We start from the raw sequence: 288,358 nt of genomic DNA on the forward strand, positions 1-288,358 counted from the left end.
GACCTTTCAGTAGAAAAAAGAAGATTTGATTGTCGATAAATTCTTGTATTGTTTCTGGATTTTCTTATTCACTGAAGACGATCCCTAATTAAGAATATTACTGTGGGTACGATTAGGTCAAACAATGGCTGGATTTTGATTGAGGTCTCGAAAAGCACTTAACTGTGCGATTCTCAAGGATTTTCGGAATAAATAAGCATTGACGCGCAAACTATGTGTGTGTGTGAGTGTCGCAAATTGTATAATTTATTACGTAGGTCTTCTAAATGTCGAAATATTATTTTCAAAATACGTAATTTTTTAAATCGTAAATCTGTTACATCTCAATGTCGTGAGCGTAAAAGCAGTTATCGGAGTTGTGTTTCTCATAATCATCAATTGCTAACAAAAGCACCGACTCTTTTCAAATTGCCAAATAGGCACATCAATATTTCGAAATGTGATGGTAATTAGATGAGATCGATTGGACCTGCGTATATAAATAAATAATTACAGTTTATTTAGGGAAGAGTAATTATTTTAATTATTTAGCTTTTAAATGAAGTGAAGCTGTAGTCAAATCGATCCAGAGAGACTTAAATATATTAGTTAAAGACGTGAGTCATGATAATAGTCTCTGAGTACGATAATATTCTGATATGAGTGATGAAATTGAAGCTTGGAGAGTAATAGAGAAAAATATTTTTTCTTATAATGAATGAAAAATATAATTAATGCAATTAATATTAAGAATAACATTCATTCATCACTGTCAGAACATGAGTATGAAATTACTTTGGATTTTCTTCACATTATAATGTTAATTTTTCTTCTTGACGATTTTCTCTGAAACGTATATGTGCGATATTATTTTGAGCCGAGTCGATGCTTTGTTCAATGAATGTTGAAAAAATATATTTAAAAGTCATGCTTTAGAAAAAGTAATTTCAAAAAACGGAAAATGGTAAGTTTTTTTTTTCGATTCAACAAATTATAAATTCAATGGGTCCCTAGAAGAAGGGCATATGTTGCAAATTAAAAATTTTACTGGAAAGGCTAAACAAAAAAAGCAGGCAATATAAAAATATTAATGAAGATAAAGTGTAACATATGCCTTTCTTCTGCAATCATTTCCGCTAGTAACAATAACACTCAAGTTTCGATTTTAGGAAAAATATATTATTTTTTGTCCTATTTCCACCAAAAAAAATAAATAATAATAATAATAACGACAAATTTGTAACATATGCATTTCTTCTAGAGGCCCATTCAATTGTATATTTAGAAGTAGTGATCTTCACTTTCGGAAGTTGCAATACTTTTATTCTCTTCCTGTGGCATACTTCTGCAACCAGATTCTGTACAATACATGAAATCTTAGCAACTGTTTCTCATTTTTCGGCTTTAAATGTTTAATGCTGTTCGCTTCAGAATGTCAGTTTCTCACTTATTTTCTGTAGACCATCAGCTCTGTTTCTTGTTTGAAACCCATCGTCTTAATTAATTTAAAGCAAATATATTTTTTTTTCTTTTCTCTTACAAATCGTTAGTTTAATCAGCATAGTTCTTGCAAGCCTCGGGTTTGACTTCACTGTCGTTTTCAGCTCAGTCATGTAACGAGTTTGATATCTGATTGATCCCTCAGATACGATTTCAACTACGTGGCTGGTCCAAAAATAGAATAGAAAGTATTAATTGTTTCGGCCTAAAAAGTGCTTCCAAACACTGTGCTCATGAAGAACAAATCAATCAATGTCTATCTCTATATTTTCCAACTCTCTCAATGGTCATTAATCTATATACGAGTATCCCTGAATCTATCTATCAGTATGTTCTGGACTTTCTCAAACATTTACTATTTACTTATGTAGCAGTCTACTAAGATAGTAAACATTCCAAATTTAAATTTGCTTTCCAAGTTAAAAAAAAAAACGCTGATGCATACTCTATTTTCATGAAAAAAATTCAAATGTATGTTATTGTTTGCAGTAATTGCATTCGGTATCATACTTAAACACATTTTAGAGTAGTTGCATTACGTGTAAAAAGTTGGCCGGAATGTTTTAACCTTTGAATTTTTAAAAGGAATATACATTTTGTTTTTGGTTACGAATGCATAAGAAATTTTTCCTCAAGTCTGAGCACGGCCCTTGTATTGAGAGGAGTACAGCAGTAGTTGAGAAATTTTTTTGGGGGAGAGAATTCACCTTGGCACCTTGGAGAACTCAGCGAAAGAAAAGATGGTTTAAAAACAAAGTGACATTACATTACGTGTGCATCATTTTTACAATCAATCAAGAACCGAATATTTTGGGGAACAACTCCCCCCCCCCCCCCACTAACAGCACTGCGTATTTACTAACATATGGCGACGCTACTTCTATTCGACTTACACAATCCAAGCTGGACGACCTTGAAATTAGGTAGAATGGGGTACATCACGATCTTCTTGCATCATCACGCAGCTAACCCTCGGTGCACCTTCTTAACCCCTTCATACTCCGAAAGATCACATGACAAAAGAAACGAAGATGACGCGGATCGTTTTGTTAAACAAGAAAGGCCACTAAATTCCGCAGAACATCGACTAATTTCTGGACGCGCTCAGATTGGATCGTCACGCAGTTCAACTTCTATTGAGCGGAAATAATCATAATTATCGTTCAAAAAAATCGATTTCCCTCCCCCAAGCATGACTGGGGAGCTTGTTTTTGTTGCCTTCATGCTGGTTAAAGAAATTTATAGAACATATAGACAAAAGTCAACGGAAAAGATTGTTGAAAGAATATTCGAAATAGCATTGCAAATATCTGGGCAGCTTAGTGTCTTGCTGATGTTGGCTAGAATTTCAGAATTGTTCCATAAAACTTTATATTGGGATACTGAGAGAAAATGAAGGAAGAAAAAACTTTTTGTGCTGCCGTAGCAAACAATAGTGCATGCTGCTATTATCAGCACTACGTTTTTTTTTTTTATTGGAGAAATTAACAAACAACATAAAAATTTGAACAAAACAAAAACTTTGTTCATCGAGACTTTGTAACCAAAATTGAAAAAAATGTAAGAAATAAGAAAGAAATTCGAATTACAGGTCATATTGAATTTAAGAGAAAAAAAAATCTTTAACATTGAGTAAACAAGACTTTTCAAATTACTTGAAACTGAAGAAATTTCCTAAGCATTCAATGTAACGTTTGGTACTTTAGTGGTAATCCGTACCTGATCGGTGGGGAATCCGCAGTTTAAAACGGGTTTCACACCTATAGGACATGGACGCAAGTTATGCTATTGATAACAATAACATCGATGAACAGACCTGGGTTCGATTTCGGGTCCATGCAGCAGGAACATTGTTCTACGACTTATGCTACTGGAGCGACTCAATTTACCGTTTTATTTTATTACATTTCGAACTTGAATGTAATTCTTTTTCACAGCTATTTCAAAAAATATGTTCAGCAATACATTTCGAGAAAAGAAAAATAAGGGATACCTGACAAAAACAGCTCCCGAAACATACTTCTGAATGACACAGCGTCATAATGTCATAAGCAGACTGATGAGAATAATTTTCGAAAGGGAGGGGGGGGGTGCAGGAAACCTTTAGAAAGAAGCCATCTCCGAAATATTGAGGAAAAGTTGATTTCTTTCCTCAAGTTCTCGTGTCGAGTCTCCATGTTTTTCTCACGCGTCAACACATCATCGATGGGCGGCAATCAAAACATTTTTCAAGGTGCTCTCTTTCTGGTTAGGTTTCCTGATTTTCATTACTATTGACTGACCTTCGAGTGCTCAAAATGGACAGAAAAAACTGTCTTCTGGGCCGTTTACATTTTCCTCGATGCATACACATATTCAGAGCCATCACTATAAAATTGCACTTGGTCTTATGAAAGAAAAGCATATTAATCATTCACAATTTGATTCGTTTTGAAAAGCTGAAAAGGCTCTAAAATTCTCTCTTTACTTAAGCATAAACTGAAGTAAATCATCAAGGCACAAAGTGTCTTCAAAATTACAGAGCGTTTTTTAAACAGGTCAGCTGAGTCGGAATCGGTCATTTTTCTTAAAGTTCGCAACTCAGCCAGTGCTTGAGCAGTCAGCGTAGGAGTCAGGTTAATTTTGGAGTAAAGGGGTCGGAGTCGAAGGCTCTTAAATTCCCGGAATCGGAGCCGGAGTAGGTCATTTTTCCTCCGACTCCAACAGTCCTGGTTTCAAAGAACTTCTTTAATGTTGTTACACACAACATTTTTCTGCATAATTTGATTACCTTCTGTATAGCTCTACTTTTTACGAACGGCAAAACTGGATTCTTGAAACTCTGAAACACGCTCAGCAAGTTTTCAGTCTAATTTGTGCGTCATAACGTTTTTTTTTTTTTTTTTTTTTGTGTGTGTGTGTGTGTGTGTGTGTGTGTGAACCTTTTTCATGAACCAATGTCGTGTAATCGTTCTAAAAGAAAATCAACCGCTTTACAAGAGAATGTCTTAAAAACCAGCCTTTTTGCTGCTCATAACCTGTTGTTGGAATTATGTTCAAAACGTGTGCCTGTTAACATGCTCTTGTGCATTAAACCAATTATATAATAAGTAACTAACACTTCATAAGTCAATAAATATTCGATCCTAAATTATTATTCAACCATCCATTTTATACCAGATCTGCAATTTATCTATTTCAACTTCTGATTACTTTCTAGAATTTTTTGTCTATTAATTATCTTTTTTTTAACACAAATATTCCCATTTTATTTCCATTTTTAAAACACTTTTAATGCTTCCTATGATTTTTAGCAAATTTAAATCTTGCCTATCTCACCCTTGTGAGTTATTTCAATAAGTTTACCGAAGTGCAATAAGAAATTCACGTCTACCTTTTCTACGCTGATGTTTTCCCCCCCTGTATGATGGTTTCTTATTACAAATAATTCGTTCTGTGAGGAATATCACCAAATAGGGGAAAAGTGGGTACAGCGAGACACGAAAATTCAATTACTTTTTATAATTAGAAAAACAGAAAGCATTTTTTTTCAAATGATACAATAATTGTCACTGTAATAGGTACTACAAAATTCGATTTAAAAAACATTACAAATTTACACAAGCAAAAAAATAAATAAAAACGAAGTGCAATTTTTCCCACTATTCCCCCCGGTAAGGGGGGAACAGTGAAAGACATATCTTTTAAACTAGCAAACTTCGAAAGAATACAAATTTATCTGGAAAAATAAGAATAATCGTTGTCGTTTGTTTTTGATTTTTGGTATAAAGCTATTGCTTTTTGCGAGGTAAATTTTACGTCGTTTTGACACACAGTAGTGACACCTACCGCGTATTTGTTTGGGACTGAGCTAGAATGATTTAGAAGATGATTATGGATTAGTAAATTGGCTTAAAAGGTCATCTTGTGATGTAGCATTTGATTAAGATTGAATGCTTTCACTGTAGCATTCGTCTATCAGTAGTACAACAGCTTCTTTCCTGTCTATTTCAGCTTATCTGACTTCCTTTTCTCTAGGCATGTTGAAATTTTGAAAGTGGATAAATATATATTTTTTAGCATATTACAATGAACAATAAAAAATAAGAATTTAAATAGAATTAGTAAGAAATGAAAATATTTTTGTGATATTATATAGCTATTAAAATCAGAATTCCATTCAAGCATCTTTATTTTGGCTGTGTAGACCTTCAAGCATTTTATCATTATTTGCATCAACAGGCTAGTTGTAATTAAATTTAATTCAATGTATAATTTCTCTACTTTTAATATAAAAGTGCCACGAGAGCAGGGAACAACGAATAATTGTTGTGTCACTGTTCCCTTGTCGTAAAATACAAACTCAATGGCCGCCATTCGCAGACAAAGAAAATTAACAATATTATTCTACTACTAAAATGAACATTAGTTTATAGGCTAATTCAAGATTAATAACACCAGTCTGTAAAGTTTATCAAATAGTTTAGAAAGAGTGCAACAAGCAATGAAGATATTTTACCTCAATGGGTTTTAACTATGATGACATAGTTTTTCTTACATGATCTATTGTATGCAACCTTTTTTCTATAATATTAGGGTCAGTCAATTAATAACGATTCAGAGGCTATAAAACAGATTTTATTTGACATTCTTCAAAAATACTGATTGAACTTGTTTAAACACTTATCCCTCTGGGAAATTAGCCGCCTAATTCTGTGCTCATAAAAGTCTTTTGGCTGCTGCTGGAACCAATTACGCACGCTCTCCTTTACTTCATCGTCCGAATGAAATCGTTGTCCCCGAAGTGCCTTCTTGAGTTCTTCAAAGATAACGGGTCTTATGGGGATAGATCTGGACTACAAGGGGGGGGGGGGGGTTCAAGACTTCTCACTTACATTTCCGCAAAAGTTTCTTTTTTGCATTGGCTGTGTGTAGTTCCGGTAAACTTTCACGTGCTGTCATAGTGTTGCATGATAACGATAGACCACAGACAGCCAATGCAACTGAGGAACGTTTGCGGAAATTTAAGTAGGAAGTTTTTTGAACCACCACCCTTATAGTCCAGATCTATCCCGATTTGATCCCACATCTTTGAGGAACTCAAGAAGTCACTTCGGGGACAGCGACTTTATTCGGACGATGAAGTAAAGAAGTGCGTTCGTAATTGGTTCCAGCAGCAGTCAAAAGACTTTTATGAGCACGGAATTATGCGACTAATTTCCCAGAGGGATAAGTGTTGAAAAAAGTTCGGTCAGTATTTTTGAAGAATGTCGAATAAAGTCTGTTTTATAGCCTCTGTTCGATACTTGGGACACTACCCTAACTTGGGACACTATCCTAACTTGGGGCATCCTGAAGAATTTTGTTTTGAGTGCTCGTACACCTGTCTGTATTCCACCAGTGATAAATAAATGGTTTTAGTGGATAAATGAGTACTTATCTTTTGACTGAGATTATGTGAATTACACTTAACCTGTACAGATGTTAATGGGTAAGTTTAGTTATTTTGGAAATTTCGACAAAATATGAGATTTTCAAGTACGGAAATGCTACTTACATTAAATGAGCAGAATTAGTTTAAATTTTTGTCATACTTCTTCTCGGCTATGTGCTTGTGCCATATTTGTGCATATTCATTTCAATTTTACTATTTCAGTTTAATTTATTTATTCAAAAGTTAGAGAAATTGCAAATACGCTCCAAATGGGACGCTGTTCCAAATTAGGATATTAAGACCGCAAATTGCCTAAAAGGAATATTGAGCAAATAAATTGTATTGTATAACTGTATGTAAAAATATATAGCTGGAACTTTTTTTTTTGAAAATGATGAATATTCTTCGGACAATAAATATCACACCGTTACTGGACAGAAAATTTGTCATTGGGTAAAAATTGGATTCTGTCAGTGACCAAAAGACTTTGGCCAAAAGATTTCAAATGTTAGTTCTACCAATGTAAATTAGTCTTAAAGTATAGATGATACCAATTTATTTATTTTCAATTTCACGCCCAAGGAAAGAATGAGAACGAATGTGAAATCGGCACATAGAAAGTTAAAAATTAACTGATGGGAAATTATTTGGGCTCACCAAATACTTTTAGCCTTCCAAATATAGATAGGAACGCTGAAATAGGACATTCAAAAGAATAAAAAAGGCTGGGAAGACGATGAATATTTTAAGGGGCAATTATACATTCTGAAATCTGCGAAAGTATACAAGACTATTATATATTAGTCTTGTATACTTTCACTGACTTCAGAATGTATAATTGCCCCTTACATTAGAACATTAGATTAGTATCTAATGTTATATTTTCTTTACGTATTTGTAAAATGATAATTGGCGTCCTAAGTTATCATCTACTGTTGCATATATAAGAGAAAAGTCAAAATGTTAAGTGTCCCAATTTAGGGAGGAGGATCTCTAACTTGGAACAATGACTTTTTTTTCTTAAATTTTTGGAGGGACATACATATCTATGCATATAAACCTGTCTTGGGGTAAAGTACTAAGGCTCTTCCTTAAATTATAATACTTTGTTCAATTGAAAACATATGATAAAATGTGCTACTATTGACCTGGTAGACATTGACTATCCGGAGGAGATAAGGTTACAGACACTCAGACAGACGCTCACAGGTTTTAATAGCAGATTTATTTTTCAATTTTGTTTTGGCTCCCGGAACAGCCTCACTGCCTCTAAGCACTGTTCCGCGGACACAGTTTCAGAATAACTCTACCTTAAGAAAAATTGACTTTTGATGGTCTACTTATCCAGTAGGGTGTCCCGTCCATATATGAGAAAAAAAATTTTTTGAGCTACACTATCACAAGAGGTGTCAAAATTTGCGAAATTTTTCACAGATCACGAAAAAGGTAAAAAAAATGGAATTGCGTGTCATCTTGAGGGCTCTACCGCTCTTTGAAGTTTTGCATATTTTACATTTTTGACAGACCTAAACGATATGATTTAAAAAATACAAAAATAAAGTTTAGAAAGCATTTTATTTAAGAAACTAATGAAACAAAGCACAAGAAAAAAAATAAACTACAGTTTATAAATAATGACAAAAGTTTAGAATTTAAACTTATTTTTGTGTCTAAAATTTGGCATTTCTGCGCGAGATTGCAACTTGGTTCTAACGAAGCCATCTCTAGAAGTAGCGTTAGTAACACTTTGTGAAGCCTGTGTTATTAGTTTAACACATCTTTCCACAGATTGTGAGTGGCAAGGAAAGTCAACGATTTCCAAGCTATTATCTTTTGCCATAATTTGAAGGTTCTCGTTAGAAATATGTCGAAGAACCGGTGGTGCTGTAACCTGACACTCTTGCCAGACAATTATTTCCGTATAATCTTTAGCAGAGAAGTTAATTTTTGGTGTTTTAAATATTCTGCGTTTAGTGCTACTTTCAGCCTCTCTAGCTTTTTTTATTCTTCGTGATGCTAACTCCCGAATGTGCTCCCTATCATCAAACAGCATACTGATCAGCAGGTTTTCTGGGTGCGCAAAAAAAGCATTTCTTTCGATAACAGAATACACAACAGATTTCAAGTTTTCGGGTAAAAATCGAGAGTACACAATCATTTGAAAAAGATGTTTGGCTGCTTCCTTAAAAGATGACTTTTGCTTGATTAAGAACCAAACTGGAGCGTACACTTTAACCACGTAGTTAACAAGTAATCGCAAATTTTCTGTTGGATTAAGAGTACCTACATAAAGTCTGAGTATACGATTAGCAGAAGTAAGCCATCTCGAGTGCGCCATTTTTCCAGGTTGGCGATTTGCCAGCTCAGGACTACAGAAACCAGTTGATACAGCTTGACAAATCTCATAAAGATATTTTTGATCCGTGCTTAGTTCATCAACCACATTTTTCGGCAAATTAGGCAAATTACCATCCACCGCGCAAAAAGACAATGTCATTTTATTTTCACAATCAGCTAACTGTTTTCCAATAGGTCCAGAATATTCTTTAGGACCCAAAGTGCAACCATCTAAGGTCAAGAATAAATGACGAAAGGGTAATTCGTTGGCATGAAGCATACACACACACCATTGCAATGGTCTTTCCAAATACTCCTCTAAATATTGAATCACGCCACCCTTCCAACCGGTGTTTATTGCAGTTCCGTCACATCCAACGCAAATCACGTCTTCTAAATTCAAGCATTGACCTTCTAATAGAGCTGTAATCGAAGTTAGAATTGCCTTTGCAGTGCCACGACTTGGCGTTGTGTGTCCCAAATAAATTGATCCGGGTTCTGCTAAAATTGAGATGTGCTCTTCTAAAATTTCTTTGCGATGGTAACGAGCTCCTATTTTCTCATTTATCAGAGTCTTGTCTTTACGTCCATCAAAGTAAATGCTTTTTATAACAATACTTCCAATATCTTTGGAAGCTTCTTTCCGAGCTTTAGCTACAGCTCTGTGGATTTTGTTTTTATCAACAACTAGAGTTAAATCTTCTTTTGAAACCAAGCCGACATCAGCTAAAACTGCAGAAGCAACAGCAGCAGCAGATCGCGTCGACAAACCGTATCTATCACAGACCTTAGCAACTGTTGGCAAGATCAGTGTATTCCTATTTGTCGTTGAAGTTGATGGTGTCCCTGTAGAGGCCGTATTCGTCTCTGTTATGGGATACGTTTCTGGTGAAAATTCACGCATTGAATCGTCATCAAAATTTGCTGAGACAGAATCGTTATTTTCAGTAGAAGACTTTTTTGCTGCCCTTTCAAGTTTTCTCTGCTGTTGTTTCATTAATCTAGCTGTTTCTTTCTTATCGACACCTCTTATCACCATTTTCCTGTTATTTCTTTGATCCAACAAGAAACTTCTCTCATTGATGGGAACTTTTTTAGGTTTTAAACACGAACAAGACTCAAATACAGGGCACTTACAAGCCGCAACGTCGAAGAGCTTCTCAGATGACTCTAAAAAGCACTTCAGTTTATTTTCAAAACTATCACTTCGTTTGCTTCTGGGGTATCGTTTCAAATTGACGTACTTTTCGAAATAGAATTTTAATAATTGAATTACTCGTTCCTTAGTTACGATTGGAATTGAAGCTTTTGTCCAAATACTGTTGATTTTTTCAGAAACAATTGTATATATATCTGAACTGGAAGGGTCCTTTCCATTATGCATACATTTCTGTTCGCTTCTGACAAATAAAATAAATTTTATGACGTCTTTTACAGTAGGTAGCTGCCGATCATCAAGTTCTTTGTAGGGTCCCAGTATAGCACAAGTAGTCTCACTACGTCTCGAACTCATTACTTAAAACTAACAGAATCGGCATATAACACTAACAATTGCAACTGTACTTTTATAGCATTAAAATTACTTTGGCTACGAAGAAAACACCCGTGAGTCAAGCCAAGAAAGCCCTCGAAACAAGTAAAAGGAATTAGCAAGTTAAAACCAAACAAAGTCGAAGTCGTCAGTAACATATTGTTGCATGCAAATCGAGACGTGGCGCCAAGCTTCGTGGACGATTCTACTGCGGAAATGGGGGTTATTCCCATATAGGCATTTACAGTAGTAATCACCATATGTTTATTTTTTTTTCTGTTCGTGTTGATATTACGAATCACGATCTTTTTATTTCAGCTGTCGAGCTTTTATTTCACAGTAAATTTATAACTTTATTCACAGTACTTCTTTTTCAGTTGCCATAAAAATGACAATTTTTCAAAACTTTGACGATCGGTAGAGCCCTGAAGATATAGTTTTATTCTATTTCTTAAATTATTTTTGTAATTTACGATCGATTTCGCAAATTTTGAGAGGTCTTGCATTAAGAAAAACGGAAAAAAAATTTTTCGGGACACCCTATTATCCAGTTAGCGTTATATCGAGGAAATTTTCCTGGTACAATAGTTACTACTTTGTAAGAAAAAAAAGTTAGGTAAATAATCTCTTTCATTTGAATGTTTTTTTTTGTTAGCGTTATATCGAGGAAATTTTCGTGGTACAATAGTTACTACTTTTTAAGAAAAAAAAGGTTAGGTAAATAATCTCTTTCATTTGAATGTTTTTTTTTTAAATTTAAATAACGCTTAGTTTTTTATTTAACTCTTTTTTTTTTGAAGATGTTCATCTCGAATTGGCTTCTAGCCATGCACTCAAAAGTTTTCCGGTACCGGAACATGACTGAAAAGCACTGAGGCTCACGGGCGTACCGATAGGATGTCACTGCGACCTCTTAAAAATTTCCTTATTCAACAAATTCTGTATGATGATTCAGGGAAATTGGAGAAGTGCAATGTAGAAATTAATTGTTTTTATTATATTTTTGTTGATGCCTGGTTCATTAGATGTAGGAATGTGAGTGTTCATATTTTATCATTGTGTGAAATTCGCAAGGCTGCCATTGAGTTCCCCTACTAAAAATAGTTTCTTAAGGAGCCTGTAATATTAAAAATAGTCTCTAATATAATCACCAGATGCACCATTTTTGGTGCATCTGGTCTGGTTTTATGCATCACACAGAAAATAGTTTCTAATATTCTCCTATTTTTTTTTAAAGATTGTGTCCTTTTTTTTACAAAAAAAAAAAAAAAAAAACCTGAGAGTTTTCATAGGTTTTGTTGTTGTTGTTGTTGTTACTTTCTCACTAAAATAGTCACCGTTTATCACATTTGATTGTATAATAATCATTTTTGTCTATATTTTGGCTAAAAGAGTCGTCATAGACGCTCTTACTTCAAAACAGTAGCTTTAGTCGCTTTTTTAGCCGTCAGGACGAGTTCGGTTCAAGTTTACGGGTACAGGTTGATAGTTGAGCCATTCACAAATCAAATTAGAATAGCTAAACTTTTTTTTTTTTTTTAAGTTCCTTATTAAGCTTCAAAGATGCTCTATTGACATGTAGTACGCAAATCTACACTAAAATTGTTGATAATACATTTCAATCCTTGTGACAGTGCAAAATGTAACGTAAGTACCCACTGCCTGGTTATCTCCATAAACTAAATTGTCTACCACATCAGTTTCCTCAATTTCAATCTTTAAGCTTTCTATAGTTTCAGCATGGAATAGTTGAATATCATATGTTAATTTACTAAGGAATGGTTGCAGGTGTGAAGCTTCTGATTTTAATAGGCGATTCCATTAAAAGTTTTGGATAAGTCGAATTTAAACTTGCGTTACTAATTTGGTCAAAATATTCATTTTGGACTAAAAAACTTTTTTTGACCCTGGATTGCGGATTTGCACTTTTACGGTTGCTATGATATTAGTAATTTCACTTTTTAAGAGTAGCATAGTTTTGCTTATTATTTTCGGACATCAATCACAAAATTACTTTTAACAAAAAAAAAAAAATGCTTCTTCAACAATTACATTTTCAACTTTCATGCAATTTTCTTGAGCATCTTGTTATTGACAACATGCAAGAATGTTCAGAAGCGATACGATAAGAAAAAAATCTTATACCATCATTTTTCCTACCTAAGATCAACGTGAAAAATCATGGAATTAGTTCACTCGCAAAATTCTTTATTTGTTCAACGGTTCCAGATTCGTTCCCCAAAGCTCCTGGATTTAAATCTGGGAGGGGGGGAGGCATCAATCTAAAAGTCTTTTTGTATTCCGACATCAATGGATTCCTAATAGCTTGGACTCATACTGGGGCTTATTAAATCCCTGAATCGTAGAATAAGTAGCGATACGTCGGCCATCTTGGTGCTAAACGATGCTTTATTCCTATGTCTGCTATGGTGAAGAAGCGAGTTTTTTTTTCTTTTTTTTCTTGATTTTTTTTTATTAACTCCATGTTAATCCACAATCAAGAAGCAAAACACCTCACTTCACCACGGCAGACATAGGAATAAAGCTTCGTTTAGCCCCAAAATGGAGGACGTGTCGCTATTTAAGCTACGATCTAGGGCTTACTGTTCAGTGCTGTGCCTCCTTTTTGAGCGAGAGCATAATTTTGCCTGGGAGCTCAATTCCTACACTTCGTTTTAACGTTACGTGAATTTTTCAGGGTGTCTACTCAAAAAATGTTTTTTAATTTCCCTAGATTTTCCAGGTTTTCCATACCCCAAACAAAATTCTTCCATGTGCTTTTTTAAAGGTTAGTTTAGCTATTTTCGATATTTTTTAAATGGTTGATTGTGCATATGTGACATTTTATATACGTTAGGTTTATATCACTGTTTAATGAAAATTTCAATTTCATTCATCTATCCATAAAACAGACTTTGGTTCTTCAGAAACTTTTAAGTTTTTGTTTTTTGAGAAACATTGAGAACTTTTAAGAAATCGCTTCATTAAATTGTTAAGCATCAAATACATTATCTTCACTTAGGAAAGAAGCCATTTGTTTACAATCCTGAAATCTTTTTAAAAAAACCTTGCAATTCTGATGCCACCTATGTAAAGCAACCCAACTTTGCTTCCATAAGTTCACCGCACTTCAACATCGATTTCACTGTGTCATAGGTATTTGTATTCGGTTCAATACTTGCAATCTCTGCCTTTTGAACAAAGAGGAACCATTTAACTTTGGTAGGGTCTCAGCTTCAGGGGAGATTGTGTGGTGTGAGAGAACTACAAGTACACAAAAGGTGTGGGGTTGAAGAACTGGATTAAGGATTTTTTTTTTTTAGTATTTCAAGTTGCATGAATTTCTGACCAAATTTATTTTACGAAACTGCAAAAAAAAAAAAAAAAAAAAAATTTGAAACTGGTTATAATTTTTTTAAAAAAAAATCCAAGTTTTCTTCATACAAAAGTAAATTTCTCCGACATTTCCAGTACAAAAAATTTCCTTTACATTTCCAGGTTTTCAGGCTGGTAGACACCCTGATTTTTTTACATTAGACGAATTCAGACAATTACATGGGAGAAAAAAATCAGAAGACTAAAGGAATCCTGTATTTAGTCTGTTAGAAACTGAGCCCTACGTCTACTTTCGACGTTGCCAATGGTGTGCGATATGCCAAAAAGAAAATCCGATGAACGCATCCGCCTTCAACTCTGACCTCGTGGTTTCAAGTTTTTTTCCCCTTGATGGGTTCTAGAATAAGGTTTTGTTTCTTTATAGTTTCAACTGCTGATGTAATCACTCTCAGTGGCCGATAGTCACTTTTACGAGTAACGTGATTTTGAGATTAAAATGAGCTTTTATATGATTATTTTTATGTACTCCCGTGAAATGTCATCACAGCAACAGAATTAAAGTTTATGACATTTTTTGAGGAATTTTCTTTTGAGCATACCAGGATCTTTTCATTTTTGAAAAATCTTGTTAAGAAAATTTATACTAATAATGTAAAGCTGAAGAGTTTGTTTGTTTGAACTCGTTAATCTCAGGAACTGCTGGTTCGAATCGAAAAATTACTATTTTTGAGTTGAAAAGTCCATTTATTGAGAAAGGCTATAGGATATATAACATCACGCTATGACTAATAGGAGTGGAGCAGCAATAAATTGAAATTAAATCAATAATAATCATGATGCATTTTTTGTTGCATCAATAGCTCCAACTTTTGCTGCCTGAATAGCTCAATCGATAAAGCGCTGGATCAGCAACCCTATTGGGGGGTTCGATCCCGGATACGAGCGAGAAGATTTTCAGCATTTATTACCGACTCATTAAATATTAATTAATTTATACATCAAAAGTTTTCAATTATTTTTTATTGGATTTTTTTTTCAATTTTCTGGAAAACATCAATGTGGATAAAGGTGTGTTGTTTTTTACTTGAAAAATTTCGTAGCGTGATGTACTTAAAATAGTTTTTTAATACAATATTGTCTTATTAACGTGGGTGAAACCGCAGGGCACAGCTAAAAATAAAAAAAAGGAAAGTATAAGTTGTTTCTCAATATCATTACTGACCCAGGCAACGCTGGGTCTTAGAGTGGTTCAAATATACATGTAAAAAAAAAGTTTCTACTAGATAACAGGACACCCCTCAATATTTTTAGACTTGTGGATAGGAATATACTGAAAGAATTTTAGGTTCCTATTTCAACTGAAAGAGGGTGCTCAACCCCCTCCCCTAAACTTCATAAGTATTGGGAGAGGGGTTAAAATATGCATTGAACTAAAAAAACAATGCTACATATTTAATTATACACTAGTAATATGCATATACATTGCAATAAAATAATTATTTCCAAAAAAAAAAAAAAAAAAACTGGGGAAATTAAATGTCTTTGAAGTTGTAACATGTTTTATGCTACAGCTAATGCTAAATTGAGGGGTCATTGAGCATCCTCTTAAAATTTGAGTAAGAAGCTAAAACTTTTACAGCATAATGCTATTAGTAAATCTAAAAAAATAGGGGGTGTCTTGGACTCTAGCCGAAAAAAAGTTTTTTGAACCACGCATGAATTTCAAATTTTTGTACATGTATTTAGAAGTTAAGGATATTTTATATTCTTTTTCTAGAATGATCTGAGAGAAGAAATTATAGAACAATCAATTGATGCGGAACGCAACTATTTAAACATTTTCTTGTATATATTTTATATATATGATGTGTATGCATGCATATATAGGGATAGCGCCTGTATATGCCAAAGAACCTTGGCGAGCCAAAATATTCGCAAAGGAAGCCTCCAAATCTGTCATCGAGACAAGGGACTTGTGGCAGACGCAATCCGCAGAAATACCTTACCTTTTAGCCAGTGTTTCTCACATCGGGGGCAAGCCCCGTTAGGGGGCATTTTGATATTTTTCGGGTGTCAATCAAAAATGAGTTGTTAATTTTTAAGATTTTCCAGTGATTTCCTTTTTAAATGACCCAATTTTTTCTTTCCTTTTTGTTCTTACTTGTTACTTGAATGTTTTTTTGAATTTAAATTATTGCTTCTCTAGCGTTATGCCACTTGAGGATGCAGTCATATTTTAAGTGATACGAATTATGTATCACCATTGTATGGCATCTGTATTTCACGTGTAAGGGATGGGTTATGGCCAAAAAAAGGGAGTTTGGGAGCCACTGTTTGGCTGTGATGCACGCTTAAAAAACATCCTCACTTTTGTTTAAGCTATTATGTACATCATCCCATATCTGTTCTCTATTAATAATGAATGAAAAAAAAATCCTATGAGGTCCCACGGAAATAAATCTCTGATTGTAAAACATTATCAACCTCAATGTTTCCTGTAAACTCTCTGAAAGTCTATTTTGAAAAAGTACGGTGTTAGAGCTAATTATACTGAAGTAAATGGAACAATTTTTGATTTGAAAATCCCGCGAGCCCTCATGGAAGTGACAGGGTCTGATTAAGATGGAAAAAAGCCCTAGGCCACACGTTTTCGGGGGCCTCAGTAGTCAAATTTTAGTCATCTGGGGCTTTTTAAAAAGCAGGGGCTCTAGGGCACGGCCTAGCTGGCTAATTCAGTAATCAGACCATGTGAAGTGTTTCCTTGTAAATAGAAGAAAACAAAAACTATTTTAAACATAAACTTTTATTTGGAATACGGAAAATAGCATTGAAAATACAGAGAAAATCACTCATGATAAATATATACAAATGGAAAACTTCGTTTCTCCTTACAATAGTCAATCCACCGTGAACAAGAACTTGATGGGCAATATTTGTATATATAAACGACGTTGGCAAAACCAACACGCGCGGATGGAATGCGGTTTTTTCCCAACTGAGTATTTTCGGTGAAATGCAAGTGTCTGAGTTGGCAGCTTTCACGAATATGAAAGATCAGAAACGACACGTTTGTGCTCAGACAACCAAGTGATGATCTCTTCAACACGTGTTGCTTTATGTACACAGAATTTTGCGCAGTATCACAAACACTTTCCGGAAGTGTGACGTCATACATACCAAACATGTGCTAAACCTCTGCAATCAATACAAGAATCATTCAAGACCAGGTTGCCTTCATCTACCATCTTGTTGCCCATGGTAAGTACCATTGCAGCTCAGTTGCAAATCGAGCTCTCTTATTGCACAAAGTTAATAATTTTCTTCAAATCTTGCAAATGATTAATTGATTGAGTAAGTAAGAATTATAAAATTAGGCAAAATTATTTACATTTTGCATGTTATATAAGGTAACAACTGAAACCGCACAATTAGCGACACAGTTAGCAGAAAATGTATGGTTGCCCTAACAAACTTGGTGGGCAACAAAATGTCTGATGATACAACTTGGATGAACAGAAGCCTTTGATGCTACTTCTGGCTTTCAATTGTGGTCGTTGATGTGTATGTCTATTTGTAGACATTATGAGCTTTGTTATTGTTTCGAAAGCAAAAAGCCCGTCTCCACATCGATGGCTTTCCAGGCAACCAGAAACAAGCCCTTAGCAAGTGTCATTGGCTCTAGGCACGCTTTGCGACTCGTCACATAATAACTTAGCTTACGTATTCGTGACATCATGACATCAAATGACATCCGGATCACGTGAGGCAATCTTTGTTCGTTTACTTTTAATTTCAGGTGACTGCGCTTCTTCGAGTTTCATTTAGAAAAAAAAAGCTGCATTTATTAACAAGAGTATATTGTTGAATGTTTCAAAATGCATACATAGTCCAAGAATTTTCTGAACTTTCGAAATGGAATGCGCTCTGAATTCCAAATAGATTTAAGAATTACCTAACTGTTATAAATTTTGAATTGACGTAGGAAGATTTAAATCACCTAGTGCAAGAAATCGATAACTAGAAAACTAGTTAGGGATATAATTTAAAAAACCATTTATATTGATTCTTTCGGCTAAATAACAAAAATATTACTATTCCTGTAAATTATAACATACATATTATTATGCATATGAATTTTAACAAAAGTATTTTTCTTTGTGTAAGAATCAATATAAATGTTTGCCTTCATATCAGTGATAACATAGAATGTATCTTCCGTGTAAGTGAAAATTTAAAATTAATCTTCCATGTAAGTAGTAAACGCCTAAAATTTTGGTTTTAACAATGGTGTTCAGAGATTCATCATTGCAATATCTTATTCACCAGGGAGAACTGTAAGTGATTGTAAATGTAAGTGTTTTTACACAGCGATATCTATTTTGTTAAAGCTAACGTTACTAAGCTCAGTTTTAGGCACCTTTTCTGCAACAGACGTTGAATAGAAACTTCTCGCAACTGTTCTTTTTTTTTTTCTTTTTGAATTTATGTTTTCTAAAATAATATTTCCTTACATGTCAGGAATCCAGTTGAAAAATACATTCTATAACTTCAACTAATATATTATTAAACAATTCTTTGGAATTTTCTAAATTTTCACGACCTGAACATTTCAAAGAAATTGCATTCCCCTCACTATACGTTCGATTAATACCTTAAAAAAAATAATACACCAAACCGGCACCACTTGTGCTCCGTCAATTAGTTCATCAAAGTGTGTTTTCATTAGTAGATGTTGTGCTTCAAACATGTCTTAATTCAATTATTCATTTCCAAGCTCAACATGGTTTTACGTATTTTAGTGACTGTAGAATTTTGAAACATCCAATATGCATAACAATAGCATTTGAAATCACATTAAAGCCTAACTAAAGAACATTGCCAAAACTGATAACAAATTCTTTGAGTATAAATTGACAATATCCAAGTTAATATTGTATAATATTATGATTTTGTTACAAATAAAAACATTTTAGAATTAAACGTACTTTTAATTAAAATGATAAAAATGAAATATAAGTAATCCCTCAATGTATCATACTATATCGTCGCCTCAAAGCAACAATAGGACATCTTTGTGTTATTCCTGGATTTAGGTGTCTTAGTGTTGCTTTGAAGCGACGATATGTCGTTGCTTTTAAAATGCGATTTTTAAAAATCGCAAGTATTTATTCAAACGACTCTGGAAAAACATCTAGAACCATTTTCATGTCCAAAATAAAGAAAAAATATATCTATACATTTATAGTTTTCATAAAAAACCAACAAAATCTAAAAAAAAAACTTGCGACACATATAAAAGCATGCTGATAAAATATACTTTCTATTTTTCAAAACAAAAAGAAAATATTTTGTTTACAATAAACTTAAAAAATGTTCAACATAAAAATATATTCTTATTTACATCAAATTGCCAACATCTTATATTCTTATAGAATGTTTCATTTCATAAAATATAAATTTGTTATAAAACGTTTGTGTATTAATTATATACACATCTATCAGTAAAAAATGTACAAATTCCCTTGAACTATACTTAAAATTTGACAACTTTATAAACGTATTGCAAAATATTTAGTAAAGACTTTCTATGTATTTGACTCAAATAAAAAACTTATATACAAAAATATCTTCTAAGATCTGTTTTGAAGCTCTTCACTAAATCAAACTAGCGCAGAGACGTAGTCTTTAGATATTTTCAATGTACCATAGAGGTAGAAAGTGTTAAAGTTCTGTAAAATGTATAATATGCCAAATCATTCTTTAAAAAATAGTTCAAAGTAAGGCACACGATATGAGTTCCTCGTTTATGTACAAAAATATAAATGTTATCACAAAAAATTTTGATTATCACGAAGCCAATCTTTGCAACATAATTCTCGTGAAAAGTACTTAATGGATTCATAAAAAGAATATTCACAATGGCTAGGACTTTTGATTTCAGACCACTTTGTGCATTTTTTGGCTTCAATTTTACAGTAAACTTTCAAACAGAATTCTCCCCGAAGAAAATGATTTTCCTTGTTTTCTTCCCCCTTTTCTCTAGATTGTAAAAAGGAGTAAATAAAGAATCAAGAAAAGTCAGAATTCTCCTGATAGTAGCAATTTTCGTTGAATTAATTCGGCTGTTAAGTGTCAGTTACAAAAATATTTAAACCAAAAAGGAATGGAAGACTGACGATTTAGAACAATTTCAGCTAGAGACTGTCAAGCAAAAAAGCCGACTATTTTTCACAAACGTATTAGCTAGAATCCGCCAAATCAATGGAATAGATTATTTCTGCTAGACATAGAAAGAAGTCTGCCAGAAATAATGATTTAAAATTATTCTGCTTCTCTCAGAAATGCTCTCACATTCTCCTTGATCCCTGAATGTACTACGGAAGCAACATGAATTGCAGTGGTTCAAATAATCTCTCCACCATAAACATTTTCAAATAGTTAAAAAACTCTTACAACATTTTTTATATATAAACTCTACAAAATATTTACATGTGCTAAAACAAGGCTGGTCCATTAAAATGGAACATTTGTTCAATAATACTCTAAAAAAATAATACAGTTTACACCAAGTTGAAACACACGGGCACAGAAATGAATCATCTCTTCGACAGCAAATGGATCCTTACTTCACAAATAGAAGACTTTCAACCTACATCAAGTTTGTAGTTTTTTTTTTTTTTTGAACAAAACAACAAAATGTGTGATCCCGTTGCATTTAACAAACACATATAATTTATGAAGTTTTTACAATTTACAATACTTCCGTCACAACCTTGGGAGAGTATTGACTGATGAAAAAAAACTTTTGTTCGTTGAATTGAGGTTTTAATGAATGCATTGAATTGGTGATTCTAAAGTTGAACCGCAGAATGTTACAGGATAGAACTGCTACTGCAACTTATTTGCGTATTTGACGACACGCCAACTAAATGCAGGAAGATGATTTTATTACCGAGTAATAGATAAAAGATTGATGTTTAGTTCATTGATTTCTTAAGATTTAAATTTGTTAAATATTTGGTCCCATTCAATGAACACGTACAGATGTCGGTAAATAAAAATATCGATTTATAAAACTTTGATTTTGTTTTTGCAAAGCCCAGGTATATATTCCTAGTAAAAAGTGCATACACATATGATTTAAATGTCTACAACTATTAATGCTTTCATTCTAACAAAGAACTAAACTCTTTTCAGTCAAAATACTCTTCAGAGTTACTGCGAAGTGCGGCTTTCAGACACAACAGTAAAATGCAGAGCAAAGGAAATCAAACTGTTGCAGTTTTCAGATTGTTCTCGTTTCTTATTAAATACAAAATTCAGTTCTTTCAAAATTGTTTTCTGTGCTCGTTTCAGGTCCAAGTTACTGTGGGCTTTATGTGAGAAAAGCTCTAGTGCAAACTATTAAATAGCAACAAGCTTTAAGGAACGTAGCGATAGTTTGGAGAATGATTTTTGACAATGAAGTTGGCTTCCTGCATTAAAGTTGAAACATTTTCAAAAATACCATCAGCACAAATGATAATATGATAGTTGTGACTTTGAATGCGATTGTGAACAAGGCGAGTTAAATAACATCTGATTTTCAAACGTTTCCGAGACTTATGCAGTCAAATCTTTCTTTTTAAACTGTCACATAATTTGCATAATATGATCAGAACTCTTTTTAGAAATCGCATTGTTCTTACATATATTTCCTCAGCATATTTTATAAACGTACCAAAGGTAAGGTGAATTGAAAAGTATTTTTTTTTCAAATACCAATATCTTATATTTTTACGTATTATGTACCTGCGTAGTTTGCTTTTAGCTAATAATTTTAAAAGCAGGTTACAGTATTTATTTTTTAAAAAATCTCGAATAATTAAGAAATTTTAATAATATTTATTACTTAAAGAAAATATCTTCATGATTTAATGAAGTGTCCTTTGGTAGTACATCAAAGACGCAGCCAGAAGGAGATAATTCGTCAACTCGCCCTATTGTCAATCCTAAGACATCAATATATCTACACCTACAGATAACTAGAGTTAGTAGCTCTTTCCCTTCTCCTCTCCCCAGGAGAAAATTCGGGCTGCGTTAGTGTGTTATACATATGGTATTTAGTAAAAGTCCCTGAGTTTTTTTTTCTTTTTCATCTTATTTTTTAAAGCCTTTAAAATCACCACAAATGGCCATAACATTTTGTGGCAAACAAAGTATAATCACCCTATCATTGTGTTTATTTTATATTTGTTTCAGTTGATATTTTAAAGTTTTTTGTTTGCGACGAAAATGTACACTCGTGCCGTTTGGCCGTGCCACGTAATTGTCACCCCTGTTCTAAATGAAAGATGTTTATTGACATTGCAGATGGGAAATGCTTAATTTTTGAAGCGGCCGATCTTTATTTAAAATCACATGTTTCCGAGATCAACCTAAAAAAAAAAAACATTAGGCGCCAAAAAATGTTCCTCGAAAACCCTTTTTTTTCCTTCAAATTTTTAAAGAATTAATGCTAATGAACTGGAAGCGCCGTCAACATTCAATTCAGATTGTTATCCGAAGCCTTAAGACAATTATGGTCTAATCTTAAAACGGTAATAAAGAGATGGATGAAAAATATTTGATTCTCGCTCTATAGTAATTTCCAAAACTTTGGACTGAAATAAAGTTTTTTGGTTCTCTCTTCCAGTAAATCTAAAATAAAAGTAGCTTAGACCTTAACTGCACTTAAGTGGATCAAATGCGATGCCATCGTACAAGCCTTCCAATTTGTTGATCATTCCATTTTCATAAATGCTTGAGCTCAAAATATTCGCTGAGATCACAACAAACTTTAACATTAAGAGTCTTCCACGAAGACTTTCCGCTCACCTTGTACCATACAAAATGAATGCAGGATGAGTTCAACAGAGACATATAAAACATTTTGCATAAAATATATGTATATATAAAGATTTATTTATGTATATATATAAAAATATGAAGTGAGCAACTTCAACAGTTCGTATCTGTCTGTACATGTGGGCAATGACTGTATGGAGGGAGTCGCTCAGTGATATCCAGACCCGTGTCTCCAACCTGTTGCGTTGGGCCCGAATTTGTAGACCAACCTTCTTCCGAACACTGGGAGCAACACTTGGCTCTTGTAGTAGTACCTGCCGAGAAAAGGGGAATTTTGAAATCCCTATACACTTTTCCGACTCATTTCTACTTAGATTTAAAGGTAATTTCTAGGGATAACACTTTTTTTTTTGGCAGATAGTTTAGACTAAATTTACGTTCATTCGGCGAACAGCAGCCACACTCCTCAAACCATTAACCGGTAGACAGCACGATTCGTATTAGTCCAACTTATTTCCCTGTCGTTTTCGGCCAGTCACGAGGACGAAATCTATCTAAGCATCGATTCGCCAATCTCATAGCAGATTTTCCACGGGACGGAGTCGAAAACGATAATGAAGTTAATCCGAAGCGTAGGAAAATCGAGCAGATTGTCTCCAACCATCAATGGCTTTCGCGTTGATTGTACTTTTTCCAAAACCGCCCATCTTGATTGGTTAGATGTTGGTTGATGGTTTGTGAAGTGCAGTTGCTCGTTTAAGGGATGAGTATAATCTTGATTTTTTAATTTTTGTGCAAATTAATGGGTAAATATGTATAACATTATTTGCAGCAACCAGAAATTAAAAGGGAAATCCTTATTATTAAAATTTTCAGTTTCTGAATAGGAATAAGGATTTTTTCTTTGAAAAGGACAGTAAAAAATATTTTTAAGCTTTCCATACACACATTTTACACTAGATCTCAAAACAATTTCTGTGGAGAAAGACGAAATTGAATCGGGGGAAAACTTGATGATCTATTGAAGAAATAAAGATGTACAAATATTTGACACTGTCTGTACTAAAAAAAAAAAAAAAAATTCAAATAAATAATTATGAACACATTTTGAGAGTTATTGAAAGTGTGGTTGTAAGGAGGATAAGGATTTGTTTTTAAGTTAAACACAAAATAACTTTAAAATTAGCAGGCTGGGCACACAGCGTCAAAAATGTTAAGTCATTAAGAACCGAATAAAAAATCAAGTAAGGTTTCCAACCGCAATGTAAATTTAAAAGAAAAAGTAAATAATTATGACCTTACTGGTTTTTTTTAATAACAGTTATGCATTGGAATGAAAAAATCTAAATAACTTTTAAATTAAAAAGCAAAAAGTGGGCCTTAATGCTAAATGTTAAACATCAAAATTAAAGCTAGAAGAACTTACATCAATTAAAACTACAGATACGTGTTTCTAGCTTCAGGAAAGCCATTTTTTAATGTAAGTTACGTGAGTTTGCATTAAACAACGTATACCCGACTAAAGCTGGAAGTCCTTTCTCTCTCTCATCCATAGGCTCATCTCTTTTACATTGAAAAGAGAGTTGATTATAGAATGGAAATACACGTCTGGAATTATAATTGCTGTTCGTGATTCTAATGTTGATTCAGATCTTCAACATACTTGTTAGAAAAGTCTCGAGTCAGAATAAAACTAGTTCCTGGGCGGGGGAAGCAGTGCTTTTTATAAAATAATTTACCGATCTGTGAGCAAGCAAGTGCATTGTTTAAACATAAATCGTTATTAATGTAGTTATTTTCATTTTTCAATTGTAGGTTGAAATACGGCTACTGTCGTTTGGGGAATAATTTTAAAATCATTTTTTTTTAAATCGATTCAAAATCAAGGGCACACCAAATGCAGAACACTCTTTATCAGCTGTTAGTAGTCCCAAGGAAAATAATATACGTTAGCACTAATGACTGCCATATTTCTTGGAAATGGTTTTCGAAACATTAGTTTTTTAAATCATTTTAAAACCAATGCTATACCTGAGTTGCCTTAAGCGGTTTTTCTGGTAGTCATTAGTAGTCCCGAGGAAAGCAGTGTGGTAAAAAATGGAAAGGGAGTCTTAAGACAGTTTTCAGATAAAAGGAATACATATTAATAAACATGCATGCAAGACCAACACCAATCATTATTTCATGTACCATAAATAGCCGAAGCGAGGTAATATCAAAATGTGTCAGCGTATGGAAATAATATTCAAAATTCGATTCGCATCACATTTTTTGTCAAAAAAATTACTAATTTCAAAAGTTTTTGTGACAAATATAGCAAATAATTGAAATTTACTAGGAAATCGTTACTTTTTTCGTGTATTAGTTTCTTCTTTTACCGTACTTCATTTTACTGGTGAAATATAATGGACGTAACACAATTACGTAGAGAAATATTTTACAAGCATGTCAAATGAATTAACAGCATTTTATGTATTGTTTCTTGTTCTCATATAAAAAAACCGCTAAACATCTTTTACACTTTTTTATTTGTTAGCACTTTCATTGTCTTTACATCTTTGTGAAAACGTTCATTGCCTTATTTGTTAAAACTTTTATTACCTTTACTTATTTGCGAAAAATTTCATTGCCTTATTCGTTAAAATTTTCATTGCCTTTACTTATTTATTAAAACTTTCATTAACTTTACTTATTTGTGAAAAATTTCATTGCCTTATTTGTTAAAACTTTCATTGCCTTTACTTATTTGTGAAAAATTTCATTGCCCTATTTGTTAAAACTTCATTGCCTTTACTTATTTGTCAGAACTTTCATTGCCTTTACTTATTTGTTAAAACTTTCAATGCCTTCATTTAAAAAAACTAGCACTTCATAGAAGTTGATTTTAATACCGTGGTACAATTTTCGGTAGAACTATTTCAAGCTATACGGCGTGAAAAAAAATAAGAAGAACTTGTTAGAAATTTGTGTTATTTGCAATAAAAAGTTAAAAAAAAAAAAATAACGACGTGACAGTTAGTAAAAGAATGTTCGATTTAGTGACCGTGACCTTCGCGTCGGCTATTTGAGGCGAGTTAGGAAAGATTAGAAAACAAAAGTAAGAGTAGAGAGGTGGTAGTACCAATCACCGAAAGGAGAGTTGCGAGTCGCGTGACCATCCGTTCGCCTTAGGCCCAAATTTGTAGATCAGTTTTTTCGGGAGGCCCTCCGTTTTAGGCACAGGAGACAGTATGCCGCTGCTATAGTACGTGCTGCAGAATTACAACTCACGGTTAATATTTATGCACACAACAATGACACATCGCTCACCGGCGGGAACAGTGGCACATCTCAGAAACTTCTTAAAATCGTAATGATTGCGGATTCAAAATCTGGCATTTTAAACGTCTTTCTTTCCATAATACAAACATAAAATTAATTTGCATAACTGGTGCGTGGTGGTTACGTACGTACGGTGTAATCAATAGTGGCACATCTTTTGAATTTGATTTTTGTTTCTTGAGATGTGCCACTATCGTTGCCGGTGAGCGATATGTAACAGTGCGGGGTTGGATACAAATCAAAATAACGGCAACACTGTTCTTACATTCAGCAAATTCACGATAGTTCTCCAAATAATGTAACGGAACCATTGTTCTTGCATTCAGCGTAATTACGATAATTCTCAAAACAAAGTGACGACTATCCTTATTCTTTCACAAGGGCACCCCGATGGGAGGTCGCGGGAGGCCACTGTGACCTTCCAAAAATTTTCTAATTCCGAAAATTTGGAGTTCCATTCAGCAAATTTGGTGTTCTACTCTACAAAATAATGATAATTCGGAAAAATTTGGAGTTCCATTCGGCAAATTGAGAATTTTCGCCCTCCCAAAAATTTAAGTTCGTGGTGCTCTTGTTCTTACATTTCACTTAGTATTTCCTATAGCCAAATAAACAAATTATCACTAATAATGCCCTTTTTTCTGTGAAATCATAACCCGCGAACAATAACTTGTTTTTTTTTTCTTTTTCTTTTCTTTTTCTTTTTCTTTTTTAAAATCTGTTGTACATTTAAATACCAAATTACTTTGCATTGAACTTCGAGAAACTCCCACTAAAATTTAAATACGATCGCTTACTCTGTTCAGAACGGAATTAAAAGAGCACTCCTAACTCAGTGATGTAATTTTGCAAAGCTATAAGCTCGACTCAAAATGATAAGAAACAAGAAAGCGATGTAAATAAATGAAAATTCTATAATCAAAGTTTAAAGCAACTTTTTCTTGTAAAGTTTGGGAAATCCATTAATACGCATGTTGCCGTTGTTTTATATCCAACCTCTAGAATATCGACCCTTGATATGAAGAACATTACCTAGCAACGACGAAAGAAAACTATCTTAATATCGATATTTTTCATCTTTATCTTTTCCGACTCGATTTATAGCCCAAACACTTATGATCGCTGAAATAGTGTGTGAGCGATTTTTTTTTCGTAAGAACTGCATAATATATCAAGGAAGAGATTAGGAAATTTTAATTTCCATAATAGAAATTTGAATTCATAGTCCAAAGATTGTTTACAATAAACTAAAGAGTTCTATTGTTCATAAAGTAAAACATTATTAAAAAAAAAAGTTACATGAAGACTAAGATTTTACGAGCTCAAAATAAAAAGCCATCTTGATGATACATGGTTATTCTTTGAGCAGTAACATTCTTTCTTTGAAGCTCTTTTGATTGATAAGACTAAGCATGATCTCTTGACTTTTTAATTTATTGTCTTCAGAATGAATAAATCTTTTCTACTAGATTAAGTTTTTTGACGTATACACTGCTAGTAGATACAAAGAAAGTTCGTGCATCATTTCAAATCGCAACAGAGGTACGCATTAATACAGAGAAAGTTACAAAAGCTTAACTGGTCGAAGTGGGTTTTAAAAAAAAGTTCGACAGATCAAGGATCAATAATATTATATACACATACACAAAAGTCATAATATAACTAAATTTTGCTGCATAGTTTTTGATAGTAAATTGAACATAAACAGTACATCGACCAAAATTTCTCTTTTGGCAAATTTTGATAGGAAGAGAAAGTAACTAATTAATCAAATAAAATAAATAGATAAATAAAAAATAAAATAAATAGTTTTACTTCATCTTTTATTTGAAGTCACGAAACAGAAGCATTGGTAACATATATAGTTTCTGATGCAAAAGCAATTATTCACTAATTTAGCAATTATTTAAATTAGCAATTATTCACTAATAAGTTCTACAAGAGTACTGGAAAGAAAGCGGGGGCTGACGATAGATTAAAATATTTCCTAAGTTTATTAATCATGATAAGATCTTAACTGGGGTTGCAATTTATTTTTAGTTCACAAGAAAACAAATGTTTTTCAGTAAACTAGATTTTGTTTTGTCACAAGTTGAAGAATAATATTCTTTAAAAATTCTTTATGTTGCAATGACTGGTTATAAATTTTAGTGAGGTATGCAAAGCGCTCGAAGAAATGCGAATGGAAAAAAAAAACATCAGTCTATCACAGTCTAGTTTTGAGCATATAACTGTTCTATCACCTGCAACACCAAGACGAACATCTGGCTTGTAGACGGAAACGGTAGCATCTGTTAATTTTTACGGAAATCAGTTTGCCGAATTCGACGCATCGAAATGAACAAAACACTCACAGACTCTCGTTTCCCCCTTTTTCTCCGTTAGAAATATTGAAATAGAACCATCTTAACTGGCCGTCTAGCCAATTTCCCAAGGAAAAAAGTGTTTGGATAGTAATTGAACTTATAGCATAAGACAAGAATTTCTTTGGAGACTTACCGCATGGCTCGGCTGAGCTTCTCGTACGTCATTCTTGGGTTTTGCTTCCTGTCGCCCCACATCTTGGCCACTCGGTCGGACTGGACAAACTTGAAGATGCCCTCGTCCAGCCGCTCCCAGCGAATCAGACTAGGATTGGTGGCCGGATCGAGCAGAAGATCCCGGATGAACTCCCACAACTTGCCGTTGCCCTTCCCTATGGGAAAAGACAACATTCATACAAGGCAGCTAAATAACCACATCATAGCAAGGACAATCACTTGTTTTGTGGCATCAGTGAATTTTCACCACTCTGTGCCCTTTGGAGTGAATTCAAATAAATCAGGAACTACTTGAACCTCAATGCCGTATTTAAAAAAAATATATTTAAATTTCTGTTTGGTACGTTTAGTGAAGTCAAATTGTTCTCAAAGAAGAAAAAATCAAATGTTAAATTTTAGAACACTGGATTGCAACATAAAATTTTGAAATTGAATGTGATTTTTCAACCTTCTACGGAATATCGTTTAAGAGTTTGCCAGATTACGAACTAAGTTCATACAGACATACGCAGATAAAGACGTAACGAGAAACCGTGCGATAATTAACACGGGATGTCAAAATGTATATTTCGGGTACCTATAAGTTCATAGGTACATATGCACGTATGGACGTGCTAAAAAAACTGATCAGATTAAAATAGAAATTCAGGCGGAAATTTGAGGGTAAATTTTTCGCGATTACACCATTACCTTTACATCCAACAAGGAAGTAAAAAATGAAATTATTACTAATTAGCAAGCCTAAAAAATACTGATTAAGTGTTGTAGGGAACCTTTCAAGTTTCGTAAATTTTATTTCCATGCTCTAGATTCTATCTCACAGAAAAAAAGAAGATAAGGACTGAAAATAAACATAAATTATCGTATCATCGTCGAAGTGCAAAGAACACTTGAGTGAATTTGAAAAGAGCGAATACATTTTACAGGATAAAAACCGAGGGTACGGTTGTTACGGTTACAATCCCAACTAATGACTTCATTTTTAGTGTATAAAGGGAAACGTATTACAGAATCAATGCTATTACCATGCTGAATTAAAACGAAAATCACTGGATTTATTGTATGGAAAGTAAAGAATGAAAACGAAAGCGAGTTTTGAAACATCCTTTCCAAATTATCAAAAGATTTTCAGAACACCTGCTTCTACTACTGACCGATAATTTTCTTTCATCCCGTAACATTGACTTATCTCCATCAGACATAATTGAGTAATGTCTTCTTTTTCTTCTTCTTCTTCTTACTAATCCTTCTGATCTGAATCAGTTCAGATCTAAGTTCATTCATCTTAATGACTTCAATTCAAAATTAGATCTTTTCAGCAGATCTTATTGGTTAAATCCAAAAAAGCTAAAAAAATGTGCTGTGGTCACCTGAGAATTTGAGGGTCCTCAAAATTCCCATTAGAGGATTTACAGGTTTTGGGGGCCGTCCGAATGCATTTTCTTGGGTCCCTCAGAGATGAACAGAGCTGAGCAAAATATTTTTCATTTGTCCTTTTGAAAAACCATCGGGGCCCTTATGTCGTGAGGGCCCTTCGCAATTACAACGTGGTAAATCCACCACAGAGTTTAATCACAGGGCCGCGGAGTCGGACTGAAATTGGGGTAAAGAAGTCAGAGTCGGGAGTCGAAAGTTTAACGTTCCAAGAGTCGGAGTCGGTCCTTTTCCCTCTAAGTTCGCAACTCTGCCAGTATTAGCGAAGTCAGAGTCAAACTGATTTTGAGCAAAAGGAGTTTGAGTCGAACATTCTGAAATTTTCGGAGCCGGAGCCGCAGTTGATCATTTCCCCTCCTTTTCCGCAGCCCTGGTTTTTCGAACCTAAGCAGTCTAGTCCCTCCTGTTACCACTGAACCCAATTACAGTCGGACAGCGATACTATTAAGGTGTCAGTTGCTGTTTCCAAGAATTATTAGAGCTTTTCTTTCTGAGTAACTATCGAGGTAGGTCAAAGGCTCAAACTAAACCTGCGGCATGGATGTACCCTTCTTAGCAAGACCTTATACTTGTGATTCACATTTCATGTGATGATAGCCATTGGTGGTATAACACAGAATTGGAGGACAAACTTTTGAGCATTTCAATAACCCTAATAGATTGCAAAGTGATAGCACCGATAAATTTCAAATTTGGCTTTTTTTTAAAACTTATTTTGATTTTATTGCAAGATTTGAAGAGTTTCGAGCGGATGATGATCGAAGCTGTATGTCACGGGCAGGCGAATTTGCAAAATTCGGCATTTTAAGTTTTCTGACTTTCTCTTTTTCTTTATTTGCTTTACACAATTGTTATTTTTCCTCCACGACTTTGTAGTCTCGATATAATCAAGTTGTTGTAAGCTTTGAATTCTTCAGCTTTTTGAGTCAGCTTAATACCTTCAACATTGAAGTGGGTTAAGTCATCTCTTCGTTTGCGTCGAGAAGTATGTTTTAGTAAGAAGATGGTGGTAATCTCTCAATTATGTTTGATTGAAATGAGCTTATGTTACAGATAAAAGAAAATCACCAGTCACTTGTTTTAAGCAGGTGTTCGGAGAATATTTTCATAATTCAAAATGGGTGTTTAAAATTCGCTTTCGTTTTCATTCTTTGTTTTCCGTTCAGTAAAATCCAATAACTTTTATTTTAATTCGATGTATTTCCAAACATTGAAGTTTTGCTCTCGATGTTTTCGATGTAAATGTTTTATAATTAAATCAAGAATTTCATCAAAAAATAATAAATAAATAAACAAAATAAAAATAACAAAAAAAAAGGCATTTTTTTAAACATTTATGATAAAAGCTACATCATTTACCAGTGATTGCGACACCCACTTTCAATAAAAAAGAATTTTCTATGGTCAGTTGTCTAAAAAAGTAGACTTTCATTAGATATTTGTTATCAATCCTTTTTTCCAGTGCACTATTAACTAGAATCCCCAATAAATGGTTGATTTAAATATTTAACGTATAATTTAATAAGAACCGCATCGTTAGTAAGAATTGATTGACATTTAAACTACTTCTTGAGAAATCCATAAACAATACCCATGCCTAGTGCCTTTCTTTGATCAACTGACAGAGTTCAATTCTATTTTCAGAATAGCAGAACGGCAGAGAAATTCTTTTCTAAAGCAAAAAAAAAAAGAAAAACTCTCCCACGAAAATGTTAAATACTGTATAGACAGTAATCTAAGAAGGGAAAAACATATAGGAATAGTTAGTTTGAACAAGTGTGAACCTCATTGGAATAACTAGTTGTTAAAGTTACAAAGTGAAGAGGGTAGGGGGACAATAAATACTTTTTCTTTACTTTTGGTGATTAGGTTTTCGATTTCGCAGCTGCTGCACATTAGATCATCACATCAATTCATCGCAATACAAATTTTTCATACATCAAATCAACGTGTAGGTAATCTTTAATGGTCAACTAAAGTTTTGCTTCAATAAATGCATGCTTAAATAAGAGGTAAGTTATTAGTTACTATTTTTAGTCTCTGAATATTTTTTCAATAAAAATATAAATGATAGAATGGAAAAATAAAGCGAGTTAAAATATACAACGCAGAATTATGACAAGGCCACGTTTAAAACAAAACAAATAACAAACTGTCCTGAACTACTTACGTCTTGAACCTTAAAAAATTTTCGTATCAAGAAATTGTTTTCTTACACGCATAGTAAACTTGTATGGTATTAATGTTACAATTTATGCTCCAACAACGTTGATTCATAACTTTTATACGAATTTAACTTTTGTCAACTTTATATGAAATAATTTAAAAGTTATTTGTTAATGTCTATTGTTTAAAAAATTAAAAATGAAAATTCTTCACTAATTATAACGGGTGTGATGTGTACCGCAATGAAATGAAGCGATCATGATCTGACGCGTCGTGAATTTTTTGCAGCTTGGTATCAGTGTTGCAATGAATTAAAGTGGTATTCTTTTCAATGCATTCGTTCTGATTTGATGTCATTCCGATTCAAGTGTGAAGGTCGCAATTTCATTCGCGTCAATCCGTGCATTCTACCAAAAAAGGCAAATCAAAAGAGTTCGCCGACAAGGTACCTTGTCGACTTCTGGAAGATCTGGCTTCCGTTTTGGGGGGCCTACCTCTTCTGCCAGGCTTCTTATCGTCCAAGATCTCTGTAGAAGAAAATAACAAACGTTAATATTCACTATCACATCAACATTATTTAAAAGAAGAATCATGAAACGGCAAAACTTTTTTATATCAACAGATCATCAGAATCATTCATGCAACTGAATTAGAAATGAAAACTTCTCTATATAAAGGTAATGTGGGAGTATTCTCGAGATGATCCGCAAATGTTAAGCGTTTTTGGGTAACAACAAATCAATGTTTCTTTAACATATTTTCGGCACTTCTTTGTTATCGAGACGAAACTCGCAGTTTTGAGCCAAATCGCAACCCTCTCTGTTGCCAATGCAATCATGTAATTAAGTGTTAAGTCTGACAACATAAAATACTTTTGCGAGAATCGTTGAGTGTAGCACTTATTACGAGTACCGCACTAATTATTTTTACCTTCTTAAGATTGAAAGAATATATAGTCTAAATGTGAAAAACAAGAAAAAGAAGGACAGTCGTTTTCACTTAAGATTTTAAAAGAAAACACATGTTCACTTCCAGAAATGATTCGTTCACTTTTAGTTCTTCAATCGCGACAAATTTCGCCCATTACAAATATTTTTCTCGCTCAGTCAGAACATCATGCTCAAATATCTCGAAGTTTTTGTCAAGTTGACGAACAGTTTACTCCTAAACTTACTTAGTTACTAAAATAACTTACTAACTAAAGTTGCTGAGCATTTTTCCCGAAGTCAATCGTCGAACTCGACGAAATTTTTGTGAGATTTGAGCACGCGTTTCTGAGAGTGTTCTCTGGTTTACAAGATACGCATCATCATTTCAATAATCTTCCCAAAATAGCTCATTAGTGCATTGAGCAAGGGTGGAGGATTATCAATAGATGAGTAGAGACAGTGGAGTCATACCTGCGCATAAGGAAGAGGTGATGTAGGTGTTGACTGAACTGAGGGCAGATTTCTCGTTCGCAGTGCTCATACTACTGCTGGTGCTCTCTCGGTCTTCCCGGTCCGAATCTGGAAAACAGAACTTTCAATGTAAGGACATTTGATACGTACATTAAAAAGATGCTTTCTGAAAAATTAACAAATTTGGCAATCAATATCGTTAGTTATCAACCAACTTCGGGGGGGGGGGGGGGGATACGATGTTCGCATGTAGTCATTTGCAAAATACCCAAAAAGTTGAAAGTGTAAAATAAAAAATATTTTTGCATTAAAAGAGGGGCGGAGTTCCGCGCAACCCCAAAACAATTTTCAAAAAAAAAAAAAAAAAAAAAACAGCCTTTTATTTTTTCGCAAATGTGCGTGTTTACAACGTTTTTAACGTTTTTTTAAGTTTATTTTTCGGGAAATAATATTCTGATTTCCTTCCTCTCACAAAAATGTATGATCTCCAACATACAGGAATGGATTTATTGTTCATGGGGCCCGTCGCAATGCATTTTTGGGGTACCCTTTGTTTATCACGAAACGAATAATCAAACATCATGTGTATCTTTGAATCCTCTTCGAGACCCTATGATCGTCGAGTCTCTCGCAAATGTGGCATGGTAAATCCGCCACTGCTACCCCCCCCCCCTCCCCCTGCTGAAGCTAGTAGAGAAGTCTTTTTTCCAAATTAAAACTATGAATTTTGATATTATAATCAGAATTTATGAATAATGACCTCTAACGCCACAAATTTTTTATGCCATGAAAGTTTTTGCAGAAATAATTACATTTTACCTTTTTACACACCTTTACATTTTACTAAAAATTACATTAATGAGGCGAGAAAATTATTATAAAACTCTCGTTTCCGATTTCAAAGAGTTCTTAATTTAAAAAGGAAAAGTAGTCCAATAGTATATAAAATCATTGCTTCAGGTTAGCGCTTTGAACTGGCTCAATCGCATTAAGACGAATTTCGAGCTTACAGTGTGTTATTGTTATTCGCTGTAACGGGATTTCACTCCATCATCATCAAAAAAAAAATGCATTAACAGTAAATATTTTATTATTATTTTTTTATGAAACAAACTTCCTTTAAAAATAAATCCACTCCAAGAAAAAATTTGTTTTCAAGAAATAGTTTTGACTGAAAAAATAAATTTGACGGACCGGAATAAATAAGGAGTACATGAAAAAGTCTTACCGTGACTGGAATATGGGCTGCTCCCTTGTATTTCGGATCCAACCATGAGCGGTAGGTAGGTGTTGTTGGACAACATATTGAAACCCGGGAGTTGTGTGTTGGAGTTGGATATGTTGAGGATGGGGTTTAACTGATCTGTAAAAGAAATTGGAGCAATTTGAACATGAGTGCAAAAAGGTCGACTCTTGTTTTCATGAAACATTGTCATTAACAAGAATTGACAACTTAAATTTTGAAAATTTAATGGCACCAATTATCTCCACCTCCAAAATTTAGGCATAGTACTGAAGTGAGAGAAAGTTTTCATGACCCTGCAGTCCGCACACACGATGTTGTTAGCGACGGACCATAGGAGATAGGACATTGGATTCATAGATTTAAAGAGCAAACACTACATTTCATGAAGCCACCAGATTTTTTTTCTGAGGAAGGTTTTTTCGTCAGAACAAGCCAGAATTTTCTGAGATTCGTGGAAAATTTAAATTAACCCCGACATATTTTTTTACTACGTTTGGAAAATCGCTTAAAACCAAAGGTTCTTGACGGGCAGGTTCGCAACAGAACAACATTATACATGTTGCCTGTCTGAGTGGCTCTTCTTCTAATGTAGCCCTGGAAAAGTGCAAGAAGATGTTTCTGAAAACAGCACTAAAAGTATGTTTCACTGGAAGAATAACTGAGACGTGAAATGACTTAAGTTTAAAAAAAATTGTCCTACATGAAATAAGTGCGCGAAAAAATAATTTTTCAATTTCTATAGCGAAAATAAAAAGAAAAAATAATTAATTTTTTTCCTTTACGAAATTAAAGGGCAAAGTAATCAGTAAAGGATTTTAGATCAAATGAAGTTTGAGTAATGAGGAACACTTACAGTGGTTTGCAATTTCGTTTTGCAAGCTCTGCCAGAGCGATGGACCGTATGCATTGTCGATTTGGTAGAAGTCGCCTTCTGTTAGGCTACACAAGTTCTGTCCGTTCCGTCCATTCAGCTCGCGCATGTTCACGTCTAACAAGTCCACGCCAGTCTGCCTGGACCAACTGAGCATCCAGTCTAGGACTTCATCTGTGTTCCACTCGCTCGGGTGCTTCAATAGGTAGGGACGGGTAGCCTCCCATGGATCTGAAACTGATGAAACAAAAGGGATCGGGTCAGTCTATGATGGTTCTTTTCACTGTTTTCTAAGCATGATATAATTTTAAAGTACTTCTTCCTGTACAATGCTTGAAAATTAGTTAACGGCTACACGACTTTTAGTAACGTAAGCACAAAAATAAGTACTACTTTTGATAAGTATTTAAGGACTAAAATAGAAATGAGTTATAGAACTGAAAAAAAAAAAAAAAAAATGTTTTAAACTATTTGAGGTTGAAAAAACAAATAAACAGATTAATAAGCTATGAATATATGAATACCGCTAGTTAAAAACATTTTTTATGTACTATTGTATGATCAAAGTAAAAAAAAAAAGTACTTACATGTATACCAATCGTTCAAGAACCAGAGAAATAATTTTAAGTGAAAAAAAACCCCTACAGAACTGTAAAAGTCAACTTTAAACATTTTTTTTAATGAAAATTAAAAGTATAAGAATATAATAAGGTTAGATTTAAACACTAAGGGTGGTTCAAAATAAAAACTATTAAACCGCTTAAAAATCTCTACAAAAGTCCATTATCACCGTTAGTGTTTAATATGAAAAAATGAAAGAGCTTTAATAAAAAATTTTGCACATTGCATAGAAACGAAATTAGTACAAGTTCAGAGAGTTAAAAGTCGATTTTTTTATGCTTTCCCAATTCTACAACAGAAAAATTTGCCTATGAAACTACATTTTGAATTCATTTGGAAGTGTCTACATGAAACAAGTAGCAGTTAAATACTTTTGTTATAAAAACTGATACAGCTTAGGAAAGCATCATAATTATTTACATTAAAGATCGAAATTGAAGTATGTCGACTTTCTCCGGTCATTTATCGGAAAAACTCGGCGTTTCGTCGAAGTCTTTGTTATGTGAATGTTGATATTCACCAGATAACGTCGACATTTAGGAGAGGGTGCCCCAAAGCGGGTAGATTTTTCGAAGAACTCTCAAAAATTGCAGTTTTTGGATTTTTATCGCAACAATTTCGGTTTTATTTCCAAGTAGGGTTCTTGAACTTCAAAATAAAAAGTGATTTTTCTATTATTTCAAACCCAGTATTTATTTATTATCAAACTTTACAAACATTTGAAAAAACCCGCTTTGCCCTACCAGGGAGCCCAAAGCGGGTAAGCTTAACTAAATGTGATTTGGTACATTTGCCAATCAAATATGAAGTTATAAATGATTAAAATAATTGACTAGCTACATGCCATTATAAAACAATACATAAAAAAGTTGTACTTATCCAATTTAAAGTCAGCACATTTGTTTATAAAACATAAAGAAATATCTGATTAAATTAATAGACTAATCAATTGCCATCCTAAAAAATAACTTTTAAAGTTATACTTATCCCATTGAAATAGAAAATCTAAGTCAGCGCACGAGTCAAGAAATTATAAATAAATATATAATTAAATCCTATAACCGCCTTTGCCCGAAGGCACATTTTTTATTTCAATAATTATAACCTTAAATTAAAAGCAGAAACAAACGAAATGACTATCGTAGTTTGTAGGTGGATGGTGTCAGAATAACGTAATATTATTGACAATTCAAAATATAAGCTGGTCCTCGACTAATCACAAGTTACAAAACTTCATTTTTTTTAGAGATGTATCATTTTTTTCATTTAAGCCTAGTTGCGCCATGCCGCTTTACTGCTGCTTTGCTGGAACTGATTAAAGCTCGGCGGTGTTCATGTAAACACGACCTATGCATGCATCGCCGCTTACACACCATGGGGGGGGGGGCATGCGAAGGCTTACCCGATTTGGACCACCCTTCCTTATTCGTTTTCAGACTTTTACAGGAACATAATCACAAAGAAATACAAAACATTATATAGTCTGAAAGTACATGAAACTATATGAAAGAATTTAACAACGCTATAAATCACTTTCATTTCAATTGTCACTAAATTCTGAAAAAGATGCTTTGACACATAGGATATGATATTTGACTCTCAGTTTTTGTTTTCTTTTCTTTGTGATAAAGAAGAAATGACATTTCCCATTCTTACTGTCAACGTAAGCCTTACATAATTTTGTTTCAGTTTCAAACACAGAGTGAAAAACAACTACTTACAATTAACCAAATCCTGATACGCACATTTTCCGAAGAAAGTCTGAACAGTCGATAAGCAAAAATAGAGACAAATTTCAATGACGACGAACAAAACAACGTTTCAACAATATACTTAAAATAATTTTTTGGTCTTACCTACGATCTTCGGACTAAGCATAGCAGGCAATAAATCGATGTTAAATAAGAGGGGTGTGCAAGAGTTGTAAGTCAACGCCTTTTTTCCTTGGAAAGACGAGCGCTACTACCCCAGTTATCTTGCCAAGCTTATCGAAACTCAGTTCAGACGGGGAAATCCACACTGATAAGAACCATAACGGAGCCAATTTCATTCTCACATTTCATTTCACTTGTGAGGATCTCGTTTGCAGTGCGAGGCGACCACCGATCGCGAATCTCTCTCTCTCTGTAGGCTTGTTCGTAAAATGTTTACTACTTAAAGTCATGATTCCTAGGTGATGTCCAGTTTTAACCCGTCTGCTTCGCTGTGAATCTGTTTGTCTATGAACTGCTGACAAACAGATGAAACGCGGAGCGGATGTCACATCATTTGTTTGTCTGTGAACCGGTACACATATGAAATACCGAAAATAAGGCACATAATCTGTGTCTTTGAACTGCTGGCAAACAGATGAAATGTTAAGCGGGAGGCACATCGTCCGTTTATCCGTGAACTACTAACAGATGAAGTGCCGAGAGGATGGTACGTCATCTGTTTGTTTTTGAACTGACAAGCAGATGAAATGTCGAGTGGATGGCCATCTTCTGTTTGTCCGTGAACTGCTGAGAAAACGCTGAGCGTAAGGTATACCCTCTGTTCGTTTGTCAACTGACAAACAGATGAAATACCGAGCAGTTGGTGCATCATCTGCTTGTTTAAACTTGCAGAACAAGAAAACATGAGTTTGTTATGGAGTCGAGCAGCAACGCGCTGTTCGGTTTTCGACAAAAGTAGTATGAATATTCTTCGGAGTCAATGACAACGATATGTGTTAGGAATTCAATAACTTTAAATTCCGTCTCAAAAGAACGGTCGTTTTTCTCAATTATTCTAACAAATTGATTCATGTTACTGCCACAGTCAGAACTTTCTTCAGACGGGAGGGGGGGGGAGGATTAGTCGCACAGTCCTTACAAATGTTTTAGGAACACACTAGGATTGGCAATATGGCTTAAAACTAAACGTTTTGGCCGGGAGTTTACCCCTTAACTACTCTAGGTTTTGACTCGAAGTTAACAAAAAGTTTAGAGACTGTTTTCAGTTTAAATATAACTGTGCAAGATAGTATATTAAAATGTGCTTCGACAAAGAAGGCAATGTCGATGTTGTCTTTGCTGTGAACGACTCATAGGATAAAATTTTAAAACTAATACAGATCAAAATATTTTTTGGGGTGGTCACCTCTGTTGTACGCAGAAACAGAAGTATTGGTGATAATTATGGTCCAAAACTTGATTTCCATTTTTAATTCGCCGAACATTGAAAATAATAGATGGCCTGAGAAACTCCAGAAGTTTTGAAGAGCGAAAAAAGTAGATATCCTTATCAATTTTTAGAATTTTTATTCACAACTTCCATATGAGAACTCGAGAAAATTTTATCTTATCTTTAGCCAAACTTAACGCCAAACTTGGTTGAATGTCGCCAATTTGTGTAGTTGCTTGTGATAAAACCTTCCTATTTTCATCAACAGGCTGATCTAGAAATTCAAATTATCATTTATCTTGTGTTACAGAATGATGTGATTGTTTATTTAAGCTTTAAAACTAGCGAATCTGATAGGTATGCGATAACCACCATTTGAGTTATCATAAAAACAAAAAGAGGGGAAAACATCTTTTTTTTCTTTCTTTTTTTTTCAGAATTGATTTGAGCGTTTTTTTTTTTTTTTTAACCTTGCTGTATTGAAGGGTCTTTCGAAAATTAGGGTATACCCTCTTATTTTTATTGAACTTGATACTTTATATTTCATATTGATCATTTTTCAAAAACAACAGCGTAAAAAAAAATCTCCCAGCTATATCTGACAAAAATTGTCTATTTTTCTAATTCAATTCTCATCATTTATTTCTCATTACACACAGTAAGTTTATTCTATAGTTGGGGCAAACCTAACCTGGCAGAATTGTGAGGGTTACGCAGATCCTAATTTCAACATTACAACGCTTCCAGGTTAAATTTCTCCAACTATAGCTTATAGACAAATATCCACCTCACCTTACTACATGTATATAGGATGTATTTTCAGAAAAATAAAACCTCTTAGCACTTATTTTCTAATTTTAATCCAAGTTATCCATCACCTTCCATCTTAAATTTCAGCGTACACCCTCTTACTTGTTATTTAAGTACAGGATACTTTCTGCTCCTTTTACGACAACAGCCCTGGGGTTTAACCTCTTTAAGGCAAATAATTTCAAAAGTAGCTAACATATCTAGTACAAATCGATCTGAGTACTCTTTTCGTACAATGTATATTTATTTGCCTTACAATTTACAATTTTTTCTTACGTCACTATCTCGATAGGTGACCGTATATTTCACTTTTATTGGCACTGGAGTGTTTTGAAGGGATATAATAAAAATGGCAGCGTACTGTCGGTGTTGTTGGTGGGGAATGTGATGAGATCGAACATCGCTGCGTTACTGATCTGATGGGCCTCTTGACTGTGGAGGGGTTGCAAGTCTGCGTAGTGCATTTCCTTCTTGCCGGCATCAATCTCATAAAACGGGACGTCATTCCCTATAAACTGAAGAAAAAAACAAATGAATTTTAGCTCCACAAGTATGTCTCATACGAATATGAGGCAGTGAGAAGCAAAGTGATGTAAGTGGCAAAATTAAAAATTTGGAGATAGCCAGAACACATGGTAGGTGAACCTCTCCTCTGCCTGGGGGCAAGAGACGGTACTAGTAGCCCCGGTAGTTGCTGCTATAGAGCATGACTTTGAAAGAAATTTCAATGAAAGCCTGTCTAAGATGCTAACCTTAAACACGTTTGACTCAAAACTTGAAAATGTCCACTTACATTCCTTTGCTTCTCATTTCCTCATATGTGGTAAATGTGAAAGAACAAAAAATGTAGAAGAATAGAAAATACTGCAATTAGGGAGGGTTAGATTTTTGTAGAATCTAACCCTCTTAGGAAATATCGTGGGAAAAGCAGTTTAGAGAAAATTTATTTGACCAATCATAAACGCTCATTAACTAACTACGGAAGGAATTACGCTACAAATATACCGGTCAACGTCTTGAAGGCAATTATGGAATGAATTTTTGATCATTTGCCCTGCCAAAAGCAGAGACTATGTTCGACAAGATGTGTTAAAAATATTTGTAATTCGTTATGAAATACTCAGTTTTTTAACATCATGGCCTAATATTTATTAATTATTCCTTAAAGAATTAAATATTCATACATTTCAGAATCTTGTTATTGCAATTCTTCATCAGATGCTATGTTTTGATTAAATATGACTTTGTGGAACATTAAAAAGTGTTTTGTTTGAGTGAGAAAGATACTTTTGCTTCTTACACGTAATGAAGTAAATATACCTTTTTCTCTCGCCTGTGAAAGAGAGCAGTTTTTTTACAGTTCGCTACACAAAATTAAAATATGAAACGTTCTTTTACTAAAATTTACGAGTGCAACCCTGATTCTTCGCACATATCTATTAAATGACACCATCTGCAACAATCTGTGTTAAAACTCTGCGGGGAAGAGAAAAGTGGACCACATTCGCTAAATAGTTCGACACCCAGAAATGGCATAATCAAGCAAAAAGTAAATATAACTACTCGAAAGTGACCTTTGACAGTTCAGTTACTTTCCAATTTTTCAATAATAAAAGCTCATCAACATTTTCGTTTTTTAGTTGTTTTTTTATCATCAAGCGTTATGATCCTTGAAAATTTTTAAGTAGTAAATAAACTGTCAAAATGTATAAAATTAATAAATCATTGTCATGCAGACCAGGGTTTCACTGATTAATCGGCAGTATTCACTAGTTAGCCATAATCGGACAATTCTCACTTATAAATCGGCGGAAAAAATATTTTAATTAAAATTACTTTAATTACGCCTAGAACAAGAAACTACGCAGAATGAGTTCATAAACGATTAGTAAATGTTACTTTTTGCAACAGCAAGTGTATTTTAAAATTAATAGCAAGAAGAAACATGTAGAATTAAAAAAAAAATTATTTCTTCATAAAAAATATTTATTGAACAAGTGCATATATTTTCTTAAGTAGGAGTGCATATATATGTGACTGTTAGTTCCCTCTCTTCCTCCAAACTTTTAAGGAAATTCTCCTATTCAAACTTTTTTTTTAATTATCGATTGTGTATAAATACATTTACAGCATACATTTTATAATTTTATTTTTACACTACTATCTTCTCCACTCAATAAAAATTTTAGTATTATTAAATACGTTTTGGTTAAAAAAATATGAACTCTCTGAGAAGCAGTTATTTTTTTAATTTGTTTCTTTTTAACTTTATATTGATATGCACATCTATAATATATACAATGTTACACACATCTCACGTGTCAATACTTCTCTCCACACCCTACCTTCAGCATTAAGCTTTAAGATTGCCTCATAATTTTCGTAAACATAAAGGGTCTGAATTTAATTGTTACTAAAAGTCGATACTAAACTAATAAGTTTACAGAAAACGGTCTACTAAATCCATAATTTGAGTTTTCATGTCAAAATGACAAATGAATATAATTTTATTAAAAAATTGTTTTAAAGATGTTGATTAAAAGCTTAAAGTAATTTTTTAAAGAAAAATTATGAAAATAGAGAAAAATAAATCGTCTCTTATAGAAATCAATAAACATTAACTTTCTCTAAAAAGTCAAAATTGCGATTAGTAAAATAATTTATGAAAGAATTTCATTATTAAAAATCATTATCATTGTAATTAACGACATGGGCCGGTTATCTTTTGCATATTAACTGGTAACCGGTTATTTGTCAATTTGCTTATCTGTGCATCCCTAATATAAAACACGTTCAACTTTGAACAGCACTACGTTTCCAACTATTTTTCAAAGGAAAATACATTTTTACTGTAGAGTTTAGGCATACCTACGTTGTGACTCTGGAAAATATTTATAAGCCTATAAAAGAACAATAATGATAAAAAATAAAAGTGCTCAGTTAAATCCCTATTTGTGTTTCATAATCGATTTCAAATTACCAGATGGCAAAATAGAACCTTAGAAATTTGCAAAATTGGCCTTTTCACAAAATTATCAGTTATAATTGCATGAAAACAATCCCATCAAACATCGAACCTTTTGTTGTATCAATTTTTATGCACTATGTTTATTTTCATCTGTCTACCTTTTCAAAATAAGAAATTTTACAAAATTAATGGGCTGGCACCAAAAATTAATGGTATTTTCAAAACCAACCAAAAATATGGGACAAATTTTACGGCAAAACTCCAAAATGCATTCTGTTTTTCTTTGATCAGCCTGAGGTCGCTTTGAAAGTCAATCCGGGTCTACCGAAGATACATAAAGGGTGCGCATTGAACGAATGAAATAACAAATTTGTAAACAGTAACAAATCTCATTACGTTTGCGTTACTTGTATCAGCCCGCCGGGTTCGAAGTGAACCGATTTCCTTCTATTTATACCGTGCACCCCGAAATCTGCTCCAAATTAGGTGGATATTTTCCTCGTTCTCGAAATAGGCTAATCTGCTTTGCGTCACCAAACACCTGCCTCGTCATGATGCCTCTGTCCATTGTTTCGTACACAGATCGTCCGGATTTTCGGAATTCCAAGCCGTTGGTTACAGTATATTGGTTTATTACTAAATAACCATGGTAGGTGGCTTCTTTAGTCGACTAAAATATATTGTGAATAGTCATTTATTAGATCCATGAAACAAGGAACAAATTAATAGTTCGTTGAGCACACTTCCACGAACCAGTTTAAAAAAATGTATGTACATAACTTAATCTAGCGAAAAATGATCTTTCAACCCTGACTAACAACTAGGCATTTCTGTCTCATGGACTCCAAGTTTGTTTTGGGGCCTACTTATCAAACCACGGACTCTCTTTCATTTCTTCTTTCAAGCTTAAAAATAGGTACAAGAATATAAGTTGTGTCTTTTTTTTCCATCCCTGGCCCTTTTTCTGCTTCAGCCTAATCACTGTTGTACCTCTTAGCAGTTTCCATGTTGTGGGTAATAAGAATATAAGGAGCATTGGAGGGGGAGGGGATTTTTTTTACAATTAATAAAACTCAACCTCTGTGGTCTCATTGGTCTCGAATTATCAGATAACCAGTGGAAGCTATTGAACCAAACTGACAGTCCGTGTAATAATTCATTTACTCTTACATGATATGACAACGATGAAGTTTGACTCACTTCAACAGTCCAACAGAGTTTTGATGGAAAATGGCTTCGATTAAGAAATACTACTAAACAAAAAGTAGTTTTAAAATAAACTTTCTTTGTCTCAAAATTCTTCAGGCAAATTTTTTAAACAAATTCCACTTTTAATAAAAGAAAGAACGAAAAGGGGAGAGAGAAAAACCTTAGTTTTTTTCTCAATAATACGTTTAGAGTAGAAGTTAGCAGTATCATAATAACTTTCATGTTCTTGCAGATAAATGCTATTTGTATTGTCAAAAAACAGTTCAAGAACAATTAAGCCGGTACAAAAATTGTGCTTCAAAGCTATTGAAAAACCTTTTTCAAAACGCACGGAATAGCAGTGGATGTGAGAGAGAGAGAGAGAGAGAAAAAGAGGCTTCATCGTCGTTATTTTTCATACTAAATGCATTTTTTTCTGACAATAACTTCATTTCGATTCATTGAAAAATACACCTCGTATCCTTAAAGCAGTATAAACAACTTTTCATTGGAAAAATCTAAAAAGAGTATAAGAATTTTTCAAAACAAGAGAATATCCATTTTGAAGAAATATACCTCTTAATTAATAGTATAAACATATTTTCATTGGAGAATCTATAAAAAGAGCATAAGAATTTTTCACAAGACTAGAACATCTAGATTGACTATTGTTCAGAAAAATAAAACGTCCAATCTACCTTGTTATTATTTCCTACACAGATTTCACTTATTTGTTTTAACAAAAAGTATTTATTCCAAAACATTTTTTGAAGTTCTTTAACTTTTTCATCAATTGTCTCTGTAATTGATTCTGTTAGAGGTTCATTCCAGGTCAAATCAACAGCATGTTTTGCCGCATTTTACTTTCATCTAAGATTTTGATGCGATTTATTGCAGAGGTAGGGTTTAAAAACATAAAGAAAAATCGTTTTTTCTCTTTCGTTTGAGAAATAGGAAATCGTTTTGAAAATACACCCAAGTAAAAGAACCAAAAATATGGTCAAAATACTTGAAAGACTCAAGTTTCAAAACTTCCTAGAGCCTTTCCTCTAGAGAGCTGGAACAAGTGATATTTGAAAGAATTTTTAATGATCGTTTTGCACATGTTCATCATGAGTAGTTATGAGAAGAATTTATGTTAATTAAGTTTAAATTAGGATTTAAATTTTAAATTTCTCAACCGCAACTTCAAGTATTGTTTTTTCAATTAAAGAAAAAATTCTTACGCAGTACTAAAATGGCTGTATAAAACTCAAAGTGGGATTATGTTGAAATATTTCACTGAATATAGCATTGTTGGATCTTAAACACTATCATCACACAATGCAGCATGTTTCAGCAGCGTTTATTAAATTGTGTTCCGCCGAACGCCAGGGTTCCGGGGAGATCAATCAAGGGTTCCACGAAACTTTCATTCTTCATTTTAATTGAAGTTAGTCATTTAAAATGTAGATAAAAATAAGTTTTGACAGAAGCTTTTGATCATAATTTTCCGAATAAATAGTAGAGATGATATCAAAATGAATTTTGAATTAAAAATTTATTCATTGTCATTTTACTTCTTTTAACATTGTCAGTACAAGGAATACGAAACTTTTATTGACACGACATTTGATCCATCCTGGAAACATAAGTTAAAATAATTCCTTTATTGAATGCTGGTGCATTTTAAAAGATGAGTATTCTCAATCGTCACGAAAGATGGTGGATGTCGGCACTTGAACCATTTGAAATTTCATTATAGGTGGAAACGTGGTTCTACACTTAGGGGTCAAAAATAAGATACGCGGCAGACTTATTGTTAAACCTGACACAGGAATTCACTTTCCATCCGTAAAGCCACATTTTGGTTGAAATAGTGAAACTTTTACTGTGTTTTTAACGCCACCTATCTGGTAATATTTCAGTAATTTAATAACCCATGTTGCCTGTTCCAGTTATTAAAAAGTCTTCTCTAAAGATCAAAGCACGTATAATAGGGAAGTTTTCGATTTTTCAATTTTATTTTTATATGATAGAGTAACATGTATGAACATCATAGGTGAAAAAAATTTTGCGATACGATAAGTGGTTTTTTTTTAAACTAATTTTTAAAGTTCAAGCGCTTGTGACGTCAAATGGCATAGGATGTGACGTCATGCGCTCTTCCGATAGGGGAGAAACCGAAGGACGTGCATTCGACTTCGAAGACGAAACGTAAAAGGCTTATCTCCTCGCATTTAACTCCTCGCGTTTCTGGAACATTAAATCTCTCATCCTCTCGGAAATATTCGAATATCATCATTGATGTTACTTGAGGAAGATTATTTAGATTGTGCTTTAACGAATCCGGCCTCCATAGTGTGTCCAAAAGGATTATTGAATTTCTAAAAAATAAAAATATCAGCGCGCTCAAAATGTCCCTAGCGGAAACAAGGGATCTTCGGAGGAAGGCTGCCCATTAGCGCCCTGTGACGTAGGCTCGTGACGTTTCAGAAGAGCGCACTTTTGCTCGTGGATTTTTAAAAATTCATTAAAAATCAATCACGGTGTTTTAAAATTCGGCGATGGTGAATTTTTTAGTTTTGAGGGTCAATTAACAATATCCAATAGCCAAAATATGAACATTTAATAGGTTGCAACTTCCCTATTCAAGCAAAATACAAAAATTGATACTCGTATGGTAATATTACGTTGTAAGTCAAAAACTAATTTTTATAGAATGATTAAGTTCTTTCATTCTATATAATTCTTGTTAATTAAAATTTTAAATGCTAATTAATAGCTACAGATGTCCAGTGCAGCATTAATTATTATTTGATATTATTACGCTTTCTTAACTTTTAATGTTAATGCTTAACTTTAAATGTTAATGCTAAACAAAGTGAATGGACCAAAGTGAAATAGTTTATTTCGTTTACTTATTTAATCATTTACTAAGTCCCTTGTGCATTCATTTGTTGGTTAATTCATTTACATTCCTTCGTTTAATAATTTACTTAATTATTCATTCACATTCACTTATTTCTTGACTCATTTATTTTTCTCATAAATAAATAAATAAATTCGTTTATTTATTCGTTTATTTTTTTCATTATCTATTCACTTATTTATTCTTTCTATTGCTTACACGTTCATTGCATCAAAAATACTTTCAAAAATCAAATAGAAAGTATTTTATGTTCAACATATATTATTTTTCACTTTGCCCTTAAAAAATAAAAGTGCAAAATGTCCCATTTTTTCTTTGAAAGTATAAATTTACTGCCAAAAATAAAAAAATAATGTTTCAATGAAAGTTTTGTTTGAAATTCATTGTTTTTTTTTATGGACTGCAATTATCAAAACGCGTTTCAAATTTGTTCATTTTGAAAGGGTAAGTAATCACAACTGTTTCACTTTGTCCGACATTCTCCTATAAATATCGAAAGTATTTCAACGAAAGTTCTTTTTTTCTAAACCGCACATTAGAACGATTATTTGATGCTTTTATTTCCGCCATGTTGAAATTGTCTATGGCGATCCAAATTTCAGTAAAGTAGGGTATAATGAAGTGTAAAGAAATAGTGTAGCTTGATGGCAGCAGATAAACCAATATGATGTTGTATACCCTTGATGTTATCTAATTGTGTTTAGCAATTAAACTACAATAAAAAAAAAAGATTTCTCTCATGTAATGTAAGGTTTCAAGTACCTGAGTAAGGTTCTGACCTGGTGCATACCAACGTGAAATGCTGGTTCAACTCAGATTAAGAGTTACTGATCTCGTGGTTAGATGTTTGGGTTCACGTTGATGGTTAATATCGGAGTAAAGGCATCATCTAAAACTTTCTCACACGACGCTAGAGTAGAAGAGTAGCTGCTCTGTACACTAGAAGGGAATCTTGTGGCTGACTGATTGAATTCCATATTAGACTGACTAACTAAATACAATGTCAGACTGACTGATCGACTGACCTAACTGTAATACATTAGACTGGTTGGTATTCAACCTACGGCCCACGGGCTACATCCGATCAGCAAAGCTGATCCGTGTGAGCAGTTGCTTTGTCCGAATGCTACAAATCGAAAAGCAAGATTTATGGCAATGTTACAAAGTTGGAACCACATATTCAGAAATTAGTTTCTAAAAAACAGATGCAATAAATAAAAGAAGCATCAAGTAATGATAACAGCGGTTTCTAGTTTTCTTTCCTTTTTCCATATTTTCCTATGTTTTTTGAAAAACTTTGAATGTTTAAAATTTTGTTTGTTTTGACCCGTAAAATTCATTTCAATGTGAGGTGCGGCCCTCAGGTAGAAAAAGTTTGGACACCACTGCATTTGACTGACTAAATAAATACAATATTACACTGACTAACTGTATACAATGTTAGAATGACTGACTAAATACAATTTCATACTGATTGACTAACTAAATACAATACCAGAATGGCTGAATGAATACAATATTAGAATGATTGAATACAAAATTAGCCTGATCGGACTACATACAACTGGCGTCAAACGTCCCAGAAAGTATCCGTCGTCAAAATGGTCTGATGAGCTAAGGAATTTTACGAGAACGAACAAAAATTTTTACGGAAATATAGAATAGCCAATCGTAGATCTTTGTGTGAATGTGTCGTTGTGCTGGGAATGATTGCCTACCCTATAAACGGTTCCTTATAGCATAAAGTGTATTGTGGAAGTCGGACTTCATTCCAAAATACCGTACAGTTGAAAAGGGGAAGCAGCGCATCCCAGATCGCCAGACCAGCTGGCACGCGACAACAACTATAACAGTTGAAGATGATAATTTTGATGAAGTAGAAAAACTTTTCAAATTAGAGTATTATCAAGTATTAAAAGTTAGGAAGAATATTTTTTTTTCCAATTTCAACTTGAAGTAGTGGAATGTGGGACAAGTGAAACAGTTAAGATGACCGAGCCTTTTCAAAATGAACAAGTTGAACATTTCTTTTGAAAATTGCAGTACATAAAGAAAGAACACTGTATTTTATAATAAAACTTGCATTCAAACTGTATTAATTTTACTTTTGGTGGTAAGTTTGTGCCTTGAAAAAAAAAAGGGGGAAATTTTTCTTTTTTTTTTCATGGTGAAAAATAAAATATTTTTCTAATGAAATATTTTTTATTTGATAAAAAATATTTTTGATCAAATGAATGAGTAAATAAAAAGTTGGATGTACAAATGAAAAGATATTGAAAAAAAATAACGAATAATTAAAAAATAAATTAATTAATATATGAAAAAAAAATAAATGAGTGAATAAAATAGTGAATGAATAAAACACATAAGTGAAGGAATGAATATATGATGATTTACTAAATGAAGGAATGTAAACGAATAAAGTAATAAATGAATACGTAAGTAGTTTAGTAAGTTACTGAATGTGTAAACGAAATAAACTATTTCACTTTGCCTCACCCACTTCCCCTCATGTACTTGACTAAGTGTACAAAATATTTAAAATGCAACTTAACTTAATAAATTCTTCATCGAATATTAGAAAGTCTCAATTAGTAATAATTAAAAAAAAATAAAAAAAACAAGAACTTTAACCTTTTATTAAAATAAAATATTTTGACTTACACGAAATATTACAATGAGTGTATAAGTTTTTAAATATTGCCTATAATATTATCATTGACTTTAATATTCAGAGGTATTTTTTTCTTGATTGAAATAGACACCATGTGCTAATACATTGTTAAAATATTACCAGATACGTAGCTCTAAAAGCGGAGTAAACACTTCACTATTTCATTTTGCCCTACTTCCCTTAACTATCAATTAATTTAATCATCAAAAAGATGATTACATGAATGTCGTACTATCTCAATTTTGTTTAGTATTATGTTCGTTTATGAAATCTATTTTTTAAACACTTAATACAAAGTAAACACCCAATTATGTCCGAAGCGCACGTGCTGCGTCCGAATCGACTCGATCGAAAGGGGTCCCGCCGACCGGATCCGATGTAGGCTAGTATGTAAACAAAGGCAGATCAACGAACTCTTCCCCTTATTTGGGGAAAGCCGGATCAGTATTCCTTTCGCGGTTTCGTTTTCTCCAACTTTCTATTTCCGCCTTAATGAATGGCCAGGTGAAATGGAGCTAAAAATAAAGCAACTGGGTTCCGATTCGCGATTTTTGCTTTATCCGCGGGCTGTTGTTCGGCTCGCTAACATCTCGCGGCGATGCCACCGAATCGTAAATCTCTCTCCACCCGCTCTCTGTCTCTTTCTCCAATTTAGCCTGGCTTTAGCCTACATTCCCTCAAAGTTTGCGTACCTGATCCCGCTTTATAAAAGCTACTCTTGCAGCTATATTACTTTCTTTTTTTCTTTATAATCCCTCCGTCTCAAATCAGTTGCGACTATTGAGCACTTTTGCCCTGGTAAACAAAGGTTTCGTTACATGAATCATTTATAGTGTTCCTAGGGTAGTTTTTGACGCTCATTTCAAATATCCACTTAGAAATTTTCCATCAACCACAGTTTTTGTGTAATCATAGGTTTTGAGTTCTTTATTTTTCCCATATTTTTCTACGCCACGCAATGATATAAACGTATAGACTGGTAAACAAAGATTTTATTAAATTAAACATTTATGGTTTTTCTAGGGTAATTTGTTACGCTAGTTTCAAATATCCAATCAGAATTGTCCCACCATCTACAGTTTTTGTGTAATCATGGATTTTAAGTGATTTATTTTTCTTATGTTTTCCTATATTTTTCGTATATCACATAACGATAAAAACTCATAATTTACAATTAAAATCTAGTCATTAAGACAAAAAATATAGAGACAGATAGTCAGGATTGCTAATACTGCAGTGGTAACCTGGTAGCCAGTCTTAATGGCACCCCGTTTACGTGATATACGCTGCTTGAATTGAATCATTTTGAGTGTTTTTATATATGAATGCAAACATAATGACTTCATAGATTTTACTCGAAGCTTTAGTAAACTGTAATAGTATTGACTCTGAAATGGATATGTTTGCATTTTAATATCAAACAGATTAGACTTAGTATCAACTTATTGGAAACTAGTTTAAGAGCTGTATTATTGCATGATTGAAACGCGTCGCCTTCGGTATCACGAGAATATTCAGCCGAAATGAAGGAAACGTATGGAAATTTGTAAGTCTTTTTTATATAAAATTTAGTATAACACATATCATGGCACAATTATTTCTGGCCTAAAATTAAATGAAACAAATTTTATTAACTGCTAAATTTTATTAATACAATGCTATTTTCTCCAAATACGAATTTGATAGCAATGGCAAGAAACATTAAAAAAAAAAAAAAAAAGCCTGTACTTGTAATTCTAATGGCCTTTCATATTAAATTAGGCCTTTTAAAAAAACTTTGTAAAGACTTTTCAACACTGGTGCTGAATTTGAATACTTTAAACCAGAATTTCTAGGTATTTTTAAACTAAAGCTAAAAAACGCATCTTTGGAAAGGATCCCATTGTCCAAGTGAATAAACTCTAGCTGATTAATTCTAAGACGCTAAAGAGGGATGTTTCTGATGCCAAATACAGAAAGAAATGAACAATAACTAAGTTTTTTATCATTATTTTAGTATTAGTCATCCATGTGAATATGTTGTGAAAATGATCACAAAAGAACTTTGAACTGTTTTCTATTTTTAATTATTCAATTCCTTATTTATCGTCATTTATGTAAATTTTGATGTAAAGAAATTTATCTGGCAGGTGGCGCCAGATAAAATAATACCTTCTGTTAACAGGTAGTCGACTGTTTTTTTGTTTCACTGGAAGCGCAACTCTGCGCGTTGTAGTGTGGATGGCAAACATCAATAAAGTCCGTATGTAAGCGCATTGAGTTAGTTCTTGTACCTATGTGTTCAATCTCGCCGATAAAAAATGGTCAGAATGAAATCGAGGAGTCTCCCAACACTTAGTGGCGTCCGTGACGAGGATTATAGGAATTTTGAGGTATTTTTAGAAGTGTTTAAGTATTTGTCGATGTTTTCCGATACTTTTGTATTTTGATAAACGTTCGGAATTTTCAAGTTTCTTAAAGTAAATTTTTAGCAATTGTAATAGTTTGTAATTCTGTAATGTCGACATTGTTTTGCAAATTAACGTAACTTTGAATGCTAAAAATGGAATCTTTAAAATTAAAAGCATTGAGGGTTAAACGAACTGGTTTAAGAACTTCTTTTACGAAAACTGCGAATGTCGTAAAAGTAGAGTTAAGTGAGGAAGAATTTTCCTCAGATGTAGTACGAGATAAAATTACCAAGTTAACAAACGTACAGTTAGAACTTAAAACACTTGATAATCAAATTCTTGATTTGTTGGTTTCTGATGAGAATACTTTAGAGGAAGATGTTAATAAAGAAATAGAACAGTGTGAAATGTATTCTGATGAATTCATAACTTTGTCTCGGCAAGTAAATGAGAAATTTCAAAATCCTGAACAAGTTAAATTAGAATCGAGGTCAGCCGATAGTGCTGACATTTCCTTGAATAGGATTAAACAATATAGACTTCCAAAAATTGAATTAAAAAAGTTTGACGGGGAATTTATAAATTGGTTGCCGTTCTGGTCCCAATTTGAAAAAATTCACAGTGACCCTGATTTGTATGAGAGTGACAAATTTGCCTATTTAATTCAGTGTATGAAATTCGGTTCTCGAGCTAGAGAGTTTATTGAAAGTTATCCAGTTACTTCCGAGAATTATGATAAAGCTATTTCAGCTTTGAAAGAACGTTTCGGAAAACCGGAACTATTAGTAGAAGTATATGTCAGAGAGTTGATTAAGTTAATTGTTTCTAATGTTAAAGCAAATAGTAAGGATAAATTATCACTCGATAAACTCTATGATAAAATTGAAGCTCATTTGAGAGCCTTGGAATCTTTAGGTTTAAAGTCGCACGAAAATACAGCTTGGTTGTTTCCGATGGTGGAATCATGTCTTACCGAGGATGTTTTGAAAGCGTGGCAAAGAAGTTCGCTCTTTAACGAGCCTGAAGGGGTTGATGTTTCTCGCCTTTCCAATTTGATGAAATTTTTGAAAGCTGAAGTGGAGGGTGAAGAGAGGCTAAAACTGGCTCGCAGTGGGTTAGAAAATTTTAGTCATAAAGACGGAAATCGTGAGTTGAAAGGAAAATTTAAGTTTCAGAAACAAGCTCACATTTCCACTGCTTCAAGTTTTCTTAGCACTAAGGATCGAGCTTGTCTTTTTTGTGATAAAATGCATGATTGTAAAAATTGTTATGGGGCACGTGCATTATCTCTTAATGAAAGGATAGCTAAAGTTAAAGAAAAGAAATGTTGTCTAAAATGTTTAGAGCCAAATCATATAGCAAAATTTTGTAAACAGTTCATTAAGTGTTTTTCTTGCGGTAAAGCGCATTTAAATATTTTATGCCCAGAGTTGAATAAACCAATTCAGCCAATAGAGGAAAAGACGGTAGCTGAAATATTGCATACAACTACAGTAGGGCAAACTTGTACCCCGGAGGTAGCTCTAATGACTTTGTGGGTAAGAGTAGCGGGAGTTAAGGAGTGTAAAGAAATAAGAGCCCTTTTAGATTGTGGTTCCCAAAAATCATACATTTTGGAATCATTGGCCACAGAGCTAGAATTACCCGTTGTGTCAAAAGAAAATGTAGCTCTTACTTTATTTGGGGGTACTAAAACTGAACCAAAGTTGCATAACAAATACAGAGCAAAATTGTGCTCGGTCAGCTCGTATAGGTATCCAAATTTAGAATTTGAATTCTTGGATCAGAAAGTAATTTGTGGGGATATACCTCGGGTACCAAAGGGTCCGATATTGAAAGAATTAAAGCGAAATCGGATTTGGTTGTCGGATTTAGGTGAAAATTGTCCTAAAATAGAAATGCTCATAGGTAGTGACATTTACGGGAAAATTCTTACCGGGCGAGTTAAGCAATTGAAAGGAGGTTTAACCGCTATTTGTACAAAATTGGGCTGGACAGTTTGCGGTGTATCAGATGATTTTCATAAAGGGAAAAATGCTTCTGCCTTTTGTACGAATTTAGCAATACAGGATTTCAAGATTTCCGATCTTTGGAGCTTAGAAACCATCGGAGTTTTGGATGCTAATCTCAATTTAAATAATTCTTTAGAGGAAAAAATAGCACGTGAGCAATTTTTGAATTCTCTCTCGAGAAACGAGGAGGGTCGTTATAGTGTGGGATTACCTTGGCTGGGATGCAATGCAGAATTGCCCTCAAATCGTCATATAGCCGAAAAGAGATTGTTCGATGTCACCCATAGACATAGTGGGCCTGTTTGGCTTAAAAGTCCTAAAGATAATTGGCCAAAATCTGAGGTTAAAGCAAGTGAAACTTTAGTTTTTGCAGAACGCAAGAAAGGCATATGTTTAAATCTTAGTGCCGTAGTAGAAAGTGAAGTTAAATGGTACGAGAAGTTTTCTAAATTTTCAAAAATGATACGAGTTTTAAGTTGGGTAAAAAGATTCATTAAAAATTGTCAAAAAATAACGGTAATTCGAGAACCTTTCTTGCTAGATTCCGAAATAAAAGAATCTAAAATCGCGCTTCTTGCTCTTGTTCAGACGGAAAGTTTTCCGGAAATGGGAGACTCTATTGGCGGCATTTTGACCATAAGAGATCAAAGTGGTTTAAGAAGAGTAAGAACACGAATCGTCGAAAGAGAAGATTCCTATGAATTCCGGTATCCTATTTTGTTGCCATCGAAGCACTACATAGTGAACTGTTTAGTGAGAGACTATCACTTGAAATATTCACATGCTGGAACTCAAGCATTGACTGTTATAATGAGAGAAGAATTTTGGATAATAGGTGCTAGGCGCACAATCCGATCAATTGTTAAGAACTGTGTTCGATGTAAAAGATTTACTGCAAAACCTCCAACTACTGGATCCATTCAGTTACCATTGGACAGAGTTCGTGATGCTTTCGCCTTTGAAGTCACCGGAATAGATTTATGCGGTCCGCTTATTCTCCGGAATAAAACTAAGACTTGGATAGTATTGTTTACGTGTGCGGTATACCGATGCGTACATTTAGAGTTGGTGTCATCCATAAGCACAGAGACCTTCATACAAGCGCTTCGGCGTTTCATAGCCCGAAGAGGTCGTCCGTCTGTTGTATACACCGACAATGGGACTAATTTTGTTGGAGCGTCAAGATTGCTGAGAAAAATAGATTGGAAAAAGGTGATATCGCTGGAAACGTTAAGCCCCATCACTTGGAATTTTATTCCGCCCACAGCTGCGTGGTGGGGCGGATGGTGGGAGCGTCTAGTTCGTACCACTAAGGAATTATTAGTGCGAGTTTTGGGACAAGCATCCGTAACCTATGAGGAATTACTTACTCTCCTATGTGACGTGGAGTCGGTAATGAACTGTCGTCCTCTAACATATGTCTCGAACGACACGGAGGATTTAACGCCTTTAACACCTTCTATGTTTATACAGGACATTAAATTTTCAGGTACCCCAGATTTGGACCTGTTAGACCGAGATAAACTTTTAGTACGCCAACGCTTTTGCCAAGAGTTGCGGGAACAACTTCGAAGTCGTTTCCGCAAGGAGTATCTCGGACAACTAGTGCAGAGACTTGGACAAACTCACTGTGAGCTGAAATTAGGGGACATTGTATTGGTTGGAAGCGAAAATCTCAAACGAATTAACTGGCCAATCGCGCGTATTCAAGAACTGTGTACTGGAAGAGATGGAAGGGTAAGAGTTGTTAAAGTAAAAACCCAAAATGGTACATTGACCCGTCCTGTACGAAAATTGTACCCGTTAGAAGTGTGCTCCTGTTTTAAAAATAGCATTATTTAATTTTTGATTCAAGCAAATCAAAAAGGTGGGAGTGTTGTGAAAATGATCACAAAAGAACTTTGAACTGTTTTCTATTTTTAATTATTCAATTCCTTATTTATCGTCATTTATGTAAATTTTGATGTAAAGAAATGTATCTGGCAGGTGGCGCCAGATAAAATAATACCTTCTGTTAACAGGTAGTCGACTGTTTTTTTGTTTCACTGGAAGCGCAACTCTGCGCGTTGTAGTGTGGATGGCAAACATCAATAAAGTCCGTATGTAAGCGCATTGAGTTAGTTCTTGTACCTATGTGTTCAATCTCGCCGATAAAAAATGGTCAGAATGAAATCGAGGAGTCTCCCAACAGAATATGCGCATCTCTTTCAAACTTCTGTCTAGTGTTACAAAAAATCTGTGGGTGATGGAGAAACACAGTTTGCATATTTGAATTTAGGGCATCATTTTACACTATGATCAAGTATTTTTATCCATGTAACAGAAAAAAGTAGTGTTATTGTTACTGATGATTTAATGACTTGAGCATTTCTTTAGAGCTTTCAAGGTTCTATCAAAAAACAAAGCTAACTTATTAAGCATTTCCTTTTTAAATTCACCAAATTGGTTTCAAAAATTCATATTTTGACATTCTTAAGCCACGCCTCATTTTAAGAAAGCTCTACCACCCGTATACCACAATTGTCAGTTTGCTTTCCAATTAATCCACATTTCGTCAGCTAGAAGATAGTTGTGCTATATGCGATCACTGGTGTCAGAGATCTTACAAAATGGGGCATGGCTTAAGAGTGTGTGAACCTTGGATTTTTTAAACTATTTTGGTACTGATTCAAGGATGGGAAAAGAGAATGCTTAGTAACTGATAGTTTTAAATATTGTTAACAGTTAGCATAGCACTGCCGCGGACAGGTGAACAGCAGTATCTGCAAAAATGAGTTTTTGAGATATTTGAAGAAACACGTTTCGTTTCAATATTAACAGTAAAAAAATGCTGGAATTTGACGATTTTTCATTTTTTTTTCCTTTTTCAGCGGAAACCAAACAAGCAAGTTAGAATAACAAAGCTAACGAACAATAGCTAACAAGAATGCAAGAATAGGAAAAATTTGTAGTTTCTGCCTTTTACCTACCCATGGCACAGCATTTCCTCAATTTTTTTTTCTTTTTTCTTTTTTTTTTTTTAAGAATCGTAACATAATCAGTTTCAGTATCAAGAACAAAAGTAGTGAAATGTAGCCACTAATTTGGGACGAAATTTTTTTATCCCCAAAAATTTAGTCAAGCGCATTTTTAACCTTTGTATTTTTTTTAATAGCATCGTTTAAAATAAAAAGAAAACAAAAGCAATTGAAAATAATTTTTTTAAAACCTAAAATTTGAATGTTTATTTTTTCAATACAAAATGCTGAACATTCTAATGGTTAAAAGTCAAAAAAGTAAACCTCTTTTTTTCCCTGGCATATTCCATTTCATCCTTGGAGAGCTAACTTTTAATGAAATTGACCACTGTTGTGATTTTCATTGTTTTCGTGCATTTCACTACGGAAAATGAATTTTACCCCTCTAAAAAAAGGTTGAGGAGTATTTTCAAGGCAACAAACCCTGACTAGACATGGAAAGATTGCATGACCAAACCCTGACTAGAAATGGAAAGATTGCATAACCAAACCGCACAAGAAGTAAATTCATTCTTCATGCAATCAATACGCCAACAGCCTGGTTATCCCATCCAGAGACTGCAGTTTCGTTTTAGTTATGGACTCGTCAGTCTGGAATGGAGAATAACTGATCTGGAGGCGGATGCCAGCTCCTTAATGCAGAAGGCCAACAATGCTTCAATGAGATGACTTCAGCCTCTAACTCGGTTATTTTCTATTCCAGACTGTTGGGTCTATGACAAAGACGAAACTGCAGTCTCCGGATGGGAAAACCGGTATGTCGGTATATTGCCTGTTGTTTTACCTTAGTACTGGCTTAGGGGCGGTAACTTATTGCTTAACGAAATTCATGTTCGTTATGATTAACTCCTCCCACGAGTGCATAACTCTGACTCGTTATGACCCCCGCCCCAGAAGAAAATATTTTCTTATTATGACCAAAAACAGTCCAGTAGAATATTTTGGCAGCGCCAGTGGTTTCCAATATTAGCTTATATAGATATACGACGTCTTTGGGACAGTAGATAAAAGAAGATTTTTAGCATATTGTACACAAGTTTTTCTTTTCTGTTCTTTTTGTAAAAAAAAGAAGCAGAAAAACAAACAAACAAATACTGAAAAAAATTATACAATCGATTCATAGAACCAGTTTTTTCACTTAGAATCATACCAGCAGGAAGGGTTAATTTTGTATCAAGGTAAATCACGACTTCGTTTCTTCATATGTGACAGACACAAAAGTGGCATTTGACTGAAAATCAGTAAAACCAGGTGACGTCATCGTAGACGCCATCCGCACTCCTGTCATGACATACAATTCATCAGGCCGAATCTAGGGTTCGTTGTACGGAGACGCGATGCCATTCAGCGATCGTGTACCTGCATCTCAATGACAAGTGCTTCGCCTTCTTGGGTCGACATTTTTTAAATAAATTCTTTTCCATGGAGGCCAACGACATCGGCGACCATTCTCGTCCGAATGTGTATTCTGAGGTCAAACATCCATCAAGATGTCTAGGGGGAGGCCCGGATGAAGGGGACGCCCTTCAAAAGAAACGGGGCACCCACTCACTTAGTGCCCTTTACGGCCCCATCATCCTCTGTTCAAGTGTTTAATACACGAGACGCACACTTCGGAATAAAATTTTTATATTTTAAGGTGAGAAATGTTGACGATACTAAAATACTGTGCAGCATCCTTAGAATGAAAGAATGAATGCGTAGACGTTGGAAAGCTTGCTCATTTTTCTTTATGGTGGTAATCTCATTCAAAATTATACTAGCTACTAACTATTACCTAACTGGATCACTCAAGGTATTGAAACATTTTTTTTTGTTACAATTTTCATTATTACTTGTACAGCCAAATCGAAATAATATTTAAGTTAGGCTGATTGACTGAATATTTTTGGTGTTAGGTTCCATTTGAGACCAGATGCACAGCAAAATCATTTTAGGCTATCAACATGATATCAGTCGGTGTTCATTAATTCGGAACCTATGGAGTTACTGGCACCCTTTTTTGAGCAATTTATCTTGCTTATGGACCTCACTAGATTTATAGGATAACGTCCTGAAAAAAACCTTGAAAAATTCTCAAGTAATGGCAGTACTGCTACCAGCCCTACTTAGCAGATGTATGTAATTTTATCGATGTCTTCTTCACGCAAAAACACATTTTAAACCAACTAATAAGCTAAACTTAATTATTGCAAAACATTATAAGAACATTCAAGTCGAGTAAATTTATGACAATGTTTAAATATTTAATTAAATTATGAAGTTTTTATTTTTGAAAATTAGTTCTGAGGAAGATGAGGGGGCACTTGTAAACACAACAGGTAGGGGCACATGTGAACAGTTCAAATATCCTCTCCGTAATATAAATATTAATGTAGAGTTATCACAATTGCTAAAAAAAGGTGTAAGTATTTATAATTATTATTTTGATACTATCAGTTTGTAACTTAATTGTTATAAGTTAACCTTTATGTATATAGATTATTTATTTATTTTATTACTTTTTATTTTTTAAATTCTTTTGTTACTAAATAGTTGGCCAACAATTTTGTGTTATATAATACTTATGAAAAACAAAAGACAAAATATTTTCCTTTAACTGAAGTTTAAAATAATTTAAAAATGTATCATCATATTCTGTATGAAGCTTAAACGCACTATATAACAAGAATAAACTTTACATAGTACTATATTCTTTGTGTTCTGTAGTCTTATAAGATTTTTTCTTGTCGATCCAGTGAGTAGAACGTGCTACGAAACTTTGAAATTTGACAATGAGCGGAATTATATAGCTCGGGAAAAATATTATCTTACTGACAGTTACTGTACAATTTAAACTGACACAGTATAGTTCACAAATCCTTCAATGTAATTGGTATATACGTATATGCTTTACATTAAAGAGTTTTTCGTTGAAATAGGATGTTTGCTGTGCATTTTTAATCGTGTTCATATGTGCCTCACGCTTGTTTTAATGTGTCCCCCTATAGGGGCACATGTTAACAACTGAAGACATTTTGAAAAAAAATTCATAAAGTAAAGAAATAGATTTTTTTTTAATCTGAAAAAAAATTCTATGGCACGAAGAAAAAACTATATAATCACGGGGACACTTATGCTCTGAGAAATTGATAGTATTTTTTGAGTAATTAAGAAATGAAAAAAAGTGTTCTCATGTGCCCCTCTTTCCCCTACGTGCAACCATGTTCTCGTTTTTCTTTTTTCTTTTCTTTTTTTTTTCACTTTATATAATGATATTCGCACATATATTTATGTATATGCTAATTAACTGATCGCTGAAGGAGGGAAATTTTCTATTATTTCGAAACAAAGCTTTACATTTTTAAAAAATATTTCTATGCTGTTAACAAAATTGACAATAAATGAAAATACTTTTTTAAGTATATGTATTTTTTAATATATAAAAAAGAAAACTATAAGAAAACTTTTTTTACGGAATTTATATCATTTGGCACTGTGGTTGTATCTATTAAATTTTTAGTAAAAGTGACTGGTTATTAAACTATAATTAAAACTTTTGAACTGTTAAAACAAAATCGAAAATAAAATAAAATGAATGAATTTTTGAGAATATATACATAATAATCCCGATTTAACGATTGTCAAGGGACTGGAAAAAGTTATCGTTAAATCAAGGATATCGCTAAATCGAAGTTATACTGTATATATATATATATATATATATATATATATATATATATTTACCATCAACACTAAACTTTTTTTGTGGCTCTGACAGCTTAGCCTGTTGAGTAAAAAATAAAATAAAAAGAGCGAATCTTGCCTCTTATTCTTACAGTAGAGGGGGGGGGGGGGGCGAACCTGCTGAAAAAAAAAGACTTTGATTCTCCAGAAGTTTTAATCTAAGAAACATGAGTTTATGGCCATATTTGTTGCTCAAACTATTTCTTAAAAATTTCGCGCATTTGCTAAGACAATGATAAATTACCTCACTGTAATACCCAGCACCAAAATATCACTTAAGTACATTTTGAGGTTTTCGCGTACAACTATCTTTCCCATTGTTTATTATGCTAAAATAAAAAAGGCGATATTTTATAGAACCATTCTTGATCGATTCAAAAGGCTAATCTTGATCTATTCACCCGGTAAAAGTTACTGTTCGTAACTGTTATTTCTTCCATTTTTAAAGTAAACAAAATAGCGCAATAAAACTTTTTTTTAACCTGTAAATTTCTTTTTTTTTTTTTGTTCAAGATGGAAAAGAATTGAAAAAGAAACATCCCGAGAAAAATAATGGAGTGAAACAAGTTGATTGTAATTGTTGCAACAAGATGGCGCATACCTTTCACTCAAAGGGAAAATCTAAAACACGTGCGATGTTGATAAATCTTATCGTTCGTTCATTATCAGTACATTTTTTTGAAAAATAATTCTGAAAAAGTTTTTTTTCGTATTTTTCCGAATAGGTTTCTTTTTGCTCGGGAAAAATTGAAAATTCAATTTCCTTGCAAAATATTATGCATTCAGACATTTTTAAAACTTGCATTCTAATTATTATTAAGAGGGGTTTTTTTTGTCCGTGTTCAGTATCCCACTTAAAAACATCAAAATTTGATAATGCAAGTTATAAAATAATTTCGTCTTACATCAAAGTACTATTCGCTACTTTTCTCATTCACATTGTAAATGAGTACAGGAAACAATTAGTACACCAATGTTATTCATTAGGAAAAATGTTTAACTAAATTTTTAATACAGTTTTCATTTAATGTGTGTGTATACATGTAAACACACATTAATGCATCAAAATTTATCAAAGCACAAAACAAACTTCTTTTTTTTTAAATTTATGTTTAAAATCTCAGCACTCACAAAAAAGCAAATTTCTGTCCAATATTTTTGTTCAAACGCATCACATCTTATTTTTACAAAAATCACATCTTATTTAATTTATGAATGATTGATGATTTGACAAATTTAGACAACATTCGGTGCTAGGAACGAAGATAGCTACTGGCTAGTTTCTTTAATTGTTGAAGTTTTATGTGCGTTTCTGTTAAAATGAAAAAAAAAAAAAATAATAATAATAATAAAAATAAATAAATAAATAATTTAAAAAAAAATCATGGATTGCATATATTTCTAAATATTTTAATACTTTTTTATAAGAAAATATAGCTACTAAAAACCTTTTAATTTATTGAAAAATCAATTTTACATTTTTTCCAGAAAAAAATGGAAGAAAACTACTCACGTTGTAATTTAGAACTTTTTCGGCTCCTTTTTAGCTTCTGTTGTATTATTAGTTGCTGTGGATTTTTTGTTTTTAATCGTAAATTTTTAGCAACTCATTCCGACACGTCCTGCAATTGCTAATAACGTTGTGTGTTATTTTTATACTTGTATTTCATGCGTAATGAACTTAACTATTGTTTTTATCAAGCAATGTAGCTTTCAAAGTCAACTGAGAGTAATAACATGAAATATTTATCCAAGGGCAAATTTTTCACAACAAGCGTACACGATTCCCCAGCTTTGTCGCTACACTAAAGTATTATAAAGTTTTCATTTTTGAGCAAGAAAGGTGCAATTTGTACAAGGAGAAAGATAGGGGGTAGGGATTGCAATACCGGACCGAAAATTCAATACCGGAATTCGGTATTTTTAAAACGTAATACCGGAATACCGGTATTAAAACCGGTATTTGAAATTTCTCAAAAAATGCTTGAAAACATATTGTTTCGTTGCCGCACTTCATAATTGTACAAAATTTGTATTATTTATGAAAAGGTATTGGGAAAAAATATAAAATGAAGGAACTAATGTCATAGTAAAAAAAAAAATAATAGTAAGAGACATAATGCATTTAGTGGATTGTCTAAGCCTTGAACTCATTTTAGTGCTCAACTTTCCTACAGTTGAAAGTGCTCTGAATGCACGCAGGTCGGTGATACTGTTAACAATTAGCGATTCATCTCCTCTAATTGTATAGAAGTTCTTCACCTTCAAATAATTCGGTGTCTTGCTTGTTATTTTTGGATAAATGCTTTTGTGTGTGTGTGTGTGTGTGTGTTTCTTTTGTATTGGTGTATTATTATTATTTAAATGTATAACTAGTAGTAATTTCTTTCCGAGAGACGATACTTTTCCAATATTAATATCATTGTCTCTTGAACAGGAGCGGTTCGTGTTTGCTTTTTATCAGCAGTTTGGTTGGAAATTTACAATAAAATTGACTAAATTTGATCTGATTAGTTTCTCTTATTCGTTTTCGCTTTTTTTTTTCTCTTCAACATTCTTTAGAATTATAATAGTGTAACTATCTCAAAGTATGTTTCAATTGATTAAGCTTTACCTCTATGCAAAATTTAAGGCGCTATATAATTTCAAAAAAGTATCATCTTTCAAGTGTAACGCCAAACAGCGACAGGACAACAAACCAATACTGGTGACAACATATTACCATTTGCTATGCTTTCAAGAAAAAGTTTGTCAAAATTTAGTACAGTTGAGACAAATATATTGAAAAAAAATCAAAGTATTACTTTAATATGGTTAGAATAACTTTTCATTGGACAAATGCATTCAAAATTACACTCGAATTTAACTTTCATAAAAGGGAAAGTGAGTGATCAGGGAAATAGAAGAAACAAAAACCTAGTGCTCAAAAGCGCACGAAATAACGATTCATCTCACATGACAGCATACTTTTGTAATCTTTCCACCATTTTTGTTTAATGATATTCTATTATTTCGTGCTTTTGAAGCCAAATTTTTACATCAGTAGATTGAATTTGGTTCTGTATCATGGAAAAAGAAATATACATTTAAAACATAAGTAGATATTTAATAAATTCAATTGAAAATTCTTTAATTTAAACAATTTATTATTTTTAGTTAATACCGAAAATACCGGTATTTTACCTCAGCAAATACCGATATTACGAGATTGCAAAGTTGCAACATTAGGGGCTTGCAATACCGGTATACCGGTTTTGCAATCCCTAATAGGGGGGCAGAATCTATAGGTTTTTTTTGCTTTTCGAAAGATCAAAGAATTGATTAGAATTTTCAATGAATGTATTATCATTTTCTATTTTATATGTTTTATAAATCGTCACTTCTCTCTTTGTGTCAAGCATCCTTCTGTTTATGTACACTTTTCTCTCTAGCTGACATACGAGTATCTTTACTGTTATGAAACACATTTCATTAAACGCCGCTTCAAGCTTCGCAATTTGTTGATAAAGTGAAAAAAGGAATATTGCAAGAATAGCTAGTTTGAAAAAGTTTTCTTTTTTTCCCTCTCTTTTTTTTAGCCTACTTTACCAGTAAATGTCAGAAAAAGTAGAAAAAAGCATAAAAGAAAGCTTAATGCATCTTAAAAATATCGCAAAAAAAGTCAAAAATAAATAAGATAATTAAATATTGAAAAACTGAAAATTGGAAAATAGGGTGTTGAGATGGGGGAAAATGTCTGTCGGTCTGTCGGTCTGTTTGTCGCCCCCATAAAACTTTTGAGCAAATAGTCCGATTCGAACATTTTTGTTTCGTTCGAAAGATCTCGGCGAGGACACCCCATTCCCATATTTCATTTTTTGGTTTGAACAATTTTTTGTTCAATTTTGATCAGTTCAAAAAAATTTAACATTGGCGCCTACGGGGAAATTCAAGGCAAATATAAATTCCGAACTTATATAGAGGCGAATGTGCTTCATACAAACTCTGCAGGAAAAAGTTTTTGAAGAAGAGCACGTATAGAAAATATCATTTTTGATTTGAACATTTTCCGTTTAATTTTGAACAGTTCAAATCCTTTTGCATTAGCGCAAAGTTCGATACTGAAAGTCAGTAGATCTCGAATTTAAAGGCGGATTTACTTCAAACAAATTTCGTTGGAAATAGCTCTTGATGAAAAACTTCCGACTCCGACTCCTAGAATTGTAGGGCAGTCGACACCGAGTTCGACTCCTGCACTCCAAAATTAGTAGAACTCCGACTCCAACTCTGACTCTATAGCTTTGGCAAAAATTTAGACACGGAGGAAAAATGACTCCGACCTTTTGAAATTTAAAGTCTTCGACTCCGACTTTGATTCTTTTATCAAAAAATAAGTCCGACTCCAACTCCACAAACTATGGCAGAGCTGTAGGCTTTAAGGGGAAATCGCCGATTCCGATTCCGAGTCTTTGAATTAAAAACCTTCGACTCCCGAATCTGACTCTTTCACCCCAGAATGAGATTAAATCCGACTCCGACTTCGCTGCCATGGTTTCTACTTTGAAATAATTATTATCGATAAGATTTGCTTTTATTTTCACGCTAAAGTTTTATAGTGTTGGGCGTAGAATTTCGGAGTCCTTTATGTTTCTACTGATATGCTCAAAAGATTTTTTTTTTTTTTTGATAAGGAAAATTATTTCTTTAAGCGGTCATTTTGTTGTTTTTTTTTAACATTTATTTTAAAAAAAATACTGATTTGTTTAAAAAAAATTTTTGCCAACAGGGCGAAAACAAACGATTTTTGTGTGTGTGTGTGTGTGTGTGACGGAATATATTTATTTTAATGAGCTTATTATTTTTCATTCCTCTGTTTTTCGTTTTGAAAGTGATTGAAGGGTTTTTTTAAGGAAAAAAATATATTAGCTGCTTTGCTTAAAATGTGCTACTACCTTAATTGCTCGTTCATTTATTTTTTACGCATCTATTTCTTCAGATGAGGGAGGTATATTTTATATCTAGAAATCAGTTTAAAATGTTAAAAAGTTATTTTTGAAATAATTTGCGATTTTAGCTAATTTTAAGAATATTGATCAAATACTAGAAAGTCGATAGTCGTATACGGGAAAGTAGGGTCGTTTAGTTCCTGACGGAACTTCTTGTTATTTATTTAATTTTTCAACATTGATTGCTGCAGTTTCCAGGCATAGATATATTTTTGACGATGCTTATTTCTAAGTTTACTCTTTATCAAGATCTAATTGAGATATTATATAGGAGGCCCTAGGTTTTCTCTGACACTCCTGTTGCCAAACATTACAATTTTAGTCATTGGCTAAAATAACTTTAGCCATTTGAGGATCCCAATAAAACGGAGTGCCAATGCCACGGACGAGTTGGCCAATTCAGTAATTAGACCTGGTTCAAAGAGAAGACATTGTGATTACATTTACTGTAGCGATGTTATCTGCAACCGGGAGACCTAACAATGTAACAGGATAAGAATTTTCATGCCTTCTCCAAATTTCCAATTTTTTGTACCAAGTACAAGAACCTGACGAGTGTCAAATATCATCTGTAAGTCCAATAACCTCGCGAGGACGGTTGATGGCAACACCAGGAGTCAAGGGCGCATGTAAAAAAAAGTAACATTCGGTGATAAGTGCGAGAGATCACCTTGTACCACTAAACTACAAACGAACGGGAAACAGTTCGTTGAACCCCTTTTTCTCCCGCGCGCAGAAAGCAACAAATGGGTCAGAATCCTCACGCCCTTTCTTCCAATTACTAGATAACGTCAATGTTCACTTTCGAGGGGCAATGGAGTTGCCTCATCGTGGAGGATAGCTTGATAGTACAACACGTGAGGCAAAATGTAACCTCACGTATGCTAACAACAAAAACAGTTTTGGCCTCAAGTAGAATAAATTTGATGAAAATATTCCAATATGATTTATCTTTGAGGGTGGTTGATAGAACTCTAGGAAGCCAAATGGAACAATTTAGGAAAACATTATTTTAATTTCTTAATATGCATGTAAGTATATGAATACATAAAAGAAATCAAAAGTGAATGCCAAAAACCACTTCTCTAAAACTGGCAGTAAATGAAATAAAATTATAAGCTATAATTTGTCATTTAGTTTATTTTTTACAGCAAACATGGTGATTCTGGAAGAGTGGGCTTAACTTTAAGGGATGACAGAGCGTAGCTATACCAGCAACATTCTTCGCAGAATGTGCGGTCAGAATCGGAACGCAAGCGGTGAGAAATTAGAAGGTAGTTTTCTGCAGTCAAATTTAAGGAGTTAAGGCAAGAATGATACGAAATACTTCACTAAACATTTTTACCATCATTGTAATTGGTTCATTTTTAAAGAAAATTGTTCAGTGAAGCGTCGCCAACTATCATGCAGGCTTCACACTTGGATATGGAGTAATGCACAAGACACCAGGCATTTCCCGAATATAACCGCAAAAACGGCAAACCTGGAATAAAAAGGGCAATTTCTATGATGGTGTATCTATCACACTCTCAATAATAAATTGTTTTCCGAAATATCGCCTCTCATTCTTGTGTTAACTCTTTTAATGTGACGGTGGAAAACTACCTTTTAACTTCCAACCACTTGCGTTCTGACTATAAATTCTGTGACAAATGTGGCTCGTATAGATGCGTTATTTCACCCTGTAAAGTTTGAATCGCTTTTTTAGATTCACCCTGTATATACACCTATACACCTGCGGATGAGAAATAAAGTAAATATCAAAAGACCGTAGACACCACCAGGGGCGAACTGGCTCACTTTGACTTAGTCGGCAAAAGAATATTTTGGCCCACCTCTGCAAATTAAGAAAGTTAAATTTAATAGTGCCGGATCTCGATTCTTCCGAGTCGAGCAAAGACATTAAACTACCATTAGTTCCTATTTTCCTTTAAGTTTCTAAATCAAGTTTTCAAGTTCTAAAAAAGGAAAATTGTGAAACGTAAAATAAAGTTAACACTGATACATTTTTTATGGGTCTTGAAAGAAGGATACTAATGGTTAAAAGTCTGAAAAAGCACATCTTTAGGCTTTTATACTGTCAACACATAGGAAGAACACGAGGAAAGGGAGGAATCGGGTAAATCTCCGCGGAAATTTTGATATATATAGGCCTAAGGAGAAAAAAATTGCGAGAAGGGTTCTAGTCCCCTTCCAAGCGATATTTTCAAAGTTCATGTCAAAAACCGCAATTTTACAATTTTCGGTAAGGTTAGAGGAGAGGGAAAAAAGGGCTCCCCCGCGCGATGTTGTTTTTTTTAACAATTTTTTTTTTCAAATGCCAAGTCTATGTTAGTTACAATACTACCTTTGTTTACAATAGAATGTCGAAGGCTCTTCCCAGGAATTCTCCGAAATGGGAAGTTTTAGAAGAGCAATTTTAGTCTACCGTAAGTAAAATTAATGGAACAGGGAACATCGGGAGCTCTCTACGAAAACCTTTCGACTTTAAACTAAAAAACGCAAAACTATCTTTAGTTACGTTTGAGAGAGTAGAAGGCTCATTTGAAAGCATTTAAAAACTGAAGTATTCTCGACCCAATTTTAAACTACATTTAGTTAATATAGGGAATCCGGCGACGATCTCTCGTAATGTTTCGACATAGGAATTTAAAAAACTATCTTATTATATATTTGTAAACATTAAAAGGAAAAGGGACCAGTTTCCCAAGTGTTTCCTCCAAGATTTTTCTCAGGGCGCCGTGCCCTTCCGCTTTTGAGCTAACCTTTGACCCTTAACTTAACCAACCCTCCTTGCCATTTAAAAATTTAAGCAAAACTTCACAAAAGCGAAATTTTTTTCAAAAGGTAGAGATTCACACAAGCCTGTCCTTGAAAAGTCACTCCCTCGTTTCAATCACTTATCCACAAGAATCTGATTAGAATATACCTAAATGTTTTTTGCATTACCTTTAAAACTGAGCATTAAGAAGTTTTTTAATATTTTAAAGATAATCACTATCGAAAACACTTGAATTTAATATGTACCTAGTATACCAAAACGTAAAAGAAGCACCTTCTTTAAAGCTTCTCTTAAAAAGTAAGCTTTTATATGAAAGCGCACTGTCTCTTTTTAGGTCTGGGGGAGGCACTAGTTCCCTCTGGGCATTTTTTTCTGAAACTGAAATCAATTTTGGACTGTAGTGCAGATAAAAGGGTTACGGAGTTTTCCAACGGAAATTACTATAAGTGAAATTTTAAGCTATCATTAGTGACTTTAAGGGAAAGGCGAAGATTCAAAGACTTCTGGCAATTTTTTGATATTGCTTGAAAAACCCCATTGAGGAACTTGATCCCAAGGACCAGGTAAGTCCAGACTCACTCATTTTCGGTAAGACCAACAAATAACATCAGTGTCCCACATTATTTACTACAAAGCAGAGGCCTGATCCTACATTTGTGTCTGGTTGTTGCACCAATCGGAACACAGGGGTGACACATCGGAACACAGGCCGCGCCATTGAAGTTTTTAGGGGAGGGGGGGGGTTGAGGGTAATTTTTCTCATTAGGGGGGTCCTGCTTTTGGGAGGGTCTTCGCGATATTTAGGGGGCGCGCTCGTGCTCTTGGGGGGGGGGGGGAACATTCCTGCGGAACATTTATATTCTCCACACGCAAAAGTGTTCTCTCTTAAGGAAGAGTTTAGACTAAACTGGTTTTTGCATTAAAGTTCTCAGTTGTAGACTTAAGACTATCGTTGGTGACTTTAGGACTACAAAGGGACCTCATATCTGAAATACCTTAGAGACCCCGTTAAGTCTAAAACTGGCCCTGATTACAACCAATGCTGCTCAAAAGAAAAAAAAACCTTGTCCTCCCCGCCCCCTCTCCCTTTAGAACTCAATCCTAATTCCGCCTATATTCAGGAGCTCTCCCTTCTAGCCTGTTTGATTTGATCCTGTTTCAGATTCAATTTATCGTAGTCCAGGCTTGCTTTCCCGTATGCGATTCTGAGGTGAAAATACTCGTATAGCGAAAATTTACACTTGACCAATGAAATCTCTTGCCAACTGACAGCATTTAGTTGAATCGGTCACAACCAGTGAATACCAGAGGCGGCACAGAAATTTTGTGCCCCCTTCCATCTTGTTTACCCTTACGTCCCTTCATATATTTCACCCCTCATTTATCTGAGCCCCCTTCAAGCTCAGAACCCAGCTAACAGGTGCCCCTTCTCCCCCCCCCCCCGTTAAGCACGTCCCTGTTCATGTAAAAACACCTCAAAGCATGGCCCATGCATTTACAGCATTGCCGGGACCGCTTTGTTTAATGGTGCAGGAGGCCCTTTCAATTTTTGTTAATAGACGTACAAATATAAGATTTGTACGTTGTATATTGTAACGCTCTTTATCGTCCCGGGCCCCTTTTCAGGCCGCTTTGGACCCCAATTTCTCTGACCCCCTCCCGTTTCCTCAATGTGGGAGCCATGGTCCCCAGAACTCTAAAAACTAGAGAGAAAGTGGATAAGAGGGGAAAGCATTTGCACGTGTGAACTTCGGCTATATACATTGGTCTCCCTTTAGGATGGGGGGGGGGGGGAACCTTTTCCCAAGAGCTTTTTTCACAAGGAGTAAACAAATTGTATGTTTTTTCTTTTTCTGACACTTTAAAAAATGTTAGATGTGAATTTAAATGTATTAAGTTTAATAAAAAAATTGCTTGAAGTGGGACACCACGTTACATGAAAATGATAAAAACGAGAGAAATGAAATAATGAATTTCACTCAATATTCATTCGATCAATATATCATCAGACCCCCCATCCCCGGGTAAATAAAGGCAAATAAAGATGTAAATGTAATACTCGTACCAGAAGGCATATTGCATTTTCATGCAAAAATTTTATTTACTTCTTTCAATGTTAATAGGAGTAAATAGTATCATGCATTAATTTATGCGTTGTTTGTTGTCATTGTTGTGTATGAAAAGCAATGTTTTGTTTACACTGTATTCTATAAACTTCTAATTTTCTTTCAGAGTCCATCGAAGAGTTTTGTCTCCAAACATGGTGGTTGGTGTATAAGGTTCAACACCAATAGAGCCGTATACCTGTATGGCGCCTGGTGAGAGTCTAAGTCAGCGATTCTGACCGGAATGGGTCCGCAGAAGATTTTTGTTCACGTTACAAAACTTTCCTTGCTCAAAAAATAAATTAATTAAATAAAACTAAAAAAAGAAAAGGAAAAATCAGAATAATAACTATAGGCCAATTTTATTTTTTACTTGAAATTTGTGATAAATACTCGTAATTTTCTATAATTTCTCACAAATGTTTATTAACTTATGTATAATTATTATAATAAGTACTTGTATTTACATTTAAATAACTTAGTGACACTTATTTAATACCATGTAAAGTGTTATTTAGTTATTTATTTTTGCAAAAAAAAAAAAAAAGGAAAGAAAATCCTATAGCCCTGCATTTTTTTTTTTCAAAAGCTTTGTCGGCCCGCGGGTCAAAAAAGGTTGCGAAACGTTGGTCTAACGGATATCGATTGTGGACGGCTGAAAATCGTTACTTCGATGTCATGTACGATTCTAATGCCTAGTGCAAAGTAGCGAGAACGCATTCTGAATGTGATGTTTCTTATACAAGCGTAAATATTATTTTTAAATCACAAAAAACTGCGCTGTATAGGTCGAAGGACTTCATTCATTTAAATTCTAAAACGTAGTTTGTTTAATTTGCGAATATTTCCTACTAGAAAAATTTACTTTCGCTCGATTTCCCGGTTTATCTTTTTAATGATATGTCTGCATGCCTGAACGTGTTCCCTCTTCTAAAAGCGTACTTGCACTGTCACATTATCTTCATCGCTTTTCCGCATCTTATAAGTCAAAAAGCGATCTCTTGTTTTGGGTGAGAAGGGAAAAGGAAAGGGCAGGGGAAAGTGGTGGAACGCAAGCAGGATTGCTAATGTCAAGGTGCTTCGAAAATAGATTTTAGAGGTCTTGTGGGGCAGGGGCGTAGGCGCTGTCAGAGGGGGGCAGGGAAGGGTGACCGCTTTTCCCTAGAAGAGAACCTCTGTCTCCCACGCTCTTTTGAAATGTCACCAAGATAATTTAAAATTGCAATTTTGGGACTTCATTTTCAAAAAAATTCCAGGGAAGAGCCACATAACCGTTTTTTTCTGCCCTCATCTGACCAAAAATAACATAAAATGTTTCTTTAGGGGAAGAGGAGACTATAATTTTAAACAGTTTCCGAGATCCGCACTGGGGGGGGGGGGGCAACTAAAAACCACTATGATGTTCCGCCTACGCTTGCCCCTCTCTAACGGCAATCCTGGCTTAACCCATAGGCAAGGGGTGTCCACGAAGAGGGATCGATGGAGCAAAAGGCGCTACTGAAATTTTTAGGGGAGTTGTTTCATGGGTGTTTTTTTTGAAAATTCCCAGTCATAGAAATACTTGAGGGATTGCTTAAAGTTGTTTGTCTCATTACGTTGGATACTTTATGGCATCTGAAGGAGGTGCGGCAAAGTTTTGTTTACAGTTGTTTTTAAAAGCTAACAAAATCTCTTTCGTAAGAAATCTATAAAATTGAGAGAGGGGAGGGGACAGAGGGGTAACAAAAGGATGCCCCCCCCCAAAAAAAAATTAAAAATTCTTCAAAATATTTTGTTTTTTGTCATTGGCTGTGCAAACTTAAGCAATATTTAGCAAATTTGAAATTGTGCACTATTAGTACATTGTTTTGTTGAAACTCGATGAAGAGAAGCATTTGTCACAAAAATAGTTTGTATATTAAACATCTCATAAACCTGCTCTCTCAGAAAGTCCCCCGAAAAAAATTTTCAGTCGGAGGAAAATTTCTCCTATTTCACTGTAATCGACGGATCTGGAGAGCAAAATATAAAAATGAAATCGACGCATTGTTTGCATAATTAACAAAAACAAGAAGTGGCTTACCTGCAAATCCGGACCTAAGTCGTCAGTATTCATAGTCCTTTGCTGGAGGGGTGCGGTGCCGTGAGATTGGTAATAAGTCCTGCGAAAAAGAAGAGGCAATCAGCAACACGTCACGTGCTGGGAGATTCAACACAAACACACATAACTACTCGTCGCGAATGGAGAGGCACGACTGAAGAACGCGCGCGTATTTTCGCCTTGGAGAGAACAAGGTCGCGAGAGGATCAAGGCGAAAATGTCACCGCGACCGCCTAGCACAAACTCCTTCGGAAAGAAAGTGTGGAGAGAGATGGGGATTGGCAGAGGTTCCAGCCGTTTGGCGAGGGATGCGACTCGCCAAGACCAGCCAGATGAAGCAGCCCTTTAAACGGGGGAAAGAAGTGGCCAGTTGCACTTTCCAACAAGATGAATTATGTCATACAACCTTTCTCCCTATGTGATTCGAATTGGCCTTAATCACAATTGTTCGAGCCTGAATCACAGTATTCTAGCTAGGCGTAATGTAAGAAAAGATTCTTACTCGAAAAAGTGTTTTCTAATGATGCCCCAAAAAACGTATAAAGCCTCAAAAATTATTCAAGTGTATTTTCACATTTAGTATCTTGAGTAACAATATCGCATCGTGGAAGAAAGGAGGGGAGGGGAATTTGGATTTTTAAAATGTTACATTTTAATCTTTGTAAACATTTTTAGACACAAAATATTCTAAAGGTGAAAAATCAAAATGGTACAAGTTTTCTCTTTCCCCTCTCATCTTCTTTCTCATCCTCAGAAAGAAGATAGGAGAAGGAGATTACATCCTCTTCTTCTCATCCTCATCTTTCTCTCCTCATACCTTCTCATTCTCTTCTTTTTTTAAGTTTAATTGATCATTATAATGGTTCCTTAACATTTCACTAATCCGAAATGAATTTCACTTAAAAATAAGTGTCAAGGAGTATTTTCATGAGTTGGAAAAAAAAAAAAAACTTTACCAATATCTCTGCATTTCTGTACCTAATATATAATTCAAGAAAGAAAAGTTTTCATTTATAAAAAAAGAAACAAATATTTATTTTGAAAATGATATGAAGTTCATTCTCTCAGATAATTTTGCGTCACCTTTCGGTTAGATATCGCAAAGTACAGATCAAAATATCATACGCAGGGTCACCGAGAGCTAAGACAGACCCCTTGTCAGTTTGGCTGCCAGCCCCCTAGCCCCCAAAAAACTTATAAAATTTATACTGCTTCAATTCCATAATGGACCGACCCCTCAAGGGACCCTAGTTTCCGACTAAACTAACATGGCATCTCGCCGTCCCTGATCGTACGGACTTAAAGTTGAAGATGCTACTTACTTAATCACATAAATGCGCATGATCAACTTAAATGATTTACTTGCGTATATTATCGGTATCAGTTCTTTGCAGAGTTCATTTTCACAAGAAGCAATGAACTCCCGAGTCCCTCCGACAGAACGTAAACAATATTCCAAACACGTTTTTGGCTATCCCTTTCGAACATGACCCACTTAGATCCTAATATCTGCTCGAGTGTCATCATTGTTATCGGCGAGGTATGAAGAGGGAGGTGGTAGTTCACTAAAGTTGGAAGAATCACTCTCATGCCAATTTGATAAGAGATATTTTCGAGAGCTGTTTTGAACACGGCCGTTGTTATACTATGAAATGAGGGACTGCACTGGCAAATAAACAAACGATCATTTTCTCTTCATAGCAGATAGATTGTATTTTTTAATTTTTTTCCGAACATTATTTTTATTTAGGAGTTTTTTTTTTTTTTTTTCTTCAACCACTCACTTATACCCCTGATTATTCAAAGTCTAAAAGATTGTGAAACTTTCTTTTCTTAGTTTTTATGAACATTTTAAAGGAAAATGTATAACTTGTAAAATAGTACGTCTTTTGTCTTAAGCTGGAATTTTTTCCAGTCACCGTAATAAATAATATTCTTATTTGTTCTATGATTTTTTTCGCGTAGTGCATCTTTTAAATTAAGATATTAAATTATTGAGACATTCTTCATAAAGTGATTTTCGAAACGCTCGTGTTATGAGTGCATGTAACACATTACGGTTGCCATACTGTACCGTATAATGCTACTTGATTAGCATCCCTTTTTATTTTTCAAAAAAGGTTTGTTTTTTTTTCAATTCAGAAAAAATACTTAGGGATATGCAAAGTTACTCATTGTTTCACCAAAAAGCCTACAGTAAGACACATTAAAGACAACAATAAAAACATATTTTTCAAACAAATGATCCCCTTCAGCTTTCATATGTCTTTTATCTCTTATTCCTATACTTATCATACTACTGTATTCCACATAATTATGCGAATAGGATGACATCAGTTCCCATATTTCCTACAATCACCTACTCGTATAGTTCTCCATATGCGAATAGGATGAGATGTTTTCAAATCAAATTACGCCTTCAGCTGCTATTTCTTAAAATCTCTCCATTCATGTACTTTTCCTACTCTTGTATTCCACACACGGTATGTTTTTAAATCAAATGACGCCTTCAGCTTCAAAATTTCTTATAATCTCCTATATTCCTACATCTCTCTTAATTCCAAATTCCACTTAAATATGCAAATATGAGGACACATATTTAAATCAAATAACTTCTTCAATTCCTATATTCCTCATATCTATACATATAATAAAATAAGATTTGTGTGTGTGTGTGTGTGTGGCGCGCATCCCGGGAAAACGGTAAGGCCTAGAAAGATGAAATTTTGTATACAGGTGCAGTTTTTCCTGAAGATGTGCACCTCGGGCTTCGATTTTTGATATTTTAATTAGAAAAAAAGTTATTTAATGTTTTATGTGATTTTTAGCACTTTTTAGTACTTTTAACCTCACAGACCCCGAACCAATTGCGCCAGACAACTTTTTTATTGTACTATAGTGTCGGAAATTTAATTTTAAATATGATGTATGAAAAAATTTTGAAAAAAGAGCAATTTTTGTATTTTTTATACATTTTTGAAAAAACCTTTATTTTGCATTTTTTTCTGGGTTTAGTTATTTTCGAAACCCATCCTGCAAAAAGTATTGAATCCTCAATTCTAAAATTTTAGTTGATAATAGCAAAAACACTCCGCCCCCTTCAGAAGAAAAAAGTTTTTAAAAATACGCAATAGTTTATTTTTTAACAATTTTTTAAATGCAAAACACAACACGAACTGTTCGCTTGCCGGCTGAGTTCCAAACTTACCTCATCATGGTATCCAACTAAAATCGTTTGCTTTCTCTTCACCCCTTTTTTTTTAGTTTTTTATCTTTTTACAAGCGCTACTTTTTGTACACTACGGGGAACATAGAGCTTTTTTTTACAGGCTATTTTAATTAAACGAGTAACGCCCGCGGTTTTTTGCATGAGCTTTGTTTCTGTTACGGATTGGCGGTTAGGTCAGGGTAGATACAGAGATAGATCCAGATTGAGTGTACAAAAAATGTTTTTTTTTTCGAATTAATAATATAAATGAAAAAAGATTGTTAATTACTGTCAGAGGTGGATATGCATAGATCGTATAGATAGATAGACAAATATAGAGGTCGATTTTTTAGATGGCCAGCAAAAAAGAGACATGCCTGTCATTTAAGGAACTTCAACGGGGTGTCAATGCCTCCCCCCCCATACACACACCATGACTTTGAAAAAACAATGCTTTCACAAAAAGTGGAAGTGTTTTTTCTTATTTTTCAACAAAATTTGCTTGAAGAGTACGCCGTTTGTGTCTCCCCGCCCCCTCCTTTAAAAATATTCCAAACGACAGAGCTGGAGTTAGATATAGAAAATATGTTATTGAAAATACTAATGATATAGATAGATATAGATTTACTGATACCGCCACGAAATTTATTTAAGCAGCCGCCGAAGGCGTGGAAACATTGGCGTAAAAAGGCGAGTGATAATATGTATATATAGAGAAAAACATTAATTAATACCGTCGCTAAATTGTCTAAGCAGCCGCTGAAGACGGCAACCCTGGTGCAAAAAGGCGAATGTCGTAAAAAGGCGGACCAGCTGGTCGCCGCAGGCGGCTAGTAGTATATAAAAAAATGTAAGGAAGTGATAAATAGAAGTCATGGATTAACGGCGAAGTCACAGATTACTGAATTTATTTGACAGTTGACCATTATGATGACCATTCACATACGTCAGCGTAAATTAACTCGCACATTAGTCTTTGCTTCAGTGAAAAATAACAGCTAAAGACACATCTTTAAATCAAATGATCTGATTACTGATACGATTTCAAATCCATGATCTTATGCTTTAACGTCTCCTGTATTCTACACAAGTATGAAAGTACAGTAGAACTCCAATGTCCGAATCGCTTTCAGAATTCGAAAAAAAAAAAAGTACCGTGTTTCGCAAAATAGCGATTCTGTCCACGGGCTTTCTATTTAATTTACGGATCACTAAATTCCACAGTACATTGTTTTTAAATGTAAGATGAAAATTCTTTTCCCTTTCAAACGATATCGAAATTCAGATGCGAATATTTTTAGAACGTCAAATTTCAAACATGCTGACTAAAAACATAGGTTTTTCTTTTTTTTCTTGAATGAATTCCGAACTTTATTCCATAAGTTTTTCTTCTGAGTTTTTTATTTATTTATTTATTTTATTTTATTTATTTATTTATTTATTTATTGGTCTTCGCTGACGAAAAGAATACACAAAATCTTGAACGGGACATGAAATTTTCGATAACTTAAATAATTATATAGAAATTTTGGGGTAGTAGAAATATATTAGTTATATCAGCCATCTTTTGCACTATGTCACCGAAAAGAAGCAGAATATAAATGTATGTATGTATGTGTGCATATATGTATGCGCGTGTGTATGTATGTATGTGTGCATATATGTATGCGCGTGTGTATGTAGGTATGTGTGTGTGCGTCATGAAAACACTTAAATTGTAAATTCGGATGCATTTTCTATGAAGAAAAAGATGAAAATTGCTTTTACCACCTTTCTCCCCAAAAACCCAATATTTCATTTCGGCAAAACAACTTATTTAGCCAATGGCAAAGCGATATGTGAATTCTCAGGGTGCAGACCACCCACAGCGCCCGGGAGTCACAGACCTCGCACGGAAGCAAGGGTTAAGAGCATTATTTTGCCGCCCGTGGAGAGAGTTTACGTTTGCTCTCACCGGAACTCGCTCTCGATGCATCCATCACTAGCCCGCATCGCAGATTCCTTCGGAATAAATTCCTACTCTGAAAACATTATCTCCTTCAGAGGTTTCTGTTTCGGGAGTTGGCTCCCACGTTCTGTTCAAGAAATACATTTCAATCTCTTTCAATGATAAAAGTTTAGTGAAATCGAAAGTGTTATCAAGTTAGAATACGATTTTTGAAGATGCAGCTCCTATTTAATTGCATTCCCTGCAGTTAGGACAAGTAAATCTCTAGATCGTTGCTTAAGAGGCGACACATCTATTATCTTGGGGCTAAATGCCACATTCTTCCTATGTCTGGTATAATAAAGTAGCGTATTTTGCTTCTTGATTGTGATTTTTTATTAAGTCAATGCCTATCATAGACACTGAGTCTATCATAGTCATTGTCTATCATTGACACTGTCTATCATAGACATTGAGTCAATAAAAAATCACAATCAAGAAGCAAAACACGCTACTTTACCGCAGAAGACATCGGAAGAAAGCATCGTTTAGCCCCCAAGATGTCGGACATGTCGCTACTTATTTTACGATTCAGGACTTCAAGTATAAGCATATTGTAGCGGCTAGTTTCACTGATATTCAAAGATTTGACACTTCTCGTTTCTTAAAATCAACCTTGTGTGTTGTATGAGTTAACAATTAACATTGAGTCGTATTGTTCGACATTTGTAGCAAATGGCTCTGAATTTGAAGAAAAGTAATCGTTATTTCAACACAAGGACAAGCTTCAAATGACAATGTTTGCATTCTCGAATTCATTTTGAGTTTGTCCAAATTTGACATGGAGTACGTGAGAAACAAAAAACAAATCCTTCCCAAACAAATGACTGCAAAACAGCATTTAATCTTAATAAAGAGTCACAAAATAGTGATGAAATTCACCATAAACGATACTAAACTAAACTTCTGAACGTTGAAAGAGTCCATCAAAAAGATTTATTTCTAATTTGAAATAATCACGTTCATGTCCCTACTAGGCATTCAAGATTCGTTCACTAAATCATGTTCAAACCATACATATTTTTTCCTTCGCGCGCGCTTACCAGGAAATTTATATAAATTTATCCCAGATCTGACAGCATGATTCGATAGTACGAATAGATAACCACAGTATCATATCTGATACTTCAATAGGATCCTGCATATCCATCCAAACCGACTTGACATTACTAGCATGCAGTAAAAATATCGTAGTTAAACCAACGAATTCATACCCGATCCAACGGTATGACCTGGTACTAGTTGTGAACGCCCCTATAAAATAGCAAGATCCGTGAATTCATTCATGATTTGTAAACAAGGTCTGTTGCTGTTACTATTCTTCTTTCTGATATGATGGAGTCATACCAGATCAATAAATCCGCTCTCTGATATTACGAGGGGAAGAACAAGACCTAAACTTAGTAGTAAGCAAACGTATCTTACTATCGGTTAAAATCTGAGAACTACCTCAAGAGTCGTCAGAAAAATCTAATTGCAGTTTTAGTTAACAGTTCTGTTGCACTATCAAGATATGAGCATTCATTAAAATTTCATCAGAAAACTTGGTACTAGTGGTAAGTATCAGTAAAACATGCGAGTAAATTCTAATCCTCGCAGAAAAATCTGGTATCAGTTGTAAATAACCGTATCAAAGAGCTAGCAAAATCTGCTTAACAATGTATGTTATCTGTACCAAGTAAATGTACAAGATGCCGAACTGTACTTACGATGCACTAGAGAAAGGCCTTATACAACTATTGGTTAAGTATTAGTAGTGCCTGTGATTTTCTTATAGATAAGTCACCAAAATCTGGTGGCAGTCCTAAGTAATCGTTCATTTTTTATCAGAAAGTTCGATGAATACATTCTAAATCCATCAGCTAGGTTTGGTATGAATTGTAAGTAATCTTTTCAGCAAATTCAATCAAAGTTTTCACTCAAGATCCGTCAGGTGATATCTAGGACGAGTAGTAATCGACATAAACCATAGCAAGAATGGATTACTTCAGAATCGGTCAGCGAGATCTGTGTAGATCCTAGAATTCAACCAAGAACCATTTTTTAGGAAGTGCACCCCATGAAAGTTCCAAAAGAAGAGGCCATTGTCGCCGGGGGAGAACCGCGGAAACTACCGGAGAACTTCAGAGCTAAGGAGGGAGGGCGGGGAAGGTCGATTCACGCTCAGATGGTCCGCAAACGCCAGTCACGCGTGACTCCCTCACGCGCAGTTGAGTGGTCAACGACTGATGGTCACGGTATCCGACTCTCTCTCTCTCTCCGCACAGTTCTGCATCCACCATCTCAAGTTGAGTGACTTCCTCCGCAGGGTGGACGACCAGGCCTAACTCATTCAGGAATCAAGTTTATTTCCCTCTTCAGTAACGGTGATGCATCCGAAACCTCAACAGCGGAGGGATGGCCGGAAGAGATCACAAACATTCCACTAACAGTATCTGTGATCGTATGATTCCAATTCAAAGCTTATTTTTTCTTCACATCATAATGTCAAATAATCCATTGGAATAGGTCAATAGAGTTAGGTTCATCTAAGTTACTTCGGTGTAACTTTTTCTACTTAGTTAAAAAGTTTTGGTAGGCAAGAATGCTGTCAAGCTCTAGACGTGTTATTTTAACTTGCTGATGACAGAATGAAATCTAAAAAAAAAAAAAAAAATTCCTCAAAAAGTTCAGTGGATGCACAGTAATTTGACTTTATACTACGGTATGCGTTGCCTAATACTATTTACAGAAAAGAACAAAATGAGACTACTAAATTGAGCTAACTGAAATTTTTTACGAGGTGCTCGTAGCTAATAAAGTATTACTCCAAATACATCTCAGTTGAAAAGAAAAATTATTAGAAAAAAGTTACAAACAACAAATTGAAGGCCAGCATGAGCGATCCTATTTCAAAAATTATTGTATTTTATTCCTTTACAATTAGGCGGCTCTTAATGAATTTTAGTACATTTATCGTATTATAAGCACCGACTTATCAAAATGCAAGAAGTGTGTATACCTGCTAGCATTTTAAGTAGGTGGTAGAGATTAAGGTAAGAACACTGATGCAAAAATTGATTGCATACATTGGTTAAGAAAGAAATCAAGACGAGGACAATATTTTGATTGATTTTTGTTTTAAAAGCCCAGAATCAGAGAGCCACACGTAGAGATTCAATACTGTATTATTTAGCTAATTATACTGCCAGATTTCAGCATCCTCAAAAGATACTCGCAAGGAAACTAATACAAGTTGCAATGCGGCAAGAAAAGATCTTGTCCCGCCCCATAAGCTCCGCTTTTACACCAATGAAAAAGCAAATAGAAAAACATTTTGTATCAACTTTCGCACGAAATGGAGGAGAGGCGGATAATAGACCCTAAAATACTCGATAGAGGGGAGATGAATCTTTTTGAAAAATGCCCCCACATCATTCCTAACGAAATATAACTCGTAGCCTAAAAACACAACTTGATTCAGATATTTACCACGGACGATGTTTTTGTCGTTCAAATTCATGCTTCGGCGACGACCTAACTAGGCAAATCGATTGACCGGAGGAATCTCAATCGGAACACTGAGAGACATTTAAGCATCATTACTCGGTTTTCCATGGAATAACCTTTGACCAGTCTTGCGTATGGGTCAAGCACATTTGCAGGCGATTACCAAAACACACATTGGAGATGGTTGACGTTCGTTTAGTGTCCTAGTATTCGAAGACTTTACTGCTTCACGGAGACAGTGACCTCAAATGGAATTTTCTGCCGTCAAGGTTCAATCGCCTGTTCAGATGAGTCAAGAGAGGCCAAATCGAACAGCTCATCCGTATGGCAGCACTTCATCAGACGTTCATATCTCCGCCAATAAAACAAAAGTTGCCAGTCAGTAAACTGTAACTGTGTACGTGCTAAGTGTTTGCGAAAAGAAAAAGTTTATGATCGGTGATGTAAAAGAAAACTCTGAGTTCCACAGCATTTTTTGGAGCAGATTTTTTTTTTTTAATGTTTAATTTTTAAAAACATATTATAGCCTACAACAGGGGCTCCCAAAGTGCGTGCCTCAGAGAGAGGCGAAGGGTGTCGCGAAGACCCCTTAGCACCAATATATAGAGTAGGATGCCACGAGAAAACTTGAAATCTTCAAGAGGTGCCGCGATTCGAAAAAGTTTGGGAACTACTCGCCTACAATATCGTACGAATATAATAATACATGAGAATATAATACATACAGAATTGATTTATTGTAAAACTAAGAAGCAAAACAGGTTAGAATAATTAGCATTGGTGGTCGAAGTGATGAATAAATTCGTACAACAAACAAAAATAAATATATAAGCACTTCTAAGCTTTAAAATTTGACTCCATGGATAAGAAGTTAGTTATTCGAATCTGAAGTGAAAGTTGAAGAAAGCTGAAAGGTAAAGGAACAAATTACGATTGAAAATTGCAAACACGCATTTAGAAGATGCAAGAGATCTTTCCTACAATCGATGAAAAGAACAGAGCCTGTGCGACAATAGCATCCTATATTTGTCACAAATTCCATTTCCTTGTCCTAAAGAAGCAGGGCTTAGTAACTCCGAAATATCTTCGTGTTCATTGAAAATTTGTCTTTTAACTCGCTGGCTTCTTCAGTTGCGCTGTAGATGCAAAAGTTGTTCATTTACAGTGGAAATTAAATGATTTTTTATTTTATAATTACTCGTATGTCCAAAATCTAAAGAACTATTGAAGTCATGAAACCTTTTTAGATTCAAATTTTTACGGATTTACATGTTTTATGTGGAGCTAACCCATTTCAACCATTTTCGTCAAATATCAGTGTTTTTGTGAGCACTATTTTGTGACCAATTTCACTCAAAATGTAACGCATGGAGTTAAACGAAATTCGGTACACAGATGTACCCACGAGTGAATTTGTTTGGGTGCCAATCGCTCCTTTAGAGTTGCTGAATGGAACGTTTTTCTCTCGTTCAGCGTGACCGTAAAACTTCATCACGTAATGCAAAGATTTGCTTAAAAATAGTATACATATGTACTCTAATAGCGACTATAACTGATTAAGTGTTGGTGGCACTCATTACGGTGAGGCGATGAAACATTTTTGTCATTATGTGTATTGCTGCAGATCAAGAATTTATGCAAGAATGCGTTCACAAATCGGTGTACAGGGTGGGGCTCAATAGGAGCATCAGCTGAATCTTTTGACGGCAAGAAAAGTAGTGCAATCAAACTTCTTTTTTCGTCATGCGTGACAGATACATCTTCAGAAGTAATATACAAAGATGTCAACAAAATTAGCACATGCACGGTCCTAATGGGAGTTGGAAGTAATTAGTTTCTGCTGTTATTCACTCCAAGGAAGGTGGTGCAATCGAATGTTTAGCTTGATAAGTTTAACTGGTATAACCCAAATAGAAGGGTTCAAATCAAAATTGGTATATTAACGTAACCCTGTTGAAAGTTAATGCTAATTAGGTTTTAACTACAGGGAAGTTGCACCCTTTGATATTTTGGAAAGATACAGCATTAATACGAAATCTATATAAGTTTCGTGATTTTTTCAAACGGAATACATGTGTATGGACAGTAATATTTTTAAATTGAAAATTTTCGCAGGAAGTCTGTAGTTATTTTTTCATTTGAACGAAGTAAGCGTTATTCGTCAAAAACTAATTGTCACAACAGTGATAGAAAAAATTCGGCGATTCCAGTTCGAATCATACCGAGTAAAAAGGGTTAAGAGAAAGTTGAAATTCTTTGCATCCAAATAATAAACTACGAGACCACTCTTTTTTGGATAAACGCACATATTTACAAATATTTTTCAAATAACTTATTAATAAATTCCCTAACGTTTTATGGATATTCTGAAAGGGGAAAAAACTGCAAATCTAGGGAAACTGTTTACTGCTTATGTGAAATGGTCGTGGTGTACAGAAGTGATGAAAACGTAGAGAACAATTATAAATCAAAAAGTGAAATAACCTTTAGACTGGAAGCACATGCACTCACTACTGTCATTAAAATAATTGCATTAGAGATATCATTACTTTTAATCGTCGACTCAAAAGCACATTTCACTCAAACGTCAGCTCAACATGCGCTACATCATCTGATAGATCAGTGGTTCTGGCATGTTTATGACGGCATGACGCCCTTTATGACGCAGTGACACCGATTGGGTGAATGATGGGAGGATCTGCGCATCCATCACATGTGATGACGCAGGGTACCATGATTGGAGCACGAGTCGCGATGACGTAGCAGATTCCCATTTCAGTCGGGATACTTTTTTTCCTCTATCATTTCTGGTTGCACAAAATACATCGCTAATTTGGTAAAGGCTGTTTTCGAATTACTTTCCTTGAAGTTTTTGGATAAAACGCCGGCTAATAAGACGTAACATTGAGCTGTCAGGGTCCAATATTTCCTCCAAGCGAAGACCGTCACGCATGTTTACAACACAACTCTCCTTTTGTTTTATTTCTCGGAAAATAAGAAATGATAAAATTGTGTGGTTCTCGTTTCATAAGAGCCGGAAAATGTTGGTGAAAAAAATCATTATCTTTTTGCAGTCATAATTTTGAGCTAAGATAATGACCAGATGTAAAGTCCCACTTAGAGATGGGGATTGCTTAAAACTTGGAACTAAGTTCCATTGTTAGAGGGAGTTGGAGGTCGAATGGCATGATTGCGAGGAAAAGTGGAGAAACAGATTTGTTGCAAAAGAAAATTTCATTCTAAAATAATTCTCAAAAACTTCCAGAATCATTTGTAGTTTTATCGTCCCACTCTCCCATTTAGCAAGTGTTAACACTGCATATAAGGTTATGCAATCTCTTGTTATGGAATAGGGTTACTATTTTCGCCGCAAATTTTACGCCTTTTGATACAACACATTCTAACTGGCACAAAATGGGATATTAAAATATCTACTGTCTTAAGACAATGGATTTTTACTAAATGAAAAAATGCTTCCAAGTAGCTACTTGATGAATGTCTAAGACGATTACATCAGCACCAAATCTGTCCCACAATTTAACTTTCTTTGATATGAGAAAGCAATGTACGATGAAAACCAGCCAAAAAATAATTTCACATGAAATCACGGTGAGAACGGAGAGATACGACTCACGAGAAGAAGTATCAGTTCGTAAAAATGAATTGAAAAACAAAAACAAGATATTCCGTTCTAAACTAAACGAGCCCACATTCCCGTATACCAATATCGACTTTCTAGTATCTGATCAATATTCTCAAAATTAGCTAAAATCGCAATATATTTCAAACATATTTTTTAAATATTTTAATCTGATTTCTAGATGTAAAATGGTTTAAATCAAAAAATGAAGTATGGAAATGAGGTGTCCTTGCTGAGATCTTTGGAAAAAAAAATTTTTTTTATTTTCGAATCGGACTACTCACTCAAAAGTTATTAGGAGGGGGGGGGGACAGACAGAGAGACCTACAGATATTTTCCCCCATCTCAATACCCTACTTTCCAACTTTAAATTTTTCGATATTTATTTAAATTTTTTTGTTTTGTTTTTCGCGATATTTTTAAGACGCATTAAGCTTTCTTTCGTGATTTTTTCTTCTTTGACTTTTACTGGGAAAGTAAGCTAAAAAGAATAATGTTTACAAAAACATCGCAAGTAGAAAAAAATGTGCTTTGACTTCTACGTTATTTGTTACACTACAATGAAACAAGTAAAATTTCACACACACACAGTCAGTTATTAGCAATAGTGATAGCTATTGCATTGTTGTAACACTTATTTAGTAGGGTAGAGCCGGGCACGTTTATGCAAGGGGCACGTTTGCACAATGATCTTTTTTCAAAACGAATTATAACTGGAGAGCCAACAGTCATAACAGATGGACTGCTTCCTAGCAAATATTCTCACAAGTTTTTGAGCATCAGTCGAGCTTCGGTCCAGCATGCAGAAAGAATAATCTGTTTTCTACCGAGTTGAGTAAATTTTGTGTTGAACGTTTTGAAGCTTATTGTGAATAAATAATACTTAGTTAAGAAAAACAATATATATAAAAAGTAGCAGAATTTTATACTTTTTTGAGAATTATATTTGTACGAAAAGAATTGTTATTATTATTATTATTATTATTATTATTATTATTATTTTTTTTTTTTTTTTTGCACGTTAAAAATAAATCCAAACATGACGACCGGGCAAGTTTACGCGTTGAACGTTGAAGCACCATTACAATCGTTCTTACTGTGTCTTACTTAAACGTGCCCCTGACTCGCTCCAAACTGTCTCAAACATTTTTATTTTTTTTCCGGCTATATAGTTCTGAAAATTACCATTTAATTTTTAATTAAGTTACACATTCGTATCTTATAGCTTACAATCATATAGTGCTGTCTTCATGCCCCTTCAGCTTCAACTATATACATTATTCAGTCTGCAATAAAATTGCTTTATTTTAGCGACGGTTAAGACATTGTGTTCAAAACACTAACAGAACCACGTTAGATGTCAAAATAAGTGTGCGTAAACGTGCCCCGTGATCGGGGCAAGTTTAAGCAACCTACTTGGACTAAAAAAATATTTTTTAACATTTAAAAACACAAGCTGAGCAACAACTGAATATACCAATTTTGACTCCATTAACTGCTTCATAAAAACCGCAATGTCTAAAATTTTCTAAGTTAAAACTTAAAATTAGAAAATTCATTGAAAAAAATCCGCTTAAACGTGCCCCGGTCTACCCTACGTTTGCCACTTGGGAAGCAGAAAGCAAGGAACATGTATTGCGCTTTTTTCCACCCCAAGTAGTTAATAACTAAAAACTTGTTTTATGCAATTGTAGCTGAACAGTACATTAAAGACTGAAGTTATCAGCCTCAAAATATAAACTCCCAAAGTACGACTTTATTTTTTTTTAAATTTATTTCTTCAGCAATTATATTATTTTTAGTTAGATTCTGAGCTGCTTTTGTCCGATTTATAATTATAAGTTCTTAATGGGACGTATATTAAAAGAAATGTCCACACTCATTTACCCACGGATGAACAGAAACAAATCAATTTCTTCAATATTATTTCTTTAAAGTTTTTACGAAGCACTTTGTTTATCCATCTTCGTACCGTTGATATTTTTTACCACAAAATCAAAATTACTCACGCAATAAAACAAAAACATTAGAAGAAGCCGTTCGTTACAGGTATTGACGTATTTGTTGTTGAAAATGTTGAACAAAAAAAAAAAAAAAAAAGATTTTATCCCCGCTTAACACGAATTGTGAATGAGATCATAAACTTATATTAGTAATCGACATATATGTAATATGTATAAGGAACGAATAAATAACTAAGCTCAACAAAAAAAGTGCGAATCATAAATTACGTGAAGTAAATTGCAAAATAACGAGCGTCACTTCGAAAACGCATCGTCTAAAAGTAAGCTTCACCGTCCTGCAGCTTTTTGAATCCAAAAACTACATTTACAGGCGCAGATAGCCTGAAAATCAAATGGTACACGGCACCCGACCGTCGCACAGTGGGGAGGAAACGCCAAAAAGCGCTTTAAAATGTTTTAATAACTTCTCTCGATTGTTTGTTCACACATGCATACTATTCCAAAGTTCGTAGGTTTACGCAGCTAATTCCTTTTCACTGTCTTCATACAGACTATTGATGACTAATTAATATTAGTTTCAAAGAGTACATAAGAGAAAATTTTTTGTAGAGTGGTTTGAAAAAAATAACTTTGACTTCCCTAGTTTTCGGTGCTGATCAAAACCTTTTTTTGGTTTGAATGTTCTTTTATTCATTTATTTTATTTATTTATTTATTTTTTGTCCTATTACTATCGTTGAACACGAGATAAATTAAAAGCATCCGTCTTTAATGAGAAAAAAAAAATATATAGACTGCTTAAAAGCATTTTTTTTTTAAATTCCCGCTTTCATGGTTCTTCGCCGCCTAAAGGCTCCCTTTAGTGTAGTAGTGGACTCTGTAGTAAGGACTCTGAAATTCCAGTTCTGATTGCCTTAGAGATAGGACAGTGCAAATTTATTAATCCTCAACTGGTTAAATTTAGGGAAAAAATACATTTTCAAGCGCTTTTTGGCGTTTTCGCCCTACTGTGCGTCTATTGGCCCCAGTAAGTAAGTTATCATGATGTTTCATTTTGCCTACCAGCTTAATTACAGAATCCAGATAAAATAGATCAATGATTTTTTTTGAAAAATACCTACGTTACTAAAATTGAACAATGAATAAAAACTTTAAATTCAATATGCAACGCGCTCACGAAAATGGTATTTGGCTTTAGTTACAAAGTGAAAATTTTCAATTGATCTCATTTAGACAGATTTAATTCTAACAACGGTCGAAAATGATACAAACTTTTCAACATTGCAATGATATTTAAATCTGACACACATTTTAATGTTATTTAAATAAACAATATTTACTACTTTAAATATAATCACTAAAAAATAATGAAAATGAATACACTAACCTTCCCAGACATTTTTAAAATCATTTAAATAAAAATCTTTAAATTTCTCTATACAATATGAAATGGATTTACAAACTCATACATGGCAAGCTCTATGACGGAATCTTCAAGTTGAGTACTGCACAGAAAAAAATCGGCCACTTACATTATGTGCTTTTTTCCCTTTTCTTTCTGTTTTCGTCAATCTTATGACACAGCAAAAGTTACGACACTTTTTTTTTTTCATGACCATTTTCTTACCTTATGACTTTCTAACGCTCTTCATAAAACATAATGGCTCCGGTGTCGACGATAAATAATTCATCATTTTTCTCGACGGATTGTGCGAGTTGAAAGCTTTGCTGGTTCAGGCGCATTTCGTTCACAAAATTTCAACTCTATGAACAGACTCAACAATGCATTTATTTTCTTCTCGTCTATACATTCTGTCTGTGTCGGCGGCGGTGTTTTGTCCGACTTTTCTCGCGCCAGAAATCACTGCTGGAGACGATTGCTGACACTAGAAAATTTTTGGAATCAATAAAAGATGCCTAGGGACGGTATTGAAGGAGAAACGACACATAACTCAAAGGATATTGTAAAGAAAAAATTAAAAAAAGAAAGCTATGACGCAAGAACATCTTTTCGGTTTGATTTTTCAAGTTTGCGTTTTCACTCAAAAAAATTAATATAATAACAATAATAAAATTATTTAATAAATAAAACAAAATTAAAATAAACAAATAAATATTTTTAAAAAAATTGTGTAAATCTGAAAAAGTGGAAGAATCACTAATGACTTTTGCATTTCGTCCCACAAGCTAACTTCCAAAACATAATTTTAACTTATGTACAAAGGTACAGCGTGCAATACTCATCAATTTCCTCTTTCGCAAATAAAATAAATTTTAAAAACTTGAAACTTTTTCTTTATTTTTATTTATTTATTTGTCGCTCATATTACTAAATAGTCCTTATGAGAAACAAATCTGATATTCTTGTCCAAAAATAAAATCTAAACAAAAGAAAAGCATAAAAACTCACACTAGGCTTAAGGTTCAACGTAAGGTTACGCTATTATCTGAGCCTTGGGTTCCCTTGTTTTTCAAATTATAATCTTTCGAAAAATTTCAAATTGTTCATTTTCATTGTGTTGCTACACAGAATATAAACAGACAACAAGTTATAATCTTATTTCCATATTATCATGCACTTTAATTTTTAAAAACTGCAACAGCAATCACTGTGAATGTCAAAACATAGGGAAGGACTTATTTTGAATAATAACTCGAGTTAACTTAGCCCTTGCATTTCTTTTTTTTTCATGTGTCTTTTTTATATTAGAAAGAAATCATGTTATTTACGTGCGAAAATAAGTTATGCAGACCACAGAGCTCCTGCACTTCTTTCGTTGGTAGTGTAAACATGACCAAAGACTCACTTGTTCTCAATAGCACTCACGTGAGATATTATCCGTTGGGTTGGCCGAGAGTGATTTTGCAAGAAATACTTTCTATATGATGCACATTTTTACATATTATTTGTAGAAAAAAATTCATCATAATTTTTTGGCGGGTGAAAAGAGAAGAATAATCTTACGAAACAAAATAATTGAAGTTTTCTACTTTACACATGACAGTGGGAACAAGAAAAAAAATGTTGAACAAAAAATTAAAAACTTCCCCGAGAAATGGTAGGAATTTCACCGAGGGCAGCGTAGGTGTAACCCACGGATCGTGCGAGCGCATACGACGTCGACGTAACGTCTACTTTTCATTTCGACTCCGTCAGCATCACACGCGTTTCCAATCCGTTCGAAAGAGGCGTCCCGCCGCCTCGGCAACAGCCCTCGGTTCGTTCGCTGCGAAAAGAATCAAAAGAAAGTAAAAAGAAAGATAGAGACTTTAGAGGATCGCAGCGGCGCCGTTGATTTAACCATGAGAACCCCATCTGCAAGCGAGCTGGATTCATTCAGTTTACTGTGGGAGAGAGGGAACTCCCACAAGTGGTTTCTTTCTAGCGGCGAACATCAGTTCTTTTCCAGGAGATTCTTCGAAGGAAAATAAGATTCTTAAAAAGAACACGTTGAGGAATAATAAAAACAAACGAAACTGGTAGAAAACACCAACTAAGAGAAATGCAAAGACAAGCTTCCAATGGACTATCAAACAGCTAACCGCGCGAAGAAAACGAAATAATTTAAGATAAGTTCCCCCCCCCCTCCCGCCTCTAATTCTGTAATTCAACAAAAGATCCTTCTTCCAGGAGATATTCTAATTTGAGGTCACTGGAGGTCACTGTGAACTCCAAAAAAATTTCTCTTATTTGACAAATTTTGACAGGCGATTCGGAAAATTTGTGGACAGTGCAACACTATTATAATATTTTGCTTATTTTTCATCATTTGGAATCCCATTTGGCAAAATGAGAATTTCTCCCTACCAAGTTCAGGGCATCTCTACCTTCTTCATTCAAGACGAATGAAATTAATAGCCAGAAAGTAGACGAAAACACGCAAACGAAGCTTGTAAATGTCTTATGATATTGTTTTAAAAGTAACAATTTTAATTTATTTATTTGGTTTTAAAACATGAGAAAAGCAAAGCAAGAGGGTTAAAAATTACCAATTGAAAAGACAAAGTAGAATTAAATGAGGCTGATAAAACAGATTTCCTCAAGAGAAGGAAAGTAAAGATTTTTTCCTTCTAATTGAAAAATATGGATGTGCAGAACCAAAAAATCTGCATTTATTGAAAACCAAATTAGTGCAATCAGTTAAAATATGAAAGACTGGTTAAGTCGCATTGCAATTCTTATAGGGTAGCATATTGGCAGTATGTATGTGAAGGAGTATGACCTACCCAAGGATTGAGAAAAGGAGAAAAAACATCATCCGTGATCATTGCCGTGACAAGATGTCTTGAATAATTCATTTATGCTAGATTGAACGAGTCTTAATACATTTTATCAGTTTACTTTAAACAAAATCATTTTATTTACTCATTCTCAATGCATATTTTTGAAACGAGAAGAGATAAAAGTAAACTTATATTCTTGTGCAATCCCACTTTTTTGAAAATGGAATAATGTTTAGTGAATTAAAGAAAGAAATTGCGAAATTGCAACTTATATATAAAATAATGCTGCGCTACTTTATTGCTGCAACAGTTTTCCGCAATGTGAAATGAATTCCTAATTATATGAAAAACTATTATTTCTTTCGTGGGTACTTAGCATTATAAAACCGTTCTTAAATAGCCAAATTAGATAGTTATAACTTCAAAAAGAGAAAAGTAGAGAAACAATTACGGCAAAATATTGAAATTCGGAAATGTAAAAGCGGAATATTATGAGAAGAAACACACAAAATTTACATTTAAAGTTAAAAGTTTTCTCTTTTTTTTTTACGTTTTATGCTTTTGGGTTTTTACGGTTTTGGTTTTTGGTTTTTGATATTTTAACTTCCAAACAATTTGAACCCTAAAACCAGAAAGAAAAATAATTTTTCAACTTTTATATATTAATCATGTTTAAATCGAGAGCTTTCAAGCGACACCGAAATTCATTTTTCTGTTTAGAGTTAATTGACTCAATTTAAATATTACAGTGGTAGGAATATGTTAAAATGTACGTAAAATTTTACTTTCAAATGCGGTTTTCTCAAAACGCCAATTTCAAATATTATGTTTATTTTTGTATAAAACAACTTTACATATTTTGAAAATTTCGCCACAGTTTATTTATGTATTCCTAATTATACTGAAGCAACATTTTTGCTTTAAGACTCACAATTTTTTCTAAATAGCTGTTTTTGTGGTCAAAAACGGCTTTCTTCTCCATTTAAAAAGTGACTGTTGATTGAAGTTCAATAAATTATGAAATAAATTGCCTTAGACTTCAATAGATTCTTAAATATCTCTTGAAAACACTGAAAATTGTACGTTTCTATCAATTATACTTCTTTGGGAAAAAAGGTATTTTAAGTTTAGCAATGTAACATTACGCGCAAGCAGGCTACCGATTCCCCTTAATACAATTACCTTATTTGAGCGATCTTGCAACTTCAAAAACCAGGTTTTTACGGACCAACGTTCAGAGGACATGTCTCTAAAATAATGTACCCGATAAATGAGTAAAATCTTTCTTAAAAATGAACTGAAATGATCCACGCGTCTGCCTTCATTCGATTCGGCGCACATCTTCGCAATATATTAGATGCACTTTGACCGTTTAATGATTTAAGACAATAAATAAATAAATATCACAAGTTTTTACAATAAGAAACATATGATTCGTGTGCTTTTCTTCTCACTTAAGTATGCCGTTGTGGATATTAAGCCTAATGCAAATAATGATCGAAGGATTAATAAGCGAAACAGACATTCGCAGCGGGGAACATTCGATCTGAGGACGAACTACGTCACTTTCGATCAACCCAGATTCGACTTTGTTCTTCAAGGACGCTGCTTTCTGACATCCATTAAGAAGGAGTCCTTTGATGCCAAACCTGACACTTTCATCAGGTGTTTCATTCGGCAGCTCAAACAAACTCAATCCATTCGATTTTCCGAGATGAAAAGAGTGTTTCTCAAGAATGACACACAGCGCAACTGAAAGAGGTATTGAGAAAACGAAAAAAGCAAAACCCGAGCCCATCAGGTGATGATGCCTTGATAGAACACGATGTGGCAAAATGCTAAAAAATAAAAACACTGCTCAAGGTGACAGGCTTCGAAAACGAGTTCCCAAAAACCATCGATGGTATGAGAATAAGAAAAAATTCAGGATAACCGGAATGTTCATCAAGAACGGCGGGACTATTGCGAAGGTTACAAGTAGACAAATCCATGTACCTGGTATAGAAAGAGCAATTTGATTGCAATAGCAAACTGTCTTCAAGAAGAACGGCTGGTTTTATCTAATCAAAATTAAACAGATAAAATTAGCCATTTCAGCTAGTTTTTTTTCCTAATTGGAATCAGTAGATCATTTGTTGAGTCTCTAAATTGGAAACACCCTATAGTGTGAATTACAATACTGTACTGTTCGACTGTTGCCAATACATATACAATAAACAGGAATACATGAACAGTTTTTTTTGTGATGATTTATATTTTTTAACAGTGAGTTTAACTTTAAACTACATTGCACCGTAACATTCAATGGTCGAGTCGAAAATCTCTCCGCTGACACTATTGTGACAAGCACCCCTGCTTAACGCCCACTTGATGGTTAGCTAGCTTTTCCGTACTTGAAAGATCTAAATGAGTGTAATTATATGTTTTGTGTTCCGAGAGTTACTGACTGACAGAAACAACTGCATGTTCAGTATTCAAGAATTAGCTAACTTTAGGCTCGTGGAATTGGAGACATCTGCTTCAAAGGTATACCATAGGCAATCACCTCAAACGAACCCTTCCGGAATAAGGAAGTGTGTATCTGTGTGCGTCCGATAAGAAGTGAGACTTGCTCCTTCCCTCTTTCCTTATCTGAGACCAACACACCTTCGCTTGCGTCGCGTGTGAGGGGTTCAGTTTTTGTTTTGATGCAAACCATCCAGGTAGTCGGATATTCTAGAGTAAATTGTGGCATGTGGGAGAAAGGAGATAAGAATGGCAGTGTTAACAACCACAGTTTCTTTGATTTAGAAGTTATTTCAGCAACTGTTTCAGAATTTCTTTTCTAAACTTCTAAAACTTTCTTGTAAAAGCGTCAATGAAATTGATTAATGAACTGTAAATTGGTGAAATTTCTTCCTGGATTTTATTCAATGAGTACGATGGATATTTTTACAATTAATTTGAGCTCATAAATTTCAGGATAATATGAAAGCTCGGAGAATGTAATTTTCTTTACCTCACAGAATTATGTTTTATTTTTTGTCGTCGATTTTTGCGCAGCTCTTTTCTTAAAAGATACTGGAGGATTTCTTCTTCTTTTTTTGAAAACCTTTGCTTTTTAGTGAAAGGCTAAATTTTTTTAATTGTCATGCATACGAAAAAAATGTCTGCTATAGAAAATCGCTTTTGTCCGAAATGCTATGCTTGAAAAAAACTTTAATGCTACTTATTACTTCTTTCAATTCGTTCACGTCCAATCATTTCTTTTGCTTCAATGTTTCTAGTAGAGCATCCATACTGTTTCCCACGGAACAAAATCATCCAATTAGGTTTTGGATATTAATTTTGAGTAGTAGCCAGACGGAAGACAAATTTTTTTTTAGAAATTGGAGAATGAATATTTTTTGAATGATCCATCACTTGATTCATGCGATTTTAACAAAAATTGGCTCAAGATTCAAACTAGTAAAATTTTATGACCCATTGTTTCTGAGCAAAACTTACAAAAGAAGACAGAAAATAAATAAATAAAAAACATATTAAAAAAACCCGCCAGTACTGAACAATATATCCGTCTTCGGATTCGGTTATTTTAAATTTCAGTTGTAACTAAAAGATTTGTTTACGACACCCTTTTTTATTGACGAAGAACTCTTGCTATGAAAGCCAAGTGATCGAGGACAAAGATGTTAGAAAAAGATGATAAAATAGATTTTCAACGCTTCGCCCGAGCGATCAGCTAGAAAAACAACGATATTTCGATGACATATAACAATACGATCTTCCATTTGTACTTTTTGCACTAAGATCCGTCGAAGATGTGCGCTAAGACGAAACTTTACCGTGCTGTTTTACGAAAACCGAGTTTTGCTTAGTATAGATACTATGAGTAAAAATATGTCTTGACACAAGCAAGTGTGATTTCAGCTGGAATAATATTCGTGAATCACAAAAATTTTCTGATGTCAATTCGAATATTTTCATGATTCTTACTCTGAATTACACTTTTGTAATATGTATGGCGGAGAGTAGATACATACGAACATTTTATATTCTACTAAGATAAAATAGAAAATCTTGAAAACTTCCCAATAGCTGACAGTTCCAGTCCTATCTCTCAAAAATTTTAAGAGAAATGAACCATTTTATAGTTCCGTAATGACGATTTCTATGCTTTAGCATATGTTACGTAACTTTTACCCTGATGTCTTCATGTGAAACAATATTTAAAACATACGTTTGTTTCACTGTAAAAGCAAAATGTGTAGTAAAAACAATTTTTTTATTGCTAAAGATTTTTTTTGTAATATAAAATGAAAAATAGATTCAAACTTCAAAAATAAACTAAGTATAGCAAGACCAAAAAGATACGTACAAGTATCTTCCTTAAAGCATTGAAAAGTGGCCTTCGCAGGACTGAATTTTTGAACCGGTGTGCAATGCTCTGCGCATGACAATAGCTGCCATTTTTTTGTGATGTTTTGCTTCGGACGCTGCCGGTCTTACATCAATGTAGGTTGCGAAATTCGGAAAACTGTATGGTCACGTATTAAATCCTTGTCCAATCTAATAAATAAATAACCAAAAGGTAATCAGCTTTTTGTCACATTTCAACTATTGTATGCTTGATACTTATTGTGGATATTCTGTGGCTCTTGCATTACGATTGCGACTGGTCAACCCCAAAATCATGAAATATGAGTTTCTGATAAAATCATGAAATATGAGTTCCTGATAAAATCATGAAATATGAGTTCCTGATAGTCCATGATGTTTTTTTTTTTTTCCAGAATGGCTGAATCAGCAGCAAAGTAAAGAAATGGCATTTACTCTTCAAATGGCACCATCGAATTGCTAGAGCTTTAGGAAATGTTTCTCAGACTAGTTGCACTTTCTCAAGCTCACCTTTAACGCAAACTCGGGCTCATTTCTTTCAAATGCAAACATGCAACAGAATAAAGAGGTTGGTAAGAACTCGCTGAAGGAATCCTGTGGATAAAATTATTGCGATCCTTTCAGGTATGCATAGAAACTCCACTCAAGGAGGCTGACAGCAACGCCGGAGATACGGAGCAAACAAAAAGAAAGGCCTCTTCAGAAAACCTGACAAGCCTGTCTGAGACAAAGTCTCAGAAAATGAAGCCTCGGGCCGTTCGAACATAGAAAAGAGCACCATTACAAAACACTTTCTCGGGATTCCACAGGGCAAAAAAATCTGCAACTGTAAGGGCATGTTGCAACCACGCTAAAAAAGTGACAACTCACCATTCGTCGCTTGCGTATTCTCATCCTTTAATTACCCGCTGTTGTTCCGGATGAAAGTTTTCTTATATTCTATCCATCTCTTGGCAGGGTTGCCGGCAAAATGCGAAACAACAAGTTATATATGACCTCGTGGGGCAAAAGCCATGGTCAATTACAAATTAACTCTCAACCGAACACCACCACTGACTTTCTCATAACATGGGGCAGTGATAAAATCAACTTTTTTGATAGATCTTTAAATGTTTAACAAGGAATGTACTAACCTATAAACAGTCATTTGATTTGTTCACTATACTTAGCCCAGCAGATTATTAAAAAAAAAAAAAATCGGAGAATTAACAGAATGTGAAGTAGCTAAAATAAACTGGAATCAAGAGATTGGAAACAATAAGTAATATTTCAGAGATTTTTAATTATTAGATACCACTTGATGCTTCATTTCAACCAGTTTTTAAAACAAAAATGAGTCGTAGATATACTAAATCTAGAATGAGTGCATGAAGGAGAAGAAATGTGGACGGAAATTACCGGTACAAATTGTAAAAATCTTGTTGCATGAAATCCTGAAGAGTACCATGAAACATTCTGGTGATATAAAAAATAAATAAAAATACATAGCAACTTTTTAGTCAAAATATGAAATCTTCGACGGAGAAAGTTACTGACTGTACTTTTAATGGCGACTTTTTTGAATAATGGCAAGTGGACATTTTTTAACGTTGATTTTTTAGTCAGTAGGCAATTTTTTAGTCAACAGATGCTTATAGAGTTATAATGAAATCCAGTAAAAAACCACGCTTAACTTGTGTCTAAACTTTGGTCAGAAGCAGTTAATTTATCCGGGAAATTTTTAAACACGAAATTCTTACAATTAACGGTTAGTCTTTAATTGAAACATGAGAACCAGAAAATAATATCAAAAGTCTGGAAAAGAGCATCTGTTCCTGTATGTAAGATAACGGGAAAGGCATTGCAGCATTATAAATCTAACTTGTACTTGTAACTGAATCCTTTTCTAAACCGGAAGGTTCGGTAACCTCCGATATTCGTCATAAAAGGCAATCAAAACAAGATTAAGTACTCAAAGTACTCTTAACTTCTAGCAAGAATATCAAGAGAAAAACTTCACAAAATTAAGTTTAGAATATTATTAATGTTCACATTTTTTATGTTTAAAGATGACGGAAATATTTTTACCTACGCATTATTCATCACACTCATACATCTAACGAATTTGAATGGCTATAAATACTACATCTTTACCCCCGCCAAACCTTTAGTTATTGAATTTAAATTTAACCAGTTTGATGCGTCTTTTTCCCGACTGGTGAAGGGATAAATTCATCAGAGCACGGAAACCACCAAAATCAACGATTACTTCTCTCATGAAAGATGATATGGATTGGCATTATCTAACACAAAAGCAGCCACAGAAAGTTGGAAATGGTTAACTATTAGAACCTGCAAAGAGCCAACTTGGCAACCCAGGTACATACTAACACAGCCTTGAAAAGAGTAAGGGAAACGTCATCAAGGACCATCTCACCACGAAACCAGTTCCGCTTGTGCGATTCCCTCCCTCCTCGATGCAAAACGATTTCGATTTTTAAAGTTTCTTGTTCACCATCTTCTGTATTGTCAGAGACAATTAAATCCACATCTGATGTCACGATAATGCTTCCCTTCCGGGCTGTCGAGAGAAACAAGTTCACTGGGGCATGGTTTCACTGCCAACTGGAAACTACTACCCAGACGGAACACCGATCCATTGTCGATTTTTCACCTTGAGAACGTGTTTCAGACCCCTTTTCACCTGCGTTCTATAATTATACTAGCGAGATAATTGAATTTCTATCTTATATATAGCAGACGACACATATTTTAATTGCAGATCAGGAGCGTTTTGAAAGTGGAGCAGCGTTCTACCGGAATATCAAGAAACTGCACACATACCGTAAGATAACACAAACAGCAAAAGTGAAAACATGAGTGCCATGAGAAAGCTGTCGTGAGAAGGTAAAGCGTAGTATCTGAGAAATGAGTCACTTGAAGCAACGCATTTTGGATTCCCCATTAGCAAAAGGGAAATGTTGCAGCTTGATTTTTTTTTCTTTTTTGTGCTTTATTTTCAACGTAAGCCAAATAGGCAAGCTTGTACAATAAAGCTAAAGTTCAAGAGATGGCAAAAGGCAAAACAAATGAAAAATTGAAATTTGCAGTTACAGCGCTTTACATTCCCACAGCATTATAATTTCTTAATCCATCCAAGTCATCTTAAGGTTTTTGTTTGAGCTTGTTCGAAAATCACCCTTAAGTTTAAAAAGTGGGAAGGGACAATCTTACCTGAAATCATCCACCTACTTTTCAATGAAACGTCAAAACAGACTATCGAACATATTATTTTGTTTACAAACATTTCTGGGGAAATTATAAACTAGAGTGAATTATACTATTTCTATGAGCCATACCAGGGCAGGGGTGTTAACTTACAACGATATAAGTTTAATTGATGAATTAAACAAATAAGAGTAAAAACTTTATCCGAAATATATATACAGATTTGAATTAAAGATGCACGTGAAAACGTTTGACATTACATGAAAGCTCACTTAGAAAGTGTCTGAACCTCCTAAAACATCGATGCATTGTGTTAATTTTTCAAGATAATCTATGAAGCAGTTTAAACTTTTTTTTCCTACTGAATTTTTTTTCTAGAGAGTATTTAGGAAACAGATGAATTTTTGAATGAGTGAACCAACTATGGAATTAAATTTAGACACTGCTTTTAGATGAGTCAGAGAAATTAATATAAGAATTGCTTTTTGAGAGTCTAAAGAACATTTCATTTAGAAATCGTTTCTATGCAAGATTTTTGTACCGCGCGAAGTTTTCTGAAGATCTCTTCCGGAGGATTTGCATTTGTCTCTTCTGTCAAATTCCAGATTTTTATCAATTAGGTGTATAAGATGACTTGCAAGTGAGTTTTTTTAAGTTTCATGTTTTTCCGTGACCTGACCTCAGGTAAAATTGCGCAAGCAGTACTTACCACTTGCGGAATTGTCAAGCGTAGGAGTAGGCGCTAGAATGCACAAAATCGAGGCTCAGCAAACATCAGTAACAAACCCACAAGTATATGAAACCTCACACTTTGCGGCACTCAAACATAGACTGCGCAAAATGGAACAGGTTTCCTTTGATGGTTGCCGATGATATGAGCTTAGTCAACGGTAAGCCGCAGTATAAAGAGTAAAGAAACACAAAACTAGAAACTTTTAAAAAGGGATTTTCTGAAAGAAGCTGAAGAACTATTACATTGATTTTGAAGGAAATGAATAGATAATTCGGCTAATAATTGTTACTGTTTCCGCAAGATTTAATTAATAGTTATCATAAAATACGTTTTCATAAAGACTCTATGCGATGAATAATTCAGTAGAATGATAATGTCTAAGTAATACGCTAACCTGAAGTTTTTTAACTGAAAAATCAAGAGTATACACAGTTGACTCACGATTTTCCGAGCTTCTCATTTGCGAATACCATCGGTTTTACAATTAGCTTACCAGTCGCGAAATGTCTAAGCAATGCTATTAGATTTTATGAACAGCTTTCGTTGTCTAACACAGTTCAAAAAATCAAGCGCAACTGTATATATATTTTCGTCACAGACCGAAATTAGAGAATGTCTACTCTCGATAATATTCAGACTTTCGCTGACGTCTTTCGTATGTGGATGTTGATATTATCCGGCTAATGTCGACAGTTACCAAATTTAGGACTTTCACAGCAACATATATGTCATAAACGGGAGGAGTGCATCTTCAGAATTTTAAAGCTGAAGTTTTTGCTACTGGAAATACTTCACTGGAAATACTTCAGCAGATCCCACGGTTCGAAATGGAATGAAACAGAATAAAATACGTGAAGACATGTTGTGTTGCGGTGCCAAGAACAGGATACAGTCACAGCAAATTGTTATCACTGAGAAATAAAAACGAAGGGAGACCTTTAAAATGACTATTTTTCATTATGAAAATCTATTACTCTTTTTCCAATGAGAACAATACTGAATCGAAAACGACGGCTCCAATTTTCGAACAATAAACGCGTTAACATTTTAGCCAAGGTCATCGGGTGACGCACTCCAAGGTCACTGTTTCTGATCTAGATATGTCTCCTCATTAACAGCTGATTCACGAAAAATCGATCCAGTGATCTACCCGTTTGTGCCCCCAGGTCCAACTTCGGGACTGTACTGTACAAGCCAAGCCTCCGAAGAGACGTGCGAAGATTTCTCGAGTTGCAAAAAGTTCCGGTGACCTCGATCCATCCCATATGCTCCACATTCGAATCTGCTAAGTCATTTAGGGCGAACCCATCGCATTGATCGAATGTTTTATTTTATTCCGGAGACAGAAGAGTTCAACTGGTTCCACCCTGACCCCCCCCCCCCCCCACTCTTTTTCCTATCAGCAGAGTGGATCCAATTAATTGATACGCAGGATCTTTTATTAATGAAACATAACTTCTTACTTCAGATTTGGAAAAGAATATGAAATTCGACTTAAAACAAATGGTACTAATATTATTATTATTTTCAGCTTTTACTGAACTTTAAAAACATTTGTTTTTATTAATCATCTCGTTAAAGTTCTTCAAAATATTTACATTTACGGTTTTAAACTTCTTACTCTCTACTTTTCGTTTTTCTTACTATTTACCATTTTTCGACCGGTTTCTTAATTTCCTTTGATTTTTAGTTTCGTTATTCTTATTATTCGAAATTTTTTTTCAGATCAGCTGTTTTACTTGTTTTAAAAATTTAGGCTATTCTTTAAAATTTATACGCATTTTTCTTTTGATTTCTATGATTTACGTGGAGTGATATAGACTTGCTTTCACTCTAGGGACGACAAAAAGGGAGAGAATAAACGTTCTTCCGATTTTCCAGTCATGATGCAGTATAAAATGTTCTTGCAATATATACTTGTATATTCATTCATCTAACAGTTATTAATGAGATATTAGAAACATTCATTCGGGAAATTTAAAAATTCATCCGTAAAATATTTTTCATCCCAACAAATGCATACTAATTCATATTTTGGTCACGTTTTTGGCTACAGAAATTGTTAACCTCAAGTAAGAAAACGACGAAAAATTCGTTTAATGTCCATCACCGAAGTACACACATCTTACCTTAAACCTCTAAAAGTATTTTATTGAAACCAATTTACTAATTATCTTACACTGAGACGCAGTCGTAAATCAGTAACATTTCTATCGAATAACGTCATTTATGAAACTTTTGTGAGGAGAATATGTCTCCATCTCTGCTCATACTATATTTGTATTTTCTTCGTACACACTTTGGCTCAATAATTGTTCTTCAAAAAAAGTTATTCAATTTAAATCATTTAACAGTGACAAATAACATTCAGTTATTTGTCGACAATATCCTCGTTTAATTTAAGCATCGCTTAGCAATGTTTCAGTAGCTATCAAATTTCTCTACGAGAAGAGAAACAAATGACTTGCGTATATTTTGGTATCTAAAACAGATACACATGAGAAGTAAACCATTCCACACTTGCGCACGGAAAAATAAATAATAAAAAAACAATGATATGAATGCACAAAATTTCCAAAATATTGCATTCATGTCTTTCTTAGTTAATCCTTTTTAAATGCAGGAAAAACTTTTGACTCACTTACATACATGGACAAAATTAATTAGAATAAAGACTGCGTGAAAGAGGCCTCAGTTTTCGATAGGGAGAAAAAATGGCATCATTAGTAGAATATTTCCTTATTTTATGTCTTTTTACAAATCAAAAATTTACGTTTGATATCGTATTTTTATCCATAGTCTTACCTTTCCTCTCTAAACTTGCAGAAATACTCCAAAATGTAATAAACTTTTTTAATCCAAATCAACGTGTATAAGTTCTACTTTTAGTCAAGTGGTGTAAAAGGAGAAAAGAATTTTCAACACTTTTGGCAATGAAAAAATAATACTCGAAAAAAAAAGTTAAAATAACGTAATTTTTTTAAAAAATTAAAAATTTACATATTGATGCTCTCTACTTTAAAGGAGAAAATTCTAATTCATACAAGGATGAAAAAGATTTCACATTTCTCTTCAAATGGGTTGTACAAGAAATAAAAAACAGTTGTCATCTTTTTGAGAATACAAGATTTTTCATTTTTGAGAGAGGTATAATCGATCAATAAAAAAATTGAATTATTTTTATGGAATGTTTATTGTTTTTATGTTTATGTGTATTATTTTTCTAGAATGTTTGTCGTTTTTATGTTTATGTGTATTGTTTTAATGGAAGGTTTATTTTTTTGTGTTGAGTTGTAATGTTTTTATAGAAAATTTTCGTATTTTCTGCAGGCGGAAATTTCTAGCTTTCTACTGCGAGGAAAACTTGCAGTGACTTTATGTGGAAAAGAGAGGAGGAAAAAAGTTGGAAAATGTTCAACAAATTCAATGGTTCTAATTGGTATCAAACGCGTGGAAAAAGTCAATCGCATGAGGCCCCATTTAAAATTTTTTTTAATGTATTGTTTAAAAAATTTATGTTAAAAAAATACTGATAACAATTATACGTGCATGACCGTCAAGGACTTGATAAAATAAGAGTCATATTGAGTAATTTGTGGAAACTTACCGACATAGATTACTTATTCAAATCAAGTTCAAATTATTACTATTGTTGTTGTTATTATTATTATTGTTTCTTTCTCTCTTTTTTGAGGGGGGGGGAGATAAGTTAGGATAAATTATGTTTTTCCTTTTCTTCTTCGCAAATTCACTAAGTCATAAATTCATAGTTTATACGACTTTAACAAGTTTTGACTAACACGTTCAAATAAAAAGAATAATTGGTCACATCTCCAAAACACCCGTTATTGCATCACAGAATGTCGATCTGTTTTCCACCCAGATCACTCTTGAGACGATATACATTCCTTTTTTTTTTCAAACTAATTTGAATGGCACCAAAAATGAATTCCAATATCATCTGTCCTATTTTTTACATAAATTATACTCTCAATCCGATTAATAATCTCCGTCTGGCCGATATTTAATTCCAATATTGATTTATGTACCACACTGTTTCGAATGCCATCCTCGTACACGAGAAACTTCAAGGTTCGTCCCAAAGAAACCAGTTTCTGAAGCTGGCTAAAATGCAGTGCTGAAGGTAACTCGGATTTTTTTCTTCTTAATTTAATATCTAGATGTACCGAGTCATAATCGATGATCGTCTCTCTCTCTCGCTCTGTAGTCATTACCTCGATCATTATTTCAACGTCTTTAATAGGAAGCAAACCACGGAAGGAAGCAAAAATGTGGGGTAAGATATGGAATTGGAGTAAGCATCGCTTTCAATTCGGTCAATGTGTGTGTGTGTGTGCGTTGCCCGATTCACTGAAGACAAATTTAATGCTCGAGCGTCAACTTTTTTCTTTCTTTCTGTTTTGTTTATTTCAGATACATAGCACGTTTTTAATAATCCACATATAAATAATAGCCGATAATCGAGTAACCCGCGTGTTTTAACAATGAAACTCGCGCCACGGCATGATAATTTGATAATGTGTTTTGGTAATGTTTAACATGCAGGAAAAGGCTTTATTGTAACAAGGCTGAACTCGATCCGGTAACTTAACTGTTTTACTGGTAAGACTGCGTCACTTCGGAGAATAAAGAAACGGAAAAGTGGTCAACTATGAACGTTATCTACTGGAGTTGAGGGTTAATCCACTGGATTTAGGGTTACAATTTCAACTATCAAAGTATCACCTAACAGGCAATGGCTTCGTTAAAATTTAGAAGAACAGAAGCAATTTTTACCCGTCATACCTTGACAGGTGACTTTTTAGTTCATAAGAAAGGTCAACTTTGGCAGCAAAAAGATGATAATCGCAGTTTGAGTTCTCAATGCCCGACACACCTCGCACTTTGTTCAAACTTTGGTGGAAGATTTCAGTTTTATAGTTGGAATGATAAAACGAATAAATTCAAAGCTATAAAATGGCTTCTTCCAAAGAGAGATTGGTTTTACTATATCCTTATTTTACATCATATATTTTTACATGTCGTAAATGAAATTACAACTGTATTTCACATCTCAGGCTTTTTTTCATTTCTTTTTTTTTTCTTTTCTTTTCTTTCTTTCTTTTCTCCTTTTTTTTTTTTTTTTTTTTTTTTTTTGAGGGCGGTAATTTTTTAACATGGAGTATACACCACTGGAAGTAAATTTAAAAAACCTTTTTAAGAGACGATTTTCATAAAATAAATAGGCACGTTTCTGAAGGAAAAAAAAATCGGTTTGAGCAGTTTAAAAATGATTGACGCTGAGGTTTTTTCTATTTATTTATTTATCTTTTTAAATTTCGTTGCCGCAGTTTTATTGCAGAAAAATAAAATTAAATACTATTACAAAATTAAGTTTTTAATTTTAAATGCACGAATGCTCTTGAATTAAAAAAGCTTCCCAAACTGTATGCAACTTTCTTCTCAAAAAGCAAAACTTGGCTGTCTTTATTAGTAGACAACCCAACACACCCTATTGTTTCAAAATCGAATTGTGTCGATACACAGAGAATTTCACCCGTAGCCATTCATCACTTCAATACGTGATTCAGCCATGTTATTCTCTTCTTCTCATCCATTACAAATATGCATTGTTTATTGTCATTTACGCATCATATTTCACCACATTCTTTCTCCAAATTAAATTTCAAATTCAAGATAGTCTTCGACATTGGAAATTTATGATCTGAATGACGACATGGTGGTTCATTCCTTCTTTGAAGAAACTAAAAGGTCTGTGTAATAAGTTTCATGCGCTTTGGTGGTCAGTAAAGTACCGAATCGTAGAAGAAAGTAGCGATACGTCTGCATCTCGGGGCTTAACGATGCTTTCTTTCTTCGATTTCTGTGGTGAAGTTGAGTGTTTTAATTCTTGAATGTGGCCTCTTACTAACTCCATGTTAATCCAAAATCAAGAAGCACCGCAAACAAGACGCAAAACACGCTACTTCATTACAGCAGACGCAGGAAGAAAGCGGCGTTTGGCCCCAAGATGGCGGACGTGTCGCTAGACAAACTACGATCCAGGGCTTTAGTGGCTAGAATTCAGACAGAGGTTGGAAATACGGCCCTAAAGCATAATTCTCACAAGTACAACAACTGCGAACTAAATCCTTCATTCGCAAAACCCTCAACCTGCAAAGTTTTGAATTCAATTACTATTCTCCGACAACCGCCAGAATCGGATTGATGAAGATCTTTGAAAATTGAGTTTCTAACAGTGATTTCGATGAATGTAAAAAGGAAACAGCACAAGTTCTGTGCGATTGCTTGGATGGTGTTACTCGTAGAGTTAAACCACTCGTGCTTTGCATTTGAAGTATTTTTGAATAGGAAAAATAGAAGTGGCTAAGAAATCGATATTGACAGAATCGAAGGCATTTCGGTGAAGTGATGTGTTTGTGATCGATTCGAATCGTGGTACGTTGTGCAATAACATCATATCTAGTTTCCCGGGACTAAAACTCCTTCTCCCACCCACATCTTTGATAAAATAAAAAATCATGCCCCCCCCCCCCTCCCCTCTTCCATACTGGCTCGAAGGGAAAAAAAGAGGCAGGAGAGATTGATGCAGTTTGTCTCGGCCTTGACCCTCTTTCTCCTCGCTTGGCAACCAAGTTCCGATGCTGATTCGAAAGGGTTGGAGCCCGAAGAGGGCGCTTTTTCTATGCATTATCTAACACTAGGTTTTTGCATGCTTATCTTCATCGACAAGCGAAAAATTTATGGTGACAGGAAAATACATATTTTTTCTTAGAAAAACACGAGAAAACGGAAAAGATATCATAGCAATGTGAAATATGATAAACAGATGTAGATTTTGCCCATGATGTGCACCTCGATGTCAATTTCAATAATTAATTCGGAAATTTTTTAATGATTTGAAGTAAATTTTGAAAATATTCCATCCAGGATCATAAAAAATGACCTTAAGGAAAGGGCATAAAAAAGAGACGATGTTAATTGCCGTTTTCAAAATCATTCCCATCCTGCCACCTTTTCTTTTGAGAAAGCAACCAATTTCCACTTCCACTTTAAATATGAGAATGTCATATCAATGAAACAAATATAAAAAAAAAAAAGAAAGAAAAAACAAATAAAACCATTGCTTAAATAAATGAACAAAGAGAAAACATTCCATTTCAGAAAATATTAAAACTAGATATTAAACATTAAAACTAGAAATACTAAATCCGTAGTACATTGGGTGGACCCATGATTAAAAGATGCAGGTCACGAAATTGAAATAGCTTCAACATCAATGTGAGTTTAAACCCATCATAAGGGTATCGCTAAAAGTTGCGTTTAAGAAGGAAGAGTAACCCCCATCGAAGTATAAACAAAATACCAAAATAAAAGAAAACCTGATTTCCTTTCTGACAAATTAAAAGTTTTCGAATTTAAGAATTGCAGCCAAGTTATTACCCCACATTTCTGAGGCATAATTTAGCATAAATTTTAGTTTACCTGCTCAGCTTTTTTATTCACTTTCCGATTGAACACGGTTATCAGCTCATAGATTGACGTGAATCTTCGTACATTTTTTGCAGCAGTTATTACGTGAAATTTGCGTGAGCTCTTTTGCTCGCGTGAACCGTATTTTCAGAAAAAGAAAAAGGGGACGATAAACTAGTTATGAATAAAATGGAACTTTAAATGAAATGTGTGATTTCATTTAAAATTACTGAAAAACAAATTGCAGTTGGAGCGAAGTTGGTGTTGCTCTGATTTTTCAGATTACTATAACAACGGTTGTTTTTAATATTTATTTAAAGAGCGAAATTTTCGTAGTCATAGTTACAAATCGTCTGTGGTTTGGTTTTATTCGTACATTTTCAGGGCGCTTAACTCAAGCAGACTATATATTGAAACAAGTTTTTGTGTAAAATTATATTTTTTTGAGGAAAAAACGCCTATATCTATGAACTTAAACAACAAAACTTTATCTAAATACGAAATTTCTAGATCATTTATTCCCATCATTTAAGATTGATACGAAATAAAAAATACATAACGTTCTACGGTCTATGCTGTAAATCATCTTTATGATAAGTGTATTGGCGGATATCGGTCATCAAATCTTTACCTTTATTACGAAATCCTAATCACCATTTTATTTTATTTTATTTTTTTTTTTAATGAATGTGAGTCGTGTTACCTATTCTAGAGAATCACCAGTCGTAATGTGAGGGGTGCAAATTTCTTGGCCATTTCCAATCCATTCCATTTGTAGAAACAAGAAATCTAACGGGTAAGGTCTCATCGTAATCCGTGATACCGAAAAACATAATTTGAATTTAAGGAGTCAAAACTCAAATGATGCAGTCTTTTTTAATTAGATATTTAACAAACACAGTCATACGACTGGTACGACCTACAGCCGCTTTTTTACAGGCCGACGCATCAGCTTAAGTTTAGCTATTTTGGATTGGATTTTTCATTGTTTCGGAGCTAGGGTTACCAGAGTAAAGTTTCGGGTTTTGCCAAATTGTCCAAAAGTAATAATACTTTATTTAATAAACAATTCACGTGCCGCTAATAATTTCTCGCGGTGAAAAATCACCTAATGCGATAACTTGCCTGAAAAGACAACCACTCAAACATGTGCTCCAATCCAAAATGGCTGATCTTAAGCAGATGCTTCGGCTCGCATATATATAAGGGCCTTAGTATGACCTCTCACAATGACGCCTTACACCAAGCGTTTTTATTCCTTACACCAGGTTGAGGACGTAGTGATTAACAAGCAATCTCCTTGATTGCTCAATCATTGTTTAAAGATGTTTTTCCAAAAGTAATACCAATAAATGGAAATGATATTGTGAGCACGTCAAAAATTGAGAACATTCATTGGAATGAAAACGGGTTGAATAGTAATCTCGTTGACGAACTTATAATAAAACAGTTGCTATTGCCCTCATAATGACGCGTCAAATGAATCAGACGGTGGTCTATAAATATGACGATGAAAATGTGTAGAAAAAAAGTTCGTAAGATTATGAAATGAATGGATGTTTTTTTCAAATATTAACTTTGCTTATTTTCATGGTATTGTTATTTTTGCTTTTTTTGTTTAAGCACTGAAAATTGTAAGCATTTTAAAAGGAGTTTTTCTCTGTAGCTTAAAAACTTTTCTTTGGAAGCTTAATGTAACATTATGATTTCAAGTAAAATTTGTCTTTAAATAATGCTGTTGATAATTTCAATCCCTTAGTTTCTCTTATTCTGCACCGATTAAACCTGATCAAATATGGGGGAAAGGCTTATTGTTCAACAATGTCTAGAATTTATTTATTATTATGAATTTCCAGTAAACAAATTTGAAGAATTTTACATGCATGTGAAATTCTCATCCAACTTTTATGATAATTTTTTTTAAAGCTATTTATTCGGCGATGCGTTTTTTCTTTTCTTTTATACCAACCGGAATTAAAATGAAAAGAACCCGTTAGATCACAATGAGTGATCCAACAATACACCTACCCATGATACAACACACCTTTCCAATATCCACTTAATTCTGCAAATGCAGCAATGAATTTTAAGCGCTTCTTTTTCCAGCTTTTGATTTGTCAATTTGTGGGAAAGATTTTACCAAAATTTTACAAGCAGGTAAGTCCTTAGTTTTGACTAGTTGGCAACAATTTTGAAAACACGCCAAGTGTTGCACGTTGTGGTAATTTCTCCTTGACGTTTACTGAATCAGTGCTTTCACTGGCAACGCGAGGTATGGGAAGCTGAAGTATTTTGCTGGGCACAACAGAAATGCCGACCACCCTCCCCTAAAGTCACTGGAGTGCTTCAACGAGAGAAACGTAATACAGTCTACTCCCGCTACAATGCAATTCGACTTACGCGAAATGGCTATAACGCGATTTTTTCACCAGTAAATAATTTCAGACCTAAAGCGAATTCTTCACCCGCATTCACCATCTTTTTTTTTATCATTCTAAATGCGAAAGTATGAAATATAATGACACCTTAGAGCAGTGTTCCATCTAAAGTTTGTGAAGACAGAAGCAAAAAGAAAAAGTTTCTTACAGTTAAAGAAAAGCTAAAGGTTCTCAATGTGCTTGAACAGCTAAAAAATGCGCCGAAGGTAGCACAATTAGATGTGAGAATCTTCCATATGTGTAACTATAAGTCAAGAAAAGAAAATCCGAAAGTTCGTCAAATACTGTCTAAACAAAATGCAAAAATTATGAAAATGAAAACTGTTGTTGTATTGAGAATTAAAGAATCCAGGAAGAGGGGTGTTGCCGTAGATGGAAACGTTATAAAAGAATTAGCGCTGCAACTGTATTTAAAAATATATTTGAAAAACGATTTAATCAACAACCTAAATCATCAACATCTTCATTTTTTAAAGTTACAAATATCATTACTGAATCTACTGTACAGTATTATTATAGTAGGGGTAAGTGGTGTACCTCGGGCATATGTGTACCTTGGACCTAGGCTGATTATAGCTCTGCTTATTAAAATAATTGAATAGTAACATGAGTAGTTAAAGTATTTGCCACTAAAGGTCTCAGTGAATATCTTTCTGTTTTGTCAAAAGCTTATCTGATTGAAGTAGTAATGTAAAAGGAAATTCACTATTCAAAAGTAAGTTTTTCCAGGTACTTATTATGCAGTCATGTTCTAACTGTAACACCATGTGCTTGAAACAAAGTTAGACCTAACTGTAACATAATGGTCAGCTACTTTATTTTTCATAACCAAGTGGTGTACCTCGAACCCAATACAAGTAGTGTACCTTGGACTGGTTCAAGATACACACTTCTGCATAGCTATTACAACCCCTAAATTTTACGTGGTGATGGTTTAACTGGGTTTTTACTTTATGATGTTACTGGTGTGTCAATATCTGAAGCTAGCAGGTACTTCTTTGCCAAGCATTGACACTCCTGAGGAAATAAGGCTACATCCAAAGGCACTACCGAGAAAAAAATTCTGTAGGGGAAGACCTAAAAGAAAGTCTTGTATTTTGACCGATACACCCGAGAAAGAGCTTCTTGAAATAGAAAAGGCTAACAGGGCAATGAAAAAATTTAAAAGACGGTGAAACTCCCTACCAGGCCAGCTAAGAGAAAACTTGATTATTCCTCAGAGTCTGAACTGGAGAATATTGAAGATTTATATGAAGAATCCGATATTTCAGAGGAAGATTTTAATGAGCTAGAAGATCCAGTTAACGTCAATAATCAGATTGGTGTTTTTGTTTTGGTGAAATTCACTGGCAAGAAAACTATCAAATATTTTCTTGCAGAGATTATTTCTATTGCTAATGATGGGATATGAAGTTAAATATCTGAAAAAAGATCCGAACTGTCAGAAGTTCACAAGAGAAGATCCTACCATTTATGAAGTTGACAAAAAGGATATATTCAAGCTAAAACACCCAATACTATCTGGTGGGTCTGAAAGGCAGCTCGAGAAGTGATCATTTGGAATTGACTCATCCAATTACAATCTTGGTTAGAAATAAGTGAAGCTTAAAAAAAATATCTTGAGTATGGTTTTCAGAAGCTAGAGCATCTTGTTATTTTATTAAAAAAGTGAAACGCAATAAGATAATAAGATCTAAATTTTTATTTATCTTTGAAACAAATAAAAAATGTATTTCTAAATTTATGTGTGGTTTACTGATTGATAAATAGTGATGTTCTTACCAAAAATCATGTTTTTTTTACCTGTTAATCATTGGTCCAAGGTACACCATCCCAAGACCCAAGGTACACCACCGGTGGTGTACCTCGGCACTAATTGCATTCTTCTGTTTTTCTTTAAAAATGTAATTGAAATAAGTTAAATAAATTTTTAAGATAATTATATGTTGTGTAAAAAAATCATAAAGTTTTAACTATAGGTATTTGTAGTTAGATTTGGCAAATAATTATGAAATTAAAAATTGAAAAGTGAAAATAGGTCCGAGGTACCCCACTTTCCCCTACATCATTTTGTTATTACTCCATACTGTACGTACCGTACTAGTTTATTTTATGTCTCTCTTTCCCGTTGATCACTGATTCTGTGCAAGGTGTGTTTTATGTTGATTAAAACGGCTTTTTTTTTCTATTTTAGAAATATACAAATAAAAATTCAGTTCTTTATGTTAGAAACAGTAAAGTATAGTTAAGGAATGGTTTAAAACAAGTGTCTAAAATAATTAGGTTTGTTTATAAAACAAGGTTACGCATATACCTTTTTCCACAACGCGAAATTTCGACTTACGCGAAAGGTCTTGGAACGTATCCCTCGCGTAAGTCGGGATTCGACTGTACATCATACCTAACAAGTGGAAGTGGGCTTTCCAGCCTCCTTATCTCCGTTCCCCGCATCCTGCCTGAACTCCCATCCTTCCTCCAGCTCCATCCGCAGGAATCCTCCTCTTCTTATCTAGAGGAAATACCGCACAACCCTACTGCACACACCTTCGATGCTTCCAGATACCTCTCCTTCTGAACAGTCGATTAAATTGAAACGTAATCGATTTTAATTATGTTTCTGAAACAACAACTTACTGCCGTGTTTAAAACTATCTACAAAGTTTTCAAAACAGGATATTTATCGTTGATTTTTCTGTTTATTTAAAAAGTTAAATTGCTGTAGTGTAGTCATCCAGGCTAATTTTGATCCATGATTTCTTTATTTATAACTGCTCTACTAATATTTTAATAGTGCGTTTATCTCTGTTGGTATAATACAGAAGAAAAACTCCTTAAGTATGTATCAACGAAGTCCGAAGAAATTGTAAGATCTCAATTAACCATGAAAACCTTTTAGGTGAACAACATGAAAACCTTACATTTAAAACTAATGCAACCCTCTCTTGCTGCTAAACCCTCTACTGTTGGGGAAATAACAGTAATAAAAATATCATTTTAATACTTGAAAGATAATTTCCCAGTTTAGTTTAGAATGCTTCAGAATATCTATAATCATCCAAAATCAATTGCATATACAGGCGTAGGCATAATTCTGTTTTTTTTTCCTTGAAAACTACAAACTTATTTTGCTTTTTAACCGACTTATAAAAGGAGGTTATGATTTCGTATTGCGGCTTTTTATGTGTGTTTTCGAATTATGCCAACACTACTGGACCGATTTGAAAAAATGTTTTTTTGTTTGGAAGGGTTCCAGATGGTCCCATTGTAATTTGATCTGGATCTGATAAGGGGTCTCGGAGAAATCCAAGAAACTTTAAATTTTATACGTTATGATCACGTGCTGTTGCTGTGATCGGTGAATTTTCAAACCTAAGCTTTTGGCTTTCTCTTGAACTATATTTAATTCTCGCGGTACATGGATAATTAATTTTCTCAACGCTGCGCCGCATGGTAATTTTTTATTATAGGTGTTACTAATGTATTTATTACTGCGCAGCAAAGCAGTAAACTAAATATATTTTGCTACTTTAATAGTTGAATCAATTACCTTAACATTTTATTTACTAATAAATAACTTTATTTAGGCACTAAAATATAAAGTATTTTATTTAATATTTCAATTTTTAAATATATTTAGTGTTCAATCGAGGAGGAATTGAATACAGAACACCCCTCCCCCACGATTTAATTTATATTCTTTAATAATATACATTATAACTGTGTATGGTTTCTGAAGTTTGACCAAAATATTCTGGATTTACTATTTTACGAAGCCACCAGTTCAAATTGAAATTAGGGTTATATTAATTATCAAGCTTAAAAAAAAGAGGAGGTTCTGAACTCGTCGGATTTGTTTTTTCTTTGTACAATGTTCCGTAAATACTCGAAGACACCTGTACCCAGGGGCGTGCACAGGGAGGGAGGAGGGACACCTATTGGCCCGGGCCCGAGCCTGGAGGTGGCCCAATATTTTTGAAACTAACGGTGAAATATAGGGGTAAACAATATGGAGAGGGGGCCCGGAAAAGTCATTTGTGATGGGCTCCAAAATTTCTGTGCACGCCCCTGCCTGTACCGATAAGGAAAAGTCTTAGAAGAAAGTACTAAAAATATATATTATAAAGAAGAAAGTACTAAAAATATATATTATTAAGAGTAATGATAATGAAAATTTTGAATTAAGGATTCTCTGAAGCAAACATAAAATTCATTCTACTGGAATTTTTAATCTTCATCTGTAGTGGGACCATGTGAAGAAACATGCGACTTTTATCACGAGTTACATAACACTAATTGCGAAACATAAATTACAATTTACAATATTACAAATCTAAAATTTACAATTTTACAAATTTAAACTTAAAGTGATTCGTGCATTTGATTTCGGAAAGCAAACTTTGATAAAGTTGAAGAAATGACGAAGACATTTTTTTTGTACATTAGTTACGCATTTGAAAAAGCCTTTCTTCACAGTCATCGGAAGTCTCCGAGACGCTCGCCGTGTGATTTACACCACTAAAAAGCAAAAAATAAATTACTTTTAAATAAAAAAAACAAAACCGCCTTCAAAAAATACCCAGGAACTAAAAAGCAAAAAAAAACCTGATTACACTTACATTCTATTTCCTACCCAAACATAGATGTGAAATTTATTTTACAATTCCAGTACAAAAATCAACTAAACTAAACACTGAATTATGAAATAAACACTGATTTAAATTACTATACAATGAATTATTTTAAATACCTAACTAATTATATACGATCTCTTAATTTTTAATAACCTTTTGAAGTCGGGGCCTACTATAAACTACTACCTAACGTAACTGAGTAGGTTTAGTTTTAAAGACTAATTTCGCATATAGTTAAATTAGTGTTTAATTCAGGATTCGGTGGGTTGTCAGTTACGTTATGTAGTTCTTTATAGGAGGCCCCGACTTCAAAAGGTTATTAAAAATTAAGAGATCGTATATAATTAGTTAGGTATTTAAAATAATTCATCGTATAGTAATTTAAATCAGTGTTTATTTCATAATTCAGTGTTTAGTTTAGTTGATTTTTGTACTGGAATTGTAAAATAAATTTCATTTCTATGTTTGGGTAGGAAATAGAATGTAAGTGTAATCAGTTATTTTTTGCTTTTTAGTTCCTGGGTATTTTTTGAAGGCGGTTTTGTTTTTTTTATTTAAAAGTAATTTATTACATCAGTTTACGCACATCGTGATAGTTAGTTATAAGTTGATTTTTTTTTTAAAGAGAATGTTGATACTTTAAAAATCTAAATTTATTACTTTACTTACAAATAACACTTTACTTAGATTTTTTTCACGAACACAGAAATAGTTATAATTCACTAGATTAAAATATACATTCGTGTTGGATAATTTTTGCTCTCGATTTGAAAGAATTAGACACCAGGTTTTTTTAGCCGCCCCGGGCGACCTGGCACCCCATAATTGTCGGACCCTGATTATCAAAAATTTAGAAATAATTAAAAATATAACAAAAACTATTTAAAAGGAATAAAATACCACGACATATTTATAATTACATAATATTAAAAATGAACCTGTTCCCACATAAAATTACATAGCCTAACAGTTATAAATAATGATGTCAGATGCCAGCGATGATTTTAGATGAAATAGCACTAGAGTTTTTGTCGGATGTCTTTTCATCCATAAGCTCGTTACTTTTTGCATTGAAAAAAGCGTTCCCTGTAACGCCGAAACACGTGTCTACAGTAATCTGCGAATTTGTGCTTTTCTGACGTTGTTTATTTCTTACTCTATTAGAGCTTTTATTTTAAAAAAGTAAGTTGTTTTATTTTCTTCTTACTAAGTAAGTAAATATTTCTCAAATTAATTTATAATTTTCCAGAAACTTATATTTGGTCACGAAGATAGTGGGGGCTCTTGGTTCTGCTTGGATTCGTAATCAAACCATTATAAACAATATTTAATGCAAAGGGTTTTTTTGTTAAGACGATATTAATTCCTTAAAAAAAATCTGAGTCTCTTCACATGTTGCTTGCCTCAGCGAGGAGGATTTTCAGTCAGCTTTACCTTTCTTTAATGGACACATTCTACGATTTAATAACCACCTGACACAAATGAAAGAACGACCGTCTTCAACACTGAAGGACGGTCCTCCCTATCAAGCGACGTGACCTTGGGACGATATTTTTTTTTTTTTTTACATAGTTTTGAAATAGAATTCGAGGCTTTTCTTTTCCATTTGTTTTTATTTCATTCCCAAGAAAACAAAAATCTGCGGCAAAATATTTCATAGTGGCAAATATTTCAAAGAAAAGCTTAGCATATAAAGGTATAATTATGTCTATATGCTTCGACTGCAATACCATTTGTTTTCCGAAACCAGTTTGCGTTCTCTGATTGTGACAATAGTTTAGATATAGGTTCTGTTTAATAAATTGCTTTCACAATAAAAACGTGTTAGTGGCTGAATCAAGTGAGTGTAAAATAGTGTTAGTGGCAGAATCAAGTGAGTGTTAAATCGTGTTAGTGGCTGAAATTTGTATTGGATTTTAAACAAAATAAACAAAACAATTCCGGATAATTTCTCCAAGAACGCAGACAATTAGAAATATTTTACTAACATTTCAAAAATAAATTTTATTTCACAACGTTGTTATGGTGAATGAATGATAATACTAAATTTCTCTGCACCTCAGTAGTGTGAAAACAGTTGAAGAAAACACGAGTTAGTTACCATAAAGATTTTTTTAGAATTAGTTCAATGAGAACGTGGAAACATCCCGATTTTCAGTAAGCTAAGTGAAATAAAAAAAGGAGTTTTTCTGAGAACGAGAAGAATTTTCAAGATAAAGTATACTGAATTTTCAGCCCTTCAAAAAAAAAAATAACAACAACTTGATTTTATAATTATCCTTGCAATTTTTTCTTCCCAATTAAATTCATTTCTTTTTTCTGATTCTGGGAAAGATGTTGGAGGAATGTTTGAGAGAAGATGTAGACCTTTCGAAGTTCTTCCTTTTATCATCACGCAAGAAGCTTTGAACGGCAACATGTTTTCAACATAATTACGCGCGACGTATTCAATGAAGAATTACGAACTCTCTAAATTATAAAAACTTCTTCGAGTAAGTTCTGTTTCGAAAGCGAAACTTTTAAAATATATAGAAAGAAAGCTGTAAAACAAAAAAGGAAAAGGCTAGATTTTCTCTCACCACTGGATACTTTTTCCTAAGGGTTGGTCATTACAACTCGTACATGTATGTATACTAACATACTAGCATTAGCATTGTAGCATTAATCCAAGGGATCTGGGAGATTATCCCCACTTCCTCTTTTGCTGAGACCCTAAGTTCCAGTTTATTATGCCTTTCCTCTATGTAAATTTTCAAGGTACTATTTTATTTCTAAGTTGTATCTCACCAAGTATACAGCTAAATAGCGAGCCCAGATAGCACACCAATACCGGTAACAACAAATTAACATTCGTTATAGCAACAAGAACATATGTTTCTAAATATTCAGTACAATTGACTCAAATATTTAAAAAAAAACTATCATGAAATGTCAGTGCAATTGATTGTTCGAAGAAATTATTCATAGCACTAGTACATTCGTAATTACACTTGATATTAACTTTTGCAAACGGGCATGTGAGTGGTCAAGGATATTTAAAAAGTGAAAACATGATGCACACAAACGCATCAAAATGCAATTTATCTAGTAATAAAAATATCATTTTAAAATCTTCTCGCTACTTTTATTCTTGATATTCCAGTAATTCGGCTTTTGAAGCCAAATTTTTACATCAACAGATTGATTTTGGTACAGTCTCATCGAAAAAGAAATGTACAATCACAATAACATTATTTATCTATTAAGTTAAATTTAAAAACTCCTTCAGTTAAAAGGTATTTATTACTTTCAGTTAATACCGAAATACTGGTAATTTACCACAGCAAATACCGGTATTACGAAATTGTAAAATAGCTGGAAATACCGGTATTTAGTATGCCGGTATTGAATTAACTATTTGTAATCAGTGCTGTCTATTTTTAAAATCAAAGGATGATACTGGAAATGAAGTAACTTTCGACATTTTAAAATTATACATATTCCCCTATCCAAATACAGTTTTTTAAAAACCACTCTTCTAAAAACAACTTTTTGTGCAGCGCAAAAGCTTGCCTATAAGTTTCTAATTTCTGCTAATTATGCAAACAGATCGGGTGATTTTCTTCACAAGTAGTGTTACCGAAACATAAATGTTAAATAGGAAAAATTCTTTTACGTAACTAAAAGTTTTACCATTGTAGAGAGTTAAGCTCTAGACTAGGAATTTTCAGTAGTAGCCAGTAGCCACTGGTTACCAAAGTCACAAAAAATGGTAGCCACTTTTTAATTTTGGTTGCTATTTTTTAAAATTTATATTCTTAGAGAAAAAAATAAACCACCTATTTGCAATTAGTAATATTAATAACAAGTTAAGGGATTATGGTACTCTATAACTAAAACTATATACAAAGTTTCAATGGATATATTTTTTAATATAAAGTTATAAGCGTACAACGGTATGAGATATCTCAGAAGAACCCTCTCAATAAGTGATTAATTTAAAAAAAAATTATCTACTTAGTATACGTTTCAAGTCACTATAAGTATTTTTTTAGCTTTGAATGCAACTTGAATTTTAATTATAATTAGCACAATTGTTCCAAGTAATTCCGTTGGAAATAAGAGTGTACTAGAACAATCTTTTATTATGTATTATATTTCCTTTTCTCTTCCTCATTTATTTTTGTTTTAATGTGTCTGTGTGTGCATGTTTACAACTTTGACAGTTTTCACAAATTTCGATAATTGATTCGCATTAACTTACTTTCAGTCTTTGTATTATTCAGGTTTGAATTTAAAAGATGTTATGAAATTATTCCAATTAATTTCTATTGATGCTCCAATTTTTAAAGTTATACCCTTTGCATCAATTTATTTGGAATGCAAATAATTAAATATCATTATTAGTAGTAGCTTTTCTTTGACAGTTCAAAAATCTTCGACATTAATAAGTTGATTACGGTGAATTTAGTTTTGGCAATAAAACTTTTTTAGAGTATATTATGCAAGAAAATGCATTAAAACGTTCGATGTTCCAGAACAACGACGTTTTGTTTTTGTTTTTTTTCGGTGTCTATGTATAGATAATATCGATAATTAAGTTTTAAACATCGATACTTTGAAACATCGATGATTTTTCATCGATGTCGCACTACTAATTTTGAGACTATCCGCGCCACACGCTGCCTGTAAATGTAGTTTTTGAATTTAAAAAGTTGCAGGACGGTGAAGCTCACTTTTAGACGCAGTGTTATCGAAATGACGCTCGCTATTTCGAGACAAACTTCCCGTAATTTATGACCAGCACCTTTTTTGAGATTAATTATTTATTTATTTCTTACATAGTGTCGATTTTTAGTTTTTGTCTATGATTACATTCACAGTCCGTGGTATTAAAAAGTTCGATGGTTTCAGGTCGGTCAATGTATCGATATCATCGATATTTTGAAACTATTGGTGTTTTATCTTCGATGTCGCCCATGTGGTTTACAACCAAAATACCTAATATCACACCGAAAATGCATGCATTTTCTTTTCGTATTTTCAAGCGCAGTATAAACGACATTTTTCAAAGATACTGCATCCCCCCCTTCCCTCAGTTCTTATATCGAATGCGAACATCGGTATTTAAAGAGAATTTTTGACGCGTATGACCAAGGTCTCACATTAGGGTCCTAATTTATTCGTGGTCGCTCCAAACGATCGGATCTCGGCCTTTCAAGGATTTCGTCTCTCTCAAGGACTTGGTGAATTTGCGCCCGCTTCTGAGATTTTACTACGCGCGTTTCCAGTCCTGCCATTCTTCCAAGTAGCCACAGGAATTTTAAATTTAATCGTCAATTTATTTAGCACTTAACAAATGTTTCTCGTGTTAAAATGGTGACTCTTGAAGAAAAATAACCAAATGCCATGCATGAAGAAAAGCAAGATTAACGGAGCCGAGGCGTTTCATTAAAAAATTGAACCACTTTCTTATTCCCTATCTTCAGAATCGATACTAGTAGAGGATCATACCTCCAAAACTGGTACGACTGGCCCAGACCCAACATTTCGGTGTTCAGGGATGACACCCCCCCCCCCCTCCCGCCCAGATTGGATTTCAGAAACATAATGTAATTATGCATTTGTGTACGTATTTTGTGGTTTTTTCACTGTAAAATGTGTTGAATACAAACCCTTTGCCCCCTTCCCCTTCCTCTGGAATTTTTTTGAAATGATGGACCTGGACTGGCCTCAAATGGAGAGCATCCATATATACTATGTCGTGAGTAGGTAAACAGCAGTACACACAAAATGATCTTCAGAAATATTTGAAGAATTTTTTTTCCCCCCATACAAGTGCTAGTAAAATGACTGTATTTGACGTTCTTTTCATGCATCATTTTTACCAAAAACCAAACAAGCTTGATTGTATAGTAAAACTAAAGCAAAATAGATAACAATAACTGCAAAAAAAAGAACGGAAAATTAGTTGGTACTGCTGTTTACCTGCCCACTGGTATCGATAATATCAGAATATCTCTTGTTATGTCGTGAGTTTACCTTTTATTTTTTTCTTCGTTTAAGACTACTCGTTGTTTCCTACTCAGTTTTAAGGAGAGTTGGTAGACTAAAACCTTTCTAAAAACATTTTAACATTCAGAAACATTTCTGAAAACAAAATATTCAAATCAAAAGCTCACAAGCAACACTAAATTCATGTCTCTATGAAGATTAAAAGTAACTCAATGTAAATACTAATAAAGCAGGAATACATCACAATGTACATACAATTTTATTTTCGAGCGCGATATTCTTAAAATGTACATAAATTTTAAAAACTGATGTTTCTTTTTCTAGAAAACTACTTTACATACTTTTGTAAAATGTTCACCTCATTTTATTTATGTGTTCATGAAAGTATTGAAGATAAATTTTTACTTTAGAACTCGCATTTTCCTAAACAACTGTTTTTATTGTCAAAAACGGTCTTTTTTTTCATTTAAAAAGTGACTATTGGTTAAAATTAAATTAATTATGAAATTAAAATCTCACGTCAGTAGACTGTTGGATATCGCTTGAAAATAGAGATGCACCGAATATAAGATTGGTATTCGGTATACTTATAGTACTATAGTACAAAATTAATCCAAATTGTCACACATTAATTTTATTACATTCAAAGTTTTTTTAATGCAAGGAAAAACTGTTATGCGTTAAATTTAAATTTTGTTGCTTTCAGATTTTTTTAACTTTTAAGACACATTACATTAGCCTTACCAAAGATTTACCCATATGAAATATTAATTTTGTTTAAAAACAACCTAATTAAAATTAGTCATTGAACTCTAAGTAAAAAAATTCTTTATCAGTTACCAAAGAGACTAATATACCAGAAAATCACTTGAATTAACTGAAATTTAGTAATATTTTAACAGCTTGGGTTTGTTTTTGTGTATAAGGTAAATGAAAGATTCTTTATGTGGCATAACATGTTATTATGATTATCGGTTACCAAATCATCAATCAGGAAATAAATTAATTATCCATGCATGCAGAATTGCAGATAAACATAAACCAAATTAGCCATTTACTATATTATTATTTATTTTTTGATTTAGGAGTGATTTATTTTAAATTAATAATTAGACTTAATGTAGATAAATTTAAAATGTTTTATGGAAATGCATTTATATTTCGCAAAATAGAGAAACATTTTCTCTTTTAAGTTAACTTTAAATTCAAATATTATAGTTGAAATGTTTTAATCAAGTATTCGGTATTCGGCTGAATTCGAGTTTGAACCGAATATTCGGTGTTCTGTATTCTGCAAAATATGGTATTCGGTGCATCTCTACTGAAAACATTGTGGAGATTGAAAGTTTCTTTAATTAAAACTTTATGAGAAAAAGATACATAAAGTTCAGAATTCAGAAAGAAAAGTATATCTCTTGGGAAGGTTTAAGAATGAGGAAATATAGTGGACGCCGGTTGATTGAATCCCCGTATAAATGAATCAAATCGTCAAAAACAGAAAAAAATCCAGCTTTACTGAATTAGCCGCTTTATTGAATTCGCCGCTTTATGTAATCAAAATGGTTTAGAACAAACGTAACTAAAATAAGCGGCGGTCACTGTATTTCAAAACAGATTCACTCATTTCAAATAGGGCTCCCGGTGATGAGATTGAGTAGCGCTCCAGGTGGTATAGAGTAAATAGTACTGCTAGTAATCATGTCTAAAAAAAGGATTAATCAACAGAAATTGTGCTGATTTGTTTTTAGAAGGACTATTAGTAATGAAAAACTAAATTTGATGTCTAGCAAGGTTGCTCAGGAGGGAGAAGAAGCACTGCACAGGCCGCACCATTGAAATTTTGAGAAGGCTGTGTTTGGGAATACTTTTCTCGTTTTGGTGAGGTCTTGTTTTGGGGGTAGCTCTGTAGAATTAGAGAGGATGCGCCATTGCTTTTTGTGGGAGGGGAACCCCTCTTAAAAGAAAATGTGTGTACTTGATTTTACGCAAGAGCGGTTTTGAATAAATAGTACCACAAGAATATATTCACATTTAAAAAGACTAAATGTCTTGAAAAAGATGTTACTTATGTATTTTAGCAATGATTACCAGTAATACAAACTATGCAGGATAGCCACTAGTTTGGTAGCGCTTAAAATGCAGTGACCGCTTTTAGAGTATCACTACTGGAAATACTTTTATGCATTGAAAACATGAGCAAGAGCTTTCCGAACTCATTCCACAACAACCACATGTGAAAAAAGTATAGAAAAGGGTGACCTTCACATTGGTGGAAAAGAACACTGTTCTCTCGATTGCGGCGTAACGCTCAACGAATACACAATTGAACATTTTCACTCACCAATTTGATCAAAATGTCCAGAAAAACAGGAATCAGGAACGGAATGCAGAGATCATCGGCGAATTCCAAAAAAAAGCGGCACGTGATTCCAGGAATTGTTCCTAAGGAAAGAATATCGGACGTCCGGAAGGTGTGCACGGCCGGATGGTAAACAAACAGAAACGATACGATTTTGTTCCGCGAACGTAGACCAACCGAAATTCTCGACCGATGGGAGAGAATGGCCTTCACGAGTTGCGCCGTCTGCCACAGAGACTCCTCCTCGCCAAGGTTGGGGACAGGGGAGCCAATTTGGCGATCGCTGAAGAGTAAGCTACTGAAATGAAAACGGTTCTCCACCCTTTGAGCAAGAATTCTTCTCTACGCTCGCATGTGGAATCTGAGATCTTCAGTGCACTAATAGACCAATTTAAAAATGTTACAGATGAAAAAATAAATAGGATGAAACAAATATTTGGTGAAAAAAGCATTTAAACTGATGACTCAAAAATCTGTAGGGTCTGGTGGGGTAAAGTGGTCATAAAATCGTAGGTTTTCAACTTAGGTGAATAATAAATACCATAAATTCTTTAAACACTTAAACTTTTTTTGTTTTTATTTTACATTGCATTATTAAAGATCACGGTACATTGAGTTTTAGGAAAATAAATATTGATTTAAGTAGCATTATAACACTTTCTTTTCCCTTTGTATTTATGACCACTTTACCCCATGGGGTGGGGGAAAGTGGTCATAGCATGGGGTAACGTGGTCATAGTTAAAAATAGATGAAAAACCATTATTAACAACCCTAATATTTGTATATTTCGCTTATTTTTATAGTAACAAGTATATGCACACGCATATGTGTGTATACACGAGTATATACGTGTCGTGTAAACATTAGTAAACACGGTTATATATGAGAAGATACATGTATGCATCAGATACACGCATGCACGTGCCTACTCAAGCATATACGTGTAAATATGTGTGTAAACGAACATCATATGAGTGTATGCTCTTGTATCTTGAGTATATACGTGCATACATGAGTATATACGTGTACAGTAGACGTATACAAGCATATATAAGTGTACATACACTAATATACGGATATACACGAGTTAATTCGTGGATACATCCAGTGTATGTTTGGGGGTACGTGTCTACTCACATTGTGAAGCACGCGTATACGTATGTATACGTGCAAACATGATTATATACCTGTATAGACGTATATACGTACATTTACGTGTATACACAAGTATATGTATGTATACACGAGTATACAAGCTTATATACATGCGTGCCTACAGAGTGAAAACAAGCTCTTGGGCAAAAATCTAAGGGGTGTGAGAGGGGAGGATAAGAAGCAAAGAATTATAAGGAACTTGCGTTCGCTGACGCGCTACATGCACACAATGCCAGAAACTGATGGATGCAAAACAAATCACCAATTTGTTACACAAAGATGATTTTGCCCAAGATTTTAGTTTTTAAGAAATACTTAGAGCAGTTGTTAAAAGTTACGGCCTGTAGCTCTAATACAAGCATCGCAACAAAGGCGCATCGGCTGATGAAAGTTTTTCAAAAGTCTCGCTATTGTAACAGAGCGTGCTTTGTGATTGTGACGCACATATATCACAGCTGCAGGACGCAAATTTCATCAATCGCTTTAAAATTTTCTTGAAACCTAAAATGTTGTGTAAAATTCTCTTTGTGTAATAACTTTTTGACCAGTTTTGCATTCATCAGTTTCTGGCTTTGCGTGCATGTAGCGCGTCAGTATTGTGTTTCTTTCCTTATGTTATTCTTGCTTCTTATCCTCCCCTCTAACACCTTTTAATAATTTGCTTAAAAGTTTAAACTCACCCTGTATACTTGTATATCATATGCTTGTATGTAAGTGTTTACTCGAGTACGTACGCGTATATGAGTGTCTACCTGAGTATATAAGTGTATATATATATAAACGAGTATATACGTTATAGTCGAATGTATATCTGTATAGATTAAAAATTTTTGTAGATACCTATATATATGTATTTATTGGTGCATTTATGTGAGTGCGTCTATATACGTGCCTACACGAGTATATGCGTATACTTACGCATATACTCGTATATTTAACACCATTTACTGATAAAACAATACATATTAAGTGAAATTAACATTTAATTTATATCTGCCTTATACTTAATGATTAAATGACATTAGAAGAACAATACTTGTTAAGCCTAATATTATGACCACTTTACCCCATCTTACTAAAATTTTTCTAAAAAATTATCTAAAATAGATTCAGCTAACTGCTAATGAGTAAGAGTTCTTGAGACATGTAGGAAGCTTCCTATGCAGTCAATCTGTTCATAATTCTAACAAACAAAATTTCCCAAGGAAGTCAAAAGAGGTCTTTAGATTTGAAAACTTTTCATATTGACACAAAATATTTTTTTTTACCGAACAACATTTTGCCAGTTGTAAAATTTTGTACTCAAAATGTAGTTTCTAACTACCCTACTCTAAAATAAAATTTTCACATTCATTCGAACATTTATTTCCAAGCTATAGCCATTTATTTGACGACTGACCACTTTACCCCATTGACCACTTTCCCCCACCAGACCCTATTACATAAAAATTTTCAAAAGCCAAAAATCCATAAATTTGTACTTGCTCAGGTTCAATCTTGATATTAATTTGTTTGTCATCAACAAAATTCGCTTTTTTTTCTATTATTATTATTATTTTTATTATTAGTATTATTATTTTTTTTTTGGCTCCGATTTAAAAATTTTGCTTACCCACCTACGTCAGAGTGCGTATGATAAAAGCTAATAAAAATGGTCTACTGTGTTTGCTACCAAGATCACATTAAATAAACTTAGTTAAATTTTTCATTGTTCAACTTCATTGTTTCTACTGTGTTTTGGGCAGTAAAATGATTTTCAAACTTTTAAACTTTTCGGAAATGATGTCAAGAAATTGATAGCTACTCATAGATGCACCCTCGACGGATTGAACTAAGGCCCCTAGATTGAACAAGGTGAACCAACCCACTATTGGCTGACGAAACTAAGTTCTTGTCGGGGATTCCACAAGAAATCATCTACGTGTTGAGATTCTTTTTTGAATCTGATGAGGACCTAGGTGATGGTCCTCATCAGATTCAAAACTTCTGGTTTTGGAGGGGCGTCATTTTCGGAAGAGCACAATTTTCGGGCTCAAATAGGAAAGTTGGGATATTTTTTTTTGAAATGTAAGTCCCAAAAAAGCAGTTTTAGCTATATTTGGTTGCTTAAAGGAAGGACTACATAAAGGAAATCGTGACTATCCTGTGCATCAGCACCAGAGCGGACATCATCGCAAAAATTTCGGTTGCAATGTCAATTGCTGGTGAAAATGTAATTGCTAGTCGCTCCGAGCCTACATTGAATGAGGGTGGCATGTGTGCTTCCCATAATTATTAATGTATAAATAAGGACTTTTTTGTTTTCCAACCATTACCTTTCTTAAATCTGATCTCACATCACTGCACAAAAATTCTTCTTTATGCGTTTACTGATTCTACTTCCCTGGATCAATTTGAGGCACAGTGGTTTCGCATGAAGCTATCATTTTTTCCCAACCAATTGACATAGTGACTTCAACAGCTCGCTGAAAAATCTTGAAAAATTAGTGGCCTTAAACGAGAGGCCACTTTGCCCAAAAGATGGAATTTTGGCTCACGAGTGCAGGAACATCCATACACTTCATTAACTCGCCTTCAACACATAAAGACCTTTTACAGAGTCTGAGAAGAACTTTGTTGACATACTAAGCCGGTACTGGTTTTACGAGAAATAATTTCTCCGTTCTCATCAAATTTGCTTGAATTTAATTCTCGCCCTAATTTCTGGTTTAAAATACAGCATTCTCTGTTTTTTCTTCTTTTTTCTTTCCATTCGACTGGTGGAAAAGACTTGAACAACATTCTCTAACGAAATAAACAATCAGCCTTCAACCCCTGCGACTGCATATCTCGATGCAAATCCTATTTAAAAGCAGAGTTGCTCAAATATTTTTTTTTCCAGATAATGGAATTTGACTCACAAACAAGTAAGAATATTTTTTTGTTCTGTATGCACAAATGTTCTAGGTTTCTTAATGTTGATTCGAGTTTAGCCCTCTTGAAGGGATTTGATACCAGTTCTTACTATCTTCAGAAGCCAAAGGAGGTGTATGGGTAGAGATCGAATAAAAATTGTAGAATCTTAGGCGCCAGATAAATTATTTGTCCCGGTTTATAGAAAATTCAGCTTAGTACGGCATATGAAATTTTTTTGTCACCAAGCTACTTTTTTAGTCACCAAGGTCTTCTGGGTGATCTGGTACCCGTATTTGTCCCCAGCTTCTTTCTCGATAACCCGGCATTTTCAAACTCGACCACTTTTCGATTTACACTAAACTATGTTTTCATTATTCTACTGTATTGCGCTTCTTCGGATTCTAATGATCAGCAATCTAAATTTTTTCTCGTTAACTTTAGAAGTTCATGTTTGGCCAAAAGCCCGAAAAAGCGCATAAGAAATCTCGATCGTCCGCGTTAAAATGTTCTATAATGTGCATAAGGGTGGGGCTACAGAAACACCGAAGGTAATGTTGAAAAGAATTAACGATCAGAAAAAAGCAAGCAATGAGGTGGGAAAAAAATAATAATTAATGACTCAGAACACATAAAAGTTTCGTATTAATGATTTTTCTTCCAATACCTAGTCATTTCTCATGAATATATTCAATCATTTAATGGTCAAAAAACAATAAGTTTTCTCTATTCACAAGATTAACAAAAAAAAAAGGTCTTAAAGTTACTTGGGAAAAAGTCAATCATTTATCATATTGTTTAAAGCTCTGTATAGTTTCAGTCTTTTTGAATACCTTCCCGATGTTTTTTTTCAATCTGAAACAGAACAATTCACTGATATCTTATCGCTTGTTGTTTTGTAGTTCTGATAGCTTTACGTTTGCGTTGTCTGCTGTAAAGAACAGTTTTGACGTTCAATCTGCGATGATAATTTGAGCTGAAAAGCATTGTCAGTGTCTGTGGCCGGGGGATTAATCTATATTTTTATTATTGTCGAATGAATCTGATTCCATACATATTCCTGATTTATTGATTGATTTCTGATATGATTCCTGATTTGTCTTTATTCAAAAATGTGTTTGAAATTGGCATATTTATAAAATTCTCGCTAAATACCTTCTGATCTATTTCTTAAGTAAAGTTCTTCAACAATTCCGGATTAGGATTGGAAGTATGCATCAAAATCAAGGAGTTCAGGGAGTTTACCTCCAAACTAACCCTTTTTCACTGCGACCCATTACATATGCATATGCACGATAATCGGCTACATAACTTTCTCATGATATCGCTGTTGCATACGTAAGAAAAGAATTTCCACGCAAACAGTAAGTAGATAGATGCTTAGCAGAGAACTCACTTGAAACTCGTTGTTCAATAGTGCATCTCCTGTTGAGCGTACACCATTGTTCATCCCATTTGTCATGGAGTTGAACACGCCTGTCTTGTACATTGAATTAACTAAGGCAAATTGTTTTCAATTGATGGGTCGAGATTCAGTCCACAGAGAAGTCTTAAGGCGAGGAGAACATATAGCTCGCTGCCATCCTTTAAACGCAAGGGAAATCGACCATTTGGTGGCAAAGAAATCCTTGTGGGATATCATTTTCACATGCCGTACACCACTCTTTTTGACACAGAGAGTGTCACCAGCTCTTCGGACGAGTCTTTGAAGCTTATGTGAAATTTTCCAGTACTTTTCCAGTGTGTCAGGATCGAACTGCTTTTTTATGGACAATAATGCAAGGTGCAATTAAAAATGCTCTCGCATTTTTAATAAATTTTATGAAGGAGAGGATATTCGACATGTGGCCTGATATGCGAACACTCTGGGTCTTAATTAAGTTGAACGTGTTTAGGACAGTCTAGAAAAAACGGGACGTTACACTTTTTCCAAAATCCTGCAGGCATTAATAGTCGTGTTTTTAGAGGAATTGGGATTTATTGCTGCTGAAATTTGCGACTCCCTCATTAACAGTATGGTAGCTCGTTGTACAGTTTTTACAGTAGGTAGTCCATGGTGGCTTTTTTCCATAATCCATGCGATTTAACCGAGACATTATGGATCATGACTTGATCATGTTTCACAAAACTTATATTTGAACTAACAATTCATACAAGGTCAGGCTATTAATTTCCAGAATTGACGTAACTGTAAGAGAACAAAAAGCCGGAAGATGGCGCTAATGATCGCATTTTGAAGAGCGTTTTCTTGCGCATGCGCAGTGCAATCTGCGCAATTCTGAAGTAAGTGGTTCTCATGGAAAGGCGCATTAAAACGTAGCTCTTCAATTCCCATTGTCACCATAATGCGAACACTTTTTCAATTGCTTCCAGCGTGCGTACGGACTGCGGCCGACCTGTGTGTGGATCATCATCGACGCTTTTGCGCCCGTCTTGAAAGTGTCTAAACAATTCAAAAGTTCAAGTGAAAGTGTTTCAACATTTCGTATGTTTCTGCAGCTGTCTTGACCAATTCGAAGTGAAATTTAATATTAATTCTTTGCTCCGTTTTCACTTCAACGCCAGGAATTTGAGAACTACGATTTCTTGCGCTTTTCCACGAGAACCACTTTACTTTAGAATGACGCTGATTGCACTACACATGCGCAAAAAAACGCTCTTCAATATGCAATCATTAGCGCCATCTTCCAGCTTTTCATTTTCCTACAGTTACGTCAGTCCTGGAAATTACTTGCCGGACCTTGTATTTTTGTAACACTGATGTTACTTTATCTCATTGTAATTTAATGCGAAAAAATTGCAATTGAAGTCCGTTGGTTTTTACTACTTAGAACCGATTTGAATGGTCCATGATCATATTCCCATTATAGGTCCACGATAGGTATTTAAGTTGTAATCATGTGGTCAAAAAATGGTTAAAACTTGCATCGGTGAAAATAATATTCAATCTTAAATATCCATCTTAATAAATAGAGGATTGATCAAAGCATGCAAACTTAAGCATATTCTGTAATTTTAGTCAAAGATAATTTGTGCCGGTTTCGAAGCTGAGGCACAGCGGGAACGATATTATCTGTCCCAAAACCCATATAAACCGTATTTTCAGTTATAAATCATATTTCCAGTCCCAGTATCTGAAAAAATGTACATATAAGAACTATTATGGCTACAAGCACCTCGAGGAGAAATTTCTCGATAAGCAAGTGTTTCAAAGAAACACTAAACAACTAAACTTATATATAAGCCGTTGAGAGCAAAAGTGGTGCAAATTTTCTTCTAATTTGTATTTATAAAACCAGAAGTTAGTTTCATCCTCATTCTACTTTATGCGAAAACGGTATACGTATAGGTCCAGCTCTTTGTTCACAGACAGTAATCGTAAAGCGGAACAGCAATAATGTTTTATGAAAAAGTGGTTACTAAACCACTGAACCCCGGTAGCAGAAGCAGCACGACGCTGCGACGTACGTCGCAGAATCTTGAGAAAGCCTGCAGACTATTTCTTAGTCGATGACGAAAAAAAAAAAAAAAAAAAAAAAACTGAAATTTTTAAAGAAAAAAAAAGTAATTTTCAGTGAACGAAGATTTGTACCGTATTTTTTGGGATAAAATCCACGGGTAGTATTATTCATACTTTTCAAGTGGAGTACTAATTTTTAAGCCTTTATCGGCGCTGATTCAGATTTTACAATTAATCTAACGTTGGTTAAACTTGCAGACTATTTTTTTGGTTTCTTTATCTGTGTCACTGACTACTGAAAAAAAAAATTTCGCTGTCGAGCTAGTGGTGCCCGCACGGCTTTGCTCTTAGTAGAAAATTAAAAGGTCATTTAGTTCGCCTGTATGTTTACAAATAATGTATGATGAATTTTTCGCCAATTCGCTATGTTAAATGGTTCGCCCATGTTATTATTCCACCTTATGATAATTTAGTAATTTACTCGACCACATTGTGATAATTTTCTCAGTAAAATGTTCGTAAAATTGGAATAGAAAAGGAACCAAATCAAATTTTCAAAAAATTGCTTCGAGGTGCACACCCCCATGCTAAAACTAATTTTGTGCCAAACTTGATAAAAATCTTCCGAACGGTCTAGGTGCCATGCGCGTCACAGAGATTCAGACTTTCAGACAGAGATCCATATATCCAGACAGATTTTCAGCTTTATTATTAGAAAAGAAAACCACTTTTGCTCGCAACAGCTCAAACATCTGTTTTTACACATGTAAAAAAAGAGAGCGAAAAGCTGAGTAAACATTTAAGCTCTTTAAATTTTGGTAAATAATAAGGTGAAACGGGAGTCATATTTTTCCCCCTTATAGTTGGAATTATTCTGTCGACATTTTCAGCACCAAATGAAGAAATGCACCAAGAAACTATTTTCCAGCAAAATGTTACCTTCCTAAACTCGAATCAACCTCTCCTCCATAAGGACCGGGTTGTTCGTGAATACCCCAACGAAGGCCCCAAAATTCTAAACGTGGCCCCGAATGCAGGGCCTACTTTTGCTAAAAGGTTGAAGACCTCAGATATCTGACGTTTTGCTCTCGTGCTGTTCCTACTGCTGGGAAAACGAGCGAAAAAATAATCTTTAATTCTAATTTGTAAATTTTGAACCGTGAAACGCAATCTTGAACTTCATTTCAAGCACTCACTTTTTGTACCGTACTATGACTTTGTGCGTGTATTGTAATACACGCACAAAGTTTGTTAGAGAAAGACTCTGAGTGCATATTCTCAGATCTTTACTGATTCATAAGAAGTCCGCAGTAGAGTAGCAATAGAGCGACTTATGACTGATCCGATGTGAAAACGTACATATGCGCATTTGAAAGCATTGAGGTTAGGGAGCCAAAGATAGCCATAGTTAAGCTTTGGTTATTCCTCATAATTTTTTGGTTACGTGCATTTGGCTCAATTTTTTTGTGTCAAATTTTTACACTTATGTGTAGTGCGAATCAAGTGCGTGTGTGTGTATGTGTTTTTTTAAATTATTATTATTCGGTTGCTTGTGGTCCTTATTCGGAACAAATTAAGCCAAAGGTGGCCAATGTGTTGAAAGCATTTGCAAAATATGAAAAAAAAAAAAAAAGCAGGTAACTTATTTTTATTTCTAGGAAAGAAATACAATGTTGAATTAAGAGAAAAAATCACAAGAAAATTGAGAGGAAAATAAGTACAGTAAAAACTTTTTTTTGATTTAACGCTGTTATGGCTGAACTTGCGCTGGAAAGTTTTTTTTTTTTTTAATGATATTGGAACACTGTGTAATGTTAAAAAAATAATATAAAATAGTTGATCACCAAAAAATATCTTACTGCCTTATTTGACGTATTTTTATCTTAAGGTGGTCACCTTGAGAACATGCGTCGCCATTTGTGTGGCGTAACTTTAATAAATTCAAAGGCAATTAAAGTGGACAATTTCAGAGGTTGAAGGAAAAGAAATAAGATTTCAGACTTCGTATATTAACTCAAAGTTTTAAGAATTTCAGCACATGTAAATTGAAATATATTTTTACCTGAAAATTAGATCTATGCCTCATCAAAAGTGAAATCACTGCCTACAATGGCGACGACCAAATAACCTCCTCAAGTTCAGCCATGTTTTCAGTACAACTGTTTTAGGGCAAGAAATAAGATTAATTCTCTTTTTTGGAAGTGATCTACCTCAAGAACACTGCCCACTTTTAACTCACCTACCTTACATATATTACGACTGTAAAATTCGGCAATATGTTTCGTAATATATCTAACTTCAATCGAATATTTATAAAGCTTAACAATGAAAACCTTTCGTAAAACAAAGCTTATTTTTCTTTTGGAAACAAATTTGACCACGAAATAATAAATCATTCCGAGGACTTATAGAAGCAATATTTTTGAACAAATTTTAAAATACTGCATTCTTTCAAAATTTCATCAAAATCACGCTGACGCCATTTTCATAATGAACTTTTCATTTTGCAGAACTTCATATTTGCAGAATTTGAATTTATTATGATCGTACTAAAAGTAATTCCGAATAGTACTTAGTTAAAATAAAATTATACACAGGAAAAATTATGAATGAATAAAATTTATAAAAAGAAATATAATAAAAATGAAAATTAGTAAAATGAAAAGTAAAGCAAATTTCCAAATAGGTAAAATAACTAATTAGAAGGAAAAAAAGAAAGAAAAACGAGCAATTCTTTGCAATGGGGTTAAAATTATTTCGACTACTTCCGAAAGCAAAGCTTTTTGATAAATTTTAAAATTATGACTTTTTATTGCTTCCCAATTTTAAAAACTCGAATTCTTCACAGTGATATTTTCAGAAGGTATGGCAGAACACGCGAATGCATCCGATTCAACACTTTCGGAATCTCCACTGCCTGCGTGTTCTAAGGGTCGATGACGTCTCATGATGCTCCCCGAAAGAGCCCCTGCATAGCTCGTTCTGTTTGAGTTGTCGGTTTTTTCGATTTGGGGCAGGTCAAGAGAGGGTTTTAAGGGGGCGCCCCCCATCGCCTCTTCGCTTACATCACACCTGATGGCTATTTATGGATCGTCGACAAGTGATGGACTCGTTTTTAGAACTACAGGTCCATTTGTCTCTGTCTTATCGGACCGTGAATTGGAAACGAGGGAATTGTTCAGTTTTCTCTACTTTTCTTTGCTTTCATTCTTTCCTTTATGTTCGCGTTTTTTTTTTTTTTTCATGAGCGTGGTCAAATACTAAATTGTATTGCTTGTTTTGTTTCTTTACTTTTTTGCGAAATCTGGACGAGATCATTTTAATATCAATAGTTCAAATGCGTTAATCTTGTTTTTTTTTTTTTTTTTGCAAAACAACGATTTTGATTAATGAATTCAATTCCTCTACAATTTGAATTAACTCAAAGTAGCAGGGTTGCCTGATGGCAATGTTTTAGAGGTCATGGTGACAAAAAATTTGCTGATTCTGTCAAGTTTTATCTGATGACTCGGTGAATTTGGAAGCGACATTGCATTTTTTAAAAAATAATCTCTTTTCATCAGGTATAAGTAGATATGTGTGCACCTGCATTCTGCATGTTCATATTTTGTCTTTCAGTAAAATTCGGAACTTCTTTTGGTTATTGAGAATATCCTCCCTCCCAAAAATTTAAGTTCGTTGCAACTTTCATTCCTCAACCCCTTTTGCTGTCATTTGCAAAGTAAAATATGTTCAAAATTTGGCGTCAGAGTCAGACCCGTCATTTCAAACTTTTCCGCAGGCAAAAGGTATGTACTATTTGCATATTACGTCAAATAACAACCAAAACCATTCCCACATCTATACAAAAACATTGATTTCTCAAAGTCAGAGGAGGCTCCCCTCCTGAGTGTCGGACCCGCAGAAGCAGGGGCAGACAGGTCCCTCTTACCTGTGTGCCTTCGATGTTTTTTTTTCCCCTTTGCGCTCTGAAACTGGTGCGCATTTTTTTTTCTCTCTCAATAGACTTGAACCTGAGCGTCTTTTTTTTTTTTTTTTTTTTTCGCTCCGTCGAACCTGTGCGCCTTTTTTTTTTTCCGCACTCAAACCCGTTCGGCACCTTTTTTTTCTTTTTTTTTTTTGCGCCCTAAAAACGGTGCGCATTTTGGGAGTCAAGGTTGGCACCCTCTTAAGGCTTGAGGAATCCAGTCCCTCAAGGGGAAAGAAGAGCATCTTTCTAATCAGGGGCGTTCAGAAAAAGGCTTTTTTTTTAATTATTATTATTTGTATGATTTATTAAAAGAGCCTGAGAATAACATGATACTCGCTAATATTCGTACTCCTTCACACCTGAAGTAGAGTAACTTGAAAAATAATATAAATCCCTATCGCATTCTCGGCAAAAATCTCTTTGCCCGCGCAACTGGAGTAAGCAGTCCAATTCTACTCTACCTCGATGGTGAAGATCCAGGATGATGTAATAGTTGGAGACGCAACTGGGGAGGCAAAGCGGATCCCAGATGGTCCCACTGATCTGCCAGTGATCCAGAAAAGATATGTTGTATCGTGAGTCATCCATTTCACTGGTGGAAGCGGCGCAAACAGAGCGTTCAGAAAGTGTCCCCAAAAAGAAGACGAAGACTCTGCCGCGGAAGAAACAAGGTCGCTGGGAGATCATGTGAATCCGAAACAAAATCGAAAACGAACCTCCAGGCCATAAACCTCTGCAGGCTCAGCAGAAAAATTTCAAGTTGCGTATAAACGAAACCTCCCCCTCCCCTCCTCTCTCCTTCAAGAAATAAGTTTTTTTAAATTACTAAATTATATAAACGATAATAGCATTTTCATTTTTCATCTTTTTTTATTTTTCCTGTTTTCTCTGTATTTTTCCTTCTTTTTTTTTTCAGAACAGAAATTTAACATCAGTAAAATAAAAAACGACAAAAAACGTGCTCTTTTTAATCTTAATTTTTCTCCTTACTCCATATTTTCCTTATTTTTTTTTTTTTTTCCTTTTGACTTTCCAACATACATGTTTAAAATTAATAAACTATTTTTTTTTTCTTCTTTTGATTCTTCAGAACTGATGTTTGAACATTACTAAAATGTTTAAACGATAATAAAGTGTTTCTTTTGATTTTTTTTAATTCTTTCTCCTCACTTCCTTTTTTTCCTTTTCTCTATTTTTTATTTCTTTGATTTTTTCAGTATTAGATGTTGAATATTACTTTTTGATTTAAAATTAATAAAATGTATACACGATAGTAACATTTTCATTTTTGCTTTACTTTTTTTCCCTACTTTCTCTGTGCTTTTTTTTCTTCTGTTTTCTTTCTGACTTTTTAATTATATGTTTAAAAGTACTGAATATTTTACTGATTTCTCCCCCCCCCCCCATCTTTTCGGTGAATTTTCCTTCTTTCTTTGCTTTCTTTTGACTTCCCTTTCATGCTTTTAAATTCCTTTTCGATTTTACTACTTTTTCTATCTTATTGTTTAATTGCTTCATCAATGAATTTTTTATTAAAACTTTTCAAACCAGAGGAGACAATTATTGCTGATTATTTCCTACCTTTCATCAATTTACTTACTAATTAATTTATTTTAATTTTTTTTTCTTATCTCTAATTCTTCTATTGAAACTATTCATTTGAAGGGTAGACTGTTTTATCCGTTATCTTATCTTTCAGGATCGAAGATGAAAATTCCAGGACTACACTGCCGATTTTTATCCGAAATTTATCATTTTTGCGACTATAGCAAAAAAAATATCTTTTGCATCAATGCATATATAAGAATATTTATAAGTGTCTAAACGTATTTAGGATGTAATTAACAGAATCAAAATCTATTTTTCAATCTACTTTGATCAAAATTCAGCAAATGTTTTTTGCTACTAAATTAATCTTGGCTCCCTGAAGCACCGAACCCTTATGCAATCATTCCACTCTCACTTAAGCCCTGTTCTCTTTGGTAGTTTCTCCAATTATTTTGATTGGTATTTTCCCTTATTGATTCTTTAAATTTTCTATCAAAGAGTTCATACGAGAGGTAGGCTATTTTTTAACGACAACAGAAATTTTTTTTTGATAACTTCATTTTATATTGCCACATTGGACAAGTGCAGCAATGTTCATGCATTCCAAGAAATAATATAAAGTCTTGCACCGATAAAGAAAATTTACTTTAAGAATTATGCACTATTATTATTTTTATTTTCTTCATAATCTCTAAGTTTTTCGCCCATTGGTAAAATGTTAGCTAAAAGCATGCAAGCAGCGCTAACATCGAAAACAGAAAATGGCTTCAACTAAAGAAAAGCTTCCTAGGGCGCTGCAAATGGGGTTTTGAGAGTCAACTTCCCAGAACATTTGTTTTTAACAACAGTAACCAATTCTAATGTCACAGTATATATCCACATAAGGACTGTTTCTACAAAAATTCCAGCTGTGCTAGTACCAGATGCGAAGTTGAAAATCGTCTACCAAAACTTCTCAAAAAGGTGCACAAATAGAAATGTATCAACGTTAAAATGAATGAAATAAGGATTAAAATATAAAAAGTATCATGTTTAAATTTAAAGTTTTTTTTTCTTTCTTTTTAAGAAATTGTCTTTATCCGTACGAGACTTTATAAACGTCCTGTAAATCTACTTCATGATCAAACATGACTCATTCTCATATGCGTAATTGTTGGACTGATCTGAATTACCAAACTTTTGACTCTCCATATTTATTTATTGTGAGGGTAAAAGGAATAAGCTTTACTCGCAGTTCAAGCCATTGGTAAAGGGTCCATAGTGCAGACTTCGAAACTGAATCTTTTTTTTTGGGGGGGGGGGGGGCGCGGCGGGGGCGGTTGAAGTGATAGTTTTCTCTTGTTGAGGGGTGTTTCATTCTGGAAGTTACTCAGTAGGATTTGAAGGGGTGCGTCATCGTTGTTGGGGGCAGCCGTGTTTAAGTTTAAAAAAATGCATTCGACAAGGTCAAAATATATATAATCTTTTTTTTTTCCTTTACTCTTCAAATTATTTTTTAACGTATAACAATACAGTGCAAAGAGATGAAAATAAAGAATAATTTTTGACTTCCTAGGAGGTGCAAGTGCTGTTTTTACTGAAGAAATCCTTTTCAATACGTCGGCACAGTCGCGAAAAGCCAAATGTGGTAACCTGATCTCAGACTTCGGAAAAACCAGCGACTTGCAGCCGGTTACGTCAATCGTGCACTGCAAACTTCGAACCAATGAAAGGGTGTCATCAAAGGTTGCGTCACAGCGAGGAAAAGTGAATCTCTGGAGTTAAAAATAGAGCGTGTATTGGTGTTTGATTGAAATTCGCAATCGATTCAACGCTTGAAGAGAATAATAATAATAATAAGCAAAAACTCATGCAATGGGTAAACGGGAAAAAAACTTCTTCTTCAGAAATTTGACGTTCTTTTACGTCATATGCCTAAAAGAAGTTTCTTTGGCGGGGAAAAGTTAAGAATGCATATGCTATCGACGCGCTGAAATACAAGCCAAATTGCGCAGCTGTGAGCATGGGATTGATGCAAAACCTTTCAACAAAAATGGCAATGTGAGAAAAAAGAGAAAAACACTCCACATCAATTTGTTTTGTGTCCTTTAATTCTCAATTTGGCGATTGAAATTCCAATTTTTCCAAATGATAAAATGCGAGCATGCACGCATATCATTCATGCTTAACATCCAATGAGAAGGAATATTATGCATCATTTACAACATTTTAAAGAATTAAAAGAGAAAAGAACCTATCTCGAGCAATATTTTTCCAAATTGGTCGAATCGTCCGCCAAATTTGTTGAATAAGGAAATTTTTATGAGGTCACAGTATACTCCTCGAATTTTAACTCCCAAAAAATGTGGGATTTGAGAGCCTTTAAATTGAGGGAGTATGTTTGCCTCCCCGCTAGCTCATGCGTTAATCAAGGTCTAGGTTGGCGTTTCATTTAGTATGAACAACTTGACAAATGACCCTTATTTTTTTCCCCTCAAAGCGTAGTAGTTAATAATTTTAGGAAACTGTTTTGTTTTTACTGTGTTTTTAGATTCAGGATAACCGCAATACTAGAAATAGAGGCAAGGCTTAACTTTTAGCAAAATTAGGACAGGAGCGATAATATCCTGCAAAACATACATTCACACGCAAATAGTCAAATTTCTGGCAAAAAAAAAAGAAAAGAAAGAAAAAAACAAATAAATAAATAAATAAAGAAAAGAAAACTACTGCAACTGAGCTCGGACAGAAATCTCTGTATAATATAAAAATAGCTCAGTATTCTGGGGTGCACTTAAAACCTTTTCAGTACTGTAACGTTTGAAATTCAGCAAGAGGAGGGCTAATGAAAAATGTCATTGGCAGGGCCGTTGAGAGGCCAGTCGGAAACTATTAGCTCATTCCTTGAGGTCCCCCATTTCAGTTTGGCACTGAGACTAAACTGGCAAGGTGCTCTCCTTGTCTCCCGGCGGCCCTGGTCAACAGTGGCACTCCTCGTCGCTGTGTTCTAGTTGAGAGAAAAAAAATTAATAGATATCTTCCGCTGATAGAAGCAAGCTATTAGTTGTTCGCCAATTTACGACACTCGTGTGAACATTTTTGTGAGGAAAGTACATGTAGTACACATTAGCGGGAAGAAAATAACTATTGTTCAGTTTCGGAATTGATATGCTGGTGGACTCCGGAGCCCAATATTGATGAACTCCGCTAGTAACTAGTTAATTTTTAATAATTCGTTGCAAACAAAAAAGTGCACGAGCTGAGCTCTTATGAGCTGACAGCACGTTAAGCCCTTTACAGAGGTATGCAGGTCACGGGAGACATCTCTGACCTCCCAAAATTATCATCATTCGACAAATTTTGCTGACGATTCGACCAATTTGAAAACAATATTGGAAGATTGATGTTCTTATATTATATTTTTAAATTATTGAAAATGTTTTTTATGATGCTCAACGCTTCTTTCCATAAGATGTTATGCATGTGTGATAGGTGCTTACTCATATTTCTTCATTCGGTAAAATGGGAATTTCATTTGACAAATTGAGAATATTCTGCTCAATAAAAATTTCGTTCGGGTCTCTCGAGTTGGTATGATTTTTATTTAGAACGGCTAAGACGGAGAAAGGAATGTTCTGGGGCTACATTTTTTTTTCTTAATCCGTTGTATTTTGTTTCGTCAGTCAATAAATAAATGTCCGAAAAACTATTCGTTAATTTTGAGTCGGGGAAAGGCGTGACTTATTGGCGCCTGGCCAGCAGCAACTTGTTGCTCCCTGCCGATGGAAAAATGGCTCAAAGCCAAAGAATGATTCTGCGAATTGCGAGCAAATGTTGCCATTGAGAGTGGGAGAAAAAGCCTCCATTCGCACCTGATAATGGCACGCTTAAAGTCGACACTTGTTGCTATTTTTTCTCTTCGGCATTTCAAATTTATGTTTCATGATCATGAAGAACTGCCTATCGAGTGAAGCTCAGCCGTCTAAATGAACACTGGACAAGGTAAAAAAAAGGCCTGTCCTTGACAAAAACCAGTGTTTACGCTAAAGGAGGCTGGTGCACGACAAATCTATCGCAATCGCAGAACCTGTAAAGTCTATAAAAGTTCCTGGCGATGCTAGACCACCCATTGAGGAACCTAGGTCCAAATTCTGGGGGTAATTAAAATGTAAACCTCTCCAGGAAATGTAGCCACACTTATCCTAATGTTGTGTATGGCCTCGATAACAACAACGGCAGTAATTTTTATTGAAGTGAATCTTATTCCATTTCTCAATATTTTGTATTAATTTTTTTTTTTTGCATTTTTTGTATGACAGTGACTAAAAAGTAAGCCATTCTCTTATGGAGTTAAAAAAATACAGTTTCAAAGGCAGTGACCTTTTTTTCTCCATCATGGAAGTCAAATGATATGTCCAAGAAATACAGCAAGGGATAATGTTTAAAACTAGTTGAGATTCACTTCACCAAAATTCGAATGTCGACGTTTCCGTATAAACTCAAACACTACTTAACACGGAAAATTCAGTGCAATAGAAATCTTTTTCCATTAGAAGAAACTTGATGGTTTGATTTTGCTATAACATCTAATTGTATGAAGGAAGAGATTTTGTACAACTTTTACAATATTTCAAAAACATGTTTTGTTTTGAACGGTGAAAAAAGACTCATAGAAGGAGTATTTTTTAATTTAGGTTTTAGGACAAACTTATTCTTTAATAGATGTATCACAAATATTTTTCTTATTGCAATTTTACAAGATTTTTAATTGGTGCCATTAATTTTTCTTCTTTTTTTTTCGTTTTAGAGGAAACAGTTTATAAATTACACAAATCGATGGTTTTGCATCAATTCATCGCCACATTAATTTCACTTGACTCAAATTCATCTCGCGTCAGTTCATCGCGGCTTCAATCATTCTAAATACAAACTCATCGCAATAACTGTAATTAATAAAAAGCTTTAAAATATGTACAATATTTCGCAGTTCGACAAGCTTATCTAAACTTGTCCGGAATTTAACTAATATCCTTAATTTACCTAATACCCTTTATGTGTTGGAAACGAATTCAATTTTTTCTGTTATTTTTTGTTTTTTCTTCCCTTTTGCAGTTCATGTCACAAGGAAGGGCGAATAAATACTTGTAGTCAGAGAAGAGTTGGTTACATGACCAAAAAATATCATTTGGGGAACACGATGGTAGGCGTTTTTTGGAACGAAGGGTTTTATTTGATTTTTTTCTAAAGAAATAATTGCATCGTCAACTACACCGTGACCAGTAAGTTCTCATACACTTTAGAATTCTTGTGAGAGTAATGCAAAATAAACTATGAAATTTTTATTAGTATAACATAAAATAAACCAGACAAAAATCTATTGTCAAATAGTGCTGCTAATGAAACATCTCCTCACCTCCGGGACATTGAGCCTCTGAATTTTTTTTGAGTCTGAATTTATGTTTCACAAATTCAATAAATTTCTTCATTCATCCGAGGTATAAAAAAACCACTAGTGTAAGATTTTTAAACTTGCAATAGCGCATGTATTGATGTATTGTACTAAATTTCCTGAAAATAATTAGGACTACAATAGCACACATAATGTTTTTAAGCCCTTCAGACCTGGTGTCCGGTATCCCGAGCAGGAAGCTTTAAGCAGTTGCTAACCATTTAATAATCGATCAAAATTACTTAATTGTTTTTTAGTTGACTCTTTACAATCTGCTTATTATTATCTGTGCAAGAATTTTCCGTTTCGGTATTGACAACAAATAGGGGCTGGAAGATTGAGAGTGACCCATTTTTCCAAACATGGGTTCTCGTCGCAAAGGCTAGGTTTTTTGTCTGATTTTTTAAAATGTATATAATCATTCATTGATCATTTCAAATACTTATGATATGTTTTAATATTGTTTGGAGAACATTTTACAATGAAGTTTGTTTGATGTTTCATCGTTTTATTTAAATTTAAATAAGTATTTCAAAAATTTATATCCGGGATATTGGATACATCATAACTCTTTCATTTTTTCACCTGCGAACTTGAAATTTTGTCTATAAGATACTCTATACCGCAGTACACTGTCTAGCGAATTAAAACGTTTTTGGTTAAGTATTTCATAATTCCGACTGAAAGGGGGCTTCAAAAAAATATCGGTCACAGTAAAAGCCTAAAAATTCGACAGAAAGTGAAAGTAATTTAGGTAATACTTAACTGATAGTGTATAAAATCATCAAGGAATTTGCTGATTGGAATTGAGAATGGCCTCCAAAAGTATTTATTCGTACTTTTTTCAAATTACATGTTAACCTCATAGATTTAAATGTTTATGCATTTGATAAGTAACACGTAAATTATGTTGTGAATGGTAAATGATTGCTTTTGAGCACATTGTACTCCGTATAAAATTCAAAATTGTTTGTAATAAATTGCGATGAAAATTGCAAACATGAGACTCGAAATTACAAAACTACCTCCATCAGTAAGAATTTAATAAATAATTTTGTGCGTGAAAAGTAAAATAAGATGTAACAACATTTTATCGCACAAAAGTTGGCAAATTTTGTACGATCAAACGTTGTTAAATCTTATTTTACTTCTATCAGTATAAAATAATGAAGGTGCATGATTATATGGCTGTATATCTTCAACGTCTTGCAGTAAAGAAGGTAGCTTCGACGTATATGTGTATGAAAATCACATTAAAATTTCGTTAAAAACTGTTTTCTTCCGATTCACTTCAGGAAATTCCAGAATAAATATAATTCTGCTCTTCAATAAATAATGCACATTCGTACTTCTTTAAAATAAGACTTTTAATTGCATTATCATGTAAACAGCATAAAATACAAAACCACAAAAAAAAAAAAAACACACACACACATTCCAAATGAGGTGGTTTTTTTCAGTCAAAAGTACTACTTTTAGTTATTGAAATGGATAGAATGAGCAAAAAAAAAAAAAAAAATAACATGAACCCAGAAAATACTTTCATTTTCCCAACAGTTTTTTTTTCCTTAAATTAATTTTTTAAAATTTCCGATTTTTCAAACAAGGCGTGAACTTGATGACGTCACAAATGATGCACTTTGCCGCATCTTTCTACTACGTTTCCACTCTATGATAATCAAGCAGCGAATTAAAATCGCGCTCTACGCTTGCTATCAACCATATCGTTACCAATGCATGTGTGTAAAGATGCGAATCAAATATTTTTTTCTGTGAATGGCAACATTGAATGGCATTTCATCATTTGTGATGTCACACGACAGAAGTGTAAACAATAAAAGCGCACCGATTTAAATAATTTTTTAAAATATTAAACTTAAATAAATTATTTAAAAAATGGTCAGATCCTATGTTTTTAAGCATGCTCTTTCAGAAAAAAAAATACTTTTAACATTTTGGAAACGACCCCATTCCATCACAATAACTAAATTGTTCTGTAACATTTCTTTAGCTGTTGCCACAAAAAAAAAGCAATAGAAAGTGCAAACGATTAATAAAAAAAGATAGTAGGAAGAATTTATACATTGCAGACGATATTAAAAAGCGAAGGAAAGTGTTCAACACAACAGACGATAAATTACAAAAGAACTGTAACCAAACTGCATAAAATGTTTATACAGAGTCTACCTTTTTTAATTCTACACGAATATCATTAACATAAATGATGTTTTAATAAAATAATGTCACAAAAATTGCAAACTGAGGAAACCCACATAATAAGCCAAAAACTGGCAGTTTAAATTACAGTTGTGTGACACAATTCATGTTCAGTCAAGTGAAAGCAATTTCGGGAGACGGTAAGGGCGTGGACCACCAAAACAGTTATAAGAAGGATGCAGTTCTTTGAGGACACCCAAGACTAATTTTTACTTCTGAACACCATGTTGTTCGTTATTGGTTGTTGATGTAAGTTGGTTCTTGAAACAAATTTGATCTCGCTAGTACTTTCTAAAAAATAGAGGGAGTGATCCAAAATTCTCTCTTTACCCACGACTAACGACTTGTAAACAACATCGATAGGAACTGTAATTATCGATCTCCTCAGAGGGGTGGAGAAAATCTTCAAAGAAAGAGGAGTTGCAGTGACAATAGATGCTTGATCACCGTTTCCGTGTGCAGTTAAGATTCTGCTAAAGACAATTCAATTTGATTTTCACAAGACTCTTAAAAGCATTAATGAGTTGTTTACAAGAAGATGAGCCATAGACGCCCACAAGACTGAGAGAAAATTGGATATTAGGCTCAGAAGAAAGTTATTTAATTTATGTTTTGATTTTTGAGTAAACAATGATCTTTTTTGGATGTTAGCAGAAGTAACAAAAGTTTTTTTTGCATTGTCATTTGCAGACAATGGGTTTGTAATTTGCTCAGAAAGGTCACACTATTTCTCCATTTCGTCTGTGGTACTTCCAAATGAAACGCTTTCCCCGTTAAAGTTAATGCAACTGGGCCCAATGATTTCTCTCAAAAACAAAATGTCTCTTTTGAAACGAACGGACTATTTAATTACATGTTTCTGGAGAAAATAATTTTTAGTTGTGTTCGGGGTTATTGCTTAAGATTAATTTAAGAAAACATATAAGAACGAAAGATGCTGTTTGATTAAAAGTGGGAGCGTTCTTTCTTTCTAACAAAACAAATCCAAGAGTAATTTCAAGAAAGATAATGAAACACCGTAAAGTTCTAAAAAATATAACTTTTCATTACAACAAACATAAATTTCGTATTTTGCGAAAATAGTTTTTCAAGGTCTATACTTGATCTCTATTTCATAAATGGACAAAGTGTTTTTGTATCACAAAAACTATTATAAATCCAGAGAGAAATTGCTTAATACGATTGAAATATAAGACAAACCATTATACTGTTTATAAAATAGATTTAATTGCTGGCTCAGGATGAAAAGCAATAATCTTTTCCACCTAATGAAATGCATTTAAAAGTTTTGAAGTATGATGAAAGCTTTTTTAGCAACAACAACAGGTAGTAAATGAGACTTACTTGATTCGTTATAGTATCGACAGTTTTATTTTCTCTTCTTATGGGGTTGCTATTTTTAGAGGCTTTAGTCTTATGCAGATTTAGTTCGATTCAGCAATCTAATAACCAGACTTTCATATTTGCCAACGTTAAGGTTCAGATGTCAATTGGCACAAAGAATTTCTAAACCCAGTTTCTCCTCAGATTGTGGTACCGGGCTTTCTTTGATGTAAAACTGCACTAGGGATTTTTTAATTTTGTCGGGGATGTTCAAAGTTAAACGTGTACCCAATGGATCTTTTGAATGCTACGTAATCATACGATACGGGCATTGTTTATTTTCTGATACTTGAAAATTCACCGACTGGCCACTTGGACACTCGGGACCAGAGGCATGTGAAGTCAACGCCTTACCACCATGCCACCCAAACGATATAGTATTGAGAGTGAAAAATGATAATAGAGAGCAGAAGCTCTCTTACCTTGTGCTGGTTACCTTGAGAGCACTCTCAGAGTGGAGTTGATTTCGCCCTATTTTTAGCGTAAAATCTCACTACTATGCGTCACCGTACTTTGCGTACCACTAGTGCAGTCAGAATAACCTTCTGGAGATTTTTTTTTTTTTTTTTGACCAAAACAATACCTACATGTTCAAAAACTGCTGTATTAGGATTGTCAATAATGTTGAAACCAAGTCCTTTGAGGGTTTTTTTTTTAAATCCCAAAACCTCTCCTTCGCAACGCCACTGATGCGTACTATGCGCCACTTGGGTACAAGAAAGCAGAAGGCACAAGTCTAAAACGATCGTCGGTATGATGCGCTTACTGTTTTCAAGGGAAAAAGAAAAAACATCGCTTTCGATTTCGCAGTTCTAATAAATCCCAATCTCCGTTTCAATGTGTTGCAATACAAAACGATACCAATTCACTAACAAAGCGCCCTGTTCAATCTTCCATCAGATAAGCCGAAGCCGATGAAAGTTCTTTATTAAGTAACAAAGTTGCCAGGGTATTTAGGGTGAGGGTGCTGCTTCTCTGAACAATACCATCCTGTGCTCCTAATGAATGGTTCTGGATGACTTGTTTCAGAAGCGAAAGTGTCACCGAAAGCGAATCTTTCCGATAGAAAGGGTGACCCGTTTTTGCTTCTATGTTCAATATCTATTTTGAATCAAGTTTTCGTCGCTTCTTAAGGCCTTTGTTCATTCGAGAGTTCACTTTCGAATGCGATCATTTTTCCGCTGCCGATATGAGGTATCTTTCGTATTCACGTAGTTCGATGTTCGCATTTTAAAAGCTGTTTCCGGAATATTAAGAGGCGTCATTAAATGATTTAAATATAAAGTACTCAAAAACTATAAAAAGAAACAGTAAAATTAACGTAACTCGAGAAGAAGAAAGGTTATCGCATCAAATTTCGGATATGTGCTTTGGAGTGAAATGCGTAAGCAGTTCCACCTTAAAATATTTGCATAACTAACTACACGTGGCTGGAACATGAAGGATTTGACCCCCCTATGGAAGATCACGAGATATCACTGTGACTCCCGAAGAATTTTAGTATTAGGTGAATTTAGATACTCTATTGCAGAATTAAGATTTAAAAAAATAAACAAATAAATAAAGATGCCTTATGTTCCATGTGTGCATGCTCGAATTTTATCATTTGGCAAATTTAGAATTTCCCCCCTCCCAAAAATTGTAGTTGGGGTCGTTTGCTATTTCTTTCGTTGTGTAAGATGTAAGGATTATTTGAAGCTCAATTCTTCGTTTCTTTGTTCAAAATTTTTGAAAGCAAGTCTGCATCTCCATTAGAAGTAGTCGTACTCTTATGTTTTGCATTTTTAGTATAAGTTAGAGAATAGGGGCATTCCTGGTAAAACTACCTATTTGAAGAACAATTGTTGTTTTTCTGTAATTTTGTGCGACACTGACTCTTCTTTTGTGCACCCGGTAAAAATTTTATTAATTTTTAATACATTGTTTCCCAATTTTTAAAACCATTCTTCTGATCGCTGCTAATTTCTTTGTGTTCGAGTGTATTAATTTATTTGAAAGCTACCTTTTTTTCCCCAAATATAATTCTGATTAACAATATTTTAAACAGTTCTTTTCAAACATTTAAGACTCATTTTTGTAAGTTTAAACCATTAATAAAGTTTTTAAAAAATGAATAATTAACCAAAACATTCATTAATGACTTAGAGAAAACCCCCCACTGTTGATATAAACATTCCATTGCACACAAAAAGTCGAAGGACTGAGATAAAATAATTAAATGAGAAATTTTTTTTAAAAAATTTGGATTATTTCTTGGTGATTGATTTCGAAATGTTAATCCTCCTCAGTAAAAAAAAAAAAAAATTGTTGACTGAGAAATAAATATTTACAATAAAAGAAAATACTAAGAAAAGATATTTTAATGAATAAAGAAATGGCCGTGTACGAGCAAAATCTCAATGGCTAAGGAATAATCCTATGAACTGAATAAAAAGCCCTGTTGAGTGTCACAGAAATCCTACAGTTAAAGAAAAAGACGTGATAACTAAATGGAAAATCCTGTTGACTAACAAATCCTGATGACGGGGGCGAAATTCCACGATGACTTGAGATAGATGTATAAAGGAGGGATTAAAAAGTCGCATATGATTTGTTTATTCCCAAAAAGATTTTTAAGGGGAAAAAATGAAGCTGTAGTAGGATTTCACTTAGGATGCGGTATTGTATGTCGGAGAGGTAGACCAGACAACAAAATATCCGGATAAGAAAGAGCTGCAGCCCTCCCCCCCCCATTTCATTAAATTAAAAAAACATTTGAGATAAATCATTAATGCGAAACAATGATCAAATTTCTGATGGTTTAAGATGCTGCACAAATGTGGAATGTTTTGATTGAAAGGAGTAAAAATGTATAATTTGAAAAAAGTTCCGAAAAAAACTGAGCCCTGCTTTTGTCTTTTTAGTCTTTTTCCGTAATGCAATGACCCCCCCCCCCCCCGCCTTTCTGGTTGTTTGTTTCATTCTCTCTTTTTCTTTCCCCCATATATATATATATATATATATATATATATATATATATATATATATATATATATATATATATATATATATATATATATATATATGTATGTATATATATGTATATATATATTTCCCAATTTGTAAGGAGAATTTTCTTCCCTTACTTTTCACGACGAGTTTCAAAAACGACTGCTTCCAACATTCCCCAAATTTACTTAGCCCGGATAATACGGAGGTCGGATAAACACCATCGTATTGTACTTAATAATGTCAGGGTCTCAAAAAGTGAATTACCACGATTTTACTTTTTTTCTCACATCTTGTTTCTTCCTTTCTTATTCCTTTTCCTTTTTACGATTCCTGTTTGTATATAGAGAATTTTTCTCCTATATCCACGACGACTTATATAAATGACAGTTTCCAACATTCCTCAAATTTAGTAGGCCGGATAGTACGAAAGTCGGATGGTTCGGATAGACGGCCTACTGTATTATATTAAATGAGTCCCTCAATAAAATGTTCCGTCTGCAGTTCTGTGCATCCGAGTCGTCTGATTCCCTTTTTAATGAGCTCCATCCTGAGTTTGCGGCTCATTATCGCGCCGAGTCAAGTCGCTGCCGTTTCGAACAGGTGTGCTAACCCCCCACTGACACGATCTCATTTAAAATGACGAACTGCCAGCCGCGCTGCCATCTGTATACCACCGAAGTGCAGCGGTAGATGCCTTTTCCACATGAAGTTCGACATCGGTTTAATTTGTAGAGAAAAGTTTGAACTGGAAATAAATATTTGCACCAAATCGGAAGTACAAGAAGCAAAAATTTAGGAAAAGAACATTGAACCAAACCAGCGTTGTAGTCTTACCTGATACAGTATTATAGTCGGATAAAAGTAGATGGAAGAGTTTCAATCTTTTTTGCACGGGGGGACTGATTTTATAATTGAAATCACTTAATCTGACTAAATCTTCAAACTAAAATATTTTCTCGCGTAAATTACAAGTGCATAACATATTATACAGTCGCCAAGTAAAATCACTTAAACTTTCCTTCTCTGAAATGCAATTTTGAAACATATACTGGCTGTCAACATTGAACAACAGTAAAATGACGAAATCGACGACAGTCATTACGACATCTTAAAAAGAGTCAAATGCAATCCTCAAAGTAGTTGCTAAATAAAAGTTCTTTATGGTTAATAAAGACATCATTTCAAATGTGTGTATGAATATGTTTATAGTACAGGCAATATGTATAAATATATCTCTAGTAAAATTAGCTTCATAAAGACAAAGTTAAATTTTATTTAAAAAATCGAAATTAAAAAAAAAATAAAAATAAAAATAAATTTTTTTAAAAAAAGAATTGAGAAAAATGAAATTGAAAGAAATGCTTTGTAATAAAACAAAAGCTGATGTTTAACAAATGTTTTGGAACTATAACTGGACATTATAACCAGGGGCCCCGAACTTTATTTTTTAAGAGGAAGTTCTCAATTCGCCAAATAGAATTGCAAGTTTTGTGGAATGGGAATCCAAATTTTGCCGAATGGAGCTCCAAATTTCACCGAATTATGATAATGTTTCCGAATAGAACTCCAGATTTTTGCCGAATCGTCAGACACAATTGACCTAATAAAGAAATTTTTGGAATGTCACAATGACCGCCCCCTTCCACCCCTGATCATAACAGACAACGTAACAACAGAAAATCATTAATAAATACAATAAAATAATAACATAAGGGAGAAAAGCAGTGTCATTTGAGGGCCTAGTCAAATTAGGAGCCGAAAGGTAGAGTTGTCAAAATGTGTGCACAGTGTTGTGATGCAACAGAAAATGAGGTGATTTGTTAGACACACACGTGCGACGGTCGCCTTTATCCAATCCAAAGTTCGGCGAACTCGCCGTCACGCGGATTGTGGAGAAAGTTTTTCCGATAAAATCGAATTTTTTCCGCAGTTTCCATTCAAAAAAAGAAACATTTCTTTTGGTGGTTTTTTTTCCCGAATAAAAAGCTTTTCCTCGTTTATTTCCTTGTCGTGGGAAATAACTTCTTAACGGAGAAAGTGGTATTGGATACCAAATGGTACTGGAAACGGACGTCATGCTTAAAAGAAAAACATCTTTTTTTGAGAGAGAAAGCCAGAAAACGGAAATAGTAAGTGTAAGATAGCTTACAAGAAAATTGATTCGTTCACATCCAACTTACATCAAAAATATGTAATGATGTTGTATGCACTAACTTATTATCCTTTGCACTATTGTTTGACGTATAAAATGCGGGTCATTATTTTGCAAGAAGAAAAATCTTAAGAGCGCAGAACACTACAAGCTCCAAATCTCAAAAATTGTTAACTGCTGGAAATATAAATTTCCCATTAAATATGTATGCTCCGTTCAACGTCATTGTACGTTAGGAAAATTTCTTTAAAAATGTACATATTCTTGAATACTGTATTTTTCACGTGCCGTAATTTTAGCAAAAATGAAGAAATCGGCGATTTCGCGAATTTTAAGTGAACAGAAACGAAAGTCGATTTTAATGTAGATTTAAAATATTTTGCGATTCTTAAATATTCGCGATTATGACTGGCTCGCAAAAATCGCGAAAATAAGTGCTTTTACAGTGTAATATAATGGTGGTTATAAATTTTCTGCTGAATAAAGTTTGTCTTTCGAGAAAAGCTAATCATTAAACATATTTCGGTACGATTTTGTAGCGTACATGAAAGAAAGTTATATAATACTACGCATACAAAATGAACGAAAAGTGATCAGAGGATAAATGAAACACATTTGGTGATGAGAATTAATAATGTGCATAAATAAAGAGGAGATTTGTCTTTGAAATGCTTATTTTCCTGTACACTGTAAAAAAAATGCATAGCTACTAGAAAATCTCTAGGAAACTGCTGTTCTATAAAACATTTAGAAGTTATATCGGTTACTAGAGTAACCAATAAGTAACCGATACAGCTGCTTCTCAAGTAATGCATTAACGTTAGTTAAGAAGAGAACAGAAAAATTTATAATTTATGGAATCCCAGTTTTTTAAAGGATTTTCTGGTAGTTTTTTGCGTTTTTTACAATGTAAAACGAGAAAAGTGATTTGTCTGGTGCCAACAAATTTTCCCTGGCTCTATATATTTTACAATTGAGGCAGTGAAAAGGGATGTAAGTGCCAAAATTAAAAATTTGAAGGTAACCAGTACAAATGGTAGGTATACCTCTCCTCTGTTTTGGTGCAAGAGATAGTACTAGTAGTCCTGGTAGGTGCTGGTGTACAGCATGATTTAGAAAAACGTTTCAATGAAAGCCTACCTAGGGTCTGAACTTTGAACGTGTTTTATTCAAAACTTTAAAAAACCGACTCACATCCCTTTGCTTCTCAGTGCCTCAATTTTTGTTGATCTCTTTATACATTTACATGTTCACAAATTTGTTTACATGTTTTAATTTCTTTTCCTTACGAGATTCGTATCACTTCTTCAAAGATTCCTCGTTCCGATGCCAAGCAGATACTTGGCCCACCTGTTTGATTCAACGATCCGTCAAGCGTGCGAGAGTGACGGCAAGGGATCGGTCATTGAACCGAGGTTATCGAATTGGGTTGTTTTTTCCCTTTTTCTTCTCGCTTTCGCGATGAGACGCGTTGTTTGTTTACTTTCGGTGCTCCGTAAACAATCGGTGGAGATGATCCTCCTCCCTCCACGGGGCGGATGAGTCAGGTGAACATCGGATTCATTCCTGCATGATCCATCCTAGAGGATGGGGGAGTTTCTTGCACCACCCTGAGTCATGTCCGCAGAAACTTTCACTGCCGAGAACACAGTAATAAAATTTATTTTATTTTTAATTAAAAAAAACAGAATTTTCCCTCAAAATGGAATTTTAACCGTCCAAGAATCTTTAATTTAGTTAATGAATCTCACCTTATTTTTCCAACGCAATGATGAAAATTGTTCATCGTTTTTTTTACAGAGTTGAGAAAAGAGAACAATTCAATGTTGAGCAATATGAAGTGCTTTAGCCGAAGACATAATATCTACATAAAACAAATAACTTCAGTTTATATGTATCTTTTTTTTTTTTTGGATTAGTTTTTCTTTGGGGAAGGGGGACAGGTTAAAAATATAATTGAATGCAAACAAATATCTGTTTGAACTTCATGGAAAGTTTCGAATTTATTTTTAAATTTTTGTGAAATATTATAAAATGAAAATGCTTTACAAAACTTACTTTGTAATGAAAGAAAAACAATATCGAAAACAAACGAATCGAGAAGTTTCTAATGTAAATGCAAAGCACTGCTGAAAGCCACAAGTGTCTGAATTGTTTTCCGAAACATTTTTCAAAATACTAATGAAGAACGAGAAGCGTTGAGGACGAGAAAAGCATCAGGTTTTTCCCTTATTCCCACATGATATTTAAGACATCAGAAAAAAAAAGGTCTTTACTTATTGTCTTGTTTTTCGTTAGTGGTTTTCATGGAAAAAACGTGTGGTAAATCTCTTAGTTCGTGTAGTACTTGTAAAAGTGTCATGAATGTAAAAAATAATGTTTCACATTTGCTACATGCTTATACTAATCATTAAGAAATATTTTAAGAGAATATTTATTTGGGTTTTAAACATTAGTCAATCAAACATTTGGGTCTTAAACTTATACGAAGTTGAAACAATTGTAAAAAGTTTATGTTATTAAAAAGGTGGAGGAAAAGAGAGCATTAAGTGCAGTCGCTTAATACACTCTAACACACTTTGAAACGGTAGAGTCATTAGCATCAAATTAACTTAAAAACACACACATTTTGCTCATAAAAGGTATTACTTAAATGATGCATTGGAAAATACAATTTCTGTAAATTATATCAACCACAAAAGAAAAACCCTTCTTCTTTTTTTTTCTATCTCTTGTAAATCGAAGGCAACCTCCAACTCTATGTGCCTTATAAAAGAGAAAACTTCCTGAAAAACAATGAAATTCTTACAATTTGCTTCGCATACTTCCATGGGCTGGTAAGGTAAATGAAGCATTTGCAGAAATGAGTTTTCGAGATATTTGAAGAAACTATCGCGTTTCTTCAAATATCTCTATATTATTGATAGTATTAAATCCCTATTGGATTTAATACTAACAATAGGGAAATATTGGGATTAGACAAGTTTTTCGCTCTATTGTTTCAGCGGAAACCAAATGATCACACAAAAATGATCACCCCAAATGCTTCCACAATAAGGCTAAACTAAAATAGGTGACAAACATGATAAAAAAAAGTAAAAAATTTAAAAAATTGCTGTAAATCCTTTACTTGGTGCCCACTATAGCACCAGGAGTATTTAGAGATCGATTTGAAAGAAATTCGACATAGCGAATGAAATACATTTGCACTCGTTAAGTCACGCTTCTACTTTTATTCAAGATTACTTTTAAAGTGAAGATTGTATGAGGCCGTGGTAAGCAAAGGGATGTGTGCGGACATTTTCACGTTTTCAGGAAAACGCGTTTAAAGTTTCGGTCCTAGATGGAATTTTATTTAAATGTTTTTATAAATGCTATATCGCAACACCTACTAAGGCTACTAGTACCATCTCTTGTCCCAAAATAGAGAAGAGGTTCACCTACCATTTTCACCAGTTATTTTAATTTTTTAAAACTTTAGCACTTACATCCTTTTGTTTTTCGCTATCTCATATGTAAGTAATGTCGTGAATTATACAAACATTTCTGAGTTTAATAATAAATGAATGAAATTTTAGAAAATAGTTGAAGTTTTACATCTTTTGTGGATCACATTGACATTAGCGCCCCATCCATTTACACAAAATCTACTGAATTCATTTTCACAAAACATAACACAGACTCAGTTGGATCAAAGGGAAATAATGGAAAACAGTTTCAATATTTCAACTTTAATTTTTTCCTTTCTTTTCATTGAATTGAATCATACAATTTGTGCATTGCGTACAAGACTACACTCTCTATGAATAACTGAGTATGAAAAATTTGACTTTATAACTTTGTTAGCGAAATAAATGATGTTTAATTTACCCCACAGGTTAGGGGGTAAATGAAAACAAGCCATTTCTTTCTTGATGTAAGTTGATAACCGCACTATTCACAATCAGTATAGAGGATTAAGAAGTTCTGCACCATTAGTACACAATATGTGACCCGTAGGTCCACATATTGTCCACAGATTGTACGTTGCAAGCGACCCGCTGAGACCCACAAATGCAATCTGATTTTTTTAAAAGAAATCACACGAAAAGTTAAATTATGCAGTAGAACCTCCTTTAAGGGACACCTCTATTTAAGGGACATTTTTTCTGGTCCCAGTCCCTTTAAATAGGGACCTCCATGTATTTGCCTCTGATTTAGGGACACTCTATTTAAGGGACAGTCACAGAGAAAAAAAATACAAAAAATTATGCACAAGTGCATAAGAAAGAATGAATTTACTGGAATCCAAGTTTCACTTTTCCTCCAAAAATTGAGGAGAGATTATGTTAAAGAAACAAGTATATATTGTAAAAGTCTTGCTGAAAGTTACATGCACGATTTGCCTATCAAGATATTTATTCAAATAGGTTCAAGGCCAAAGGAGAGGGCACAAACTGACTAGAATTTATATTATAATTGAAATGTGAACACTAATTGTAATTCACAATGCGTTGCATTGTAAATTACGTGATATGGCGCAAATTCATGCAATGAATTACTTCAAAATAATTGCTTTATGCTGCAAAATTTTGGACTTACCAAATTTTTAACTCAATTATGATTAATAAATAATAAAAATTTAAAAAATGTAAGTGTGAATTTTATTTAGTTGTGTATGAAAAATGTATAGTATTTAATCTTAACCGTTAATAGTCTAAGTTCATAAAAAAAAATTATATTGAGTTAACACATTGCATGCATAAACTAAAATGCCTCCGAAGAAGGGACACTTCTATTTAAGGGACAAAGTGTCTGGTTCGAACAGTGTCCCTTATTGAGAGGTTCTACTGTATGATGAATTTCTGCAAAACACAAACAAAAGTATCATTCCAATCAAAATTAAATCTTCCAAAACATATGAAGAAGGAAAAACTTGTTTGCACTTGCCCCAAAGTACAGTGTTTCTAGGGTTAGGGTAAATGAAAACATCTAAACTGCACGCCAATGATTGCAAGGAAGATAAAATTTATAAATGAATGTTTTAGGTAATTTTCCACGTGACAAATAAAACTAGTTGAAATCCTTTAGTTCACATTTGTAGACGCGTTGGTGTTGGAGACGAAAATGTGCGATCGCTAAACATTAAAAAACAACCTTTTTCACAGAGTGATTCTCAAACGATGATGATGCCTACACAATTGTTCGAAACAAACAGAACTCTCGGGATATCTTCTATATTTTACCTAGTCTTCACTCCTCGACAATTTAGCTTCAAAAAATACCACAAGGATAATAATAGAGTTTCTTCCCATTTATCTAATGTTTCCTTATCCCAATTGGCTCAACATGTTATTTACAACATCATTTAATAGTTATATGCAGAAAAAATTCCCATACTATACCACAAGGGTTTTGGTCCTTGAAAGGTTAAAATAAGCAGAGTTGATGCATAAAAAAATAGCAATCGTATTTATTTATTTCCAGTGAAAAACTGTCTAATGCATTATAAATTATGTCCTGTTCTTATTTCAATTCTTTAAAAGTGCTAATGAGAGCACTAAGCTAATGAGAACTGTCTCATTGAGCGTAAGTGCCATTTTTTTCTTTCATCTTGATAATTTAAATGAAGCAACAGAATGAAAACACAAAAAGAGGATGCTTAAAATTCATAGAGCAAACACAGATCACTAACTTTATCAAAAAACAGCTCAAGGAAATGAACGCGAAATGGATTACACACGTAATAATCGTTAAAATAATGATCGATTACCTACAGAAATGAATAAATTACGTCAAAAGACGACACTTGGTCGCATTAAACTTTGCTTTGGAAAAAGAATACTGGCTGCATCCAATTGTTGTTGTTCCTTTATTAACAAAGCTAAGAGTTTATATTCGGCTATATTGCTCACCTGAGGGCCAGCTGAAGAAGACTGAAAACACGAACTTTTAGTTGACATTAGTAGCATATTGACAGTTTTTATGCAAATCAAAGTTCACAGTTATTAATCATGACTACAAGGCTGAAATTTATCTTTGAATCGGTTCTCAAGTTCCAAAACAAGACTCACCTAGATTCTTTTTTCGGTTTGTATGCATTTAAGACTATTTTCCACAACTGCCTAAATTTGCATGAGATTACATAAGTAAACAAATAAGTAATTTATTCAGTCCGATTTACCGACAATAAGAGCCATTCTGCCGTTAAAAGAATATTCCCATTTGAAATGAAGCACGTGGTCATCCGGTTTGAAATTATTTCCCCATTCCGGTTTTCGTTTTTAGTCTATTTTTAACTTCAGTAAATTCATAACCAAATCGATTAGAAAACCCAATAGTATTGTCTGTGTCAGGTTCAGGCACTTAACGCCTTTTTCCATATCAATATATTTGTCATCATTGTTTTTAAATTCAACGATTGAAGAACCGATACGATATACAAAGATAGAAGACTTTAGAAATGTTCGCTAACCATGATTTAAAACGAAAGGCTTTTTTGAAATTGTGAGTTTTGACGCAATGTTTCAGTTGGAATCAAATTTTTAGTATGAGATTTGTTATGCATTAAACCTCTTTAAATCACCGAGTTTAAGAAGTATTATTAAGTACTATTAAGTATTAAAGTATTATCAAATATTATCGTTATTATTATTACTATTATAATTGTTTTATTATTATCATAATCATCATCATCCTACTTGCATAATTGTATTGGGTGGCATCGAACCCATACATGGATGACTACAGTCTGGTTCTGCTAAAATGACATCCGATGGAAGTAGGGTTAAGTGATGCCATTTGTTTAAACGGGGGGGGGGGGGAGAAAGCCAGTTTGTTTCGCCGGTAACAACTATTGACGTTGTGCATCTGTAAGAATTTCTCCTCTTTCAACCCAAGCATAAATGAACTCGTCTTAGTTCCAACGCTTTGTTATTTCAAGTTTTTTTTATTCAAAATTTATTTTTCAAGTACTTTTGTACTTTTCCTTTTTTATAAATGAATCAAACGATTTTTTGGAAGCTGGGGCCCTCCAACAAAGTGTTGGCCCTCTAAGTTATAGCTTGTTTATCGTATAAGTAAATCCAACATTGAATAAAACGAATAATAATTATCTGAAGTCTGATACTTCCTAAGGTCGCACCTGAACGTGAACGAGAACTTGAAATAAACATTGAGTGCAATTAAAATGCATAGCAAAGAACATATTTTAAAGATTTGCCAGAATCGTCAAAATGAATTTCAAGCTGCCAGTTTCACGTCAGCAGAAATCATATATTACGACTTTATTGAAAGCTTATAATAGCTGTTTAAAAATTTGAAGTTATCTACAAGGAAAAGTCAAAGGATCATTCAAAACTAGAGGTTTACATTTCATGTATGACCGTTACAATGTTGATAAGGAAATCTGTGGCGCACCGTGTTCATCAGACATATGTCAAAACATCTCTTCGGCATATATATGATTTTACTAAGTTACTGAGTTAATTATTTCTCATACTTTCTTGTTTATGGAATGCATTTAAATTAAAAGACTACAATTCATTTTTCTTCGAGTAATCATACATTGTTCTTATGAGAGATGGCGGTGGAAGGTGCCCCCAAAACGTACCAGGACCTAGATCTCACTTGTTCTTCATGTGGTTCTGAGAACCACACAACATGAATCTCAGAATATCCATTAGACGTTCACCGCTACGTGAGGCTTAAACGCATAAAATTACATATCCAGCAACTTTATACTTAAAATTACACACCTAAACCACCAAATGAAAAGGTAGAGAAAAACTATCGACCCAATTATAAGAAATTCAAAGGAAGGCACACACGCCCACCGAAACAACCACCTATGGAACACACGAAGTGAAAAAAAAATCCTCCGATATTCGAAATGAAAATAATTAGGCGTAGAAAACCCCCTCGCTCTGACCGCTTTAGTCGAGCAGCGTAGCTTCTGACGGTCAATGCCTCCTTGGAGAGACAAAAAATAGAGTCGAGCACATCTGGGTCATTCGGCATCATCTCCGCCTTGGCTCGAAACATACCTGGCTACTTATTTATTCCCCAAAGAGTTTGGCCCAGTTTCTTGTGGAGTCCGGTTATAGCACACACTAGTAAGAGAAAAAAAAAGGGTTTCTTTCTTTCTCTGATATTAATGAGCCATTGTCAACGGACATCGGCCGCCGTTACCGATATCGAGTGAGAGTGGTGCAGCTCTGGAGAAGATCTGATCTAACCCGAAGGTTAGGTTTATCGAGAGGGAGAACTTGTCGAGATAAGCAGGTGTTGCTTTTTCTCGTTTTTCTCCACAGTTGATCCATGATCCCCGACCCGAAAGGGATGCTTCTACAGCAATAATCCATATGGATACCAGGGGCGGTAACCCAGCTCTAGGGGAGCAAGGCTTTGAGTGGCCAGACTCGTCCCTACACCGGTCCCAAGCCCGGGTAAATGGGGAATGTTTTACGATAGTGTAGCATCCACGCGTGTAAAGCGACCACCCTTTTCTTACGTGTGAGCAGATCTGTATCTGTTCAGTGGCTAATTGAGTGGGACAGTGAGTAGGCGATGGGTGCCACAGGTCTCTACCTGGGTCCACAGTGCCAAGAGTCGTAAGTGGTTTTGAGCTGTTCCATAGAACGAGAGGGGCCCTGGCTTAACGGTCAGTCCTTGAGAAACCGAAAAGGTAGTGCAGGGCGGAGTCCCTCATTGTGTACTAGGGGCGGATACAGACTTACGTTTTAAGGGGTCACGCTGAAAGATGTCCCCCTCTAAACGAATTTACGGTACAGAAGAACGAAAAATTCCTGACACCGCTAAGATGTCAATAAAAAGTGCCAGTTCTGCCAAGAACAAAGCACTTAGTAGAGCATAAACATTACCAATTAATTTCATAAGCAATGAAAAGAAGTAATGTTAAAAATATTTACTTTTAAAAATAATTAAAGAATTGAAAAAAAAATCCTGAAATCGTTTTCATTTTATTCATAAAATGTTTAAATGTTTGAACAGTTTGAACACAGTGTTGACGGATAATAGTGTCGACGGTTTAGAGAGGGGGGGGGGGGGTCATGACCCCCATGACCCTCCCCTTGTATCCGCCACTGATGGATACTGAGCAGCAAGCTCGCCATTTTACTGCATTTAGATGAGACAGAAAAAGTGCAGAAACCCTACACTATAAAAACGATTCAGAAACGTTTCTAAAAAATAATGGACAGCTAATGTGTCCAGTTTCTGCCAGTAACATATCTTGCAAAACACAATAACGTTTTCCGCTAACATTCAGTTACTTTCCTAAAATTATCCTCGAATCTTTTCGAAGAATTCAGAACTTTGCCCAGTAAAGTCGGTCATGTCTCTGGAACAAATCAAAAACCTCCGAAGAAAACTAGGTGGGTATAAAATAAACGTTTGCACCCTGAATTACCAGAATAGCTCCCAAATCATTACTACAAACATGGCCAAAACTTAGAAAAACCAAGCATCTTACTTGCCTGCGATTCTTGCTAAGCTACGAAATCTAGACACTTAGATTTCGCTCTCATTGGGAGCTTGGTATATCTTAACGGGCCGTATTGGAATTGATGGCGATACCCTTAATAAAAACGCTCAGTTAATCTTTAAACTGATGCCTCAAAATATTTTTCACAACAGTGAGAAATCTGCATTCATGCAACTTGTAGAAATTCTGTAAACTTTTTTACAAAGATTTTTCAAAGGAAATTGATGAAAACCTGTGAAATCCTGGAACGGTGCCCGAAACTAAACTGTGAAGTTTCGAAATTTTCTGACAGAATTACTTCAGAATTTATTTTCGTAAAAAGTCTGAATTTCGCCTCATGTGTAAAAATTCACATAAAATTAAAAAAAGTCTCATGAGCAGAACTTCCATGCAAATTAGACTATGCATTCAGATTAATAATACATCACAGTATCAGCGTATAACATCTACATCTATAGACACGCGTATCCATGATTTTTCCATGAAATCAGATTCTGGACTCAAGATGTTTTTATATGGTTGTATTTAACGGCTATGATGTCTAATGGCAATATGAGTCAATTGTAGCCGAAACACGTGTCTGCTGTAATTTGCAAATTTGTGCTTTTTCTAACGTTGTTTGTCTTACATTACTGTTCAGCACAAAGGTATTTATTTATCTTAATCTGTTTCTGGTTTCCTTGCTATGCAGTCACTGTTAGAGCCCGATGCAGCCTGATACTTTACCAGTCGAACTGAAGAGAATCGTATGTGGTGTGACTTGTATGTTACACTTAAGTGATTGGCACAAAGTCATTGTTTGAAGGTAATGGCATAGAGAAATACCAAAAATTTGACCCAGACCCGTGCGCTTTGGACGCAGAGATGAATTGGTTATTCCGACACACATTTTAGCGCTGATTCTGGTGCATAGTGGGAGTTTTTCTCATTTTCTTTTCATTGGCACGGAAATGCCATAGACATTTGTCCATGGAAGACCTACGAGCCAAATTTTCTTGACAAACGCAAATCACTAATAACATAATACATGAGTTTGTAGGTCTTCCCTTCCTTTTTTGCTGACTTTGAAATGGTTTCAAATTAGTAAAATATTTTATTTTGTCGCCAAATTACTGCACGTATTGCTGTGAAAGTAAGAAGAAACAACTGTTTGCAAGGAGACCTTCAATTCCAAGATTTGAGTATACATAGGCTCAAGCGCAAGCAATCCGAATTTTCATAAAATGCTAGTTTTAAAATGTCTCGCTATACAGAATAGGATTTCATTACTTATATTACAGAACTATAATAGATGACGGGAGTAGTGCCCCGAATTTAGGTTTTAAGATGCAAAAGGCTTTGATCAGTTAATAATACGACGACTTTCATTTCACAGAATTGCTTGTGGTCGAATTCCGGTCAATAGAGTGAATTGTCTCTCTATATTTTTGCTTTCAATTCGCCCCAATAGTGTTCTTCTTGGAGACGTAGCAAAAAAATATATTTCCAGTTTACTCTTAAACAAAAGTAGAGTTACAACAAATTAGGATCTTACAATTAAAAGGCAACTCAAACATTACTTTTCGATTAATTAAAAAAAGAGAATTTGAAAAAGAGAATGTGGGCCAAAATGGCCGAATGCGTATTTTTTTTTTTATTTATTCCCAAAATAGAAATTTTCTGTAAAAATTTCGCTTGAAACTAAACTTTCAAAAGTAAATAAATAGATAAATCCTTTTTTTCTTTATGTGCTGATCTATAGCACAGTTCAAATTTCAAATAGTTCCAATGATATAAGTTTCGTTCTCTTTAATTTAGCAGCACAGGAAAATAAACAGAAAAAGAAAGAATCCGCGGGTACAGGTTTTCATGATGATGCATTATCATAACATTTGCATTCAAAAATGTAAAATTGGTTTTGGAAGGCTTAGAAAATATTGAAAGGGGCCCAGAAATTATGAATGACCCTGTTGCTTACTATAAGTCGGGCTCTGGTTTAAAGAATCAAGATTTCTACCGCTATTTTTTTCGATGAATGTAGCTTCTAAACGGCTCATTTACGTATTGTTATTGGCCCGTTAATGTACCTTCGCTAGAGCATTGTTTGTCTTCTATTTCTGTGCGGACACAACCGCAGCTATTGTCCATTTTATCTGTCTGCAGTGTTCTGCAGATAAGGCGCACAAAGGTATCAAAGAAAGAACCCGATGCATTGTGTTCTTCATCTGGATTACTTTCTAAAACTTCATTCACGGGCCGGACAATGGAGACCACTTTCATTATGAAAGTGCTAAATATAATTCCGAATGGGTAATGAGTCGAAAACGTTGCGAAGCAGGAACTAAGAATAATCTACGGTAGTATTTTTTGCAGGGGAGTAGGAGTAGCACGTTGGGGTGCTCATATAGAGTCTGTTCTCATCTTTCTGGAGTAGTTCATAAAGCATACTGGAGTGTTATTAAAGTTGGCACTCTCCAATAAAATTTATTTAAAAAATACATATCGGTCAATGTTAACTTATCATGCACTGACTGAGTTTGCACAAACTTGCCCTAAAGACTTGATTTGATTGATATATTAATGAAATGGAACATATTCGTAAAGAATTAACACCCTAATCTATTTTCTGAATATTTTACTCACAAAACTGCATCTTAGTTTCAGAATAATATGCATATCTTAACAGTTTGCACGTTTTTGAATCTTTTTAACAAGAAAGAAAATTGATCGCTTCTGTTTTGACATACCTAATTCAAATAGTTTATTAGCAAAACGCACTCACCTGCTCACAAAAACTTCACGCGGCTAGCGATTAGCATTAGGATAACCGGGGTGCCCCCTCCTAAGAGCAAAGGCGCACCCTCCTAAATATCGCGAAGGTCCCCCCCCCCCCTCCCCACAGCAAGAATCCCTCTAAAAAAGTGAAAGATGCCTCTCAAATACCCCTCCCCTAAAAATTTCAATGCCACTGTCTGCGCCATGATCCCCCCCCCTCCCCCTCAAGATAACCTGCACCACTGACCGACCACGTTCCCAATCAATGATGTTCCCATCAATTTTTCTGAGGGTATCTCCCAATAATCCATTACGCACAATATGTGTATACGGTCATATACATAACATGTCATAATATAAAATTTTTTGAAGCTTGAGAGCATACGCTATATATCTAAAAAATACAGTAAAACCTGTGAAGTTGACCACCCTTGTAAGTTGACCACCTATCTAACTTGACCGCTTTTTTCAGGCACGGTATTAGCTTTTATCATATAAATCAACCTCTGTAAGTTGACCACTAAAGTAGTGCACCGCAAGTGGTCAACTTACTCAGGTTTCACTGTATTTGAGAGTATACTGTGTATATGGAGTATAACCTATGGGAACAAAACCACTGTTCTCAATAGAAAGTTGGATGCTGATTAAGGATGATTCTATCTGAATGAGGGGAAACTAAAAAATAGCGAGAGAATTTTGAGGGCGATTTTCGTTCATTTCTATGGATCTCTTGCTTCGAATTCTGCAAATTGGCATCAATACAAGCTAATTGATACGTCCGTTTCCGCCTATAAACCAGATGCTCGTCTTCCCATCTCGCGGTGGTCGAACAGATATGCGATATTATATTCTTTTTCTAGCAATTTCTTTCTCTATCTACTGGTGTCTCACACATATTTTCACTGATACCCCACGTCTGCATGAATAGTTTAAAATTACCATGCTTCTTTTGCATCTTGTTTTCCAGTTAAAGCACTATCTAAGTAAATTAAACGAACCATTTTATGTATCCATCCTAAATGACCAATGTGAATCGTAAAATAACTATTCGTTCAGAGAATATCTATGAAATTCATAAAATGTTCGTCAAAGTCTATTCACCATAGCTTTATTCCCAAGAATGAAATTAAGCTCTTGATGGCGGATCTGGAGGCAACGAAAAGGAAGAAAATAACACGACTAGGGATCGAATATTTTCCCAGTCCATCCGTAATCCTTCCATTTGCTTTAATGTTCTATTCATGGCATTCCAAGATGTGGCCACGGAACCAGGAGCGCTTTCTATGCTGTTTCTCAGATAAGTAGGTCGGCGCGGGGCCCCGGGCGACTGCAAATCACCGCGCAAGGACAGAAGGGGTGGTCGCAGGTTTCAGATCGTGATCTCCCAAGATTTAATTGTGTAGAGAGTTCGTAAATAGAAAAGCACAAAGAACTTCATTAAGCTAGACGAACGGCAAGGAAGGGACCATTGAAAGTTGGAGATTTATCGCGAGTGTAAAGTGGAGAAATCAAAAAGAGAGACTGGTAGGAAATTAAATTATTAGCGAAACATGGTTTTCAGAAGTTGTGAAATTTTAGAAAGAGGTGTCGGAGTCGTGATTCACTTTTCAGTCTGTCATTTTCATGTCAAAATAACGTTTCTGCTCGAAACGAATGCGTTACTTCCGCATGTTTGGGTATTCCTACCAGAATCTTGCATGATCATTTATAAATGGGAGGGGGGAAGGGGAATGAGCCCGGTGAAAATCATCACATTGTTGTTCGAACGTTATTGTTTTTTTTTAAATTTAATTCATTTCACAACACTCTGAGTCGCGTAATAATTTCTGAAGTTCAAAAACTGACGAGTATAAATAACTCTCTTAATCATATCTGATAAAAATGTTTTTCCTATCCAAAAACAAGAAAAAGGACCTCTATAACTTAGAATTGCGATTACAAGTCCAATGATAAAATCATTGACTTACGTTATAAAATCACTAATTACGAATAGAATTAAAGAATTAAAGAACAGTTTATTAAAAATACATTTAATAAAATTGTAGAAAATCACAAAAGGCTGAAAGATAAGGAAAAAAAGAAAATTGAGTTGAGGAAAGAGCTTTTGAATCGAGAAGCGTGAATTAGAACCACAAAATTCTGTATCAACTAAACTACTAAACATACTATAGTGGGGGCAAACCTAGTCCGGCAATGTCGCAATGCTCGTCCTAAATTTATGAAAAGGAAATCACTTATCGTCAAATAAGGTAATTAGTTTTTCGCCTGTAAAAACTAGTTCAAAATTTTGTATGAAAAAAAAATACAAATTTTGAGGAAAATTGGTAGATACAGGAACGTCAGTGCGAGTTACACTTTTCACTCCAGGGTCCCGTCCCTCGTACCTACGACTGTTTGTAGTTTAACCGGTTGGATAGGATCCTGAAAACAGCTCTGATTTTTTGATTCAGATCAGGAGCCGAGCAATCCCTGGTCCAGCACCCCATGAGATATCATTTCACTTGGAGGATTTTGTGACCTAGAGCATATTTAACGCTCCCCCCACCACTAATGAAGACGGTGGATCTTCGAACGGCTAGGATAAACCCGTGGCACTCTGGTCACAAGTCCGATGCCTTACTGATCACGCCACCACCACCTAGTGTGGGTTACAAAGGTCACAGTCATAAAACAGTAGAATTGTGTCCTCTCACAAGAATCATGCTGTGACATGTTTCATGTGACTTCACTGTGATGTCTCAGCAGAAATTAATATGTGACTGATCATTTTGTGAAGCTTTCCCATTTCAGTCACTGTGTTACTGGGTGATTCCACTGTCACGTGTGAGATAACTTGAACTAAATTTTCCTTATAATTTCAAATGTACACAAATTAAGGCGGGCCAGAACTTGAAAGTTTGTTGACCTAGTCAAAGTACTTGACTCATGTGATCAAGTAAGCAAAACTTTTTCCCTAATTTCTTTTTTTTTTTTTTTTGGGTACTTTTCAATGAAGCTTACATGTCGCATGTGGAACACACTTTTGGACATCAACTTTAGAGTTAATATTCGATTCTAGCAATATATCATTCGAACTTGTTGCAAATTTATTAAATAAACCAATACTTTTTTGTCATCCTTTTTTTTTTTTTTTTGGTGTTAGTTTCAAAAAGAAATAAATTCTATTCCACAGAAAACCAGACATTTTTTTTCACACGTGGTACTTTATATTTTGCGTCAAAAGCGATCTTTAAAAATTCTAACTAACAAAGATTTTTATCTTACGTAACCACACGTACACGTGTGATTTCTTATGTGAAAAAAGTTTGCTTGTTGCAAGTTTCGAAATTAAATATATATCCGTCACGAGCGAGGCAAAATGCCTGCTTTCTCGTGGAATGAATCAGTGAGAAGCGAATGGATGCAAGTGCCAAAATTAAAAATTTTGAAATAACCAGATCAAATGGTAGGTGAACCTCTCCTCTGTATTGGAGTAAGACATAGTACTAGTAACTCTAGTAAATGTTGCTATATTGCATGATTTAGAAAAACTTTTCAATGATAACCTACCTATGACGGAAATTTTAAACTCGTTTTACTCAAAACTTGAAAATGTGTACTTACATCCTTTTGCTTCTCACTGCCTCAATTGTTTGAAACTCGTTAGAGGGCGGAGAAAAAAAAACGAAATTACAACCAGCTTTTTAAATATTACAGTAAAAGAGCTTAATGTTTAAACTGAATATTCTTCCCAATCTTGCTTTTGGAATTTTAACTGGATTCATCGAGCAATGCAGTTTATCTGAAGATAGCAACTTCGGCCTTGAATATTTTCAGGTTGACAAAAAAGCGATTGGGGTAATTTCGAAGCAAGATGCATGATTTAGAACCATTGTTTTAGGAAATGTGTTTGTGGCAGAGTCGCGCTGAAAATTGCTTGTAAAAACCGGCAGCAAAAAGAAATTTCAAACAAACTCAGATATTGTACCAATGTTGTTCCTTTATTAAAGATCCTATTAAGTGCTTGGTATTTCGTCACTGCACTCACTTCGGAGAAAACGTAGACTGCAGCCTATCTTTTTGACATTCAAACCGCAACCTATTGCGAAATATTCAATTTATTGGTGGTTTTACTCTGCAACTACTACCGCAAAATGTATATGCAGTTCTGACGCCTAGAAATAATACAGATCGTTAAAAATTGTTATATTTTTTAGGTTGAAAAAAACTATTGATCTAAGCTCATGTTTTCTTGCACGTGTTACTGAACGTGTTATTTCTAACGCTATCTTACGATCAGAAGCAAGAGAATCAAACTCTCTTGTTACTCTTGATTTGCACCAGCAAAAAACCAAATTCCTCCCAATGGGGTTGTTTCCTTCAGTCAAAAGTACTACTTTTATTCACTGAAATTTATAGAATGAGTAACAAAAATAACATGAACCCAGAAAATACTTTCATTTTCCCAACAGTTATTTTTTAATTAATTTTTTTTAAATGTCCGATTTTGAAAACAAGGCGTGGTCTTTATGACGTCAGAAATGATGCAATTTGGCGCATCTTTCTTTCGCGTTTCCACGTTATGATAATCAAGAAGCGAATTAAATATTGCACTCTACGTTTGCTATCAACCATATCGTTGCCAATACACGTGAGTAAAGATGCGAATTAAATATTTTTCTCCGTGAAAATGACAACACTGAATGGCATTTCATCATTTGTGATGTCACACGACTGAAACGTAAACAATGAAAGCGCGCCGATTTAAGTAATTTTTTAAAAATATTAAACTTGAACAAATTGTTTAAAAAATGGTCAGATCCTATATTTTTAAGCATGTTCTTTCAGAAAAAAATGCTTTTAAAATTTTGGAAACGACCCCATTATCCAGTTTGCAGGGTTTGCAGACCATTCATACGGCTTGAAATTAACTGGATTATTTTTTTCTTTCCGGATTTCTTCCCAGCTTCAGACAGCCGAAATTCCAGTCTCTCTCAGAATTCAAAATAGCAAAAAATGAAATTCTATAATATAAGTATTCATTATGAACATTATTTTAGGCTGATAGATAATAGAATCTGTATCTAAAATGTCAATGGTTATTTGTTTGTCAGTTTGAATGTTAGGGTCAGGTGGGGTAAAATGGGTAGTCAAAAAAGATGGTTTTAAAAACAAATTATTTTAAATTAAATTTGCATTTTTTTGAGTGGGACATTATACTTGGTTGTTCTGAATTCTGTTTCACAAAATATATTTTTCCAATAGATTATTTTTTAGTGAGAGGTAACACTTTTAATTGAAGTAGATAAATTCAAGCCGCATGTTGTCTGCTTAAACTTCTATCTCCAGCTCCTGATTTTTGAGAAATTTTTATTACTGTGTCATAATATCTTTAGTTGGACATTTTTGTTGCTGCTTCAACTTACAGGGAAGAAAAAAAGATTTTTTTCTATTTTTAATCTCATATTTTGAAAATGGGGTAAAATGGGTATATGGTTAGGCTTATCATTCCAGCAAGTTGTTTTAAAAAAACAACAGTATATTTTCCTTTAAATGAATATTAATTCATTTGTGGTTAATTTAAAATGATTGAAAAATAAAAGTATGCAATGCCATGACTTTATGAAATAAACTTTGCTCTGTCAGAACAAATAATAAGAAGCCAGAGGTATACTTATTTTAGAGTTTTTGTGCACTCGCGCACAAATTAATAATTTCCTCAGAATATGCTGGGCCCAGCCTGTTGCTGGTCGTCACATTTGTATTTGATTGCAATCAGATGCTACAAATTTCTCTAATGTACCTTTAAATTCTCAGAACACATCCTAGGTTCAATCCGAAAATTATACGTCACAAAGCACGATTTCGTCACCTTATAAAGATTTGAAAAGTGCAATATTGTCTGCAATTTCAACAAGAGCTTCAGATTTGACAACTACCTGCATGAGTTATTTAAAACAACTTAAATGTATGTTCTGGCAAATACAGGAAGTATTGACAAAGATGTTTCAGAAAGGCTAAGAGTTGAAAGTGAAAAAAATAATGAATAGAAAAAATAGTGGTAAAAGAAAGTTTCCATTCAGAGGAAGTATCTGGAATAGAAACTGCTAAAAATATGCTTATGAAGCAAATTTTAACCACAGGTGTCTGGATATAAATATTGTACTTAGAAGAAACAAGCAAGAAAGAATTTATTGGCAAATATATGGCTGTTGAGGGAAATATTATAAGATGAAATATTTTTAAAAAATCCGAGATGGGGAATTTTTCTTATTTTTCCTAATGTAGACGACATGATTTCATTAAAAAAACATCAAATAATACAAAAAATAAATGAGCCACAATTTAACAATAGATGCCATTACTTTTTTTTAAAGAATGACAAGTATGGATATCGTGCATGAAAGAAACCTCATTAATATTTTGTCAAATTTACTGCTTGCACTATTTTTTTTAAATTAAATTGTAAAATTTTGTTAACCGACTCTTAAGTCTATATTATCCTACTGCATTGAACAAATAGTATGCTTTTTTATCACTTCTTAGACTTCAATAGCCATTTTACCCCACAGGCTACCCATTTTCACCTGCATGGGGTAAAATGGGTATAGAAAACATATAGTCATAAACATTTTTCTCAAAAATAAATTTGTATCAAATTATGTGTGAAAATCATTTAATTCTACTCTCAACATATGTAATGTATACATAAAACAAAAAAAAAATAGAAACAAAATATTTTGACAAAAATATTCGAGTCAAAATCCAAAAGTAGGCTATTTTATACCCATTTTACCCCACCTGACCCTATTCAAATACCCTCATCTTGGCCGATTTGAACAAGCATTCAATGCAAAAGTCAACCTTCTAGAAAGAAATACTTCAATAGTTTCAATTGAAAAAATCCGGTTAGTGTTTTTTAATTAATTCTGTTTAAGAATTTTTATCGCCAAAAAAGCAAACATTTCAATCTTGTTCAGTTTTAGTCCATTCCCACGTATTACTTTCTGCATTTTTAATTAATTTTTTAATTAATTCGTTTTAATATTTCCACTCGTTTTGCATTTTTGCGCGATTTTAGGCTCTCCGACAGAAGGAGAGAGAGAAATGGGGTTAATGGTGCTCCGATTTGTTTCGATCAGTATGCCGATCGAGTTTCGCTGCCTGCCCACGGCTCTCGCTCCCGATGCCATTGACCTAATTCGGGAGCTTTGCCCTCTTCAGCTCCTCACGACACAATCTAACTCCTTGTCTCACCAGCGAACGCCCTCACGAGCTTACACCACAATTATGCCGGAGTCCGTTTGCGATAGCCGGACACCCGGAGGAAAAAAAAAAGTTTGAACATGTTTTTCAATCGTATGAGTATGTTCCCTTTCTCCTTATGTTATTGTAATTAGAATCCCCGAAACTTCGAAAGTGATTTCAATTGGAACTATCTTCATTCTAATCATTCCTGAATATTTCCAGCTGACGTTTTTACCTGACATATCTCAGGTTTTTTCAGAGCACAAATGAATTTAAAACGAAGTCTGAACAATACGCATCTAAACTTTAATCCTCTTTAGAAGATGAAGTTGGTACAGACTTTTTCTAATTTGTGGTCTGCAGGCGCCTGAGACATGTCAAGTGAAACGTCAGCCAGAAACATCCAGAACAAACCTCGGCCTGTAACCCAGGAAAATAATTAGATTAGTGATGTCGCATGTTGGTCGGGAAAATCTCAGGTTTTTATATTAAAAAAACGTGATTTTATTCACACAATCTGCAATGTTCTACTCTATTCAGTGATTCACCTTCATCCCCCCCCCCTTAGCCTGCACCGGATTGGTCAGTGCTTCAGAAGTGGCCACTTCAAGTTTACTTTTGTACTTTGAAGAATGAAATGAACAATAATAATGTGATTTTTTGTTGGTACTTAATGTAACTATCATATTGAATCAATTTTATTCATCTGTGTTTTGAATTTAAAGTAAGTAACGTAAATACTTCGGATTTGAGAATGTCAGATGGCCACTACTGAAAGTTTCAGATTTTAGAGTAGCCACTGCTGGATCAAATTTGAGTTTTGAGAAAAAATTGATAAAACTTGAAAAAATTTAAATTCTGGTATTTTTAGAAATTGGAAAAATGTAGAAAGCGTTGGGCTATAAAACGCTTATTGATTTTCAAGAAGGGCAATTAATATTGTAGACCTACAGCTTAAAACTATACTTCACTGTAGCCACTACTAGTGCATTTTTAACCTTGAAGTTGCCACTACTAAAGAAGTGGCCACTACTGGTGTTTTACCTTACACATTCTTTTGCTCTATGCTTTAAGGAATAAGAAGTTTAATTTACCCACGACATGCTTACTATCATTTCCTTTATGCTCTAGAGGAGTAATTTCGTCATTTCATTGTGTACAATGTATGTACGCATATATGTAAATAAAAGTACAAGCGTTATATTTTTTGTTTTTTTCATTTTTTTCCCTTTGGATTAAACCAATTTTATGTTTACAGCAAGATTTAAATTGCTCTTTAATCTCAATCGTTTTAATTGACATTGTTCTTAATCGGAACACTTATCAAAATGAAGAATTTTACTCACCTCTTATGACGTTTTAAAAAGCAAAGTACGAAAAAAATGTCAGGTACATTAATGTTTTGCATGAAATATCTTAAAATTAATACTACAGCAATGTATGAATGCTAAAAAACTTGTTTCATTGGGGGATTCAAAAAGACAATTTACCTACACTGACGCTGAAAAAGACGACATCAAAAATTGTGTGTTGCTATAATCCTCACTCCATTCTCATCTAACTAAAAAGGGGCACGTTGGAGATGCCTATAAAAGGAATGATGAGCTAAAAATTTTCTGCGAACTTGCCCAATTCCGTTTCTACCAGGGAAACTAATGGAACATCAGGACGTACTTGTTCCCTCCCTCCACTCGATCCACTTTAGAAAATTCAAAGCCAAGTCAGAGAATTTCACCTTTTCTTAAAACAAGTTTTCACTCGCAGACATTAAAAAATAAATAAATATATAAATAAAATATAATTATAACCGAAAGGTCTCGAGTCACTCCCTCTTGTGCGGGGCTTAAACCAGAAACCAGAACTTTCCCACCGACGGCCTCGTTTCTCCTTTCTTTCTAAATTTATTCGAGAGGCACCGTTAAAGGGCCGGCCAGACGACCTATAAAAAGATTGGACGATAACTTTTACTTTTTCTCTTTAATTCCAGAAAGTGTCCTTCTTTCCCATTTTTACACGCTAAGGATCACACTTTCAGAGAATGTTGTTTTGTGTAACGTTCAGTTTTGATTTCGCTTTCGAATTCGATTGAGAACACTCGTTGCTAATTAGCGGGAGTACTAAAGGATTAAATTGGTTCCGCAGAAAATTGTAAGTTTCTCTGCTCGTCTGATTTTAATTGAAATCTCAGAATCTGCGTAAGCGATTCCTGTTGGAATTATTTTCAAGCATGAACCCCATTTACTTCAAACGAAATCTCTACTTCTCCCAATTCCTTACTTCTCCAATAGCGGTGCCTTGAAGCAAACGGGACAAAATGAAAGTTTGAAGAAAACTAGTCCAAATTCATAACAATCAACATACCAGGATCGACAATTAACAAACCAAAAGGGGATAACCGTAAACATCTGTTGTTAACACCTCCCTGCATCCCGGTGTATACAGGGCCCGATTAAGATATTGGGAGGACCGAGGCTAAGCAGTTTTTTGGGGACCCTTACAATTCCAAACCTTAACACCCATGGTTCAAATATTAAAATTTCAGTCACTGGCTAAAACAATTTTAGCGATTTGGGGCCCCTAAAAAGGGGATCCTAGGCCACGGCTTAGCTGGTTTATTCAGTAATCAGGTCCTGGGTGATGTACAGTAATTTCTCTCTTACGTTAAAATTTTTCATGACTGCAGGCCCTTTTGATCCGGCCCGCTTAAATTACATGGCCAAGTTTGATTCTTTCCATTTTTATTTAAATATATAAATAGCCATCCACTTATGTAAAACTGGATCCCTTTAAATCTTATAAATCATTGAATTTTATCACTATCTTCCTTGGTCAATATTTGTAAATTTCGAGACGAAAGATCCTTTTCGAAGTCGAAGAGCATCAATGTGGGCTATTGGCGGAATCGGAGCGGGACGAAATGTGTTCCTACGAACAGAATGTTTGGCTGAGAAGAAATGATGAGTCATTTCGGTAATTAGTTTCAAAGAAAACGATAAACAAGGAGACGAGCGCTGAGGAGAGTTGATGTTTTTTCAAAAAGAAGAAAAAAATAAAACCGTTATTGGTTTTTCAAAGGTAAGAAATAGATTACAGCCGGAAAGCGAAAATGGTGCTGACAGATGACCACATTCATGGATGCAGTTGATTGATTTCGATTTATCCGTCATGATGTCACTCTTTCCAGCTCCAACTTTTAGTTTAATAGGACGCTGGACTCATAGGAGGATTCCGGGTTCGGTGTCCGACATTACGAAATATCCATCTAAATCCATGACTCTGAATCTGAAAGTCCTGAGATCAGTCCCTCGCAGTTATCGTGTGTGCAGAGTTGCTGGAGAACTTTCCTCTTTTTTTTAGAACCAAGCCTAAACCGTGAAGATGGAACTTCTATAGATAGAGGCCAAAGTCGAACCCCATCCCCTATCCTGCCCATTTTCTCATTAGCAGCACCCTTATACCTTAAATGAAAAATCGCGACACAAATGGGGCGGTGTCTTCCAAGGGGTATTAGTAACAACTTATTTTCTTCTATTTTTTTTCCTTAAAAAAGAAAATCAAGGATTGAATTCAGAGCGATAGAGCGAGCGCTCTATCGCTAACGATGATTGAAACTTGTTTCTAACACAAAAGACATTAATAGAATTCTTACTCTTAAATTTACTCGAAATGAATGACATGATGGAACTTTATTATAGAACATGAACTACAGAAAAACAGTTGCTAAGTTCTGAAACTTTTTTATTCGTAGTTACGCCAATTTCAGAAAACAAATAAGTAAATATAAATAGTTAAAATTAAATAAAATAACGAAATATTTGAGTCATATTGTGGGTATTTTTTTTTTTTTTAATTTTTACAAAGTAACGAATTTTTAATTTCCTTTTCTTTCACCGTCAAGTATAGAAGGGTGCACGTTTCATTTATTTAAAAAGAGAAAGATAGGTGATCTTCAACAAGGGGTTGAAGATCGCCTATATCACACTATCAATACCCATTATTACTGCTAAAGATACACAGTTAATAAAAGACATAATGACCATAAAGGAGTGAAGTAATAATTAAGTAATAGCTTGACTAAATTATGTTGAATCTCTGCCCGCAAAGAACTTCTTTTATTGGTGATAATCGATGATAATACATAATCAAAAGCGTGAACTTTCTTTAAATTGTCCACATAGAACTATTAAAAAACTACGATTAAGTTAGATTTTGAAAGCGTATAAGTACATGCTGTTTTCTTTTCTCTTGAAATTTTAGCAATAATAAAGAATATCGGCTTTACCCAAACAACATTGGTACATTTGCCTAATTTTTTTTTTTTTTTTTCTAATTTTCCATATGAAAGTTTTTTTTTTCTTTTTTTTAGTAGGGGAGGCGGAGATACTTAAATTAAACATAAATTGCGTACATATACAATATAGCGCTCTTCTTCTCCAAATTAGAATATTGTATCCACGAAAATAGTGTCTATTTTAACGAGTTTCTCACAGAAAAGTATTTCATCAAATTGAAACCCTTTATTCAGCTAAACGTTTTCATTTTTAAAACAATAATCTCAATTTTTCTATATTATATGCAACCGCGGATCCAGAAAGGGGGGGGGGGCATAGGGTCATGACCCCCTCGAAAGTGACAAAGTATTGCCTAAAGCTATATTTTGGGGCCCATATTTAAAACAAATCGACCCAGATCCGCTATTTGAGCATACAGGGGAATGGTAAGGATTAATTGCACTTTGACCCTTCACTTTCCGATAACGACCCCCTCCTAAACCAGAAACTGGATCCTCCCCTGATTACATGAGCATAGAAAAATGATTCTTTTCCTTGTATGGAAGAATAAGCTTCTCTTAATAATTTGCATTGCAAGATTTTTCTTTTTCTTTTTGCATTACAATGCACATTTAGTGGTGTGCATTAAAAAGAAGAAAAGGAATTTTCTTTTTAATAGAAGACGAGTCAAGATGAAAATCTGTTAACCCTTTGAACGTTTCGAGGAAAGTCAAGGATGCTTTTTGTCGATAACACGTCCTGCCATCTATTGGCGAAAAATGCAAGTAGAACAGAAACTTCCCTATATCATGTGTTTACGTTCTTCATTTGTTCGAGTTCTTAAGCCGTTACTTTTGAAAAATGTATTTCTGTAACAAGAGAGATAAAGAGCTGCAAATGTATCAGAATCTAAGTCTCAGATGTATTTAAATAGGTCTTACTTGCTCCACGGAAAAATTGTTGCAGGGTTTTATCAATTTTGCAAAACCAAAGTATTTGAAAATTTGACTTTCCTTGAACTGAATTTTTGAATTGATTTTCTGAGTTTAAAGACTGATGCTTATATGAACTGAAGTTTGGAAAAAACTGAAGTACGAATACAATACAATTTTTAAAAAGCGTCGTTTCGCAGTTTCACAAGGTGCAACTGGAAGACATAAATAAAAATAAATTGATTTAACATTTTTTAACACTTTTAACGAAGTAGTTTTTCTTTGAAACGAAATTTTGAGAAGTACTTTTGAAACCAAGTACAAAAGTCAGTTAACATTTTAAAATTCAGCTGTTCATATAATAATATTATCTCACCACGGCCATTGAGGTTGCCGTGGTACTAATACTCCGACTATTATGTATGAAAATGCAATTCACAAATCATCAATTTCTTCGACAAAGAAATCTCTCGTGAATTTCTATTGCACATATTTAACCGATTAATTTGCATTAGTCATAATAGTTTAGCACTGTTTCCTAAATAAGTGCTTTCAGAATGATTTACATTGTTTTGTAAGTTCAAAATGTTCAGCACAATTTAGAAACTACAATCTTTCAGTTGTGTTATTTCTGTTGCCAGGGTGAGATCTACGGAGATCAGAGAGCGAAGTAGAAGGATAAAATGCAGCAATAAAAGCTTTAGACTGTTTACAAACAAGAGATTATTCATTGGATATTAAAAAGTGACGAGCAGATTAATCATTCGTCTATTAGGGGAAAAAGGAAAGAAAAAATATGTGAGAAAAATAAGTGAGTGTGTGTATTGGAAAGAAACTCATGCGCAGGGTTTCCCAGAGTCGGTGCTGCGGCACCGTGGAGTGCTGCACGGCGGGATGAGGGGTGCCAAAAGTTCCCACATTATCCAAGGGTGCTACAGCAAGGTCATAACCCCGGTCATAAGAGATTAAAAGAAAATAACCTCTAAAAAACCTATATGACAATATGTGCAACAACGTTAAAAAAGCACACATTTGTAAAATACTCTCTCTATACATAGGTTTATGTAATATGCAGGGTTTAATTTTGAACAAAATAAGTACGTGAGCCCTGTTGTCTTCAGAGTTTATTTTCAAGCACAAACAGCCTGAATTCCGACTAGTATATGATAATCGCGTAAAATTGAGAAGTACTTGAGCAGAGCTTCCGTAAGCTCTTACACAAAATAAGCCGTGTGCATACGTATGTGTGCTGCGATTAAAAGACAGTTTAAAAAAATAAAAGAGTCGCTACCACACAAAAAAGATATCGAAAAAATCCAATTTTTTGTGATTGTCCCAAAGTGCCATTATGACCTCCAAACATTATAGTTGGGACAAAGTAACTTGGCAGCATTGTGAGGGATACAAACAACCCGATCACACCATTTTTATGTACGCAGTGAGTTTAGCAGCTTTACCCAACTATAGCGTCTCAATCTGTTTCACCAATAAGTTCACACTATCAAAAGAAACAGTAAGGCGCACATGGAGCTTTTATTGATGGTGGAAGGAAAAGCTTAGGTGTCTAAAATAATCTATAATTATTTTCAAATTAAAACACGTTTTCCTTCTAAGTAAATTATTAACAATGGACCAGTTTAAAAAAAATACTTATTGTACACTAACCTAATTAATATAGCTCGTAAATCTCAAAAAATGTGTTACAACAAATATGATGCACACCATCTAATGCGAATTTTTCTCCATTCAAACAAGTTATGTGATGAAGTGACCATAGAACGATAGAAATGCTAATCAGTAAAACTTAAAACTCCTGCATTTTTCTCGAGTGTTTATAACCTCTCGGTGGTATACGGTGATTGTGTAGTGTAGTGCCCGTACTGCTGTTCTGTGGTACATCACTGAGAGTTACCTACACCAGTATTAAACTCCTCCAGTGCGTCCAAAGCTTTTGGTTTGGTTTTGTAAACCTCGTTTTTCGCCTAACCCCCACAAGAAGTTAATCCAGCACTGTTTCCACTTTTTCATCTGGCCTGGAAGAAGAGGACCGACCACTTATGGCAATATTAAGTACGTATCCTGGGTTCATAAATTTGCTGTCACCGTTCTTTATGGTCTTCCGAGCAAAGGTAGCTCTGGATGATTATATGCGCAGTATCCTAACACATGTACCGCAGCAGCACTAGCACGACACAATCATAGCTATACCTAGCTATACTCCGGATCAAGGTCGCGTTTAAAGGGAGAACCGAAATGACTTGGGCCCCACTTGAAATAGAAACTACAGTTTTAGGGTTGCAGACTTTAATATTTTAAACAAAAACTTGTAAAAGAAATAATAATATTTCTCTTAGACCCTCCTGAAATAAATTCCTTTCTACGCTACTGCCTCTGGAGGTAAAAACATCGTATTAAATACTGTTGCATATGAGGAGTTTTAAGTTCCAATGCGTAGTAAGTGTACTCGATACCACATTGCATGATTAAACTTATTTCACTAAACTAGGTTAATTATTATTCAGGAAGGTATTCACTATTTAAAATAGGGACTTACTCTCTGCACACCCTGATATATAACATATAGGTGAACCCCACCCCACAACTAAGTTTGGGATACGTGTCTGGCACAGGTTTCAGCCGTCAGTGAAAGTTATTTGTGAATGAATAATAATAAACGTCCGTCGAATCAGCTGGCTCTTTCACCGCAAAAACAGTTGGAGCGCACGGAAGCTCGCCCGAAACAAAAGCTTTTCGGGCTCAGGTGCCACCTGTTGCAGAGGCAAACAGACGCCGAATCGTGTTCTTTTTTGTCTCGATCCTCCCCCCGCGAGTGCTATGTCGGGCAACGGGATTGCTTTATTAAGATACGATTGTTTGCTCGTCGTATAAATGACTTCTTCGTGAGAATTTCAAACAGACGCCAGCGTGCCGTTTATGTTTGCGTCGACTGCTTTATGCTGCTTGTCGAAGTTTACGGGTGTTTGCGGTCCATTGTAGATACACCGATAGGTACAGACTTTTTTTGTAACTTCTTACGCATACACAGTCGAACACGTTTATGTCAAGTATAAAGCACTATATTTGCTCATTAAAATAGAGCGCTTGCTAAAATCGGTATATCTAATGTATGTACTAAAAAATTATTCCTACCATCTAATGTCTACTACTAACATGAGAAAGAGAAAGTTAGTTTTATTCTTATTCTGTGTTGTAACTATCTCCTAATGAAACTCATTCCGCGAAAAACACAGTCAATGTCTTTCCTTCACTCAAAGTATGCTTTTAGATATTACACAATCCAAATTATACTAACTGCCCAAAAATTTCACAGTAGAAGTTGCGAAATTACATGTTAATCTCAAGCAAAGGAGAATCAAACATTACAGAATTCAGTAATTGTATTAAGCTAGTCAAATCTCAGACTAATCTGATAGCCAGTAAAAATTACTATTTTAGTAGGGTTGTAGGCACTTAGAACAGCTTTCTAGAAGAAACTAACAAGCTGGGGACTAAAAGATTAGCTAGGACAGTAGAAATTGATTTGGCCGCGATTCGAACATAAGTCCAGCTGTGTGGCAGTTGCACACGTTAACCACAATACGTTTAAAGACCACGGTTGACTAGGATTAGCCTAGCTGAGACCGGACACTGTTGCTGACCGCTACTTTTGTATCTGTATTTCGTTTGGGATTTCGATAGACAGAGCTGGGATCGCGGTCAGAGGTTTGCGAGTTTTTACCTCGACCCGACCAAAACCGTCGTCTGTGCAAACGACGGCCGGTGCACAGAAAATCTGCCATGGTTACATAGTCCTCCAGGTGTATAAAGATTCGTGCGGGTGCTATCCCTAAAAGCCTCCCAATGGGTGCTTAGGTCAAAACTGTGGGTAGTAATAAAGTCCAACCATCCGAGACAAAGGTACCCAATCTGTCCGTAGTGTTGACTATGGTCAGGTCAACAACATTTCTTTAGGACGTTTAACAGGAATTTTGCACGCAATAAGAAAGCTATGTTGCATGCTAAACTCTCCCTTGAGCATGCGGTTTCTTGCTTTAGTTCTTGGAGGGGGGGGGGAGTTTTCATTGAATCTTTCAAAGAGTAAATAAGTTAGATTGTATTGACTAAAGACTTTTTAAAATGAAAACAAATGAAGGAATCACTGCAAGTAAAGTGTGAAATACGTTTTAATGAGGTACTGCAAAATGTAAAAGTCAGGCGGATGAATGTGCATTCAAACAGCACCACACTGCGGAGCACAGTGCATTATCTGTGCTTGACACTAACCGAATTTTTGCAAAGCAATAAATAAAGAAATAGTTCATAATGCCCGAAAAATCGCAAAGATATGAAAATAAAGTGCCCAACAAATAATATAATTAACATTCAACAAAATTTAATAAATCTTAAAATAAACTGTTGGTTATTAACTGAACAAATAAAGAGCTATGAACGTATGAATAACAATTGGAAACATTCACAATTTGGGATGAGTGCAGTTTAAGTAGTTGAATTCTCTGCAAAGTCTTCAAAACGTCCCACAGAACTGATCTAAAAGAAAATGTTGTGAATAACAGTTTAAACGATCTCTTTTTAAGTACTCTCTTGTCTGTTGAACACTTCAGGACAATGCTATTCAAGTCAAGACTGGTAAGTAAAAGGTGGGGAAGAACGTGAGCTAATTCAGCGAGAAAAATAGCACAATTTTGTACTTAGAATTCGACCACCGTTCTGACACGATGCTCCTTGGGATATTCAATCATCAGTCGCGGAATGAATTACGCAGTGACTGGTGCCAGTCCCGTCGCTAAATTTTTTGGATATATTTTTTTATTTTTAAATGGCTTACTAGCCCAAACCAGGCCTCCCATTTGTTCAACATGGTCAGCATCAGTTGTTGGGGATGATTTTTACTTGGAAAATCACCATTAACTGAGCCTCAAACCACTTTTGAAGCGTAAATGTCACTCTAACAGAATGCTTTTTGTCGGATGTCTTTTCAACCATAAGCTCACTTCTTTCGCGTTGAAAAAGGGTTCCTTGTAACAACGAAACACATGAATGCAGTAGTAACAATAATTTTTCTGCAATTAAACGTTTTTATTTTTGAAGCGAATTTCAACTTTAGGATGCTTCTTAAGCAACATATGTTTACAAAAATCAGTTTCTAATATATTTCAAATTTTAAAACAGAGTTCCCCATGACGCAAGTTTCAAGTCGATTGACCACCTTAGAAATTCGGTAAGTGCAAAAATATTTCGGCAAAGACTGCTGTAACTTACAAGCAAAAAAGATATTTGAAAAAAAAAAAAAAAAAATCTGTCTGCACATGATGAAACAAATCTTTTAAAAACGCTTTTTAACTCTCTGCATTCTTTTAAAAAGTTCAGCCTCAACACCAATTTATTAATTTCATTAAAAATTAAATTTATAATTATTGTTGGTTACTTTTGCATTTGCAACGATTAAATGGCATTTCCCACCCAAAAAAGGATAATAAAAGCTTATAAAAAGAGAAAAAAAAAATACGTTGACAAAGACAGCTGTAGCTTGTAAACAACAAAAGATATTAACAAACAAAATTGATGGAAGAACGAGGATCTTTCGTTTTCACTACTTTTGTTTTCTTTTCAGGAGGAATCTTCAACTGTCAATTACAAACCATTATTAAAAAAAAAGAATAAAGTTTCTAATCTTGTACCCTCGAATGAAGTTGATGAATGGTTCTGAGAGTGTGAACGCTTCAACAGCCGCGAAGTCGCTGTGAATTCAATCGGCACCGTTCGATACTGAACTGCGGTATCGGAAGACCTTCTCTGCAACACCGATCAAGGCCATTTGGCGATTTATCAAACTTGATATGTGTCTCCGACACTATATTACAGTTTCGAATGACTTTTGTTTTTTGAATGAAGGACTACGATGAACAAAAAGCACGACACATGCGACGTGCAATAATTCTATCGTTTTTAAGATCAACTTTTTTGAAGGAAGTAATTCTTACTCTACTATTTTTATTATGTAAAAATAGTATTATGTAAAACAGTAGTAGTTTAGAAAAGTACTATTTTTTACGACCAATTTCGCTCTGAAATGTCAGAAGTTAGGTAGACGCAGTTTTGAAGCATTTTAAGCATTAATCAATATGGTTCTAATTGGAATCACCGCATTCCTGAAGAAATTTCTATTGAAAGACTTTTTTAGGGAGAACCATAATATCCTACTGATGCATGGTGATTTTTTTTTTAATTTAAAAAATGTGATTAAGGTCAGAAAAGAAGCTGACATCCAATAAGTATAAATCTTTTTTTTTTTTCGTCATGATATTTTTTGTTTCTAAAATTTCCTTCAACATTTACTCGTCCTAACCAACTTTCTGTCGTGTACAGTTTATGAGTATCCTCCTGCTCAAGGAGAAGACTTTATGATACTCAAATGTAACAGCGTGGGATAATTTTGGACTTGGATAAAAGAAATGAATATTTTAAAAAAATCAATAGTTGTGGCAAAACTAACCTCGCAGCATCATAATGCTATGATTAGGATCTGCGTAACCTTCAAAATGCTGTCAGGTTAAGTTAGCCCCCACTATAGTAGCAATTTTAAATCAACTTGACCAAAGAAACAAGTAGGTACTGTGGATTTTTGCAATTAGTATAACAGCTTTTCGGCGGTAATTCAGCATGTGTATCAGACGCGTTCAGCATGGAGGAGACAGGACATAAAAATAATTACAACTCAAGGAACTGGTTCAGCAAAGCACCGGTGCTTTTATAAATAAAATCTTCCAAATTTGATACAAGCATATTGCAGACAAAGGCAAGATCTGTGAATTTGTCTCGAACTTGTCGCCAATGTATCGTAGAAAGCAATGCGACGTTGCTGCTAACTTGTTAACTTGAGGACATTCCTCAAAAAAAAAAAAAAAACCTTCATATATGAATCTAAGTTGATGAAAAAAATACAGATTTGCAGCACACTGCTTCAAAGTAATGATTTTTTTCTATTATTATTTTGCGAAATGTACGTTTGAAAGAAATCCGTTTATTCTTGTTCAAACTAAAACATTTCATTTTTACTCTCTTGAAATGACTTCGGCATTAACTTTCGTTGCACTCGGCAAACTACAGAAATCAACTACTATTTTATGTACTTGTTTTGCTTGCCAAATAGCAAACAAAAGACAATGTTTCGCAGAGAAAATTGTTTTGACAATATTTGATTTTAGCAGCCCTGGTTATCTTGTTTTCAATCGGTTTTAAAGTATACTAGTCGGAAGACAAATGAAAAAACTCTTGAGTTGAACTATATATGTAATTAAATGAAAAAAAGATCAAATAAGCGTTGTACTAAAATATGATTAAATTGAAAAAAAAAAACGTAAATAAAGCACGAATCAGCACAGAAATACAGTAAATAGCTATTTCAGGGCTAACAATGGAGCCTCTTCATCACTACACAAAACTCAACACACAACCAGAAGTCGTGGGAGAACTGAACCTTAATCACGTGGACACCGGAATCTGTACTAAACAGGTCAACCAACAGGACAGGAGACAAGTACAAAGAAGAAATGATTTAATCATACACAAATGATTAAATCATTTGTAAATGTTCTTCGGTCTATGACCTCGATTTTTGGGAAGATTACTATATTTGGAAAAATTCTCATTCTCTAGTCAATGATTTTTCCAGCACTCAATTTTTTCCTGATGTTTGGAAGCAGTTTTTATAATTTGCACCTTCGGGTGTTCGTTTTCTCCCACTCTTTTTGTTTCCAGGATTCTGATTGGTCGTCTTCTCCCCTTGCTGTGCGCTACGGGGGGTGACATGCAGTTCGCAGATTGGTTGGTTGTTGTCTTCTGCCGTGTATTCCTATTGGTTTACTTGTTTGGTATAAATACCGGTGTCCACGTAGTTGAGGTTCAGTTCTCCCACGACTTCTTGGTTGTGTTTTGAGTCTTGTGCACTGATGAAGAGGCTCCATTGTAGCCATAAAATAGCTATTTGCTGTATTTCTGCGTTAATTTGTGCTTCATTTACACTGTTTTTTCAATATAATCATATATAGGTGATTCTTTTTTGCAAGTTGATTTTCGAATTATGTTTTCAGTTGGACAAAAGCAGGAGTTCAGAAATGACACTGGAAATATCAGCCGTCACAAATGCAGTCACCTATATTTCTTTTTCTACTAAATATTTGCTTTAAGCGATCCATTCAGGGAAAAAGAGAACACTTTTTTTCGCTGGGAAAGAGAAACACAAATGATGAACAATAACAGATTATTTTTTGCAAGGACGTCATTGTTGGCCATCGGGTATTGTGTCCGGCAGCTGTTACGACAACATGTCGCGGCGCCCATTGTGAGATCTCATCTTTCCTGCAGAGCTATCGGAATACAAAACAGGCGCTCGCGGACAAGGTTGGAGAACTCCTTCTAAACGCGGGCTGCTACATCGGCCGCCATTTCTGGACATTTTTCTGCCATGCAGTTTCGTTACACCGTCCGTGATACCTTGTGATTCGTCGCTGAAGTCCTTCGAGAAATAAGGGTGAAATGTTTTCAGGTGTGGGAAAAAAAGTGCCGAATGCATCCAAAATTTCAAGACTCGGATAGAAATTTTAATTGATAAGTACCAAGCAGAGCAGAAGGCCCGGATCTATAAATTTTGGGCCCTTCTGCAACAAAATCTGTAGGGCCCCTTTCCAGAGGCCAGCAGTGTATATTTGCAACGTCGATAAATCTTAGCGTTAGATTTTTCAATTTCTTGGGCCGCGCGGTCGGTGGGTACGCAGATCCGAGTCTGAGAGCGGAACAAACATACTTTGAACTGTAAATGCTTTTTGCAGGCTCCTTGAAGAATTGAGAGGCATTGGGACTAGGAGAGCTTGTTTTTTACAATTTTGTAGAGAATTCATGATGTTTAAATATTCTTTAGGAAATTGTAGTTTGACAGAAAAGTTACCATTAAAGATTGGGAGATCAGTTTCATTGTTTTTTTAACATTTTGTAGTAAAAATTCATTAGTTTATCAATTTCTAAGGGTAAATAAAGAGTTAAATGAACACGATGTGATCATTTTGAATTTGAAAATGGTGAATTTTCAAAACAGCGCATTATTATAGTGACTAGTTCTCACTCGAATACATCAGTTTTATTAGCGTTAATTCTTTTTTCTACTTCCTTTTTTTTTTGACTTGATCAACATTATTTATCTATCAATCTGTATATGGGTGTGCAATGCGCATGCATATGTGTCTAAATATGTAGGTGCTTTTTATCTAAAATAAAATCATAAAGTAAAAAGAGACAGATTTCCCCTTATGTACTGTGATTTTCCTCCGGACATCTATTAAATTTTTTCTTTTTTTTTTTAATTTATCGAATTGAATATCTACAGTATTCCAGGTCATTCATTTTCCAAGTTCACTGTTTTAGAACTATAAACTCTTCAATTGTGTACCTGGGGGAAAAAAAAACCAAAATGGCGGTGGCGGTCGCACTGTACTCGAAAGGATCGGAGCGCATCCGAAAACGAGAGAAGTCCTCTATAAAGAGTGTTACGGATGTAAAATCGGGAATTTTGTAGGAAGACAATGGGCAGGTGGGCGAAGATAATTTCTGGAGAGTTGCGTGTGGGGAAAAGTGGGGTCGTGATTACAGTTTTGCAATTTTGTTTAAAAAATTATCGACGGACCTTGAACAAGAAACCCCATTTGCTTGTTTTTGAGACATTGGCAAAGCTTGTTACTGAAACTGATATTTGTGGTAAATCCAGAAAACGCAGAGTGTTACCTTCAGAAGGAAATGAAAATAAAATTAAGGACAGTAATGGGTCAGGAGATCGACACGGTTGGGGATGCTCGACACTGCATTGTTGAAGTGAATTCAGCGGAACATTAGAGAGTGACTTTGTATCTTCATGTTTGACAGGACCAGAGTGAATGTTAACATTCAATCGGATTAAATAATTGGAAGTATTTAACAAGGATATGCGTTTTGCAAGAAGAGTGTAGACAATTTTGCATATTATATCATGTAAGCTTGGGATAATTTTCTTTACCTTCCTCACTTGTAGTGGAGTATTTATTGAATGAAAGATTTTACTCTGATCATACTGATTAAAAAACTTCAGCTGCGTTCCACGAATTAAAACAAAGTACGAAAAATAATGTAGATTTCTATTCCTTTTAATTGTGATTGTAAATACATTTCGAAGAATTTTTCGAGGTTTTTGATATGCATACGAACGCATTTAAGCACAACAGTAAAAATTTTTTAATTTTTTTAAAATTTTCAATAGATAAAATTATTTATTTTCAAACAAATGAACTACAAATGAATTCTTAGAGAAAATAGTACGTTGTTTACAAGAAAAACTTCATTGGTTGTTGAAGAATTCAAGGATTTGTTATCTTTATTTATTTATTTATTTATTTATTTTTGATTACCAACCGATGTACCAGGCATTTGCACAGTGTGTGGTGTTGAACCTTTGAGTGCAAAGGTCAAACTTTTCTGAAATAATTTTACAAAAAAACTTGAGCTAATACTCTTATTGACATCCTTGTTTTTAGTTTTCCGCCTAGCACAAATGGAAAAATAATTTTCGTTGATTAAAGAATTCGAGTTACCTCTGATTCCAGTAAGACGGAAAAAACATGCAGCTCATATTCAGTAGAAATAAACAACGCTTCTTCAACAATTACTAAATTCTAGAACTTATGACTTTAATTTTCGTAATTAGTCGTGGAGAGGAAAAAAATTCGCAAACATAAAAGTACTCGTTCAACACACGATTCATTTACAAACTCAAACATTTTACTTTTACATATTTATAAAATCCCTTAGATTTTGCTACTGAAATGGTTATTCTTATTGGAATAGAAGACATGTGAGACTTAAAAGCATCTCATTATTTTGGTTCTCCTCACAGACGAATGCCAAAATAAGCAAATGACTAAAGTTTACTTTTTGCGGTCATACAACACAACATGGCACTGCGGTACTCGATGAATTTAACAAATGAGTCTAAAAAAGAATAGCCGAATAAAATCAGTTTAAGGGATCTGCAGGATTAATGCAAGAACGTCCCCAATGCAAATCAAAAGATTTATTCAACCGAAAAATAAAATCAACACCTCTTAAATTTTATACTTTTAATGCTAGATGGACGATCAATCAATCAGAAGTGATAAAAATCAATACTAAGATTAGAAACTAGTACGATGACCTATGACTACAAGACAGTAATATGATTAGAAGCCTTTACTATTACAAGAAATCAGTATTATGACTAAAAAGTAGCGACTAGAATAAATTCTGTCTGCCACTTCGAGCTCATATGTATTTGATTTAATTACCAACTTTTCCATGTATTAATTTTAGTACTGATATTTTTTCCCTTCAGATTGCTTGATCAATGAACAGTTTACACAAATATTAATCCATAAAGCAGTTCAAAATGTGGTGTAGAAATTAAACATTTATACGACAATTCGAACCTGTCAATCTTCTTTGTAACAGAATCGAAATTAAAATGGCGGTAAGTGATTCCTCTCAGATTACGGTTCTCTCAACCTTGGTTCGTCGCGGCATCGCAAATACAAGTCCGGTTCAGTTTTGAAGATCATTTCGCACGCCGTATGCATAGCCACTCAGCAAACCCAAAAAATAATCAACCCAGAGATAAAATATCGGTCCGATATCCAAAAGTTTCGGGGTCGTCGCTTGCATTCCGTTTGGTGCTCCCCTCGAGCGCAAACGATTCCAATTTTAATTCCGAATCCATCATTCATCGCCGTCGATTGAAAAATGCTAATTTACTTCTTGCACCGAAGACAAATCTTAGTCTTCATATGCTAATCAATCTCGCAGCCCGAATGAATCACAGATAAAATCGTTTATGTCTATGTGATGCCGGGTTTTTTTTTTCTTCCGTTTGTACACCCGGTTACCGGGGATGAAAAGGTAATAATAAAGTAGGCCCTGAGTTGTCTTGTAACATTCATCAGGTGAGATAAATCTGAAAGTTGAAGTTTGTTTGCGTTTCGTTAAGCCAGCGTTTCTTAATTTTTTGATAAGTGCAATACTTTTTAATGGGTTTTTTTTTTTCCATGGACCGCTTGGTTTTCTTGAATGCAAGAATTTGAAAATGGCTTATTTTCTATAAAAAAGGAAATTATTTCACACAATATTTATTGTCTCAAAAAAATAAGATAAAAATCTAGATAAAGTTTCTTAAAATAACTTGAAACAACTCGTTCAATTTTCTTTCAAGTTTAGGCTTTGATAAAATAAATGGCTTTTATTTTATAACTAGAAAATCACCCGTCATGGTATGACGGTTGAAAATTGTTTCTACATTTGAACGAAGCTGTTGCCTGTTTGGTGATATTTTGATAGTTGTAATTTTAACCCTAACATTAGTGAATTAACCTCAAACTCCAGTAGATAGCGTTAATTGTTTTGGTTTCTTAGTTTTCCTAAAATGAAAGTCTTACCAGTAAAACAGCTAAGTTACCGGATCAAGATCAGCCTTGTCCCAATAAAGCCTTTGCTTGTATGTTAAACATTACCAAAACATGTTATCAAATTATCATACCGTGGCACGATTTTTTTTTTTTTTGTTGAAACACGCGGGTTACTCGATCATTGGCTGTTATTTATATGGGGATCACTGTTAGATTGAAAATCATGCCTTATTGATGAAATTCAAACTGTCGTGTCATGCCTAACATTAAATATGTTGCGGTATTTATGTTCAGTTGATATATTAGTAGAGAATTCTGTTTCGTACACATGAAGTGTGCACACAAAACAAGCGAAACGTTTTTTTTTTCTTGTCCGAGTTGATTTCAATGGTTCATCCCCAGATTCGCCGATACTTAAAATTTCCTTCCTTCTTAAATGTATCAAAAATGTACGGTTGAAACTGAAAAAGAAGGGAGCGGGACTTTATGTCGGCGAAACCGGGGGGGGGGGGGGGGGAGGGACATCTCAATAAAGCAACACTGTTTGTAGCGTAAAACTTGTTGCTATATTTTTTTTTGTTTGAAATGAGGAGGGTTAAGGCGAAAAATTGCCCAACATATTACTGTATAGAGAAGAAAGGCTGGGGTTTTTAACGTTCAAATTGATTTTCTTTAACTGTTGGAATATTGACGTTTTGCTTTTCTTTTTTTGCTACGTGAATTCTGATTGCTGTTGATATGCCAGTGTGCCAATGTTGATGCGTAGTAGCTTTACCCGACTAATTGTAAGGTAAGTTAGGTTACTAAGTTAAATTATTCGATTAAAGAGTACTTTTTTTTTCTTTTCTTCTTCTTTAATTTTTTTAATAGTGTTTTTTCCCTCAAATAAATCGCTGCACAACTTACAAAATTTAATTACTTCTACTAAAATAAATTTTGTTTCGTTGAAGAACACTGAGTAATCTAGCTCGAGCTTCACTTTGACTTTTTTTTTCCTTCATTAAAAGTACAGTTTTATAAATAGTTCTTTAAAGTCATTGTTGCACAAAAAAAAAAAAAAAAAGAAAGAAAAAGAAAGAACGAAACTACTTTGAATGTGATGAAAACCTTATAAATTAAGAAGAAAAAAATGGAAAATGAAGTTAATACTAAATGGTCGTATGTAAAATTAGATTAAAATATCTCGGATCCAAACAAGAGCTATTGTATTTTCAATCTCATGTGATCACCCTCTTTTATTCACTTCGTTTTAATATATAATGACCAAGTTCCCTTCAAGCAAAAGAAATTAAAACAACGCAATAAGGCTCAAATTTTGCAGGAAAACTACAAAACAGCCTTCTTCAATTCAGCCTATAAGTGTCTAGAGAGAGTTTCGTAGCTCGGGATAAAAAGCTTCCACAGCTTTCTTTCTATTATTTCAGGCGTGTTATCCTTAAATCGGCAGCTAAATGTGTCACCAAGTCCCTTGTATGAAAATTTCAATCAAAATCATGATTTCTGTAAAAGTTGTTTCTTTGCGAATGCAGTGTCAATGCAAAGAAAACAACTCGTCCTCGCTAAAAGAGTAAGTCGAATCCTGACTTACGCGAGGAATGCGTTCCAAGACCAGACGCGTAAGTCGAAATTTCGCGTTGTGGAAAAGGGTATGCCTTTTTTTTTTTTTTTTTTGTAAACATACCTTCTTATTTTAGACACATGTTAACACCACCTCAAACTGTTTTAAACCATTCCTTAACTATACATTACCGTTTGTGTATTTTTATAAAAAGCTGTTTTAATCAACAGAAAATATTGTTATGATTCACAAAATTGGTGATCAACAGGAAAGAGAGACATAAAATAAATCAGTACAGTACGTACAGTATGTAGTAATAATAAAATGATGTACTATATAATAATACTGTACAGTAGATCCAGTAATGATGTTTGTAACTTTAAAAAATGAAGATGTTGACGGTTTGAATGCTGCGTGATCAAATCGTTATTCCAATATATTTTCAAATACAGTTGGAGGAACATATTGGTACATACGAAAGATTCACTCACACCTAATTGTAGACGCATATTTTAGTTATTCAAGTACATCGAGAACCTTTAGCTTTTCTTTAATTGTCTGAAAATTTCTCTTTTTCTTTCTGTCTTCACAAATTTTCGACGGAACAGTGCTTTTTGATGTTATTATATTCCATCAACTTTCGCATTAGAGTGAAAATAATATGGTAAATACCGTGTAATTATATGTATACAGAAAAAATACTATGTTCAGACTAGTACGGTATGGGAACTTCCGCTGCCAGTGATACTAAAAGGATGAAGCTCCATTCATGAAAAAAATATTTTTAGTAGCCAATAACAAAGCCGATACTTTCACATTGCGATTCCTTTCTGAACATTTTCGTGCTACGGGCGAGGACTTCGCTTTAGATCGAAAATAATATACTGGTGAAAAATCGCGTTATGGTCATTTCGCGTAAGACAAATCTCGTTGTAGCGGGATTCAACTGTATTTAAGTTTAGCTCGTAAATAATCTGCACATGTAAAAATCAGTTTATAGTAGCGATTGCTCTTTCTGCGCAGCGTGTTTTTTTTTTTTTTTTTTTTTGCAGTTAAAAACTAAGGTCCAAAGCTCGGGATTATATTGGATTAGGATTTACTACGCACAAGTAATCTTGCAAGTCTTCCTCATTTCTTATTCCACTCGAAAAAAAAAAGGAGAAGAAAACAACATGCTTGTTATGTCGCACCTTTTCCGTGATGGATTTTGAAACCAGCTGACATTGTCTAAGGAAGAAAGTCCGGTCTCTATGAACCTAAACTATCTGGTCTCTATCAGAAATTCAATATTTGCGACTTGAACAAAGAAAAAATATTTCACAACTATAAAACTGTAAAAAGGTTCATAAGATAAATATATGTGTTTAGGAAATAATTAAGGCAATCACAATCACTTTCAATTTATTTTGGTTAAATTCCGTTAAATATATTCTTCCGGGTCTGACTAGTTTCGGGTCCTTATATAATTGCCCTACCAGCTGGTACCACCTTAAGCAAAATGAAAAATTAAGGTTCCCTTTCGATGCTTCCTGCAGCACATAGTACATAAACAAAACTAAGAATAATTCAGTAACGCTTTTCTGCAGGGGTTCAAGAGCAATTAGAAACGTCGTCAAAAATCTTCAAAGCATCTTCATTAAACAATGAAAACCATGCAATTATGTCCTCCCCCCCCCAATTGATAACTGAGTCTAATGCATTTTAAAGTTGATTTCCGATCTCACATGATAAAGTGCCTAGCTAGGACGGCTACATTTGAACTTGCTACGCATATTAAAAAGCACCTTCTCCATTTTCCATGCTCCAAACGGGGAAAGAAACGGTACATTTTTACTACAAAAACAACGGCTGAGAGAAAAAAATCTTTAACGGTGGACGTGTTTTTCCGCTCCGGCGAACCACTGATGATATGGCGGGAGCGCGAAAAAGCGTCCTGTGGAAGGTGCCGTCGCACCGTTAGCTTCCTGCCGCTGAGTCGATGAACTCTACACGAAGAACATTTCTCGCGGGGACCATAAAGCAGAAGGAGAAAATCGTTTATGGTCTTGTGTGGAATGCAAGGATCATATTTGGGTGCATCATATTCGTTGCCTCGAGGCGAAGATTAGAGCGAGGAATTCGACCACCAATTCATCCTTAATAGTGGCGTAACGAAAGGGGATATGGGGGTCATAACCCCTCCCTTAAAGAATTAAAGTTTACCACCCAGTAGAGAAAACACCAGCAAGGAATGATTCTTTGAGAACGCTGTATATATTTTGGTTTGGGCACTTATCTCTCTTTCTATTGTCGGTTTTCCTTAGCTAAAACCTGCAGAGAATTTGCGCATTTTAAATTCTTCGCCTTAAATCTAAAAATATTTTCGAAGGTTTGAAAAGTTTCCGGATACATGACGACATTCTACGAAGTTTAGGTATTCCACATCGAATCGTAAAAAAAAATTGAGATTCAGAAACATAGCTAGAAACATGAAAACAATTTCTGATATTTGAAACCATCCTCATATATAATAGCCAACTCACTGATCGAGTAACGCTTATGTCACCAACAAAGAAACTCTCGCCATAGCACGATAGTTTTATAATATTTTCCTCCAATGTTTGACATGCAGGGAAATGTTTTATTTTGATATGGCAAAACAGAATGATGTAACTTAACTGCTTTATTGGTTAGACTCATTTCAGAGCAGAATGAAGAAACGAAAAACTCTGCAATTAACGCTACCTACTGGAGTTTAGGGTTAATCCACTCTAGTTAGGGTTAAAATTTCAACTATCAAAATACCACCAAACAGGCAATAGTTTCGTTCAAATGGAAAAGCAATTTTCACCTGTCATATCTTGACGGACGATTTTCTAGTTGTATAAATAAGTAATTAATAAACAACACTGTTAAAACATGAAATACATCGCCAACTCAGTCATTCCAGCCGAGGACTGCAGTTTCGTGCTTATTAGCACTCATCAGCCCCCTTAGGAAGTGACTGAGCTGGAGGTGGAAAACCTCTTAAGGAAACCAAGAGTGCCAAAAAACTGGTCTGTAGTACTCGGATGGAATGACTGAGTTGGCGGTGTATTTCAATCCTTAGCCCTGGCCATAGGGCTGTAACTTACTGAAAACACTGTTAAAAGAAAAAGAGTGGAGTCACAAGAAGTCTTCCCAGCAATTAATTGTTCCGACAAAAGATTCAATTAACAAGGAGATACATTTATATATATTTTCATGGTCTTGAAATCAGGACCATCAATCAATAAAGCAACATAAACCCTCCCACGTGATTAGTATTCTTCATCAGTCGTGGAACGAATGGAGCAGTTAACTTACGAGAGGTATCCTGGTGATAAGCCAGAGGTCACTACCAGTCACCAATCGTACTTAAAACAACGGTTTTCAGTGAATTGGAACATAAATTTAAAAATACTCGAATCAGCTTTAACTTGGTTTGAATTTAAAGGTGTAGTAGCTTCTAACGGCGTATACGCAAATGAGTTTTTTTCGAAGACTTGTACGACGGGATGCAACAAAATTTTCCTACTAAAATCAAAGAGAGAAAACGTCTAGAATTCATTTCTTAAATTCGAATTTCGTTTCTTTAATGTCGCTCGGCATCAAGAGTTTTTTGACGGATAGCAAACGAAGAAATTCTTTATTTTTTACTTTATGTCTTCTTAAAGTTGAGAAAACTACGTAAGATGAAATTAATTTGAAAATTCTGCAATTTATTGAACATAAATTATTTTATTTTTAAATTCTTACCTTATCTAACTTGCAACGATTGTTAAGGAGTAAACAAGTTGCCTTACTCATGAAGTTTGATACAGTATTGAGGAAGTTACGGCGTTTTCACAAAAAAAAAAAAAAAAAAACACTTTTGAGAAATGATACATTTGATGATAATAGCCTTCAAACGGTTGGGGACCATTGTTATACACTAAATCAATGCGTCATAAAGCGATAAAATAAATTGAAATCAATGCCTTTACTTTGTTAGAATGTTTTTTGAATCTTATACTGTGGTTTTCCATGTTGAAATAAATGCCTTGTTTCCTGATTATAGAAACAACAGAACTATAACTCAAAATCTTGAAATGAATTTAGACAATATATTCAGGGAATTCTGCTGAAGAATTCATTAAAACAATATTTTCATCTTATAGGGATTTGAACTCACGATGATCTTTGAACTTTTAGCACGAAGCTAAAAACTACTAAGCTGACGAGTTTCATTGTAGGATGCTATGAATTGAAGCAATGCGTAATAAAAAGCAGAATAAATTGGGGTTTTTTTTTCGGCAAAACAACGAAAATGTGAACTGGCTCTTTATTTTTCGCTGAAAGTGGCCAAAAAATATTTAAAATGATGCCTTACTTATGATGTTTGATAAAGTATTGAAGGAGGTTTCACGTTGTTACAAAAAACGCCTTTGAGAAATTAATTTATATTTTTAATGATAGTGACGTCATTAAAATATGATAATTTAGCGGAAACATTTTCAAATTTTAACTATGCATTATTAATGTAGATTACAAAAATAAACTAGTAAACATTACATCATGAATGTTTTGTGCATATCGTAGAAGCTAAGAATAAATTAGTTGAAAGTAGTACTCTTCCGCGGAAAAGTAAAGGGCAGTATCTGCACATTTCACTTTTTTTCTGTTTTACATTTTTTTATCAATTGTATTTTAATTTTATTAAAAAAGCTTGTTTATTTGGTTTCCGCTTAAAATAAAGCACGGGGAAAAGGTCTAAGCCCGACATCTCCTTATTGTTAGTATAGAATCCAAAACGCGTGTACTGCCTTCTCGTGGCAGTATTACGCAAAACCTTGATTTTCTCCAATACTATTTCTTTAATATGTACAACTACAATCACCGGTGAACGACATAATTATGGAAATTCTTTACGGATGTAGCTTAAAAGAACCGAAATAGAGAAGGAAGATTCACTTGATCGTCCTTCAAAAGAGAACCGAACCATTTCCTGAACGCATCCATCGAAAAACTTTCACTTCTAATTAGAGCCACCCTTCAGTCGGTGAAGGGCGGATCGTTGTTTACGACGGTCTCCGTTCATAGCTTCCGGTACAGCATAAACATGATTATCCTCCCTTTCTTCCCATGTTAATGGAGTATTCACTTCAAGAAGATTCCGCTATGCTGCTACGACTGGAAAAGATTGCTCCTTTGGATAATTTCGAAGACGATAATTTTATTCATGATGGAAAAGGTTCAGCTATCATAGGAAAAAACTGTTATTTGCAAAGTTCACGCAACCAAATTTGTCACTATAACTTTGTACTACTAATACGTGGAGTGGTCCAGAAGTGGCAAAAAATGAAGAAACGAGTTCTGTTATTGCTCTATATTTATCTATTTTGTACTAAAACCAAAATGCTCTCTGCAGTCGGAAAAAAATAGTTAGTCAGTAAAATTCTGGGAAATCTGCATTCGAATACTATTTACTAACTCGAAAGGAATATGAAAAAAATCAGTGCGTTTTCCTTCGCTTAACTTAAAAAAAAAAAAAAAAAAAGGTGAGGGCGAGCACAATATGTGTGCAAACTGCCCAGTGGCGCAGAGAAAATTATTTTAGGTGGGCACTTCCAAAAGTTGTCCCAATATATATATGTATATGCGTTTACACATATACAATCACATACCTACACAGAAACAGGGCCGTTGGGAGGTCAAATCTGGGAGATTCCTCGCATTTTCTTGAACATATGTAATGTATTATGCATTAAATGATAAATCTTCCGGTTAAGAAGGGGTTGGTCATTACTCGAGTATGAGAGTGTAGAAAAAAATGGGTTCAGGCGGCTCTCCCTGGAAAATTTTTGAATCTGAAGTTCTAAAAACGCAGTTTTTAGATTATCTTTGGCAATATGAAAAGGGGGAAACGTTCTGCGCTCTCCCCAGGAAATTTTCGAATTTTATGTCTTAGAAACGTGATTATGGGCTGTATTTGCTAACGTTGAGGGCTCAGGAAATGCCCCAATCGACTTTTTGAACAGATGACCAACTGCCGTATAATGTTTCAAAATGGAAGTTCTAAGAATCGGATGATGTTAAGGACGAGGGGGGGGGCTGAGATTCCTCCCTGGAAGCCTTTCAAAATTGAAATCCTTAAAATGAAGTTTTTAGACGTTCTTTAACGATGCCAGAGGAGAAGTTCAGAGGTTGTCATACTTAGATTTATCGAAATTACTTTAAAAGCACAACTTTCGTCTTTCTTTGTTGATATTTGGGGACGAGTTTCGAGGGCCTCTCCTCGGAAAATTTTCAAACTTGACGTTTTAAAAACACGGTTGTAGGTCACATTTGGTTTGGTCAGGTTCTTATAAATTTTTCGAAGTTAAAGCTCCGAAATCGCAATTGAGACGATTTTTGATGATGATAGATGGCAACGTTTTCGGGGGCAATAGAGCCTCTCTGTAAGGATGACTAGGGGGTCTAATGAGGACTAGGGGGAGGGGTGATTTCGGAGAAACAGTTTTCTTTATTTCCGACTGACTAGAAAATAGGAGAAATGGAAAGAAAAAGAAAAGAAGTAGAACGTAAGTATTTTACCAATAATCTGCAACTGAAATTTTTAGTTTAAAAATTAATTTTTAAAATAATTGAGGCTTTGTCGTAGCATTATTTTTTTTTCAAAATTAAAATAACTTTGTTTTTCCAAAGCCACGTTCTTTTCTTCTCTTTAGTATGAAAGAATATTTTTGAAAAAAAAAAAAAAAAAGAACTCAGCATTCTCTCTCTCTCTAGGGTGAGCATGTGCGATGTGCCTCCCTCTCCCCCTTTGTTGCGCAACTGATGCCAACTTAATTAGCCACGGCAGCACCTTAAAAATATTAATCCCGTTGAACTTGAAGTATAGAAATTTCTGTTTTTGTAGAGATTAGTGCACCGTTTCTGGACACGAATACCTTCAAAAAGATTCTTAAATGTCAAAGTATCTTAACAGTGTCTTCGATTCATTCTACAGTCCTCGTCCTTCCACAAAACTAGGGCAATAGACTCTCAAACCGTAGTCCGGTGGAGCGTGGCGACGTGACAGCACTAACACACACACATACACATACCCACACCGCAAAGACTACCTAATGACACATCTTCACCGTAAACGGCGTTTTGCTCCACCGAAGACCACGGAGGAAAAAAAAAAAAGAAGAAACGAAAGTGGAAATACAAATTATTTGTTCGGTAAACAGTTCATTACCCCGGACGAAGACTTATTTTCGACGTATTTAGGGAAACCGAAAAAAACCCCCCAACACCAGAAGATTAGTTCAGGGCTCACACACGACAGTTCTTCAAGCTCTAATTCGCATCGTTGATGGCGTTTTCGATTTTGTTTGTATTTTTGGGGCGAATGTGAAATCGAGCGGGATTGCCCACCGAATGACTGATATTGAACGTTTTGTTTAGAATGCGACGGTCTACCTGAGATTGAAGTATACAAGGCTGATTTCAATGTTTCCTTATGTCTTTTTGAAAAGTTCAATCACCTCGCCTTTTTTTAACTGTTGGTTTCTGGAAATGGTTTCTCGTTTATTTCCTCGCAAAAACCGATCGATTATTTCTCCTCGACTGACATAATGAGAAACTTGTGGCACGAGATCTCTCATTCATTTGAGACTTTTGCAAAATCCTCAGCGGGCTCTAAAATGAAAATATCTGATGCGTCAATGTCCTCATCTGGATGACATATTACACGCTTGGTGTGCTAAGGTAGAATTTATTCAGTGAGCTAGAGATAGGAGAGAGTTGAAAGACAGTTTCTAGAAATATGAGTGAAGTGGTCTTTGATCATAGGAAGTTTTTTTCAAACTGTGGAATTTTCTGGTTGTTTCTGATTTCTTATATTTGAATATTTTAAAGATTTCAGACTTAAATTGTATAATTAAATTCTTTTCATTTTCATTTTCTTCCTCCTAGATAAATACTTACCTTGGGTGAGTTCGTAAATTTTCCAGTACCAAAACGCCAATGAGCAATAATTAAATATTCAGTTGTAACCAATTTTATGTAAAAGGGGAATTTCTTTTTCCAGAGAAGCAATACCGGAATGGGTTTAAGAAGCGTTCAGGCACCAATTCACTCCTGATGCCTACAAGCATGTGTGTGTGTGGTAAGGAAGAAGTGTTGAGTAACATTATGTAGGTTTCTTCGAAAAACACGTTGCAGCCTTTCATCACGTTTCATTCAAGTGCTTAGTTGCACACATTAATGACTAGAACGAATATTTTGAATCTGTATGACACTAGTTCATTTGAGCTTGATTCTAGCTTAAGCTTGATGAAATTGAAGTTAGCAATGGGGCCCTAGGTACTTATGAAGCTCTTACAACTACACATACTTCAATGTTTTTGCCTAAAATTAAGTTTTCGGAGATTGCGTAGTTGCCGCCCTCTAATCTGTAATTTGGTGACTTAAGCTGACATTTCAGAAGTTTAACTAGTTTACCACAGGTTTTGGGTTCTGTACTTTGAAAAATAAAGAAATGGTAAGTGCAATCAAAAAAATAAGTAGTAAGTAATAAGTTTCTGAAAGGACTACGTCTTTTTTTATGTGGGAGAATAAACTTGCGCAGATTCCAGCATAAAAGTATTGCTCAAAACTGGAGAATGTCTGGAAACGTGAGGGAATTTCATTTATATAAATGCAATTGCTAACACACCAACAAGATTGAATGGTACAATATGAGACTAGCACTCAAGAACATCCAGTACAAGAGCCATGGTGAACCAGATCTTAAGACATTCGACAGATCTTTAATGTCGTTAAGATAATGAACATTTTGCTCTATGATTATTTCAGGAGCTACTTTAATTGCTCGCTGTAACAAAGTCATGGGAATTCAAGTTTTAGCAAATGTACTTACGAAGGAGGAAATGGTTCAGGAGGAAGTGTGTTCATCTAGGAACTGAGGCGGAAGACATCGGGGGTTAAATGATCCTTTCGGTTTCTATTTAGATTGAATTAAGCAGTTGATTCACTCGAATGACTACACATTACCATTCCTTAATCGCTAAAGGTTCATTGGATACTTTTCAACTTCCATTTTTGTTTGTTTTAAAGCAAATGACCGACAGTTTCTCCAAACAACGGCGTTTACTGTGTCACAGTTTTAACTGCTAGGCGTTTTTCCAAAACTCGAACTTTTTTTAGAATGAGACGAAACATAAAAACTTTTTGCTGATTTAAAAGAAACACAGAAGTTTGTTATCTTATTTAAAGTAAAATTTTCAAAACCAAGGTTTCCGAGTTAACGATATCGATGGAAGTAATATTAGGGCACTAGAGTTGACTCTTTATGTTTAAAAAATATTGTTAAAATAGAAGTACAAGGTTGGGGAAGGTGGCCCAAACATGTAGGTTTTCGAAGAAGGCTCGAAAATTATAGTTTTTGGATTTTCATCGCAATAATTTCGGTTTTATATCCTAGCAGGGTTCTTGAACTTCATAATAAAAAGTGATGTTTGCATTGTTTCAAACCCAATAATTATTTATTATCAAACATTACAAACATTTGAAAACCCGCTTTGCCTTACCAGGGAGCAAAAAGCGGGTAAGCTTAACTAGTTGTGATTTGGTACATTTTCCAATCAAATATGAAGTTATAAATGATTAAAATAATTGACTAGCTACCTGCCATTATTAAAAAATATATAAAAAAGTTGTACTTATCTAATTTAAAGTCAGCACATTTGTTTATAAAACATAAGGAAATAATTGCCTAAATTAATACACTAATTAATTGCCATCCTAAAAAATAACTTTTGAAAGTTATACTTATCCTATTGAAATAGAAAATCTAAGTTAGTACAAGAGTCAAGAAATTATAAATAAATACATGATTAAATCCTATACCTGCTTTGTCCGAAGGCACGTTTTTTACTTCAATTATTATAAACTTAAATATAAAAAATAAACAGACGAAATGACTATCGTAGTTTGTAGGAATAACGTAATATTATTGACAATCAAAAAAAAAAAAAAAAAAAAAAAAAAAATAGCTGGTCTTCGACTAATTACAAGTTACAAAACTTCTTTTTTTTTTTCTTTCTAGAATTGTATCTTTTTTTTAATTTTAAGCCTAGTTGCGCCATGCCGCTTCACTGCTGCTCCGCTGAGACTGATTAAAACTCGGTGGTATTCATGTAACCATGACATACGTATGCATCGCCGCTTATACATCATGGGACGGCATACGAAGACCTACCCGGGGCCTTCCTCCCCTATAATAAATGAAGTGAATTGGAGTTATCCCACAATTATAAAGGTCTATAAAGGCAATGACCGAAAACTTTTCGTGTCCAGGAATTTTCACGATGCAAGTTAGAGACTGAATTAAAGCAGAGACCAATCTGAACCATGTTAAGAATCAAAACAGATTTAGTCTTCATCATTGCCCCGCCAAGCCTGATCGGCGCCGTCGTTCAAATGTCTTTTGAGCGCCTTTATGCAGTGGTGTTCAAGCAAAATATAATTAACTCCTGGGGTCAGGTTTTGTAGACGAATGTAATATGGGAAAAAATATGTTTGGCATTTAATTTATTAAAAGAAAAACATTCTGTAAATATTCCATTTTGGAACACAGTGTACCTTTTTACTTCATATCTCGAAGTTATTTCGAGCATGAGCGTGTGTAAGGGGGTTTGGCGATTGAAATTAACTTTTGGAATCTGACTTTTTCTCTTGGAAACCTTGCATTGAGCTGCCGTTTAAAAAGTGATTGCCAGTTTCAGTTAATCAAAGCATTTTACCCCAATAATTAAAAAAAAAAATCTTGGAATGAGATCGAAATAATTACTGCTTGCTAGTATGCAGTTTAAACTTCTAATATTTGATATACTGTCCAGATAGCAAGATGTCTATTTCTGGACTTCATATTGATCAATAATTAGTTTGTTTCTGAAGAAAATGTTTCAAAATATAGAAAATGACCGGGTACAATGAAAAAAAACCGGGATGATTTCTTTTAGGCTGAGCTCGGCTTGACGAACCCTGCCTTTGATATGCTAATGTGTTTTTGGAAAAAGAAAATATTTTAAATATCAAAGTTAACACCGCTCTAAATATCTCTCTAATTGATAAATAATTATTCAAAGTATTATGCCTGTCAAAACATGACAACAGAGTACTGGATAGATTTCTAAATTGAAGTAGAAGATATTTTCCCTTAAAATCTGAAACTCAAACCATTTCGGTAAAATCAAAAATTCTAAAATACGGAACCATTACAAAAGGCATTGAATTTAAGATCCAAGTCTCTCCAAAGTTTTTCTTTTATTATTTTTTTTTAAATTTAATGCACAAATAGTTAAGGAGATAAAAGGGGAAAGGGGAATCGAGTAATATTGTCAACTCGTTACTTTTCGGAAATAAAAAATAAACCTAAATTATTGTCTACAATGTATAAATATTACGCACATCTAAGTAATATGCAAATGTGCTTACCGTTTTTTTTTTATATGTGTGATAACATGAAGTAGTAGAATTACAACGAATTAAAAACCACAAAAAAACTATGACTGCACAAATTGTAATACTATTCACCGCAAGAACCAAAATGGGGGATAAGCTATGCATTTATTAAAGTCACTTGTTTTCAGTGTAAAATATAGCGATTTTGAATAGCATGTTTAGACACAAAAAAATCAAATTTTTTTCTTTTAGATTCTCAGCAAGACGGATTAATTGTTTCAATGAGCAGTATAATTTCCCTGCATCCATTAGATATAATGAAATATTCCATTTTACTTTTTTGGTTAGAGTTTATTTTCCCTTCATTTGAAGCTATTTTGATCGGTAGAGCTCGGCGCCCTTTTAGCTCTGGCGCCATCGTGCTTCGCACGACCTTGCACTTGGGACGGCGTGGCCCTGGTCTTCATCAAGATATTTACTACGCAGTTTTCCTATTTTATCGCGATTAAATAAAGTGCTTAGTAACTTGACATCCAAGATAATATTCTTAAGGAATTGAGATTTTCGTGTAAAACATAGTACATATCCCATCTTTGAAGAAACATGCGGTGTCTGCGAAGACAAAGGTTGAGATTTTAAACAACTTTCAATTGTGAAGGGAAAAAATACAAAACAATGGTAGTCTACAATGGTGTTAAACATGGAAAGTTGCTTTTTTTCCTTACTTTTCAACAGAGCTGTTTTAAAAGTGTGTTATAAAATATCAGGCTTTAAAAAAATTAAGAAAAACATTCATTCTTTAGGGGAAAAAATAGTATATTTGTATAAACGACTTTTGTAAGGAATAGATAGAACACGTTTATTCTTTTCGAGTCATACAAAAAAAAAAAAATCACAAAGAACATCAAAAGCGTTTAATCTTTAACGACAATAAATAACGACTTTACAAAAAAGGTCAATATTCTCAGTTCATAAAAATTTTTTATGTTTGTTTAGGTTAAAAATAATATTTTGAGAAGTTTTACTATTTGTTTTCCAATTTTTGAGCAGTGGTTTTGTTTCTATAAAAATTTATTTTCCACCCTCACATTGAGCTTTGAATATCACGTACCTACTCTCAATCTGATATGCAGTTGAAAACTGGAGGAAAAATAGTCATCAAAAATATATCTTCACCGGCAGAGCTCTTTGAAAAAATATACCTTTATGATTGTCTTTATTTGGTTAACCTTTTTTCAATAAAAATAACTCATGGACGAGTATGTGTTTGAATCTAATTGGGGGCTTTAAAGGGGTAATATTTTTTTCTCATGCTCACATTGAAAAGACTTATATAAATTTTTAATAAAAAACAATTTTAGATAGTTGAATGTCACGGAAATTGAAAATTATGTAGGATCAGTATTTACATTAAGATGCCTTTTCATGCATTTTCTGTTATTTTGGTATTATATCTATAACAAATGGTGTAATTTCTCGCTCTTTGAATCAAATAGCTCAGAAATTTAAATTTAATATGAAAAACATATTCGAGACTTGACTGAAAGTTTTACTAATCAACTCTACATTAAATGTGTCCGCTCTACTATTTGAAATCGCAAATTGTTTATACTTTTGAATTTAAAACAGCTCTAAATGATACCTTCTTAAGTTAAATAAATCAAATTCATCTTCTGCTAATTTAAACGTGGGGGAAAGGTAATTACAATTGTAAGATTGTATTTCCTTTCCCCCACAATCGACATGTGTGTAGTATACTGCTACGGACAAAAATTCCTATTGCAGGTAGAACCATTGCTTTCAGGGGGGGGGGAGATAATCCCCCTCAGCTTTGAGAAATAATATATTTACACGTAAATGGGCATGGTTTTTGTTGTTTTTCGTTATAAGTTACATTAAGTTTAATTTACCATTTGACTCCTCCTCCCGGGAAAAGTTCGAAATGACTTGCCTAGTACCAAGTCATCCACAATTTTCTGACAGACATTTTTAAATTAGAAAGAAAGAAACGGTGCAATGGAAAATAATTTATTCTTAAAACTACATGAAAGTGTTGTTGATGATGTTGTGTGATATCAATAGTAAAGTGAAAAAAAAAAAAAAACATTTCTCATCTAAAACCAATCTCATAAAGAAAAAAAAGAAAAGAAGGAAAGAAAAGGAATGAAAACAGCAGGTCATTATTGCAATAAGTAATTCTGCGACTACAAATTTCATGAAAGTTCGTTAAGTATTGATGAAATGAATGCCTTTCTCTTTGTCTTGGAGCAGCACTCAAAGCCAAAAATGAATTTTAAAAAAAATTCATTTTGGACCCGATGCATAGTTACCAACATCGCAGAAATTATCCCCAAAACAGTAAAATATTAGCATCTAGTGCCTGGCATTCATTTAAATTTTGACGTCTTGTATTCAAATTATGTTTCTCGGAATCACGAATTGTTATAGGATCCTACTCGTTAGGTTTCTTGTTTCTACAAATAGAACAGAATGGAAGTAGAGCACCCGTCAAATTATGAGTTGATTTTCTAGATTAGGTATGCGAGTCCCATAAATGAAAAACAAAATGGTAATTAGACTGCGGTGATAAAGTTATGGTAATTATGGCCAATTTGCATCCGTACACTTATCATAAACCTGATATTTACAGCGACCGTTATATTATTTTTATTCATTATCAATTGTATATAATGGAGTTTAGTTATGTGGAAACTTTGTGTTTAGCTGAAGTTTTGCTACTTAAGTTAATGTACATGGGTGTTTTCCTGAAAGAAAAAAAACTGTACACCCCCCCCCCTCCGGTTTTTGATGTAAAATTTGCTTGCGTTCAGTCTTGAATGAGCACAAACAATTTCTAGCCATGACGACAAAAATTAGTTTCTCGAAATAAAAATTAAAAACAACGAGGTAGACTTATTTTTGTCATCATGTTAATCCGAAAAATCAAAGGAACATGAAAAACGATCAAGTGAAGACTAAACGCAATTCATCATTGCTATAATAAAGAAAGAAAAACTTTTAAAAGTGGAGCATAATTGTCCGACGCTGCAAGTTCGATGAGTCTTAAATTTATTTGGGAAAATGTGACTTCTTATACGTTTCAAACACTTGCAACGAGAATTGCATTATTTAAATTCAACACTTATAACCAATGCAGAGGAATCATAGTTGTTGAGTACTTGTAACTTGTATTTGAGTTCAATAATGTGAGAAAGTGCATATTGTATCATTAAAAAATAAGATATTATTTTCCTTTCATTCATTTGTTTATTACTGTAAATAGCACTTCATGTCTCCACATGCAATTTTAACTTACTAAAAAGTAAATGTCATGAATTGTGTCAACCAATTTTGGAAGTCGATCTTACAATTTTACTCTTCCTTGACTTCGTTGAATTAACTTCTACAAAGAAGTTACACAAGTCTGACTTATAGGTTAATTTCATTGGAAATTTAGACGTTTTTTTTTTTGGGGGGGACATAAAAACTTCGAAATTCTCTCAAAAACTTCAAAGAAATTCAAAAGTTGATCATTTTTAAAACTTTGATGCTATGACTCCCACACTAATCTAACAAAGGTTTACTTTCACCTACACTACCTCTTTGCCATTTAACCTTCCGACAATGCATAATAGTTCTAACAAATTGAAAAAAAAAATATCGATTATTACATCCGAGTTTGAAAAACAAATCTCTATTTATTCTGAAGTTATTTAAAGAATTGGGGCTTTAACTCCGAAGTACGCAAATTATTCCATGTCGTTTTGACAAAACAAAAACATTTATTCTCTCGCGCTCTGGAGGGAAAATTGATAAGTGTAAACTAAACACTTCCTCTTTAATTTTTTTTGCTCGACCAACTAAAGCTATAGATGTGGTTTGAAGACAATGTCCTATTACACATTTTTGAAATTTATTTTTATTTTATTTTTATTTTTTGACAATTACGCCATTGTTACCAAAATAAATACTAGAGCTGAATCGATCTCATAGTTTATTCATTATTTGTAAGCTGTAAACATATTTGTTAAAACGTAGGAGCAATCTTCCTTCTTTTTTGAAAATTTTCTTTTTATCTCTCGAGGTGGAAAGGAAATTTATTTTCACCGTGCAAGAAAATAAAATAAATATTTCCTATGGATACTTAATAAAGTGTGATGGATTATCTTTTCACTGATTTCTCATGTCACCAGTAACATTAGAGTTAAATCTCTGAAAAATTGAGTGTTTTCATTGTTTGAAATTTTCATCGACCTAGATGATGACGTAATCGGCAAGTGAATAATCCCTTTATATTAAAAAAAAGTAAGGTCAAAGGAAATTTTGAAAGGAGGTCTGTGGCGGGCCTGCGTCCAGGAGACCCCATAGCACCTACAGCCTTGAAATTTTGTACAAAATTACTTCGAGTCCCGGTGGTTTGCACCTAGGGTTTTGGTTTTGTTAAATTCGAATCAGTTTTTTTTTTTTTTTTTTTTTTTTTGTAATTAATTTTTAAGCTCAAATTTCGCATAAATTGCCTATTAAAGGGTGAAAAACTAATTGCATATATTAATGTTACATATCGTTGGAAAGGGTAGAATTTTCCGCGTTCTACGCAGTTTTTTTCAATGCTACTTGAGGCGTGTTTTATTTGCGTTTTTAGCTCGAACATTTTTAGGCTTAGCTAAAATTTAGGCACTACTTTTTTCATTAAATTTATCAGTAAAACGTAAAGGAATTTTCCTACAGTTTTCTTTTTGACACCACTGGAAAGAGCGGCTTATTTAAATCCAGATCTAACTCAACCTATGGTCGAAACGCTTAGCTTCTATCTCCAAAGAAAAAAAAACAAGCAGTTTTAATCAGGTCCGAAAAATCTCATTTCCATTTAAAGTATTGATGTTTTATTTGGTGCTGCCAAACTTACGTCTTTTCGATTCGTTTGTTTCCTCTTTCTTATTCCTAAATTTTAAGAGTTTCGATTTTAACGGAAAATCTTAGGCTCAACTCAAATCAAGCCCAAGTTAAAGAGCAAAATATATTACCAGAGATAACAAATATGAAAGCGACTTTTCAAACGTACACAACTAGTTTTGCCATGCTCAGGAGTCTCTTAGCCCTTATCGCTGTGCAAGTTGGTACAAATTATTTTGAAACCCATGGAAGGGGTGCTTTTTGTTCAAAAGGGAGCTCATAATGCGTTTTTAATCTGTTTCTTTCTTTTTAATTGACGACCTAATTTTTTGCGAAACAAATAAGATTGCGAAACAATCTTCGGGGGTTGGTGAGCATTAGTGTGCAAGGGGCAGAGCCTCCTAGTAGTAGTAAAAAAAATCTTTTAAAAGTGTTGCTTAAAGATTCAAATTTATTCTAAGCCTTTTCCCATGCCCTAATTGAAGATCTCGCCTTACCACAAACTTGAGTCACACGCTAATTGAATTACTAGTAAGTTCTTTACTAGTAAGAATTTCTCAAAACTGCAGAATTGTCACAAAACCTTTTTTTTTTTGTGTGTGTATTTAAAATTCCAAACACATTAGTTTATCAGGAATTCTGCTGTTACAATTAGCTAAAAGAAAACATCGGGTATTTTATTACTTTTTACGAGGTTATCGAAAACTTATACTAACTGCCAACCATTAATATATTTTTTTAATTAGAAACTTGAAATCTATACAGTACTTTTCAGATTTTTTTAGCCTACAAACTACAGAACTAAATGGGAACAAAATTTTTCCTCAAATTTAAATCTTCAAATTTGAATTGGCGGAATAAATACATAAATAAACAACCTTTAATAAAAAGGGAACGGAGTTTGATGCTGTCTGCAAAATCATCCTACTTTAACCTTTTTCATTAGCGAATATTTTACTTTTTAATCGTTGTCAAACAAAATACATAAATGGCTAATAATAAAAGCAATTGATATGAACTTAAAATGAAATAAATAATTTAATAAATAAATATAGAGAGAGCTCAATCAATCCTTCATGGCGAATATGAACTTCTTTTCAGCTCTTTCTTTTGAGTGAAAAATAATTCACTGCGAGTCATAGAAATAAGATCAAGTAATTCAAATGAAACGACCCCTTAATTATTTTAATGCACGATTAGTTTAAAATCAGAACGTTTGCAATTCAAATGGCATAAGCATCTGTATAAATTGTAGGATTTCTAGCAGTTTTGGAATCTTTTTATGAAACTTTAAAGAACGTCATTTGAGCGAACAAACCTCTTTATATACAATTTCATAGAAATTAGCATTATATTTTAATGAATTACAATGTTTGCACATAAAGTTGCTGATTGGTTGGTAGCGAAAAGTTGCTTTAAATTTTTAATTACAGTAGCAGTTGTAATAATTATTTTTTAAATTAACCTCGTTAATCCGGTTCCCATTTATTCAGATCTCCGGTTAGTTCGGATCAAATTAGTAGCTTTTTGAAAACGTTATGTCTATATAGATAATAATTTCAAATCATAATAGCCAGAACGTAACAATAAGTGCGCCAAATATTTGTTTTTTTTACTGTGGATATATTCATAATAAAGCGTTTGGGGGACCGTACTTTATTCAAACGACACAATTTTTAAAACAGGTTTTTTATTTCCTTTCAAACTAGTCTGTGTAATTTAGCTAAAAAAAAAAACATATTGCTTTTTAGAGCAATAGACGGTAGTTTTGCTAATTTAAGACTTGTTTTGCTTTGTAACCACATAACCGGATTATTCGTAAATACAATTCTTCGAATTACGTTTGGTTGAGGCAAGTTTGGATAGTCAAAGTTGTACTGTATGTATAGAAATCGATGTAGCATTTTAGTTTTTCTGATGAATTCTAAATAATTAAGCTCTATATTTCATTTAAGCATGGCTTCAGTGTTGCAGGCACATTAGTATACAAAGCATATTAGTATAATACTTTTAATGATTGTTTCTTTTTTTTTTTTAAAACAGACCATAGGATTTCAAGAAAGTAACTTGTGGAATGTTACTCACTATTTATTTTAAATTTAGAAAAAAAAAAATTCTTTGTAATCTTTTATTTTGTATCGTTTTGCTGAACTTGTAACAAACAATCACTTTTGATAAAGCAAAAAATACAGTAAAAAAATATGCATTTATCTTTTTCGGAAAGAAAAGCTCTGCTGTGAATTTTTAAGCTGACATAATTTAGTAAACGTAGTCGATTGTGTTATTTATAGAAATAAAAGCTTGATTTGGTTGAAAAAAAAAAAAAAAAAAAACCTCAACATGTAGGTCCAGGTACATCAAATTAATAAAATTGAATCGGTGTGCTTAAGAAACATTTTAGCCCTAAAAATAATACTTATTGCTGAAACATTTTTAGAAAAAAAATCATATTCATTGTATGTCTTTTTTGCCCTCACTAAATGGAAACAACATTTAACGGGATTTAAAAACATGGTCGTTCGTCTAAGAGAGCTCCGATTTGCGGAAAAGTTTTTTTATACGGCTATAGATTGCTATAGGAAAAATAAGCCTTATTTTCAAAAGCAGAGTAAAAACATAATTTATGCGGAACTACAGTGAACGCGTGTTAATTGAATGAGTGGTAAATTGAATCAACCACTTTAATGAATCAAATTGCTAAAAACTGAACAAAATCCAGCTTTATTGAACTAGCCGCTTTACTGAATCAAAACTATTTAGAACAACTGTGATTCATATAATTCACAAAATTTTATTCAATTTTAATTATTTACAAAATACATTGTGAAAAACGAATAGTAACTGTTTCTCGTATTTTCTTCTAGACTTCAAAAAACCGTCTTTAATAACTGAAAATCCATTTGGTCAACTACTGCGCAGCGATTAATTTTGACATTTGGTGTACTGCGCAATACATTTTTATGTGTCCCTTTTGTCAATTAATCTTTAAAAAATTTTCGTTTTTAAAAACAAGTATTATTTACTAGCAAAGTTACTGTCGCTACTAATTTCTATTTATGAAGATAACACTTTGCAATCATAGGAAAAGACGTTAAGCTAGTTTAGCTTTGTAGATGAGACTTTTTCACTTGTATAGATAAAAACAAATCAGTTAAGCAATTCTTGTCAAAAGCCACAAAAAAAAACATTTTTATTACTCTTATTAACATTTACAGCCATTAAAAATTATTCTTTCAATCAGGAGCGTGCACGGGTGGGGGAGGGACACCTGTTGACCAGTGCCTGATATTTTCAAAATGAGGGGTGAAATATATGTAGGGACGTAGGGGGTAAATAGTATGGAGGGGAACCCGTAAATGTCATTTGTGATGGACCCCAAAATTTCTGTGCACGCCCCTGCAGTCAATACTACTGTCTTTTGCATCTCCCACTCCCAGGCGCTCTCCTTTTAGCGTAGATTGATCAGGAAAAAAATTGATGTACTGTGCAATGTTACTGTTTACAGATGAGGTGAAGTAAAAATTGTTGTTTGCGTCCGTTTTTTGGTTCGTTTTGGAGTTCTTCGTAGTTGCGACATTGCAAATTCGTCACAGTTATTACATAGAAATACAGTAGACTCCCGATTAACCGGGATCGGATTATCCAAGTGATGAATTGTCCGAAATCCCCTTTCTCCTCTTTAAAAAAAAAAAAAAAAAAAAAAAAAAAAAAAGAAGAAGATAAGGAGTACTTTTGCGGAATGCAGAGGATAAACATTTTGTGTCGTAGTGAATGTAGATAAACACAACACATTTCTCACTTTTTTTAGTAATTCTTTTTTTAAATTCTTCTTTCACATTATTCAATATCTTAATTCTAATCTCACATCATTTCTCAAATATGTTTCATCAAAATTTTATCCAGGACATTTGCTAATTTGAGTTCAGACATTTCAATGCCATCTTTTTAATTGAGAGTTCACTGTACATTGAAACTAATGAACGAGAATCAAAAGAAAACTCCAAACGGGTACTACTTACCTTCCTACTGCACCACCCTCGGGCTGTTGGTGATTCTGGTGATGAGCGATGCCATGCTGGTGATGAGCATTGTTGCTATTATTATTAGTATTCCCGTCCGGATAGTAGTAATAACATCCCCCGGTCGGGCTGCTCGGGAGCACACCACTGCTGTACATTTCACGAAAAAAAATCCTCCACGTCCGGATCGATGGTCAAGGGTTGAGATGCAGAACGATAACCAATCAGGCAATCCAAAGGAATGTAAACAAAAGCGGGATGCAGAGAGCGGATGCGAGTCTCTCGAGTGGCGGGATGGGAATGCGGGATCGTCTGCGGGAAAGGGGGAATGGAGCGATCCGCCGACGCGCGGACCAATAGCGGCGAGCCGCAAGGCGGTGACCTACGAGGAGCGATGATCAATCGCCATCGAACTTGGAAGAGGCGCGAAAGTGTGCCACGGCGCGCATTCGAAAGGGTTGTGTGAGCTCCCATTTTAGAAAACCATAGTTCAAATTATTGTTATTGTTTTCAAAAAGTCATAGTTTATTTTATCTTTCATGCCATTGGGTATAGTTAATTTTTTTTTCAGTTCAGTGTTTTTGAGACTCATTATTTTTTGTGACTATGGCTTTTTACTTTTAACTACGATGACACAAAAACATTCAAGCATGGATCCAAAGAGCCATGGTGACCATGACCCCTTCGCTTTAAGAGATCAAATATAGCCTAAAACTGCGTTTTGGAGACCTATGTTTCGAAAAAATCTCCCCCAAATTCACTGTTTGTGTTCGAATCTTGAATATTGCACTTTGGCCCTTTTTTATTTTCTATAATGAACCCATTCAAAAGAAATTTAAAAAAAAAAGAACGAGGACTAAACCCGAAAAGTCGGGAGAGGTGGTACTCTTCTGACTCCTCAAAAGCGCAAAAAAACTATAAAATTAGCAAAAACTATTCAAAATGACAGCAAGAAGCAAAATAATTTTCCTAAACCTAATTTAATTTATTCTTTAAAGACGTTCTAACTCAGAAAATTGGAACAAAGTTCATCTTACGTTAAAAAGAAAAGACATCTTTTGAAGATTAGGAAAGTAAAAAGCTACGAGGAATTTTTGTTCCCAAATAGGAATGTAATGGGAAAATTTTGATAAACATTATCAAGTCTATTCAAAAAAAAAGAAAGAAAGAAAAAGAAAACGTAACAGAAATATAGGGGAGGGTGGTCCAAAGCGGTTAGGTCTCCCAAAGCAGGTAGGCCTTTGTATGCCCCCACCCCCATGGTGTGTAAGAGGCAATGTATACGTATGTCGTGTTTAGGTGAACACCCCCGAGTCCCAGCGAAGCATCAGTGAAGCGGCATGGTGCAACCAGGCTTTAAAATTAAAAAAAAAAAAAAAGATACATTGTAACTTATTTTGTAACTTGTGATTAGTTGAAGACCAGCTTTTTTTTTACTATCAATAATATTACGTTATTCTGACGCCATCCACCTACAAACTATGATAGACATTTCGTTTGTTTCTTTATTAAATTTAAGGCTATAATTATTGAAATAAAAAACGTACCTTCGGGCAAAGCGAGTATAGGATTAAATCATATATTTATTTATAATTTCTTGATTCGTGTGCTAACTTAGATTTTCTATTTCAATAGGATAAGTATAACTTTAAAAAGCTATTTTTAGGATGGCAATTAATTAGTCAATTAATTTAATCAGTTATAGTTATTTATGTTTTATAAACAAATGTGCTGATTTTAAATTGGATAAGTACAACTGTTTAATATATTTTATTTTTTTATAATGGCAGGTAGCTAGTCAACTATTTTATTCATTTATAACTTCATATTTGATTGGCAAATGTACCTAATCACAATTAGTTAAGCTTACCCGCTTTGGACTCCCTGGTAGGGCAAAGCGTTTTTTTTCAAATGTTTATAAGGTTTGAAATAATACAAAAATCACTTTTTATTTTGAAATTCAAGAACCCTGCTAGGAAATGAAACCGAAATTGTTGCGGTAAAAGTTCAAAAACTGCAATTTTCCAGCGTTCTTCGAAAACCTACCCGCTTTGGGCCACCCTCCCCTATGTATACAGTAGATTCACGCTACAATGCGATTCGACTGAAGTGAATTGGCTAAATCGCGAGTTTTTCACGATCAACGAATTTCAGAGTTTACGCGAATTCCTCGCCCGTAGCACGAAACGTTTAGGAAGGGAATCATGTGGAATTAAAGTATCGGCTTCGTTTTTGGCTACTAAATATTAGACATAGTAACATAGTGACAGCTAGGCGCGCTTGCTTCATCTTAAGATAGGGAAGAGAAAGCTACTGTCAATAAAAAGAAAAAGTGAAGACCCTCAATAAGCAAGAGAACACTAATAACGATCTAATAAACTGCACAGCACCGATCACCATCATCTTCATTTTTTTATCCCTAACTAGTGATACCCGCACGGCTTTGCCCGTAATAGAAAAATCAAAAGGTCTTTTGGTTCGCCTGTATATTTACAAATAATGTATGATGAATTTTCTCGCCAGTTGGCTTGTACCCATCTTACGGTTCCACGTTATGATAATTTCGTATCTCGCCAATTGGCTTCTGCCCATGTTACGGTTCCACGTTATGATAATTTCGTAATTTACTCGTCAGTCTTATGATATTTTTTTCTTAAAATTAGAATAGAAAAAGAACCATATCGAATTTTCGAAAAATCGCTTCGAGGTGCACACACCCATGCTACAAACTAACTTTGTGCCAAATATCATGAAAATCGGCGGAACGGGCTAGGCGGTATGCGCGTCACAGACATCCAGACATCCTCCGGGCAGAGAGACTCTCAGCTTTATTATTAGTAAAGTTTATTATTACTCTATTTACAATACAGTAGTAAAATATTTCTGTATTTTCTTACTATTATTGCGTACTGTTCATACAGTATTGCACTTTGCTTCTCTCCCCCATTGATTACTGATTTTGTGCATCATAACAGCATTTTATTTTAAACTAGTGGCACCCGCACGGCTTCGCCCGTAATAGAAAAATTGAAGGTCTTTTGGTTCGCTTGCATATTTACAAATAATGTATGGTGAATTTTCTCGCCAATTGGCTTGTACCGACGTTACAGTTCCACGTTATGATAATTTCGTATCTCGCCAATTGGCTTGTGCCCATGTTACGGTTCCACGTTATGATAATTTCGTAATTTATGATAGTTTTTTTCTTAAAATTGGAATAAAAAAAGAACCACATCGAATTTTCGAAAAATCGCTTCGAGGTGCACACCCCCATGCTACATACTAACTTTGTGCCAAATTTCATGAAAATCGGCCGAACGGTTTAGGCGCTATGCGCGTCACAGACATCCTACAGATATCCTACACACATCCTACAGACATCCAGACATCCTCCGGACAGAGAGACTTTCTGCTTTATTATTAGTAACTAGTGGCACCCGCACGGCTTCGCCCGTAATAGAAAAATTAAAGGTCTTTTGATTCGCTTGTATATTTACAAATAATGTATGTGAATTTTCTCGTCAATTGGCTTGTACCGACGTTACGGTACCACGCTATGATAATTTCGTATCTCGCCAATTGGCTTGTGCCCATGTTACTGTTCTACGTTATGATGATTTCGTAATTTATGATAGTTTTTTTCTTAAAATTGGAATAAAAGAAGAACTACATCGAATTTTCGAAAAATCGCTTCGAGGTGCACACCCCCATGCTACATACTAACTTTGTGCCAAATTTCATGAAAATCGGCCGAACGGTTTAGGCGCTATGCGCGTCACAGACATCCTACAGATATCCTACAGACATCCAGACATCTAGACATCCTCCGGACAGAGAGACTTTCTGCTTTATTATTAGTAAAGAAGATAACGGAGGTTAAAAAAAAAAAAGTTGAAATATACTTAAGGAATGGTTCAAAGCAATTTGATGGGTGTTAATAAATATCGAAAATAATTGTGTATGTTTATCAAAATGTCTAATACATATCCTTTTTCACAACGCAAAATTTCGACTTACGTGAGGGGTCTTAGAACCGGGTTTACCCCTTGTTTCGCTGACATTTAAAATTTCCTACCCGTTTAAGACTATCAAAATGTATGATTGAAACTGAAAAACAGGGGGAAAGGAAATTTCGTGTCAGCGAAACTGGGGAGGGGGGGGGGGGGCACCATTCTCTACGTAGGGAAGACCATCTTTATTGGACCACTGCCTATCCAATCCACTGCTGTATTATGTTTAAATCGTTATTCATTCTTTTAACATGTACAATTTGCTATTTTTGCATGGTAAAATTTGACCGTTCTTAAAACTAAAATTCCCTCTAAATAATGCGTCCGATGTAAGTAAAATTGCTGTCAACAGCTTTTATTACCATAGGAGCCGAATGCGAGAATATCATCGAAACGAGCGAACATTCTAGCGGTTTTGATAAAAATTTGCTTCCCCAGCGAAACTTATTGCTGAAGTTTCGTGGTTATATTTTATGCTTTGAAAGTTATTGCTAAATAAAGCTGAAATTTTACTCTTTTGGTTTACCTTTTTTGCAAAAATCAATATTAATTCACACATAGTCTGCATTTTTCATTTTCACCCTGAGGCCCCCCGCACCTACCGCTTGCACGGTATATCGGTTTTAGGTGCGCAGGCATGCCAAGCAGATGGGACCCTAAGGAGAGTTCAACACATTACAACATATATAGTACAGCAAATGAGCAGTAGCTTGTTTCAATTTCTAAGTGCTTAATTGAAAATGATGTTACGGGCAAAATATTCTTTCATTCTTGGTTCACGGGAGTTATGAATAAGCAATGCAATGAGTGATATCTTGATCTAGCTCATCTCTAATTCAATCGATGTTTTAAAAGTCCTGTTCATTTTAATGAGACTTAATCCTTTTCTGAAATCATCGATTTACTAGCAATTCATAGGCATTATAGCACTAAATCGATGAATCTTTGCAACATATTATCTATAGGGATGCACCTACTATCAAATCGGCCAATTACCGATTAACAATTAATTGGTCAAAGATAAGCAGACTATTTCGATTAATCGGATGCCGATTCATGATACATTTAATTATTTTTAAAATTACAATATTTCCATCAACTTTTTTTAATTACAACTTCGGCTCTTAAGAACTAGTTAATAGGTTTGTTTATTTCTGTGAGAGATGATTTATTTTTCCCCCCATTTTCATTATTTTTCTTTAAAATCCTGTTTGAAAATGTTATTTAAGTTCTGTAAACAGCAGCGTAGTACTGAACCGCGGACATTAACATTTAGATATTAAAAACCAAGATAGATCTTAGGATTTTTTTAGGGGGGGGAGGGGGACGATTCACTTGTGAGAAGTACCTTTACTCTAAAACTCTCAGCGGCTCTCTGCCAATAAGGAATACTTTTCAAAATTAAGAGACCTTCTTTAAAATTGAAGATGAGATATACTGATCAGAACACTTTTGAAGGAAATTACCTAAAAAATTGAAAATAACTTCAAATGAAGAATTCTCGTTGGTTGAAATATCATATAAAAAACTCTAAAAAACACTTTTTTAAAACAACACAATGGGTTCCGTTCTATTATAAATTTATATTTCCCATTAAATTTTTACTTGTACATTTTGTAGTTAGTGGGTCTGAAATTTTGTTTCTATAGAACTGGTGGTCCGTACGACTGAAAAGGATGAGAACCGCAGGTCCACATAGTCGTTTAGTATCCATTTCTTTACTATTAGTGGACCGAGAGTGCTTAGAAAAGTATTGACACATGAAATGTATCGTGCAACATTGTGTAGTTGTGCAAACTAACATTCCTTCAAGTATTCATGAACTTGGGGGAAAAAATCAAAACGCGTTTTGTACTATTTTATTGAATAAAACAGACAGTGATTTTAAGAGCAAATTATAAAATGTATGTTGCAATTGTATGCATAAGCAGTGACTTTACTAGCTGAATAACAGAAAAAAAAGTTTTGAAACGGAATTCCCTTACACGTTTTGGAACTGACACATATATAAGTAACCATCTCATAATCTCCTACTTTTCAAAAAAAAAAAAATGTATTCATTAATTCAATAAATATTTTTTTGATGAAGGATTTACCTTTTTGGATTCTATATTTTTATAATTATTATTTTTAATTTAGAACGACATGTTATCTTTTGTGAAAGAAAATTAGATTTCTTTACTGCTCATGAACTCATTCAGCATAGTTCCCAGCTTTAAGCATGCTTAAATTAATTTCAGATGAAAAAAGTTTTCGGCCGATTAATCGATGAAAATTTGTCAAGAAAAAGATAAGGTGGTAGATTATATCCGATTACCGATTACTACTGGTTAATCGGTACATCTTTAGTTACTTGAATCGTTTCGAATTTAGCTCATATACCAATAAAGGTACAGTGAGGGAAGAAAGACGAATCACGACCAAGAGATTTTTTTTTTTTTTGAAAGAGTGAATTTTTTTTGATTGAGTAACCATTCCATAGAAAAAGTCTTACGGAGCCACTTCGTAATGTCTTTTTGCCACACTCCTTGTTGAGATGTTCTCAGCATTTATTTATTTATTTATTGTCCACCTAATATTCACAGTAGAAAATGAATGCTTTTCCATTTAAAAAGAAATAACAATAAATAAGTAAACGTCGTGAACCACAGAGAAGGTTACGGAGGCGACCTTCTCTAATCAGCCATGAACAACTCTACTCTCCTCTAAAAGGAGTCTCCATTCTGAGCAATCCGAGCGTAAAACTAGAAAATGAACCTAATGATGCTACCCCGCGTATATCATTAGCTTTTTTTTTATGCTCTTCTTGCCACTTCACAATGCTTTTCAGAGCGAAACGACAGTCCCACCGACATAAAACTGAACCAGCTTTTACTTTTCACTCCTATCTTAGAAACATTTTCCATCACTTAAACTTCTTCATCCGAAGAAAGAGAAATTATGCTTCAGATTTACTGTGACATCATTCGCTTGAAACACTTTCCCGCGGCGGAGTGCCTCGCAAACTTTAAAATCGTGGATCGCGGTTCATTAACCGAATTTCGTTAGTTATTTTAAATTAGAGATTTTAAGCAATAGAGGCTGTCCATAAATGATGTCGCACTTAAAAAAAAAAGCCTGAGCCACAATTCCTCCCCCCCCCTGTCAATTGTCACGCTGTTTTTCACAAGCATTTTGTTATTAAAAAAAAGCATGATGTCCCACTTCTGGTTACCCCCTTCTAGCACAGGGGCGGTGTTTCAACATTTCATTTGGGGGGGGGGGGGTCGAGTTTCTTAAATATGAATTACCTTAGTATGAAACAAAACACATATTGGTTAACAGCAAGTAATCATTATATGGGGAGATTGCATTTTTAAAAAGCCCCCAGAAGAGATATTTGTTAATGTGATATACTTTTTTCAAAAATATTATGTATTTTTAAAGAGTATCTATGAAAGCATACTATGCATTGAGCAGCTGAAATGTGTTTCTAGCTGAAGAAAGTGATGAACACTCATTAAATAGATACGCTTAAAATATGAGCGTAACAATGAATAAAAAGGACCAAAGCATTTTCTTGTGAAAATCAAGCAGCCACATCCTTGCATGCGCCTCTCATAACCATCGTTACACAGAGCACACAAGAACGAGATATTTAGCCTATAGGAAGAAATTACGTCTTTAGTTACAATTAACCATGATTCTTCATCAGTTTTCTCTGTTCTGAAAAGGCCGGTAAAGGCTTGATGAATTTCTAATAATTTAAAAAACGGAGAACACTTGCTCATGTCTGGAAATGTGTCGAGTTTCATCAACCATTGGGGAGAACCAGCAAGATTGTTTTTCTTGAATATTGATTCGTAATTTACGTATATTGAATTTGATCATTTTTTGTCATTCCTCTCAAAAAATTTGGGGATGCGACCGCCCCTATGAATACCCGACCCCCCTATTTGCCGCCCCTGTCCTAGCCCCTTCTCAAAGACTCATAATTTTACAAGCCCCGTCAAAGACTGACGTCGTTTGTGCTCAACCTTATATTATATTCATTTATATTATACTCAGTCGTATTCAAACTCTCCTTTCAAAAATTACCTACACTCATAGAGGCTGTTCATCAATGATACCACATTTTTTTTTTCAAAGAAATTGACTTACCCATATTTTGTCTCACCCCTTCTTCTGTCAATTGCCACGATGTTTCTCGTAAGCATTTCGAAATTTAAAACGAGCTGATGTGTGCATCACATGACTTCCTTTTACTCCTAGTTTACTCTCTAAATATCACCAACAGTAGCCAAATTGAAACAAAAAAAAAATCGCCAAATTTTGTCGCCAAAGGACTGGCGATATATCGACAAGTGTCCGCCAAATTATAACACCACTTGAGTTTACATCGAAAATAACAATGATTTCCCCCCAGAGAGGGACAAAAGACCCCTTTAGAAACACCCGAATGCAACCAAAAGGGGGAGGTGCACAACTAGATCTCACTAGGAGTCTACGTATCAAATTTCAACTTTATAGGACTTACCGTTCACGAGTTATGCGACATACATACGCACATCCGCACATACGCGTATCCGCACATACGCACATACATACATACGTACATACAGACGTCACGAGAAAATTCGTTGGAATTAACTCGGGAATCATCATTATGGATATTTCGCGTGTCTATACGTTCTTAGGCACTTATCCACGTGTGGTCGAATCGAAAAAAAAACTCAATATTCATTCGGGGGTGAGTAAAATGAAAATTAAGGTCGGTTTTAGAGTGAAAGATTTTTCGCGAATACACTACGTCCTTTTTTGTAAAAGGAAGTAAAAAAGCATGATGTCTTACTGCTTGTTACAACCCTCCTATCCTCTTCTCTTAAACTGTCACGATTTCACTAACCCACTGTCAAAAACCGAAATCATTTGTGTCAAGCCTCATATTATACAGTCGAACTCGCTTATAGCGAGCCCTGTTTTAACGTGAACTTGGACATAAGAGGAAATAAATAAGATTTGGTTAGTACAATGGCAAGTCTGTGAGAACAAAACTCGCTTTTAACGAGCAAACCCCGCTTAAATCAAGCAATATTTTTGTAAAAAATGTGCTGATTTTCACCTTAAAAATGATTATTTTATTTTTGGAAAAATCCCATTAACATTTTAAATTCAACCGAATGTTAGAGATAAGACATAAATCATGAGAACAAGTGCTGATAGGGCCCCTTTTTTTAAATTCGTGGAGAAGTGGAGCATTTAAAAACGATATATCTGTTGAAGAGAATGTTATCATTTCCGAGATATACTTCCGAGGATATTGTAGTGGAAAGTCAAGAGAGAGAGAGGGAGAGAGAAAAAAAAGTGACCGCAATAACGAAAAATGTAAAGAATTTGAAGTCAAATAACTCCGACATACTTGGCTTCTAAAGTGCAGAAAAACTTCAAATCATTTTGAAGTCATGGATGCAAATGACGATGTTTTTCGGACCTCACGCTTCTCGAAAACAATAACAAGAAAGACACAATAAGGCAGTTCAAATTAAATAACCAAGTTTTTTTGGTACTGAATAGAGATATTAAAGTAACAAACAATTACATTTTTGTGATATTTTTCACGAACCAACTTTTTACGAGTACTCGGTTATAACGAGCAAACATCGCGGTCCCTTCGTGCTCATTATAAGCAAGTTCGACTGTATTCATTAATATTACATTCAGTCGAATTCTCAAACTCTACTATCAAAAATTACCTACAATACAATGAAATCCAAAACTTGCTTTACAAGGTTTTGTGATACACATGAACACATCCAAAATACTGATGTTAGTTGGTTGTAGTTGGGTTTATATATATAAAATTGGTTTCTCTATCATTATAACAAAATAAGGCAACGTTCCTTCCGACGCATTTTACATTTGTTCTGTAATTGTAAATTTTCTTCAGGAGTAGAACGGTTTTTAATGGCTTATTTGTCCATACCGTCTCTAGCAGAGCGGTAAAAATACTTTCAAAGCATTCACAAATGACTCATGAACAAACCATTGATATTTTATTATTCACTAAGAAATAAAGTATCAATTAAAATATGTATTATTTGTTGAAAATTGTTAAAATTGATAAACAAATTTCAACAGTAGTAGTATTTTTGTGAGAACTACCCCTATTTATTCTGCTTAAGAAATATATGAAATTTGAACAAATAAAAGTCATTCTGGAGCATTTGCATTAATTCTCCTATTTCCCACTAAAAGAAAAACTAAAACTCCATCCAGGATTCACATATTTGACTTCTAAGTGAAAAAGAAAAAGAGAAAACAAGAGAACATATATAACAAAATACTGTTATACTCGTCCTGCAAGGAGTCGGTAATGTTTTCTCCCGCGTAGCAACTTAACTTCATGAATACATTTTGATAAAATATTGCGGACGCTAGGACGGGTATCGATTGTTCTATTTTTCACCTTAATTTTTATTTTCTTTATAAGCAAGGTTGCTCTGAACCTAGATCACTGTCACGTATAATATTCATTTTTCATTATTTCTTTTAACTACCAACCGGAAGATGGGAGGGTCTATTTTTTGCCCTGAAAAGATGCTTCATTCGTTGCCCCAGCATCAGAACTTTCTGATGAGAAAGGCATCGGGTAGAAAAATCGAACATTTCTATCTCAAAACGAGCTGACTTCCTTTTACTCCAATTGAATGTCATTTCCCCTTTATTGGCAATTTTAATGTGATTCAATAGTTTACTCTTTAAATATCACCAACAGTGGCCAAATTGAAACAGATTAAAAAAAATATCACCAAATTTGTCGTCAAGTTGGCGACAAAGCTTGGCGACCAAAAGACTGACTATATATCGCCAAGTGTCCGTTAAATTATAACACCACTTGAGTTTACATCGAAATTAACAATGACTTCCCCCAAAAAAATGGCAAAAGACCCCCTTAGAAACACCCGAATGCAACCAAAAGAAGAGGTGCACAACTAGACCCCACTAGGAGTCTTTGTACAAAATTTCAACTTTCTAGGACATACCGTTCTTGAGTTATGTGACTACATACGTACATACAGACGTAACAAGAAAACTCGTTATAACTGACTCGGGAATCGTCAAAATAGATATTTCGTGCGTCTATACTGTCTTAGGCACTTATCCACGTGTGGTCGAGTCGGAAAAAAAAAAAAAAAAAAAAAAACTCAGCATTCATTCGGGGTAGAGCAAAATGGAAATTAAGGTCGATTTTTGAGTGAAAATTTTCTTGCGAATACAATACTTTCTTTTTTGTAAAAGGAAGTAAAAACGGTTTCATTTGGCATGCGGGTTTGTAGGAAAAGCTGTTAGTAGGGGCTAATTTTTTGTGCGCCTCGGATTCTAAAATTTATTTACAATAGTGGTCAGAAATAATTCAACCTGTGACCCCAGACATTTTCCTATCTCCTCACACACTGACCAGCAGCTGGTAAAAGACATGCTTCGTTTTATTCTTGGTGTTCAGTTCCTATTTGCTAAAATTCTCCTTTTAATTTAAATTCTGTAACTCCTTGAGTAAAATATTTATTATTAAAATGTTTACTTTATGCCTTTATGCTTGCAGTAGATGGAATGACATAATACTTCTGAAATGTATTTCTATATTGCAAGCATATGCACACACAATTTATGTGAGTATGTGTGTGTGCATGTATAGAGGTTTACTTCATCAGATTTTTATTTATTTTTTCCCTTAATTTCAAGACAGTTGGTCTTTTTCTCGTAGCTCTATGTCAAATATACAGAAAAATCAATTTATAGAATTTGGATGTTGCAATTTTACCATATTTTTTTTAAAGATGTATAAAAAATGTAGTTTTGTAGAGAATCTCTGAATGTATTGATATCGCTTATTACAAGGCAGGAAGCCAGCGTAACCTCTTTTGCAAGTCAGTGTCTGTGAAACAGAATTATGTGAAAAGGCAATGGCGAATGAGTGCTTGTGGCTACTGGTTTCATAATTCTTTGAAAATTATGTGATTAAGCAGGGGTGCTCACCAAGAGGGGGTTAGACTAGGCCATTCAAATGTTTTGGGAGAGGAATGGTTTTAGATGTTTTTTTTTCTCTTTTCTGGTGAGGGAGCCTCTCTTTCTACGGTGTCTTCATGATATTCAGGAGTGCACCATTGCTCCTAGTGGAGGGGGCATCCTGGGATTAAGGGAGAAATAGCAATTCAATGTTTACTGCTCCATTTAGTATTACTGCTTACTACAGAAGCTTGTGACTGAAGAAGATGATTTGGTTTGAATAGTCCTGAATCAAAACAAAATACAAACAGATATGCTGATACATTTTTTATTCTACTTTTAGTAATGGAACGAAAGCCAAAATCTTCATCCTGTTCACTTTAACGAGTTTTCATTTCATTTTAACCAAAAAATGTGCTAAATGTGTCATCTTTCATCCATCGGCTCGATAGCCTAAACCCAATAACAGTTTTCTCTAAACACAATAGGCAATGAAATTTCTTTTTATGACATGTCAAATGAGGTCTTTATTTCCCTAAAAGTTACGAAATCATTGTACTGTGACCATGGAAAAAATGATTGAACTGATAGCCTCAAGTATTTATTAAGGATGTTTAATTACTTTAAAAATTGTCATTCGCGGACCTACTTTCCTCAAAAAATAAGTTGTAAAACTTTCCTCATATGCACTTTACACGTTCTTTTGAAGATTTTTAAACGAGTAAGACCACTAAGCACATAAAAAAAAGTTCTTAAAAATTATGAAAATGTATGTAGGAAATAAATGACGGTAACGCAGGTAAAATATAGAGCAGGTTTGTTGTAGTATAATAAAATAAAGCAGAAAAACATTCAATTTCGTACAATACCTGTTGAAAGAAATGCTTCAACTTCCGTAATAATTCATTTTAATTGTCTCTCGTTTTCTCTTTATAGCTATTCCCCCCCCACATACGCATAATCTATGCGTACTTACAAAGCGGAAACGTTTCATATCTGATTACATAATTCAAAAACGGTTGATGGCTTGAATATTTTTTTCCGCGGTTTTCTTCAGTTTTAAAATATGTAAGGTCATACGAATGGTCAAAGTATAAAGTTTTATTCGGAGTCAACCACTCAGTCTATGCGGAATTCACCACCAAAAAATGAATTCGTAGATCAAAGAAATTTACTTTTATAGTTTCAATTACGGTATCGATGAGGGGAGCAGCCAGTGAAGGTTTAAAGTCAAAATTCTGCCATCACCATGGACCTCAAACCGAGATTAACAGTCGCAGAATTTATGTTTCTACAAGGAGCCTCAAAATGTCGTTAACAAACTTAACACGCTGGTCTGTCATTTCATAATGAACAAGATTTGCAAGAAACTTGTGTTCGAAAATGCAAGATTTGACCACTTGAGGGAGATGATCACTGAATTAGCAAAGGCAAACCAGCCACAAAGCCACCGCGATCCCCCGATCTAACTCATCTGGATTTTTACTTGTAAGGGACACATGAAATCCATGCTGAAATAGACTCCCGTAACATAAGACATGAGCACATCGCCAGGATCGCGTAAAAGGCGAAACGAGTTCGTGAATCCATGTGTCGACGTTGTGAAAAGTGCATTGTGGCGAATGGAAAAAATTTTGCGTATCTGCTGTGATGCAATCAAATTCTGTAATAAAAGTAATATTACCATCGCTGTGGACATCTTTTTCTTTCTCCTCCTCCACACCTCCTCATTGCCCTTTAGCGGTCGCAGTTTGCATTTTAGAATGCAAGTTTCTATGTAAATCTTGTCCATCATGTTTTGACAAACCAGCATGTCGAGCTTGTAAAAGACCATTTGAAACCCCTGTATACATAGTATATAAAAAAAGCATATATTCAAAGTTTAAGTCTATATTCATTACTCTTTTTCCATTTTTGTCATGTGCCATTGTCATTGGTGAGCGATATGTTTTCTTAATTATACAAAATACAATTTTTTTAATCACGGATCAAGTTCTTATAATAATTTATTTCTATAGCGGTCTAAAGTAAATTACCTAACTTTGTAAAGATGTACAAAAAATTTCAAAACATAATTAACAGAGATTATAACATTAAACGATCACTTATACTCACAAAAATCTCCTTATCTCCGAAATTTCCTCTTGAAAGTTATTCTTTCTCGCATTTTCATATAAGGTGATTCAAAGTGTAGAGCAACAATTAAATTCTATCTGACTTCAATTTTACAACGCAGATAAAACAAAATTTTCAACTATTTTGCCTTTAGCCATGGAAAAGTGAAAAAACGTATTTACTTAGATTTTTTAAAATATTTTATTAAACAGCTGCGCCCAGTTTTTTTCGGGTTTTTAATACATTTCAATCAAAAGAGAGGAACAAACTATGTAGAAAAATATTTTATGCCACTCGTAGTTAGGAGTTTCTCTGTCTCGGCCTGTACAGTGTACACGTGACAATATTTCACACGGATCGCATCACCAAAGTTGATAAAAAGTAATGCCGGCATAAACCGATAGGTCTTAGTCTCTTAGTAACTATTTTTTACATCGCTGGAATTAGTGTCTTGCAAAGAATTTTTAGAGTTCATTGTGTTTGTAATTGCCTGAAGAAAGAAAAGTACCAAAAAAAAAAAGAAAAAGAAATCGTGGAAGATAAAATACATTTTTCTGAAATTTAACAATAGGTGCTCCAATTTTTTCGTGGATTATTAATGCTGTTGTTGAAGAATACTAAAAAATAATAGTAAACTTTGCAATAGCGCTTAATAGTTACAATCGAAAGTACACTCTCAATAAAATTGAGAGGTAAAAAGCAGATTACATTCAATTGGGGAAATATTTCTATTGTTGGGGCAAACCTAACCTCGCAGCATTGTGAAGGCTGCGCAAATCACAATATTACGACACTGCCAGGTTAGCTTTTCTCCAACTATAGTTAATTCCTTTTCACTTCGTTATTTTTCACTCTGATTAAAACTCGCGCAACAGATAAAGAAATGAGATCAGCCTTTATGAAAACTAGAATTTAAAAACTACTTTGAATGAATATTCCAAGTTGAGTTGCTTGAGTTTTAACTGTTCTACGAACTTCGGAAAGTGATTATCTTCTGTAGGTTTTCAGGGGCAAAAATGTGCAGCAAAATACGAGAAGATGCAACATCCCTTCAATGATATATTCCCAATTCATAGTTTTGGTTTATTTAAAAGTAGAATTTAAAGAAAAAAGACTAACTCTCGAGTATTGGAGATAACTCTTTGAGAGGCATCAGAACCTGATTTTAAAGTACCTGTGCCCAAAATTTCCTACTTTATCATCTGGCCAGGAAGTAACCGTTAAATACACATACGCACAAACTCTGCTGTATTTATTTAAAATAAATGTTTGGGTAATAATATTTTACTATTGTTATAACGCAATATTAATAACGTTTGAAGTTTGTTCCAATTCGAACAGTTTTAAGGGAACAATTCCAATGACAATCACACGAGTAAAAAAAGGTGTAGTTGTGCCACGAGAAAGGGAGGATGAATAAGAAGTGGAAAGAACACTTCAGTTTCTAATAGGTAGGATCAGTACGAACACGCAAGCGGTCAAGTTTTTACTGACTGCGCGTTCTCGGTGATCCCACTTTGCAAAATGAAGTGTTCTGTTTCCGTTTCCATTTCATCTGCTATCTCTCATTGCACAGTCAAAAAAAAAAAAAAAAAAAGAGCTTCAATTTTGTTTTTTTACCTCTTCCTTTTTACTTCCTTTTACAAAAAAGGAAGTATTGCATTCGCAAAAAAATTTTCACTCAAAAATCGACCTTAATTTCCAATTTACTCACCACCGAATAAATGTTGAGTTTTTTTTTCGACTCGACCACACTTGGATAAGTGCCTAAGAACGTATAGACATCCAAAATATCTATTTTGATGATTCCCGAGTTAATTACAATGAGTTTTTCTCGTGACGTGTTTATGTACGTATGTATGTATGTGCATATGTGCGTATGTGCGGATGTGCGTATGTGCGTATATGCATATGTATGTCGCATAAATCAAGAACGGTATGTCCTACACAGTTAAAATTTTGTACGTACACTCCTAGTGGGATCTAGTTGTGCACCTCTCCTTTTGGTTGCATTCGGGTGTTTCTAAAGGGGTCTTTTGCCCCTTTTTGGGGGGTAAATCATCGTTAGTTTCGATGCAAACTCAAGTGGTGTTATAATTTGGCGGACACTTGGCGATATATCGCCAGTCTTTTGGTCGCCAAGTTTTTTCGCCAACTTGGCGACTAATTTGGCGATTTTTTAAAAATCTGATTTCAATGTGGCCAATGTTGGTGATATTTAGACAGTAAACTATTGAATCACATTAAAATTGCCAGTAATGGGGAAATTACATTAAATTGGAGTAAAAGGAAGTCATGTAATGCACACATCAGATCGTTTTCAAACTAGTTGGACACAAAATTGTCCGAAAATTCCATAGCTCTTCAAATTTGAGGCATTCAAATTTCCTTTGCTTTGCATATGCTTGTACTATCGCACACCTGCATTGGCACAGTTGGCATTTTGTTTCCTCGTAACCAGTGACAGAAGGAGTACATGGAGTAAAGGAGAACATCCATTAAACAAGACTTTAGAAATCACTTAACTCCTGACATATTTACTGCAAAGGGTTTCATTCTGACCTAACGGATCGTTTGTTTTGCGCCTTTATACTCCAGGGTCCTCGAACCCTGAAATATACAAGCGGCAGCAACCCGTTCCGGGCGTATACATAATCCAGAATCACCTCTCGTAAAATAGAATGGTTATTGCAGTGGGGGGACCCCATCGAAGGAGACCTCTGTGCACCGCCGCGGCGGGCCGCGGCAGGTGATCGGGACAGCCACTGAGCCCGCTTGATGGAAAAGTTCCCAGACTATTGATAGGGATGAAAGATGGAAATTCCGACTGGTGTTGCTTCTTGCCGCGCAGAAGCTTTTCGACTCGGGGTCAATGAGATGCGGAGAAGTGGGGTGGAGTTGGGAGATGAAAGAGTGAGTTTGTCTTTTTCACGATGCTGGAAATGGCATTATAAATTTGTCGACACCGGTTAACCCGCGCAGGAACGAAGAGATGTTTGTTTACTTCAGACTAGAAAAGCGAAATGACCTCGCGTGGAGTTTTGAGTGGAATTCGAAGGTAGTCAGGAAGCCGGTTAGAGAAAGAAATGAATGTTGGGGCTGTTCAAAAATGAACAGGGGGACCCCGAATCTAAATTTTTGGGAGGGTATAAATTCTCAGCTTGCTAAATGGAACTCTGAATTTTGCCAACTTTCATTGAATAGAGATCCAAATTTTACCGAGTGGTGATGATTTGTCCGAATCGTCAGACAAAAAAAGCCGAATAAAGAAATTTTTGAGAGGTCACAGTGACCTCCCGTGATCTCCCATCAAGGCACATCTGCAAATGATGTCCCGCTTTGAGGAGCGTCATTTGAAGTTTCAATCACCTTCCTCGTATTTCTGCAAGAAGAGCAAGAAAAACTTTGTGTCTTATATGATGAACGATGAAAATGAGTTTGTATTCTCATTGGAGGTTTCAGTTTCATACGTTCAACAATTGAGAAAATGTGTAAAAATTATAAACGTTTTCAAAAACCGGTCACTAAAATTTAAAACCCAGAAATTTGAACTTTAGAGAAAATTGAGGAAGTGCAGTACAGATTGCTCGTCGATCAGATGGGTTCGTCGAATCGTGACAATTTGTGACTAGGATGAGGTAGTAGGTAACAAGAAGTGTGACGTCACGCATTTTTTGTGTGAATATGCCTATGAAAAACTGCGAGATATGAGACAAGAGGAAAAGGGGGGGGTTTAGATGAAGTGTGACACTTTGTGACAAAGAGGGGTCAAAAATATGAAAGAAAAAGTCTGACATAATTCATGAACAGCCCCATTGGAAAGATTTTTGTGATCGCTCTTCAGCGCTTTGTTATGATCGCGCCCACGCTTGAAAACCTCTTTTTTCCCCCAACGTTCATAGTGAACGGACAATTTGCAATGCACACACGTACAGTTGACTCTCTGTTTAACGACGCTCTATTTAACGACTTTCTCTATTTAACGACGGCTCTTCACGGTCACAGATGGTCCACTATAGTGTTAAAAACATTCTATTTAAGGACGATTTCTACTTAAGGACGATTTTTTGTGGTCCCTTGAAAGTCGTTAAACAGAGAGCCAATTGTATTTCCAAATAAAGCAGTTGGATGAAGATTACGAGAAAATGGCATTACCGTTATCCAGAAGCCTGTCAAATTTGTCTGCAATAAAGCAATCGGACAAATTGATTCGTAAAGCTTTCAAAAACATCGGAAAACTATAAAATTGGTAAGCTAAATTCTGAAACATTGGAAACGATTTTAAAAACGATTGCTGCTTTTGAGGAAAAAAAAAGACTAAAAGCTGAATTATAAATTTAAATGGAAAACTTCTTACTTTTTTGTTACGATCGAATGGTGCAACATACTTCAGCAAAACATCTCCGTTATGGCACATGCTATAGTGTGACTCAGGTAACTTGATGCTTGACCTTGGATAATCTCATCCATATTTGGGCTAAAAGAGAAGAAGTTCTTCAGTTAGCTTAATGACGATCAAACGCATACAAAGGGCATTCCCTCACCCCCCAAGTTGATCAAATGGAACCGTTTGAACTTCAGTGGATCGGAAGTTAACTTATAAGATCCAGGCTATAATTGATCTTTGTACCTTAGTTAGGAGCGTAAATTGTTGCGGTTGAACCATATTTCAGAAATAATAGTATTTCGTCATTCAAGAATTTTATTCCGAAAAAAAAGAAAAAAAAACCGACTTAATAGTTTGTAAAAATAGAAATTATTGACGACGGTAGGATTACAGTAAAACGAGAGAAAATACGCAGAAACGTGCATTAAAGGACATGTACAAATTTAAGTATTCATATACAAGAGTAAAACATGCTCCCAATGCTACTGAACTAAGTAATCAGTCAGAAACCTCGCCATCATTTTTTGTGCAACGTAGGCTGTTAATATCTAACAAAAGTATTCACTTGAAAAAAAATATATATAGTCCTGATTTCTCATGTTTATGAATTAAATTGAAAAAAAAAAATCCTTTTAGAAATTTGTATAACTGGTTCAGATTTTGCACTGTTTCGACGCAAAGTATTTTTTTCTAAAATATCGTACAGAGTGGAAACAGCTATACTAATTAAGCATTTTGACGTTACATAAAGTCAATGTTTCGTTGTTAAAATACACGTTGTTGCATCTACTAAATATCCTTACTAAGAATCTCGCTTGTGAGGTTTAATTTTTAGAATGAAAGAACAAAAACATAGATTTTATTGAATTTCGTAAACAAAAGTTTCTTGCAGACTTGTTTCTTAAGTGTGTTAAAACAATTGTTATGTGAAATTTCTTGTTTATTCAAAGCTTAAGTGTCGTCAAATATTAATAACTGTACTTTTGAAGATAATTAATATTTTGTTAAAACTAAAACTTCAGCTTAAAAATGGGAAATTGTATGGGAAAAAAAGGAGATTTTTTTTTTCTGATGAAATAATTCGAAAATATGTTTTAATTTTTCAAGGTCAGTTAGTTACAGTGTAAAGCAATCATATTCCATCTAAAACCATACAAGACGGCATCTTTATTTTTTAACTTGTTTCTGATTCATCTTCTGAACTTATACTACCTTTTAGCTGTCAAGGACAGTCCATGGTCTGAAATGTTAATAGCGCACGTGACATAACGGAGATTCAGGCGCGTGACTTGAACCTAGGTATTTGCGAAAAATGTGATTCGTCTTGAAATATTGTGATTAGACATGTGAATTGAAATCTACTGCAGTTTCGTTTTTATGTTACTGAGAAGTAAGGTCGAATTCAGATCTTGCTTCCCTTTTAAGTTAGATGTTAGAGTTGTGTTTAATTATTTATTAAATGTTTAATTTCTATTTAAAACCTTGAAGAATTTTGATCTTTAAATTGGATATGTTGATAATGAGATTACGTATTACTACGAAACGAGATGGTATTTTGGAATAAAAAAAAGCAAAACACTATTGCATTGAACTGCTGATAAAATTATGCTTGCGAATAATAGCAATTTCATGAAGTATTCCTCTTTTTTCAGCTTGGCCATAACTATAACAGCTCAGGTAGTTACAGAAGGAGGAACAAATGATAGTATTTTTAAAAACCACTCATATTTTGATTATAACGCAGCTGATGAACAAAATTAATAAAGCTACAAGTAGAAAATTAGCACGTTCATTAATGCTAACGCCAAAAAATAAAAAATAAAATAAAATAAAAAAAATAAATAAATTAAATAAATAAATTAAAATAAATAAATAAATAAACGAATAAATAAATAAATAATTTTTCAAGATGAAAATTTCAAAATAGCTAATGAATGAATAAATAAATAAAAATAGAGTTCAATCAAGTAGCTAATAAAATGAGTTGGAAAGCAGTAGAAGTAATAAATCAATTTAAAAAACAATATAAAACTGAATAAGTAAATAGTTAATCAACTGAAATGCTAGAAAATTAAACTTTTCTTCAAAATTTGAAATCAATTCGTTCGATGTGTATTTCTATTCAATATTTAACAATGGTTATACATTAAAAAATCACAGTTTATAACAAATGCATTCTATGTAAAATACGACGATGCTTTTCGTCGCAGTTTTATGTCCAATAGAATTACTTATGGCTTGATACTAGTCCATATTAATATTTCTCTCCTCAGCCAAAAAAAAAAAAAAAAAAAATATTAAAAACGCTAGACTGATTCTTTAGGCACATTTTTCCAGTGCCAATGTGTCTCTTTTTTTTTTTTTGCGAAAGCTAGGGCTTGATTTGCATGAAATCTCACAGGATCTAAGCTGTAGTATTTATTATTATTATTATTATTATTATTATTTCAACTTTACATTAATTAGACGGAATGCAGTCTATTTTTGTATGAAAATAAGATCTGAAGACGATCGAGCTCCCACCCATCTTTTGTTAGAGTTTAACCCCGTTGTAGACAATAACAATATGATTCCATAAATAGTCAAACAGAAAGAGCATTATAAGCAGCCAAATATGGGTACACGGCTTTCCCCGTGCTCAAAGAATTTATATCCGAAAGCAAAGGACTAAACTATTGATAATCTTGAGTTAAAGCTGGAATCTTAGCAAGTCTGGGAGGCAAAACTACCTTAAACGGGTAGCTTATACCTAGCCTCGCACTCAAAAACGTACGATATTGCAAGAACAACAACACCAGGAAAGTGCTCATTAGTGATGTGCTGGATCATTAAAAAAGTAGATCTGCGGATACGGATCCGGATCCGGATCATTAGTGTCAAGATCCGCGGATACGGATACGGATCTCAAATTTTTGTTTTTACCCAATTCAACTATCCAAGTGTAAAATTTGTTACGGAAGGTATTCCCGTCAGAATAATGGTAGTTTCTTCAAAAAATGTCAACTGCGGCAAAAATATAATCAAAACTTCAAGACTATGATTTACTCTTTAAAGAAATCTCCGTTAAAATTGAGGGAGAGTTGGAAGGAATGGGCCAGCGCTGCATTAATGCTTAGATGGAATGTGAAAAATTATTTCTAGCTTGCTCGGTAGATGTAGGGCACAGGAATAAGAGTGTAAAGCTGCTACTGGAAAGACTAGTAATAATTTTTCGCATTTTATTTCAGCATAAATGCAGCGCTGACCCATTCCACCGAACTTACTCCGACCGACGAAATACAGAGCCCGGAACACCTTTACAAACAGTAAATACAATAGAGAATTTAGTCTCACTTTTTTGGAAGGATGCCGAGAAAAACAAAAATGAAGAATAACGGAAACCCCAACGCAATAACAAAAACTAATATTAAATTAAAAATTAAAAAACCAAAACATGTCCCAGAGAGCCGACCTCATATTAAGATGAATTTCGCGGGTCAGATTACACATTTGTTAACAAATATGAACGGTAAAAATTTTAAATCATTGAGTTTTTTCTCCCTATCTTCCGACTATGAAATCACTACCAATCACGCGTATAAAGGCTTAGAATTGCATTTAAAATTTACTTAACAAGATTATAGCTCCTACAGTATATCAGTTGGAAGTTTCAAATTAATATCAGACGCAGAAAACTTCGTTCTTTTAATTTGTGCCAACATTTTTAACGTACTGGTAAATTTTTACTACCCTAATTGTGAAAAACGTTAAGTCAGTTTTTAATTAATGTCCCTGGTAATTAAAGTTCTACAAAAACGAGGACAAGCTAAGAACACTTTCGATCAAGTCACCTTTTGAACGAAAAATGAACTATCAAAATCGGTTTATCTGTTTAGGAGCTACGATGCCACAAAAAGGCACACTGATACACACTTTTAAAACTTATTTCCCCTTCCTTTTTGCAACAGGGGGACTGTATACAAATTGACTTCTGAAATGATACCTTAAAATTTAAATAGGGAATAAAACCTAATTTAAACGGAATTTAAGAGTCTTTTATTCAAATATTTAAAAATTTTTAGAATAGAAATGATCCGTTTAAGATCCGTCAAAAAATAACGGATACGGATACGGATACAGATCTTTATTTTCCCTCGGATATCCGCGGATGCGGATACGGATACGGATATCCGGAACATCACTAGTGCTCATACATTTGAATGAAGCAATTGCCTGTTGGGTGATAGTTTGATTAGTTGAAATTTTTACCTTATCTCCAGTCTCCAGTGAATTATCAATAAACTACAGTGGAAAGCGTTCATTGTTGACCACTTTTTCGTTTCTCTATTCCCCTGAAATGACAGCCTTACCAGTAAAACATTAAAGTTACCGGATTCAGTTCAACCTTGTCACAATAAAGTCTTTCTCTGCATTTTAAACATTACCAAAACATATTATCAAATCATTATGCCGTAGCGCGAGTTTCATTGTTGATGACGTCAAGAGCGTTACTCGATCATTGGCTGTTATAGATATACTAGAAAATCGCCCGTCAAGATATGACGGGTGAAAATAGCTTCGACATTTGAACGAAGCGATTGCCTGTTAGGTGATACAGTCGAGTCCCGACTTACACGAGGGATGCGTTCCAAGACTCCTCGCGTAAGTTGAAATTTCGCGTTGTGGAAAAATATATGCATACAAATTTTTAAAGCATACCAAATACTTTTAGGCACTTATAAACACCCCTCAAACTGCTCTAAAACATTCCTGAACCATTACAGTTTCTTCCATAAAGAACTGAACTTTTACTGTATTTAAAAAATAAAAAACTGTTATTCAACATGAAATACTTATGATGCACAAAATGAATGACCAACGGGAATGAAAGATATAAAATAAAACAACAGGGTACGCATTGCATGCAGTAAAATTAAAATGATGCACAAAATAGTACTGCACAGTAGATACAGTAGCAATATTTACGAGTTAAAAAATGAGGATACTAGTGATGATTTATGCTCCAAGATCAGATCGTTTTTCTTATCTAATACATTTTTAAATACGCTTCACCTTTTATTTAAAACGTTTCAATTTGTGGCTACATCTCCTCTTACCTGATTTTTTTATTAATCCACAATGCAAGTGTGCGCGTAGCTTCCATTTTCATAATTTTTACTTTGCTAGACTGCTGTGCAAGCTTCAATATTGAAACTAAGTTCTAAACCTTTACGGACATCTTTATGTTTTGACTTTTAATTGTACATATGGAAGATTCACTCATACTTATTATCGCATTACTTTCGACGTTTTGTAATTGTTCAAGCATATCGGGAATCTTAGCCTTTTTAAACTTTTTTATCAGAAACTTTCTTTTTCTTCACATTTTCAAACTTTAGATGAAGGTGGCACTAAGGTGCCATTATGGCTATTTGATGCACTAGACTAGTTTGGCGTGGGAACTCTGGCTGTGAGTGATGCTCAAAGGGACGTAATAACATTCACGAAATCAATATTTAGTAGCCAATAACGAAGCTGATATTCCTTCTAAAAAAATTCATATTGTGGGCGAAAAATTCGCGTAGCTCTAAAATTCGTTACTCGTGAAAAATTCGCGTTATAGCCATTTCGCGTAAGTCGGATCGCGTTATAGCGAGAGTCGACTGTATTTTGATAGTTGACATTTTAACCCTAACTCCAGTGGGATTAACCCTAAATTCCAGTAGGTAGCGTTCATTATTGACCACTTTTTCGTTCCTTCTTTCCCCTGAAATGACACAGTCATCTCAGTAAAACAGTTAAGTTAACGGATCCACTTTTGCCTTGTCACAATATAGCATTTCCCTTCATTTTAAACTTTACCAAAACATATTATCAAATTATTATGCCGTTGCGCGAGTTTTATTGTTGATGACGTCAGGAGCGTTACGCGATCGTTGGCTATTATATATATATATATATATATATATATATATATATATATATATATATATATATATATATATATATATATATGGTTTGGGGTCAAAATGTCGCCACCGAAATGTCGCGGCCAAAATGTCGCCGGACCGAAATGTCGCTTGTCCAAAATGTCGCCAGGCCAAAATGTCGCCGGTCCAAAATGTCGCTTGTCCAAAATGTCGCCGATCCAAAATGTCGCCGGCCCAAAATGTCGCCGGGCCGAAATGTCGCCGGTCCAAAATGTCGCCGGGCCAAAATGTCGCCTGTGCAAAATGTCGCCGGGCCAAAATGTCGCCGATCCAAAATGTCGCCGGCCCAAAATGTCGCCGGGCCGAAATGTCGCCGGTCCAAAATGTCGCCGGTCCAAAATGTCGCTGGGCCAAAATGTCGCCTGTCCAAAATGTCGCCGGGCCAAAATGTTGCCTGTCCAAAATGTCGCCGGGCCAAAATGTCGCCGGGCCAAAATGTCGTAGAACCAAAATTCGCTCATTCAGTTGGTAAGAAAAATGCAAATGTACAAAAATGCTGTTTAACACCAAATTTGCAGAATTAATGATTACTGCCTTTAATGAATGTCTTCGTTAAAAATGGAACTGAACTAACTGAGTTTCTTGATGAATTCTAAAAAGATTATTCCGTTTTGATTCGCAACTCTCGGCTGTTTTTCAGCAAACAAATAGAATACAAGTGTTACGTTATCTTATTTCTTGTGACTCGCTATCTACCAACTGTACAACGTTCTGACGGCGTTCAGTTCTGACGTTCGATAAATTTTTTAAAACTTTTTTCAAGAATAGTGTGCGTTTGTATGTGACCGATTTTTTGGGGCCACTCTACGTCAAAACCTGTGGTAAGAATTCGAACGATACCCGCAAGTACCCATATATGATTTAGGGCTGCGTGGTTTTTTGCGTCAATTCGTTCAAGATAGTGGAGTAACTGAACGTTTTCATCGATATGCGTGACTGTCATTGCTCAAAAAATGATGAACGGAATCAAATAAAATGTTAGGAAGCAGCAGGGGGACAGATTTTGGGGCCAATAACACCAGAGGGTGGAGCAATCGAATGTTTTTTTTTTCCTTTCTTTTTTTTTATCTGTGACTGATATATCTCAAAAAGTAATACAGTAGACCCTCGTTTTCAGCAGGTTTATTTTACGCGGTTTCGATTATACGCGGTTGAAGATTTGACACCTTTATTTTATTTACGCAGATGAGTTTCGGTTTTACGCTGATGCGGCAATGCAAACAGGTAACATTTTCCTCTCTTTCAAAACCCAAGCTCCTATAGATTGCAGATTACTCGTAACTAACTGCATTTTGGCGTGCTAATAATCGAACTTGGGTCCTTGGAGACATTTTATGCGATTGGTTCCAGAGCTTTTTCCATTATAGAAGTAAAGTGATTAAACTCACACAGTTCAGAACTCACTGGAAGAAGAGCTTTTAGGAGTGACAAAGGAGGTCAAAACCAACGAGGATACCGACTCCGGTGACACACAACCAAACACGCTCACATTGAAAATTTTGAACCATTCGTAGACAATAGAAATAATCTTTTTTCTGATTTGTTAGTAAAGGAAGATTTTATCTAGGAAATAACGCAAGTGGTCATGGATGCGTTAATGCTCAGCAAAGAATTAGAGGAAAAATTCTTAATGACTACCAAAAGACTATCATAGCCAGCTCTTCTTCATAAACAGAACACGAAATTAGTTTGTTTTCTTTATGCATATTATGCATAAAAATCGATCTAAGTACACATTAAACTTTTCATACAATTAGTCATCACTAGAATGAAGTATTTTTTTATCTACGGAACCTAATCCCTATTTTGAACCCATTCCCTATTTTTGATATTAGGTCTCAATTTACGCGGATTCGATTTACGCAGCATTTCCGTGGAACATAACACCCGCGTAAAACGAGGGTCTACTGTACAAGGGTTAAGACAAAATTTGGTCTACAGGTATATCTTAAAGGGCGAGTTGCTCATTTATTTTTGGCTTCAGTCATCCCAAAAGGATGGATCACCGAATATTTTTAATCGTTTTATGTGACTGCTATATCTCAAGAAGTAATGCGAGGATTCATACAAAAATGTAGTATGCAAGTGAAATTAAACGAAAACAAGCCTTATTTTCGTTTTAAGTTGAGTTTCGTAATCGTTTACGTGAGTCAGTGTAATTAAATAAACAATGAAAAATATACTGAATTTAAATATGAGAGGTTGAGCAAGATATCAATAAAATCTAAATTAGCCGTGTATTCCTCTCATTTTTGTAGCACTTTAACTAGCGTGGGTGTTAAATAAAAACTGAGTTTGCATTCTTATACAATTTGCGTAGTAAAAATTCAATAATTAAAACAGCATTTTTTTCTGAGAGGGGAAAACTTATTTGTTTATTATTATTATTATTATCAGTATTCTTTTCTTTCTGAATTACCAAGCTATATTGAGCTAGAACTATTACTTTTTGAAACTCATTTTAAAAATAAGTCTAGATCAAAATTGATCTGAATAATCTCATTGATATCAGTTATTTCACCCTACATTGTGAAATTTTTTCTTTTCTATTTAAAATTGGAAAATGTGATTCAGCTGACAAGCGCTACTTCGCAAGCATGAAAGTATCCTCTTGAAAACCTCTAATAAAATAGCTGTTCTGAAATTGTCCCCCTTGATGTTCTATCGAATATATAAATTTCATGAATGTTGAGAATTGAAAATATTTGTCATCGCGTAGAGTCGTTTTCAAAAATCTGAGTGAAAGACACCTGTTTTAGAAATTACGGGTTTCATTGATTTCAAAAGATTTGACGGTGAAGATTTCGACGTAATTTCAGAATTTTACTCATAAGACAGAGTTTCCACGGCAATAATCTGTCATCTCTGTTAAACATTTGTTTTACTGTCCCAAAATCCCGGTCGCAAAGAACATACAAATGTCCTCTCAGAGGAAGGTCTCGAGCAATCTTGTTAAACTTCTTCAGTTTCATTTCCAGAAAAAGTCTCAGAACAGTTTTGATCTTACTTTAACCAACGTATATCTCACTGAAAACGTACAGTTTTTTTTTTTTTTTTTTTTTTTTTTTTTTTTTTTTTTACAGTTCTTAGGGTGATGTTAAAAAATCTATGAGAAAATTAAATTTCATTAAGATACCTTTCTACTTGATTTCCACCCTGGCCCGTGATTTCGAATTTTTCTAGTGAAAGGGGAGAGGGAGGATAACGGGCATATAACCAATGCAAATTTCATAGGATTGCTATAAAAAGCACTTCCACTTGTATATATAAAAAAAAATTCAAAGTCGGGGGCCATTCCGCCTGATCCCCTAAATTACTGACTTGTCGCTAAGGTAATAATATGCTAGAGTGAAGGAGTTATTTGTTTTTACTTCATTACGCCAAAAAATACAAACCGCCTATTCTCTTGCCATATTCACATAGCGCCTCACTATTCTTTCATTCGCCTTTAGAACAGTTTAGTTTTACTTCCATACCAATTTTTTGTCTGAATCCTTGCGTTACATCTTGATCCTTTGCTTTACATCTTGAGTATTATTATTAATCAGATTAAACGAGAAAGAGAAATCCGTTGCAGCAGCCTTTCGCATGTTTACGTTCTTAATAGTATACAGAAAAACGTATGTTTTTCTGAAAACTATTAATTTTCTGGAATTAATCTGATGCTTACGAATTAAGACAGGAGAAAACGTTTGGAATTTTTGAAGGAACTTACTTTGAAAGGCAATTAATATTCTTTCGCAACTTTTATGCTGAAAAGCATCGACGTACATTTAAATTTTTCGTACCAATTGAACTAGCGAATTTTGGGCCGGCGACATTTTGGACCGGCGACATTTTGGACTGGCGACATTTTGAACCGGCGATATTTTGGACTGGCGACATTTTGGACTGGCGACATTTTGGGCCGGCGACATTTTGGGCCGGCGACATTTTGGGACGGCGACATTTTGGGACGGCGACATTTTGGACCGGCGACATTTTGGACCGGCGACATTTTGGGACGGCGACATTTTGGGACGGCGACATTTTGGGACGGCGACATTTTGGGACGGCGACATTTTGGGACGGCGACATTTTGGGACGGCGAAATTTTGGCCGCGACATTTTGGCCCGCGACATTTTGGCCGCGACATTTTGGGCGTATACCATATATATATATATATATATGAGGATGAAGATATTTTAAATCTAAGAACAAAAACAAAGTAAAGAATTCTTTAAATTAAAATATAGGATTAGCATAAAATAATATCCCGGTTTTAAAATTTATATTTCATAAACTACTACGCTAAGCAGTATGAATAATACATAAAAATAAAGATAAACTAGCCAAGTTTCTTTTCAGTCACAAATGTTCGATTTGTGCGCCTTTCGTATCGTGATACACATCTAATATACATTCTGGAATGTTTCACTGTCAAATTCTTTGTAATGCTGCACACAAATGCGATCTTTCAGTTCCTGCAATGTTGTAGGCAATGGTGGTGTATAAAAACTGTCTTTGACGAAACTTCATTAAAAAAAATGCATGGAGTTAGGTTTGGGAATCGGACTGACCAACGCATAAAGGGTAAATCAGCATCACCTGCACGGCCAGCCCAGCGTTCTTTAACGCCAGTGGCGCAGCGAGGGGGGGGGGGTAACTTCTCCCCAGAAGTCTTTCTTTTAACATTGTTTCCAATCCTAATACAGTAGTTAATACACGTGTAAGGAATGTTGTGACCAAAAACCCCATCCAGAAGGAATTTCTGGCCGCGCTAGTACGGAACGTGTACGTTTAAGTATTAGTTACGTACGTTCAAAAAAACCTAGACAGTTTATCTTTATTTTTATGTATCATTTATAGTGGTAAGTGTAATCTTGACTAATAATAAAGCTAAAAGTCTCTCTGTCTGTCAGGATCTCTCTCTCTCTGTCCGGATCTCTATGACGCGGCATAGCGCCTACCGTTCAGCCGATTTTCATGAAATTTGGAACAAAGTTAGTTTGTAGCATGGGGGTGTGCACCTACAAACGATTTTTCGAAAATTCGATGTGGTTCTTTTTCGATTCCAATTTTAAGAACAAAATTATCATAAGATGGGCGAGTAAATTACGAAATGGAACCGTAACATGGGCACAAGTCAACTGGCGAGAAAAATAACCATACATTATTTGTAAACATACAGGCGAACCAAAAGACCTTTTAATTTTCTATTACGGGCAAAGCCGTGCCTGTACCACTAGTAGTTTATGAAACATAAATTTTTAAAACTTATGTGGAAACTCTTATGCGGACCCTGTACTATATATAAGCTTTTACTTTGTAAATATTTATGAACATTACAACTCATCGCAACTTATTGATTAAAATTTGTGAATATCGCTGTAAAATAAATTGTACTAATTGATAAAAATAGATCAGGACAATAGACTGAAAATGTTTTCTCCCCAGATGAAAATAGAAAACTTCGGACTCATTCTCTGTTCATTGACACCTTTTTTACGATCTATGTTCAAAAGGGCTGTTTTCGGTGCAAATCAACCTTACTGGCTTCGCCCCGGTTTTATAGTTGTGGCACCATCTTAACCTTTCACCTGACCCACGTTAAGATTCACTTGCGACCACTTTGGCTTCCACACACGCGACAACATTCCGGGCGATTATAAGTGTACGTATGTAACCTAAATCAAGCCGTAATTACGGGCGTAAATGACGAAAAAAAAGTTAAAACTATAAATTAAGTGCGCTAATACCTCCGATGTTTTGCTAATAAGGACAAGATCCCGATTTTTTTGTTACTTGCAGATTATGGATGGAAATAGGCTTAACCGCAAGGATGCAATATTTTACTGACCAGGGATACCAACTTACAACCACCTGATTTATGATTTCATTTTTATCCACTTTACGGCCGAAACTGGTCGATAATTATTTCTAATCATCGGCAGCCTTTTTAAGGGGTGGAAGATCTTAAGTTGAAGTGCTGCAGTAGAAGAGATTTTTTATGCATTGCCAGTTTTGTTTATGTTTCGATTCTACATTCGTAGAGCTCCTTGAGTAAAAATTTATGGGTTTATGTTGAAGATTGAGTACATTTGACATCGTCTAGCCCTTTGAAATACGATATCCGTATATATTTTTTTTCCCTTCACAATATTCATTCTGAATATAAGGATTTGTGAAAGGTTTTTGCTACGCACTAAAATACACACACATGCATAGAGATAGATATACATCATGGGCGTATTTAAGGGGTGGTTTTTAGGATTTAAACCAACTCCAAATTTTTTGAAAACTATTCCTAAATATGTTTTTTACTATTTTCTTTTTCTTTCCTTTTTTTTTTTTTTTGGCTGAAAAACTCATTTTTACTAATTTATTATTTGTTTATTTATTTATTCTTTCCAGTTTCATTTTTAGATGAAATTACTATTTTTATTGACCAATTGTACAAACTCAGTTCTTTATTCTAGTATTTACTTTTATTATAACTACTAGAAAACCACCCGTCAAGATGGGACGGGTGAAAATGCTTCTACATTTGAACGAAGCAATTACTTGTTTGGTGATATTTTGATAGTTGACATTTTAACCCTCACTTCAGTGAATTAACCTTAAATTCCAGTAGAAAGCGTTCATTGCTGACCACTTTTTCGTTTCTTTATTCCCCTGAAATGACAGTCTTACCAGTTAAACAGTTAAGTCATGGGATACAGTTCAGCCTTGCCAAAATAAAGCCTTTTTCTGCATGTTAGACATTTCCAAAAAATATTATCAAACATGCCGTGGCGCGAATTTCATTGTTGATGGCGTCAGGTGCGTTACTCAATCATTGGCTTTTTACAGAGGGTGTGAAAATTATTAGAATAATTGTGAAATTTATAGTAAAATCTTGTTACATTAAAGAAATAATGCTTGGGCTGCACGGGGATTTAGTTTAAAATATCACTCCAGCGATCTACACAGTTAAATAACCAGTACCACCAGTAAATAACTCCAGTCACAACTAAATTGGTTATTGAGCTCGCTCATATCATTTTAGGATGAGCCTTCTGACATTACTATATCATTGTGTGGCATTTTGTACTTCAAAAAAATTTAAAATCTGAAATTTTTTCGTGAATTTCACTGCAATCGTTGAGTTTATAATCCAAATTATAGCCTTCACCCCCCAAATGGATGGCGCACCCCTCAATTGTTAGGTACCCTTCCAGAATGAAAGCCCTCGAAAACGAAAGGCCGTTTGAAAAACTGCCGTAAAAATTCCAATGGCACAATCTGCGCAATGGAAACTCCCCCCCCCGCCCTCCCCCATGCACCCTGGTTAATTAGCATCTTTGTTTGTTAGAGTTTATTATTTTACTATTATAGAGTGTGGTTTCTGCGATTTTTGAGTATTTTTTTAAGTAATAGAAATTATTTTTTTAAAAACAGAGGATTATGCCCCCCCCCCCAAACTGATGCACAAACTGCTGGGATTTTTTACCCCTTCCTTATTGCTGGTAGGGTAAGAAGTAATTTGCAACAGGTATAAACTTTTTTTTTTTTTTTTTGTATGCTTGGATTTGGCCCTTTTTTAGTCTAATTTTGCTGTAGGGGAGAGCGGGGCTAGAAGTTCCGTTTTTCAAGCAAGCTCAAAATTTGTTATGAAAACGTAGTTCTAAAATTATTATTCTGAGGTTAAAATATAGTAATATATGCTCCTATGATGTAACAACTGTTTTTTATGTAGTATTTCGCAAGATTTTTTTATAATTAATTTTTTTTATAATTAATTTTACCGTACCAAAAGTCGAGAAGGAACAACTTGCCTCTTCTTGGAGCAAGTTGTTCCGCGGGTGTGGCAAGTTGTTCCGATATTAACACAACGATGTTTGATGACGATGATTTTGAGATGAACATCGTTTCGAGACAAGTAATTTGTTAAATGAATAATTTGCGATAAAAAATTTTTTTGATAAAAAAGAAGTGTTTATTTCAAGGTGAATAAACAATATTGTCCGAACAAACAAATGTTTTTTTTTTATTTAACTTCAAACAAACTAAACTGTTTTCACATTTTAACATTGACAATTTGTATTTAAAGACTCAATGATTGCCTTTTAAGTACAAATACATGTATTAAGGCACAGTTAATAAGTATAGTAACATAGTAAAAGATAAAACATGTATTAACATAGTAAAATATAGTAAGAATAGAATAATTTAAAAAAAATAAATGAAATATTTAACAGCTTTTGTAGCGAATAAGCTATGATAACTAGTTCGTTTTGCAATCATAACAGAAAACCATTTTTGAATATAACTGATACAATACTTTGCAGATGATCCAGAAACGAGGTTAGAGCAAATGATAACAATAAATTCTCAATTACTCGCAGGGAGATATTGTTATTGCGGATGTGTTTATTTATTGTTTATTTATTCATTCATTTATTTTTGTGTTTGTAAATTACTGAATATAGAAAATACTCATTTTAACTTAACATGTTCAAGATCTATTTTTATACATTACGATTTCTTTCTTTCCTTTTTTTCCCCATCAAACTCTCCTGTGCACATTTAAATGAACGGAAAAAAACTTTTTGTTCTATTTCAGAGTAGGAAGAGAAATTAACCTGCTCTGATTTTTTTTCCTTTTTAACCTTATAGTACGAGCACAGCCGTGCGAATATAGCTAGTATGAATATAAAATAATTTGAAACACCTGATGCAAAAGGTTGAACTGAAAATTTCATTCAAACCTAAAAAAATTCTAAATGGTTAGATTGATACCTATCAGTCAAAACCTGCTTCCGTACCCTTTTGTGACCTAATTCAGATATCTGGCAAATCTCTATTCGTGTAGTCGGCAGGGAGCCCTTAATTTGAAAACACGAAACGTTTACAAAGGGACCAACGCCAGTCGAATTAAGTTTTTACTACCGCAATTGACCGCAGAGCTGTGATTAAGTGATTCATCTCACAGATCACGCTCCGATACCATGATTGTTGGGGATGGGCTCATCACCGTTTCATCTTCTTAGAATAGTTTTTTTCATCAATTAAGATAGGAACTGTATGTAAGAAAATCAGAGCTGACTTGTTATTCAAATTTGATTAGTCCGATGAATTCCGTTTTAATGAAGAACGGTCATTTTCTGAAAAATAACTATTACAACTTGATGTTTCAATTTTTATCTGATTTTTAATGTCAAATAATTTGTTTGTTTATTTATTTTTTTGGAGCGAAATCAACTTTACTGCTCGAGTTCATTTGTTCAATCTTGAGTGTAATTTCCAGAAAATTGCTCATGAATCGGATGCGTTTCTTTCTAAACAGAATTGTCAGTTTTTGTTATTCATCGTGCATTAGAAATGAACCATTTATTCTATGTTTTGGTTGGTTTAAAGAAATAAATCTAGTTTAGATGTGGCTGTTTTTATTTTGTGGATTACAGTGAAACAAAATTTAATCCATTTATCTCACGTAAACTAAATAAGTTCAAATTTCAGATGTAAAGTTAGAAATAATTTTCAAAACTATATACGAGTACATAAAAAAATGTACGAGTGTGCTCATATAAATAGTCTACTCGTTTTGAAAATTGAAAACTGGGGGAATGTTTCCCATAACTTTGATTCAAAACGAATAAAAGTAGATGAAGGTGTAACCAAAGGGTGTTTATAGGGTCTGGTTTTGGGGGAGCCACTTTTTGGAATGGAGGGGGTGAAAGTGGAATTTTCCGGAGAAAATACAGGGTTTTTCGAAATATTTGTCTCGAAAATGCAGTTTTAGGCTCTATTTGTTCTCTGAAGGGTAGGGGATCATGACCCTCTTTGGCTCCGCACTTGATGGTGATTACATCTCTATCGGAGGACAGAGGGGAGATTTCCGAACCTAATCCGTTCCTTTTACGTCAATAAAGGTACTACTTTAAAACTTGAATTTTAGAACTTTAATTTCGGAAAAATTCCCGAACAGTATTCTCGAGTGTCATCCAACATCATTTAAAATTGCATTTTTTAGGAACTTCAACTCCTAAAAACTTATGGAAGAGAGAGCAGAACTCCATCCCTTTCTCTAACGTCACCAACAAAAATGGCATGCAATTGCGTTTTTAGGACTTCAATTCCGGGAAGGGAATAATAAACCAATTTCAGCTAACCTAATTAGCTTCGCTTTCTATTATATTAATCACGTATGGGAGTGTGACCTCATACCTATATTAACCACATATATTTTATGGTGGGGGGGGGGGGGAAGCGTGACCTCCTGTCAATGTTCAAAGGGTGGGGCCTAAGAGGTTTGCCCTGTTTTACTGCATACAATTTTTGTATTATCCGAGACACGTACGTACAACGTACATATGAACATTGAGAATTCGGGAGAAAATTTGTGATAATTAACTCGAGGATTTTAAGATGGAAATTTCAGCTGGGGCGATTATACGAAAAGTGGTCCTGACCCAACAAAACTTTTTTTCACGTAATATGGAAACAAACCTTATTTATTGGGCAAAAAAAATGTCTAGACTTTTCATTTCTAACATCAATTTTGAGTTCAAAATCTTTTCATATCAGATTTCTGCCTTATTTGATAACATTTATACGAAGTAAAAAAAACGCATTGTTAGTGAAATAAATGTAAGAGCCAATTTTTTTACTTAATCATTCATTTTTTTTTTTTTTTTTGAGAAAAACCATCAAATATCATGAACACAGATGCTTTACTGTAATTACGTCTCAATTGTTTTTAATAAAGACTTTTGATAAGTTTTAACCCCCCAAAATATGCAGGTTACTTTTTATCGATCACACACGAAACGCAAAAGGAACAAAAGTTTTCTTCCAAGGTCAACTTGAGGGGGGGGGGGACTAGAAGAAAAATATCTTATGTGTGTCACAAATTAACTTAACGCATTATAGGGTAACGACACCAGTAATTGGCACTTTAAGAGTTTGTCCTTAAACTTACCTCTGTTTTCAGTACTTAGAAAAAAAATACTCTCTTGCAAATATTTTTGTCTCAAAGAATGCATATCTGTGCATCTATTTGGTTCACTAAAATCAAAAATATTTGAATCGATACTTTTATAAAAATATGTATATAAAAAGTTACCAAAATCCCCAGTAATTGGCACCCGATAATCCAGTGTATGACACCTTGTGATCCAGTAATTGGCACATGTTAATAGAACTGGAAAATCACTTTATTTTTTACTTTTAAATTACATACAAATTTTATCATCATAAGAAACATGTGTAATGACAATGTAAAGTAGGTAATCTTTACTAATAATAAAGCAGAAAGTCTCTCTGTCTGGATCTCTGTCTGTCAGGATCTCTCTCTGTCCGGATCTCTGTCTGCCAGGATCACTGTGACGCGCATAGCGCCTAGACCGTTCGGCCGATTTTCATGAAATTTAACACAAAGTTAGTTTGTAGCATGAGGGTGTGCACCTCGAAGCGATTTTTCAAAAATTCGATTTTGTTCTTTTTCTATTCCAATTTTAAGCTCATTTTTCATATAAATTTGATAATATGGGGAAGAATGTGTTTATCTTTCTTCTTCTTTATCTTTACTAATAATAAACCTGGAAATTTCTCTGTCTGGATCTCCCTCTGTCCGGATCTCTCTCTGTCCGGATTTCTGTCTGTCTGTCAGTATCTCTGTGACGCGCATAGCGCCTAGACCGTTCGACCGATTTTCATGAAATTTGGCACAAAATTAGTTTGTAGCATGGGGGTGTGCACCTCGAAGCGATTTTTCGAAAATTCGATGTCGTTCTTTTCCTATTCCAATTTTAAGAACAAAATTATCATAAGATGGACAAGTAAATTACGAAATTATCATAACGTGGAACCGTAACATGGGCACAAGCCTATTGGCGAGATACGAAATTATCATAACGTGGAACCGTAACATGGGTACAAGCCAATTGGAGAGAAAATTCGCCACACAGACGAACCAAAAGACCTTTTAATTTTTCTATTACGGGCAAAGCCGTGCGGGTACCACTAGTTTTATATAAATTAATGCTAAATCACTCTTCTTCATGTTGGAAAAGTATTTTAGAGAAATAAAAACATAAATTTGGATTGTTCCATGTAAAAGATATTAAAATTAATGCTGTTTCATCCTTCGGTTTACAGTTTTGATTTTACGAATGCTACCAAGTTAGGTTTGCCCCAAATATAGTTAAAAACTCATATAGCATACTTTTTTGCATAAGTTTTCCACTTTTTTATTTATAAAATGCAACAAGTCGGTTTTCTTTCTCTTGAAAAACCACCCGCTGCAGGCGGCATTGAGATACCGTGGGTGGCGAATGGGGGTTAGCGAGCGAATCGAGCAGAGGACGGAGCCTCCAGTATAAAATTAATTACTGACTAACTTTCATTTGGATTTTTTTCTGGTGAAAGTCACTCCAATTGACAAAAAGCCGCAACTTCAAAAATTGATGATTTTGATGCTTTTTTTGACAATTACTGTACAAAAGCTATCGATTTCAATTTCCGCTTTATCATATTCGTAATCTACGCAAAAAGCTGAAGATAATGACACTTCACTCAGCTTTATCGCGGAAATGACGCTATTTCCCCAGTACTTGGCACACATGCCAATTACTGGGGACTAGCAAAATTGAAGCACCAGTAAATGGCACCCATCATTATTTTAAAATTCCAAATAGGGACGAAAATATACTTCTACACAATTAAAGTAACACCTTTCAACTAAACAAAACTTTTGACAACGAAAATTTAAAATATATTTTAAGTCAGATTTTAATGGATTTATGTGCATGCTTCCCTTACGCCAGAGAAGAAGCTTTTGCAACAAAAATGGCTGATTTGACACAAACCACGATTGTTTCTCTTTCCTACGAACTGCTGTCATTTAGTAACATGAATTGAAGTTATAATCTTTAAAATTGATGTACATTCAGTTGGTATATAGCCTTCTTTTTTAAAAAAAATTGGATACGAGTCTTTTTTTTAGGACATTTTTCTTGGAAGTGCCAATTACTGGTGCCGTGCCAATTACTGGGGATGTTACCCTACCTGTAACCAGACTCTCATCTTCAAGCATTCAGAAGAAAATGTTTAACGAGGCTTTTTGAAAGATGTCACACACGTAACGCTCCTGAATAGTTTTCATTATAAAACCATTTTTACGGAAAAAATTACTTTACATAATTCAACTACAAATATTGTGTGCTGCACTGAAACCAAGACTCAATGAGTGTTAAAATAATAATAATAATAATAATAATAATAATAATAATAATAATAATAAATAAATAAATAAATAAAAAAATAAGTAAAAATTGCTTATTTCTTTCCCAAAGAGCAATTTGAACTAAGTATTCGCAATCTACATACATTAAGATCAAAAACAAAATGTTCTATTTGCTTTAAATTGCTTTAATATTTTTTGATAATTATTTGTTTTTTAGAAGAAAAGTGAATAAATTCTACAGATGATTTAAATCATTCCAAATGGTTTTAAACCACATAAGTAAGTGTTAGAAGTTCGTGATAGCTTGACATTACCATTTAATTCGAATACAAATAAAAATTAATTTCACTTCATTCTTTGTTTTGGAAGTATCACTTTTCCGTTTAAATATTTACTGGCTGCGTTGCCCGGCATTGCACGGTCTACCTCGAAAATAAGAGCTGTGTCAAGTGACGTATTTTCAATAATCAGGCTTAAGTAAAAGAAAAATAATAGGGTAAAACTCCCCGTAAAAGTTTACAAAAGAGCAGTTTTATGCCTAAAATTTTAAAGTCAGACGTCTTAGGTTTTTTTTTTAATTCAAAAAATGCGATTATTTATAATAATAGGCCTAACTATCCTGTTTCACGGATTTGTTCGCAGAAAACCCCTAAAAGGGTCCACCCCCATAAGGGGCGAAAATACCCCTATGTGAGTTCTTGAGCATCAAAGGGCCTCTGTGCCAAATTTAGCAAAGATGCAAACTAAATTTCAATAATGAAAATCTCCGTGGGGGGGGGGGGGAATCACAGCCCCCCCACCCAGGGGGAAAAATTTCCATGTGAGTTCCTGAGCACGAAAGAACCTCTGTGCGCAATTTGGCAAAGATCCGACGTAAACTGGGGATTTGTATTAGGAAATCCCGCTCAAGTGCTTGACGCAGTAACACACGTAACGCTCTAATATCACACACGTAAGCTAATAAAATATTTTTTATTGCTATTGTATGAACTTTTAGAAAAAAAATATTTATGGAATACTTACTTGATATACTAAGACACATGCACAAAAAATACTGTTCATTTACCTTTCTAAACTTCAGAGGAAATTAAAAAATAATATGAGGTACAGCTTATTTTCAGATCTTACAAGTCACACACGTGATGCTGCATTTAAAATTCTAGAAAAAAAAATTAGAATTATCCTAGGAAAAAAACATTGCCACCTAAAAACTCTTACCTATGTTCTGTAACTCCAATAGAAAATATTAAGAGATATTTTTAAAATATCATATTTGTTTTTATTGTTTTCTGCAAAGAAAAGGTGTCAAAAAGTCACACACATAACGCTGGAACGGCCGTTGTCAAACATTCGTCAGTAGGGGAAACTAGGGAGACTTGACCCAATTTTTGCCTTTTTTTTTTTTTAAGGAATAGTTAAAACGAAATAAAAAATATACAAAAATAGTTTGCCATTTCACGCATTATTATGGCTAAAAATAATAGCGCAATTCTAAATAGAAATGGTACAAAACAATTATATTCATCACGTCTGCAAATGGGTCAAGTGTCCCTATAGCAGCGATTCCCAAAGTGTGTTCCGCGGAACCCAGTCCGTCATTGCTGTTGCAAAAAATCCAGTTATTTTGGGGGGAAAAAATAAAAGAAACAAGTTCTAAGATTCAAAACGTCGTGCCACATTGTAACTACTAGTCGTCATAAGCAATGGCGTACTGAGCCACCGAGGTACTGGAAAATTCTCAGTGCGCCGATGGACGCCTTTGTGCGATCATTATTTTTTAAAGGCATTTGTTTTTCATGAAAAATATTTTCTTTTGAATCAATGTTTTAACAGTGCGTATGCTTAGAAAAAATGACTGTGTATTTTACTTCTCATTTTCATTTTATTACACTTAATAGCGTTTGAGTTGAGCTTTTTCATAGTGTCAGGTTATCCTTTAGTTTGATACTTTTCACATTTCCAGGTACTTTTTCCTTTTCAGGTGCTGCTACTTATTTTTAATGGCACAAATTCTCATTATCACTGAAGGAAACTTTATTTAAAATTCAAAACATGTCCGAAAGCGTAGATTAGGAGAACAGGGGGGACGTCTGTACCCGAACGTAAAACCCTGGGAGCGCTAAATTGAAGCTATAAAATTAAAAAATATTTTTCCTAACCTTAAATATAAAAAAGAAAAAAAGTCGATTGTGTCGATCAAAATCAGCGACAGTGGCAGTTCGAATACAAGAAATGTAACGCACCCGCCTTCCCCATTATCATTAAAGGTAGTCAAAGTTTTCGTTTAAAGGACTTCAGTTCTGAAAATTTTTACGGGATAGAACAGAACACCTCACTTCATCAAGGATTGTCTAACTATTTGTATTTTGGACTTGAATTTTGGAAACTTACCGGATTAGCCTCGTCAATTTCAGCCCGCCCCCAAAATTATAAGCATGAAAGATGAAAACGAAACATTTTCTGATCAAGAACCACCGAATGCCCTCCACATTATTAAAGATGGAATAAAATTTCGTTTTTAAAGCCTCAAATTCAAAACTTGCCTGTTGGGAGCAGCGCTCCCAGCTGCACCCAATAAACGTCCAAAATTTTGTATCCAGGTAGTTAGCTTTGAAAACTTTGCGGAAGAGCCACCTGTTCTCCCGCCCACTAGAACCCTCTCACAACTTTATGAAAACTCGTCTAAAATGTCATTTTTAGAATTTCGATTTCAAAAAATTGATGGGGAGAGTATCTGATCATCATTCCTTCCTTTCAATTTATCCAAAAAAGCCAAGAACATTCCGGAGACTTCACAAGAACATTCCAAAGGAGCACCTAAAACCTCAGCGCTGCGCCAAAATTATTAAAAATTCTAAAAGTTTTCGTTTTTAATTCTGTAATATTGAAAAACTTCCGGGGAAAAGTTTTGGAACCACAACCTTTCTAATGTCATTTACGATGGCTTGCTATTGCGTATTTAAGATTTCAATTTTGAAAAATTTCTGTGGAGAATTCCAAGTCTCATTCCACTAACGCTGTCTAAGATTTTCCACACAACCGTGTTTTTACATTTGATTTCCAGATCGCAAATATTTCGTTTCACAGCTATGAACAATAATGGGGTTCCTTGAAGTAAATATAAAGCACCAGGGTTCCGTGGCCTAAAAAGTTTGGGAACCACTGCTCTACAGCTAGGGAGACTTGACCCAACACCTAGGGAGACGCGACACCTCTCACGAGTGTAAGAGGTCTCATAGATACTGAATGAACAAATGTTCTCTCTTTAGGTGAAGTGTTACCGATTTCTTTTTATTCATCTATTTGCACATCAGCAGAAAAGCAGAAGTCTAATTCAAAAACCTCATCAGCAAAGACATAAACAATCTTTCAGAAAATTATAACAATCATTACGAAACAAATGATTAGACTTAAAGATCATTATTATTTTAGTTATTTGTCAGATAAAAACAATTTATTAGACCTAAATATTTTAAGTATTCTTTAAGTAAAAAAATGCCTCTTACATATTCACAATTTTTAAGTTATAAATTAAATAAAAGCAAATAATTAAGGTCTAAGTCACAATATTTTAGCTATTCATTAACAACAATTCATTGAAAAAACATCAAATTATTCTTTGGGTCAAGTCTTCCTAGTTAGCTTGAGTCAAAGCTCCATAAGTAGCTTTCTCTTGTTTACCCTAAATTTTTAGCAAAGTAGATCAATAAAATCAAATCATTAGGCCTAAATCACAATTTGTTATCTATTCAAAAATAAAAATTCATTGAAAAAACATCAAATTAAGCAAGAACATTAAATCAGTCTTTGGGTCAAGTCTCACTAGTTAGATTGGGGTCAAAGCTCCCTAGTTAGCTTTTTTTTGTTTACCTTACATTTTTAGCAACTTAGATTAAAGTTACATAAAACTACTGCATATCAATAGATAGCTATAGAAAAGTAACTAAAACATGTATACTTATAAAATTCATTTCCCTCAAAACTGGAGGATAAAGTCTAAAAAATTCTAAAATCTTCAAAAAACGAGCTGATGTGTGCATCACATGACTTCCTTTTACTCCAATTTAATGTCATTTCCCCGTTACTGGCAATTTTAATGTGATTCAATAGTTTACTCTCTAAATATCACCAACAGTGGCCAAATTAAAACAAATTTTTTTAAAAAATTTTTTTAAAAAAATCGCCAAATTCGTCGTCAAGTTGGCGACAAAACTTGGCGACCAAATTATAACACTACTTGAGTTTACATCGAAATTAACAATGATTTCCGCACAAAAAGGGGCAAAAGACTCCTTTAGCACCCGAACTAGTTGCACACTAGGAGTCTACGAACCAAATTTCAACTTTCTATTACTTACTGTTCTTGAGTTATGCGACATACATACGCACATACGCACATCGCGTATACGCACATACATACGTACATAGAGACGTCACGAGAAAATTCGTTGTAATTAACTCGGGAATCGTCATTATAGTTATTTCGCGCGTCTATACGTTCCTAGGCACTCATCCACGTGTGGTCGAGTCGAAAAAAAAAAACTCAATATTCATTCGGTGGTGAGTAAAATGGAAATTAAGGTCGATTTTTGAGTGAAATTTTTTTCGCGAATACAATACTTCCTTTTTTGTAAAAGGAAGTAAAAAATAATTTTAAGGTGCAGTATCATTTAACACTGAATTTATTAAAAACCATTGATAATTCTGAAATGCTCACCCCTGCAAAATACTATTGCGTGACTGGTCAGCCAATAATATGACTAAAATTTTCCCTAAATATCCTTTTCATGGAAAAAAACCCCTCATGGATCAAGTCTCCCTATGGGTCAAACCTCCCTATCTTGAATTTCTCAACAGTCCGTACTTTTTATCTCATTTTAGATTTCGAAAATGCAATCACATTTTTTATACATTCACCTCATAAATAGAGGTCCCAGGTCGGAGAGTCCGTTATTGCAACCGACCACTCATTGTTAAGAATGACATAACGCTTTCACTGGTTCAATGTCGAAACGGGCTGACCACTCGCATAATCCGTCCACAAAGTGGATTTCTGGGCCAAGAGCACTGGTTTCTGCTCCTATGGTTAGTCAATGGCAGGAATCGCGCGAAGCAGCTCTGTCTCACGGATGAACTGGAGAATCAATTCCATGAAAGGACTCGTAGGCTAAGAACTGCGTTTCATCATCTAATAAAGTGAAAGTGTTCCTCCGACACACAGGGGCGTGCACAGGGGGGGGAGGCACCTGTTGGCTTGAGCCTGAGCCTGAAGGGGGCCCGAGATATTTTTAATGAGGGGTAGGGACGTAGGAGGGGTACACAATATGGAGGGGGCTGTAAAAGTCATTTGTGACGAGCCGCAAAATTTCTGTGCACTACCCCTGTTGACACGTGTAGCGGGAAAGTTTGTAAAAATGAACATTTAATCACATCGTAACTCTTATTTATATTTCAGGAAGTATTCCCTTTTTCACATATATAAAATTTAGGCAAATCGTTGATTTTAAAATAGGTTTCTCAGTTTGATGATGAATTACTTTTTTTTTTAAATAATTTTCTTAAAAAATAGTTTAGACCATTAGAACTCTTAATAAATTGATGTTACACAAATGTGAGAAAATAAATAAATACCGTAAGCACGCATACACACATACACACACCACGATGTCTGCACACACACACACACACACACAGACACACACGCACGCCAACATACACACACACAAACATATTATTTATACGCTCTATACCTGCAAAATGTGCTGTACTGCTAGTTATGACTACTTTTATCTCTACGTTAATTCTTAGTTATGGTGTTTCACTTTATATCTATACTAGAAATATCATGTAACTCTTATTCGGTGCATTAGTCTATTGATATGTTTGACATCGATAATTTTAAAATAAATAGTGGAATAGCAATGTAGTTTATTTTCAATTATTTACTTAATTGAAAATTACGGTACCGATGTGTCATTTTTTTTATATATTATCTTAATATTGATTGAATATTGATAACACTTACTCGATACCAAGTATCGAAAAGTAGGTAATATCGGAATGTCCGACGAGTGAGATCCTTCAAGTGTGCGTTTCCTCACAATTGCTCTTAATTTCATGTCAACACCCAGGTCCAGTACAATGCAACATTTTACTTAATTCAAATAATTTTTCGAATAGTAAATCAATGTTGCGGGAGGCAGAGGTAGTAGTTTTAAATTATTTCACTCACGCAACTATTTTTAAAATGGAAAACAATCGTAATTACTACGGCCCCTAAGCCAGGACTAAGGCAGAAAACTACTTGCAGCAAACCAGACAGCTCAGTTATCACTTCCAGAGGCTGCAGTTTCGTTTTTATTAGAACTCATCAATCTGGATTAGTGCAAGGACGGATACAAGAGAGGGGCGATGGGGGCGATCGCCCCCTCCTTGAGCAGAGATGAAGGAACTCTCCTTCGGCAGATTTCCGATACTGGAGTTCCAAAAACTTAATTTTAGACGGTCTTCAACAATTTTACGAAACAAAGGGCTCTCCTTAGGAATTTTTTAAAAATTGTAGTTTTGAAAACGCAGTTAAGCTTTAGAGATAAGGATCGGTTTGGAACTTTCTACAGGAAGTTTAAAAAACCATTTTAGACAATCTTAGATGATATAGCTTTCCCCCGGAAAGTTTCTTAAATTAAAGTCTTAAAAATCCAATTATAGGACACTTTTGATGATGTTAGGAGGCGAAGGTTTGGGAATATAAAAATCTGAAATCAATCGCCCCCTCCTTGAATGCTCTCCGGATCCGTCCTTGGATTAGTGATCAACAGAGATGGGGCCAGATGTCATCTCATTGAAGCTGAGAGTGCCAACAAACTGGTGGATAAAATAAATTTATCTACCAGTTTGTTTGCACTGTTAGCTTCAAAAAGATGACATCTGCCTCCTAGCTCGGTTATTCACTATAATTCAGACTGATGAGTTCTGGCAGTCTCTGGATCTGTTAACTGGGCTGTCCGGTATATTGCTTGAAAACGTAATTATGTTAAATACTTTACTCATTTGATTCTTATGGTACTTATACTTTCTTTCCGATAAAATCTCGTTATTATTAGGTATATATACCAAGTACCGGAAGTTAGGCAGAATCAGAACGCTTAAGTAATAATTACAGTGATAGTTGCAGGGCTGTATTTACAAATTTCAAGAGAGTAGTTGCGGAAAACCAGCAGGGGTCTCCTTGAACAGTACAATCGACAAAACATTGCTGCAGAGGAAAAACCGCACAAAAATTTTTTTTTTTTTTTTGTTATTACCATGTGCTACAGGTTACGAACACTAAGGGTGGAAATTATCAAAGCAAAATACACTAGACAACAAAAAATGGCTGTTTCGATGATAAAAGCCACATTGCTATACACTTTATGTATTGTTCATTGTTTTAAACACCATTACAAAAAAATTAAAGCCATAGTTCGGTATATTTTTTTATATAGTCGGTAATTTTGAAGAGCTCCTGGAGCGAAGAGGATACTACGTCGGGCAAACTGGACTGAATGGTAAATTAGGCCCTTAGTAGTTGTTGTTATGACTATACCATTATAAATCTTTCTTATTTAGATAAAAGATTTTCGTTACTAAACAAACCAATTCAGACATTTAAAAACGCAAATGTTCTATAAATTTCGAAAGAAACACTTAGCAAGAAAGCGTGTCACCAAAAATAATATTTATGTACAAAAAATAAGATTCTAATGGGTCTGTGTAAACAGACTGTTTTAATTTAAAAGAAGCTTTGAGGAAAATCTCAAGCCATTTTCTTAGTTTTATTGTCCACACCTTTGCTCATTACTTCTTAAATCCGAACAATGCCTGGTTTCGACATCCAAATAAATGGAAAGCCGCACGAGCTGTTTACGGTTTTGCTGTTGGGAGAACTTCCTCCAAGCCTATGTAAGCCTTCTCATATTTTTTCTGCATGAAAAAAAAATAATCAGCTCTCTTTTGTATTTCAAAACTAAGTGCAGCATATAATCAAAAAGCGAAATATTGTTTTTACTAGCTCAAGTAAACATTGGTACAGATTCTTGTTTTTAAGATGAACCATACTAAATAATGTAAAAGGTCAAACCAGGGGAAAGGATATTCTTGTGTTGTATGAAAGTCTGGTAAGTGTATCTTGAAGAACATTTGAGTACCTATTGCTGTGTGCTGGAGACATACTTTTGGAAGATCTATGATTGGTATGAAAATGATTCTGTCATCAAGCAAGAGAAACAACTTTTAAATGCGCATTTAAATTTTTTTGGTTGATTTCCCCGCCGATCCAGAAAAAAATGGAATTTTCCATAAGCATACTTCCTTCCCCAAACCATAACGAAAAGTATTTGTTGGCGATTGGTCCAAAGGTGGGGAGATTTGTCAGTGAAAACAAATTTCTCTCATTGATCATCTGTTCCCCTTAAGTTGAGTCCCTATAAGTACTTTCAAAATTCGATTTATTGATTTTGATATATTTTGAAACTTCATTTCAATACCTTTTTAATAATACAAACTTCTTGATCGTGCTCATATTAAAAGTAAGTTAAAATCAGCTTTAAAGAAATGTAAACAAATTTTGATGGAGTATGATTTTCCCCTTTAAATTGCAATATCTCGAAATGGTATTTTTAAAACTAAATGTTATTTTTTCTCAGAAACTAAATTGTGTTCGGCTTTTTGGAATTTTTGTTACCAATTCCATACATCTAATAGCATATACTGAAGTAAAATTTTTCGCATTTCCAAAAATATTTTTATAGAGCTGATTTCGTGTTGCAAAATTGCATTTTTTGAAAAAAAAAAAAAAAAACAGTGACTTACACATCAGAATTTTTTTTAAAAAAACTAAGCTTTTTTTCTGTAAAATTTTTCTTCAGTATAGAGAAAAGAGTCTACTTAAAGTACAGAAAAAATTTCGTTATTGTATCTTTGATAGATTTTCAGAAAAAGGTACATGAACCTGTGCAAATTAACATTAACGGTACAGGGGGTATCGACTTCCCTTAATCTTGTGAATACAAGAGAACACATAATTATTAAACAACATTTTCTGCAATGATCCGCAGTTCTTTTACAAAGAAATCTCCCCCAAATCCCTCTTTAAAATAAAGGAGGTCAATTCTTCATAAAGCTTGATACGAAGTATTGCTTTAAGATGGACCATACTAAATAATATAAAGGTAAAATCAGGAGAAAAGGAAGTTTCTGTGTTGTCTGAAAGTCTGGAAAATGTGCCTTGCAGAATCTTTGAAAACCTTTTGTTCTGTGTGCTGGGGCCGTCTTGTTGGAACATCCATTAATGGTTTAGAAAATGGTTTTGTAACTAAAGAATAGGAACAACTTTCAAAGTGAGAGTAAAATTTTTGTTTTTGGTAATTTTCCCAGCCTATCCCACAAAAACAGGTGGTATTTTTAAATTTGCATCTTTCCCTCCCTAATAAATGAAAAAAAAAATTTGCTGTTTTTAATATTACATAATATTAGAAGTCTCATGGTATTTCTTTGGCTACAAGTTATTGTGAGCATGCCGAATAGTGAGAATTTCATCGTCAATGAAAAAAATTCCATCCATTGATCACCTGTTTGATCCTATTGAGTAGAGCACGAATCTTTAAAAACGTATTCTTTTATTGTCTTCAGTTTACGTTTTGAAATGTTTTCAACGTATATGGTTGATGAATTACTGGGGCTCCGTTCAATTTCTATTTTAATGACTTTTTGTATTGTGATTTGTTTACCATGTGCTCTCCCATTTTCAGTTCGATCAATATATATTGAACAAGTTCTTGAAATTGTTTGTGTATGTATGAAATTGTCTGCTTTGGAACTTTCATCTCACAAATCATTTCAAACTGTTTCTTTTCACGGGCATGCTATGCCAAAAGCATCCTCTCCCCCTTCCCCAAAAACAACACATGTTAATGAAAAAAGAATGAATTTGTAATGTGCTCGGAATTTGTTTAAAAAAAAAAGCTTAAAAAGTACATTATGTTTCTTTCCAAATGTCTTCCAAGTTATTTCTTGTCACCCTATACGTATACAACGTGCCCCCATTTACCATGCAAGATTTTTTTTTTTTTTTGCAGCCCTTAGTCCTAGATGCATGCTTCTTATTTTGATCAATTTTTTAAATTGTCAAAACAAGAGGCAGAGTTAAGACATTATTCTCTGGAGATAAATATATCGGCTAACAAGGGTTTAAAATTATACGCTTGCATCATAAAGTGTATTTTTTTAAATTGTGCGAGCTTTTATTGTGTGTTTTTAGATATCATAGGTCATAGCTTCACAGTTGCATTATTTTTCAATAGCAGTAAAGAAAGACAAACATTTTGTTTTACCTCGATAACGTGTCATTCTTTCATAAAAGCGATATGTTCCAATCTCATCTTCTACGGTTTGGAATTTTTATCCCCTTGAGTTTTGGTCGCAAATGTTTAAAACCTTTCGTGATTGTATTATTTTTCAATAGAGATTATTTCCATGAATACAATTATGAGGACCAAAAGGTCGTATCAAAAGTTCGATTTCGTTTTGTTTCACTATTTTTCTTTTCATTGCCTCAAATTTTAGTGACCTAACTCGGCATCTCATTTTGACTATTTTTGCAATTGGAAGCGTCTAGGACTGACGATTAAGAAAATAGAGGTTTTTCCAGATTAAACGGGAACACGCTCTAAATCTATATAAGAGCTGTATTTTGCTTGTTTTTTCTGTCAAAAAGCAAAATTAGGCCAAAAGCGAAAATTTTACTTGCAAATTGAAAATACGGTCAAAAAGGGTTTTAAATTATTTTTGAACTAAATTTTCCAAATTTGTTTTTCTTGTTCTGAAAGGCATCGTCTTCAAGCACTTTTCTTGTTTTCTAACTGGTGTGTCAGGAAAGAACGCGATAAAACTTTTCCGTCCTTCCCAACGAAGTGTTTCCGCTCCGCAGATTGTTTACACTGATCCCGAGAGGGTAGAACAATGGTGCAAATTATGTCTCTCTCTCTCTCTTTTGCACGTTTCATTAGACGCTAGGCATGCTCCCATCCCAGCGCATATATATCTCGCAAGCTGCTGTCAGAGGGTCGTCGCAGTTTGGAATTTAAAACCCAATATATTCGAAAGTAAGGAAGGTTATTGTGAGTTTTCTTTTTTCTTTCATTTTCCTCAAAGGAGTGGCGTCATTTATTTCAAAATTCTAGAAATATTCAAAACTAAGGTAAAGAAAACATTTTAAGTGTAGAAAAACACGCATTATCATATGCTCCGAACATACATTGAGCAGTCCAAAGCAATGTGTTAAAAATCTAAGATCTAAAGGAACATGTTTCGCAAAGGAAAGTGTGTGAATCAGTTCCTTGGCCACCTCGTTGTCCAGACTTCACTTAAACTTGGATTTTTTTTTTCTTTCGGGATCGAATTAAGAATTTCGTATATGATACACTGATACTTCCGTTACATTCGAAGCAGTTCTGGTCAGGGATGTCAAGTCGAAAAGAAAATATACAAGTCTGGCTTCTTACCCCTGGAATTTTAGAGCATTCCACACTTACTCCAATTCCTCTACCTCTTTCAGTCTGACTCCAATTCTACGACTTCGACTCTGACTTCGCAGCCCTGGTAGCGTTGTGGACTCGGAGGAAATATGATGGACTCCGACTATTAGAATATTATCACTAAGCTACCGCCCTATAGAACGGGCTGAGGCAGAAATACATGAAATACACCGCCAGTTCAGTCATTCCATCCGAGGACTGCAGTTTCGTGCTTTTTAGCACCTATCAACCCGGAATAGAAGTAACTGATCTGGAGGCGGAAAACCTCTTAAGGTAGCCAAGAGTGCCAAACAAACTGGTAGCTAATATGGAATTAGCACTGACTAGACGAGTGACAGCAGCAATGATGCAGTTAGGGCGGTAACTTGCTGAAAAAACCATGCCTTCCCTTCAATCTTCGAGCTGAACCGAGCCATTGCTCCGGTAACTCGTCTGTTCAGTGCTAATTCTATATTAGCTACTCGTTTGTTTGGCACTCTTGGCTTCCTTAAGAGGTTTTCCGCCTCCAGCTCAGTTATTTCATATTCCGGGCTGATGAGTGCTAATAAGTACGGAACTGCGGTCCTCGGTTGGAATGACTGAGCTGGCCGTGTATTTCATGTATTAGAATATTAATCCATCCGACTCCGAATCCACGACTCCGTAGCCCTAGATCTAGTCGTTCGATTGTCAATTGCTGCTGAAAATGAGCAAGAATTGTTTGACGTTTTTCTATCGCACGCCGATCCATGAGCTGTGACTGTGAACATTGTATCGTCGTCGGTGGTCTATTTTTCAAGTAATTACCGATAGCTGTAGTTAATTGTAAATTGTTTACATTCTGTTTTACGCATTTCAAGCATTAGGGGAAGGTGGCCCAAAGCGGGTAGGTTTTCGAAGAACGCACGAAAACTGTAGTTTTCGGATTTTTATCGCAACAATTTCGGTTTTATGTCCTAGTATTGTTCTTAAACTTCAAAATAAAAAGTGATTTTTGTATAATTTCAAACCCAATATTCATTTATTATCAAACTTTATAAACATTTGAAACTTCCGCTTAGCCCTACCAGGGAGTCCAAACCGGGTAAGCTTAACTAATTGTGATTTGGTACATTTGCCAATGAAATACGAAGTTATAAATAATTAAAATAGTTGATTAGCTACCGGTCATTGTAAAAAAAATACATAAAAAAGTTGTAATTACCCAATTTAAAGTCAGCACATTAGTTTATAAAACGTAAAGAAATAACTGATTAAATTAATAGACTAATTAATTGCCATCATAAAAATAACTTTTTTAAGGTGTACTTATCATATTGAAATAGAAAATCTAAGTCAGCACACGAATCAAGAAATTATAAATAAATATATGATAAAATCCTATACCCGCTTTGCCCGACTTGCTTTGCCCGAAGGTACATTTCTTATTTTAATAATTATAACTTAAAATTTAAAAAAGAAGCAAACGAAATGACTATCTTAGTTTGTAGGTGGATGGTGTCAGAATAACGTAATATTATTGACGATCAAAGAAATAAACTGGTCCTCGACAAATCACAAGTTACAAAACTTCATTTTTTTTTAGAAATGTATCTTTTTTTTTAATTTTAAACCTGATTGTGCCATGCCACTTCACTGCTGCTTCGCTGAGAGTGATTAAAACTCGGGGGTGTTCATGTAAACTTGACATAAGCATACATCGCCGCTTACACACCATGGTGATGGTGGTAAGGGGGTGTATACGAAGGCCTACCCACTTTGGGAGACCTACCCGCTTTGGACCACCCTCCCTTACATTTTACCGATTGATCCTGAATATCATTCTTCCCCTCAATATATTGCTATTTTTATCTTTGCGTTCAGAATGAGACTTGAGCTGAAACTTGTGAGGTCTGACCATGATTCTTTAATTTAATCAGAGGGCTCCTTAACAGTTTCCCCTCCTATTTTGTCAGTAGGCACACAAAAAAGCTTTAATCACATTTATTTTCGTCCCGGAGCTCTATTATTATTTTACCTCTAGTATCGCCGCATGGGACAAAGCAGGGGTCCCGCGAACTTAGATTTTTGGGGTGGGGGATTTTTTTTTAATTACCGCATGAAACTCCGAGTTTTACTGAGTGAAAAAATACGAAGATGCACATTTAGTACATAAAATGAGAAGAGACGGCGTCACAAAAAAAAAAACATTTAAAAATATCAATATTGCAATACTTTCTCCGAATTCGAGTCGCCCGACAAAATTTTCCGAACAATGACAGTTTTAAGAGGTCTCAGTGACTTCTAATCGGGCACACTTGCTATGGATCTGACATACTCTTTTGTCCTCTTGAAGTTTCATGCTAAATTGTCAAGTATTTTCGAAATATTTTCTAGATAGATTTTAATGCATAAAATGGTCAGTAAATTATGGCAATATGTTGTATTTTTTCTTGGAAATGCTTAGGTAGACTCTGATTCCAATTCAAACAAACGAAAACAGTCACATATTAGCGAAAGTCTACGACATTTATTCATTGAACAGGCTACCCAGGTAGCAGACTTAGTTTCATAAACGTTTTAAAATGGTTGTTATGATTGTGACAACCATTTTAAAATGTTTATGAAACGTTAAAACAGTACGTGTGCTACCTTAGTAAAGTTCAATCTCAATTACTTACAATTACACAAAAGAGTAGTTTAAAATAACATTAAATAAAGTTTCGCATGTTTCCAGACTTAATAGACATTTTGTATGAACAGTCTAGTTTTAACTGAACGACATATTGCTTTACAAAACACATTCAGCGAGACAAATTTATAAATGATCACATAAAACTTTTTATGCTCAAAAAGAGAAATCTATTTTACCTTTAAAATTTTATCTAAAAAAGAAATTATGGTATTATGGCATTACTTTGTTTTTCACACATTCATCATACTCGAGCAATAATCGCTTATTCCATTACATCTACGGGGGAAAAAAGTTGTTCTAATAATTACCTCTCCATGTTCGGTCTTTTTCTCAACGAATAAAAAGAGCCCAGACGATAATAAATAAAAAAATTCCGAAATCTATTTTGCGCACGCGAAGGTTTGGACCTTTGTTAAATCCAATGTTTACTGCGGACAATTATTCCAAATCACTGTTTGAGAAACAAGCTTAGCAATAAAAAAGAGCAACGCTATCCATCTGGATTTGAAACAAGGTCATTTTTTCGGTGGCCCGTCTTCCTGGTTACCGATTCCTTCCGTTGAGAAAAAGAATAGATGATCGGACCACTAGTTGTATTTTTTTTCTTTCTGTTGTTGGCTGATGGAGTCGTGAGTATGACGTGCATCGTCAGTGATATTACTAATGACACTTGTAGTCAGGTACGTTTCATGAGAGATCCTCCCTACATTCCAAGGACAGCTCCCCTATATTTTTTGCAGCAAGATGAGAATTACATGAAAATTTCCCCGGATTCAATAAACAAACACAAAAGATTATACTTGCACTTTCTACGAGCCTTTCGAACATATCAAATAATACAAATGCCTTTTTTTACATTCAATAGGCAACTACTCCAGGTTTTATGCACATTCAATGCAAAACCTTTTAACATCAGGAGTATTGTATGGAATAGATATCACAAGACAAGAAATAATAAGAATTTTCGGTTACATTTCACAGATTACTTATAGATAATATATTACTGCTGGTTTTCAAAGCAGACCACGTTTTTAGAAACATACTCGAAAATTTACGTAGATTTTATTTTGAAAAAGAGAGAGCCGTATGATCTTTACTGATAATAAAGCTGAAAGTCTCTCTGTCTGTCAGGTTCTCTGTGACGAGCATAGCGCCTTGACCGTTCTGCCAATTTTCATAAAATTTGGCACAAAGTTAGTTTGTAGCATGGGGGTGTGCACCTCGAAGCGATTTTTCGAAAAATCGATTTTGTTCTTTTTCTATACCAATTTTAAGAAAATTTTTCCGAGCAAATTATCACAATGTGGAATAGTAAATTAAGAAATCATCATAACGTGGAACCGTAACATGGGCGAGCCATTTCACATAGCAAATTAGCGAGAAATTCAGCATCCATTATTTGTTAATATACAGGCGAATCAAATGATCTTTCGGTTTTCTACTACAGGCAAAGCAGTGCGGGTGCCACTAGTAGTAAATATTGTAGGAACTTTTATGGGAACAAGAATAAGTTTACTGTACATAACGTACATTAAATTTCCTTTTCGTAATTAGCATGTTTTTAAACATAGGCAAGTGAATCAATCGTCCATCCGTAGAGGAAAATCCCACAGTAAAGGACAATCCCACAGCGTTCTAACTACTCAAACTCTGTAAGCTATGTATAAACTATGAACTTACATACAGAACAGATATTTTTCTACTGACTTTTGTAATTTAGCTGTGCCGCATCAGTGTCTTTTTTTGAGGTGATGTCAAACTCATCAGTACACGTGTGCGCCGTTACTCTGCATCGTCCTGTTGGATTTTAATACATTACTAGCTGCGTTGCTCGGCTTTGCACGGTCTGCCTCGATTTAAAAAGTTATATCAAGTGACATGTGTTCAACAATTTGAAGATTTACGCTAACGAGAAGTTTTGCGAACGTTCTTTTCTGAGAAATATAGTAAAAATTGTGCTTGGATAAACCGCGGCTCGATCTCGTCATCCCCAATCCTTTGCAACATTTCAGATATCCATAGTTTGTGGATAATAGTTAACATATAAAATTTCAGAATATTATTGGTGCTTAGTAGAACTATATTTCTTTAAAGTCGATATCAACAGAAAGTGTTGACATAAAGCAATATTTCTTCTAGATGTTCTAAATTCGAAATCATTCCAAAATAACTTCTATGAAATCTGACCTTGAAATATCTATTCATTATTAAAAAGCAAATCGAAAAAAAAAGTGCATCGAAGCAAAAACAACGAAATCTTTGCTAAATACTAAACGATAACAATAAATCTCCTCCGATAAAACAGATTTGAACTGTCGTCAAAACAAGCATTATATTTTGTTAAGCACTATTAAAAGCAGAGAAGTTAGTTGTTAAACATTAGGGTGGAGTGAAAAAAATAAATTTTTGAATTTCAATACGCTAGGGGTCTCAAAAATTGCCTTTTTGAAGTAATAGGTTGCCCTTCAAATTGAGGATCGGCAATGATAGATTTTAAAAATCACTGAGTTCGCAATCTAAATGTTTCGTAATTTCCAGAGTATTTTTTTCTCGTCAAACTAGTTATAGAATAGCAACTAGTTGTACCGATGGACATGAGCATCTTTCTTAACTCATATCCCATAGAGTAGAATAATTATCAGGAATATTTTTAACGCCTTCACAAGCACATTTCATGCATTGAAAATCGGGAATACGCCACGAAAATATAGGCAAGCTTATTTTTCTGCTTTGGATTTTAAATAAAAAGTTTACTACGTGGAAAATGAAAAAAAAGGAGATAGAATTCTTAAAATATTATATTTCAATGTCTTATTATTTTTTTAACTAGAAAATCGCGCGTCAAGGTATGACGGGTGAAAATTGCTTCTACATTTGAACGAAGCCATTGCCTGTTTGTTGATATTTTCATAGTTGAAATTGCAACCCTAACTCCAGTGGATAAATCCTAAACTCCAGTAGATAGCGTTCATTGCTAACCATTTTTTTTTCGTTTCTTCATTCTCCTGAAATAACACAGTCTTGCCAGTAAAACAGTTAAGTTACCGGATCCAGTTCAGCCTTGCCGCAATAAAGCCTTTCCCTGCTTGTTAAACAGTACCAACATACATTATCAAATTATCATGCCGGGGGAGCGCGATTTGTTGTTGAAACACGCGAGTGACTCGATCATCAGCTATAATTTATGTGAGGATTACAAAATCTCAATCATTCTAAATTTACAAAATTTAACTAAATCAAATTCAATACCATCTTTTATTGAATCCTGAGAAAGTTAGTTTCTTTTTTTAAAGAAATTGATTGCTGTATGCTCTTTCTTATGTAATTGATCGCAGTATGCGCAATCTTATAAAATCAATCCCAGTATGCTCAATCTTATATAATTGATCACTGATTCTGTACATTTTACTCCTGCAAACTGAATTTCACTTCTTTTGAAAGTATCGAGAACTCTTTTTTTCCTTTCAAGAATTGAAAAAAAAAAAAACTTGACTACATCTTTGATTATAATCAGTTATGAGCAATGTCGAGAGAGCTTGTCAAATACATTTTTGAAGAAAAAAATCGCATTTGAAAATACTTATAAATAACAGCATGTATAAAATCAGCAGCCAAAGGGTTAATGAAATCAGAGGCAACTATTTGCAGATTATTGAAGCAAGAAGCAAAATAAATAAATAATAAAAGATCGGTTTCACGAGAAACCAACATAACATGAATATTTAGATGAACCTGCATCTCTGCATTTTGTTGAATCTATAAAGCAAAGAAAAATGAATCAAGTAATGCGGTATTCATTATCAGTATAGTAAAGAATGTTAATTATATTGATTTGCTGGGGAAAAGGCGGTAAAAAGAAGAGGCTGCCCGAAAGGGAAGGGTCGCCAGCTGATTTTCCAGCAAAATGTCCCCATTACGATGCGTCTTTCTTCTTGGTTCTGCATCAAACTCCATAAAAGTCATAGTGGTCGCAGGATTTATAGCGGCGCAGAGACATCGACAGAGTGTAATCTGTTGGCCTGCATGGCCAAGGGATGGATAGGCGGCCATCGCCAGTGCCTAATGGGCTGTTGTGGTGCGCCTAATAGCCTCCCGGATCACGCAAAGACCTCTGCGAGTTGACCTTATGTAATTTCCATCCCGCCAGCGGTCACAACTAGAGCTCGAGCTAGTTTGAGAGATGGGCCGAAGGACTGTTTTAGGAAAAAGTTCTCAGGAATCGAATACCTCTGGGGTTTAAAAAGAAATGTTTTGGTAACTTTGTGGATCAGAGATAAGAAAATCTCGATGGCGATTTTCATCAGATTTTGATATTTATGCTAAGTCTCTCAAATTAAAGAGCGCAGTCTTCCAATGATACATGTGATTGTTATACCACTTAAAACATGAAAAAGCACATACAGCATATTTGAATGGATTTTGGTTCCTACGTCAAACTTTAAAACCTTACAGCATCTCAATACAAAATTCAAATGGAGACTGCAATAATAAAAATATATCATAAATAATAACTTTCAGTTTTCAGTCTTGAAAATGCAAACGGTAGGGGCGGGGGACCTCAGGATGAAAATTCAAAAAAGTTTCCAATCTTTTTTCAGTAAAACAACCATCAATTTTATTTTCAGCTGATTATTATGACTGCAATTCGTATCTAATCGATACGTCATGCTTCTGTTTTATTTGCAAAATCCCTGCACAGGCCCACCTTTTGGACATTCTATTTTTTCCTCTCAATGCCATCTAACTCCCATCTGCTTTATATCCAACTAGCGGTAGCCGCATGGCTTTACCCGTTACAGAAAATTAAAAAGTCATTTGGTGCGACTGTGTAGTAAACGCTTACTATATGCGTTTATTTTTCTTTTCTTCAAGATCTCTTCATATTTTTGGCAGATTTGAAAACTCAGTACGTAGCTTAACAGAACTTGTAGAACCCTTAGAAATGCTTTAAAAGAGGAAGGAAGTTTCTCTTCTTTGCTTAAAACTCAAAATAAGACATTTTTGCCTAATTTAAGCATTATAGAACGAAAGTTGTAATAGCAATATTTTAATAATTCAATGAACATAATTCCATAAAAACTAAAAAAATAAAAGCAGACGACGTTTTTGTAACAGTTGAAATATTTCAATTTAAATCCTTTTAAATAAAAGCAAAGGGTTTGGACTGAACAATAAGTACGTTTTAAAAAAATGTTTGAAACAAAATTTAAAAAAAAAAAGAAAGAAAAAGGAATCAATGAAATAACCAAATTGGGTAAAAGGCGTAACCATCGTAACAAACAAAAGTTAATTTCCATTTCAAAAATGAATTCAATGTATCTTTAATTTTTTAGTTTATTCCCGAGCTTGATCATTTAGAATCGTTTTGTTTGCTTAAGGTAAGCCTTGGATTTTGGTTTTCTTTAAAATATTCCAAAAGCTCTCCAAACGGTCGTAGAAACTTCAAACAAACTTCATATTATGTAGAAAATTCCATGCTTTCGAATGATCTAAAACTTAAAAATGTGAATGAAATTTTTTTCCCCCATTTTATGAATTTTATGTGAAAAATAGGCTTAAAATTGAAAATAAAAAAAAATTGAATTTTTGAAAAATCACTTCGAGGTGCACACCCCCATGCTACAAACTAATTTTATGCCAAATTTCCTGAAAATCAGCTGAACGGTCTAGGCGCTATGCGTGTCACGGTGATCCAGACAGATATCCAGACTTTCAGCTTTATTATTAGTAAAGATTTCTAAATTTCAAAATGTGCGCAATGAAACACTTCCAAGTTTCTTTTACGCCTCCGGTACTAAAATCAGGAAATATTTCAAAGCAGATCATGCTAAAGAAACAAACCGACTGCTGGTTCTGACTACTCCCCCCTTCGATCTCGATCTGCGAACGATCACGGCTGATCAATCAGCCGATCACGGAGGAACGTGAGATCAAAAGGTGCAACCGGCGCGAGGTCTAAGCCTTTCTTTCCTAAAAGCCTGTCATAATGTCATGTTGCTCAGTAACAAGGTTAAGCGTGTTGCTCTCTTTTTCTCCTCTCTCTCATTTTGTAAACTTCCAAATTCTATCTCACCGTGAGGGAGTCGTGATGATGTAACAGATACGATCGATATGGTCATATCGATAAGTGCACTGTTATAACCAGAGGTTCCAGACGAGTGAATATATTCCCCCTAAGGTGAAAGCATGGTGACCAAGGGTGCCATACTGGCCAGGAAGTAAAGCAGAGGTGCGAAAGTAGCAGACAGTCGTAGACAGGGGTGCCAAAACAGCAAGCAATCGCTAAATGACTTGCTGGCGCATGCGCTTCCGGCATACATTCACCATTCAACCACTTCAATATGGCGGACGAATGATAGGTTGCACTACGCGTGGCTTCTACGTCTTTCACATTGAATGAAGTACACTATTGGATTAAATCTCAACTTTTGTAGGATAATTCTTTAAAATAACAAGTAAGTACAGCTTTTGATCACTTTGTAGCTTTTAGGGCTTTCAAACATAGTTAAAAGTACGTTTAATGCTTTTCATTTACCGTTAGTCCGTTACGATACCGTAGTACCGTTAGTTGTTTATTTTCAGGTTACCGTTACTATCGTGAAAATTCCATCATTCACACAAAACGCTACTAAATGTATCGATCATTATTTTCTTGAGTACTCGATAAGCAACATTTAATCACCGAAATAGTAACCGCAATGATATTTTCAATAACCAACAAGTGAGAACCTAAATAAAAATGATTCTTGTTCTTCGTGTAGCGAGCGCAAAAAATAAAAAAGAAATCTCTCTCCGCCTATCTTTTTCTTTTGCTTTTTCGTTCAAGTGTTTGAATCATTTCCTGTTAGCGGTTATTCGATAGTGTTAGGAGTTTCTTTAAATTTTTAACTGTCGAAAAATTTTATGCGCATTTTATTTTATTGTTATTTTGATTGAAATGTTGAACGTTTGAGAAACGATTTTGTTTTATCGTAACTTTAATATCCCAGAATATTTTTGGCTGTTCATGTAAATAATTCATAAGTACATCTACACTTTACTTTCGGTGCGGTTATTTCTCACAAATGATTATTAACTTAACTATGATTATTCAAATAATTACTCGTCTTTAACTTTAAATATATTTGTGACAACTCTTTGATACCAAATAAAGTCTGTAGATATTTATTATTTTATTCATCTTTAATATTACTTTGTAAAACAAAAAAAAAAAAAACAAAAAAACTCATCAGTACGCAGAATTTTTTCACAAGTTTTTTACCGCCCCGAGAGTTATTATAATTATTATTATTTATTTTATTTATTTTTAAGAAAAGGATAAAAATTTCACAGGTCCCGAATGTTTTTCATTTGTTTTTACCGACCCGTGGGTCAAAAGAGGTTGAGAAACACTGATGTAGAGAACGATCAGATGAATTAAAGCAATGAGCACTTCTTAACTATGTTGAAAACTCTGAAATATGGTCAAATGCTGTAATTACAAGTTTTAATCATTTCCAGTACTGAATTCATGCAATGTGAAAAGTGTGCAAAACGTAGACTATCATGAATCAAAACAAAACTATTAAAAAAAGAAAAATACACAACTGTATTCAAAAACGCACACAATACGGGGGAGGGGGGGAGGATCTACAGTAAGGGTGCCATTTCTCTCTCCGAAGGTTCATTCTTTTCACACCGGCTGCCTACTTTTTGAAAGGTGCCTGTTTTTCACCCTAGTTAGAGGTGAAATTTCGGCTCCGTATTGGGTGCCGCTGGTGAACAAGCGTTTCACCCCTGAAAGGTGCCGAATGCAACCTGTAGTTTTAACAGTGTGAGCGACGGATGCAAGAATTAAAATGACTCGAGACCGTGCTTTCGGAAATAGATAAGTTACGTGTTGTTCTTTCGTTCCGGATAGCTGTTCAAATGAAATTTGTCACCGTTTTGAGTACATTAGTTTAGGGTAGCTTAGAGGTGTGGGAGATAACTTCGCTCCACTTTAAACTTTTTAATATGTTTGACTTAAAGAACCCCTTCAGTCGGAATTATGAAATATCTGACCAAAAATGTTTATATTTGGTACACAGTGTGCTATGGTAAAGGGTATCTTATAGACAAAATTTCAAATTTTTAGGAGAAAAATTAAAAGAGTTATGGCACGCCCAATATTCCAGACTAATGTTTTTGAAATTGATATTTCATACAAAAACGAGCTGATGTGCGCATCACATGACTTCTTTTTATTCCAATTTTAATGTCATTTCCCCATTATTGGCAATTTTTATGTGATTCAATAGTTTACTCTCTAAATATCACCACCAGTAGCCAAATTGAAACCAGATTTAAAAACCGACAAAACTTGGCGATCAAAAGTCTGGCGATATATCACCAAGTGTCCGCCAAATTGTAAAACCTCTTGAGTTTACATCGAAATTAACAATGATTTCCCACCAAAAAGGGGCAAAATCATTGTTAATTTCGATGTAAACTCAAGAGGTTTTACAATTTGGCGGACACTTGGCGATATATTGCCAAGCTTTTGATCGCCTAGTCTGGTGCAATCTGGCTGGAAACACGCGAATGCAACCAAAAGGGGAGGTGCCCAACTAGACCCCACTAGGAGTCCACGTACCAAATTTCAACTTTCTAGGACTTACTGTTCTTGAGTTATGCGACATACATACGCACATACACACGTACGCACATACGCACATACATACATACGTACATACGGACGTCACGAGAAAAGTCGTTGTAATTAACTTGGGGAATGTCAAAATGGATATTTCGGGTCTTTATACGTTCTTAGGCACTTATCCGCGTGTGATCGGGTTGAAAAAAAACTCAACGTTAATTCGGGAGTGAGCAAAATAGAAATTAAGGCCGAATTTTGAGTGAAAGTTTTTTCGCGAATACAATACTTCCTTTTTTTGTAAAAAGAAATAAAAACGATAAAATATCAAACAAACTTCATTGTAAAATGTTCTCCAAGCAATAAAAAACATTATATCAGCATTTAAAATGAATAATATATATATATATATATATATATATATATATATATATATATATATATATATATATATATATATATATATATATTTTAATTGAAAGAAAACCTCGCCTTCGCGACGAGAATCCATGGTTGGAAAAATGAGATTCAATCCCAAAACGAAAAAGACAATAATAAGCAGAATGTTAAGAGTCAACAGCAAAAAAAAAAATCAAGTACCTAGATTAATCAATTATTAAATGATTAGCAGCTTTTTAAAGTGTATGTCTGATATACTGGACACCAAGTCTGAAGGGCAAAAAAAAAAAAAAAACCATTTGAATTTTGACGTCATGAATTCAAATTATGTTTTTCGCAATCACGGATTGCGATAGCATCCTATTCGTTGAGTTTCTTGTTTGTACAAATGAACCTGGAATGGATATGGAGAAGAAATTCGCACTTATCATATGAATCATGATTTTTTGGATTAGATAATATGAGGGATATCCATAAAAAACGAAATGTTCATTGGGATGCAGTAGTAAATATCTGGTTATTAAGGCAAATTTGCACCCTATACTAGGGTGAATACCTTTATGGTATTTTTATTTCTTGTCAATCTTAAATGATAATGATAGGGGTTAGTAATCTGGAAATTTTGCCTTTAGATGAAGTTTTGTCTTTTAACTGTATCAATGTAGATGTCTTTCCTGAAAGAAACGTAATTTTACGCATCCTCCTCTTTCTAAAAGTAAAATCTGCTTAAGTTAAAGCCTTGAATGAACGCAAACAATTCGTAACCATGGAGACGAAAATGTGTCCTCTTAAAAATATTGAAACAATTCGCTACACTTATTCTCTTTGCCATGGTAATCTGAAAAGTCAGAGCAACATCATGTTTGTTCAAATGAGGGTAATAAGCAATTCTTGATTGCTCAAAAAAATTAGAAGACTACTCGCCAGGCGAATTTATGAAATATGTTTTCTGGCTTTTATTTTTAAAAAAAAATGACAATACTCGACGCAACTGATTGCATCATTCAATATTTCGGAAGTTTCTGTTGGATGCTATTTTTGGAGTTGTTAAAATCACGCTCTACAACGTAATATTCTATGCAATGTTGCAAATGTTAAAAATTCTCCGATGTTGTAAAGTAAAAGAGGAAGTTTTCAAACATTTAGAAATATTATATTTTTAGCTTAAGGTTACATTACTTTTATAAAAATAACTTATTTTAAGCTCTAATTTACAACACTCAACGACTTTAATGTCATTTGTTGCCATCTGGCCCACCAAATTAAGTTCTTGTAACTGTTTCTAGTATATATTCTGACACTTTTTCGGAAGCACATGACTTTGAATTTTTCTTTTTGATTCTCCTTTTGCGACTAAATATTTATCTTCGGCACTTAGACAGGCAATTGATAAAGGCGTAATTTCATTTTGAATTTAAATGGAGATTTTCCTTGTTAGCTGCTTTACGGTCACGCCCGCGGCACGTACTACTCCTTATCTTTCAAGTATAAAAAATTTGCTTAGAAAGTTGATACTTCATATTGTGGTGCATAATGGTTCCTTATGTTAAAATCTATAAAATATAAAAGCAATAAATCAAAATTCCAAGAATAAAGTGCAAATATATGCTTAAAAATATCACAATAGTGCAAATGGATTGAGAAAACACGTAAGGAAAACTAATTGACGGGTTTTTCCTTCAGTCAAAAGTACTACTTTTAGTCTCTAAAGTTGATAGAATGAGCAAAAAAAAAAAAAAAAAAAATGATAACATGGAGAGAGGAAAAACTTTTGTTTTCAAAACGTTTATTAATTTTTTTATATGTCAGATTTTTCAAACAAGACGTGGTCTTTATGACGTCACAAGTGTTGAATTTTAGTGCGCTATTCCACTGGCACCCTAAATTCTTACGCTTGCTGTCTACTGCGTTTCCAGATTATTATAATTCATAAGCGAATTTAATATTGCGCTCTGTGCTAGCTATGAATCATATCGTTGCCAGTACATGTGAGTAAAGAAGCAAATTAAATATTGCGCTCTGCTCCAACGGCATCAGTGAATAGCATTTCATCACTTGTGATGTCATGTGCAGTGTAAAAAATGAAATTGACCGAATGATCTGCACACCGATTAAAATAATTGTAAAAAAATATTAAACTTTGTAAATGTATTTAAAAAATAGTCAAATCCTATGTTTTTAACCATGCTCTTTCAGAAAAAAATACTGTTAGGCGACTCCTCGCTTGCATTCTGACCATACTCTTATACGTGATATGGAACACATAGATACAAGAACTAACTCAAAATGTCTACATACGAACTTTATTGATGTCTGCCATAAACACTACAAGGCGCAGAGTTGCGCTTCCACTAATGCAAACAAGAAGTTCTGTCTAGAACTATACAAGCCTACTTTCCCATATACCCATACTACTTTCTAGTACCTGATCAATATTCTCAAAAATAGCTAAAATCGCAAATTGCTTCAAACATATTTTTTAAGTATTTTAAGCAAATTTCTAGGAATAAAATATTCCTCACTCATCTAAAAAAATTAAATGCGTAAAAAAGAAAAAATAAATAAATAAATAAATAAAATTAAAAAAAAAAAAACGAACAAATAAAATAACAGCACCTTTTAAACAAAGTAGTTAATACACTTTTTTCCATTAAAAAATCTTTAACAGCTTTCAAAACAAAAAAATAATAATTAAAATTAATAAGCTCATTAAAATAAATACATCATATCAAAAAAAAAATCGTTTCTTTTTCCACTGTTGCCAAAAATAATTTTTAAATGAATTGATGCACTTACCAAAATAAATAAAAACAATAAAATGTCAACTTAAAGAAATACTTTTTATTGTCAAAAAAAATCGTCTGCGCATATCTTTATGTAGAAACATAAATGACATCGAGTTTATTCCCCGAAAACTAAATACCTAAATTAAAACTTTAGCGTGAAAATAAAAAAAAAGTCATATCAACAATAATTATTTCGCAGTTAAAACCATAGCTGCGGAGTCGGAGTCAATCTCATTTTGAGATAAAGGAGTCGGAGTCGAATATCCGAGAACCGGACTCAGTCATTTGTCCTCCGTGTATAAATTTTTGCCAAAGCTACGAAGTCAGAGTCGAAGTCGGGGAGTCGGAGTCCGATTAATTGTCGGGCACAGGAGTCGGAGTCGGAGTCAAATGCCCCTAAACTCTCGGAGGCGGAGTCTAGAGTTTGGTGTCAAGAGCTATTTACAACAAATTTGTTTGAAGTAAATCTGCCTTCAAGTACGGAATCTACATTGACTTTCAGTTTCACCGTAGGCGCTAATATTAAGGGATTTGAATTGTTCAAAATTGAACGGAAAATTGTTCAAATCAAAAAGATATTTTATATACAAGTTTTTTATCAAAAGTTTTTTCCTACAAAGTTTGTTTGAAGCAAATTCGCCTCACAGTTCGGAATTGCATTCAATTTCCCCGTAGGCGCTAGTGTTAAGTTTTTTTGAACTGTTTAAAAGTGAACAAAAAATAGTTCAAATCAAAAAGTGAAATATGGGGATGAGGTGTCCTCACCGAGATCTTTCGAACAAAAAAAAGTTGTTCGAATCGGACTATTCATTCAAAAGTTATTAGGGGGGGGGGGACGGACAGACAGACAGACAGACCGACGGACCGACAGACATTTTTCCTCATCTCAATACCCTACTTTCCAATTTTTAATTTTTCGATATTTATTTAATTATTCCATTTATTTTTGACTTTTCTTTTTTTTTTCGCGATATTTTTAAGATGCATTAAGCCTCCTTTCATGCTTTTTTCTTCTTTTTCTGACTTTTACTGGGAAAGTAGGTTAAAAAAGCAGCCGGCGACCTGTCAACACAAGGTATTATTTTATATGGCGCCACCTGCCAGATAAATTGCTTTACAACAAAATTTGCATAAATCACAATAAATAAAGATTGAACAATTAAAAATAGAAAACAGTTCAAAGCTCTTTTCTGATCCGTTTCACAACAAATACTTTTAAAATTTTGGAAACGAGCCCATTAAATTAGAAAAATACATTTTTGTCATCATATATTGCTCCGTAGTGTTTTTTAGAGCTGTATTTTTTTAATCTTTACTGTATTTTTTAAATCTATCTTATAATAAAGCGGAAAGTCTCTCTATCTGGATGCCTGTAGAATGTCTGTGACGCGCAAGGGGTGTGCACCTCGAAACGATTTTTCGAAAATTCGAATTTATTCTTTTTCTATTTCAATTTTAAGAACATTTTCCAGAGCAAAATTATCATAAGATGGACGAGTAAATTACGAAATTATCATAACGCGGAACCGTAACATGAGCAAGCCAATTGGCGAGAAATTCACCATGCATTATTTGTAAGTATACAGGCGTGCCAAAAGACCTTTTAATTTTCTACTACGGGCAAAGCCGTGCGGGTACCACTAGTAATAAAATATAAAGTCTTTTTTTTTTTTTTTTGCATTGAGCTATGATGCAAAACTTGGAAAATCAGTAAAACAATAATTCATACAGCTGTTTTGAGGCTTCTTGTAATTTCTATAATGCAAAAGCGAGCTTGAGAAACGTGGAATGGGAGAGCGAATGAACATAGCTAATTGGCGAGAAATTCGTCATCCATTATTTGTAAATATACAGGCAAACCGAATGACCTTTTAATTTTCAACTACAGCCAAAGCCGTGCGGGTACCACTAGTAACTAATGAAATCTGAATTCAGTAAAAAACAAGAGGGTAATATTTTTCGAAAGAAACTAGAATATATACATCGTATGCGTTCTAGTACAGCACTGCTTTTGTTTGTCCTCAGAGCTGACCATTTTAAGCGTACTTTGTCAGTTATTTCGAAACACCTTGATTAACGTTACTCAATTCATCGCATGAAAACTTTCTTAAGATAAGTTTATTCTTTCTAATTTCGCTGCACAAAACAGAAAGAAAAAAACATCATTAAAGAGAATTTCTGATGATTTTCCCCGCAAAACGGCGTTTATGTGACCATTTAACATAAAGTCCCTCAGCGAAAACAAAAGTACTATTTTTCAAAATGCCCAATTACGAATAGACAGCTTTCTTTCTCTTTCAATCAAGTATCAGCTAACACGAAAAAAGAAAGAAAAAAAGTCATAATGAATCCAGCCACACGCCTAAGACTGTTTTGCCACCGTTTACAGACAATTTAACCGTTTTTCCTCCTTTAGAATTTATTAAATTCTCTTTTGCAAATGTAGCGAAGTAGTGTCTCTCTCACTCTCCCGCCCCCTCCCTCTCTTTATCATTGTCTTCTGGAAGGAGTCTTTAGCAATAACAAAATTTCGAGAACAAGGGCAATACCGAGAAAAAAGGTGCGTTCGAACCGAAAATAACCATTTCGTTCGAAAGTTCTTATTTGTTTTGATTGATCCCAGTGACAATACCGTCACGGAGATGAGATTTCGACATGGGCGTGTCGAAATAGCCCTTGCTTCGAAACTCGCTGTCTTAAACCATTAAGGTCAAGTTTCAGTGCTCGGACACAGATAATCGCCGTTGAAACTTTTAAATCTATTCTTTGCAATAGCAGTACCTCATTCAATTAACCGCACCTCACACCAAATTCTGAGTAAAACAACAACATGTAAAAATGAACGACAGCACGTTAAATACAAGGCTATTTTTTAAACACATTGAGCATACTTACAACAGTTCTGACAACTTTTCTATTTTATTTTGCACTTTTCCTTTCAACCTGTTTTGCCAGTATTGGAAAAAAAATACACATAATATGGATATAGTGCAGAAGTAAGATACTTACACGACAGCTTTTGTACTTTATTTTACTTTTCTGTTCAACCCGTTTAGCCAGTATTGGGGAAAAAAATTACATAATATGGACATAGTGCAGAAATAATGAACGTGTACGACATTTTTTGTATTTTATTTTGCACTTTTCTTTTCAACCCGTTTTTCCAGTACTGGGAAAAAAAATACTCATAATATGAACCATATTGCAGAAGTAATGGACTATAGTTTAAAAAGTGAAATAAAATTTATTCAAGAGCGATATCACGAGTTTAATAGCCTCTTCTTTCCAAATGTACGGCTCATTGGTAAAAAATTCCTATTTATATAAAGATATTATTTCCTTCAAAAATCATTAAAAAATATCGAATTCGAATGCAAACATTTTAATTTCATTATTGCCTTGTAAATGGCAGTATAGGTTACATTTTTCAAGAAGGGTTTTTAAATGAAAATGTGGGGGATAGCTTCGTAAAAGTTGATAATTCGTGTATCATAAAGTATTATTTTACTCTTCTTTTTAATTATTTTACATTAAAGTCTTAATTTTTCAAACAAATTTCAAACGTGAAATTAGGGTAGAAGAAGATCATATACAGCAGAGGTATACAAATTGGATTCCCTGGAACTTTGACTAGTGTTCCATAAGTGTTTACCATTTGCGTCATCAAAGCGCTAAAGTTTTATAAAATTTTAATTTTTTACGAAAGATCGACCTCTTAAAGGCAGTTCGCTTGTAAAATTAAACACATGGGTAAAAAGTAAACAGTGGGTAGAAGTAAGCTTGATATCGAAGTAAATAAGGTAAGGAGTATGGAATGAATGTTTGTTTAAATCAGAGGTAGTTTAATTTTTGAGACATGACAAACACATCCATAAAATTACAATGAACATTTTAATTTTTAACAATTAATGATCGTACGTAGGTGTTTTAAAAAGTAAAGTAACTGCGACGGGTGTGCATATTTTCATAATAAATAAAACTCCCGCTGAAAATATCGAAGATGATCAAAGCTTCCAAACGGTCCCGGTGGATGGAGCTGTGTACCTACTAACAGTACAAGATGTCAATTAGAAGATGACTGCGTTGACAGAAGCATGTCCCGCCAATGAAACAAAAAGTGGGATAAGGTTAATGCGTTAGGAGATATTGGACTACGCTACTTACAGTCCCGAGTTCGCACCAAGTGATTTCCATCTTTTTGGACCTTTAAAGAGGCACTTGGAGACCCGGCATGGAAGAAATCATCGCCAAGAATGTAAAACCACATCAAAATGAGTTGCTGAATTGCAGCATCGGTTCTGAAGAGATGGAAATGAATTGGTGCGAGGTCGGGGCTCTAAGGGGGGTGGTCCATTACCCCTTGTGCAGAAACATTATCACACTTCCTGTTTTCTTAGTGGGACATGTTCCCGTCTACGTAGCCATCTTCTAACTGACATTTTATCCTGTTAGTGAGCACCCAGCTCCATCCAGTGGCACCGTTTGAAAGTTTTGAGTCCCTTCATTATTTTCAGTGTAGTTAATTCATACATAGAACCTGCACACCCGTCAGAGCTCTCGTAACCTTTTTTGTTGAAAATCCCTCGTATTTTCATATACAAAGTGTCTGTAAATACAACGAGCATTTTAACAATTGGTAAACGCATCTAGATAGTGCTGTTTGATGCAAAATTGAACGACGTATCAGTAAATGGTAGTCAGCAACGTATTCACGAAAAAAAATTCGCAGAATACTGCAAACACATGTTTCGAGCTTTCAGGGAACTTCTTTTTCAATGCAAGTAGTGAGCTTTTGAATGAAAAGAAATCCGGTAAAAGCTCACTATTTGATTTGAAAAAGTGGTTTCCTGAAACCTCGAAACATGTGCATGTAGTATTCTGCTAATTTTACGCTTGAAGACGTTATTGATTACCATTTACTTCTTCGCACAAAGGTATTTATTTCTGACGGGATACTTATATATTCTGATCAGTATTTATGAAAAGTGCTGGAACTAACGAAAGTTCGAAAAAAAAAAACCATTAGTCTGCGTTTTTTTTTTTTTTTTTTTTTTTTTTGTATTATCATACAAATTTGGAGAGGTAAGTGTTTCAACTTTATTATGTAACGTTACTTTTTATCAGTCCTTACGTTGTCTGCTTCTGAAATTAGTGTTTGTTTAGTCTCACTGTTTTCGTAATTTTTCTCATCAATAGTAACGAACTAAAAATCCAGAAACGCATACATTTTATCCTTCTGTTATTACATCGAACGCAAAAAAAAAAAAAAAAAAAAAAAAAAAAAAAAAAAAGCGAAAAAAAAGATCAAATAAACCCGTGAATGATAGAGGGTTAGCGCAAAATGGATATTGAAAAATAATTTCTGCGTGCCGGACATTCTCTCATAGTCTAGAAAAGCAGAAACGTTTCGTTTCGCCATCTTAGTAGCCAAAACATAAAACTTTATTATTCAGACACGATTCAGAAGTTAACCCTTGCCCGAATATAACAAGGAAGGAGGTGCCACTACACGAAGATTTCATAAAGATGCTGGGTTTAGCTAATAAATCTAATCATGTGCAAAACCGAATAACACGTGGAATCGAAAAGTATCTGGAGACTGAATGACCTACCCGTAAATACCAAATTATCACTGGGAAAAATTCCCTTTAATTAGGAAAGTAATTTTTTTTTAAATTCTGATCTGTTTACAATGCAAGCGCGTGGAGACAGTTCAAAAGTGGTTCTGGGCGTCACTTTTCTGTGAATTTTTAATTCTTTTGAGAATAAAAAGGATGTAAATAAGATGTTTTTATTATTCTTCCAAATTTAATTCGCCAAATGAGTTGAAACATTCACTTTAAAATAAGGGATTGAGCAATACTGCCGTGCTAAGCGCAAAAGTCGTATCTGCATCTCGGCTCAAGATAAAAAATTGCAGTTAAAATTTTTGCATCTCACTGTATTATTTGTTTCAGATGTAACTTTTTCAGAATTTTTTAAACGATACATCCCATTCACAAATGAGTGCGACAAAGAACTACCTAGTGACCATCACTTAATTTTAATAAAAAATGAAGATACGACTGTTGTGCATAGCACGGTAGAATACCTCGGAGAAAATGTTTTAATGCGAAACGCCACTCGAAATTAACATCAAAGTGCCACAAAAAAGTGAATAAAGAACCCTTTTAGAAGGGATATAGCGTAAGTCTTGAAGCAGAGAACGGACAATGCTAGTAAATGAATTATTTAAGTAAACATGTTTTCATGTACAGAGGTCATGGCACAGACAGGGCCATAAAATTTTTGGAAAGGGATTTAAGATTTGTGGAAAAATTTATAGATGAGTCGACGTAAAAAAAATGTAAAGAAAATGTTACATCCACATGGAGCTACATATATATCATTAAAAATAGATGCATGTGTGTATGCTTCCTACAAAATGCATTTTATGTCTGATATTTTACAGAATTGGCGGAAAGGTTCTTTAACAGGCAGAAACTCTCATAGCAGCGTTCTTAAAATTTCAAACAGTTCTAACAAGCATTCGCCCGAGAAGAGGGGAATCATTAAAGAACATTTTAGAAGCATATTCCTCACATGTTGCTCTTCAATACCTGGTAGTGTTTCTTGGTGGATAACACGGATATAATTTTAACAAGAGGCAATTTAACCCATCAACGTGTGAGACAATCAGCAAGAAAAATTCACCGATCAATATCCATGCATACAGGCACTTGTTACTCTTACTGAAAACACCCACATATTAAATTGCACAAAATTGTTTCATCAATTTATTGTAGACGAGTGGTACCTTTGCCCGTAGTAGAAAATTAAAAAGTCATTTGGTTCGCCTGTATATTTAAAGATAATGGATGATGAATTTTTCTCCAATTTGCTATATTCATTTGCTTGCCCATGTTACAGTTCCACGTTACGATAATTCCGAAATTTATTCGTCCACGTTGTAATAATTTGCTCGGTAAAATTTTCTGAAAATTGGAATGTGAAAAGAACAAAATCAAATCTTCGAAAAATCGCTTGGAGGTGCACACCCCCATGCTACAAACTAACTTTGTGCCAAATTTCATGAAAATCGGACGAACAGTATAGGCGCTGTGCGCGTGACAGTGATCAAGACAGGCCGAGATCCAGATATCCAGACAGACTTTCAGCTTTATTATTAGTAAAGATATACAGGCAAAAATTAAAAGCTAACGTCTTCCTTACATTCCCTTCAACGTAAGTTGAGAAAGAGAGAGACACGAAGAATACATTATTACCTCATAGATTTAGTGTTAAGTGATAAAAGATTTCAAAACTTAAGTTTCTTTGCAACACTAAATTTCACGCATACAGTGAGCAGTTTATACACACGCAGGCAGAGTTGGGCAAATTTTAATTGCATTGACAATTAAAGGTTAACAGTTGATTAATTGGTTAACGTAACCACAAATAACAATTGATCAATTGTAATTGTGAAAAATTACAATTCACAATTAATTAATTGTTAATTGTATTTTGCTACAGTTAACAATTAATGAATTGTCAATTGTAGTTTGCTACAGTTAACAATTAATTAATTGTTCTGTGAATTTTATTTAAAACAAACTTTTAAAATAACTACTGGTTTTTTATAATATATTCTACAGGCGACAGGTCTACCAGGGACGTGGACGCCGGACGGGTATCATATTACTATATAACTATTTAAATACACATGTTCGCAACAAATAAAATATCAATGCACAACAGTAACTTTATTACGAGCAATAAATTATTTACTGCAGCATATGCCTTTTCTCAAAAAATCTTAGAGCTCCAGAAAAATTTCCGCAAAAAAGGTATATTTCAATTAAAAATTCAAAAACATATTGTTTCCCGAACTAGTAAAAGTCCAAAGAACATCTGAGAGAAATTACAGAAATTCATCTTAATTACACGATTTAAAAAAAAAAAAAAAAAAAAAAAAAAAACAGAACGGTTCTTTGAGATTTTATGTCCCCTGTTATGTCCTCCTTTCTCACCTCCTCTGTTACGGGTTAAACTATATAAAACAATGATTTGCAAACTTAAAACACTTAATTAAAACACAAAAATTTATGTTTGGAAAAAACTTGCCAAGACGAGAATATTTCACGCGGCGGGCGAGCAATCAGCACTGAACGAAAATACGAAATCGAATAATACTTTGAACTCTGTACCCTGCGTTGTACCTATTGATACATTAAGTTAATTGTTATTTTTAATTGTTTCTTAAAACGATTAAAAAATTTATTGCAATTATTTTAATTGAGAAAAGCGATTAACGTACATTAATCCAATTAAATTAATTGCAAAGTACAATTAATAGTTTACTTGCAATTAATTTAATTGCAATTACTTTTTCAATCAACTAACAAGGCAACTGAAAAAATAATTGATTAATGCCCAACACTGCACGCAGGAATGTGAGCGATAAAACATTTATGCGAAAGGACCAGATTTGTTTACAACTGTTACTTGCAATTGAGGCAGTGAGAAGCAAAGGGATGTAAGTGGACATTTTGAAGTTTTGAATAAAACGCATTTAAAGATAACATCCTAGGTAGGCTTTCATTGAATTTTTTTTATAAATCATGCTACATAGCAGCAACAACCGGGGCTACTAGTACCATCTCTTGCCCCAAGACAGAGGAGAGATTCACCTACCATGTGTATTGGTTATCTCCATTTTTTTAAATTTTGCCACTTACATCCCTTTGCTTCTCACTGCCTCATATGAACTTGCTCAGAAATCAAGGGGATGCTTTTCATCCTATAACTTGACTACGGAGAGATGACGAATGGACTGGAAACGGAAACAGAGCACTTCATTTTGTAACAAGTAGGATCAGCAAGAACTCACCATCAGTAAAGTTCTTACTGCCCGATCGATCTCGCTGAGCCTGTCTATTAGAAAATAAAGTGGTCCGTTTCCGCTTCCAGTCATCCGACATATTTCCTTGGTCAAAGTTAAAAATCATTTTCCAAGTCCATAAAAAAAACCACTAGATAAAATTAACAGTTCCTTAAAATTGAAATAATCTAACAAGTAAAATGAAAAAGCTATTTAGTTATATTAAAAACTGTATTAACTTGTTACGTATTCTTCTATCTAAGTTAGTCAGCATTAAAAGCTCCGTCGAAATTTAATCCACCAATTAAATAGAGGATACCATTAAGAACATTGAAAGTTGCATTAAAACCTAAAATATAAATTTCTAACTAACTTAAATAACATTAAAATCCGGCTTAAATTTCCATTAAAATTTAAAATAGCCCATCAAGTAAATAAACAAGTCTTTAAGTGTGTCTAAAGTTCAACGAAGTGTAAAATAATCTGCTAAATAAATCAAACACCAATAAACTTTCATTTATTTATCACCAACAAAGAACGCTATCGTAAAACCTTCGAATTAGTATTAGAAAAATCATTAAATCTTAAACTTAAGATGGAATGTAAAACATCCAGGAAAGTACTTACTGCAAAATGAATCCAGATTAGAATCCATAATAATTAAAATTTTGCTAATTTTGAAATGTAATTGCGAGTAACTTAAAATAAATATTTAAACTTGCACTGATGAAAAATCTGATGAAATTTTAATGCAATAAAGTAACTTCATTCAACGAAGCAAATTGAACTAAGTCATTCTCATTTTATTTCGATGTTCCGAAAAAAAAAATGTTACCAGTCGAAAAAATTAAAATAAGTTATATAGAATACATTTTTTAGACTAATTAAAATTTCGCATACTGAGCTCTAAAAACGATCATTCGCCAAGTGAATAGTGAATCAGCTTTGATGTAGGGTTGCCAAAATTTAGATGGAGTTCAAGATAAGGGTGGGTTGCCAGAATAAAATATTTATCGCCGCTACCCGTTTACTGTAATCCTACCGTAAATTAAATATTTTTTGAAAATTTCATGACATTTTGTGAGACGTTCAGGAGACGAACTTTTTATCGAGCTGTTATATCGAGCATGATATGATACTATTCGCAACTCCAGAGCTCGAATACGCTAACTTGTGGTGATTAACTATCGAAAAAGGTAAAACATTCTATTCCACGTGTTTTCTTTGTGGTAAATTACAGATTTTAGACAGTTTGTGGTGTAGAGTGATATCTGAAGAAAAGAAAAGAAAGCTTCCTACAAACACGGTAAAAAATTACTGCCATTCACTAAGCGTCAAAGCAAGTTATAAGTTACAGCATTTGTTTGTTTTGTCTTTTTCATCCCCGATTAGACAGTGGCTGCAACGCCCCCTATAGTTTATTGGAGTTGCGAATAAAAGTTCTCCACTCATCCGAATAGTTAACGCGGTACGCTGAATACGAAACATAAAGCTCTACTATGAATGTATTAATTGAGGTAATTTTGAATCCTATCGTTTACAATGATTATTCTACCTCTTTTCCTCCCGTTTTAAGCATTATTTTATATTTAAATGTCGGCGACGATTGAATTTAACAAATCCAAGCATAAAAGTGTTTTTCACTATCTTATAAAAAATCGTTTCTTTAATCAAATATATCAAACTAATCAATACACTCACTTCAACTGGAACTGTTTAAGATCAACTAATAACGAGGCAGTAAAGTAAGTCTAACCAAAATTGGTATGCATGAATACCTGAATCCGAATTCACAAAGAAATTATTGCGTGAACTTGCCTACAAAGGAATTTCAAAAGGATTGAATTCATGGAGAAATAGTCCGACATTGATGGGCACCAAAAAATGTCGTAGCAACTGATTAATTAATTTGGTGTCATCTAATAACGATAGGTAGTTAAAGTGACATATCTCTGAATTCATGACAGGGCTGCTTTGGTATATTCTTTTTTCGTAACAATCTGGCATTAAGTGACGCGTGAAAGTTACATTCAATTCAGCGCTATTAAATCACGGACAAAACATTTATTTCAAACTCTATTTACAGACGCTTTATCTTTATTTACATAGCAGCAATTTTCCATTGCTATACATTATTTTAGCTATATCGCTTAAAAAAAAAAACATAGAAAAACATTAATTTATTTAATTTGTTGCCAAATAATAACAGAGAAACTACGATCTTGACGCCCGCTATCTAGTGGCTAGGTAAGCAACCTCTTTACATTAATATTATTGAAAGTTCCAGTTAATTTGAAACAGAACGTTCTGAAGTATATGAGGCGCTGTAGTTGCTAGCCAAAGGTTACACTGAATGAGAAAAAACAAAGAACGACCCATTGTGCAATGAGACACCTGCCTTGTTCGCGGAAAATTGAAACGTTTTACCTTTTTGGCTGGTTTTTGAAATCACCACAAAGTGGCAAGCACCACATGCTCTAGAACTGCGAATTGCAATTAAAATAAAAATAAAAACCACATCAGCAATAAGAATTACAGTAATAATTGATCAATCTTATTAATTACGTTATTTAAACTAGTAAGAAACACAAGGCAAAAAGCAAATTTGTAAAAAATATAGATATGTGTTTCGGGGTTTGAGTGGATTCAAGGCACAAAGGTTTGAATGGATGTAAAGTCATCTGACAAAAGAAACCTCAAAGAACGTATCCTTTTTATTTTTTGCCAAATTAATTTTTACAAATTTTTCTTACTATTGCTTTAGACAGAGTACCATTTATTATTTATTTCACTTTATTTATTATGTATATATTCTCAAAATTTTATTCATATTTATTTGTGCTGATTTTTTGTTGTAAAATAGTAAAATATAAGTTAGCTCATTCTTGGGAATGTTTTTTAAAAATCTAGCAGCAGTTTTTTTAAAAACAGTCTTTTTTTTTTGTGAATGGGTTTGTATTGTGTCTGCATTTCGTCTTGCACGAGAAATTTCAACTTGCACGGCTAACCGTTCTCGAGTTATTCGAGATGAATACACAAATGCATGAGTGCGTCAAGAAGTGTGGATAAGCAGGTGACTCTCCTCCTTCCCCACAAATGTATAACTAAGACGTTGTACTGGCATTACATATGATATCCAAACCTTAAAACTAACCTTTTCAACTTTTCAAGCTTGCTAAACGAATACGCGCATACAAATATCAAATTAAATCCTTGGCTAACCGTTCTCGAGTTTTTCGAGATTATTACACAAATGCATGATTGCGTTAAGAAGTGTGGATAAACAAGTGGCACCTCCCCCCCCCCCCACACACACAAATGTATAACTAAGACGATGTACTGGCCCTACATATGATATTTAAACCTTAAAACTAACCTTTTCAAGTTTTCAAGTTTGCTAAACAAATACGCGCATAAAAATATCATACTAAATCGCGGCAAAATTCTCTCGAGGATTATATTTTTTTATAGAATAGATTTTTCCACCTTCTATGCGCTTATTGGTATATAAATAAATACGTCTGGACGACACGAAAAGCTATTCAAACGTGATCTATTGGTAATTGAAATTTAAAATCAGATAGAAAATTTGGGATTTCTTTCCGGATTTTTTTTCTACTTTGTACATGGAAGTAAAAAAGTCCCGTTCGTTTCCATAAAAAAAGAGAGAACAATTATTTTCAAGTTCAGGACTTCTTCCGTATTCCCTCACTGCACGGTGTGACACTACCGCCCCCATCCGTAAGCCGATGACCCCGAGGGAAGCCCACCCGTGATTGATTATGTCCATCCACCTCGCCCGAAAAGGATCAGAAAATCGTTTGATCCTGCATGATTTGAGGCCGGAACCGTGCTGACCCTCGATGCCACGGAGGCTCAAATATCAATATACCATCTCCAGCGCCATTTTTGACTTTCTATCTCTGGGTTCTCGGAGTAAAAGACATCGCCTCATAGTACCACCGACTCTCGATTCTATTACCAGAACTTTTTTCTGCACGCAATTTCACAGGTTGCTCTCGCGGAACTTATTGATAAATTCATTTCGTACTCTATTTCTTCATGAAAATGATTTTATGATGAAAAATTGTTCGTATTTTCTGAACTTCACTTGCCTTTATTCCCTCTGCTTTAAGGGGTTTATTTGCATAGGATATCACAACGCATTTCAGCTACAGCACTTAATTTCATGCAAATCTTTGCATAACAGACAAAATTCGGGATATTTAGACAAGAGTTTAAAGGAATGGGCCGACTGCAGCTACGTCGAAGTAAAATGCGAAAAACTATTTTTATCTTGTCCCATAGGTGTAGCAGATTGGAATTCAGCATGAATCTATGCTGCTACCTCCACTAAGCACGTCAAAAATATTTTTTTATATTTTATTTCGGCGTAAATGCAGCTGTCCCATCTCTTCCTACTATCCCATATACATGAAAATAAATTCTGGAAACAATATGGCTCTCGAACTTCTTCTGATGGATCAGAACTTGAGCCTTAATAGCAGTCCAGCGCTTGTAATGGATATTCTGATAAAATTTTGCAAGTCTTTCAAAGTTCTACAAGTTTTCAAATTTCTTAACTATATTGTTTACATACTTCGCTTTAAAATTTATTCTTAAAGTTTTGCAATTGTCGAATGCACTTATGTAAATAATATTGTGTTTCTCTTTGTCAGACTCTGAACTTGAAACATGGTTAGCGGGAAAAACAATCCAGCTCCAGGATATCTCTACATTCAGAAGTTAGAAAATTTATTTTCTTCTCCTACCTATTTAGTTTCTTCTCTGACGTTAAAATACACCCGTTCAGTTTGATTTTCATCTCCTTTTCGTTTTACCTCGCCGATATTTAAGACAGCCTAGTATTTCTTTGCTAAATATACACTATTTCCAACAATTGATTTTTTGTCAGTAAAGATCGTCAGTTGTGCGTGAACTAGTCAGAGGCACCACGATAGGAGATCACGGGTGATCACCGTGACTTCCCCTAAAAATTCCTTATTCGGCAACTTTTGTCTGACAATTCGGTGAAATACTTTATGTTATAAAAAATAATACTAGTAATTGAAAATTAATGTAATTTTAAGTCTTTCGATAGTTAAATTGAACATTAATAATATATATTGCACAAGTTTTCTGAAAATATCGCAATTTAGGACATAAAGGGTTAAGAATACAATGACAAAAGGGACCCAAAAATGGAGACTGAAAAATCTGCTTTCATAGCAGTCTAAGGTTGAGACCCTCGGGCTCATCTTCGGTTTTGGTGAAAAGAGTTGCCAGTAATTGGGGTTTATTACGATCGTTAGAAAACTTCGTGGGAAAGATGGCGCGAGATTGACCTGGAAAAATATGCACTGGAGAAGGTATATCAGGATTAAAACAATCATCGAACACTATTTTGCGAATCAAAATGTTAATTAAATGCTTGAAATTAACTGGAAGATGAGACGATTCACATAGCGATACACAAACCGCATTCCAAAGAACTTGAAAGTTGCGAAAAAAGAAAAAAAAAACTCGAAATTAGTGCAAAATATTTCAAAAAGGAATACGAAAAAATGCCTTTTAACTCTTCGTAATTTATTACTTTACATCCGCGTGTTCATTACTCAACATTGCTTAGATCTGTATTTAAATGCACGTCAAGGATGCTTTTGTTTAATATAAATCTGTTTTTTAGTCTTCGTAGATGTTGAAAAATTAACAGATCTGAGCATCTGAATGTATGGTTTGAGATTGGGGAATGAGTGTCGTGTGTGTCTGTTCCCCTCAACAGAGTTTGGCAATTAAAAATTACAATTAATTTACAATTAAAGATTAACAATTGATTAATTAATAACAATTGATAAAGTATAAGGATTAACAATTAATAAAGTATTTCGCCGAATTGTCAGGCGAAAGTTACCGAATAAGAAATTTTTTGGGGAAGTCGTGGTGATCACCCGTGATCTCCTACCGTGGTACATCTGACTAGTTCACGCATATTTGACGATCTTTACTTACAAAAAATCAATTGTTGGAACTAGTGTATATTTAGCAAAGAAATACTTGCATATCTTAAACATCGATGAGGTAAAAGTCCTCAATAACGTATTAGTCAATCAATACGATTGAACAAAGATCTCTATCAGAAAACACTTTATTGCTATGCTATGTTTCCCTATTTGAAAAGCAAATGTTTCTGAAATTTTAAACAGTTTAAAAACAGAACGTTTGGCTTCACTGGAAAATGTGACTTATTTTGATAATTAGTTTTATTATTGTCGTTCTTCTTTTTTTATTATTTTTTATGTGATTCAAGAGATTTATTGGGCAGCACACAGATTACTGCGGTTTCTGGAGACAGATCTATTTTCTTGCTTCTACGATAAAATAATTTAAAAAGGCTTTATAAATAAGGTTGAGTATTGTCAGCATACATTGTTCACATTATAAAATCAGTTGAATGGGTGAACATACGGTAAATAAATTTTTTGCGTTCCCAAAGAAAAAAT

The 288,358-nt window shown here is 34.3% G+C and overlaps 1 protein-coding gene across 1 annotated transcript; it reads right to left on the bottom strand.

The window, feature by feature from the left end:
• Positions 1 to 23,099: 23,099 nt before the first annotated feature.
• LOC129218469 (ETS homologous factor-like) lies at positions 23,100 to 209,456 on the bottom strand. The gene is made up of 10 exons (XM_054852752.1): positions 209,299 to 209,456; positions 73,296 to 73,374; positions 40,837 to 40,990; positions 35,883 to 36,137; positions 35,012 to 35,146; positions 33,784 to 33,891; positions 32,833 to 32,910; positions 28,743 to 28,938; positions 26,044 to 26,173; positions 23,100 to 23,236 (listed from the first exon to the last, which is right to left on the bottom strand). Exons 1-9 carry the CDS (start codon positions 209,454 to 209,456, stop codon positions 26,047 to 26,049), a joined length of 1,290 nt encoding a protein of 429 aa, XP_054708727.1. The 3' UTR covers positions 23,100 to 23,236; positions 26,044 to 26,046.
• Between the last annotated feature and the right edge of the window lie 78,902 nt (positions 209,457 to 288,358).

Source organism: Uloborus diversus, chromosome 1 (genome assembly GCF_026930045.1).
Source record: "Uloborus diversus isolate 005 chromosome 1, Udiv.v.3.1, whole genome shotgun sequence".
Lineage (NCBI taxonomy): Eukaryota > Metazoa > Arthropoda > Arachnida > Araneae > Uloboridae > Uloborus > Uloborus diversus.

What these genes read in the sequence shown, in the direction of transcription:
- LOC129218469 (XM_054852752.1), bottom strand. Translation starts at nt 209,456, where the DNA reads ATGTACAGCAGTGGTGTGCTCCCGAGCAGCCCGACCGGGGGATGTTAT. An exon ending in ACTTAGGTCCGGATTTGCAG is followed by an intron (nt 40,991 to 73,295) that starts GTAAGCCACTTC and finishes TTTTTTCTTCAG; the next exon opens with TTTATAGGGAATGACGTCCC. An exon ending in CAGCCCATATTCCAGTCACG is followed by an intron (nt 33,892 to 35,011) that starts GTAAGACTTTTT and finishes TCTGTTTTCCAG; the next exon opens with ATTCGGACCGGGAAGACCGA.